The 261,151-nt window shown below is 40.1% G+C and overlaps 5 protein-coding genes and 1 long non-coding RNA gene across 14 annotated transcripts; 4 read left to right on the top strand and 2 right to left on the bottom strand.

Moving 5' to 3' along the window:
* The first annotated feature begins 14,248 nt into the window (after nucleotides 1-14,248).
* LOC148844028 (RING/FYVE/PHD zinc finger superfamily protein) lies at nucleotides 14,249-67,714 on the top strand. Of its 5 annotated transcripts, none has more exons than XM_088959617.1 (9): nucleotides 14,268-14,487; nucleotides 15,042-15,165; nucleotides 27,864-27,933; nucleotides 28,054-29,333; nucleotides 44,385-44,445; nucleotides 44,546-44,667; nucleotides 45,881-45,971; nucleotides 58,339-58,386; nucleotides 67,265-67,714. In XM_088959617.1, exons 4-9 carry the CDS (start codon nucleotides 28,189-28,191, stop codon nucleotides 67,343-67,345), a joined length of 1,548 nt encoding a protein of 515 aa, XP_088815743.1. In that variant the 5' UTR covers nucleotides 14,268-14,487; nucleotides 15,042-15,165; nucleotides 27,864-27,933; nucleotides 28,054-28,188; the 3' UTR covers nucleotides 67,346-67,714. The 5 variants fall into 5 exon arrangements, with proteins under 5 accessions (XP_088815744.1, XP_088815739.1, XP_088815743.1 ...); XM_088959616.1 differs by adding an exon at nucleotides 27,638-27,745 and having other exon boundaries at nucleotides 14,348-14,487; nucleotides 27,864-29,333; XM_088959618.1 differs by lacking the exon at nucleotides 15,042-15,165 and having other exon boundaries at nucleotides 14,249-14,487.
* LOC148844029 (uncharacterized) lies at nucleotides 24,091-27,703 on the bottom strand. The gene is made up of 3 exons (XM_088959483.1): nucleotides 27,581-27,703; nucleotides 25,228-26,778; nucleotides 24,091-24,678 (listed from the first exon to the last, which is right to left on the bottom strand). The coding sequence occupies exons 1-3, from the start codon at nucleotides 27,701-27,703 to the stop codon at nucleotides 24,091-24,093; spliced, it is 2,262 nt and encodes a 753-aa protein (XP_088815609.1).
* A 4,007-nt stretch (nucleotides 67,715-71,721) lies between the features above and the next one.
* LOC148844030 (uncharacterized) lies at nucleotides 71,722-104,993 on the top strand. The gene is made up of 4 exons (XR_016102831.1): nucleotides 71,722-71,816; nucleotides 74,834-75,005; nucleotides 103,569-103,667; nucleotides 104,574-104,993. It is a non-coding gene; the product is annotated as an uncharacterized LOC148844030 (long non-coding RNA).
* PRHA (pathogenesis related homeodomain protein A) lies at nucleotides 72,464-137,079 on the bottom strand. 3 transcript variants are annotated; one of them, XM_088956587.1, is made up of 11 exons: nucleotides 136,951-137,079; nucleotides 136,002-136,610; nucleotides 134,533-134,698; nucleotides 123,013-123,136; nucleotides 122,356-122,468; nucleotides 121,878-122,267; nucleotides 111,264-111,497; nucleotides 111,007-111,096; nucleotides 78,833-78,883; nucleotides 75,196-75,450; nucleotides 72,464-72,860 (listed from the first exon to the last, which is right to left on the bottom strand). In XM_088956587.1, exons 2-11 carry the CDS (start codon nucleotides 136,388-136,390, stop codon nucleotides 72,540-72,542), a joined length of 2,133 nt encoding a protein of 710 aa, XP_088812713.1. In that variant the 5' UTR covers nucleotides 136,391-136,610; nucleotides 136,951-137,079; the 3' UTR covers nucleotides 72,464-72,539. The 3 variants fall into 3 exon arrangements, with proteins under 3 accessions (XP_088812713.1, XP_088812714.1, XP_088812715.1); XM_088956588.1 differs by lacking the exon at nucleotides 136,951-137,079 and adding an exon at nucleotides 136,732-136,849; XM_088956589.1 differs by lacking the exons at nucleotides 78,833-78,883; nucleotides 136,951-137,079 and having other exon boundaries at nucleotides 136,002-136,898.
* Nucleotides 137,080-179,732: 42,653 nt separating this feature from the next.
* LOC148844032 (LL-diaminopimelate aminotransferase, chloroplastic-like) lies at nucleotides 179,733-195,974 on the top strand. Of its 2 annotated transcripts, XM_088960136.1 has the most exons (11): nucleotides 179,740-180,013; nucleotides 180,116-180,197; nucleotides 180,319-180,395; nucleotides 181,143-181,210; nucleotides 190,265-190,381; nucleotides 191,293-191,355; nucleotides 192,851-192,955; nucleotides 193,173-193,223; nucleotides 193,911-194,231; nucleotides 195,173-195,379; nucleotides 195,468-195,974. In XM_088960136.1, the coding sequence occupies exons 2-11, from the start codon at nucleotides 180,121-180,123 to the stop codon at nucleotides 195,759-195,761; spliced, it is 1,380 nt and encodes a 459-aa protein (XP_088816262.1). In that variant the 5' UTR covers nucleotides 179,740-180,013; nucleotides 180,116-180,120; the 3' UTR covers nucleotides 195,762-195,974. The 2 variants fall into 2 exon arrangements, with proteins under 2 accessions (XP_088816261.1, XP_088816262.1); XM_088960135.1 differs by having other exon boundaries at nucleotides 179,733-180,197.
* Nucleotides 195,975-225,061: 29,087 nt separating this feature from the next.
* On the top strand, nucleotides 225,062-241,303 carry LOC148844033 (LL-diaminopimelate aminotransferase, chloroplastic-like). Of its 2 annotated transcripts, XM_088960134.1 has the most exons (11): nucleotides 225,069-225,342; nucleotides 225,445-225,526; nucleotides 225,648-225,724; nucleotides 226,472-226,539; nucleotides 235,594-235,710; nucleotides 236,622-236,684; nucleotides 238,180-238,284; nucleotides 238,502-238,552; nucleotides 239,240-239,560; nucleotides 240,502-240,708; nucleotides 240,797-241,303. In XM_088960134.1, the coding sequence occupies exons 2-11, from the start codon at nucleotides 225,450-225,452 to the stop codon at nucleotides 241,088-241,090; spliced, it is 1,380 nt and encodes a 459-aa protein (XP_088816260.1). In that variant the 5' UTR covers nucleotides 225,069-225,342; nucleotides 225,445-225,449; the 3' UTR covers nucleotides 241,091-241,303. The 2 variants fall into 2 exon arrangements, with proteins under 2 accessions (XP_088816259.1, XP_088816260.1); XM_088960133.1 differs by having other exon boundaries at nucleotides 225,062-225,526.
* The last annotated feature ends 19,848 nt before the right edge of the window (nucleotides 241,304-261,151 follow it).

The raw sequence follows: 261,151 nt of genomic DNA on the forward strand, positions 1-261,151 counted from the left end.
CCCTTTTATTAATATGTCTAAATTCTGGATGAGCCATAACCCAATAACCAATCGACTTGCTGATTTGCTCTTTTTAATGGTGTGGATGCTTGTGCAATGAACTAATTTTTTATTCAAAACAAATCTCTAACTTGGAATTCCAACTGAATAATCATTATTTAGTTATCTGGATTCTCTTCAGAAAGGTAGAACAGCGGTTGATGTGTTTTCTGAACATGAAAAGAATTTTCACCTAAACTAGGTGTTCAATATGGAAAATTGAGGGAGGTTTTAAAAGGAATTTCACAGTGTTTGGTTTGATTATTTGATAGAAAATAAGAGAAAGAGGAAATCAGGAAATTGAGGGAGGTTTTAAAAGGAATTTCACAAGTTTCCTTAAGAACTTTCCCGCAACTTTCTATTTCTTTTTTATTTCCTATCAAACCAAACACAGCCTAATAGAGAAAGAAACTATCAACTGATTCCCAATCTTACAGTGAATACATCTATGAGAATTGAGAAAGGGGCAATCTGATTTTCTTTGAAGAATTTTACAAGTATTAATTTTAAGATGAGTTACTTTCCAACTAAAGGCTATCATTTTTTTTTTTTTGATAGAACAAAAAAAATGGCTATCATTTTAATTGCTGTAAAAGGGTGTTGGTTCTTGCTCATTTTTTTGGGAGAGTATTATCTATTTTTACCATGCCCCTGTTGATCTTGTTAAGTATTATTATTTCTACTTTTCTCTGTTTTATAGCAGTAGGAATTATACTTCTTTTATATATCAACTCAATTGGACCTTAGATTGTTGTTATGTTCATTTTCCCTTGTTCATCTCTATTTATTGTTTTAAATTTAATAATCAATATATTTTATTTCACCTTTGCTGCCTTTGTTTATAAATTAATATTTTCCTATGTATACCTCTCTATAGATGCTAAAATAGTGTTATTTGTGTAATCGCTTTGTTTGTGGCATTTTTTTTTCAATTTTCAGTTTACAAAAATGCTGAAATAGTTTGAATCTCAGAAAGAGACTCTTCCAAACCTTGTATTAATGAAAGAAATCTTTTGACCTGAAACATTGCCACGTCTGTAAAATAACCAATATTTAAAGTATTGATATGATATGCCCGATACAGGACATTGCATCGTATCTTTGAAAAGGAGATATAGGATATGCATGAAAATTGGATGTATCATCTTTCTTCATGTGTATTGGTACTGTTGAGTGGGCCGACTTGTGTTTAGCTTATTTTCTTTTAAATTAAGATGTTGTTGGGCCTTGGGCCCATTAGTTTTTATTTTTTAAAGAGTTATAATTACTTAGTTTGAGTTGCCGCCTTACTAAGGACATCCTTGTAATATCTCATACTTAAGTTAATTATAAATAGAATGAGGGGCTGGCGACTAGGGTTATGTCAATCTATCCTAATCGACCTTCTTCTCTTTTCTCCCCTTTCCTCTCTTGCTGAAATCCCCAACTTTCTATTCTTCCTTTCACAAGAAGCTTGGCCGAAATCAGCACATAAGGTTTTCTACTTGGTATCAGAGCAGGTTGAAGGTTCTTGAAGAGATTCATTCTTGCAGGCCTAGATCGGCCGACTGCATGGAGTTTTAAGAGGTTGATCGAAGCTTTCAGGTAAGCCTAGTTTTTGGATTTTCTTGATGGATCTGTATGCCATGTAGCTGGTCTAGGGTTTCTCATCAGAATCAGGAAAAACTGGAGAAAGGGGAAGAGTCGTGATTTTGTTAGACTCTTCAATTTTGACCTAGGTAGTGGCGCCCTATTTTTTTTAGGGTTCCTCTGGGTTTTTTGTAAGGGGCGGTTCAAGTTCCATGTGGTTTGGAGGCCTCTAGAGAGAGCGGTTGCTTCTTCTCTCTCTTCTCCCCATCCCACCGAAAAGGAATCTTTCGTGGGAAGAAAGTCCAGGACACCAAAGGAGTGTCGTTGGTTCTAGAAGGTATTCTGTTTATTCTTGTTGCATTTTTTAGCTGTTTTTTGTACCTCTTTGAGACACATGGAGGGACACAGAGTCGAATATAAGCCCAGGAATGAAATGGGACCAGTGGGAGGAGGTGTTGGAGACCCCTTCGGAGCCAGAACCATTACTACAGTTAGGTTGGATGGTACAAATTACTTAGAATGGTCCCAATCTGCAAAAATGGCCATTGGGGATCGTGGAAAATTGGGGTATATTACTGGTGAAAAGGTAAAACCCGAAACTGGCAACTCTCAGTGGGTGCAAGAAAATTATATGGTAATGACATGGTTGTGTAATTCTATGTTGCCACATATAAGTAAAAACTTTTTATGGGCAAACACTGCTAAGGAGATATGGGATGGGGTTGCAGAGACATATTCACAGAAGGAGAATGTTGCTAGGGCTTATCAACTGAAAAATCAGATTATTGCTACTAGGTAGGGAGATAGATTTGTTGCAGTTTATTTTTCAGTCCTTAAGACCCTGTGGCAGGAGATTGACCATCTAAAGACCTTTGCTTGGGAAACCACCAAGGATGCAGCTACCTATCAAAAACACTTAGAGAAGTATAGGGTGTTCGAATTCCTTGCTGGCCTTAACCCTGAGTATGACATTGCACGAAAGCATCTTCTTTCCAGGGACAATGTCACTCTCTCCCAAGCATATGCATTTGTGTCAGGAGAGGAGTGTAGGAGGGATGTAATGATGAAGAATCTCATGTTTGATCAGTCTGCTATGGTAAGTGTTGTGAAACCTAAACAGAATGGCAATGAGAACAAGAAGGAAGACAAAAGGGACTTAGTCTGTGACTACTGTAAGAAACCAAAGAATACAAGAGATACTTGCTGGAAGCTTCACCCACATCTTGTGCCGACCAAATTGAAGAATAAGAAAGGAAATGCACATATGGCAGTTATTGGTGACACTCCGCCCCCCCCCCCCTACTACAGCTGCCTTGGAGTCCATTGCAGTTATTGCAGTAAGGGCCGAGCTTGAGAGGTTTGGGTTACTTCTGAATCAGAGGGATACAGCTAGTTCCAATTCAGTCGCAACTAGACAACAAGGTACCTGTAGCACAGGTGGAACTCACTCTACCTCCCTTGCCCACACAGGTAGTCCACATGTCACTGCAAACTATGTTTCTGCTTCAGGTAAGGAGAGATCTCCTTGGATTATAAACTCTGGAGCCTCAGAGCACATGATCCATTGCTCCACCATTTTCTCCTCTTACCAGCTCAATTATGGCAGAGATAGGGTCTCCACAGCTGATGGATCCCATGTTCCTATTGCTGGGAAGGGACCTGTCAAGATTAATGATTCCATTTGTTTACCCTCTATCCTCCATGTTCCTAGATTGAGCACCAACTTGTTATCTGTTAGTAGTTTGACTAAGAATCCGAACTGCTCATTAATTTTTTCTCCTGGACATTGTATTTTGCAGGATCTGGATTCAAAGAGGATGATTGGGAGTGGTCGTGAAGTGAATGGAATCTACCTCCTGGATACTCTTCCAATTCACCAAAGTCATCATGTTTGCAAGGACAGTGAGTCAAAACTTGTGGATCGGATTATACTTTGGCATAATCGTCTGGGTCATTTGTCTTTTTCTTCTTTAAGTTCTTTGTTTCCAAAATTGTTTAAGTCAGTGAGTCTGTCAAGGTTAAAGTGTGAAGGTTATGAACTTGGAAAGCATTGTAGATACTCTTTTAAACCGAGTAATAAAAGATGTTATTCTCCTTTTGATGTTATTCATTCGGATATGTGGGGCTCTTATCATGTTCCCTCCATGGGCGGCTATCGCTATTTTCTTCTGTTTGTGGATGATTTCTCTCGATATTCCTAGATTTACTTGATGAAATCACGTGATGAGGTACCATCCTTGGTGAGGCAATTCCATCAGATGGTATTAACACTGTTTGGAACTAGAATCAAGATGTTCAAATCTGACAATGCTAGGGAATATTTTGAGAGACATCTTGCCTCATATCTGTTGGAGTATGGTGTTGTCCATCAGAGTAGCTGCTCCTACAGTCCACAGCAGAATGGTGTTGCAGAGAGAAAGAACAGACACATTGTTGAGACGACAAGAAGCATGATGATCACAACGACGGTTCCAGTTCGGTTTTGAGGTGATACCGTTCTCACGGCAGTATATCTGATTAACAGGATGCCTTCTCGTATACTTGGATTTAGCACTCCATTCAGCCTTCTTTTTCCTCAGGGGGAGATGTTTCATATTCCTCTAAGGGTGTTTGGGTGTGTCTGCTTTGTGCATATTCTTGGTCCTTACCGTTCGAAGCTTGATCCCAAGGCAAAGAAATGTGTCTTCCTTGAATATGCAAAGAATCAGAAAGAGTACCGCTGCTATGATCCCATCTCTGGGAACCAGTTTGTTACTATGGACATCACCTTTTTTTAATCTACATACTTCTTCTCAAGGAATCCTTCTCAGGGGGAGTGCTTTGGGGAAGTAAGTCAGCAGTCTATCCCTCTCCCAGTTCCAGTTCCTGTGTCTACTACTGTGCTTGACAACCATTCGATGTTACCTACCTTACCACCCCCATTGCGTTCCTTCTCACAGTATTACTCACGCCAGAGACTTCATAAGGAAGTTGATTCCACTATGGCAGAACTCACACCACTTCCTGTCGATCCCTTGGAGACTCCAGATTCGACTGAGACATATCCAAGTATTCCTCTTGATCCCTCTACTATTTCAGTTTCATTGGTCCCACTAACATTGTTATAGATAACCTTGATCTGTCTATTGCTCTTAGAAAAGGGAAGAGGAGTGCACTGCTCATTGCATATCACAATACTTATCCTACAGTGGACTTTCTCCTTCCTACCGTGCTTTTCTCTCTTCTCTTGATTCCATGTCTATACCCAAGGGTGTTAGTGAGGCTCTCTCCAAACCTGAGTAGAAGGCAGCTATGCAAGAAGAGATGGAGGCTTTGATTAAGAATCAAACATGGGAGATTGTGGACCTACCAGAAGGCAAGGAGGCAGTTGGATGCAGATGGGTTTACACAATAAAGTCTAAGGCAAATGGAAGCATAGAGAGGTACAAGGCAAGACTTGTTGCAAAAGAATACACACAGACCTATGGCATTGATTATCTAGAGACCTTTGCACCAGTCGCAAAGATGACCTCTGTTCGGATACTCCTTTCTCTTGCTACCTCATACTCTTGGCCCTTGTTTCAACTAGATGTGAAGAATGCTTTCCTAAATGGGGATCTACAAGAAGAGGTGTATATGGATCTTCCAGCTAGTTTTTATGATAATGCTAAAGAGGGAAAGGTATGCAAGCTGAAGAAGTCACTATATGGCTTGAAACAATCCCCCAGAGCATGGTTCGACAGATTCAGAAAGGCCCTGATTGTTTTTGGCTACACTCAAACTCAATCTGATCACACATTGTTTGTGAAGCGCAGGGGATCCTTGGTGTCAATCCTAATTGTTTATGTGGATGATATTGTTGTGACTGGGAATGATCTGAGTGAGATTAATAGTCTGAAGAGGAACCTGCATAAGAATTTTGAGATTAAGGACCTTGGAGAACTAAGATACTTCTTAGGCATTGAAGTTGCAAGATCAAAACATGGAATTTTTATCTCTCAAAGGAAGTATGTCTTGGACCTTCTCCAAGAAATAGGGGAACTTGGAACAAAGGTAGCTAGCACCCCCATTGATCAGAACCATAGAATCAGTGCATCAAAAAGTGAACCAGTAAAGGACCTTGGGAGGTACCAAAGACTTGTGGGTCGGCTACTACACTTGTGCATGACAAGATCGGACATCTCCTATGCAGTAAGTGTAGTGAGCCAATACATGCATGCTCCACGAGACCAGCACTGGAAGGCAGTTGACAGGATCCTTGCTTATTTGAAGGGACATCCAAGCAGAGGCATATTGTTTACTGATCATGGACAGCTCAAGCTAGAGACCTATACAGATGCGGACTGGGCAGGATGCCTCGATGACAGAAGATCAACTTCAGGAGTGTGCACCCTAGTTGGGGGTAACCTAGTCTCATAGAAGAGTAAAAAACAAACATTTGTGGCAATATCAAGTGCAGAAGCCGAATATAGGGCCATGGCGCATGGAGTTTCAAAACTTCTCTGGATCCGTTCTCTGTTGGAAGAAATCGGTGTTCAGGCAGAAGAACCTATGATGCTATACTACGATAACCATGCAGCAATTAATATTGCTCATAATCCAGTCCAACATGACCGAACTAAGCACATTGAAGTAGATAGACATTTTATCAGAGAAAGGGTAACTTATGGAGAAGTTTGTCTTCCATACATTTCTTCTGATCTGCAGCTTGTTGATGTCCTCACAAAAGGCGTTGCAAAGAATAAACTGGAGCATGATCTACGCAAGTTGGGGATGTATGACATCTATTCCCAACTTGAGGGGGAGTGTTGAGTGGGCCGACTTGTGTTTAGTTTATTTTCTTTTAAATTAAGATGTTGTTGGGCCTTGGGGCCATTAGTTTTTATTTTTTAAAGAGCTGTAATTACTTAGTTTGAGTTGCCGCCCTACTAAGGGCATCCTTGTAATATCTCATACTTAAGTTAATTATAAATAGAATGAGGGGTTGGCAGCTAGGGTTATGTCAATTTATCCTAGTTGACTTTCTTCTCTTTTCTCCCCTTTTCTCTCTTGTTGAAATCCCCAACTTTCTACTCTTCCTTTCACAAGAAGTTTGGTCGAAATCAGCACATAAGGTTTTCTACTAGTACCGTATTGATATGATACGATAGTGTTTTGAGCATTTTGATGTTGTATCGGTCGATACACTACCGATATGGTGGCGTATCGATCGATACACTACCAAAACGATATGGATGGTAACTTATAAAAACAAACAGGTGAAAGAAGGCTTCTTTCTCCCAAAAAAAGCCTCCCCTCCCCCCCCCCCCCCCCGAAACCACTCCCAATCTTTGAAAAGTAAACTTTTCAAGTTTCTGAAAATATTGCAAAAATAGGTGACTTTTTCAACTTTTTTTTCATTTAATCCTTTTGATTTATTGTTTCTTTTTTTGTATGAATGCTGAATGTGTTATAATCTTGGCTGATCTACATTTTCCATGTCAAAAATCACAAAATTTTTTATTATATGTGTAGATCTATGGATTTTTTTGAGGAAATTTGGAAAAAATAAAAAATAAAGAAAAAATTGAAAAAAAAATGTTCATTTTTTTATATTTGAATGTAAGAAATAAATATGTTAGAAACCTATGGATGATCTACCATATCCATGTAAAATTTAAAATTTTTTGTAATTTTCGGAATTCAAAATTAAATATTAATTATTTATTTTTTATTGTGATTTGTCCATAAGAACTGCATATTCTGTTAATATATGGTTGATCTATCATATTCACAGATCATTTAGCATTTATTCTTCAAGTATGATTTTTTTAACTTTTTGTAATTTTCGGAATAAAAATTAAATACTAATTATTTATTTTTTATTCTAGTTTGTCCATAAGAACTGCATATAGTGTTAATTTATGGATGATCTATCATATCCATAGATCATTTGATTTTTTTCTTTAAATATGATTTTTTCTGTAATTTTCAGAATTAAAAACAAATACTAATTAATTATTTTTATTGTAATTTTCCCATAAGGATTGAATATATTCTTAATATATGTCTGATCTATCATATCCATATATCATTTGATATTTTTTTCTTTAAATATGATTTTTTGTAATTTTTAGAATTAAAAACAAATATTAATTATATATTTTTTATCGTAATTTGCCTATAATTATCATATCCATAGATCATTTGATATTTTTTTCTTCAAATATGATTTTTTTGTTGATTTTTTTTTGTAATTTTTGGAATTAAAAACAAATACTTTTTAATTATTAGACATTAATATCTTGTGTGTTGGATTATGTTTTATTTTTTGAATTTAATTATTAAATATTGATGTGATTATTATTTTAATAAACATTGTTTAGATGTTCATGTATGCTTGACTATGATGCGGCTCCTCATAAATTCTGTTAAAATATTAATTTAATGTATATATATTATTAAAGCCTTATATTTAGCATTATTGATGTATGTTTATGTTATATTGAAGTTTTTTAGTGTTTCTATGTGTATCTATGCATTTCTATACATATCTATGCGTATCTAAATTTTTCTCCAATATGCATGCATATCCAAGGCGTATCTCGATACGTATCTTACAAGTGTATCTGATACTTTGAACCTTGAAAATAACCCTAATTTTCATGTATTTTTTTTTATATTTTAACACAATAACTTTAAGGGGCTAATGGTAGTTACGGAAACCATCAAATACAAGGTGAAGCATATGGGTTAACTTTGGCTTTTGGGGCCCAACAGCATAGGCTGTTGAGATAGTTTTTAAGTTGGGCATGTTTTGGGCAGTTCACCAGTTCACGCCCATGCTTTGGTTTTTAGTAAAAATAAATTAAGATGTAATTACTAATTTACCCATTCTCATGGTAACGTGGCATTCTCAAAAATTTTCTCAACAGCATAGACTATTGGCCCCCAACAGCTAAAGTTTTTCCGAAGCATATAACTGACACTGGACTGTAGGGTTAAACGTTTGACCAATCCAGTAGGGTCCCTACCTGAGCCTATATTAAAAATTCACAACTTGATTGGGTGATCCATCATAAGAGCTCTATGAGGCTAACAGAAGTCATATAACAAGCTTTAATTTTGGGAGGATTAAACCTACCTTGTATGTAATTAGCATCAACTGGCTCATACACTCCCTTAGCAACAACCATGTGAAAAAAAAATGACTGAATTTTCATCAAGTTCATGTTCCCAAACAATCCCATCCTAAAGAATATAAGACATTCATTGTTTTCTATAGCCAGCAATAACCTTCCTAAAATAGGAGATTAGACCACCAAACCTCTTTCCATCGAGCGGCACTCCCGAACATGTTAATACCAGAGCAGGTTCTATAAATTTGCCACATGACCAAGGAAGTCATAAGAAAAGAAAATGAAACTGGAAACTCCCATTCTATGATTGACAATAGGGCTGTGAATTGGACTGGGTTTGGTCCAATCTGATCCGGTCCAATATGAGTCCATTACAGATGGACCAGGTCCAGTCCAATCCATTGAATACTCTGGGCCATTTTGAACCAGTCCAATTCAATGTCTGGACTGTCCCACCTGTTCAAATTGGTTTTAATTTAGATTGGTTTCAACCCAAACCTGGCCCATTGACACCTGTATTCTTATCTTTTATCAACGGATGGGATATTGATTCAATCTAACCTAATCCAATATAAATCCATTATGGATGGACTAGGTCCAATACAATCCAAGATATACTTTGGACCATTATATCTGAACTGATCCATTCAATATGTCTTATTAGTTCATCTAATCCATCCAAATTGATTTTGACTTAGACGGGGTCCAACCCAAACCAGTCCATTGACAGAGCAAGGTTTAGAACGAGATGGCTGTTCAGCAGGCTAAATACATGGGGCCTGCACCTTTTACAGTGAGGTCATGAATTTATTACTGGCATGGAGCATATCATTGATTCCACAGCCCGCTGAACAGCCATTGCATTCAGCTAATCGAAATTTCCATTGCCACTCCTAATTGACAGTAAATCAATCTATGGAACTATCATCTAGAGTCAAAAGATGGACAAAATCACAGAAGTGAAATTCACATCTAACTTTGAGGTAAATTTGTTCCGCCTAGGGTGGAGGCTTTTGCTTGGCTTCTTTCTCTGGACCACCATTTTTCATAAAGAATAGAACGTATGAGAGAAGTATACGAGTTTTGCAGCTCAACCAAAGTAATAACATAGAATTAGAAAAGATAGTCACACCTTGCCAACCTCTTGTCTATGCACGAAGTGCCTACAATCACCACCCATAAACAAGCTCTAATAGAACATTACAAAAAAAATAGGACTCAATAACCCATATGAAATCTGATATACAAGCAAACCAACTCTCTACAATCACAATTGCTTTCAAGGAAACATGCAGCTCTCCATCTAAAACCCTGTCAATTCTCATCTCTTCTCCTTCTTTATCTGCCCCTTAAGCTATCAATCTTTCCTCTTATATTTAACTTCCCACTTCGAATAATATGAATATGATTTTTTTTTCTTTCTTCAGCCCCTTCTTTTTCATGAATACTGTCTTTATAGTGAATCATTTGATGAATATATGGCTCAATAATGACAAGTATTAATAGTTAAAAGAGCATTTACATCTGTTGTTTATCAGAAAAGGTAGAATCTATTAAGTATTGAATTAAACTGGGTGTTACATTGCTGTGGGTAGATTACCCACTTCCAACTGATTGCCCCTACTCAATTTGAACATTAACCCCAGAACAAACATTACAATCTAACTGTATACTTAAATAGTTAAAAGAGCATCTGCATCTGTTATGACTAATTTTTTCAGCACATTCTTGCAAGTTTCAATTACCCAAGTTGCAAAAGATCACCTGGTTTATTGAATTTAAAATGAATAGGGATCATGTCTGCATTTTAATGGGTGGTCAGAGGAATGTTCTATAAAAAATGGTCACAACAAATGCAAGTTCATTAAAAGACATTATTGTTTGAAATTTCCATGCAAGGAATAGAAGGCAGAAATCAGGGAGTGGACAAAAGAAAAAGATTCCAATTGCTCATAGTTTGCTGTTTTGCTGCTTTCTATCTTTTTGGCATTATAGGTGTATTCTTGGAGGTATTCCTTCACATGAGGTGTTAAGAAAATGGCCTAAGGTGATCCATAAAAAATAAAAATGCAGACATTTTGGGGTGCATGTCTCTTTGTGTATAAACATGAATGAAGGCATACATGCAAATTGTATATTGTAGGGGTAAGTAATCCCCCAAGCCCTAAGGTTGGATATGAAATCATTACATTTTTTGAAAATGAAGGTGGTGTTTGGTAAGTAAAGGCAATTTTGTGTTCCTTGATCAACCTACTGGTAATTGGCTTCAACCTATTTGTCAAGACCTTTGCTGTAATCTTTTAAGTAGTGTTAATATGATTATTGATCTAAAATGACAAACACTCTCCAGGTCTTGGCTTTGGGAATAAGAACAATGTAAGTAGCATTTAGCTTTTGCATCGTGGTCCCAAAATAAAAAACTCCTCAACTATTTTAACTACCTACTTTCTCACCATGTTCCAATAATTTTGAAAATAAATTCCGGAAACCATTTGGTCCAGATGATTTTCTATGATGTATTTAGAAGAGGACAACTTATAATTTCTTCATCAGTAATATCTAGGTCCAAAATACAAACTTAACCCCTCCCCCCACCCTGGTGACAGTGAGATTTGATATCCCAAATCTCTACTACAACCATCAAGAGATCTTACCAAGTTAGTTGGCGCCTAATCAAATACTTCACCCTAGTTCCCATCTTTGTCTTGAATCTTATCCATAAAATTTCTTTCTCCTTTAATGGTAGTGGATGCATGGAAAAAAGCTAAGCTTTTCATCTCCCCAAAGCAGCCAGTTGACCTTTGATTTTTAGGTCCATGTTATCTCTTCTGGTATTACTTCTCCATTGAATTTGCCCTCAAGAAATTTAACTCTTGCATGGTCAGTGACTCAGTGTGATCAGGAGGGAGGGAGTGAGGGACCTGGCATGCTCCATTTCTCCTTAAATCTCTTATTTTGTTTCTTACCTTGGCCAAAAACTTCCTTATACCACTTGATAAAGTCCCTTCTAGATTTCTTGCACTTGCCCACAAGATTATTCATCTTCAACTCCTTTCTTTAAACAGCCCATATTTGCTTTACGATGTCTTCACAATCTTGATGTTTGAACCACATCTCTCTTTGAACCTAAATGGTTTCTTGAAACAAGGTCTACTTGGATATGCATCTAGAAGAATCGAAAGGTGATCTGAGCCATATGAAGAGGAAAAATGGCAGACCTTTGCTAACCTCAGTGTTTTCAGCTCCTAGACTATTTATTGTACCTTGCAAATCTCGGTCCTTGAAAATCCATCTCTTCAACCCACACTGACCCATAGCCTCATTTTCCATTGTGTCATCCCTCTATCTGACCTCATGTCCTCACACTTTGCCCTAAACCCAGAGGATGAAATTGATATCCCCCGTGCACCATGGCAAACCAATTTCTCAACACATCATAAAAAGAGATAATAGGATTCCCTGCAACCAAAAACTCTGCACACGCACTCTTGAAAGCATGAGAACCCAGCTGCATATTGGAAACATCTCCTCATGAAATTAACATACATGTATGAGAGATATTCCCAATGTGTGGTTGGATTCTATGTGAATAGAGTTTTTGCTTACAGGAGATCCGGGCTCTAAAAAGAGACATCTCCTGAGTTTATTTGATTCACCATAGAGAAATGAGCAACAGCACACCTTGCTTACATTAAGGTACCAAATAAAAAAAAAAAAACTATGCCACCTACCAAGCCATAAGCATCAATGCCCCACCAATCCTAAGATTTAAGAAACCTAACTTTGTCTATGCAAAGCAAGATGCTGTTTTTAGTTTCCATTAGCTAAATGATATTTGCATTGTAATTCTTGCAGCCACAAGCCTCTTTAGGGGTGGTGTTTGGCACCATAACCATTTCTACTTGCAATGTTTTGTTTTGATTAATACAAAATTTTGAGAAATTGTACTAAAAAAATTATAAATATTGGATTAGGTATTGGCATTTCTAGTAGAAACACCAAATTTGACCTTTCTTGAAGAAACAACAATGGTACCCAATGTTATATATATATTCTTATAAAATTTGTATTGACCAACCTAAATATGACAAGTAAAAGTGAAAATGATACCAAATACAACCTAAGTGAGTGGGAGATTCTAAAGCCAGGCAAAAGTGGATGACAGAAACTCACATCCATAGCCAAGCAAAAGGGGACAAAACCAAACAACCTTGTTTGATGACCCAATTTCACTAAAGCCAGGACGTTGGATACGACACATAACCGATCAAGGACGTAAGCCTTTTGTACCTAGATATTGACTTTCCACGGTATGGTCCATGGAAAAAGTCCCAGGCCTAAAGCTTTTTATACCATTCCCGCACAGATTGGGGTCATTTGAGCCGTGGCCCTCTCCTCATAATTGTTTGTTTCCTGTGAACCTAGGATTGTGATCGGCTCCTCTATTTTGACTGTCGACTATCAATTGCTATTCCATCTTTATTATTCACTTCTCTCATGTGTCATAGGTTGTGACCATCTATTTCCTTAGCTTCTTCTCGATCCCTTTTATCTTATAAGTTATAAACATGCAGAATTGATCTTTCTCCTATTTATTCATCACTGCACATGACAGTATCTCTAAGATAAAACTATTTATAATTCATATATACCCTCTTTATGCCTAGTGTATTCTTAGACAAGGGAATAGGAAACATTAAATAAAAATTCTAAAAAAGGGGCATTGCTCTCTTATAGGTAGTATGGATTATCATCATCACCCAAGCCTTATCCCAACTACATTTGTCTAATCTTGTTTTTCCATTCCAATGATCTGTATAATGCCATGTCTAGTTTAAATTTAATAGTTTTTAAGTCATTTTTTACTACTTCGGTCCATGTTCTAATTTTTTGTCTATGCAAACCTGTCGAATCTAATTCTTAAGTTTCTTTAAAAGATTTCGTTTTTGACCTTACCCATTTGTAGTTTTTCCACTTATCATCACAACATATACATTTCTCCCACACTCATAGCTAGCCTTACAATTGTTTTATAAACCATGTAATTTAATGTGAATAAGTAATTATATAATTTACCAGGTCACAAATATAAAATATTCATTAAAAAGCACCCCTAGTTGGGCTCTACAACTAAACATTTCCTTTCATGAAACTTCAATTTTCCTAATGCCTCAAATTGGTGATTGGGAAGCCATACATACCAATTGATTCTTCAAGCATTCTTCATGGTCCAATGTGGTTAAAGGGTTAACCAAATGAAATGTTGGGATTAGGAAGCCAGAAATTTTTTTTTTGAAGGAATCCTGCAATTCTATTTACCCCTAAATAGCTTTTTCCAACATATTTTGCAAAAAATTACTTAACAAGTTTTGGATGATGTGCCAATCTTTAATTGATTTTAAAATTTACAAGTAACTTATTTGAAAACCAGCTTCACTGAGAGAAGTTATGATTTGCCACGTGGCTATGGATTTAGCCACGTCAAATCACAGGTGACTCAGCAAGTTTGGTGTTACATATTTTTGTAAGAATGTTAAAAAATTGAAAAATGTAGGGAGTACCGCTTTATTTTACTTTCCCTTGCATGTTAACATAAAGGAATGGAGAGACATCAAAAGTAGAATTCCTCCCATTCCCCTAAACCGAAATGGAAGTTGACCCTCTTAGGGTTTTTCTCTCTTTGCAAGCAAGAAAGTAGAGTTACAGTGTTTGTCTGAGGTCTGTAGAAGAGGAGATTGAAGTTCGAGATTCAGACTCTGATCTTCTCACGATTCATACGGTGGTACGTTTAATTTTGTTTAGTCTATTTTGTATTTTTGTGTTGTAGCCTTAGTCTGTTGCATCTTTTTCTTTTTCCACTTTTTCTTCGATTTTCTTCTCCGAGAAGCAAGTTGTCCGCCTCCTTGTATTACTCTTTTTATTTGATTTTTCTCGTATTCTGCCCCTCTTTTCTCCCTCTCTTCCTTTGATTTAATTCAGATCGCTTCCTGTTGTTATTTGTTTTTCTTCCAAAACTTCTTGCTGCTAATTACGTTTAACATCTTTCTAATTGATTAAATTGCTTTGGAGTTTCTGCTAATTGCGACCAATTGCGGCTTTTAACTACTTCAGAAAATCTTGTTAATTGATTTGATTGCTTTCGCTGCTTCGTTTTTTGATAAGCATGAGACGAGACATTTGGATACATAGATGTCATGCAATTTATTATGAACTTGTGAATTAATTGGTAGTAAGTTCTGGACCTATGATTGATAAACTTATATTATATACTTATTTATTGTGAGTTCTTCCTACACTATAATTTTCTTTTTGTATTATGCTTGTATCTTCTGTTAGAATGGTTTGAAGCGGTTTTGCTTGGGAATGTCAAGGAGAATGGAAAGTTTGGTGGCTAGAAATGCTGAGACTTTGGGTTGCTTGGTACCTGAATGGCTCCATAAATATTTGGTTCTTCCTCCAGGTGTTTATCGTAAACCCAGTAATTTTTGGAACCTATACTTGGACAATTGGAAGAGTAACCTATATATTTGGGGGGAGATTGCGTGAGTTGTCTCAATTAAATCCAATTTGTCTGATTTACCCATCTATTTGCCTATTCATGTTTCAAATCTCAGTTTTAGTGGTGAAAATCTAGAGAAAATAATGAGGGCATTGCAAGAGCCTTTGTTAATCACTTTTAATCGATTTATCATTGCAATGGGGATGATAGAGCAGATACATTTGGATAGGAGTGGACTAGGCTAGATAGGGATCAAATGGAGGGTTTGAAAATAAATTTGATCTGGAGGAGATAAAAGAGGCAGTGTTCTTAATAGACAGTTTAAAGGCACTAGGGCCTGATTGGTTCTTTCTCTATGGCCTTCTACCAAGAATTTTGGGTTCTTGTGGGAGCTGAGAAAAAAATGAAAGGATCATCTTTTTTTTTGATGAATGATAATAAATTTATTAATTCAGAAGCAAATTTAGAGTAAGTTCATACAACATCCCAGCGAGAGGCGCGAGCTGCAGCCCCTCCTTGAATCTTACAAGTAAACTAGGAAAGAAAAGCAAGAATCACAACTGAGCCCAAAATAATTCTTCCCTATTTACCCCTTGCTTAGCTAACACATCTGACAAAGTATTTGCTGATCTCTCCACCCATTGTATAGTGACCAACATATTCCTTGTCAACCAACTAAATTTCTTCATTTCATTCTTGTAACGCCACATAGCCTCTTCAGGATTTTTCAACCAACCCACCACCACTTTGGAATCCCCCTCAATTATTAGGTGTTGTACCCCCAGCTGGTTTGCAAATTGCACCCCTTGTACAACAGCTAAAAGTTCTGCCCTGATGGAGTCCCCAATTCCCAAGAGACCTGAGTAGAGCAACAAAATCTCTACCTTCTCATTTCTCAAAGCACCCCCCAATCCGGATAATCCTGGATTACCCATGCTACTTCCATCAATGTTCAACTTTAGTGAGCCTTCGGATGGAGGAGACCAACTTGTAATTGATTTGTCCTTTAGAGATGAACACCTCGCTACTGCTGACCAATTTCTCCAAAGGTCATTAAAGGAGAATTGATGAAAAATTTCCAAGGTCTTCATCCAAGGTATTGCCCTATTTAACACACAGTCTTTCAAATCCTGACTGCTCCTTTCCTTTTCTTGAAAAATTCTAATATTCCTTTCTTCCCAAAGAGTCCAAATCAAGGCAGCACGAGCACATCTCCACATAATTCTCCCTATTGTTGTAGGCCAATAAAAGGTAGAATGGTTGAAGAGCATGTGAACTTCTGCTAGTAGACTCCAACTACCCCCAAACAACGAAAGTAGCCAAGCCCAAAGGTCTGTAGAAAAGGGACAAGATATTAATAGGTGGTAACAATCCTCACCGTGAGCTCTATAGAGGATACAACAATTAGGAGAAATACAGAGGAAAGGTCTTCCCTTTTGTAGGTTATCTAGAGTGTTTACTTTCCCATGGAATACTACCCAACAAAACGCCATAATTTTTGGGGGAACTGGCCTGCACCAAATTTATTTTAACAGAAAGGGTTGGTGAGTAGAAAGTTGAGAGATGGACTTGAAGAAAGAAGCACAAGTGAAGGTTCCATTGGGTCTAGGAGTCCAAACCCTCTTATCTGGCTTGGAGGGATCCAAACAAACCTGATTAAGACAACCAAGCAAAACAGAAAGAGAATCAATTTCATCATCCCTAAGTCCTCTACGAAACCCAAAATCCCAAGTAGGATCTAAGGGTGTTCCCAAAGGTGAGACAAATTTTGAGACCACCTCTTTTTTGTACAAAGAAACAGAAAATAGCGAAGGGAACAAATCCTTTAAAGGTGTGTCTCCTACCCAAATACTCTCCCAAAAAAGGACAGAGTTGCCAGAACAAACTTCATACTTGATAAAATTGAGGAATTGAGGAAGGGTGTTGTGAATAGTCTTCCAAGGTGCTGCTAGGTTAGCTTGCCTTGATACACCAGCATCCTATCCATTATCTGACGTCCCATGAATGCTTCCCACCACCTCATGCCACAATCTCTCTCTTTCCAATGGCCATCGCCACAACCATTTCCCTAACAGAGCTTGATTTTTTCTAGTTACCCTCCCAAGTCCCAAACCCCCATATTCTTTACTTCTGCACACAATTTCCCAATTAACCAAACCCCCATCTTCTTTACTTCTGCACAATTTTTTTCTTGTCCCGGCTCCCATAAGAAATCTCTAATCAACTTCTCCAGTTTCCTAGCTTCCCTAACTGGTATCCTAAAAACAGACAAAAAATAGGTAGGTAAGTTAGCCAAGGTAGCTCTTATTAGGGTCATTCTCCCTCCTAAAGAGATATAAGTCCTCTTCCATGAGGCTAATCTCTTCTCAAACTTTTCTATCACTAGGGTCCAAAATCTACTCTCCCTAGGATTTTCCCCTAAATGAAGCCCTAAATATGACATAGGCCAAGCAGAGGTGGAACACTCAAGACACTCCGCAATAGCCTCGACCTCCTCTACCTCCAAATTTATACCCGCTATGCAGCTCTTTTCCAAATTTATTCTCAAATTAGAAATACTTTCAAATCCTTTGATTAGCTCCTTTAGGTTTGCTACCTTTTCGCTAAAACCTCCTTCACAAAAGATCATTAGGTCATCTGCAAACTGAAGGTGGGTGACAGGGACTTGGTGTCTCCCTATTCTCCAACCCCTAATGGAATCTTCATTGTCAGCCTTAGTAATGGTCCTACTAATCACATCAGCTACTAAGGTAAAAAGGAAGGGTGAGAGTGGATCCCCTTGCCTGACACCCCTGCAAGCTGGAAAAAAGTCCCTCACCATACCATTTACCAGAATAGAGTAGTGACAAGTACTGATACACCAAAAACTCCAACTACACCACTTGTCCCCAAATCTATAGTTTTGCAATAACCTCTAATAGAAACTTCTAGTCCACCAAATCATAGGCCTTTTCAAGATCCAATTTACAAATGAAACTTCTCTTACTAGACCTTTTCATTTCCTCCACACACTTATTTGTAATTAATTTCTGATATGTTATTTGTTGCCCTTGAATGAAAGTCCCCTGGGTTTCACTAATGATAGAAGGGAGGATTGTTTTGATCCTCAACGAGAGCACTTTAGCCAGAATTTTATAGATGCTTGTCACCAGACTAATAGGCCTATAATCTTTTGAAATGGGATTTGGTATGTAGGAGTGGGGAGAAAAGAAGATTGGAGATTGATAATTTGATATATAGGAACCTAGCATTGTTGGGAAAATGGTTGTGGAAGTTGCCTTTGGAACAAGATAGGTTGTTACATAAGGTGATTATTAGCATTCATGGTTGTATAATGTGGGGGATGGGTCTAGAGTGAAATTTTGGGAGGATGATTGGAGTGAGGCTGGGAAGCTGTGTGATATTTGCCCAAGATTGTATAGGCTGGCTGACGAACAGGTATCGATTGCCCACTGTTATGAATCAGAGGTGATCAGGTGGTTTGGAGTCCCAATTTCAGAAGACCCTTGCTTGATCAAGAGGTGGAGTGTATTCTACTACTGGACAAGCTAGAACAAACCAAAATTTCTACGCTAATGAAGATGGCTTGTTGTGGAGTGGAAAGAGTGTAGAAATGGAAAGTTCTTGGTGAAGTCTTTTTACTTGTCTCTTATCAAAGAGAATATGATTAGTGATCAAATTAGTGGTTTGTCTCCTTAGTAAACCTGGTCACATTAAAGTCTCCACCTAAGCACCAAGGCCCATTCCACAATCCCCTAATATCAAAAAGCTCCTCCCACATTTCACCTCTCTCTCTATATCTATTGGGACCATAGATATTCGTCAGCACCCAAGTAAAGCCATCACCTGAATTCTTGAATTTAGGGAGAGCAAGAACCAACCTATTAGTTCTTCCAAGGGCTCCACCACCTCAGTCCTCCAAATTGTTACTATGCCCCTAAAAGCACCCCACACAGTACAAAGAACCAGTCTATACCTCTAGAGTAAGAGCCCCAAACGCTTCTCATCCATCTTCTATCCATTCTGCCACTTTTGTTTCTTGTAGCATTACTATATCAGGATTTTCCTTAAGAATATCCTTTTTTGCTCACCTCTTCCTAGCACTGCCCAACCCCCTAACATTTTAACTAATTATCTTCATGTCAAATTACATCAAGACCACTCTTCACCCACCTTTCCCTCAACTTCTGGCCTTTCATTCTTTCCCCCCTTGCACTAAACTCTAGATCCTTTGCTAAATCAGATTTCAACCTCTCTACCTCAGTCATCTATTTCTTCCTTTGAGCTTCCTTCTCCCACTTCTTTATGGAATAAACTTTAACATCCTTCAACTGTTTCACCTTCAGACGCAGCTACCCTACTAATTCAACCAAAGGTTTCCCTCCCTTCTCTCTAAGCTCCCCTATTAAGTCCCTTTCCTCCTGACCTCCTTCCTGTTTTCCCAGTAGCTCTACAATTGTTTTTCTTTTTTCTTCCTTCTCCCAAAGGATTCACACACCAATTCCCTAATTATCTCTCCAAGGTCCCCATAAGCTTCCTCATCCCCTACGTCAATTCGAACTTCCAAACCCCTTACAATCTCCTCTTGGATGCCTGCAGATCAAGGTTGGGGCTGGAGTGTATCTGTTACATCCACAAAAAAACTCATCAATAGCCTTAAACTAATTGACATGTGTACTTGGAGAGAATGTTTCAGCAAGACAGCTAGGCTGCTGAGCACTTGGCTCAACACTTGGCTCAACACTTCACCCAACGTAGAGAGGTTTCCCACCCTTGGTCCTTGGACCAAGGCAATAGATGAGATGGGGATGATGATAGACCCAACATTTCGTCTATCATTGACCCCTTAATACCTACCACATGATCTCTTAAAGAGTCACATGGCCTCACCCTTTTATTTAATAGGGTAAAATACAAAAACCTCCCCTGAAGTTTTTGACAATCATAAAACCCTCCTCTATAGTTTCACTTTAACAAAAACCTCCTTTCAACTTTTAAAGAATTTGACAAAAACCTCCCTTCCATCATTGGTCCCAACGAAAAATGTTAGGCCGATGCATCAATTTCTTTCAAATACCCATTTTACCCTTTTATAAATTAATTTATATATTTTATTGAAATATCCCTATATGAAAATCGACAAAAAAAACTTCCTATCAACACCTCAATCCTGCCACCTGTGACCAAAATGGTTACTTCCAGTTCACGAATCCGCTTTCACAACTCCTAAACCTGGCTTTTGTCCGATTTGTGAGGATGGGTGAGGTGGTTGGATTCATGGGCCCTTTACTGCATACCAGTTAACCAAGTTCAAGTTTTGCCCTTTACACAGATTGCTCCAGTTGTTAGTGTTTGTCGGTGTTGTTGCTTTATTATGGTTTTCACTTTCAGATGAAAAGGTAAAGGGGGTGGTAGTGCATTCCATCGTAGGAGGAATTTCAACTAGATTCCCATGTAGAAAGTAAACAGTATGAACTATAATTTTCGATCAAGCTGCCCAAATGAAAAGTTGAAAATAGAAACCCATCCACAAATATCTATGTTCTACTCAAAACTCAAAAAGAAGGATTTCTGATATGATTTCATCTCTCATCCGTATTAAGTATTTCAAATACGTTGAAACCCTTAGTTTTCACCCTTTTTGAATTTCTGTTAAATTAAACTTGGGATTCCACTTCTACCTTTAACGGTGACCAATAGAAAATAAGGAATCTGCACTTCTTCATTAAGTTAAAATTCTCACTTTTCCACTCGGTTTATCCTAGAAATGGATTATCCTGATCGGTGCGGTGATGAGTTTATGAACTTGATGAGCTTTTTTTCTAGCTTTACCACAACTTTTTTCTCTATTGTCTAGATAATGAATGTTGGTGCTTGTTTTACACGAAGCAGCAAGCAGGTAATGAATCATATACCACGTGTGTAATGGATCGAATTGCATGAGAAAATCAATTCGCTTCCTTGCTCGTTTCCTCTGGAAACTGATTTTACTACTCAGTAGTCAGTTGAATCAGTTCCAGTGAGGAGGAATATTTGATGGAAATGAGTTGGTCCCCATTTGATGGACAGTTCCATCTATTCCAGACGAAGCATAAAGTAGCCTTGGATATTTGAGCTGAAATGTGGAAGGGATGGGGAGAGAGACAGAGACAAAGAGGTTTGTCAAAGCGCTGGGAGTGTCAGCATGGACGTTAAGTATTAATACAAGGCCACAAGTGATGATTCCTACATAAGTTGCATTTGACATCGCACTCCCTCAACTCCTAGCCCCAAGTTTCAATCTTTTCTTCCTATTCTTCCACTGTAGAGAGGATTTCTGGTTCGAGAGGATTTCTACTACCAAGAGGAAACCCAGCTTACGGTGCTCAAGACTTCTCTTTTCTTCATTGGCAACGGCTTCTCTGTCTAAGATTCCAAAGCCAAGCTTCTCTTTCGTATCAACTCTTACGGAAGAGAAATAGACGACTTACGACGAATTGACTTTCAATCAGGATTAGAGGAAGACTTAGGAGAGGGTGGATCAAGGGGAACATCATTAACGCTAGATTGCTGGGACGGCTGTTGCTCTACCAAGTGCACGGAGATTTTTTTTGTTGATTTTCAAACATGGGTATTTCAATAAAAATATATGTAAATTAATTTTCAAAAGGGTAAAATAGATATTTGAAAGAAATCGATGCATCGGTCTAACATTTTCCATCTGGGTTAGTGACAGAAGCGAGGTTTTTGTCGAGTTCTTTAAAAGTTCAAGGGAGGTTTTTGTTAAAGTGAAACTATAGGGGAGATTTTTATAATTATCAGAAACTTCAGGAGAGGTTTTGTATTTTACCCTATTTAATAATGGGCCCAACCCATTGACAACCTCTTTGTTAATTTCCTTTGAGCTCATTCTTGGTTCTTTAAAAAAATAGTGGGCCTGGTCCACTTAAATCCTTTTTGCTATGCTCAGCTGGGTCTACCTTATTACCAAATTCAACTGAATCCATCCTTATTGCACCAAGGCCTAGCCCAGTGTTAAACAAATGGGCTTTCTGCTTACTGCTAGCTAGCCAACCACTGCTGAAAGGAGTGTTAGGAACTGCGTAACTCAGGGACTCTTTCGAGGGAGCCTACCTCCAGAATGAGAGAGAGAGAGAGAGAGAGAGAGAGAGAGAGAGAGAGAGAGAGAGAGAGAGGTTGTATTCCCAATTCAATAATCCCATTCGATTATAGCCTGTTGTTATTTATACACTGCTGTTATACAGCTGTTACAGTTCTGTTGTACCAGCCTCTCCACTTGTCAGTCCACTTGTCTAGTTTGTTACAATCTTTGATCTAGTGGTTGGCTGTTAGTTACAATCTTTAAAGGTTGTCGTGGCCTTTTCTTGTACATTTGTATTTCTTTAGTTTGTGTCCCAACAGTCCCTCCCCCCTTAAATTCGACCTTGCCCTCAAGGTCAAGATGTGGGAATCTGTTCTGTAACTCCAAGTAAGGTTCCCAAGTTGCATCCTCAAGTGGGAGGCCTGACCATACCACCAAGGCTTTTGGTTCGATGTGATTCCCTTTGTTTATCCACCTGAAATCTGTTATCTGAGTGGGCTCAGTTTGAACTTGGCCCTCTTCCGAGAATGATGGGAGGGTGATTGTTGTTATTGCTCCTGTTTTTGGCCATTTCTTTAATAGGGATACATGGAATACAGGGTGTAATTTTGATGTTGCTGGGAGGTCCAGCCTGTATGCCACTGATCTAATGCACTCCACAATCCGAAATGGGCCGAAGTACCTCGGGCTTAGTTTGTTCTACCAGTGGCCTTCTACTGAAACTTGCTTGTATGGTTGTAATTTAAGGAAGACTTGCTCCCCAACTTGGTACTGGGCAGGTCTATGTCTTTTGTTGTAGGAGTCCGCCATCCATTGTTGGGCTCGCTGGAGGTGGGTCCCGACCATATAGAGCCCAGAAGGGAGTCATTCCGGCTGCACTGTGATATGTGGTATTGTACCACCATTCTGCCCAATGAAGCCACTTGAGCCACTGGCGGGGCCTTTCCCCTGCATAGCACCTTAGGTAGGTTTCCAAACTCCGGTTGACCACTTCAGTCTGTCCATCTGTTTGAGGGTGGTAGCTGGTCGACTTTAAGAGTTGCACTCCTTGTAGTCGAAAAAGTTCTGCTCAGAATTGACTCATGAAGATGGGGTCACGGTCGGAGACAATAGAGTTGGGGGTACCATGCAGTCGTGCCACCTCCTTAGTAAAAATTTCAGCAACCATGGAGATTGTGAAGGGGTAGGGCAGAGGGAGAAAATGGCCGTATTTGGTGAATCTATCAACTGCTACGAGAATGGCGGACTTGCCATTAGGAAAGGGGGAGTCCCGTTATAAAGTCCATGGATATATCTGCCCATACTTGTGTCGGGATTGGGAGTGGTTGTGTCAATCCCATTGGAGACTGGGTATCCGCCTTATTTTTCTGGCAAATGATGCATTCGGCTATGAATTTTTGGACCGAATTTCTCATGCCTTTCCAATGGAATTGGGTGGCTAGTCTCTTGTAAGTGCGTAGGATCCCTGAGTGCCCTCTTGCTGGGGATGAGTGGAACAATTCCAGGAGCTGTTGAATATGGGCTGAATCCTGTGGTATCACCATTCGGCGTTTATATAGTAGCAAGTTGTTTTCCACTGTGTACCCTGGGTGGCTAGTAGGGTCTTCTTGGATCTCTGCGCGCAGCTTGCACAGTTGTGGGTGCCTTTCAGCTTCCTCCCTTAGCTGTCCCATGATGGAACATGTAGGGCCTGTGAGAAGTAATGGGAACAGTTGTGGCTGGCGTGACAATGCATCTGCCACCTTGTTAGCGTGCCCGACCTTGTATTTAATGACATAATCGTAGCCAAGTAATTTGGTTATCCATCACTGCTGTTCCGGGGAGAGTACGAATTGTTCCAACAGGAATTTCAGGCTCTGGTGGTCAGTTCGTATGATGAATCTCCTTCCCAGGAGGTAGGGACGCCATCTCTGAACTACAAGAACAATTTCTATCAATTCGCGTTCAAATACTGATTTGGCCCATTTTTGTGCGGTCATTGCCTTGCTGAAAAATGCTAATGGTCTTTCTTCTTGCATGAGGACTGCACCCACTCCTTGGCTTGATGCATCACATTCAATGATGAAGTCCTTTGAGAAGTCGGGAAGTGCGAGCGTTGGCGGGGAGGAGACAGTTGTCTTGAGTCTCTCGAAGGTCTGTTGGACCTCCTTAGTCCAGTAGAACCCGTCTTTCTTAAGCAAACTGGTCAAGGGGGCAGCAATCAGTCCATACCCTCTAATGAATCGCCAGTAGTATCCTGCTAATCCCAAGAAGCCTCGTAACTCCTTAACATTTTGAGGTCGGGGCCAATTTGTCATGCTTGAGATCTTTTCCGAGTCTGCTGCTACCTTGCCGTTCTCGACCACATGCCCCAAATAATGTACTTTTGTTTGTCCAAATGCGCACTTTGACTCCTTTGCAAGGAGCTTATGAGTCCTTAACAATTCCAAGGTGATTTGTAGTTGTATTAGGTGTTCGTCCCATGTAGCGCTATATACAAGTATGTCATCAAAAAATACAAGTATAAATTTGCGCAAATGGGGTCAAAATATGTCATTCATAAGGGCCTAGAATGTAGCTGGCGCATTGGTCAGCCCAAACGGCATAACTAGGAATTCATAATGCCCTTCGTGTGTACGAAAGGCAGTCTTGTGGATGTCTCCTTCATGGACCCGAATTTGATGATATCCCGATCTCAAGTCTAGTTTAGAGAATATGGTGGCTCTGCCAAGTTCATCCAGTAGTTCATCGATTACTGGTATCGGAAACCGATCCTTCACAGTGATACTGTTCAGGGCCCTATAGTCTATGCAAAACCGCCACGTCCCATCCTTCTTTTTCACAAGTAATATTGGCGAGGAAAATGGGCTTCGGCTGGGTTGTATGATTTTTCCATCAAGCATCTCTTGCACTTGCCTCTCAATTTCCAGTTTCTGAAAATAGGGCTAACGATAGGGCCTTACATTTGTAGGTGCAGTCCCGGGCAGCAAGGGGATGTGATGGTCATGGGCACGCTTTGGTGGTAGTTCCTTAGGTTCTTGGAAGATCACTGAGAACTTCAAAAGGAGCTGCTGTAGTTGTGTGCGGCCCTCTTTGGATCTGCTGTCTTGGGCTAGAATGGGGCCATTTGTGTGGGAGTCTATCTGCATTAAAACGATGTGGGCTGGGTCTGCTGCTTGCTTCCTTAGGGAGGCGAGGCTGATAGGTCCTGGGCCCTTAGATTGTTGCCCTTGAATATGTACCTGTGAGCTGCCCATTTGGAAATCCATGGTGAGGCGGGCCCAATCACATATCACCGGCCCTAGTTGCCTTAACCATTGGACTCCGAGAACGACATCTGCTCCACTGATTTCCAGGGGGTGTAGATCCACCTCGAATTCATGTCCTTGTATCCTTATCTTTAATTCTGTGTACGTACTGTCACATACCAGGTTGCTCCCATTAGCTACGTGCACCCGAAAGGCTGCACATGGTTGGACTGGAACCCCTAGTTGCCTGACCAAGGTTTGGGTGATGAAATTGAGGGTGCTGCCACTGTCTATCAGAACCGATACATGGCGCCCCTGTATCAGTCCGGTTACTCGCATCGTTTGAGAAGAAGCAAGACCGGTCAAGGCTTGCAGGGATACTTCCGGGTATTCCTTTGTCCCTTGTACCCATTCTTGGTCATCCCTTGGCTCCTCAATGTCGGCTGATTGCTCGACATATTCAATTTCAGGTTGCAGGAAGAAAACTTGCAGGACCTTACATCGATGGACCCGCCCGAACTTGTCTCCACATGCGTAGCGAAGGCCCTTTTCTCGTCGGGCTTGCATCTCAGCCCAGGTTAACCTCTTGGCTGAGCCGGGGCCTGAACCAGAGATGGCATCCTTGCCTGTGATTCCTACTCCTGATCTGGGCTCTGGTTTACCCAAGATTCCTGGTTCTTGGTTGGTTACACCAGGCCTGATCGCAGCTCCCAGGGGTCGGCTGATCCTCTTTGCCCGGTTTATTTTGTCTTCATGTAACCGGGCTATTGCTGCTGCTTCAAGAACGGTGGTGGGCTGCATGGCTTTTACCTCCAGCTGCAATTCCTCCCTAAGTCCTCCCACAAAATTGCCGACGAGCACGTTTTCTGGCCAGCCTTGCACGCTCACTGCCAATCTTTCAAACACCATTTGATAATCTTGGATGGAGCTGGTCTGTCTTAGCTTAGTGAGGATTTCATCATAATTCTCAAAGGCTGAAACCCCAAATCGCATGGTTAAGGCGTCGGTGAAGTCGGTCCATGTGGCCCTTGGGTGTCGTCGCCGGTACCATTGGTACCAGATGATCGCCTCTCCTTCCAGGTGTGCAGAGGCTAGTGGAACACGATCAGGGCCTTGTGTGTCGTGGTAATTGAAGTATCTTTCTGTTCGCAGAAGCCAGGAAGTGGGATCTCCTCCTGTGAAGATGGGAAACTCGATTCTTGCAGTTCTTGATCCACTTCGATGACTGGTGTCACTGCGTTCTTCCTGAATTTGCTCCGGTGGTGCCTGTGCCAGTCTTTCCAGCAAGGATGCAAAGCTTTATTTGATTTCTTTGACGTCGACTGATATTCTTTGCATTTCTCCTTCCATGTAATCGACTCTGTTCTCCATTGCTGATGATCTTGTGCTTGGCATCTTGGCTCTGAATTGGCTCTGATACCAACTTGTTAGGAACTGCCTAACTCAGGGACTCTTTCGAGGGAGCCTACCTCCAGAATGAGAGAGAGAGAGAGAGAGAGAGAGAGAGAGAGAGAGAGAGGTTGTATTCCCAATTCAATAATCCCATTCGATTATAGCCTGTTGTTATTTATACACTGCTGTTATACAGCTGTTACAGTTCTGTTGTACTAGCCTCTGCACTTGTCAGTCCACTTGTCTAGTTCGTTACAATCTTTGATCTAGTGGTTGGCTGTTAGTTACAATCTTTAAAGGCTGTCGTGGCCTTTTCTTGTGCACTTGTATTTCTTTAGTTTGTGTCCCAACAGAGAGTTTAAGAGAGCACCTTCTTTTCTGGTGCCTACATGGCCCAGGACCAGATTAACATTAGCTGTTAGCTTGCCTTGCTGACCAGACTGACCAAAGGAGCATGGAGTCAGTCCACATCCCCTTGTAAGAGTATTAGCCTGCCTTTCTAGTGTAACCTGCCTACCACTTGCCTGCCAAAGCTACCACCTGTCAGAACCTGTACATGGGACCTGCCACACGCCTTCTCATCCCTTGATTTGTAGCTCAGCATCAGTTTTTTTTGCTTTTAACATCTCCCCTAAACTTCCATATTTGTGAAATTTTCAAGCCGATTTGAACTAACCACTCCCTGAAGTCCATGTAACCAATCTTCTTCAACCTTCCTTCCTTCATTCCACAGGGAGGCTTCAATTGCAGTCACCAACCAGACGGGGTAGAACACTCCATTTGACTGCACCTTCACCATCCTAGGGATATCTTCAGGATAAACACTGCTCAAACATACAAGGTTTTGCTTTTTATTTATTTGTGTTTATTTATAGGTAGGTTTCTTGCTGCTTTTAGATATGTGGTTCTTATGATGTTTATAATCACACCATGTTCTTCATTTCTTCTGTAATACATAGGGAAGCTAAAAGTGGTTTATTGGCTTCATCTGGAGATTCAGCAAGCAGCATACTCTAAATATTAGTACAGGTGAAAATGTTGATACAAAGTTCTCTTCCTAGTTCAATTGAAGCAGCTATATCTTTTGTATCTGACCATGGAAAGCAAGACTTATTATGTAATTGGATGCTCGGTGCTGAAACTTGGCAGAAGTGTCCAACATGTGATGAACATCCTCAGGATGGTTGCAAAAATACAGTTACAACCAGAGAGAATGAAAGAAATGGTGATGATTCCTTCTCTATAGTTCAGTCAATCTCTTCCCACTTATCAACTGTCAGCAATATGTGTGCAAGCACACCAAATTTAGTGTACAAGCGAAGAAAACTACAAAGGAACTCAGTTGCTCTTTTATCAGATAAGGCAGCAACCAACACCAAGGAAAGTGGTGGCTTTCTTTCTTCCTTAAGTTCTGAAGGCCCTTTACAGGCGGCTAAGCAGGATCAAATAGGTTCTCAAATCAAGCAAGAAAGAACTAACTTCAGATCTCCTGACTTGCCAACAGATTTATGCAACAAAGATCTTGTTAGTGAAAATGCATCAAATTGCCAACAGATTTACCAGCCAAATCTTGAGAATGCTCCTTGTATACAGATAAACCAGAATTGGTGTTTGAATGCTGTTTCAAAGTCAGAGACTATTGTTGGATGTTCTTCAATTCCAAGGAATCTTGAGAATGGTCCTTGTAGACAGATTGACTGTACTGGGGGTTTGGGTGTTGTTTCAAAGTCAGAGTGTATTATAGAATGTTCTATTGGAGAAGAGAATGTGCGTGGCGAAGCACCCAACACCAATGTGTGCAAGCCTGGTATTGGGTACTATAGTGTTAATGATAGTTGCTCATCATCAAAGTCATGTATGGAGCTTGTTTCTGCATCTACAAAGACTGAAGGGGATGACACTGGAGAGTGTTCTTCATCAGACAATTTGGCCATAGAAGTATTGGCAGAAGATTTATCAGAAAAGGAACTATGCATCTCTATACTTAGAAGCCATGGGCTCCTCGAAAAATTTTGGCCTGCCAGAGCCTGTGCTTCTACTGAAGTGCTGGGTATTGGCACTGATAGCAATTGTTTGCGGTCATGCAAAATATGTAGCCGCTCAGACAATCCACTGAAGATGCTACTTTGTGATCATTGTGAAGATGCATTTCATGTGTCTTGCTGCAACCCTAAAGTAAAGAAGATACCGGTTGATGAATGGTATTGTCCACCTTGTCTGAAAAAGAAGTGTAAACTTTCATTGGAGAGTGCTCCTGTAAGATCATCAAATGTTAGCTCTGGCATGCCTGAGTATAGGAATACTGCATCTAAAGGTGATTTAGGCCCTATTTCCTTAATGTTGAGAGACACTAGGTCTTATACATCAGGTGTTCGAATTGGTAAAGCTTTTCAGGCAGAGGTTCCTGATTGGACTGGTCCGGTTTCCAAGTATGTTCCCTAGGCTTCTCCCACTCTTTTGACAATTATTATGTTTGTTTTATTTGGTACCTGTAGATTACCCTGCATTTGATTTAAAAAAGTGAAACATTAGATACAGTTCGAAATATCAATCTATTACCTTCTGGTCATGGTGGAAAGTTCCCCGTGTTCTACTTATGTGAGAATATTAATTATGAGTAATAGTTATAAGATGTTCTGTTTCAATTTTTTTTAGGATGACATTATAGTTTAACAATCAGCACACATGTTATCCTAAATTTCAAATTGAAAACACTGGTGTGCTGTTTTTTGATTGGTAACTATTGGACTTTATTAGATTATATAGAAAGAATGGAATATGTACAACATGCCAAGCATCCCTTGGGGAGTTGGAGTAGTCTAGCAAACAGCGACCTAGCCCCATAGTTATATTTTAAATACAATTTATCCCAAAACATTTCATCCTGTTCACACCTTTTTTAGCCAAAGTATTGGCCAAACTATTTTTTGACCTATGTACTAGGGGTGATCATGGGATGGGTAGGGCCAGGCACAGGTTGGTTTTAGCACCTATGATCAATGTTTTAAAACATGGAAGCATGATGTGAGGTGTTCCACTACTTGGAGGTGTAAGCCTCCTGAGCATAAGGCGGCATAAGACTCAAGAGGAGGAGGAATAGGGGGAAGAAGTTCTTCTTCTGATGTATAACGCTAATGTTGTTGGGTCCTATTGAGGTGGAAGATTCTATAAGGGAAAAGCTTATGGCTGTAGTACATGGTATGCAGTGAGCTGAGGAAATATGGGGCCCTCAGGAAGTGGGAGGGGTCTTTAGAGATGAAGAGGGTTATGTAACTGTTGTGCGCTTGGTTCCTATTGAAGTGGGATAATCTATAAGGTCAAAGCTTTGTGGCTGTTGTTATACACAATGTTTTAAAACATGGAGGCATGATGTGAGGCATTCCACTACCTGGAGGCATGAAGCATAGTTCAGAACATAAGAGGCGTAAGCCTCCCAAACACAAAGAGGTGTAAGCCTCCTTAAGAGGAGGGGGGATGAGGAGGAAGAAAGATCTCATTTTTCTTTATTTTTAATAAAAATCTTTTTTTGATCAATAATCAGAATTTTATTAATTGATATATAAAACAGCATACAGCAACCAAGGGAAGGGATAAACTCTCTTAACCTTCCCCAAAAGAGCTTGATTCCCATCCTTTTTGTTTCTACAAACTATCTCCCAAGTAACTCTATGGTCCTTCTCCTCCTCCCCCGGCTCCCACAAAAAAATCCGTCATCAATTTTTCTAATCTTCTGCCCACTCTTACTGGAATTTTAAACACGGAGAGATAATACACCAGTAGGTTTGTCAGTGTATACCTAATCAAGGTGATTCTCCCTCCTAAAGAAAGATAGTTTTTCTTCCAGGTGGCCAGCCTTTTGGTAAATCTATCCATCACAGGATTCCAAAAACTGATATTTCTAGAATTATCACCCAAGGGGAGTCCCAAATACTTCATTGGCCACTAGGAAACCTCATAGCCCAACATAGAAGCACATTCCTGTATCTCTCTCATCCATGTTGACCCCCACCACACAACTCCTGCTGAAGTTTATTTTGAGATTTGACACCCTCTCAAATGGATGTACTACCAACTTCAGATTCCTAGTCCTGCTTATCTCATCCCCTTCACGAAACAAAATGGTATCATCAGCAAACTGAAGGTGTGCCACCGAGACTCTATCCATGCTAACTCTCCAACCCCTCACCAATCCTCTAGCATCAGCTCTGTCAATTAGCTTCCCAAGTACCTCTGCAATCATTGTAAACAGGAAAGGGGAGAGAGGGCGGCCTTGTCTAATACATTTGATGGCAGGGAAATGATTAACTATTGTTCCATTCAACGGGACTGAATAATGACACGACTCAAGGCAGCCCTTAATCCATTTACACCATTTCTCTCCAAATCCAAAATTCCTCAAACCTCCAAAAGGAAGGACCAATCCACTAAATCATTCGCCTTTTCCAAATCGAGTTTACACACTAACCCTTTCTTTCTACTTCTTCTGTAATCCTCCAAGCTCTCATTTGCTATTAGGATTTGATCAATGATTTGCCTATCCCCAACAAAGCTCCTTGATTCTAGGATATTAAGGAAGGAAGCACTTCTCTAATTCTCCAAGAAAGAACCTTGGCTTATTATCTTGTAGAGACTATTCACCAAGCTGATGGGTCTAAATTCACTTGGATGAAGTAAATCTGGTTTCTTAGGAATAAGAGCAATAAAGGTAGAGTTCATCCCCGGATTAATCACACCTCTTCCAGAAAACTCATTAAACACCTTTTAGATGTCCAGCTTTAGAAAATCCCAACAATCCTCATAAAATGCCATTGTAAACCCATCTGGCCTTGGAGCCTTAGCTCTATCAATAGAAAAGATTGCTTCCTTAATTTCCTCCATCTGAAAAGGTCTTTGTCTTTCCAACTATATCTTATCATTCTCCCAAAGTGTTGTCCACTCCAACCCATCTAAGCCTATTCTCCGAGAAAGGGGTCGTATAAAGATTGATTTGAAATGATCCACAAAGACCCTAGCTATTTCCCCATGTTGAGTCAAAGATTCTCCATCCACTTCAAGTTTCGATATGAAGTTCCTTCTCCTTCTGGCCTTTGCCATGAAAGAATCTAGTATTTCTATCACCTTCCTTTGTCTCCTGCTGATCTCTTCTTTATTCAAAATCTCTTCTAATTGCATTGTTAGAGACCACCTTTCAGCCCTGTCATTTTCCCTGAAGAATCCTTCCCCTTCCTTAGCATCTAAGACCTCAATTTGATGTATCAACTCTTGCTTCCTTTCTTCTAATCTGCCAAACTGATGGGTATTCCACTCTTTGATTTTAATCTTTAACTCCTTCAGCTTCAGCTTCAGCTTCTGATTGAACTTTATACTCTCCCATAGAACATTCGAATTGTACTCTGTCCACCATTCCTTAATTTTTCCAACAAAACCCTGATGATTCAGTCACATATTCTCAAATCTGAAAGGAGCTGGACCTCCCCCTCGAAATTCTTCTTTGCAAATCAATATTGGCGAGTGATCAGACGTAACCCTAGGCATATAGCCCTTGAGGCTAGACTTCCCCAATGCTCTTCCCAATCTATTGAAAAGAGGAACCAATCAATCTTCGAACAAATTGGATTTGAGTGCAAATTGGACGAAATGAACTTATTATGTGAAAGAGGCATCTCCTTTAGCTCAAACGAATTTATAAATTCATTAAATCTCCTCATTGTAACTCTCTATCTACTCTTACTTGTCTTCGACAAACCTTATTATATTGAGATCCCCTCCTATACACCATGGTCCATCCCAAAGGACTCTTATGTCACTCAATTCTTCCCAAAGCTCATTTCTCTCCCTATATTTGTTAGGGCCATAAATGTTAGTCATCACCCATTCGAAACCATCATTCACCTGTCGAAATTTTGTGGATAGTGTGAATTTACCCATTAGTTCTTCAATTCCCTCCAGTGTACCTTCCTTCCACAGAGTCGCAATACCTCCGGAAGAGCCCCAAGACTAACAACGCCCACCGTAACCCTCTATTTCTCCATATGCTTCTAGCCCATCTATTATCAAAATCTCCCAATTTAGTTTCCTGAATGAGAAAGATATTCGGGTTTTCCTTCCTGAACACTTCTTTAATAATGGTCCACTTCCTAGCACTATCTAACCTACGAACATTCCAACTAATGGTTTTCATCTTCCTCGACTCTTGTTTACCCCCAAATCAACCTTGATTTACCTACTTCCCCTTCTATCCTTCCTCTCATTGAACTCCTTATCTCCCTCTAGGTCCTTTCGTAACCTCTCAGCCTCACTCATTTTTCTTTTTCCTTTGTAGCTCTTCCCCCCTGCCCCCCCTTTTCTCCTTCAGAAAAACTTTTAATTCGTTGGGATCTTTTATTTTGCATCCAAGTTTCTCAACAAATTTTGCCACTGAATCTCCTTGGTTGTCCTCACCCACCATCCTCTCTAAAGTTTCCTTACCATCCTTACCCCCCACATCTCCTTTCTCCATCTTTCCTCTCCCATCTTGAGCCCTTTCCTATTCTAGTTCCCTATTTATCAATTCCTCAAAAAACTCCTCCATTAATTTCCACATTCTCATTCCCTTCTCCTCCTCCCCTTCCTCAAATACATCCCTCCCCACTTTAGAAACTTCAAGGTGGATGTTGGCTCAGGAAAGTGTTGGAGCCTTGAAATAGGAAAGACAGAAGTAGGGACAAGGTCAGTACCAGTGTTTTAAAAGCGCAAGGCGGAAGGGCCATTTTGCGCCTGAGGCGCAAGGCGAGGCGCGTGCCTTTTTGAGGCAAGGCGCACAATTTAAAAAGAAGCTAAAAATTATAAAACATAATATTTATAAAAATATAAACTTAAGTTTTAAAATAAATGTTTTAAAAAACCTATTATCTAAAATTAAAAGACATAAATATAATATGTACAGCATATTCAAACGAGAATTTAAAAATGAAATCAAACATATAAAACATTTTCAAACGTATAAAACCCACAATCTCTTTTTTTTTTTTTCTCAATTGCATCAAGTAGCTAATGTGACATTACATTCCTATACGAGCCGCCTTTGTGCCATGTCCCCCGAGGCAATGTTGTCCATTCATTCTTCCTAATAAAATATCTTCTTAAAAGCAATTAAAACTATAGAATTATTATTTTTTGTATGAAAACTAAGAATTTAAGACCTTAACATGAACTTGTTTGGGCTGGCCTCGAGGGGCGTGGCAGGGGCTCCGGGGGAGGAGCCCCCAGCCCAGCTGCCAGACTAAAAAAAAGGAAAAGCGGCAAATTTTCAAAAGGCGCACACTAGGGCTAAGGCGCAAGGCGCACCAAGTGTGCGTGCCTAGGACTTGGGCGAGGCGCCTACCCTAAAATGCGCCTTGCCTGTGCACCTAGGCGTGCCTTTTAAATCACTGGTCAGTACTAAAACCCGAATTTACACGTATCTGGTGGAGTTGGCGAAGGGGGGTTAGAATCCACAACTTGAACAGGAGTTACTATCGTGCGTCTAGAAGCCATTTTAGGGGAGACAAATTCCTTACTGCCAAGACTCTGTGACCTGTCTCCAACTAGACTATCAATGATTAGCCTCTAAGTATTCACTGCTAATTCCTTGCAGTTACCGTGCCTTTGACTGCCATTTGGAGTAGATTGCCCTTCATTTAGTATTCGGTTGGAATTCTCATTCTCAGGATCAGACTCGCACTTGTTAATTCCCCTTTCCATTATAGTTGGAACTAGAACAGGGGGAGAACCCACCGCGTTCTTTTCTTCTCTGAAAAGATTGACCACCTTTGTTGCATCGTCTATTCCCTCCAGTTCAGCTTCCAAATCCTTGTCTTCTCCCACACTGCCAATAAGGGACTCGTCATCCGATTCAGTCACGTCCTCATCCGAAACTTCAGTCCAGCCAGCCTTCATCATCCAGTTCTTTTTCCTCTGAATGTTCTCTTTAATACCTTTGGTTGGGGCGACCGTTGCCGGAGGAGCTGCCGTCCTTTTCCACCGATGGGGCTAGAGATGCCCAATTTAGAGTCAGCCCACGATTAGAGTCATCACCATTTGGATTTGCAAAGAGAGGAAGAAGATAGACCATAACGTCTGTCTCCTAGCGATCCTCCTCCCCTTCTGTTCACGTGACTTACTAAAGCGTCACCTGATGCTGTGCCCCACTGGTTTAATCTAGCACCCGGACTGCCGGTTTGGTTGACCCTAAAACCAGTTGGGTCAGACATTGTCAACCCTGGATTACTCCTTTTTTGTGGAGCCCACCTTGGATCTGAACTGACGCCTCTTTTAAGTGCTTCAAAAAAAGACACCCCACCTGCTACACATTTTTTCAGTTCTAATGAATTTAAAAATTTTTCTTCATTTGTCTTCTCCTCTGTTCAGTCAACGTTCAATGACTGTTCACCTTCCCTAAATAGTTCAGTCTTTCTGGCGCTTAGTTCAGCCGCTCCCCTTTCTCCACCTGTAGCCCATTTTGCCATGTCAGCACCTTCTTCAACCTTGGAGCATCCTGACCAAAGTGATGCTTCAGTTTCTGTTACGATCCACACCTTCCACCATTTACCATCTGCAAACATCTCACAGCATCGAGGTATTCTCTCCAGTCTAATCCCACCTATTGTCGCAACCGCGGCTGTCAGATTGGAGAAGCTGATATGTTCCATTACTCTGCCAAAAGAGTTGATGATCCTGCAAAGAATTTCTTTCTTGCACAAGTTAAAAGGAAGTCCTATCAGTTTCACCACTGTACGATCATCGAGAAGCTCTAACTCGTTGCAGGACATGATCCATCTCTCAAATAGCATTTGACCCTCTGGTGTTTCCACTACTGGTTCGACAGCCACCTCTCCAATATCAATGATGGCTCCTGTTCTCACAAAATGGAAGTACTACAGTAGATTTATTAATATTAAACTTAGGACACCACCGAATCTGCAATAAGATTCCATTCCTGAATTTTAACTTTCACAACAATATATCTCCTATCCCAGACTCCTTCATACACATCAACGGGTGCCTTCACCCCAGAGCAAGAACTGAATATTAGGGTGTCTTCTCCAGGCCTTTACTTTCAGTCTCCACCGAGGGGGTTGAACTTACCGAGTACTCTTCATTTATCTCTTCACCAACCTTCTGCTCCCTCTCTTGGTCTGACCTATATTCAGTCTCATGAAAAACCAGGAAGTCATGAAGTGTCTGTTACTTTTAGCCACCCCCTGCTTTCAAAACCTTCTGGAAAACACACCATTTGTTTCTTGTCTTTATGGAAGAACTCTGACACTATGATAAACCGACCTTTTCAATTCCATCAGGGTTCAGCCTCATACCTTTTCCTTGAACGATCAAGATTGCTCTTCCAACCCAACCTTTTCATAGAGTATGTTGTTCCATCTATGAACCCCTTTATCCACTGCACTGCTTCTCCGACTAGGGAGATTGAAGCTCTTTTCTCCTCTCGTACCTTCAGGGATGTAGTCCCTTGAACTTTACATTTCTCGAACAGCAAACTCTGCTTCCACCTTGACATCTCGTCTCCACTTTGAAACCGACCTGAAGATTTCTTTCGTCTCCTTCCTCGGGCAATGAAGAGAATGTGTCTGACAGACAACAACTTCATTGACCATATATTAAGAAAAGTGAAGATGCTTAGCACCAAAATGTAGGAATTTGACCTTGGAGAAGTCAGAAAACATGTGGGGAGAGAAAAGTCAAATTCTGCTTACACAAATGATTTTAGGCTGGTTAGTCTTAAAACATGCTCATACAATCATATTGCAAAAGCTTTGGCAGTGAGACTGAGAGAAGTGTTACATTTGGTGGTCTTAGTTGAACAAGGAACCTTTGTCAAGAATTGCCAAATTTTGGATCAAATACTAATTGTCACTATATTTTTACATCAGGGGTACTCCCTCACTTGGAACATGTTCTCTCTATCTAGTCCTTGTTTCATCAACCCATACACCAGCATGCTTGCTGATCAAAAAGCTGATACCCCAATTAGTTGAGATAGAAAAAGTTAGCATGGGAAGTGAGAGCAAGCTAAATGTTGATACCATGATCAGCCATTAGCATACCTGATTAATTGTGAACAGAATTCAATGAAATAGAAGAATCTTCAATGGAAAGAAAGATGTGCCAAAAGAATCCTTTGGGGCAGGTCTTTGGACTACTTTAGAGATGGAAACTGTTGGGGAGTTTTGAATGCTTCAGTGTCTTTTGAGTTTCTTTGTATGGATGTTCATAGTTTGGTGATTCCTAATCACCCATCTGATCTAACCTTTTTTTTGTGTTTTTATTTATTACCAAAAAATGTTGGAGTAGAGCTTGAATCCATAAGATGGATGGCCAAAATTAAAAAAAAATTTAAACTTTTCAGAAACCAATTTCCCAGTAAATTTGAAAATGAAATTTTAGGATCGTTCTTGCATTAAACTGGACCAGATTTGAAACCAAGGAGAAGGAAGATTATACCTGATACGGAGTCCATAAATTGTAGCTCCCAGAGTGGTAGTTCACGGCCAAATTCAGTCCCAAAAACCGCCCTCCAACTGAAGATGGCACAGTAAATGAGAAGCCGATTCAGCAATACAGTTTTCTGCAAAACTGCTATCCAACTTGCTTGGATCAAATGGGATGTCTGAGCCTGATTTCCCCAATGTTTTTCTTACAAAAACTTGGAGGAAAAGCTGATAAAAAATCAGTTCTTGAAAGGCCTATGTTGGAAAACGTGGGGTTACTGGTTCAGATCTGAAAATAGAATTGTATATATTCCTAGGATTGTAGAAGGACTTGTTTAGAAAGTTTTTTCTTTCTATTTCTTTCTTTCTATTTTTGTACTTTCTATTTTCTCTTCTTTCTATTTTTTCTTCTTTCTATTTTCTTTTCTTTCTATTTTTCTTTCTTTCTATTTATTGCAGCAGCTTACTGTATAAATATGCCCATTGGCAATAGAATGAAATATATCAGTATTCTACCATTCCAAAACATGGTATCAGAGCTCTAGGTTTGTCAACCTTGAGATTTTTTCGGCCTTCATTGCCAGTTTTTTTGTGTTTTTCTCTTCTGGCCTTCAGTGTTGATCTGTAACCAGAAGTGTTCATTTTTTCCTCCATTAACAATGTCCAACATGACTTCAACAAGTGCTCCCGTCCAAACTGATGAAGGAGCAACAAATTCTCATTCTCACACTGGTGATTTGCAGAATATTCATGCAACATATAGACTGAATGGCCAGAATTACTTGAAGTGGTCACAACTAGTGCGTACCTATTTGAAGGGAAAACAAAAATTAGTCACCTCCTTGGAACAGGACCAAGGTTGGGCGAGCCAAATTTTGATGCTTGGGACGAAGAGGACTCCATGATTATGTCATGGTTGTGGAGTTCAATGACACCCGAGATCAGTGATACTTATATGTTTCTTCCCTTTGCAAAGGCTATTTGGGATGCTGTCCGACAAACCTATTCCAAAGCCCATGACGCTGCTCGTGTCTATGAGGTCAAAGTGAAGACTGTGGCGGCCAAACAAGGGAGCAGGAATGTTACAGAGTATGCAAATCTGCTGCAAAATTTATGGCATGAGCTTGATCATTATCGGGTTCTTGAGACAAAGTGCGCAGATGATGCTGTGATCGTGAAGAATTTTATTGAAAGAGATAGGGTGTATGATTTTTTGGTTGGACTGAATGCTGAATTTGATCGGGTTCGAATACAAATTCTTGGCACATAAGAAGTGCCTCCATTGAATGAAGTCATAGCCCTTGCCAGAGCTGAGGAAAGCCGTCGTGGAATCATGCTTGAGCCTAAAGATCCCGAAGGCTCAGCCATGGTGGCAAGGGGAGGAAGTTACAGTGGTTCAAAGGGTGAGAACAATCACAACTTGGCTCGTGACACAACCACCCGTGACTCTAAAGATAACCTCTGGTGCACCTATTGCAAGAAGCCCAGACACACGAAAGGTCGGTGCTGGAAACTTCATGGGAAACCTCCCACATCCAGCAAGGAATGGGGAAATCAAGGAGTTTCAAAAGGAGTTCAACAAGCCCATAATGTCTCCACAACCCCGCAGTAAGAACACTCAAGTCAGGGACCATTTAATGATGAAGAAATTGAAAGACTAAGGTGCTTCCTGAAATCCTTGAAACCAGGAAGTGGTTCTACCTCTCTTGCTCTCTCAGGTGAGTCTTTATCTCTTGGATTACATGCCTCGGTTAGTGTTTTTCCATGGATTATTGATTCTGGAGCTACTGACCACATGGACACCCTCTTCACTACATTTTCTCACCTATACACCTTGTCCTAGTAATAGAAAATTTTCTGTTGCTGATGGTTCTTTCACCACAGTGGCAGGGATTGGGAATATTCAAATTACTCCATCCCTATTACTTGAAAATGTGCTTCACGTTCTTAAGTTATCCACTAGCCTTATCTCTATAGATAAACTCACCCAGGATGTAAACTGCAATGTTGTATTCTTCCCTTCTTGCTGTGTATTTCAGGACCAGGTTTCGGGGAAGAAGATTGGACTTGCTAAGGAAAGAGATGAACTCTACTACCTTGAAGCAACCAACAAATCATCTCACACTGTTGTGCATGTCACACACGAGTCATTCTTATCTACCTCCAATAAAGATTTAATTTGGCGTCATCATTTCCGTTTTGGTCATCATTCATTTCCTATTTTAAAAACAATGCTTCCTTCCTTGTTTAAAGGAATTGATGTTGAAACCTTTCATTGTGATGTTTGTGAACTTGCTAAGCACAAAAGGGTTTCTTTCCCAATCAACAATAAAAGATCCTCAACTCCTTTTTATTTGATTCATTCGGATATATGGGGCCCTTCTCAAATTCCCAACATTACTGGTTCCAGATGGTTCGTCACCTTTATTGATGATTGCACTAGGGTCACATGGATTTTTCTTCTTAAGTCTAAATCTGATGTGGGTACGATTCTTCCCAACTTTCATAACATGGTCCAAACTCAGTTTGGTGCGAGAATTAAAAGGTTTCGATCTGATAATGCTACAAATTATTTTAATCAGAATTTGTCCCCATTTTTTCAGAAAGAAGGCATTGTGCATGAATCCTCCTGTGTTAACACTCCCCAACAAAACGGGGTAGCTGGGAGAAAAAATGGTCATCTTTTGCAAACCACCCGAGCCTTTCTCTTTCAAAATCAGGTGCCAAAACAATATTGGGGGGAAGCTGTCCTTACTGCTGCCTACACCATAAATAGACTACCATCTAGAGTTCTTGTCAACCGAAGCCCAATACAAGTCCTTTCTCAATTTTACCCTGATATTCGAGCCTCAAATAATCTCACACCAAGAATTTTTGGCTGCACTGCCTTTGTTCATGTCCATAATAAGGGAAAATTAGACCTACGAGCAATCAGGTGTGTCTTCTTGGGATATTCCCCAACTCAGAAAGGTTTATCATCCAGCCACCAGAAAATTCTACATCTCCATCGATGTCGCATTTGAGGAAGGAAAATATTTTTTCACTCAACCTTATCTTTAGGGGGAGCTCTCATTAATGGAAGATAAGGCCTCGAATCTACTCTCCCTAGATGTATTACCCTCCTCACAGACATTCAATTGTCAAGAATCACATCCCTCTGAGTCACATTCCTCTGAGCCCCACATTCCCGAGTCTCAACAAGAGTCAAACAACCCGACCATTGAACCAAACTCGGACATTGTTAACCCCACGAATGATGTGCATGATAAGGTGAGATATATGCAGGTTTACTCTAAGAGGAAAAATCCAGATCCTCAACCTGTGCAAGTCCAAGATTCAACTCCTAATCCTAGAACTGAGGGATGCTTAGATCCTGAACCTACACCTTCACAGTCTGAGTATGAGTATGACCTACCTATTGCACTGAGAAAAGGAACTAGAGAATGTACCAAACACCCATTGTACCCTTTAGCCAAATATGTATCGTTCCAAAGATTCTCTAAATCCCATAAAAGTTTTCTAGCCAACCTTAACACCATTCCAATTCCTAATACTCTAGCCGAGGCACTTTCTAATAAGGAGTGGAGAAAAGCCATGAGAGTGGAAATGGAGGCATTAGAAAAAAACAGCACATGGGAAGTTGTGGATCTACCAAGAAACAAGAAGACGGTAGGTTGTAAATGGGTGTTCACAATTAAGTACAAATTTGATGGGTCATTAGAAAGGTACAAAGCACGCCTGGTAGCCAACGGATATACACAAACTTATGGGGTAGATTATCAGGAGACTTTTGCCCCAGTAGCTAAAATGAATACAGTAAGGGTGTTTCGTTGGCTGCTAACTAAAATTGGGATTTGCAACAGTTTGATGTAAAAAATGCGTTTCTCCATGGTGATCTAGAAGAGGAGATATACATGGACATTCCACCAGGTTTTGGAGAAGGCATTAAAGGGAACAGAGTTTGTCAGTTGAAGAAAGCACTATACGGTCTCAAACAATCTCCGAGAGCATGGTTTGGAAGGATTACGAAGGTAATGCTGAGTACAGGTTACAAGCAAAGTCAAGGTGACCACACATTGTTTATCAAACACAGCCTCATGGGGAGTTGCTGCACTATTAGTCTATGTGGATGATATAATCGTTACTGGGAATGATAAAAAGGAGAATGAAGCATTGAAAAACTGCCTTGCCAGAGAATTTGAGATAAAAGACTTGGGGAGACTAAAGTATTTCCTCGGAATTGAAGTTGCACATTCTAAACAAGGCATCTTTATCTCTCAACAAAAGTATGTTGTTGATCTTTTGAGAGAAACATGAAATATGGCATGTAAACCAGCTTCCACGCCTATAGATCCCAATCATAAACTTGGAGAATCCAACGAGAATGCAAGTGTAGACAAGGAGATGTTCCAAAGACTAGTTGGAAAACTCATTTATCTTGCACATACACGACCGGATATTGCATATGTTGTAAGTGTAATAAGTCAGTTTATGCATAATCCTAAAGAAGTTCATTTGCAGGCTGCTCATCGAATTCTGCACTATTTGAAAGCCAATCCAGGAAAAGGAATTTTATTCAGAAGAAATGGAGGACTGACTCTTGAAGCATATGCAGATGCTGATTATGCAGGATCTCCAGTAGATAGACGGTCCACTTTTGGTTACTGTACCTTCTTAGGAGGAAACTTAGTCACTTGGAGGAGTAAGAGGCAAAATGTAGTGGCTCGGTCAAGTGCAAAGGCAGAATTCAGGGCTATGGCACAAGGAGTGTGTGAATTACTCTGGTTGAAGATAATTTTAGAAGACCTGAAGATTCCACGAGAAGAGCCTATGAAACTATATTGTGACAACAAGTCAGCCATCAATATTGCTCACAATCCTGTTCAACCTGACAGGACGAAGCACATCGAAATTGATCGACACTTTATAAAAGAGAAACTGGACAGCATGTTGATTTGCACTCCCTATGTGTCTACAAAAGGACAACTGGCTGATGTACTTACTAAAAGGGGCTCAATAGTACAGACTTTCGGAGAATTATAGCCAAGCTGGGAATGGAGGATCTCTATTCACCAGCTTGAGGGGGAGTGTTGGAAAACGTGGGGTTACTGGTTCAGATTTGAAAATAGAATTGTATATATTCCTAGGATTGTGGAAGGACTGATTTTGAAAGTTTTTTCTTTCTATTTCTTTCTTTCTATTTTTGTACTTTCTATTTTCTCTTCTTTCTATTTTCTTTTCTTTCTATTCTTATTTCTTTCTATTTATTGCACCAGCTTACTGTATAAATATGCCCATTGACAATAGAATGAAACATATCAGTATTCTACCATTCCAAAACAGCCTAGTCGTAATAGGGTTTTTGGGAGAGAAGAGAGAAGAGAGAAGAGGAGAGAGCACGAGAGTGAAAAACAAGTTCTGTTTTCCCTCTTCCTCTTAAACCCCTTATACGGAGCTCTCTCCTAATATAATTAGGAGATTATCCAAATCCGATTTGGATTTGAACTCTTTTAAGAGATAAGCATTATCCTCTTAAGAGGATAAGTGCTCCATACCCAGAACCATGCCCAGTTTTGACCCAAATCATATGACAACTTAAGTTGTCAATGTGACGACTTAACTAATCATATTAATAATGGGCCTTAGGCCCATTTTCCTTAAAGGCTCACGTCCCTAAGTGTTGCATGGCCACTTTGGGCCTGATATTGTATGGCGTGGGACCCCACAAAGGTCTCACTCAAGTTCATAAGGGTTCAGCCCTACTTCTGAAAGAGGTTAGGCCGAATTCACTGTTCAGAGCAATGAACCCCTGAGCCAATCGGCATGGGCTTAGTCTGGGCTCAACATTTACACCTAAATGATCATTGGATTCAGCCACCCAATGAAAACTCAAGGATAATGGACTTCAGTGAGTTAAGGCCCATCAGGTAATCAACCCCGTATGGTCTCTTACACTTAACCTCTCGGCTCATAATGATCAAAACACTACCCGACAAGGACCTCTCCCTTGGCTGCAACCTGGAAGGTGTAGTGCCACACTCTCTGCTCAGATGGATCCCAAGATTAAAACCCTTTGCAAACCTTTTTCATAAAATAGTAGTATATAACATATAAATGCATTTTGCAAAATTAGATTTCAAATACAGATGAAATCCACTGTTGGCAGTTTAGGTTTCCATCAGAGAGATTGTAAACCCTGATATTCACTTTGTCTAACAAAGGGGTCGATCCTATCACTATGATCACCCACTCAGGTGATTTCCCAAACTGCCCCAACATGCCCATGTATTTGACCCTTGATGGATCTCACTGATTGAAACATTAAAGATAGCCCAGTTCAACACCTAGCACAGTACCATAATCAAGTATGAGGTTATGTGTAACTTTCCAATTTGCCCATCTATCTCTAAGGTACAGGGCATAACTGGAAATCGGTCCAGGTTCAGTGTTTAAACACACATCGCATGTGCTTGAGGTCTACCCCGACAACTGAGACAAGCTGCTCCAACTATTTGGCAGCACACCAATGTCAGCCTTGTCAGGATAAACTCACCAAGCCTATCCAATGGCTGAGAATATTATAAACTAACACGTCTCATAAGCGTCCAACTTAAGGGGTAATACACAAAAAGCATACCAATATCAACATGAAACAATAATGTTCTTAAGTCTGATTGGAGCTAAGGGCATACATTGTCCAACAAGAAAATCCTCCAAGGGTGGATTTGTAAAAGAAAACTGGAATGAGATAGTTAGCCATGGCTAAACTACTTGTAAGGGGTGCTTGATGCAATAATGTGGTATTATCATTCTCTATCCATATATCAATAGAATTCTTTAATGGTTTTTGATTAAAAAATTCAGAAGTCATATTTACTGGTAAAAACGATTATAAAAATGCCACTTAACTTTCAATATGTTAAAAAGAGTTCAGCTTTAGTCTTTCATTTGTATCACACTGTTGGCATGATACTCATCATTTCTCGCTGTTTTGGCATTTGGTACATTTTGACACAGCAATTATGATTCAATTGGTGAACCATTTGAAATGGATGCTACAGAGCATGTTTGTTTTCATGTAAGGCCTTGCCCCTGCCTTCTCTTAGTATTTACTTTCTATATTTTGCCAATAAACTTCTACTAGAATTGAGAAATAATTGGTGATCTTGATTTCTTAGGGATGGAATTCCAAGAAGTCTTCCACACCCAGCTCTATTGGCAATTGGCTTCAATGTCGAGAAGTTCTATATGATGACACAGGGGCAATTGTTGAGGGACATATATGTGGAAAGTGGCGCAGGTACAGGAGCAATGTTTCAGCCAAGTATTTTATAGCATTTCCTAATTCCTATCATGAGTGACTATTCTCTTTTAAGCCAATGAAACTCTCATGTTGATATATTTCCTAATGTTTCCATTACATAATTTCGTTTCCATGGGTACTGACACGATATATTTCTAGGATCTACATATTCCCCATTGTTTTAATATCTCCTCTGTTGTTTTCAACAGATTACAGATTTTACTTTTCTGTTATATGCTTCTTTTCACTTTAAACCCATGCTTTATTTGAGTTAGCATTGTAGATGATTCATTCCTTCTTTCTTTCTTGTATGTAATATTTTTAATCATATTCATATATTATTTAATGCAATAAAATAATGTTGATGTTTTAATGCTTTTAAACTTTTATGAAAGGATACAACATAATAGCATAAGATGCATGTTCATATGGTAAATAAAATGATATTTATATGTAAAATATCTATAGAGGACTTTCTCCAGAAGCTTTCAAGAGGATGCACTAATTTGGGAAATAATGAGACAGGGGCTTCTTTTTTGTAAGTTGTCCAGAGTACTTAGTTTAGGGAGGATAGGTTTGGACCAAATTTCCTTCCAAAAGAAAGACTGAGGGTTGAGGATGGAGCACAAAGTAGAGAAGAAAGAAATACACGAAAAAGAGCCCAGCAGTTTTGGGGTCCAAATATGTGCATCAGATTTAGATGGACCCAAGCAAATAGGGCGAAGAAGTTTAAGAAGTAATGCAACTTGGTCGAGTTCAAATAGACACTTACTCCATGAGTTATCTTTATCATTTTCAACCTTTCTCTAAGTGACTGAATCATCACTATAACTCAAAACATTATCCTTACATATGGGATCAAGTCCATTATCACAATTTGCAGCATGGGAGTACAATCCTTTAGACAAGCAGAAGGCATAACCTCCTTATGCTGTGAAAATTGATTGTTCTGCTCCAGTGGAATTGCTGCATCTGGAAATAGTGTTCTCACTTCTCACAACACCATTTTCTCATATGTACCTTCATGAATTTGTTATTTGGCCCACTTATGGAGGATGGGATTATTATTTTTCTTGGATCCTTTTAATTGTCTTTGCCCTTATTTTTTTCTTTTTTTGAATTGAGCTTTCACATATTTATGATTCTCAGTAGCAAAACCAATTTTGTGCTCTAGAAGTGCAAAGTACTCAACATTAATTGTTGTTTACAGGGCACCACTTTTTGAAGTTCAAACAGATGATTGGGACTGCTCCTGTGCTGTCCTTTGGGATCCAATTCATTCTGATTGTGCTGTTCCTCAGGTAATTCCGTTTTGTTAATTTTCTTGGTTAGTATCTTTAAGTAGCATTGATACCATTTTTAAGTTGTTCAAATTAGTAAGCACAGCTGCACAGTTAAAAGATGCAGTTATTTAGAGTTGGGATTATTTGCTAATCTTTGATGGGTCCTTCCCCCACACCATAAGCAAGGATAACCAACTGATACAACTATTACAGAGATTACAAGACTATAAGTTTGTAACAGTAGGAACATACAGAATACAATGGAAGAGGTAACCACCTATATAACTTGCATCTTACCAGTCTTCTCCTAACAAGAGGATCTCATCAAGGCCTTAAGGGACCTTCTTCCTAAGCTCATAGGTCTTTGTTACAAATGACAAATGAGTCCCTGGATGACCTTAGTAGATTACCTATTAGAGATCCTTCAATCCTTCTCTTATGGTGATTTAGATAACAATGTGAAGTCCTACAATCTGTGGGATTGGAAGAGGAAATTAAGGATCTCAGTTATGACAACAAAAAATCAGATCTGAATAGAGATGAGAAGGAGAAGAAACATTGCACCTTTAGAAATTAGGGATGAAATAGAGAGAAAGATCACAACTTTGTTCTCAAGGCATCATCTAAAGTGATAAGGTGTCCTTGGCGGGGTGCGTAGCACGAATACCATATTTTTATTATAAATGTATCCATTAAGGTAGGATGAAGACGATTGGGAAGATCCAAGGCAAGAAGATGTCTGGCACGATGAAAGCAACATTGGAAGTGTCTTACCCACTAAAACTTATAATCTGTGGAATGATGAGATAACAGGGACGCTTCTACTGTTTGAAGAACCCTCTAGAACCTCTGTATTGTCACCGGAACAAGAAATAGAGGTGAGACTTTCCTCATCCCCTAAGGCGGACCTAGTTGTAGCCGACAATGATCTAAGAGAATTACCAAGGGAGACACAACGTCAGGATATCCAAAATAGAGATCCGAATATCAACACTATCCGAAGCACAGATACACAAGAGGAACAAAAGTCGGATGCTATCCCAGTGTTTCCTGCTAGGGACTCTCAATCAACCGGTTTCGTTCGAAGGAAGGTTTTGGACGTGCCGAACCAGGGAATCCCCACACTTTTATCTCCTATTCCTTTTTCCTCTCCTTTGCTCCCTTCTAAAGAGGTCTCTAATTTGGTCTTGGCTACCTGTGCAGGTCCTGTCATAACCCCACCAACTATGGAACTCTTAATCCAAAGTGCCGCAATTTTGGAGCCAAAGAATCAGTTGGGAGATGGAGTAGAGGAGGAGAGGGCTAGGGTTATATCTTTAATCCTGGAAGTTCTAGCTGACCCAACCCTAGGTTTGGATAGTGTTGAGGCTAGCCTAAACCCATTCACTACCCAAACAAAGCAATCCCAGAACGAAACTCTGGAGGGGCCAAAGGAAGATGGGCAGGAGGGAAAGGAGGGGTTAGAAGGAAAAGGAAAATGAGTGAGATTGAGAAGCTTAAGAGTGGAATAAATTACGAGAAGGAGGAAATTGGGAAGAAAAGAAGAGGGGAGTGTTGAGAGGTACCAACCTAGGGTGTCACAAATCAATAAGATGAAAATAATAAGTTGGAATGTAAGAGGATTAGAAAGTGCCAAGAAGAGAAGGTTAATCATGAATTTTTTTAGGAAAGAAAAGCTAGACTTGATCATGATTCAAGAAACCAAATTATCAGAGCTGAATAGAGGGTGGACAAGTAGCATTTGGGGAGCTAGGGGTTTGAGTTGGTCATATACACCTTCGTGGGGAGCTTTAGGGGGAATTCTGACCATATGGAGAAATGAGGAAATGGAATGTGGAAGAATTGATAGGCCAGTATTCAATCTCCCTAAAAATTAAAAGAAAGTTGGACGGAAGAGAATGGGCTTTAACAAATGTGTATGTTCCTAATTCCTATAGAGAAAGAGAAGCTTTCTGGGAGGAATTATGTGCCATCAGGGGATTGTGGAATGGCCCGTGGTGTGTGGGGGGTGATTTTAATGTCATCAGATACTTGGGGGAATCAAACAACCCGAATCAGGGATTAACTACTAGCATGAGGAGGTTCAATAGGCTAATAGACTCTTTGGATTAAGAGACCCCCCTTGCTTCAAGTAGATTATACTTGGTCAAATTTTCAATCCCCCCCAACCTGCTCCAAACTAGACATATTCCTCTTATCTCTAGAGTGGGAAGAAACATGGGGATCCTTGATTGCAATAGGCTTACCTAGAGTAACCTCAACCTCAGACCATTACCCTATTTGTATTGAGAAAGAAATCCCAGGGGGAGGCCCTTCTCCGTTCAGATTTGAGAACATGTAGTTCGAAGACCCTACCTTTAAGATTAGGCTAAAGGAGTGGTGGAAGACACTCAAACCTTTGGGGAGGTTAAAAATGGTAGGTTTCTCCAGAAAATTGAAGAGGCTAAAAGAAAAAATAAAATGGAATAAAGCCCATTTTGGAAGGGTAGAGGAAATAAAAGATATCTTGGTGAAAAGGATTGAGGAGCTAGACAGGAAAGAGGCTCTTAGAGTCATTTCAAAAAAAGGAGGGGAAAGATGGAATCAAAAGTAAAAACTTGAAGATATACTACGAAAGGAGGAGATTTGTTGGAGACAGAAATCAAGATGTCAGTGGCTTGCTAAGGGGGATGGAAACACTAAGTTTTTTCACTCTCTTGCAACGGGAAGGAGAAAGAAGAATTTAATCTTGAGTGTGGAGGAAGAGGGACAAGTGGTAAGAGAAAGCCAGGGGATTACAAGGATTTTTGTAAATCACTTTAAAGAAATTTTCTCAAGCCCACAGGGAGTGTTGCCAGAGATGGAAGGTGATATTTTGTCAGAAGAACAATCTCGTGTCCTAGAAAGGAGATTTTCCCTGCAAGAAACCAAGGAAGCTATTTTTTCAATGGATAGATCTAAAGCCCATGGAATCAAAAGTAAAAACTTGAAGAGATACTACGAAAGGAGGAGATTTGTTGGAGACAGAAATCAAGATGTCAGTGGCTTGCAAAGGGGGATGGAAACACTAAGTTTTTTCACTCTCTTGCAATGGGAAGGAGAAAGAAGAATTTAATCTTGAGTGTGGAGGAAGAGGGACAAGTGGTAAGAGAAAGCCAGGGGATTACAAGGATTTTCGTAAATCACTTTAAAGAAATTTTCTCAAGCCCACAGGGAGTGTTGCCAGAATTGCCAGAGATGGAAGGTGATATTTTGTCAGAAGAACAATCTCGTGTCCTAGAAAGGAGATTTTCCCTGCAAGAAACCAAGGAAGCTATTTTTTCAATGAATAGATCTAAAGCCCCTGGGCCGGATGGCTTCTCCATTGCCTTCCATCAAGAGTGTTGGGATATGGTAAAATTAGACATCTTAGAGGTCTTTAATGAATTTTTCTCCAAAGGGGAGGTATCCCCAGGAGCAAATGCCACATTTATCACTTTGATTCCAAAGAAGAGGGAGGCCAAAACCCCCAAAGACTTTAGACCAATAGGTCTCATTGGGAGTGTTTACAAAATTCTGTCAAAGGTTTTAGCAAAAAGACTAAAAAAGGTATTACCCTCGATCATATCTCCTTTTCAAGGAGCTTTTGTAGAAGGAAGGCAGATTGTGGATCAAATCTTGGTGGCTAATGAATGTGTAGGGGAAAGAAGAAAGGGTAGAGAAAAGGGGCTGGTTTGTAAGGTAGATCTAGAAAAAGCCTATGACTTGGTTAATTGGGATGTCCTAAAAGTTTTAGAAATATTCGGATTCGGAGATAGATGGAGGGCTTGGACCAAAGGATGCTTTAGTTTAGCTCACTATTCAATCAGAATCAATGGCACAACAAATGACTTCTTCCCAGCCAGGAGAGGAATTTGGCAAGGTGACCCCCTATCCCCATTCTTGTTTACCTTAGTGGCAGAAGTGTTAAGTAGAATGGTGGCAAAAGCTGATGCTCAAGGCCTCATCAAAGGGTGGAGTTGCCCATCTCCAATTTGCAGATGACACCATATTTTTTTTGTAAAGGAAACAATCAGGAGTGGGTGGAAAATTTGAGGGTGCTGCTGAATAATTTTGTGGGAGTGACAGGGCTGAGGATAAATTGGACCAAAAGTGGAATTGTAGGGGTCAATTTGGAGGAAGGGGATCTAACAAGATTTGCAGAAATTTTGGGGTGTGAGATCAGAAGCTGGCCTATTAGTTACCTAGGTTTACCCTTAGCAGGAAACCCCAAGTCAGTTGGTTTCTAGAAACCCGTGATAGAAAGGTTTGATAGGAAGTTAGCCCTTTGGAAGAAGAATTACATTTCGTTGGGTGGAAGAATAACCTTGATTAGAGCCACTCTGGCAAACCTCCCCACCTACTTCCTTTCAACTTTTAGAATCCCTTCTAAGGTAGAAAACTGCCTAGAAAAGTATATGAGAAATTTCCTATGGGACCTAGGAGAGGAAGGGAAGGATCACTTGATCTAGTGGGAGCAGGTTAGTAAACCCAAGGAACAAGGGGGTTTGGGAATTGGAAACATCCTTTTAAGGAACACAGCTCTACTAGGTAAGTGGCTTTGGAGGTTTCCATTTGAGGGTGACAAATTGTGGCACAAAGTGATTGAGAGCATTCATGGGGTGGCTGGAAATGGATGGGATGCAAAAGTTTCCCCTCACATGTCTTCGGCTGCTCCTTGGAAAGCAATTCATGAAATCTATCCTACTTTCCTCAATTCCATCCGGTTTGATGTGGGACAAGGTAATAGAATTCTGTTTTGGGAAGATCTATGGGTAGGGGAAACCCCACTAAAAGATAAATTTCTTGATCTCTTTGCATGATCTAACCTCAAGGGGAAAGCTATATCCATGTTAGGATCTCTGTGTCCAACTGGTGTGAACTGGAATTTAGGCTTTAGAAGGGGACTAAGGGAGAATGAGTGTGAATCCTTAGCCCGTTTGCTGAACCTCTTAGGGCAAATCCACCTGGACCCTTCATTGGAAGATTCAAGAATCTGGGTAGGCTCTCCAGATGGCCTCTTTTCTTGCTCCTCTTTCTTCAAAGTACTTGCTTCCCCCAACCCTCTAGGTGGGACCTTCCCTGTGAAAGAAATCTGGTGCAAGCCTATTCCTCCTGAAGATCCAAGCTTTCTGTTGGGAAGTAGTCCTTGGTAAGGTAAACACTTGTGATATGCTGCAAAAAAGAAGGCCATATATGTGCCTTTCTCCTCACATGTGTTCACTGTAAGGAAAGTGGTGAGACCCTTTCTCATTTAATGATATCTTGTTCTTTTGTGCATCAAATTTGGGATTTCTTTTGTACTATCTTTGGCTGCAGGTGGGCTCCCCCTCAAGATGTGGCAGGACTCTTCAACCATGATTTCTTGAAACAGAGAAAGAAAAGAGGGATGGTAATGTGGAAAGCAACTAAGGCAGCAATCTGTTGGGTAATATGGGAAGAGAGAAACAACAGAATCTTCCTGGAAAGAAGTAGAACAGTAGAGGAAGTGATTGATAATATCAAAGTGAAAGTAGCCCATTGGGTAAAACTCTTGGACTGCTTGCAAGTCTTCTCAGTTGAAGATATTCTAAGAACATGGTCCGAAGTAGCACAATCTTCGAGAGAGAGAGAAAATAAGGCCGGAGTGGAAACCACCTGAAGGCATTAAAGTAAAGCTGAATTTTGATGGGTGCTCATGTGGAAATCCAGGCATCTCAGGAATAGGAGTATTAAGAAACCCTGGCAGGAGGATATTGGGTATGCTCTGAGGGCCGATTGGCAACGGAAACTCGTTGAAGGCTGAGCTACTGGCATTATTACAAGGGTTAAAGCTAGCCAAACAACTAGCATGCAGACATGTTGAAGTGGAAAGGGATTCAAAAGTAGTAATTTCATGGGCAACAAATAGCAGCCACCCCCCATGGATGTTTAAACATGTGATTAGGGAAGTGGAGAAGATTGCCAAGGAGGTTGAGGCTGAATTTAAATGGGTCCGTAGAAATGCAAATAGGCTAGCTGATGGATTAGCAAAACAAGGGGCATTGAGACAACAATTATTTTGGGCTACATTGTAATGAGGGATAAATAGAGTGAGGAAAAGGGATCAACAGTCCCATCATCAAATTGTATAAAATGTTTACAATCTGAATCTGAATTTTAATAAAACACATATTTACTGATAAAAAAGAAAAAGGTGACTAAGCGCATGTTTAGGAGATAATACACTCCCTTGGGTGACAAAAATCATAACTGTGTTCCGAGGGTGACACCCCATATATCAAGTCAAACAGGGGTAATTTCCCTTCAGTTTTGTCAACAAGGATCAATTTTTGCAGAAACTTCATGGAAATCGGTGATGCAGTATCTTTCTTTCAATGACCTATTGAATGAATTGACAAAGCTGAAGCTTGAATTAGAATACATAGTGGAACAAGTTGGACGTGAATATCATGCAGAAGTTTGAATTTGAATGAAGGGACAGGAATGGAATTCTTTTGGACATCAAACATCAACAGATAAAGAATCAGAGCAATTTGCATCCATAGTTTTCAAGGTGCCAAGGCGAGGCGAGGCGACAGAGGGGCGCCTTGTCACCTAGTTGCCTAGGCGATGGATTTTTTTAAGTGAAAAATACATATCCTAGGTAGTTCCCTAGGTTCCATAACCATCTTTCCTTAAATAACTATCCATAATTTTCATAAGAAAATTATAAACTTCATGTTTATGTCTAGAAAATCAACATATTTATGAGAAGAAAAAGAAGAAAGAAAAGAAAATTCAAAAAATATGGGGACTGAACCCCTGTTTTTGTCATAGGAAAAGAAGAAAAGAAGAAGAAGAAATGTTGATTAGACAAAACTTTAAGTTTTTCCCTTATTGGTTCAAATTCTGAAGTTTTTGAGGGTTCAATACAGCAGTTAGCAATGTTTGTGTTGATTAAACCCTAACAAATAAGAAAATAATAAAAAGAAAATAGTTTATAAACACAAAAAATGAATATTTTTGCTTAATAATGTCTATTTTATAATTATAATCTCAAAAAAATAACAATATAAAAGTATTTTATAAGACACTATACAAAACTGCTAGGCGACTGGGCGAGGCGAGCCTGCAAGGGCGCCTTGTCGCCTAGGCGTCGCCTTGGCAACTATGTTTGCATCAAAAAACACAATAAGAAAAATCGAAGAACAATTTTACATGCACATTGAAGACATCAATTGGAGAATGCCATTAAAGATTGAAGTTTGAAATCATGGAATTGAAGAGCCAACTTGTTCAGTTCACTATTGATGTAGAACCCACCCAAATATTTGAAGATGCAGATGACGAAGCTGAGGTGTTGGGGGAAATTAAAGATTGACTTTTTAAAATTATGGGGGTTGTTAAAAAGTGAACAGCTTCAATTAATTTGAAAAATCTAAAGTTATCAATTTTTTGATAGTTATTGTCTTGGTCATAAATTATGAAAGGTTAAAGTGCTTAGGTTTGAGAAGCAGAATGGGATGTGAAAGGATAGTGGAATAGTCTAGCTTTCTTATAATGCTCTATAAATAGAATGATTTTAGGACATCGAAAGAAAGAAAGAAAGAAAGACAAAAGGCAACAAGTGAAAGGCAGTGCCAAAAGTGAGAGGTCTGCGAAGGGAAGTTTGAAATAGGATAGTGTCTTTTATGGATTTGTCCCGAAATTTCGTTGTCCTTTTATTGCATATTGCATCCATATTTCATTAAATATTTTAGATAATTATCTTATTTTGGTTATGCAGTCAATATTGCTTCTAGCTTTATGAGTGAACCTAGTAAACTGCACCTTATAGCAGCCAAAAGAATCTTGAGATATGTCAACAGAACCAAAAAATTGGAACCTTGGGGGGTCCCAAAGGATTCTTTTGGTTTGGATTTCTGGTCTTTAGAACGGAAATGGAGATCGATATATTGTAATTCTGTTTTTTTCTTATTTATTCCTTGTGATGTCTCATCACCTTTTTCCATGTACCTTTTTCTCGCCCTAATGATTTTTTTTTTAATTTACTACCCAAAAAGGATATTGCTTAAGTAGTGGGAAATGATTTAAGGGCCAATAATTTAACAATAGATATGGCATTACATAGAATGGAATGGCAGAACAAGATTCATATAGCAGACCCCATGTGGATGGGGCAAGACTTAGATGATGATGATGGAATTACTCTTAGGGATGCAACTTGGGCAGGTTTGCTTTGAGGTTTGTTAAATTTTAAATGGGTCTGGCCTAAGGGCTCGGGCAATGTTGAGTAAAATCTTCAATTTGGGCACCTGAGTGGGACCCCTAATTACTCGATTAAGTGCTAACTACTTGTCGTATTATAGTAGTGTATCCAAAATATTGAAGTGTCATAATTAAGAAGGAAATTATCCAATGTTGCCCCCAGCTATCTAGTCTTGGGAGGGTTGGACTGTATACAGACCTAACTTTTTTTTTTTTAATGCAAAGCGGCTTCTCTCAGACTTGAACCCACATTCTCATGCTTGTCAGCCTGAGATAACCAAGCAATGTTCCCTTGAAATATTGGCATTTATAGATTTAACATGTTATTGTCTTTTAGATGATAATTTGCAATGTTTTAAGTGGAAAATTAATGTTCTTATAACACCTACAGGGGAGGCATCAGATATTGTAGCTATAATGGGTCTTCACCCAGGCTCAACCATTTGGTTCTTATTTATTTGCACAAATTTTAGATGAATTGACTAAACATATTCAAGGGGAGGTCCCATGGTGCTTGTTATTTGCTGATGACATTGTATAAAGTGATGAAACTACCGAAGGATTAAATGCAAAATTAAGTTTATGGGCAAATACCTTAGAAAGAATTTTTAAAATATGTGGGATGAGAAATATATGCTCTATAAATTTAATATCACTAAGAGCATATATTAGGGTACACTTAGGATTGGAGACTGAGAAATAAATCAACGTGACCTTTTCTGTTGCCTTGGTTCAATAATCTGTAACAAATGAGAGGTTGAGGAGGAAGTTGCCCATACAATTAGAGTAGGATAGGCAAAATGGAGGGGTGCACCCCAAGTCTTATGTGATAGGTTAAAACTACTTAGGTTAGTAGGAAAACTCCATAAAACAGTTGTTAGGTCAGTAGTGCTGTATGGGGCCCACTGTTGGCCCTGTTGGGCTGTCAAAAACTAACTTGTTCAAAAAATGAGTAGCAGAAATTCGTATGCTGAGATGGATGAGTGGAGAAACTAAAACAGATAGGGTCAGCACTGAAGTCATTCGAAGGAACCTAGGAGTAGCTCCAGTTGGTGATAAAATGAGAGAAAGTAGACTAAGATGGTTTGGTTGTGTCCATAAAAGGATATCTACAGCACCTGCAAGAAGCAATCTGTTGCAAGTTGAAGGGTGTAAAGTGCTCTGGGCTGACCAAAAAAGGGCTTGAGTTGAAGTAATTAGAAATGATTTAAATGTATGTGATTTAACAATGGAATTGGCACTGAGCAGAACGGAATAGCAAAACAGGATTCACATAGCTGGTCCCACATAGTTGGGATAAGGCTGAGATGATGAGTAAAGAGCATTGCTATTTTTTAAAATTTATAGAACTAATGAATTATTTCAATTTTTTGGCATTGTAAAATTCTATTTACCTATGCAACTAGGCTCTCCACTGTTACCTAGAATTGTCTATTTGGCTTGAGAAATCTGCACTCTTATCCATAGTTATCTTTAAACAAACTTTTTTCATTCAATACCAAATCACAGTATGAGGCAAGTTGAACCAGCATTAGAGAAAAGTGACAACTGAGAAGATGGGAGATTTCCAGGAGGCCAACAGGTGGAGAACAGAATCATTGAAGCAAAGAAGATCATCTTTGAGCAGGGAAGAATAAATGGAAGGAATGTGCTAGAAAACAGAGAAGACGGGAGGGCAATGATATTCTTACCAGAGGAGGCAACTCTCTGGCTAAAAGGTTTCGTTGATGGTGCAATGTAATCAGTCAAATAATGCTGGAGTTGTAATATCTTGTTTAATTTCTTAATGAAAGCTAGCATTTCCTATCAAAGAAAAATGAGGCTGAGCTAAGGCAATGGGAAAGGATGGCTCATCGCAATATAGGAGTTTTTTGATAGTAACAGACGTCAAATGGCCTGTATTCTGGAGGGAAACAAGAAAATAGGGTAGTCCTTTGTTAAAAATTTACAGGAGTTTCTTAACCTTGTTGAAAGGCTGCCAATGATAGGAAAAAGTAGAAACAATGAAGAGAATGATGGTACTGATAATCTACATTTTGTGAAGAAGGGTGAAAAGTTTGTGGAGAAGAACAAATTACTTTACCTTAGTGCATCTCAGTAGCTAGTTCAAAATCCACCCAAAGGTAACATTGAAGCAGGGAGAGGGAAGTGGGAGAATCATATGGTGATACTGTGGAGGAGGATGGTACAGACTGGAAGGAAATACTGAATACAGTGAGAGAGAAACTAGGGCTTGATGATGATGCTGTACTATATTACCTTTTGAAGATAGGAAGACCGTGCTTGAAACTAAAAATTGATTAATTCAAGTCCAAAGCTGGATGCTGTGTTGCAACGAATGAACAGAATTTGGGGTTTGTGGGATGAGCTAGGGGTGAGCATTATTCAGTTAAAACCGAATTACCGAACTGAAAATTTTGGTTTCGGTTTTTTTGGTTCAGTTTTTTCAGTTTTTGGGTAATTTGGTTTGGTTAATTCGGTTTTTAACAATTTTGGTTTTTGGTTTCGGTTTTAGATTTAGAAATTCAGTTAATCGAAAAAACCAAATTACCTAAAATTCATTATATAATATATAATATACAATATATAATATTTATGCTATATATTTATATATTAATATTATATATAATGTATTGTAATGAAATTAAATTTTATAATATATATTATAATAACTAAATTCAGTTTTTAACCGAAATAACCGAAAACCGAACCAAAAATTTTGGTTTGGTTATTTCAGTTTAATGGAAAATCGGTTTCGGTTTTCATTTTATTATTTCAGTTTTAAAAATTTCGGTTTATTTGGTTCGGTTTTTAACCGAATATACCGAATGCTCACCCCTAGGATGAGCTGACCATTGAGAAAATTGTGAAGACCATGGGAGGATCTCTCAAACTAGAGGTGAGAATCAATGGGGTTAAACTAGAGGACGTGCCCTGTTTGATCGAGGTATTCTCAGATGGTGTCTGGAACAGAGTCTGGATGCTCTCAGAAGTTGAAACGTTGTGGTGGAGGGAGGCGACCAAGGTTGAAGACAATGCTGATTTGGCAGTAGGGTGCACACGTGGAAGGCTTGGAGAGGAAATCGTTGGAGAGGCAATGCAATTAAGGAAGCTGAACAGTCAAGTAGTGAGTGCCGAGTGCAGGTTTTGCCTATTTTAGAAGTAAATTCAAATTGTTTTGAATTAAATAGAAGGGCAAAGAGTAATATCACTTTTTCTGATGTGGCTTGAAGGAAAGGTTTTCTTGAGTCAGGTAAGGAGTTGGACAAGCTTTTACAGTTTAATCCTAAACTGTTGGGACTGTCAGTGGCTTGATAGCTAAACCAAGTAAGGAGAAACCTGGCTCATGTGATAAAGTTAGTTCACCACGTGAGTCAGGGAGAGGAGAATGTTTTGGAGATTCTGGACAATAGCAAGCGTCTATCATCGTCCCAACTTAGGAACCTCAACACCAGTAAGCAGAGAGCGTTGCTTACTAAAAATAAATATAAATAGCTCAAATTAATAAAAATATAGAAACAACTAGAAATAACAAAATTGAAGCTAGAGAAAACTGATTTATTTCTCCATGAGTTCTTCCTTTCTTCCATGCTCGCATCAATTGGTCCTTACATTTTGATTGTAATTTGAAGATCTGGGCTTCCTGAATAGGCAGTATGTTGCTCAAGGTGGATGACAGCTTGTTTTAGGTGTTGTTACCCTTAAGGGAGATAGGGGCTCAATCAAAGCAGTATAGTTGCACTCATCATGAGCATTTTCATGGACTAGCTGAATCTGGAGAATTTCTTGTATAGATGCATCTCTCTCTCTCTCTCTCTCCCCCTTCCCATGTGTTACATCCTCTCATGTGCATGTGGCTGTTTGCTATTTATTATGTTTTCTGTATATGGCTGTAATCCTCTCATGTGTACAGCATTTTGCTCTTTTTAAAATAAGACTTGTTATTCCTCAAAGGATCCATCTGAAGGAGCTACTGAAAAACCTGGCGAGGCATTGCAGCTGTTCCCCCCCCCCCCCCCCCCCCCCCCCCTCAAATAGCTTCTCTTATCATATTGTTTTAACCTCAACAATGATTATAAACTTGTCAGTTTAGTTTACATCTTTATAATCTTGTTTTTTATGTAACACATTCTATCTTTTCTTTCTTCATTTTCCACAGGAGCTGGAAACAGATCAAGTTCTAATGCATCTAAAATATATAGGACTGGTATGCTCTTTACACTGTCCATTATAGGTTATAGGTCTGGATATGCTCTACATTGTTGGATGTCTAAGATGATAAGTTGCCTATTATTTTGATGGAGCTCAAATTGAACCTGTTTGCAGGGCAATATTCATATTGTTCACTTATAATTATGCTAAGTTAAAACATCTTATCTGTTTTGCTTTGTATAAATTCTCTCTTTTTTGTAGAGCTTCCTTACATACAAAAAGACAATTTACATGTACCTAGAGAAAAGCAAAGGAATTACAAAAGTACTATGTCAATTCTTTTACAATGTCATCCCCCTCTGTTCCTATCACTAGAAGGATTAGCAGTTATCCTCCTTAGCAGCCTTTTCATTTCTATTCGTATCACTAGAAGGATTAGCAGTTATCCTCCTTAGCAGCCTTTTCATTTCTATTCCAATGACTAGAAGGATTAGCACCTATCCCAAGACATGAAGCAATAAAAAACTATGCACCTTCAACTAGCAGGTTCTCAGGAGGTGGATCCTTGTTTGTCTTGGCCGGGTATTGTTAGTCCTATTTCATTTCCTGATGATCTCAATGTTCCTATAGCTTCCCAAAAGGGTGTTAGATTGCTAATTATACTTCTTGCACTTGTCTCCTTACTGCACCTATATTTTAGCTACTTCCAGTGTTTCTCTTTCCAAAAGTGTTGTAGTGGACCTAAATCTATTTAAGTGGACTAATTCTATGCTGGAAGATCAATGCCCTCTATAAAAGTAAAAATAATAAAAAACAACACTTGGGAACTAGTGGATCTTTTTTAAGGGAAAGAGCTTTTTGTAGGGTGCAAGCGGGTTTTCTCTTGAAGCATAGGACAAATGGATCCATAAAGAGATACAAGGCTAGGGATATCAAGGGTTTCATCCAAATGCATGGTATTGACTATAGAGACATTTGCACCTATAGCGAAGATACTCCATATGCATTCTTATACCCTTAGCAGCCAACTTGAAACTTCATCAGCTGGAAATGAAGAATGCCTTCTTAAATGATGACCTAGAGGAAGAGGTTTGTGTCTTAAAACAATGATCAAGAGCATGGCTCAACAGGTTTAACAAGGTTGTTCAGCTTGTGGGGTTTAGACAATATCAAGCTGATAAAACTATTTTTGTTAAGAGGGAGGGAGTAAAAATAGCAGTGTTGATTGTTTGTATTGATGACATTATGATTACTTTTTTTTTTTAAGGATAAAATAAAAACTCATTAGAAAAAGGAAAAAATAATTCAATAGGAAGGTGATAAGATATCACCCGAAGAGGAAAAAAACCCAAAGAACCCAACAAAGATCTCAAGAGTCCCATACTAAAAGCCAAAAAACCAAAACTGACAAAACTTTATGATTCTCTCAAAACAATCTCAAGCAAAAGTCAAAGAAACAATCCAGAAAGACCCCATGAGAGCAAAAACATTCAAACCACCCCTGGAGTGAAACTTAATCCCTCCTTGCTCCACAACCAAGACCTCAATCTCCACAAACTCATCCTCCCGGCTTGAAACATCTTTGCCCCAACATTTGTCACCTTCCCGATGAGCTTTTTTGTTCACTTTCTCTTCTCTTATCCTTCTTTCAACATCCTAAAAGGCTCTTCTCACAAAATCCTCACCACCCTAGAAAAACAAACCTAGACTCTTTCCAATCGTGACCTCTCTATCCACCTGGTTTTGGAGAGTCCCACACCATGCTCTGTTATTGACTCCATCGTTATTTTGCATTATCCCACTCTTAGCAAAAGTACAATCAGCATCACTCTGTTATTCTATTGCTCTTTCCTTGAATGGGAGGTCACTAGCTGGCTTTGCACTGTTGCCCCCCTAATGTCGGTGCTAGATGTCCTACTGTCTCTTAATCTTTTCATCTTATAAACCCATTTGTAGTTTTTCATAGATCTTGCTCCCGCTAGACCAAGTTTTAGCCTGAAGAATATCTTCATCATATGCACTGTATTGTGATTTTTTGAGCTATGTGATTTCTTGTTGATTGCTGTAAACAGACTGGACCGAATGGGTCCTAACAGCCTCTCTTGTAATATCCTTTATTTTATGTTGATGGGCCACACTTAATGGGCTTGTTATTTATTCTTGTTTCATTTTTCTTTATGTAACTGCCAAGCTGGCCGCCCACTTAAGGGCATTCTTGTCATCATCAAATTTTTAGATCTTAATAAAATAGGGTTAGAGGAGAATGGAGAATTATTTGACTCCTTCTCTTACCTCTTCTCTTCGCCATCTTCTTCTTTTGTACAGTTATTCAGACATGTTTTATTCTGCTAATCGCTAAGTTTAATCTTGATATTAAAGGACTGATTTACATCTTGGTATTAGAACGGGTTTAGTTCCTCTTCCTTCTTTTTCTTCGTTCCTGTACACTCTAAAATCAAGAGAGTGTATGGAGAGATAGGTTCTCTATAGTATAGAGAATCACTTGCCTAGTTGGTAGAAGGGTTTGGAGAGTTTAGTTCTTGCTAGATTTTGCCAAGAAGTTATGTTGTTTTGTTGCTGCCCGAAACCTTAGCCGACTAGAGATTTTCGAGGTTACTAGGAAAGGTGAAACTCGGGTGTGGCGCTCTGTGCTTGGAAGGTGTCTTGTGACTGCTAAAGGAGGGCAGTTCAGGTTTGGAAGAGTTTGGGTTAGTTTGGTAGGTGCGGTAGCATCTTCTCTCTTCCTCCCATCTGCTGGACGGAGCAAAACCCTAGTTTTTCAAGCACCCGAGTTCTAGTTTGACTTCAAGTAAGTTTACATAGTCAAGATTTTTGTTCCTTGATTTCCGTTTGATTAATGGAGACGTACGGAAGTGAGTTAAAGCAGGTGCTGGTTTTTGGACCTACCTCAGTAGATTCTGTTTTCACTGGTGTTACCACAGTTAAGCTAGATGGGATGAACTATCTTGCTTGGGCACAGTCTATAAAAATCTATGTTTGTAGTAGAGGAAAACTCGGGTATCTCACAGGCAGTAAGGTGAAACCCGAAGAGACAAACCCTGAATTTGAAAAATGGATGCAAGAGAACTATACTGTTATAGGATGGTTAGTCAACTCTATGCAACCCCATATAAGCCAGCACTATCTCTGGATGTCTTCGGCTAAGGAGATATGGGACAGTGTAACTGAGACCTATTCACAAAAACTGAATGTAGCCAAAGCGTACAAATTGAAAAGTGATGTGAAAAACCTGAGATAGGGGGAGAAGAGTGTAGCAATCTACTACTCTATACTAAAATCCCTATGGCAGGAAATTGATGTTATGGAGACAGTGGTATGGGAGAGTAAAAAGGATCTGAAATGTATAGAAAGCTGGTGGAGAGAAATAGGGTGTTTGAGTTTCTCACTGGACTCAACCCTTATCAGACAGAATATTTTGGCCAGGGATGAGGTTTCTCTTTCACAGGCATATGCTATGATAAGTAGTGAGGAGAGTAGGCGGCAGGTTCAGTTGCAGAGTCCACCTACAGAACATTTTGCACATGCGGGAATGAAACAAAAGGGCCCTACTGAGAAAAGAGAGCAGGTGTGTGAATATTGCAAGAAACCACGACATATAAAGGACACCTGCTGGAAGCTTCATCCTGGACTTCTCCCTGATAGATTTAAGAACAATAATAACCCTAAGAATGGCAGTCAGGTGGGAAAACCCAAGACTGCTAATGCTGCTACAGAAGTATGGGAGGTTCCTAAATCACCTGGAAGCTACAGTTTCTTCAGCTCACCCTTCCAACAGTACATCATCTTCATCGGCTTTTGCTCACTCAGGTACTCGTGGTTCTGCAAGTCATGCTTCAATTTCAGGTAATCATAAAATCCCTTGGATTATCGATTCCGGTGCATCAGACTATATGACCAGTCTATCTAACCTTTTTTGCTCATATCACCTTCTCTCTAGGAAAGAGAAAATATCCCTTGCCGATGGGTCCCTTGCCCCCATCTCTAGTAAAGGTGATATAAAGACCTTTGACACCATGTTCTTATCTTCTGTTCTTCATGTCTCTAAACTTAACACAAACCTCATATCTGTTAGTAGCTTAACAACGTCCATGAATTGCAACATAACCTTCTTTCCCACTCATTGTGTTTTTCAAGACCTGCAGTCTCAGAGGATGGTTGGGAGTGGCCATGAGGGGAACGGAATATACTTGCTGGACACACCGGATCAAGCTTTGGGACCACCTCATGGAGTTGCCTTAGAGTCATTCGTGTCAGAGTTTGTTAACAAAACTTTATTATGTCATTTTCGGTTTGGTCACTTGTCTTTTTTTGCTTTGAGTCATCTGTTCCTAGATATGTTTAAAGAAGTGTCTTTATCGAGTTCATTGTGAATCATGTGAGCTGGCAAAGCATTGTAGACATTCCTATTCAATTAGCAATAAAAGATCACTTTCTCCTTTCCATATTGTTCACTCTGATGTGTGGGGGCCATATCACATGCCAACCATGGGGGGTTACAAGTACTTTATCCTTTTTATTGATGATTATTCGCGTTACACTTGGATTTATCTCATGAAATCCAGGGATGAAGTACCATCTAATTTGAAAAATTTTCATGAACTCATCCTCACCCAATTTAATACTCGTATCAAAATATTCCGCTCTAACAATGCCAAGGAGTATTTTGAGAGAACCCTCTCCACCTATCTTGAAACTTTTGAGGTTATTCATCAAAGTTCTTGTTCCTACACTCCACAACAAAATGGGGTGGCGGAAAGAAAGAACAGGCATGTGGTTGAGGTTGCTAGATCCCTCTTGTTTGCATCCCATGTTCCTGTAAAGTTTTGGGGAGATGTTGTTCTTACTGCTGCCTTTCTGATCAACTGTATGCCCTCCTAGGTCCTTGGCTTTAAAACTCCTTTTAGTCTTCTCTTCCCGGATGAGGATCTCCTTTTTCTTCCTCTCCGTGTGTTTGGATGTACTTGCTATGTGCATATTCATAGTCACCAAAGGCACAAGTTTGAACCCAAGGCTCATAAGTGTGTTTCTGGGATATGCTTCCACACAGAAGGGTTATTACTGTTTTGATCCAGTTCGTGGCATCTGCTTTGTATCTTGGGATGTCACCTTTGCCGAGTTGACTCCCTTCTTTAGTATTCCTCCTGAGGGGGAGAAATCTGGTGAGCCCTTTGCTATGTCTCCAGCTGTTCCTCTTCCCATCCCTTGTGAGTCTGATCATGGGGTGTCCACCTCTTTCACTGGACCTACCTTTGAGATCCCTGCTCCTCCTGCTCCTGCTCTCCAAATGTGGTACCAAAGGCAGAGATTCAGACATGTGCAGGTTGTTTCCACTCCTTCAGAAGAGCATCTTGCCACTCTCATCATTTCTGAGGAAACAGGCCAACCCTCTACTGACCCATCTCTGACTGTCCCAGACCTTGACCTTCCTATTGCTCTTCACAAGGGCAAGTGGAAGTGTACAACCCACTGTATCCCCAAAAAATTATCTTACAACTTTCTCTCCCCTTCCTACTACTATTTTCTTGCATCTGTCTCTTCCCATGTGATACCCAGGTCTGTACCAGAAGCATTATCTCAAGCTGAATGGAGGGATGCTATGATGACTGAACTTGATGCATTGCATAAGAACCATACTTGGGATATTGTGGACTTGCCGGAAGGGAAGGAACCAGTGGGTTGTAAATGGGTGTTTACCATTAAGTATCACTTCAATGGCTCTGTTGAGAGGTTCAAGGCTCGGTTGGTTGCTAAGGGTTACACCCAAATGTATAGCATTGACTATCTTGACACATTTGCTCCTGTAGCTAAGATGACTTCAGTCAGGGTTTTACTTTCTCTAGCAACTACTTTTGACTGGCTACTACACCAGTTTGACGTTAAAAATGCTTTCTTGAATGGAGACCTGCATGAAGAGGTCTATATGTCTCTACCTCCAGGAGTGTATGGGAAAGAAATGAAAGGCAAGGTGTGTAAACTACACAAATCTATTTATGGTCTCAAACAATCTCCTCGGGCTTGGTTTGAGAGATTTCGAGCTGCTCTTGTCTCCTTTGGCTACATTCAAACACAATCTGATCATACACTGTTCTTGAAGAGAAATGACTCTCTGGTGACCTTGCTTGTTTATGTTGATGACATTGTGGTCATGGGTAATGACATTGAAGAGGCCAGTAAACTAAAAGGACTTCTCAACTCTGAGTTTGAAATCAAAGACTTGGGAGATCTTCGGTATTTCTTGGGCATTGAAGTTGCTCGGTCTAAGGATGGTATCTTCATATCTCAGTGCAAATATGTCCTTGATCTTCTTGTTGAAACTGGTAAACTTGGAGCTAAACCTATCTCCACTCCCATTGGTCCTAATCATAAGCTTTCTGCCACAGATGGTGAACCTTTGTCTGATAAGGGAGTGTTTCAGAGACTGCTCGGGAAGTTGTTATACCTTTGCATGACTCGGCCAGATATTTCCTATGCAGTAGGTGTTATTAGTTAGTTTATGCATTCTCCCAGAGATACTCATCTAGCTGCTGCAGAAAGGGTTTAGTGCTACTTGAAAGGTACTCCAGGGAAAGGTATTCTATTTGATAAGCATTGTCACATGAAGCTGGAAGCCTTTACTGGTGCAGATTGGGCAGGATGTATTGATGACAGAAGGTTCACCTCTGGTTATTGTGCTATGGTTGCTGGGAATATTGTGTCTTGGAGGAGTTAGAAACAATCAGTAGTTGCTAGATCCTCAGCTGAAGCAGAATATAGGACAATGGCTCATGGTGTGTCAGAATTACTATGGCTACGATCCCTTCTAGAGGAATTGGGGGTGGACTACAAGAAACCAATGAAAGAACTAAGCACATTGAGGTTGATAGGCATTTCATATGGGAAAGAGTCTTTTCAGGAGAAGTTTGTTTACCTTTCATCACATCAGAAGAGCAACTGGCTGATATCTTGACCAAGGGAGTTCCAAAGGGGGAATTTGGTGCACTATATAAGCAAGTTGGGAATGATTGACATCTATGCTCAGCTTGAGGGGGAGTGTAAAGAGACTGGGCCGAATGGGCCGAATGGGCCCTAACATCCTCTCTTGTAATATCTTTTATTTTATGTTGATGGGCCACACTTAATGGGCCTGTTATTTATTCTTGTTTTATTTTTTTTTATGCAACTGCCAAGCTGGCCGCCCACTTAAGGGCATTCTTGTCATCATCAAATTTTTAGATCTTAATGAAATAGGGTTAGAGGAGAATGGAGAATTATTCGACTCCTCTTACCTCTTCTCTTCGCCATCTTCTTCTCTTGTGCAGTTATTCAGACCTGTTTTATTATGCTAATCACTAAGTTTAATCTTGATATTAAAGGACTGATTTACATCTACTGCCTTGCTTTATCAAGTTCTGTTCCTTTTCATCAAGCTTGCTCCTTTGGCACAGATCAACACCCAGTCTTCTCCCAGGCTCCTTTCTCCAGTTCCAAGAACATCCTCTGGCTTCTGGTAGTGTTACAGACGATAGCTTGTGGGTATCCTTTTTTTTATTTTTCCTCCAACTGTTCTCTGTAACTTTGCCCATCAGAGACCACTGGGCCACTGCAGATTTTTGGAGTTTGTCTTTCTTCCAGAATGAACAGGAATTCCTGTAACAAGTCTGCAAACAAGCACCACCCTGTTCTCTTTCTTCCTTCCAGTACACACAACTGTCTTCTGTAGTTCTGTTATCATCAAACGTTTCCACAATCGCCACAAACCAACCCTTCACATTCCTCTTCATTTCCGCTTCAAATTTTTTATCAGCTACTCCCATTGTACTTTTCCATCCTTGTTTTTTAATGGAGAATACTGTTCCATCCATAAAGCCCTTCAACCATCAAGTCACCTCTTCAACTACTAAAACGGTAGCTCTCTTTTCATCTGATTTTTAACATCCACCTTCCATACTAAAAAATAGAACTTCTTAGCTTCTATATCTACTTCTCCATTTCACTATTGAGGAGAGCTCTTCTTCGTAACTACTTCTCTCAAGTACACTCATTCTTGGTGTGAAGGAAATCAAGCTGCAGACTGGTTGTCTAATCTAGGTCATCATGAAAATTATCATGAAACTAGGAGTCTAAAATACAGTACTTTAATGTGTTTCTTGTTTCTTAATTTGAAGTTAAAGATCTAGGTCCACTTAAGTATTTCCTTCATTGGGATTGAAGGTGCCATTTCTAGTGATCAGTCTATAGATGTCCATTATATGACAGGATTAAACACATTGAGGTGGACAAGCACTTTATTAGAGCAAAGCTAGAGACAGGAATAATATGTGTTCCTTATGGTAATGTTATAGACCAGCTATTTTGATACCTTGGCAAAAGGGGTTACTATCCAATATCACAATGATCCATCTTTGGGGGAGTTGTAATATATATCTATATGCAACAGTAGGGGCATTGTAACCTTTCTACATTACTTATATGCTCTCTTATAAAATAAGGAGTGGGTACCACTGCTCTAATTTTTTTTTTTTGACTCTAATCTATTTTCTCTCTTTTTTCCTCTTTTCTATATTGCAGGACTGGTATCAAACTAAAAGATTTGAACTGAGTGGAATTGGGAGAATATTGTTATTGGGGTGGGGGGTGTTGATGCTAATTTTTTATAAATCCTCTGTGCTTTGGAACTTTTTTCTTGTTTCTTTTGGAGGTTTTCTATATCTCATTCTTGTACATACTACATGTTTTGGTTGCCTCTATGATGTTTTAATTTTTTAACATTATAGTTTGAAGGGACTAAGAATTAGCATCAGAATTACTGACACCAATATGCTTTCACTTCTTGCTATTTTTGGCAAATGACTTTAATGGTTATATGAAATTTATGTATTTCCCCGGAGCTCTTTGAATTTTTAAGCTCATCCTTTCCATTTCATGCTTTGTAGTTGCGGCCTCGGCTAACTGCTAAAAGAAAGAAATTGAATCGCACCAAGAGTGATAGTTCAGAACAAGTAGAGAGGACATGAAGTATCTATACTACACTTGATGAACCTTGAAAGTTCGTGTAAGTAACCATACATCTTGCTTGGTCATGATTCTTGTATACTCACATGCATTAAAACGGCATACATATAACTGAGTTGAAAATTTCCCCCCAAATGTATTAGAAAACACGGGTACAAGCAGTCAAATTTTTGTATTACCATCCCCATTGAGTTTGTTGTAGCATCAAGTACAGTGCAATTGTAATCATTGAGTGATTCATTTCTGTTTCTTTTACTTATTTTATTTGTTAACTGGCTTTTTTGTATTGCATTACCTCCATAATATTTGTTGCAGATATGTTACTTTAGCATTTTATTTATCTGTTTATTCAATAGAATCCTTAGACCTCTTGTCTTGGTGCAATGGGCTAGAGAGAGGAAGGGGGAATGAATGATAAGGTACATCCCTCAATTCTTGTTCTCCTCTCTGGCTCTTCATTTGCTTTGTGCATTATTGAGTGTGCTTTTGACTGGAAAAGATTATTTCTATTTAGCAAAGTAGAAACTATGCAAGAATTAACAATCAGTGCCCTTGCACTCCACCCAGAGTTCTACTTATGCCTTGTTTCTCCATGCACACACAGAATATCACGTAATCAATTAATTTGTTTGTCTACTGACTCTGGTAAAACTTCCGGGTCACGAGTCACTTGCGTAGTTTTTCTTCCTCATGTCTGGAGTTCTTTCGATGTGCTAATAAGAGAAACTATTGTGCCAAATAAGTTGTAAATTGCTATGAAAAATGTAAATGCGGCCAATATCACCGCGAACCAATTGAGTACTTAAACTACCATTTACCAATTCATATTTTAGTACTTCATTGACGTGTAGAAGATGCTTTGTGGGCCTTTATAATCTTCATTTAAACCATAACTGTTCCCCAAAAGCTTGTCTATTTTTTTTTTCGAGGTTACCTTTGATGAGTGGGTTCTTGATTGGGACAGGTGAATGCTTAAGCTCCAAGGTTTTATGGTTGAATCATGGTTTTCAAAACCAGATCGGACCGGATGGTCGGACCGGAAAAACCAGGAACCAGTCAGGTGACCGGTTTCGGTTTTCCCCAAAACTGTTGATTTTGGTCAGCAAACTGCTGACCTGGGTGGTTAACCATTCAAACCGTTCAAACGGTTTTGATTGTTTTTTATTTTTTAATTTTGTCAGAATGGGCCGACCGTTCGACCCGGTAACTGGACCCCTGACTGGTTTGGTCTCCGGGTCGTTTTTAAAAACCATGGGTTGAATCTATTGTTGGCAGGCGATTGTGGAGAATCATCAAATCAAAGTTGTGATATGTAAGGGCATTTAAATTGCCGATGCCCTACAAATTTATCAGTTGGAACCAATGGGCTCCAAGACCCTCGTAAGTCGTAACTACTGTCCAGATCACCTGCTAAGTTAAAAAAGGTTCAGGATTCACCATATGATTAATAGATCGTATTACTTTTACAGCCATGTTTAACACCCTAGTTCATTCAAATGCATTCAAATGAAACATGGTAGACTGATCATTTCAAGTCTACCTTTGATCTAGTTTTCTTTTTGGTCAGGATCTAGTTAATTTTATAACCCCTTCCAAGAACTCAGATAGCTGAGGCCAACATGGCTAATGGCCTTACTCTAGTTAATTTTGTTACCCATTGAGTGGATCTCGATTATCTGAATCTAAATGCAGGGCAGTCTGTGGTTATCTGTATTACATTATATAGGCCTTCTCACCCATTTCAATTCGATAAATTTACTCATGGAATATAAGCAATTGTCAACCGAATGAGAAGTCTTTTTGAATCATGACCATAATATCCAATTTATTATTGTATGTGCCTCTGCTGGAAATCTGAAATTAAAGGCCAATGGAGACCACTTAATTCGACTCAAGCCAGATTCATCTAGAAAGGTCAACTTATGGCATGAAGCTCTCAGCCTTTATAGTATACCCAAATTTTCCTCAAAATTCACCTTCAAATACCAATTCTACAGAACAAAATCGGTGCCAAACCTTGCCTGGAGCGGAATTCATTTCAGGAATGATTGAATAAAAAACATGGTTACCCAATACATTGCAAAATATCAGTTATAAATGCATTCATGTTCTTTCCTTAACGCTATGGAATAGAGTTGATGGCAGAAATTTCACATAACACTACTTTTTAAATTCCATTTAATGCATACTTGTAAGATTCTTCAAAGTTTCTCCATGAAATGCATATTTTAATGGTTTAGGTGAAGTGTGAAATGGAAGAATTAATGCTATTATAAACTTATCAATACTTTAAAAACGATTCTAATTTGGTAAAAAGTGAATACTTGAGTCCAATTTTATGGCGAGGTTTTGACAGGATAAAGTTTTACTTTTACAGAGTAGGCTCAGTTTGGAAAGAGTACAAATGCAAATATGAACAGTATAGATACATAAAAAATCATACAAAATACAAGATTTTGCACTCTATATATTTGTATTTGTACTACTTCCAAATGGAGCCATAGGTGTAAAAAAATCTAGGAAAAAAATATGGCATTTAATACATAGTATAGGTATCAGCTTCCAAATACGATATGACCCATGTTGGTGAAATGCACCATAGTATTGGACAACTTGGGAAGAAAAACATATGCGGTGTCTCTCATGATACCCAATAAATCAGAGAACCCAAAGAATGTAAATTAACTTCGCCAAGGCTACCCCTGTTGTGCAACCCCATGGATCAAAAGAAAAGAAAAAGGATCAAAAGCTAGGAGACAATTCCTCTAGCACAATAAGAAAATATGATTTAGAAGGCGACTCCAAATTGGTGATACTGCAGCAACAGAAAATATGAGATTCCATGGATACAGGGTGTTGGGGCGGGAGATGCACAAGCATCGTGAAGGCATAAACCCTTAGAAGAGTAGATTTAGGCCTGTCTAGCCCCGGGCCCAAGCTTGTATTTTAGGATCAATGTATGGGCTAATCTGGGCCTGAGATCAGTCTAAGGCCCTTGACACAGGTATTAAGCCTGTCCCGGTCCATGTTCACCCCGGGGAACACCCTTTAATGTACTTTGGTGCTAACTGGCTCTTGGGGGTAAATTGTGTGTGGCTATAGGCCAGGTTCATTACAAGCCAAGGACAACCCAATTTAGCCAATCCCAATCCAATTGATTTTTTTAGTACAATTGTTCATGCCAGATTATTTTCTTTTCCCTTCATATTGGTGATGGAATTCTTTGCAAGCAAAATCTCTACACACTGAAAGTATGGGAATCCAGCTGTATTTCGGGAACATCTTCCCATGAATTTAATACTTGTATGGAAGATATTTCTAATGTTCGCCAGATGTTATGTGAGCAGAGTATTTACTTGGAGGAGATCTGAGCTCTTGATATTGGTTCCCAATGTTTTTTTTTAATATTAAAAAGTTAAAAAGAATCAAATATAGGGCTATTTAGGCTGACCCCAGATTTTCTGAAAGCAAGAAGTGTGCATGTTCGTAATGTGCAGGTGGATGCTGTGCTCTCAGCCTGTTCGTATACTTTAGCAGATCCTAGTTTAAAATTACCTACAAGTCAACAACCAATTGAATTTCCTTTTTAGGACACTGAATGTAAACATTCCACTAAAAGCTTGGACCGAGCCTTAGTTCAAAATATGTATGCATTTATGTATATATATATATATATATAATTACATGTATACATATGTATGTATGAATGTGTATAGTTGGACCGAGCTTGGATCAGATTCAGGCTATTTAAGGGCTAAGTCCAAACCCAACCAAAATAATTAAAAAGCACAAATTCTTAAGCCCGAACCCAGCCTAAGGACCGAAAAATCAAAATTTGCCCAAGTTGTACCCCAATAAAATTTTGGGCTGGGACAGTTTGGGCTCAGGTTAAATCCACCCAAGTTGCACCCCTATGCATCACACGAGTCTCATACTCCAAGGCCCTGTTCATTTTCACTTACCTAGGCAAGCACATTACCCAGGCAAGTGTTTTTCATGTTTCACTTGCCCGGATAGGTGAGATTCCAGCATTCTTGTACAATACACATTATCCAGGTAAAGAGAGATGAGAGGAAAAGCACATTATTGGCATGCGAAAATTACTTACCCAAATTTCAGGAGTGCATCAAATACCTAGGGTAGCTGATACTCTTCGGTATCTTGGCTTACTGCAGACCCTAGTGGCATACGAACGCATAGATAGTGAACAATTGTTCGCTTGGCCACCTTAACCCCCCGCTAAATACAGGCAAATGAACGGGGCCCAGAAGAGCAATTCAATTGGAATTGGCTGATTGGGTTGTCTTTGGCTTGCAAAGGACCTGGCCAGCTGGCCATTCCCTCGTTGGTTAGGTTAATTCATGTTCTAGTACATTTCACAGACACTATTAAACTCTTTACATGGTCACAGATGCACAGAAAAATCAGTTAGCTCATGTCAGGTTCTAAATATCGATACAGACCCAAACGCAGGTAGGGTGTATCAGCCTGTATCGGTTTTTTTTTTTATCTTATTTATTTTTTTTCAAGATCGATTCAGAGAAGTTGATTTAAATCCCGATTACTCTCTGAACCATGACTTAACCCAATACAATCCCTATAGGAGTCCGATGCGATACATATCTTCCAATACATACCAATACGTAACGATATTTTGATCTTTGAACTCATCTTTTCACTTTTTTGCCTGTAAATCACAAGCTTATATAACATATGATCCCACTGCCAACTCTCATCTACTCCTCCGTTTATGAAAGATGGTAGCTATTTTATTTTGCAGAAAAAATGTTTTATGAGTGACATATTAAAGCAATTATTTCAGTGAACAAATTAGTTTAAATTTTTATCTTTTAGTTTAAAAACTAAAATACACTTGTTTCAATTATTTTGATAATGCACATGCCAGTATGCCACCAATGTTTTTAACTGTCGTGAAATAAGATCAGTTTCAGACAAAACCACCGAAACAAAATAAAAAATCTTGTGTTTGAAATTACTAAAATTCATTTATTTTGATTATATATGGTGCTGTAAGTTGCACCTTGTGCTCTTTATATGCTTTGAAGTTTGAACCGGGTACTGTTATGATTTGCATACTTGTTTTGTACTGCTAAATTAAATACTATAAAAAGATTTTCTATTTTTCGTTTTTAATGATCTACAGTATTGTAATACTGGTGTTCGATGATCAACAGTTTATACATGACATTGTTTCTCTCTTATCTCTGCAACTGGAACATAGATTACAACTTGTTCGCATGAATGGGTTTTATCCCGTATAAGATTTTTTTCATTCTGTATTCTCAACAATACTTTCTTCAGCTTCTCAATTCTATCCTCGAGATGACACAACCTCTCCATCTCAGCCATGTACAGTTTCTCCTTTTTCTTCATTTCATCAACATTTGAACTTCCCCTTTTGGATTTAAGGTTAACCCTCTTTTCTGAAGGTGCTTTTCTTTTTAAATTGCTCATTTGCTTCTTCAAATTGACAAGACTATTGAAACCTTTTCTCACCTGAAACAAGAGTTTATCGAGATATGAACAATAGCAGCATGCTGGAAATCTATGATTGAACTTCAATGCTATTCTACCTGTCAACGGCCATCTAATTTCTTATGCAAATTCTACTGTGCTGACAGAACTGGTTTTAAACAAGAGCTTCTTGAAGTTTCTGCAGCATGCTTCAAGCCCTAAATTGGTTTACACAATATCATGTTCAACAGGAATCTTCCCTGATTCCCAACCTCATTTCCATCTTCCAACAAACATATGGACAAAAAAAAATGAAATAAATCCACATATACTAATTTACTATTAAGTGGGTGCCCTCTGTAAGTGAACAGATTTTATGTTGAACGAGGATTAGAAAGGGATGAAAATCAATGAAAACCTTGGTCTTTTCTCTATTGGAAGACACTAAACATGTTGTAACGTCCGCCCTACATGAGAGAGAACAAATAGGAAGTAGCAACATATGGGAGGATGAAGCCAGTTGACCACAGTGTTGCATGGACTCTTCTAAATGGATGATGCGTCTATACCCTGATTCCGTACCCAGTCCAAGGCAACCCAAAAGCAGAGAATCCCTCCCCACTCCATCTCTTGCTAAAGAATCTACTAACATATTTTGCACTTCTAGGGAAGTAGGGATCCATTTGAACAAGGCATTCAAGGAGGACCCTAGTGAGACCACCATCCTTACCGAAGTCCTAAATTCCCGAGGTATTTGTTCTTGTCCTTTCATTCCAACAAATAACCACTTCACAGTCTCCCTCCGCTATTACATCCCTTAACCCCTGATGATGCAGTAATTTTAATCCTTGTATTTAGAACCTTCAACTCTGCTCTCAAAGACTTCCATTGTCCCACTGGGCCTAAGAAACTAAGCATTAATATTGCCTTCATGATTTCTGACAATACCCCCCATACCTGATGCCCCAGATTTCTGATACAGTATTCCCCAGATTTCATTGATTAACTATATATTTAAAATTTAAAATTTTAGAATATTATTAATTTTTTTCAATATTTCATTAAAATAACCATAATTTTTAAAAATATTTTCCTCAAAGAACCAACAGGGAATCGGTGATGAACCTGGATCTCTTGCAAGCAAAAATTTTGCTCACATAGCATCCTGCCACACATTGGGAAATATCCCATACACTTACTTTAAATTCATGGGGAGATGTTCCCAATGTGCAGTGGGATTCCCATGGTTTCACTGTCTGTACAGAGCTTTTGCTTGCAGAGAGTCCCATCACATTTGTGATTGGATAATTGGCCTAGTATTTTGATATGATTCACTTACTAAGGCATTATAATTCAAAAGAAAAAGAAAAATGCATATAACCATAAAACCGTATTCTCAATATAATCAAAACATATAGTAACAATAAAGAGAAAAGTTAAAATGGCAAATAATAGACATAAATAAAGAAGAGAAGATGGCTAAAGACCAAAAGGGAAACAGAGAAACATACCTATTACAGTCTCTTAATTTTTCCTAATTGATTTATAGAGTTCTTTGCTATGGTTTTGAGCCTTAAATGTGCAATTGTATTTCTTATAATGATCTATTGAAGGTTTATTAACTAATCCCATGTTTCTAGAAAACTTTCCTGATTTTTTAGATTTCCAAATACCTTAGCAGAATTAGCTAGATATCTCTGAAATTTCTCCCACTCTACATGGTGAATTGTTCATCGATACTTTTGCAAGTTTAAAATTTTCTTGACTGTTATCTTCTGACATTTTAACCATGGACCATTTGAAAAATAGGGGTTTTCATTAAAATATTTGATGATGTATGTGCAATAATAATTAAGAAACAGTTCATTTTTTTTTTATCTTAGGCAGAATTGCAGAGTTCATGTAGGATTTCTTCTTTGGATTTTGACAGATCAAGGCCTGGTCCTAATCTAAAATGAAATATTCTCACATTAGCCATTTTTTTTCTGGGAGGTAAAGAGATACAATTGTTTCAGGGTTCTACACTGTTTGCGATCTGTTCATGTTTGTGGAAAAGAAATAAATAAAAAGATCTTTGAAGAGAGAGATAATAGAAGAATTGTGACTGATATTGGGTCACTCATCATGGACTGGCTGGCAGTTCACCTAGAAATTGAAGATGCACCTTAGTCCTTTTTCAGTGCTGAGGTATGGCCTATGTTATATCTCGTTGATGTAAGTAAATTATTGATTATACCCTCTATATGTCTGATGTAAGGTCTTGACATGTAAGACTTGTTCATTTCTAAGTTCTCAACCTTTCTATGTTATTTCCACTCCTTTAAGTAAATTTCTTTTTCATTTGCTAACCAAAGATAAAATATAAGTCAGTCCATACCTCATTTTTGTTGGTGAGCAATGCATTTGTCGCTTTCTTGTGTTTCTTTTTCTTCAATAAGGAAATTATAGACTTTGGATTCTTTCTAGCACGAACTTTTCTCAAGTTTTTGGGCATACGCACTCCAGTTTCTGATGGTACCAGAGAAGGGTTATCCTTCAGAGCCACTTGATCAGCAGTTTGGTATTTTCCAATTTCTAGACTTGAATCTTCAGGTATGCTGATAGAAGAGCCAAGTTCTTTCATGCTTTCTGCCTGTAATGGGTGTTTGAAAAGTTCATGGGCATTAGAATAGTAAAGCAGTAGACAAAATTCAAATCCAATGCAGATAAAGCTTGTTAACAGATTTACTACGCATGTCGTTTAGAGAACTCTAAGGGTGTCTTTCGTTTGATACAAATAAATAACTTTTTAACTGATATCAACTGGCCATCAGTAGAAAAAGTGAAAAAAAAAATTGGTTTCAATATATAAAAAGCCTTGATAATTTTAAGTAAATTAGGCCAAGTAAAAAAAAATAATTATGATAAGTAAGTTAACAGCTTTGATAAGTTTTAGTAAACTTTACCTTCTTCAAAAAAAAAAAAAAAAAAGCTTTTGACAAGTAAGTTTAAGTAAATTAGGCTAAGTAAAAAATAAAATAAAATAAAAACTTAATTATGACTGACAATAAGTAACTTATGTGATAGAGTTACTTTTGATAAGTAAATTACCATATACTTACTGATAAACCAAATACCACCTAGATGACCAAGGAATCTTTGCACATGGCAATATTGAATGGCTATCATTACTTGGGGGAAATGTTGATAAATTGTGGAATACATGCTAATGTAGTAATGTAATCTATGATACACACACAAAAATATTCATTTTTTATCAATAACAGAAGATTTTATTAGAAAAATAAATATAGCTTACAAAGGAAACAAAGGGGAAAGATAAAAACTCTTAACCCTTCCCAATAAAGACGAAAAAACAGTTACAGCACTGCCAAAAACAAATGTTCCTTTCCCACCCCTTGTTTAGCCAGAGTATCTGCAAAGGAATTTGCAGAATTTGCAGATCTCTTCACCCAATGAAACTGAATCTCTATTCCCTTAGTTACCCAGTCAAACTCTCTTTTTTCATTAGCATATTTCCAGAGTTTACTATTCTCCTTTTGCAGTCATCCTATCATCAGTTTTGAATCTCCTTTTACAATTAGCATTTGAATATTCAACTCCTTTACCTTCTTTACCCCTTACTACGCTGCCATGACCTCGGCTCTAAAAGAATCAGCAACCCAAATAGGACGAGAATACATCGCAATTACTTTACCCTCTTCATCTCTAAAGGCTCCTCCCACACCTGAGGGCACCGGGTTGCCCTCACTACTGTAGAGACAAAGAGAGTTAGCCGAGGAGGCTATTTCTGTAATTTTACTTCTTGTTATACTTTATTTTCTTTTGTACACTAAGGACATTTTGGTCCTTTTACAGATTAATATATACATCTTTTCGTAGGGTGTCAATCTGCTCATTGGACGCACCCACAAATCTGCTGCTGTCTCTTTCTTTCTCTGACTTTACAGACACAGATCAGCCTCTGACATGGTATCAGAGCAGGTCACGACCTGATCTGCTGTCTATCTTTCTGTTCCTTGCTTACTTTGGCATCTAGAGATTCTCCTAGCAGTATATGGGAGTCCTTTGGTGCCCTAGAATACCTTTTTTTTAAGGCTATCTCGATCAGCCCTTGGTTGATCTGAAATCTGGGGAGTCTGCGCCATCAGATCTACTTCTTTCCCTTCAATCTGCGCTTAGAGTCGTCAGATCCTCTTGAAACTTCAGATCTGGTGTCACCCAGAGGAGCCTTGTGATCTTCTTCAGTCTGGTTGGATTCAGACTGGTTTAAGAGGGGTTTCATTCATCTCATGATTCGATCTACTGTGATAGTTTCCTTTTTTTGGACATCAGAGTGAAAAGTAATTGCTTCTCATAATTCTTGTTTCGACTTCTAATATATTTCTTGAGAATCAGCGCTGTTATTACTCTTCTATACCAGAGAGACCTTTCCAGATCTGGATACTACTCCTGGTGAGATTTTGAGAGAAGAAACAAAGTTGGTTACACAGAATACAATTGATGGCAGAAAGGATCCTAACTGTAGAGAAGATGGGCCGAATGGCCCGTAGCCCACAGTTGTATTTTAATTTTATGTTTATGTCCTGTTTTGTTAATGGGCCTGTTAACCTTAGTTTCTCTTATGTTTAATTAGCTAGCCACCCCACTAAAGACTTACTTGTAATTACTAAGGATTTACTTGTAATTTCCGATCATTAGTGATTATTCTTTAATGAAAAGGATTAGGGAAAGGAGGAGATGAATGAACAACTCTTCTCTTTCACCCTTTCTTCTCAATCGTTCCCTTCCTCTTCTTCTCTTCTTGCTGTCTCCTTATGTTTCTTCTTCTTTCTAATCTGATTTCTTATTTCTTTTGGGACTGTTTTTCTTCTCTAACATAGATGCTGTTTTTCTTGCAACAAAGTCTAAGGGGAAGAAGGATTTTTCCCGAATTCAGTGCTATGAATGCAAGGAGTTTGGACATGTTGTGTCACACTGTAAGAACACATGTGCATACTGCAAGCAACAAGGGCATATCATCACAGAGTGTCCCACTCAACCACCAAAAGGAAATGGGTCTAATCAGAAGAAAGGGTCTTATAAAGCCTATCATACATCCGTAGAGAATTCAGATGCCTCATCGTCTATCACTTCAGTGGCTTCTCAGAATGATAATCCTGGTGGTATTTCTAGAGAAAGGATTTGGCAGCTCATGTCTTTGGCTCTCTTCTGCATTCTCTGCTATTGGCCTGTCTAGTAAGTCTTCTACCTTATTCCCTTCATCAAACCACCTTTGGATCATAGACTCGGGTGCCTCCAACCACATGATAGGGGCTTCTGTTGGTCAGTCTCCTAAACCCCATCTCCTTAATAGCATATTATCACTGGGAATGGTGAAAAACTAGATATACTTGGTTGTGATGATTTACTTTTATCTACTTCTAAGTCATCTTACTTTCACTTACCCAAGACTTTATTTGTGCCTAAATTAACTACTAATTTGATTTCTGTTGGTCAACTTGTGGAAGATGGTAACATTGTTTTGTTTTCCTCTAATGGTTGTTTGGTACAAGATCAGCAAACTAGGGAGGTAAAGGGGAAGGGACTTAGACTGGGTTGATTGTTTGCCCTGGAGATTGAGAAGAAGAAATCTGACTCTATTTGTACTTCCTGTTTTACTTTCTACTTTCTACATGCACCTATGTAAGCCAGGACATTCAAGCTGGGCATTCAACCATGGGTGCCTAGTAGTCTAGGTGAGGCAATGCCTTGACAACTATGTTTTTGGTATTAAAATAAGAGTAAAATATGAGAAAGATTCAGGTGATGCTGTTCTAATTCAAATTCTGTTCAATATACCAATTAATAATTTATCCAGTTCATGCATGAACATTTTTCATTAATCCATTTTTCTCATCTGAGGGTATTCGCAAAGACAACAGAAAAACCATTGTCCACAAATATATGGCACTTCTTTGTGCTGGAAAATGTTCGACAAATGTAATAGAGATGTTGAGAGCTTAGAAGCTGACCTTTCTGATTTTAAGAGCTGTATAACGAGCATTCTTGAACCACTTATTGACCTGAAAGTAGTAAGTAGAACGAAAATGTTGGGATCTTCAAATGAAAAATGAATATGAACGAGAAAGGATTTCCATGAAGGCAAAAGTATGAACCAAATCACGCTAACAAGTGTTCTGTCCAGGGCATTAAAATTGTTATTCACACACTACACTACCCATGATTACTGAACATTTTGTGTGCATAAGGCTCCAATTGCATATTTGTGTATATATATTTCATTTTTACTTTTTCTTCCTGAAGGGGTAGACTAAATTGCACATAACTCTAAATGAGAGGAAACACACCCAAGGTTTCCCTACCAACCATAGAAATCCAGTGAAAATCAGTCAGGTTTCCAGCTATCCAATCATTTAAGTAGCAACACGGTAGCTTTATGCTTTAGCCCCATGACATTGATTGAATATATTACAGCTAGGGTGGATCACTAGGCTAAAACAATGGAGATCTTCTCAATTTTATCAATAGATGACATCATAAGAAAGTGGAGAGAAGTGGCAAGCTCTTCTTCCAAAAAGATTACAGTTTACAGTAGGGCTGTTCACAGAATGTTAAAAACCAGCCAAATCTGACCAATTCAACCCAAGATGGTTGGTTCTAAGAGAATGTAGTCAGTTTCAGTTTAAAAAATGTTAGTAACCGATGACCCAGTTTCCTTTTGTTAGTTGAGTCAGATTGTCAGCCGCTAGCCCACCTCTCTATTCTCTAGTCTCTTGTCAGTGTTAGGTTGATAGTTGACTGTCCCACAAAAAGCCAAAAACTAAAAATAAAAAAAAATGTAAAAAAGTAAAAAAGTAAAAGGCCATGATTTGATATGAAATGACAGAGTTTCATACAAGCAGGTGAAAATCTGATCCACAAACTTCATGGGGCCTGGTGGGACCCAGTGTAATACTTGGGCACACATGCCAATACAAAGGGGACGTGTGGTCATGATTTAATATCTTTCTGTCCAAATGTGAACAATTGAATGCATTTTAGCATTTACCAAGTAAAAAAAACCTAAAAACCTAAATAACTCTTTTGTCATAAGTGTCCTGTCTTCAAGCCAATTTTTTTGTTTTCCAAGGATATAGGTTTGTAGTGGGTCCGACATGGGTCTTTTAATTAGTTGGTTACTGGTCTTCCTGAGATAGCTGTCTATGGTTTGGATTTTCCCTTTGGTTCAATTAAAACCGATTAAACTGACCAACAACTATATGAAACCAAGAGATTCAGTTTTGGTGCCAATTGGTCAGTTTCAGTTGCATAAAGCTGAACCCAATAGTTTCAGTTTGGTTGATAAATTTATGTGAAATCAAACCAAACTGACCCATGTACAGGCCTAGTTTACAGAAGCTGGATGCCACCACAGAGAGGGTTCACAAAACTCAACTTTGATGGAAGCAGTAGGGGCAATCTGGGGAATTCAGGAGTGGGGGTGTTCAGAAATGACTCAATGAGGAAGGTAATATTGTTGATTTATTCTCAGGTATGGTTGGAGTGGGAGATTTTTTAAGAGATGAATGCATGGCTGTAATGGAAAGTTTGTAGAGGGGAAAAGAAATGAATGTGGAGAAATTGATTACTGAAGAATATTCAAAATGGTGGTTGGCAAAGCAAGGGGCAGGGAGGGAATTATTGTTTAGGCATGGCTGTAAAATGTAAATGGATAATTAAAGAGTAGAGATAGGACTCCTTATCTCAATGAAAGAAATTGTACCTTTATCTTCACTTTTATTAATAAATTTTTTCTTGTTATTGATAAAAAAAACAAAACCTTAGCCCCAAGTATGACCATTTCCACGTCTGATGTCCTTAAAACCCAACTCAGTCAACTTACTTCCTTGCTAATACAATTACAAATAATGTAACTTTCTTTTCAAGATGTATAATTACAAATAATTAGCATTTACTTGTTTAGTGTGTAATTGATGCAATAATTCATAGAATGTGTTCTTGGTTACACAATCTGATCTTATGTGGACTGTTACATAGGTCTATGCTTGGGTTATACATACAACTGTAAGAGAACATATCGAGGACTCTGACCAGTATGACCTCAAATCACCTTTGGTAAGTCTCCTACCTACTGCCCTTCATCAAATCACCTTTGGATTATTGACTCTGACGCCTCTAACCACATGATGAGGGCCACTTTTGTTTAGTATCCCAAACCCCACCTCCCTAATAAACACATTGTTACTATAAATAGTGAAAAATTAGATATACTTGGTTGTGATGATTTACATTTATTTACCTTTAAGTCTTCTTCTTTTCACCTACCCAAAATCTTATTTATACCCAATTTAACTACCCTTTTGATTTCTGTTGGCCAACTTGTAGAAGATGCTAACACTGTCATTGTACTTAATTAAACCCCTAATCCATATTATGGTCGAATGGTAGGGTTTAGGCTACCATGTTCGACTGATTTCTTTTTCTTCTTCTTCTTCTTCTTCTTTCTTCTTCTTCTTCTAGTTCAAACTGTTGAAGCCACTGAACAAACATGGTATCAGAGCAGGACGTTGCTTTCTATATCTGCTCCTCTCTAATTGTGACTTCCTTTTTCTTCTTTCTGGACTGGAAATGGAGAACACTCGACCTACGTCTGAGAACACTTCGGTCCTTCTTCCTCTGCTTAGAACTTGATTGTTTTTCAAGAAAATAACTCCAGAAGTAAGTGGATGCTCGACTGAAGCTCTCCATCGAGATTGGTTACCTTTTTTTTGTGCTGTTGGTATTTCTGGGTTGAAAGCCTTCAAAAATCTGCTCGGACTGATCAGAACCTAAAGAACTAGGTTGTTTGTAGCCTTGGTTCTTGGAAAAAAGTCCAAGAACAGGCTATGTTTACAGTGACCGAATGGTGTAAGGGTATGTTTGACCCTTTTGTGTGGGTCTGTTGATTGTTTTGAAACCTCTGTCGGTCACAAGTGACCTGAATCGACTGACAGGTTACTGCAGTGGTAGTAGTTAATGTTTCTTTTTTTTGGACTGGTAGTGCCCTCTGAAAAGGTTAGACAGACTTGTACCATGTGTGACAGCTATGGTCGTGTGGTGGTGTTTGTGATGCTCACTCTCTATTGAGCAGCTATGGTGTATGTGGTTAGTGAGTTGCTGATTTAATGTCATCGTGATTTATGGTTCTGTGAAATCAGTAGTGGTGTGAACAAGAACAAAAGTTTTGTTTTTTTTTTGGGCTTGAAGGAATGGCCGAATTGCCCACATCAATTTTCTGCCTTGTTGGTGCTGCCTGAATGCTGGTTTACCTTTCGTTATTAATCTAAATGGTAGTTTGCTCAGTGGTGATTGATTGTGACTGGTTGTGAACCTATCATCTGTGTTTGGAGACTGCTGTAGTGTCTGGAACATCAAACTCCTGACAGCAGTACTCGGTTGGTGACTAGGGATTCAGCATTAGAAGTAGCATTGGGAGGGCATCATGGCAGCAACTGGAGATGGTTGTAGTGATCAGAAACCTAGTCTACTGATTCCCTCTAACTATCCGGGTGTGTAGATGACTTCAATTAAACTTAATGGTGAGAACTATACAAATAATGTAACTTTCTTTTCAAGATGTATAATTACAAATAATTAGCATTTACTTGTTTAGTGTGTAATTGATGCAATAATTCATAGAATGTGTTCTTGGTTACACAATCTGATCTTATGTGGACTGTTACATAGGTCTATGCTTGGGTTATACATACAACTGTAAGAGAACATATCGAGGACTCTGACCAGTATGACCTCAAATCACCTTTGGTAAGTCTCCTACCTACTGCCCTTCATCAAATCACCTTTGGATTATTGACTCTGACGCCTCTAACCACATGATGAGGGCCACTTTTGTTTAGTATCCCAAACCCCACCTCCCTAATAAACACATTGTTACTATAAATAGTGAAAAATTAGATATACTTGGTTGTGATGATTTACATTTATTTACCTTTAAGTCTTCTTCTTTTCACCTACCCAAAATCTTATTTATACCCAATTTAACTACCCTTTTGATTTCTGTTGGCCAACTTGTAGAAGATGCTAACACTGTCATTGTACTTAATTAAACCCCTAATCCATATTATGGTCGAATGGTAGGGTTTAGGCTACCATGTTCGACTGATTTCTTTTTCTTCTTCTTCTTCTTCTTCTTTCTTCTTCTTCTTCTAGTTCAAACTGTTGAAGCCACTGAACAAACATGGTATCAGAGCAGGACGTTGCTTTCTATATCTGCTCCTCTCTAATTGTGACTTCCTTTTTCTTCTTTCTGGACTGGAAATGGAGAACACTCGACCTACGTCTGAGAACACTTCGGTCCTTCTTCCTCTGCTTAGAACTTGATTGTTTTTCAAGAAAATAACTCCAGAAGTAAGTGGATGCTCGACTGAAGCTCTCCATCGAGATTGGTTACCTTTTTTTTGTGCTGTTGGTATTTCTGGGTTGAAAGCCTTCAAAAATCTGCTCGGACTGATCAGAACCTAAAGAACTAGGTTGTTTGTAGCCTTGGTTCTTGGAAAAAAGTCCAAGAACAGGCTATGTTTACAGTGACCGAATGGTGTAAGGGTATGTTTGACCCTTTTGTGTGGGTCTGTTGATTGTTTTGAAACCTCTGTCGGTCACAAGTGACCTGAATCGACTGACAGGTTACTGCAGTGGTAGTAGTTAATGTTTCTTTTTTTTGGACTGGTAGTGCCCTCTGAAAAGGTTAGACAGACTTGTACCATGTGTGACAGCTATGGTCGTGTGGTGGTGTTTGTGATGCTCACTCTCTATTGAGCAGCTATGGTGTATGTGGTTAGTGAGTTGCTGATTTAATGTCATCGTGATTTATGGTTCTGTGAAATCAGTAGTGGTGTGAACAAGAACAAAAGTTTTGTTTTTTTTTTGGGCTTGAAGGAATGGCCGAATTGCCCACATCAATTTTCTGCCTTGTTGGTGCTGCCTGAATGCTGGTTTACCTTTCGTTATTAATCTAAATGGTAGTTTGCTCAGTGGTGATTGATTGTGACTGGTTGTGAACCTATCATCTGTGTTTGGAGACTGCTGTAGTGTCTGGAACATCAAACTCCTGACAGCAGTACTCGGTTGGTGACTAGGGATTCAGCATTAGAAGTAGCATTGGGAGGGCATCATGGCAGCAACTGGAGATGGTTGTAGTGATCAGAAACCTAGTCTACTGATTCCCTCTAACTATCCGGGTGTGTAGATGACTTCAATTAAACTTAATGGTGAGAACTATACAAATAATGTAACTTTCTTTTCAAGATGTATAATTACAAATAATTAGCATTTACTTGTTTAGTGTGTAATTGATGCAATAATTCATAGAATGTGTTCTTGGTTACACAATCTGATCTTATGTGGACTGTTACATAGGTCTATGCTTGGGTTATACATACAACTGTAAGAGAACATATCGAGGACTCTGACCAGTATGACCTCAAATCACCTTTGGTAAGTCTCCTACCTACTGCCCTTCATCAAATCACCTTTGGATTATTGACTCTGACGCCTCTAACCACATGATGAGGGCCACTTTTGTTTAGTATCCCAAACCCCACCTCCCTAATAAACACATTGTTACTATAAATAGTGAAAAATTAGATATACTTGGTTGTGATGATTTACATTTATTTACCTTTAAGTCTTCTTCTTTTCACCTACCCAAAATCTTATTTATACCCAATTTAACTACCCTTTTGATTTCTGTTGGCCAACTTGTAGAAGATGCTAACACTGTCATTGTACTTAATTAAACCCCTAATCCATATTATGGTCGAATGGTAGGGTTTAGGCTACCATGTTCGACTGATTTCTTTTTCTTCTTCTTCTTCTTCTTCTTTCTTCTTCTTCTTCTAGTTCAAACTGTTGAAGCCACTGAACAAACATGGTATCAGAGCAGGACGTTGCTTTCTATATCTGCTCCTCTCTAATTGTGACTTCCTTTTTCTTCTTTCTGGACTGGAAATGGAGAACACTCGACCTACGTCTGAGAACACTTCGGTCCTTCTTCCTCTGCTTAGAACTTGATTGTTTTTCAAGAAAATAACTCCAGAAGTAAGTGGATGCTCGACTGAAGCTCTCCATCGAGATTGGTTACCTTTTTTTTGTGCTGTTGGTATTTCTGGGTTGAAAGCCTTCAAAAATCTGCTCGGACTGATCAGAACCTAAAGAACTAGGTTGTTTGTAGCCTTGGTTCTTGGAAAAAAGTCCAAGAACAGGCTATGTTTACAGTGACCGAATGGTGTAAGGGTATGTTTGACCCTTTTGTGTGGGTCTGTTGATTGTTTTGAAACCTCTGTCGGTCACAAGTGACCTGAATCGACTGACAGGTTACTGCAGTGGTAGTAGTTAATGTTTCTTTTTTTTGGACTGGTAGTGCCCTCTGAAAAGGTTAGACAGACTTGTACCATGTGTGACAGCTATGGTCGTGTGGTGGTGTTTGTGATGCTCACTCTCTATTGAGCAGCTATGGTGTATGTGGTTAGTGAGTTGCTGATTTAATGTCATCGTGATTTATGGTTCTGTGAAATCAGTAGTGGTGTGAACAAGAACAAAAGTTTTGTTTTTTTTTTGGGCTTGAAGGAATGGCCGAATTGCCCACATCAATTTTCTGCCTTGTTGGTGCTGCCTGAATGCTGGTTTACCTTTCGTTATTAATCTAAATGGTAGTTTGCTCAGTGGTGATTGATTGTGACTGGTTGTGAACCTATCATCTGTGTTTGGAGACTGCTGTAGTGTCTGGAACATCAAACTCCTGACAGCAGTACTCGGTTGGTGACTAGGGATTCAGCATTAGAAGTAGCATTGGGAGGGCATCATGGCAGCAACTGGAGATGGTTGTAGTGATCAGAAACCTAGTCTACTGATTCCCTCTAACTATCCGGGTGTGTAGATGACTTCAATTAAACTTAATGGTGAGAACTATACAAATAATGTAACTTTCTTTTCAAGATGTATAATTACAAATAATTAGCATTTACTTGTTTAGTGTGTAATTGATGCAATAATTCATAGAATGTGTTCTTGGTTACACAATCTGATCTTATGTGGACTGTTACATAGGTCTATGCTTGGGTTATACATACAACTGTAAGAGAACATATCGAGGACTCTGACCAGTATGACCTCAAATCACCTTTGGTAAGTCTCCTACCTACTGCCCTTCATCAAATCACCTTTGGAGTATTGACTCTGACGCCTCTAACCACATGATGAGGGCCACTTTTGTTTAGTATCCCAAACCCCACCTCCCTAATAAACACATTGTTACTATAAATAGTGAAAAATTAGATATACTTGGTTGTGATGATTTACATTTATTTACCTTTAAGTCTTCTTCTTTTCACCTACCCAAAATCTTATTTATACCCAATTTAACTACCCTTTTGATTTCTGTTGGCCAACTTGTAGAAGATGCTAACACTGTCATTGTACTTAATTAAACCCCTAATCCATATTATGGTCGAATGGTAGGGTTTAGGCTACCATGTTCGACTGATTTCTTTTTCTTCTTCTTCTTCTTCTTCTTTCTTCTTCTTCTTCTAGTTCAAACTGTTGAAGCCACTGAACAAACATGGTATCAGAGCAGGACGTTGCTTTCTATATCTGCTCCTCTCTAATTGTGACTTCCTTTTTCTTCTTTCTGGACTGGAAATGGAGAACACTCGACCTACGTCTGAGAACACTTCGGTCCTTCTTCCTCTGCTTAGAACTTGATTGTTTTTCAAGAAAATAACTCCAGAAGTAAGTGGATGCTCGACTGAAGCTCTCCATCGAGATTGGTTACCTTTTTTTTGTGCTGTTGGTATTTCTGGGTTGAAAGCCTTCAAAAATCTGCTCGGACTGATCAGAACCTAAAGAACTAGGTTGTTTGTAGCCTTGGTTCTTGGAAAAAAGTCCAAGAACAGGCTATGTTTACAGTGACCGAATGGTGTAAGGGTATGTTTGACCCTTTTGTGTGGGTCTGTTGATTGTTTTGAAACCTCTGTCGGTCACAAGTGACCTGAATCGACTGACAGGTTACTGCAGTGGTAGTAGTTAATGTTTCTTTTTTTTGGACTGGTAGTGCCCTCTGAAAAGGTTAGACAGACTTGTACCATGTGTGACAGCTATGGTCGTGTGGTGGTGTTTGTGATGCTCACTCTCTATTGAGCAGCTATGGTGTATGTGGTTAGTGAGTTGCTGATTTAATGTCATCGTGATTTATGGTTCTGTGAAATCAGTAGTGGTGTGAACAAGAACAAAAGTTTTGTTTTTTTTTTGGGCTTGAAGGAATGGCCGAATTGCCCACATCAATTTTCTGCCTTGTTGGTGCTGCCTGAATGCTGGTTTACCTTTCGTTATTAATCTAAATGGTAGTTTGCTCAGTGGTGATTGATTGTGACTGGTTGTGAACCTATCATCTGTGTTTGGAGACTGCTGTAGTGTCTGGAACATCAAACTCCTGACAGCAGTACTCGGTTGGTGACTAGGGATTCAGCATTAGAAGTAGCATTGGGAGGGCATCATGGCAGCAACTGGAGATGGTTGTAGTGATCAGAAACCTAGTCTACTGATTCCCTCTAACTATCCGGGTGTGTAGATGACTTCAATTAAACTTAATGGTGAGAACTATGTGCCATGGGCCAAGTTAGTGGAAGTTTTTTTCAAGGCAAAGAGGAAAATGAAGCATGTGAAGGAAGATAAACCATCAGCTGATTCTTCAAGGTTTCATGACTGGGAACAGGAAGATGCCCAAATCATGACATGGTTATGGAATAGTATGGAACCCAAAATAAGTGCCAACTTTATGTTCTTAGATACAACTAGGACATATGGGAACATGCTAAGAAGCTTTGCTCTGGGCAGGATAATACTACGAGGGTATATCAGCTCTATCAGGAGTATTTTGCTCTGTAGCAAGGGAATAAAACCCTAGAAGAGTACTATGCCAGTATGAAAAACCTCAAAAATTAATTAAATGTCTATCATCCCCTAACTCCGGATGTTAAGGTTCAGCAACAGCAAAGGGAACAACTGGATGTCATTAGGTTCTTAGTGGGGCTGAAATTAGAGTATGAACCAGTTAGAGCCCAAATTTTGGAAGGCTCTACTCTTCCTACACTTGAGGAAGTATTTGCAAGGCTTCGCAAGATCTCCTTGGGTTCTACAGAGAGTACCACACCGTCTGACAGATCAAGATTTGTGGTAGCTAGAGGAGGTGGACGTGGTAATAGAGGGGGAAGACATGGATCTCGAGGAGGTCGTGGTGGTTCCATATTTGGCCGTGGTGGTGGTCGTGACTCAGGGGGAGGCCATGGTAGGACATTCAGTGAATTTTTGTTATGATCTCCATGGCCCACCTTCTACATGGGAAAATCATGCAGTAGCTGGTGGGGTTGATGTCAGTGATAACCAACAGCCAGATCTCACACCTTCCACATCTACATCTGTTTTTGGGAAGGAGATGATGAGTGTACCGCACGCTGAGTATGAAAGGTTCCTTCAGGCTACTTCACAACATACTACTGCCACCCTTGCTCACTTAGGTATTGCTTGTCTAGCATCCAAACCCTCTCCCTGGATTATTGACTCTAGAGCCTCTGATCACATGACTGGGACTCCAAGTGTGTTCTCTTCCCTCTCTGAAACTTCCACATCTCAAACTGTTACCCTTGCCAACGGTTCCTCTTCTCCCATCTGTGGTGTTGGTGATGTTGACACAGCTTCTCTTTCTTTATCATCTGTTCTATATGTACCTAAATTTCCATTCAATCTTATGTCAGTTAGTAAATTAAGGCCCTTAATTGCTCTCTTACATTTTTCCCTTCATTTTGTGTTTTTCAGGATCTCAAGACTGGGAAGAAGATTGGTGGAGGGCATGAAGACAGTGGATTGTATTATCTTGACGGTGGTGGATCATCAATTGCACTTCAGACTTCCCTCACTCCTCTACAATGGCATTGTTGGCTGGGACACATCCATCCCTCAAGGCACTCAAGATACTAGTTCCGTCTTTGAGTCATTTGTCATCTTTACAATGTGAGTCGTGTCAATATGGGAAACACCATCGGGTTTCCTTTAGTCCTAGAGTTGATAGTCGTATGTTGTCCTTTTGCTTTAGTTCATTCAGATGTTTGGGGTCTGATTAAAATAGTCTTATAATGGTTACAAGTATTTTGTCACTTTTATTGATGATTGTTCAAGGATGACATGGATTTATTTAATGAAAGGAAGGAATGAATTATTTTCCATTTTTCAAAAATTTCATGCTGAAATACAAATGCAATTTGGTCTTCCAATCAAAGTTCTTCGTTCAGATAATGGTCGTGAATACTTACTCACTTCTTTCCAACAGTATTTAGAACAACATGGCATCATTCATCAAACTTTATGTGCATTCACCCCTCAGCAAAATGGGGTGATTGAACGAAAGAACCGTCATCTCCTTGAAACTGCTCGATCTATTCTTCATCATACGAGTGTTCCTAAACGTTTTTGGAGTGACGTTGTGCTTACTGCTTGTTTCGTTATTAATTGGATGCCATCCTTCAACCTTCATGGTCGGTCTCCCTTTTCTATTTTGTTCCCCACCTTGTCTCCCTTTCCATTAACACCTCGGGTCTTTGGCTGTGTGTGCTTTGTTCACAATCTGAGTCCTGGGTTAGACAAGCTAGATGCACACTCTATTAAGTGTATCTTTCTTAGCAACTCTCGGACCCAAAAAGGGTACTAGTGTTACAATCCCATTACTCGGAAGTCCTATGTTTGTCTTGATGTCACGTTTTTCGAGTCCGTTCCATTCTTCTCAAGACCTGAAGTTTCGTTATCTCCACCTTTGCTTCCTCTCCCTCTTCCAATCCGTGATCCTGTTCCGGGTGTTCCAGTTGGGGCTGAACCGTCACCTTCTCCAGTGTAGATTCCTACTGAATGACCACCAATCCGACAAGTGTATACTCATCAACAGACACTGGCACCTCCTCCGACTTCTACCTTGTCTACAGATCCTGTTGTTGCTCCTGTCCCAAAATCTTTTATTGTTTCAGTCTCTCACCTTTCCACTTCACATTGCCAGTTTGTTTCTCTCTTGTCATCTATCTCTATACCTAAGGATGTCCAGGAGGCCCTTACTTCACCCAGGTGGCATCAGGCAATGGAGGAGGAGCTCTCTGCTCTTCAGCATACTCACACGTGGGAACTCACTACTCTTCCTCCAGGTAAGCATGTTGTGGGTTGCAAATGGGTGTATACTGTTAAATACTTTCCAAATGGTAGTATGGAACATTTGAAGGCCTGACTTGTTGCTAAAGGTTATTCTCAGCTATATGGGGTGGACTATATGGAGAACTTCTCCCTAGTGGCAAAGATTAGCTCAGTCCGTGTCTTAATTTCCCTGGTAGTTATGTATGATTGGCCCTTGTTTCAACTTGACATTAAAAAATGCATTCCTTCATGGTGACCTCATGGAGGAGGTATATATGGAGCAACCACCTGTGTTTGTTGCTTAGGGGGAGGATGGTAAGGTGTGTAGACTGAGAAAGGCAATTTATGGGTTGGAACAATCTCCTCGTGCTTGGTTTGGGAAGTTTAGTAAAGTGGTGAAGAATTTTGGAATGAAACAATGTCAGGTTGACCACTCAGTCTTCAGCTATGATTCAGAAGCCAAAAAGATTTTATTAGTAGTCTATGTGAATGACATTGTCATAACTGGCAGTGACAAATTGGGGATTGATAAACTAAAGGTCTTCCTACAAGAACATTTTCAAACAAAAGACCTTGGGAAGTTGAAGTACTTCTTAGGTATAGAAGTTTCCAGATTAAAACAAGGTTTGATGATATTGGAAGAAACAAGACTGTTAGGTGCGAAACCGGCCGAAACTCCCATGGAACCAAATGCTAAGTTGAGCACCGATACAGGTGAAATATTTGATGATCCTGGAAGATACAGACAGTTAGTGGGGAAGCTGAACTATCTGACTATCACAAGACCAGACATCTCCTTTGTAGTCAGCATGGTGAGCCAATTTATGCAGAACCCCTGGATACCTCACTGGAATGCAACTCTTAGACTTGTAAGGTACCTAAAGGGAGCTCCAGGCCATGGGTTATTGTACAAACTAGGAGGAAGACTTGAAGAAATTGGGTATACAGATGCAGATTGGACAGGCTCTGTGTCGGATAGAAGATCTACTACAGGTTACTACACATTCCTTTGAGGCAATCTAGTGACATGGAAGAGTAAGAAGCAGACTGTTGTGGCAAGGAGTAGTGCTAAAGGTTACTACACATTCCTTGGAGGCAATCTAGTGACATGGAAGAGTAAGAAGCAGACTGTTGTGGCAAGGAGTAGTGCTAAAGCCGAATACACTACATGTGAATTAGTATGGCTGAGAAACCTCCTACAAGAAATTGGATTCGCAATAGACAGACCTATGAGATTGTACTTGTTAAGATGTGCCGAATAGGGGTAGTTTAGTCTTCTTCTGTTTATTAAGTAACTTCCTTATGTGGCAGTGTTATTAGAGTTACTCTGCCCCACACTTAAGTAAGGTCATTTCTGTCTCTGTAACTATGATTAGAATCTAATATAGATTAAGGGGGTCGACTGAATGGGTTAACAATCAGATTTTCGACAGACCCTTCTTCTTCTTCTTCTTCTTCTTCTTCTTCTTCTTCTTCTTCTTCTTCTCCTCTTCCTGTTCGGACTACTGTAGCAACAGTAGAAACATGGTATCAGAGCAATGCTCCTAACCTAAGTCAGTTGGTAAAGCACCTCAGCATTGTTCGTGACTCTTCACCTTCGCTTCTGATCAGTCGATGGAGAGAACTGGTTCACCCTAGGTCAGAAACAGTACAGCTTGTCTCTCTGCTGCGCATAACCTTCTTCAACAAGGAAAGTGACTTCAGTAGTGAATGGTTGATTGATATTCTCAAAGGAAGGTCAGTTCTCTCTTCTTCTAGTGTTACTTATATTTCTGGGTAGAAACCCTACAAGAAGTTGTTGTACTGAGTAGAACCTAGAGAACTAGGTTCGTTGTTGCCCTAGGAAGAGCTGTGTGTGCAGTAGCCGAATGGTGTAGGGCTGCTGTAAGTTGTTGAATGGTATTAGGGCTGCTGTAAGTGGCCGAGTGGTGTAAGGTAGAATGCAGTGACCTTGCCGAACTCCTTGTGGTTGTGTAATGCCCTCTTAAGTGTGTTAAATAAGTTTGAACTGGGTGCAACAGATTTGGCTGTGTTGTGGTGCTTGAGTGGTTGTAAGAGGGCCTCTACTTGTGATTAGTGAATGGTAAACTAATGCTTATGTGGGACGTAAGTGTGTGAAGTCAGCAGTAGTGTGAATAAGAACAAGTGTGTGAAGTCAACAATGGTGTTTAGAGGCTGCAATAGGGGCTGAAATATCAAACTGTGAACAACATCAACCAGCTTGTAGCTGAGAAGTAAAGTTAGAGACAACTGTGAAAAGGTACAATGGCAGCAATAGGAGATGGCTACAATGATCAGAAACCTAGTGTAGTAATTTCCTCCGACTACTTAGGAGTACAAATGACCTCAATTAAACTAACTGGGGAGAACAATGTTCCATGGGCTAAATCAGTGAAAGTTTTTCTCAAGGCAAAGAAGAAAGCAAAGCATGTTAGAGATGAGAAGCCACCGGTTGACTCTCCAGGGTTTGATGATTGGGAACAAGAAGATGCCCAAATCATGACTTGGCTGTGGAATAGTATGGAACCCAAAATCAGTGCCAACTTCATGTTCCTTGATACAGCTAAGGATATATAGGAGCATGCTAAGAAGCTATATTCTGGACAAGATAACACAACAAGAGTATATCAGCTGTATCAGGAGTACTTTGATTTACAACAAGGAACCAAAACACTAGAAGAGTACTATGCCTGCATGAAGAATATAAGGAATGAACTCAATGTCTATCATCCCCTTACTCCAGATATTCAAGTTCAGCAACAGCAAAGGGAGCAGCTAGATGTTACAAGATTTTTAGTGGGCTGAAGTCGGAATATGAACCAGTTAGAGCTCAAATATTGGGGGGCTCTACTCTTCATACACTTGAGGAAGTATTCTCAAGACTTCGTAGAATCTCTTTGGGCCAGACAAAGAACCCCACACAGTATGATAGATCAACACTTGTGACAGCTAGAGGTGGTGGACATAGTACAAGAGGGGGAGGTCATTCCAGAGGGGGTTGTGGCAATTCCATGATTGGTAGGGGTGGCCGTGACTCAGAAGGAGGCCGTGGCAGAGGAAAAAAATAACTCTACAAGGAAGTGTACTCGTTGTGGTAGGGATGGACACACAGTGAATTTCTGTTATGATCTACATGGCCCTCCCTCTAAATGGGCTAATCATGTTGTAGCAGGTGAGGTTGCTATTAGTGACAGTAAACTGGCAGACCTAACTCCTTCCACATCTACATCTACTTCTAGGAGGGAGATGGTGAGTGTTCCGCGTGATGAGTATGAACGGTTCCTTTAAACTACTTCACAGCATACCACTGCCACATATGCCCAATCAGGTATCGCTTGCATGTCATCTAAAACTCCTTCCCGGATTATTGACTCTGGAGCCTCAGATCATATGACCGAGACTCCAGGTGTGTTCTCTTCTCTTGCTGAAACCTCCACACCACAAACTGTTACACTTGCCAATGGGTCCTCATCTCCCATCTGTGGTGTTGGTAATGTTGACTTGGCTTCTGTCCCTTTATCATCTGTTTTATACGTACCTAAATTTCCATTCAATCTTATGTCTGTTAGTAAAATAACCAAAGCTCTTAACTGTTCTGTTACCTTCTTTCCTTCCACTTGTGTTTTTTAGGATCTCAAGACGGGGAAGAAGATTGGTGGGGGGCATGAAGCTGGTGGATTGTATTACTTTGATGGCGGTGGATCTTCAATTGCACTTTAGACTTCCCTTACTCCTCTACAATGGCATTGCCGACTGGGACATCCATCTCTCAAGGTCCTCAAGATGTTGGTTCCATCATTGAGTCAGTTGTCAGTTTTACAATGTGAGTCATGTCAATTTGGTAAACACCGGCGTGTGTCCTTCAGTCCAAGAGTTGAGAGTTGTATGTTGAGTCCTTTTTTCTTTGGTTCACTCAGATGTTTGGGGTCCGATCAAAATAGAGTCTTATAATGGGTACAAGTATTTTGTCTCCTTTATTGATGATTGTTCAAGAATGACATGGATTTACTTAATGAAAGAAAGAAACAAAGCTAGGCTTGTCGCACAAGGTTATAAACAAGAGTACGGGATAGACTATGAGGAGACTTTTGCTCCTATAGCAAAAATGACAACTATATGACTCCTGTTGGCTATATTCGTAGCAAAACAGTGGACAATTCATCAAATGGATGTAAAGAATGCATTCCTACTGGGGAATTGAAGGAAACAGTGTACATGAAGTCTCCTCCTAGATATTGCACAAATCCACAACTCGTTTTCCACTTAAAGAAGTCCCTATATGGCCTCAAACAAGCTCCTAGAGCATGGTTTGAGAGATTCAGATCTATTATCACTGACATTGGCTTTATTCAGAGCTCTTCGGATCATTCCTCTTTTCTTTACATCAGGACCAGGGGATGACAGTCCTACTTCTCTATGTAGACAACATACTCATTACAGGGAATGATGCAAAGGGAGTTGCTAATTTGAAACGACTACTCAGTGAATATTTCAAGATGAAGGACTTGGGTCCTTTAACTTATTATTTGGGGCTTGAAGTAAGCCGTAATTCTTAAGGTTACTTTGTCAACCAACATAAATATGCGGCTGATCCTATCAAAATGGCCGACCTCAATGACTCCAAGACGGTTGATACTCCACTGGAACTGAATCTGAAACTTAGTAAGGGTGACGGTTCTCCTCTTTAAGACCCTACTCTATCGTCAACTAATAGGTAGTCTAATCTACCTTACAATGACTCGGTCAGGTATATCTTATGCAATCCAACTTGTGAGCCAGTTTGTATCCCCACGACGACCACACTTGTTTGTAGTTCATCTGGTCATTAGGTATGTAAGGGGGACTTTATCTCATGGCATATTCTTCTCCTCTTAATCCTCCATTAGCCCCACTGCCTATGTGGATGATGATTGGGCAGGATGCCCAGACACCCGACGATCCACTACAAGTTGGTGTGTATTCTTTGGGAACTCCCTCATTTCAGGAAGTGCAAGAAACAATTCACTATATCCAAATCTTCCACTAAAGCTTAATATAGAGCCATGTCCTCAATGTGTAGTGAAATTATATGTAAGTGCAATCAAAATTGCATCAAACCCTATATTTCATGAGTGCACAAAACATATCGAAATTGATTACCACTTCATTCGCAATCTACTTCTTGCGGGTATTATTTCTCTTCCACGTGTTCTCTGGCCTCTAATTTGCAGATCTATTGACAAAGGAAATGACTTAGGTTCAACATATATTTCTCATGGACAAACTGATGCTTATTCCTAGGCATCAGTTTGAGGGGGAGTGTAGAGATAAAGAGAGTTAGCTCTTGACAATAAATCTGATTGAAATATGAGAAAGTAGAGAAGAGAAGGAAAGAAGAGAGAAAGGAGAAGGAAGAAAGGAAGAAGGAAAAAGTTTGGAGCAATAGAACAATGCTGGCGGTGGCAGCTTTTATTATATTATATAGGGCGACAAAATTAAGAAGGGAAAAGACCCTTGTGCCCCTGCTGTAAGTGAGTACAATAACATACATAACAGAAATAAAAAACGATTTAACTAGCCAAACAGACCCTAACACAGATAACTAAATTATTTCAACACTCCCCCTCAAGTTGGAGCATAAATGTCAATCATGCCCAACTTGTCACACAAATCATTGTGCCACACATGATGAAGACCTTTGGTGAAGATATCTGCAAGTTGTTCTTCTGAGCTGACATATGGAGTACACACTTCTCCATTTACAAGTTTCTCTCTAATAAAATGCATGTCCACTTCAATGTGTTTCGTCCTATCATGCAGGACTGGATTAGCAGCAATATTGATGGCAGCTTTATTGTCACAGTAGAGTGACATAGGATTGCTCACTGCAAAACCCAATTCACCTAACAAATTTCTTATCCACATGATTTCAGCAACCCCATGAGACATCACTCTATATTCTGCTTCAGCACTAGATCTAGCCACCACACTTTGTTTTTCACTTCTCCATATGATCAGGTTTCCTCCTACAAAGGCACAATACCCACTAGTAGACTTTCGGTCATCGACTGCTCCTGCCCAATCAGCATCAATATATACTTCCACCTTTAAGTGACCATGTTTCTGGAACAACAAACCAGCTCCGAGAAACTTCTTGAGGTATCTAAGGATCCTCTCTGCAGCTTCAAAGTGAATTGTCCTAGGATTGTGCATGAACTGACCAAGGACACCCATTGCATAAGCAATATCAGGTCTGGTCATAGGCAAATACAAGAGTCTCCCTACGAATCTCTGGAACTTCATCACATCTTTCAAAAACTCTCCCTGACTGTCTCCCAGATGATGATTAGATTCAATTGGTGAGTCAATTGGTTTTACCCCCAACTTGCCTGTATCTTCTAGTAGATCTAATACATATTTCCGTTGGGAAATAAAGATGCCCTTGTGAGAGCGGGCAACTTCAATTCCAAGGAAATAACGCAAGGGGGCTAGATCTTTCACCTCAAATTGAGAGGCTAAGAATTTTTTTAGTCTCCGTATTTCAGCCTCCCAATCTCCGGTGATCACTATGTCATCCACATACACAATAAGAGCTGTAATTTTTCCCTTCACCTCTTTTCACAAATAGAGTGTGATCTAACTGGCATTGTTTGAATCCCATTCTGCTGAACTACTAAATGGAACTTACTAAACCAAGCCCGAGGTGATTGTTTCAACCCATATAAAGATTTTTTTAACCTACACACCTTTTGTTCACTACCTTTGGCACAGAAACCTAGAGGTTGGGTCATGTACACTTCCTCTTCTAAGTCACCATTCAAGAAAGCATTTTTGATGTCCAATTGGTGAAGTTCCCAGTCAAGATTTGCTGCCAATGAAAATAGGATCCTAATAGAGTTCATCTAGGCTACTGGAGCAAAAGTCTTTACATAATCCACTCCATATACCTGTGTAAAACCTCTTGCTACCAGTCTAGCCTTATACCTTTCAACAGTTCCATCAGCCTTGTGTTTCACTGTGAACACCCACTTGCAACCCACTGGTTCCTTCCCTTCAGGAAGGTCCACCAACTCCCAAGTGCCATTTTTGTGTAATGCATCAATTTCTTCCCGCATTGCATCTGTCCATTCAGGTTTAGATAAAGCTTCTGCCACATTCTTAGGAATGGGGACACTGTCCACAGAATAGAGGAATGCACGGAATGAAGGTGAAACGTGATCATAGGACAAAATTAGAGATAGGATGATTAGTGGTACAAGATCTAACACCATCTCTCTTAGCAATAGGAATATCAAGATCATTGATGATAGGTGAATCAACATTTAGAGGAACAAGCATATCAATAGGAGCAAGTGTACCTTGCTGATGAGACGGATCTGCCTCTGGTGAATCTAATGATGTTGGTTGCATAGTGTCAGGCTCCACAGCTCTTGAGCTCTGCTGGCTTTTATGGCGACGATGAAAAACCCGGAATGGAGGAGGATCGGGTAAAGGAGGTAGTTGAGTTTGAGTCGCATGTTTCTCCTTAACCCTACTCTCCCCTTGAGGAGAAACCGAGAAGAAATGTTGATTCTCAAAGAATGATACATCAATGGAGACATAGTACTTGCGAGAGGTAGGATCATAGCAGCGATACCCCTTTTGAGATAAAGGGTAACCAAGGAAAACACGAGGAATAGCCCGAGGATCAAGCTTACCTCGAGTAGGGGACAGGTTATAGACAAAGCAACAACACCCAAAAACACACATCGGAATGGTGGACAACAGAGCTGTAGGAAAAAGAAGCTGATGTGAGGCCTTATACTCTAGTAACCGAGATGGCATACGGTTGATGATGCATGTAGCACACAAAACTGCATCCATCCAAAAACGTTTTGGCACATTCGTATGAATTAATAAGCCACGAGCTACTCCGAGAAGGTGATGGTTCTTTCGTTCAGCAGTACCATTTTGTTGGGGTGTCCTGGCACAAGAGCTTCGCTGAAGTGACCCACTCAAAACAAAAAACTCTGTAAGATCATTATGGAAGTATTCCTTCGCGTTGTCCGACTGGAAGATATGGATTTCAGTTTGGAACTAAGTTAACACCATGCGTTGAAAATCTTTCACAATTTTTGGCACTTCATCTCGAGATCGCATAGGGTAAACCCAAGTGTATCTAGAGTAATTGTCAATCAAGGTAATGAATTACTTATATCCAACCTCAGTTGGTAGAGTAACAGGGCCCCAAACATCAGAATAAACAATATGAAATGGAAATTCAGATCTTTTATTTCTCAAAGGTAAAGAACTTCTACAATGTTTACTCAATTGACATGTCTGACACTGTAACTGACTCACTGACAAGGAGTCAAACAAATTTGGGAACATAACTTTTAATGACTCAAAAGAAAGATGACCTAGACGACTATGTCATAAATAAGCTTGACTCTCACTTGACAAACTCATAGACTCTGTAGCCACAAGACCAGCTTTATTCTCCAACACGTAGAGGCCATCCACCATGCTTCCTCTACCAATCGTCCTCCCCAAGGCCAAATCCTGAAACACACATGAAGACAGAAAAAAAAGTGACTGAACAGTTCAAAGAGTGAGTTATACTACTAATGGACAACAAATTTATAGGTAATTTCGGAATATGCAATACATTAAAAAGGGTAAGGCCGAGTGGGAGAGGTATGGTACCTTGGCCAGCTATGGTAGAGAAAGGACCATCAACTAGTCTCACCTTATCTCTCCCAGAGAGAAGGTTATATGTCTTAAATAAATTTGACTTACCGGTCATGTGGTTTGAGGCTCTGGAGTCAATAACCCAAGGAGAATTAGTGGTATGAGATGACACACAAAGGCAGTGGCAACATTACCTGATGTAGACGTGAAGGAGGTAGAGGAAGTAGGACCAGAATCCATCTGGTGGAGAGTCCTACCATACAATTCCAAATGGTCACGAAAGGAGTTGATAATTTCTTCCTTAGGGTTAGAACTGGGATGTCTCTCCTGAGTTACCAATGGACTAGTCTTTGGAGATGCCATATTAGCTGAGTTATACTTTTTCTAATTCTGCTGACTTGGTTTCTTGCCCTGATCAGGTGTTGACTTTTTACCCAAATCCTGTGCCCATTTAGGTTTTCCATGGAGATCTCAACATGTATCTCTAGTGTGTCTTGTCTTCTAGCAGTGAGTGCACCAAAGTTTACTCTTATTATCTGTTCTCTTCTGAGAGTCATACTTTTTCTAATTCTGCTGGCTTGGTTTCTTGCCCTGATCAGGTGTTGACTTCTTACCCAAATCCTGTGCCCATTTAGGTTTTTCATGGAGATCCCAACATGTATCTCTCGTGTGTCGTGTCTTCTAGCAGTGAGTGCACCAAAGTTTACTCTTATCATCTGTTCTTTTCTGAGAGTCACCTTTCTTAAAAGCACCTCCGACATTTGCATCTGAATTTCCCCAGATAGCTAGGGCAACTGACTCCCCCTCTACACAATTCATCACACTTCTTCTACTCTCTTCTGACTGCACTAAGACATACACCTCCTGAACTGATGGCAAGTCTTTACTACCCAAGGTTTGCACCCTGATGGACTCATATGAAGGATTCAGCCCTAGGAGAAAGGCAAAGACCATTGCTGAGATACAAATGACTTATACGCCTTGGCATCTTCATCACACTTCCAATTCACATTCTGGTAGTGATCAAGTTCTTTCCATATCGATGTCAAATCAGAATAGTACATCGAGAGACTCCTCTCCCCCTGCTTGCAAGTAGAGGATTCAGCTTGCAGTTGATATATCTCGGCATAGTGTCTCTGCTCTGAAAGGTGGACTTTGCTTGTTCCCGTATCTCACAAGTAGTTTCAGCCCACATAAAAGTCTTCCTTACCTGTGGCAGCATGGAAACCAAGAGCCATGACATCACCATACTATTCTCTTGGTTCCACCTATCATATTCAGCACTTCTGTACTTCGGTTCCTTCACTCTCCCATTGATGTATCCTATTTTCCCCTAGCAGTGATGTAGAGTTTTATTCCCCTAGACCACTCAAGGTAGTTCAGACCATCAAAGGGAATAACAGCAATGGGGAAACTCATATCCATTCCCCCACTCACTCCATTGTGGCTCCCTGGAATCTCTGAAGTAGCAGAATTCTCAGACAACATGGTAAGCACAAGTTTTTTTATCTAAACTCTCAACATAAGATCCCTCCTTATATTGACAAAAAACTCCACACACAACAATTCAGTTCTGGACTTAATCTGAGCACAAAAAACAACAGCACCAACTTCCAAAGAAGAACTATGACGAGACTGATTTTCACCACAGCATTAATCAATAACGTATAAGTTCCACCACAGCATTAATCAATAAGAGAGATCCTAACACACATGAAATCAGACTAACGAGCAGAGAAAACAGGTCATCTACGACCTACAGTCACCTTTTCATGGGTACAGGATCGCACGACCCAACAAATAACAGATATAACCCTCACAAAAGTCTGCCGACATTTACAGGATCACACGATCCAACAAATGAAAGATATAACCCTCACAAAAGTTTGTCGACATTCAGTGGTTTGGATTCATTCGCTCTCCACTTGGTACACGACCAAGGAAATAAATAAAGGAAGAAATAAAACTTTAGGGTTGTACCAGTTGCAGATCTGATTTGATCAGCCCAGATTCAGTCCTCTGTTCCGCCCAGATTCAGCAACTTGAAGAGAGAAAACTTGGTCACCCAGATTCAACAGCCTTGCTCTGATACCATCTTGACAATAAATCTGATTGAAATATGAGAAAGTAGAGAAGAGAAGGAAAGAAGAGAGAAAGGAGAAGGAAGAAAGGAAGAAGGAAAAAGTTTGGAGCAATAGAACAGTGCTGGCAGTGCCAGCTTTTATTATATTATATAGGGCGGCAGAAATAAGAAGGGAAAAGACCCTTGTGCCCCTGCTGTAAGTGAGTACAATAACAGACATAACAGAAATAAAAAACGCTTTAACTAGCCAAACAGACTCTAACACAAATAATTAAATTATTTCAACATTAGTCAAGGGCTACTTTTGTATTTTTACATTCTTTCTTGTACAATAGTTTGGTTTGTAAACTAACTTATGTATACTAAGGGCAAATTTGTCTTTTTATCTTTTTAATATAAATATTATTCTCTTTGGTGTCGACAATCACTTTTTGACACACCCACCAAACTATTATCCTCTCTCTCTCTCTCTCTCGATCTGACTCTAGCAAAGGTAAGGTATAATTTGTTAACATTTTTTCTTCTTTTTTTTTTGTTTAGCCCTCAGGGGTATTTTAGCAATTGTAACTGATTATAACAAATATAAATACAATAGAGGCTGTTGTAGGGCTAAGACTCCTCTATCATTTTTCTCGTCTTTTCTCTACCATTCGTCTACTATTTCATTCAATAAGTCGCTCAGAGTGAGGAGGTATTTGGAGGCAAAAATCTAGGACAACATGGTTCAAGGTTAGACAGTCAAGAAACAACATTTCCAAAGAAAAAAAAAAAAAAAAAGAGCATGGCAGGAATGCAAGTGTTGAGAATGATGAATTGGAAAGCTAGAAAACATAGGATTAGAGATGAAATTATTTTAGGAATATAAGAATGGCTCCAATAGATGATAAAATGAGGGAAGGTAGACTAAGAAGGTTTCGTCACATACAGGAAAGACCATCTATAGCACCAATATAAAGACGTGACCTATGGCAAGTTGAGGGAGCTAGAAGAGCTAGGGGTAGACCAAAAAGGATAATTGTTGAAATAGTAAGAAATGATTTTCAGGGCCTACAATTTACTAATGAGTGTAGAACCAAACAGAACGGGATTCATGTGTATGACCACACAAAGTGGGGAAAAGACTTAGATGTTAATGATGGTGATGCTAAAGCTAAAAGAAGGAACTGTATTGCAAGGCAAAAAGCAGTTGAAAATTTTCTGATTTGGCAGAATGGTATTGTATATGTGCTAAGAAGTTTTTCTATGAGTTTATACACTGTTGTCCATTGCAGACATGTAGCAATTGGTAGCATTTGTCTCAATTGACTAAACAGTGACACAGAGGCTCAGTTTGGAAGGAGTACAAATACAAATATGTACTGCACAAATATATAAAAATAATACAAAATACAAGGTTTTGCACACTACAATTTTGTATTTGTATTTCTTCCAAACTAAGCCAGAAGGTTTAGAGGAGGAATTTACTATGAAAAAAATTGAGGCAGCATTGAAGTGTTTGAATGAGATAAAGCACCAGGTTTGTACAGGTTTAACATGAGTTTTTTCAAGGACTTGGCATGTTGTAATTGATTTTATCTTTATTAGGATAGAGAAATAATGATAAAGGGAGAGAAGAGAGGAACGTATTCGAGAGAGCAAGGATCAATACTCCAGCAGTCAGCCCATCCATTATTACCTATAATATAATGTACAATGACACTAATACCCTCACATAAGCATAGTAAGTACAAACTAAACATCTCAACACTACCCATCAAGCTAAACATAGATGTTAAGCATGTCCAGCTTGATAAATAATCCATCAAACTTTGATTTAGGTAAACCTTTTATAAGAAACATCTACTATATGACCTTTTTTACTTTCACAAAACAACCTATGTCCAAAGGAAAACTTCTCTTGTACAAAATATTGATCAACTCTTTTATGCTTGGAACTATCATGCTGGAGTGGATTGTGTGTAATTTTATTGGTTACTTTATTGTCATAATATATCCTCATCAATTTATCAAACTCAGTGCCTAACTCCCCAAGGAGTATCTTAATCCACAACACTGAAATTCGAGCATTTTTTTTTTTTTTGATAAATGATTGAAAATTTTATTAATCAGAAACTGTTAAGAGTTACAAAAACCCTAGCAGAGGCACAAGGTGCAACCCCTTCTAAGAAATTACTCTGAAATTCGAGCAGTTATCACCCTATATTTGACCTCAGCAGTAGACCTGGCTACTACTGACTGTTTCTACTCCATGGCACTAGATTGCCACCCACAGAAGTGTATTATCCTGATGTTGAACACTTATCATCATGAGAGCTAGCCTAATTTGCATCTGTAAATACCTCTAATTCAAGTGACTATGACTAGCATATGAAATTCCTTTCCCTGGAGCAAGATTTAAGCAATCAAGAATCATATTAGCTGCTTAAGATGAATTACTTGTATCTGATGCATATACTAGCTAAACTTATGATATGTATCTGAATGACTTAGGCATAAATACAGGAGTCATCTATAATATTATCCCTTATCTTCTAATGGTTCTCCTCTATTGGCATGCAGTTTATGGTTTGGATCAATAGAAGTGATAGTTTTCTTAATACCTACTAAAAATGTATAACGATAATGTTGTCATTGTACTTGGACCGATAATTAGGTGCCTATTAAGGGCATCATTGTAGTTTGAAATCTTAATATATATAAGTTAGTGATAGAGGGGCATGAGAATTCCTCTACTTGATATCAAAGCACAATCAAGGATCCAAAGTTTATATCCTTTTGATCATGTCTAACAGGGCCACAGGGGGAGCTGCTGACACAAGCACACCACCAGATGGTGCCAGCAAGCCATATGGACAGTAGCAGCCCATGACCAAAAGTTTGGAATGACTCAGGTCAGTGCACCTTGAATTTATGTGAACTTTGGTGTGGTTTGTTAATCAGAGGCTGTTTCAGTTTTTTTTTTTTTCTTTTTGCAATTTATAAATGAAAAATATTGAAATATAGATTTGGGTTTTCTGGCTTGTATGGTTAAATATTTTAAAACGCAGAGGCGTGATGTGAGGCGTGAGGCATAGTTCAGAACGTAAGAGGCGTAAACCTCCCGAACACGAGGCGTAAGCCTACTTAAGAGGAGGGGGATGAGGAGGAAGAAGGAGGGAGAAGAGGAAGGAGGATCTCATTTTTCTTTATTTTTAATAAAAATCTTGTATATTAAGAAGAATGAAGATCAGCTGAAAGGATCCGGGGGCTTAGTCCCCAGCCCGCTTTCTTTCCCCTTATCTTTTCTTTCCTTTCCTTTCCTTTTTTTTATTTTTTCTTTATTTTTTTCTATCTTTTTACATGAGGTGTGCATGAGGCACATGAGGCGTATGCCTCTAGCACGCTTCATGAAAAAAACATATGAGACGTATGCCTCTTGCCCCTGAGGCGTACGCCTCAGAGGTGTCAGCACCTCTGGTATATGCCTCAGGCTTTTTGGGGGTGCCCGCGCCTCCAGCCGTACACCTCCCACGCCTTTTAAAACATTGGTCTGGTCGATGGAGGTCCTTTTAGGCAATAAAACTTATTGTATATGATTTATGCGATATTTTCAATCTACAGAAAGCAGTTCCAAAATTTTCTATGCCCTATAGAATACTCTGGAAATCTTTTCCTCTATCTATTTTTCTGCCGGACCTGGTTTTCCCTTGTTTGCCTATTTTGTTTGTATGAGAACCCCATGTATCTAGGGTCCTATAGACTATGGAGACAACTATAGGAGAAGGATTTGTTTGAGCTAGTGATAGGTGTTTTTGCAGGTTTTGTGATTGATGAAGTATTCCATGGATGTGATAAACTTTGCAGTGGCCAAGACTTAGGAAGAAAGAAAGCCAAAATCATGTGGAGTTGCATTCCCTTTGCAGTTTTCTGGTAACTATGGAATGAGAGGAACATAAGATTATTGAGAATAAATCAAAGATCATCGAATTAATGGTAACAGCAGTGGGTAAACTTGTAATATAATAGATTTTGGTCCTTCTATATTTTGACCAAGTTAACAGATCTGATTTGTTAGAGAATTTCTGGAGTGTTCTTGAATTGAAATCTGTAATGTGGATTCATTTACAGTCTGATTAGATGTATTAGTTTTTTGGTGTGTCATCTTGACAATCAATTGGTTTGTAATGTATGCTTATTTTATTTTAATGAAAGTTTTTTTTTATCCTTCAAAAAAAAAAGAACCCATTCTAGTGGTTATGTAGGAGCCTTCCAAGAAATGCTAATCTCCTGTCCTTTCTCTTCTAGTATTTGGGAGTGGTTTCTAGCCCTATTCAGTGCTAGATGTCTCCTCCAAGTGACATGATCACCATTTTCTTCATTTCGTTCTTTAATCCAACCAAGAAAAAAAGGGGAAACTTTTATGGAGGTGTATGAGGGCAGTCATGAAGGGATGAGAGATCCATCACATGGACGCCCAAAGATTGCGGAATAAGGGGCAAATTTCAAAAATTTTTCTCTCCTCTTCAATTGGGAATCACATTCCCTATTTAGAAAATCATATTTTCAAGGATAAATCTTGAATCTTAAACTGAACCAGATCTGAACCAAAAGGAATGGGAGAGAATGATACCTGATACGGAGAAGTAATATCTCCCAACGAAGGTGTTCACGCCCAAGGAAGGATCCAAAGACTGCTCCCACTGAAGATGGCGCAGTGCAGGATGGAATAGAATCAGCAGTGTTCTTCCCCAAGAACTTTGTCCTTCACAAGAAACAGTAGGATGGAACGTGAGCACAGCTTCCCTTTTCAATCCTTTCTCAAAGAACTGATGTCAAGATCCAATCTTGACTTCTCCCACATCTGGAGATCGAACTGGAAAACAGGGCGGCAAGAGAGTATTCGCAGGGTGCAGAATTCTCTCTTCTTGATTTCAACACTAAAGAGGATCTGATGTGTTTCTTGGTCTCTCTCAAGGCTGCCGCCCCCTCCTTCTTTTTGTTACCTTGAAAAGATCAGCTCCTAATCCCATTAGGAGGTGCTTATCCAAATCATATTTGGATCAGCCTTCTCTTCTAGTGATAAGGTTAAACCCTTATCTTATCTGCAGATTAGATTAGCTTTATCCTAATCCCATTATGAGGTTTTTAGATCTGAATCACATTCAGATCTGGACTCTCTGAGTGGATAGGGTACCCTATCCTATCTGCTAATCTATCTCAGAATTCGCCCCTTTAATTAACTAAATAAATAGCCCAGTTCGAAATGGGCTTTAGGCCCATTAAGCTTATGTGCTCACTTAACCTTCCTAACTGCTGCCCAGTTGGGCTTCCTTGTATGGCGTGGGACTCAAGCATTGATCTACACATCAGCCACATGGGTTCGGCCCAGCCTTTGTTACAAGGCCTGGTCGAATACACTGTTAAAGACAGTGCAACCCCTGAAACCCATCAAATGGGCTCTATGGGCCCAACACTTACCCTAAGTGGTCCCTGGGCCAAGCCACCTTGTAACACCCAAGGACTGTGGGCAAATGCAAGATTAGCCCATCAAGTATTATCCTCAATGGTCTTACACTTAACCTCTCAGCCCATAATGATCATACACTGCCCGACAAGAGATGACCTCTCCCTCGGCTGCAAGGAACAGTGTTGCACTCTCGACTTATATGGATCCCGGGAATTAAAACCTTTTGCAAGCATTTTAGAAACCATAATATATATACTTTTATATCTCATATAAAATATACTTTGCAAAACAAATCTCAACGGTTGAAATCGGCTACCGGCAGTCTTGGTTTCCAACAGTGAGAGCGCATCCCCGATCATTACCTTTGTCCGACAAAGGGGCTGATCCTGTCACTATGATCACCCACTCAGATGAATTCTCGGATTGTCCCAACATACCCAGGTTTTGACCCCCACTAAGGATCTCACTAATTGGTACATCAAAGACAGCCCGATCCAACACCTAGTGCAGTATCATAATCGAGTCTAGGGGTCGGGTGTAACTTTCTAGTTTTGCCCATCAATCTCCAAGGTCCAGAGCAATACTGGAAATCTGGTCCAGTTCAAAGATTCAATTAATCCCACACTGTATGTGCCTAGGGTCTCACCCCAGTAGCTGAGACAAGCCACCCCAACCTACTTGGTGGCACCACAGTGTCAGCCTTGTCAGGATAGGTCTCCCCAGACCGACCCACTGGCTGTGAACATTCTAAACTAACACGAGTCTCAATAAGTGTCCAGTTTAAGGGTATTACACAGAAACATACCAAGGGAACATGAATCAAATATGCACTTTTATTCATTTACAATAAACTCATAAAGTACATCAATTTTGATTGAAGCTAAGGGCACACAAAACTGTCTAACAAGTCATACTTTGGGTAATTGCCTTTCTTTTATAATGAATGCAGCCATAATTTGGACTCTTATGGGAAGAAGAAATTCAAGAATCTTTAAGAAAATAAGCTCTCCAAGAAGAAATGCAAGATTATTGCTCTCTTTTCTTTTCAACTTCTCTTCTTCTCTTCTTCTCCTCTTCCTTCTCTCTTCAAGAAACTACTTTTCTTTCATGTTTTTTAATTCAGCAGATTTCTACTATTGTGCTGAAGAGCAAAGAGTTCCTCTCCATAGCTTTTTGCCACCCTGGCAAGGTAAGAGTCTCCTAAACATCCTTAGATATGCATACAAAGGATAACAGGATAATAAACTCGCGATGGGAAGCAGAAAGGTGAGATACAAAAACATAATTGGATATGGGGTGTAGCGTGCAACTACGTTTACCTTTCCGCAATGCAATAGGAAGGTCAAGATCAAAAGGCAATTAGGTTGTGGAAGGAGCTGGATCTGCTACCGGAGTAGAAAGTGGTGGAGGTGCTGGTCTCTGTCGATGAGTATACACTTGATGGATTGGTGGTCTTTCGGTACGCTCCTGCATTGGGGAAGGTGGAGACTCAGGCATAATGGGATCCACCGGAATGGAATTATCAACTAGAAGAGGAAGAGGAACCTTTATAGGAGGAGGGATATCAAAACCAGAGAAGTATGGCACCGATTCAAAAAATATAACATCAGGACAAACAAAGGATTTTCGAGTAATAGGATTGTAGCATTTAGACCCTTTCTGGGTCCTAGGAAGATACATTTAATGGAGCAAGCATCCAACTTGTCTAGACCAGGACCAAGATTTTGAACAAAGCATCCTGGGAGTCGGGGGATATGGTGTCAAAGTGGGAAATAAGATAAAGAACGGAGAACAACCATCAAGAATGAACGAAGGCATGCGATTAATGAGAAAACAAGTAGTAAGTACTGCATCACTCCAGAAACGTTTAGGAACATTCATATGATGAAGAAGAGACTGAATTGATTCAAGTAGATGTCGATTCTTCCTCTCAGCCACCCCATTTTGCTGAGGGGTGTGGACACAAGATGTCTGATGAATAATACCATGTTGTTCCAAGTATTACTGAAATGAAGAAAGAAAATACTCTCTGCCATTGTCGGAATGAAGAATTTTAAGTGAAACACCAAATTGTGTACGCACTTCAGCATGAAACTTTTGGAAAATGGAAAATAATTCACTTCTTTCTTTTATTAAATAAAGTCATGTCATTCTTGAATAGTCATCAGCAAAGATAACAAAATATTTGTAACCACTATAAGGCTCAATTCTGATTGGACCCCAAACATCTGAATGAACTAAATCAAAAGGACTCAACATACGACTATCAACTCTAGTACTAAAGGAAACTCGATGGTGTTTCCCATAATGAAACGACTCACACTGCAAAGACAACAGATGACTCAATGACGGAACAAGAAACTTGAGAGCATTAAGAGATGGATGACCGAGTCTACAATGTCATTGAAGAGGAGTCAAAGAGATATGAAGTGCAACTGTAGAGCCACCACCATCAAGATAATACAATCCACCAACTTCATTCCCTCCATCAACCTTCTTCACCGTCGTTAGATCCTGAAAAACACAAGAGGAATGGTGGGTAAAATGTGATAGAACAATTGAGGGATTCGGTTAGTTTACTAACAGACATAAAATTAAAAGGAAACTTGGGAACGTATAAAACAGAAGACAAAGAAAGAGATGTTGTGTTAACATTACCAACACCGTAAATGGGGGAAGTAGATCCATTGGCAATGGTAGCATTATTTGATGTAGAGGTTGGAGAAAGGGAGGAAAACACACTTGGAGTCCTGGACATGTGATCAAAGGCTCCAGAATCAATTATCCAGTGTGAAGGTTTGGATGCTAGGCAAGTTATACCTGAATAAGCAAGGGTGGCAATGTTCTGATGTGAAGTGGCCTGAAGAAATCTCTCATACTCCTCTCTTGGAATACTCATCATCTCCTTCCCAGAAGTAGTTGTGACTGTAGAAGATGATGGATCAACTAGTTGAGTACCACTGACTTCATTACCACCAACAACTACATGATTAGCCCATGTGGATGGTGAGCCATGCAAATCATAACAGAAGTTAATTGTGTGTCCTTCTCTCCCACAATGCGTGCATTTCCTAGTAGTGTTCCCCCTTCCTATGCCACGACCTCCCCCTGAATCACGACCTCCACTACTATGACCACCCATAGGGTTACCACGGCCCCCCTTAACTGTATGACCACCTCCTCTGTGCCCATAAGAACCACCTCGAGTGCCAACAAGTGATGATCTGTCGAAAGGTATGTTACTCTCTGTGGGGCTAAGAGATATCCTACGGAGACAAGCAAACACTTCTTCTAGAGTAGGGAGAGCAAACCCTCCCAATATCTGTGCTCTGACAGGTTCATACTCTGCTTCCAGTCCCACCAAGAACCGTGTAACATCTAATTGTACCCTCTGTCGCTGCTGAATTTTGATGTCTAGAGTTAAGGGATGATAAGACATTAAGTTCATTCCGAAGATTTTTTATATTGGCATAATATTCTTCAAGAGTCTGATTTCCCTGCTGCAAACTGAAGTTTTCCTGATAAAGCTGATAAACCCTTGTAGTGTTGTCTTGTCCATAATAGAGTTTATTGGCATGTTCCCATATATCCCTTGTTGTATCTAAAAACATGAAGCTAACACTGATTTTAGGCTCCATATTGTTCTACAACCACGTCATGATTTGAGTATCCTCTTGCTCCCAATCACTAAAACCCGGGGATTCAGCACTAGGTTTCTCCTCCCGTACATGTTTCACTTTCTTCTTAGCCTTCAGAAACACTTCCATCGACTTGGCCCACAGAACATAGCTTTCACCATTGAGTTTGATGGATGTCACCTGGACACTTAAAAAATCAGAGGAGATCATCACACTCGATTTTTCGTCACCACTCGCATCACCCATCAATGCCATTTCAATCTACGAAGTCCGTTCTGCCCATCACAAAAAAAAAAAATCAGTTCCAACCACTGCACTACTGTTCTTCAACTACCACACCGGCACACTTATAATCACCACGAACTTGCCCTAGCATGCATTTGGCCACTTTGAACACCACTGTACTGCAAACAGGCAGATAAAAAACCACAGAGAATCCCTCTTAAAACTGCTCATTAGAGGGTTCAGACCACCACGACTGCACCTACTCGACCACCACAGCTGTCACGCATGGTGGCAGCAGTCCAAACGAAAAAAAATTTCTGTTCACTCAAACTGTTGCACTCGTCCCCTGTCACCAGAAGTCAAGCCACCAAAACCCTAGAGGTTGCCGTAGAAATCCGGGTTTCTCCACAGTCTTCTAACCCAGATTTCTCACACCAGAAAAAAAAATGAAAAAAAAAAAGAAGAAAGGGAAGAGAGCAGATCAATAGAAAGCTGTAATCGACTCTTATCAGTAGCGCTCTGATACCATGTTAGTATTCAGTTGTACTGAGAAGAGAGAAAGAAAAGAGAGAAGGGAGAGAGGAAGAAGAAGAAGAAGAAGAAAAGAAGAATAGTGTCAAACTGAGAAGACTTTGAGTCTAACCCAGTTGACCATATATTTAAATTTGACAAACAAGTATACAAAGATAGAAATGCCCCTATATATGTAGGAGGCATATAACTAACACATTACTTAGATGGAAAAGACTAAAATATCCTCTTTAGTCGACTCTAACACTACCCTTGCCCGCAGGTCAAACAAGCCTGCCTAGTTCAATCCCCAAGCTGAGATGTAAAACATCTTTTCAATTAATCATGTGGGATATTGAGCAAGATTCAAATTCTAGATCAATATTTGCAATTCTAATAAGTCTAGATTACCTTCTCAGATGCAAGACCCAATTGATTTGAGAGATCTTCCTTAACAGCTCTTGAAGGAAGTTCATTTTCAGCGAAGACTTGGCGAAGTTTCTGCCAAAGCATATTGGAAAAACATAACTAGCAGATGTGGTAAGCATAAAAATTTCATAATAAATAAAGAGGTTTTTAGTCAACATTGCAGATGGATTAATAAGCACGGTGTTGTGAGGCTTAAATTGACAGGTATTTCAACATTGTGTAGTAAGAAGTCCAATTACCTCAACTGCACTTGGTGGAATCCTGAAAAGTGATTTTTTATCTCTTGAAACTGAGTGCTTTTTCTCCTTTGTTTCTATCGGTACAACATTGGAACAAGCATTCTCATTTTCACACAAGGTCATTAGGGTGTCTACCGCATCAGACTCCTTTTCTCTACGTGTTTTTCTACCAGGTCCCCAGTCTTCATCTTCGCTAACTTGTTCATTTTCAGCCACATCTTTGCCAAACATTTCCTAGGAGAATATCAAACATAAGAATTATAAAAATGCAATGTTCCACTTGCATATGCTGAATATATCAATATCAGACATGAAAATAGTACATGGTTATCTGATGTTTGATGAAATTTAGTACAAATATATTTGGCTGATAATAGTTGTGATTCAGATCAAATAAATAATAAAGATTAATTTTGTAATGTGAGATTAGAGAATAATACTCCTACTGTCCTACATATTCAGATAAAAAGACAACAATACCTTTTTTGAATTATTATGTAAAAAAAGTAAGACTAACAACACTCCTCAAGCTAAAAGCATAGACATTACTTGGATTACGGAAACAGAAAAAATAATTCAATATTCGACAAAAAGAAGAAAGTAGAAGAGAAGGTGATAAGAGAATATATCACATTTCTCCTCTCATATGTTGATGATATACTTATTATAGGGGATGGCATTAATGGAATAAAACAGCTTAAAGTGCTTCCATGCCAATCATTTTAAAATGAACGATTAGGCATATTGACCTATTTTTTGGGTTTGTAGGTTCAGTAAACCTCTCAACGCATATTGACCTATCTTTCAACCCAAGAAGGAAAAGGGGAAAGTTGGTGTGAATGATATGGCAAGAAAGGAATTCAATAATTTTTTTTATCAATAACAGAAACCAATTCATTAATGGACATTATAATTACAACATTCCAAGAAGAGATAAAGTGGCTCATCTCTCCCAAAAAAAGAAAATAAGATTACAATAAAGCCCAAAACCTTTGTTCCCTTCCCACCCCTTGTTTTGCCAATGTATCTGCAAAAGCATTTATAGTCCTCTTCACCCACTAAAACTGAACCTCCAACGCCGATATTTATCCATTTAACCTCCCTTCTCTCATTTGCATATTTCCACAGTCCACTATCCCTCTATAACCAGCTTACAACCAACTTTGGGTCTCTTTCAACAATTAGTCTATGGATATTCAGCTCCTTTGCCTTTCTTAACCCTTCCATTAAGGCACATACCTCATCTCTGAGAGAGTCTCCATTCCCAATGGGGCCGGAAAACAGAGCAATCACCTTTCCATTCTCATCTCTGAACACCCCGCCAACACCAGAGGGTCCTGGATTGCCTTCACTGCTGCCATCAAAATTTAGTTTTATAAACCCTTGGGCTGGTGGAGACCACATAGGACAGACCACTAATGAAAAAGGGGCAGAATTTGCCACTTCCACCCAGCTGTTCAGCAGCATACCTTTGGAGACATTAGCAAACAAATCCAAAGACTTGAGCCAATGCACCACCCTAACCATTATTACCTCAATGAAAACTTCTTTATTCCTTTCCTCATCTTCAAGGTCTTAGAGTTCCTTTGGTTTTTTCTTCCCAAATAGTCCAGAAGATGGAAGCCCTCACACACCTCCACATAATCCTACCCCTTTTCTTATGCCATCTAAGGAAAGAAGTAGCAAACAAGCTTCGTATATTTGGTGAAGGGGTCCACCTGCAACCAAATAAAGAAAAGAACCATTCCCATATAACAGAAATAAAAGGGCAAGAAATTAGTAAGTGCTAGGAGCTTTAACCATTAGCCTTGCAGAGGGTGCACTAGCTTGGGGACAAGCACCATGTGTTACATCTTTCCAGGAATGCCTCCCAACAAAAAGCTCTCACCCCATACTTCCTTGACTGGAAAAGATTGAATGAAGATGTTGGTCTATTGTGCCAAGGACTTAAAGAAGGAAGCACAAGAAAAATCCGTAGAGGAAGGTAAAGTCCAAATTATACTGTCCCTTTTTAAGGGATCAAAACTACCCCGTTCAAAATCTGAATTAAGTCCACAATAGTTCCCACCTCAAACTCCCTAAGGCCTCTTCTAAGACCCGAATCCCAATCATACCCAAAATTTGACTCAGAAGGAACCAAAAAATCGAACACACACTTCCCTTTGAAATGGGAGAGGGAGAATAAGAGGGGAATTGGTCTTTCAGAAGTACATCCCCCACCCACAAGTGTTCCCAAAATTTTACCTTGTTGAGTTTTGGGCTGATATCATTTGTTTTTTATTTACATAGCAGAATTAGGGAGTTATTGGGCCCAAGGTCCATTAGTTTGTGTTTAAGTTAAGAGTATTTTTTATCCTTTACAAGTAACCAACTTACTAAGAGTGTACTTGTCTTTGTTTTCAGTTTTATTTGTGAGTATATAAGCTAATGAAAGGGGCAGCCAGACCTACTTTTTGGGCTTCTCCCATTCCCTTCAATTTATCTCTTCTTTTCTTCTCTGCATAAACCTTCTCTTCTCTTTCTTTTTCTCTTTCCTACACAGGTTTTATATCAAAACAGATCTTCTACACTTTTCTACTTGGTATCAGAGCAAGTTTAGAAATTGGATGGGTATGTTTTGTCCATGTTCTTGGTCCTCACCACTTAAAGTTGGACCCTAAGGCAAAGAAATGTGTCTTCCTTGGGTATGCAGGGAGTCGGTATGTTACTATGGATGTCACATTTTTTGAGTTCACATCTTTTTTCTTAGAGGTTCTTCTCAAGGGGAGTGTTTTGGGGGAGTAAGTGAACAATCTAATACCACCTCCTATTCTAGCTCCTTTGTCCACTCTAGTTTCTAACCCACCTACTCCACCCACTTTGCCACCTCCATTGCATCCTACCTCTTAATGTTTTACATGACAACACCTACGATAGGAGGTTGATTCCACAACAGAGGAACCCACGTCACTCCCTATTGACTCATCGGAGATTCCAGGTTCGATTGACACAGACCCAGGTATGCCTCTTGTTGAAGATTAATCAGTTTTATGTGAGTCCAAATTTTATTATGTTTTTGTGTCCTATATATGCTGCTTTATGTCTTGCCACCCTATAAGGCCATAGTTGTCTTTGAACAGCTCAATTAGTTTTAGTATAAATAATAAGTGAAGGGGGCGGGCAGATGATTGCTCTCCTTTCTTTTCAACTTCTCTTCTTCTCTTCTTCTCCTCTCTTCCTTCCTTCTTCAAGAAACTCCTTTTATTTCATATTTTTTAATTCAGCAAGCTTTCTACTTGGTATCAAAGCGGTGGGTAGGGTTTCTAGAAGCATTCTCATGCAGCCCTAGATCAGCCGACTGCATGAAGTAATAAAGGGCTGATCGATCTACTGTAGATTGCCCAATTCTTGAATTTTTTGGTGGGGTCTAGTCATCAGAAAGATAATCTACCGTTCAACATCAAAATCAAGAAGAACTGGAGTACGGGGAAGAGTCCCAGAAAAGTTGGACTCTTTGTTTTTTATCTGGACTTGGGCGGCCAGGTATAGTTAGCTTTCTTTTGATTTTCTAAAGAGTGCGGTTTGGTTTCTGGATTTTTCTGAGCCTCCTGGAGTGATCGATTCACTCTTCTCTCTATTGGGAGGCATAGGGAGGAGAGAGATTTCTCTCCAACTAGGTTTTTCTTCTTCCGGAAGGGTTTTTTCTGTGTGTGATATTAAATTGTTTTTGGAAGGTTTCCAATCTATTTTTTCTTACTGTTGAACTGTTTGAAGTAAGATGGAGAGTTGGAATGCCAAGATGAAATCGACCAGTACTATGGGACTGGGTGTTGGAGGTAGTAGTGATATTTTTGGGTCTAGGATCATTACTACAGTAAAACTTGAGGGTACAAATTATTTGGAGTGGGCACAATCAGCCACCTTCTGGATGAGATTCTGAGACATCAGGGCCATCAGGTTAGCAACAGCGGTAGTAGTGGGTCAGAGTCAGCGAACCAAATTATGCTCCGGCACAATCACTTGGGACACCTTTCTTTTAGTTCTTTGAAATGTCTTTTCCGAAAGTTGTTTGAGTCTGTTCAGTTATCTACTTTGGAGTGTGAGAGTTGTCAGTTAGGAAAGCATTGTACACAGTCTTTTAAACCAATAATAAAAGAAGTACCTTTGCTTTTAATATTGTTCACACTAATGTAAGGAGGCCATATCATATCCCTTCCATGGGAGGATTCCGTTATTTTCTCTTGTTTGTGAATTTATACACGATATTCTTGGATATATTTGATGAGATCAGGTGATGAGGCTCCTAACTTGGTACGATAGTTCCACCAAATGATTCTCACACAATTTGAAGTGAGAACTAAGGTTTTTAGATCAGATAATGCCAGAGAGTACTTTTAGAAGGACCTGACCACGTATCTCCTAGAACATGGGGTAATTCATCAAAGCAGTTGTGCATATACACCACAACAGAATGGAGTTGCTGAGAGAAAAAACAGACACATTGTGGAGGTGGCAAGGAGTCTTATGGTGTGTGCCTCAGTTCCTGTGCAGTTATGGGGAGATGCAATTCTTACAGCCGTGCATTTGATTAACCATGTTCCTTCACGGACTTTGGGGTTTAAGGTGCCATTTAGTCTACTTTTTTCCAGATGAGGAGATATTTCATATACTTCTGAGGGTTTTTGGATGTGTTTCCTTTGTTCACATTCTTGGCCCTCATCACAAGAAATTGGATCCTAAGGCCATGAAATGTGTTTTTCTTGAGTATGCTCAGAACCAAAAGGGGTGTTGCTGTTATGACCCAGTGTCGAAGAGCAGATTTGTCACAATAGATGTTACCTTCTTTGAATCAACCTTCTTCTCGAGTGGTTCTTCTCAGGGGGAGAGTTTTGGGGAGGAGAACTCACAATTTGTTCCTCTTCCTTTTTCTTTGGTCTCTCCATTAGTTCAGCCAACACCTCCACCAGTTCAGCCAGCATTTGCATCAGTTCAATCACCATCTGCATCAGCTCAGCCAGCACCTGCACCTCCATTTTCATTACCTGAGCCACTACGGGCAGCCTTACAGAAATATCAGCGTCGGCAGATGATGGATGACTCCACACATCCTCAACCCACACCACTCTCTATCAGTCCTTCTGAAATTCTAGATTCGACAAATACAGTTCCAGGTATTCCTCTTGAGCTGAGCCTGTTACGTTTTCTGATGATAATGTTTCTGTCCCTAACACCATTGTTGCAGCTGATCCCACTGACCTTGATCTTCCCATTGCACTTCATAATGGGAAGGGAAAGTGGACAGCCCACTACATTTCACACCATCTTTCCTGCAGTGCCTTATCACCCTCCTACTGTGCTTTTCTTTCTTCCCTGGATTCTGTGTCTATACCCAGGAATGTTACTGAGGCTCTCTCCAAACCTGAGTGGAAAACAGCCATGCAATATAACATGGATGCTTTGGTCAAAAACCAAACTTGGGAAATAGTTGATCTCCCCCTAGACAAGGAGACAGCCGGATGTAGATGGGTATTCACAGTGAAGGATAAGGTTGATGGCAAGATAGAGAGGTACAAGGCAAGGTTGGTAGCAAAAGGGTATACTCAAACCTATGGTGTTGATTATCTGGAAACCTTTGTACCAGTAGCTAAGATGAGTTCAGTTCGTATCCTTTTATCTCTAACAGCCACTTATTCATGGCCTTTGTTTCAGCTTGATGTCAAAAATGCCTTCCTTAATGGTGATTTACAGGATGAGGTATATATGGACATTCTAGCAGGCTTTTATGAGAATTTTGGTAAGGGGATGGTGTGCAGACTTAGAAAATCTCTGTATGGACTAAAACAGTCACCTAGGGCTTTGTTTGACAGGTTCAGAGGGGCACTCATCCGTTTTGGATACACACAGACACAGTCTGATCACACTCTCTTTGTGAAGAGGAGAGATGCTCTGGTGTCAATTCTGATTGTGTATGTGGATGATATTGTGGTGACAGAAATGATCTGCAGGAGATTTATGATCTAAAAAAATCATTGCAGCAAGAATTTGAAATCAAATATCTTGGTGAGCTCAAATACTTCTTGGGGATTGAAGTTGCAATATCCAAGCATGGGATCTTCATTTCACAGAGGAAGTATGTACTTTACCTATTACGGGAGACTGGGAAGCTGGGGACCAAACCAGCAGACACTCCTATTGATCCAAATCATAGAATTAATGGTGTGGATGGTGAGTTGGTAAAGGATGCAGGGAGATATCAAAGAATGGTGGGCCGACTGTTGTATTTGTGTATGACACGACCAGATATTTCTTATGTTATCAGTGTTGTGAGTCAGTACATGCATGTACCTCGGGTTTAGCACTGGGAAGCTATTGAGAGGATATTTGCATATCTGAAAAAGCACCCTGGCAGAGGCATTCTTTTCTCAAATCATGAGAATCTGAAGCTAGAGTCCTATACAGATGCAGACTGGGCAGGATGCTTAGATGACAGGAGGTCTACATCAGGAGTGTATACCTTTGTAGGTGGAAACTTGATCTCCTAGAAAAGTAAAAAGCAAGTGGTTGTGGCAAGGTCAAGTACAAAGGCTGAGTATAGTGTTAGACAGTTTTGTATGCCCTTAGCTTCAATCAAAATGATGTACTTTATGAGTTTATTGTAAATGAATAAAAGTGCATATTTGATTCATGTTCCCTTGGTATGTTTCTGTGTAATACCCTTAAACTGGACACTTAATGAGACTTGTGTTAGTTTAGAATGTTCACAGCCAGTGGGTCGGTCTGGGGAGACCTATCCTAACAAGGCTGCACCAAGTCGGTTGGGGTGGCTTGTCTCAACTACCGGGATGAGACCCTAGGCACATACAGTGTGGGATTAATTGAATCTTTGAACTGGACTAGATTTCCAGTATTGCCCTGGACCTTGGAGATTGATGGGCAAAACTGGAAAGTTAAACCCGACCCCTAGACTCGATTATGATACTGCACTAGGTGTCGGATTGGGTTGTCTTTGATGTACCAATCAGTGAGATCCTTAGCGGGGGTCAAAACCTGGGTATGTTGGGACAGTCTGAGAATTCATCTGAGTGGGTGATCATAGTGACAAAATCAGCCCCTTTGTCAAACAAAGGTAATGATCAGGGATGCACTATCACTGATGGAAACCAAGACTGCCGGCAACCGATTTCAATCGTTGAGATTTGTTTTGCAAAATATATTTTATATGAGATATAAAAGTATATAAATTATGGTTTCGAAATGATTTGCAAAAGGTTTTAATTCCCGGGATCCATACTTGAGAGAGTGCAACACTGTTCCTTGCAGCCGAGGGAGAGGTCATCTCTTGTCGGGCAATGTATGATCATTATGGGCTGAGAGGTTAAGTGTAAGACCATTGAGGATAATGCCTGATGGGCTAATCTTGCATCTGCCCACAGTCCCTGGGTGTTACGAGGTGTCTTGGCCCAGGGACCACTTAGGGTAAGTGTTGGGCCCATAGAGCCCATCTGATGGGTTTCAGGGGGTGCACTGTCCATAACAGTGTATTCGGCCAGGCCTTGTAACAAAGGTTGGGCTGAACCCATGTGGCTGATGTGTAGATCAATGTTTGGGTCCCACGCCATACAAGGAAGCCCAACTAGGTAGCAGTTTGGAAGGCTAAATGAATACATAACCCTAAATGGGCCTTAAGCCCATTTCGAACAGGGCTAATTTGATTAGTCACTTAAGGGGCGAATTCTGAGATAAGATCAGCTGATAGGATTGGGCCCACACCCTATCCACTCAGAGAGTCCAAGATCTAAATGAGATTTAGATCTGGAAACTTCCTAATTAGATTAGGAGATAGTTGATCTAATCTGCAGATAAGATAAGGATTATCCCTTATCTTAAAAGGACTTCTAATCCAGATATGATTTGGGTTAGCAGCTCCTAATGGGATTAGGAGCTGATCCCTTTAAGTCTATAAAAGGAAGAGGGGGCGGCAGCCTTTAGACACAACAGACAACCACCAGCAACAGTCTTGTCTTCAGAGCTGAGATCACAGAAGAGAGAATTCTGCACCCTGCAAATACTCTCTAGCCGCCTCCTTCCTGCAGCCGCCGCCTACAACAGCTCGATCTCCATTCCTTGGGAGAAATCAAGATTGGATCTTGATTCCAATCTTTTGGAGAAAAGATTGGTGGGAGTTGTATTCACAAGTCGTCCAGGTGATTCTTGAGAAGGATCAAGTTCTTCTGGAAGAACACTGCTGATTCTGCTCCACCCTACACTGCGCCATCTTCAGTGGGAGCAGATTTTGGATCCTACCTTGGGCGTGAACACCTCCATTGAGAGATATTATTTCTCTGTATCAGGTATTATCTCTCCCTACTCCTTTTGGTTCAGATCTGGTTTAGTTTATGGTTCAAGAATGATCCTTGAAAATATGATTTTCTAAATAGGGAATTCGATTCCCAATTGAAGGGAAAGAAAATTTTTTGAAATTCGCCCCTTATTCCGCAATCTTTGGGCGTCCATATGATGGATTTCCTATCCCTTCATATAGATCCATGGCTCATGGTGTCTCAGAACTTCTTTGGGTTAGATTTCTCTTGAGTGAGATTGGGGTGAAAGCAAAGGAACCTATGATGTTATACTGTGACAATCAGGCTGCAATCAATATTGCCCATAATCCAATTCAGCATGATAGGACAAAACACATTAAAGTTTATAAACACTTTATAAGAAAAAGGGTAACAATCGAAGAAGTTTGTTTGCCTTATGTCTCCTCAGAGTTGCAGCTGGATGATGTTCTCACTAAAGGGATGGCAAAGAACAAGCTTGAACATGATCTACGCAAGTTGGGAATGCGTGACATTTACTCCCAACTTGAGGGGGAGTGTTGAAGATTAATCAGTTTTATGATGTTTTTTATGAGTAGATGTTTTATGTTAGTTGTTAGGTAGGAGGTGGAGACCACGGTAGTTATGTGAGTCTAAATTTTATTATGTTTTTGTGTCTTATATATGTTGTTTTATGTCTTGCCGCCCTATAAGGGCATAGTTGTCTTTGTACTGCTCTATTATTTTTAGTATAAATAATAAGTGAAGGGGTGGCCAGATGATTGCTTTCCTTTCTTTTTAACTTCTCTTCTTCTCTTCTTCTCCTTATCTCTTCCTTCTTTCTTCAAGAAACTCCTTTTATTTCATATTTTTTAATTCAGCAAGCTTTCTACTCCTCTTGTTTCCTCTTATGATTTAGTTCCTACTAATACTACTACCCCTACTTCTAATACCATTGCAGATGACCTAGATCTTGCTATTGCACTCCGAAAAGGGAAGAGGAAGTGTACTACTCATTGCATCTCACACTATCTTTCCTACAGTGGATTATCTCCTTCCTACCGGGCCTTCATTTCCTCCCTTGACTCTGTGCCTATACCCAAGAGTGTTAATGAGGCTCTCTCCAAACCTAAGTGGAAAACAGTTATGCTGAAGGAAATGAAAGCATTGATTGAAAATCAGACATGGGAGATTGTGGATTTACCTTATGGCAAGGAGACCGCTGGATGTAGATGGGTTTATACAATGAAGTACGAGGTTGATGGAAGTATAGAAAGGTACAAGGCAAGGCTAGTTGCAAAAGGGTACACTCAGAATTATGGCATAGATTACTTGGAGACTTTTTCACCAATGGCAAAGATGAGATCAATCCGGATTCTTCTATCACTAGCAACTACATACTCTTTGCCACTCTTTCAACTTGATGTGAAGAATGATTTTCTTAATGGAGACTTGCAAGAGGAGGTGTACATGGATCTTCTAGCTGGTTTTTATAACGATGTGGATAAAGGAAAGGTATGTAGATTGAATAAGTCTCTATATGGTTTGAAGCAATCACTTTCTGGTTTGTAACAACAAACCTAATTAGTACCTGTTTATAATTGTAATAAATTTAGAATTAATAAATAGATCTTTTAGGGGTGAGGTCCAAACTTTTAGTTACCCAATTACTTTCTGGTTTGTGAAAACTTTTCTTTGTCTAAGGAATATAGGTATAAAACCTCATAGGCTTACAGTTTAAAGGGTTTTCCTTCCAATACTCTAGGTAAGTTTTGTCCAAATTGGGGTTTCCCATTCATGGAATCTGATCCTTGGCTGAACCCTCCACTAGAGTCTGGTATTCTAGTTGACTTTGCATATTTCTGGTTGCCATTTAGACCTATTTTCTAAAGACGTCGACTTACTACAACAGGAACACTTTAATTGTTTGAGAAAATACCTCTTAATAATCAAGATGGCTGCTACAGTCATACAGTAATGCTGTAAGACAAAGGTAAATTCAGTTTTCTACAGCCCCTCCTAAGTTTCCTCCACCACTGGTAAACCATTATTGGCATTTAAGCTCAAATTTTCTTTTGCACTCAAATGGGCAGTAAAGACAGCCTCAAGGATTTGAACAATGAAGTGTTTGTAAGTATGATGGGAAATAATTCCCCCTAGGGGTATACCAGACCACATAGTAAGAACACGAAACTTTCATGATTACAACACTAGAAGAAAAAGTAATCAGTTCTAAGCAGGAAATACAGAACACTTGTCATGCAAGTAACAAGAAGTTTTCATTTCCATTTAAAATTTTGAGTTTTAGAGAACTCACATCATGCAGTTTCTTATAATCAACATCTTTTCTCTGTCTACAGCGGCTTTTAATTTCTCGGTCAATGTTGTTATAAGAAGCATCTCCAATGAATGAGTCAACAAATTTATTGTCATCTCCCCTCATTGTATTTCTACCTTGAGAGCCTTCATCTTCATCTCCTGATCTTCTGGATTGCAAGCTAGCTTCTTCCCCAAATGACCATGATAAACTGCTGGAACTGCTTGCATCATCAGAAATGTTATCTTCGATACTTGTTTCACTACAGCTTTTTTCATTTCTTTCTGGATCATAATCACAATCTTCAGAATCATCAGATGGCCATTCTTCTTCTGGATTTAGAGATGCACTCCCCCCATCTGGCAATTCAGCTGCTTCCTTGAAAATATCCTACCGTGTTCCCATAAGACTAACTTCATTAATTTACTACCGAAACACAAGCAAATAAAAGGTTCTTGAAAATCTTTCTGTAATCCACCTGCCAATTACTGTTCATAGGGAATTGTGTCCCAAGATGAGCATTCACTGCATCTAGTATTTCCATCTTACACTCACAGAATTTGCAATACCATCCTTGGTCTCCTGGAGGTACTGCAATATTAACAATTACACAGGGATCAGTTTCATCCAGAAGAAATAGGCAAAATAACTGTAACAGTAAATTGTGATGGGTATCCATATCCAGGTAAGGCAAACCACAAGCTTTGGTAACACTATGTCAGCCAAGGGTAACTAGCCCATAGTAGAAATCTTGGGCCTAGACATACAACCTAAAATATATATTATTTTGTAAAGAAAAAATCTGTATGTAAAATATGCCATGTTTACCACTTAATCAAAAAAAGAGAGCATGTTTATGACTAGTGAAGCTGAAATCGGGTTTTGGTTAGCTCTTCAGTTTTCAGCTGTCCAAGATAAGTCTGAACTGAATGAAGTAGATCACCCACTGCCAACACCGTACAGTGTGTGCATGGTTATCAACAGCCCAGGCAAAGTATGATCATGAAATAGAGTATGACTTACCACTCAATGAATAAAAACAATCCAATAAAAGGATTCTAACCATCTGGCAGTAGGCTTACTATTTTCCATTTGTATAACTCTATAAAGTAAAGAACTGAGAAGAATGGCTTACTATTTTCAGTTGCTAATGGAGGATCCAGACATTTCTGGTGGAAAGCACAATTACAAGTCCCATCACACAGTATAATGTCATTATCTGGGAAAGCATCTCGTAACTTGCATTTTGCACAGAAAATCTAGATGGAAAGCAAAATTAGTAAATAAAATTGTATGCAAAGCACAAGGAAATAAAATTTTGTATAAGAATGATAAGTAGTCTAAGGGGCCATTTGATAACAGTTGAAGTGGCTGAACTGAATGACTTATTGCTTTCTCTTCTAGAAAATAAATTCAGGAGGTTGCAAACTCCTTAAGGGCTAAAGCTGAAGTTCAGTTGATTACTATACTCTTGAATATTTTATTATTTAATAATTTTTTTGAAATAGTTTATTTTATTTCTTGTTTATTATTTTCTGTCTTGTTAGGGTCCATTTGGTAGGTTTAAAGTCTTTTTTTATTTGCTGTTATTGTACTTTATTTACAGCAGGGGCACAAGGGTCTTTTTCCCTTTTATTTTAGTTGCCCTATAAATATTAACTGAATCTGGTGCCACCAGAGCTATTCCATTGTCGCCAATCTCTCTTCTTCTCTTCTACCTTCTCTCTTCTTCCTCTCTTCCCTTCTCTCTCTTATTTCTAGTCGACTTTACTGTCAAGATGATATCAAAGCGGGATTATTGATTGTGAGAGCAGATCGAACAAGTTTTTTTTTCTATTTCGACTTGCTGAATCTGGGTGAAACAGAGAACTGAATCTGGGCTGAACAAAACTGATCTACGACTGGTACAGTCCTTTTTTTCTCTCGTTTACCTTTCTTGGTCGTGTACCAAGAGAAAAATCAAATGAATATGGGCTGCTGAATGTTGTCAGACCTTTGTGAGGTTTATACCTCTTTTTTCTTGGATTGTGTGATCCTGTACCTGTGAAAAGGTGACTGTAGATCACGGATGACCTGTTATCTCCAGTTTTTTGTTTGATTACAAGTGTATAAGGATCTCTCCTAATGGTTAATGTTCTTAGACATTCCGGAAGGTTGGTAGGTTGGGACTGTTAACCCGTACAGGTCTGAAATCAGTTTGATCTTCCCTTTTTCTGGAAGTTGGTGCTGTTTTTTGCTCAGTTTTGAGTCCAAACCAAAGTGTGTGTGTGTGTGTGTGGACTGATTACTTATGTGGAGCTAAGTTTTTTTTTGGTGTAGGGAGGGATCCTAAGTTGAGTGTTGAGACTGAAATTCTTTTTTGACCATGTCCTCTGAGAATTCTGCTACTTCGGGGGTTTCAGGAAGTCAAAATGGAGTGAGTGGGGGAATGGACATAAGTTTTCCCATGGCTGTAATTCCCTTTAATGGACTAAACTATCTTGAATTAGGGGAATAAAATTCTACATCACTGCTAGGGGAAAAATAGGATATATTAATGGGAAAGTGAAAGAACCCAAGAATGGATGTTCTGAATATGATAGGTGGAACCAAGAAAATAATATGGTAATGTCATGGCTCTTGGTTTCCATGCTGCCACAAGTAAGAAAGACATTCATGTGGGCAGAAACGGCTTGTGAAATATGGGAACAAGAAAAATCTATTTATTCAGAGCAAAGGCACTATGCCAAGATATATCAACTGCAAACTGAATCCTCTACTTGCAAGCAAGGGGAGAGGAGTCTCGCAGTGTACTACTCAGATCTGACATCAATCTGGAAAGAATTGGATCACTATCAAAATGTGAATTGGAAATGTGATGAAGATGCAAAGGCATACAAGTCACTTGTCTCTCAGCAACGGGTATTTGCTTTTCTTTTGGGGTTGAATCCTTCATATGAGTCTATTAGAGTAAAGATCTTGGGAAGTAAAGACTTGCCATCAATTCAGGAGGTTTATGCCTTAGTCCAGTTAGAAGAGATTAGAAGAAGTGTGATGAATCATGCAGAGGGGAAGACGGTTTCCCTAGCTATCCAATGAAGTACAAATTATAATGTTAGAGGCTCCTTTAAGAAGGGTGATTCTCAGAAGAGAGTGGATGACAAGAGTAAACTTTGGTGCACTCACTGTCAGAAGACAAGACACACCAGAGATACATGTTGAAACTTCCATGGGAAACCTAAATGAGCATAGGAATTGAGTAAGAAGTCAATAACTAATAAGGGTAAGAAACCAATCCAGCAAAATCAGAAAAAGTATAACTCAGCTAATATGGCATCTCAAGAGAGTAGTCCCATGGTAACTCAGGAAAGGAACCTTAGTTCTGACCCTAAGGAAGAGATTATCAACTCCTTTTGTGACCATTTGAAGTTATATGGTAGGACTCTTCGCCAGATGGATTCTGGTCCTACTCCTACCTCCTTTGCGTCTACATCAAGTAACACTGCCATTGCTTTCCATGTGTCATCTCATACATCTAATTCCCCTTGGATAATTGACTCTGGAACCTCAAACCACATGACTATTAAGTCAAATTTATTTCAGGCATATAACCTCCTCTCTGGGAGAGATAAGGTGAGACTAGCTGATGGTTCATTCTCCACCATAGCCGGCCAAGGAACCACATTTCTCCCACTTGGCCTTACCCTCTCTAATGTGTTGCATGTTTCTAAATTGCCTATAAATTTGCTCTCCATTAGCAGTATTACTCACTCATTGAATTGTTCAGTTACTTTCTTTTCATCTTCATGTGTGTTTCAAGATTTGGCCTCGGAGAAGACAATTGGTAAAGGAAGCATGGTGGATGGTCTCTACGTGTTGGAGAATAAAGCTGGTCTTGTGGTTATAGAGTCCTTGATTTCCTCCAGTGAGAGTCAAGCCTACTTATGGCACAGTCGTCTTGGTCATCTTTCTTTTGAGTCATTAAAAAGTTATGTTTCCAGAATTACTTAAGTCTTTGTCAATTAATAAGTTGCAGTGTTAGACATGTCAACTGAGCAAACATTGTAGAAGTTCTTTTCCTTTAAGAAATAAAATATCTGAATTTTCGTTTCATATTGTTTATTCTGATGTTTGGGGCCCTATTACTTTACCTATTGAGGTTGGACATAAGTACTTCATTACTTTGATTGATAACTACTCTAGATATACTTGGGTTTACCCTATGCGATCTAGAGATGAAGTGCCCAAAATTGTGAAAGACTTTCAATGCATGGTTTTCACTCAGTTCCAAACTGAAATTCATATTTTCCAGTCGGACAATGCAAAAGAATACTTCCATAGTGACCTCACGAAGTTCTTTGCTTCGTGTGGACCTCTTCATTGAAGCTCTTGTGCTAGTACACCCTGAAAGCTGAAATGCTAAAGCCGAAGTAGCAGAAGAGAGAAGAAGAGCAAGAGGTGCTGAGAATGTCGAACTGAACTACCCAGTCAACAGTACTGTTATTTATAGTACGTTACAGTACAATGTTACAGGAAATGTCTAGAATGCCCCTGATTAGTGATGGGACACCCAGACTACTTAAAACAGCAAATAAACTTAGGCCCATTAACACAGGCCCAGTACATAACAACTAAAACACAAATACAAACTAATAAGGACACTTACCATCAATACATAAAACCCTTCAACCTAACACTCCCCCTTAAGCTAAGCATGGATGTCAATCATGTTTAGCTTGCCAAAAAGGTCCTTGAATTTTGCTGCAGCCAGCCCTTTGGTCAGTACATCTGTAATTTGCATCTCAGATGGAGTATAAGAAATGCAGAGTTCTCCTGAGACTACTCTCTCCCTAACAAAATGTCGATCAATCTCAATATGTTTTGTCATGTCATGTTGCACAGGGTTATTTGCAATGTTGATGGCCGCCTTGTTGTCACAATACAGTCTGAGAGGGCCCTCAGCTTTAATGCCAAGCTCATTTAGAAGAGTCCTAAGCCATAGGAGTTCAGCAACCCCGTGAGCCATAGCTCCATATTCAGCTTCCGCACTTGATCTAGTAACAACATTCTGCTTCTTACTCCACCATGTAACCAGGTTCCCTCCCACAAATGTACAATATCCTGAGGTTGATTTTATGTCCCCAACAAAACCAGCCCAATCTGCATCAGTATAAGCTTCAATATCAATTTTATTATTTTTCTTGAATAGAATTCCCTTTCCTGGGCAAGTCTTCAAGTACCTGAGAATCCTTTCAACTGCTTTCATATGAGGGATCTTTGGAGAGTGCATGAACTAACTAACAGCATGCACAACATAAGCAATATCTGGTCGAGTGAGAGATAAATATATCAGCTTCCCTACCAACTTTTGGTATCTCTCTCTGTCATGGTAGTCCTCCCCCACTGATTCTTGTAGGCCATGATTCTGTTCTATCGAAGTATCTACTGATCTACACCCTATCATGCCTGTCTCCTCAAGGAGGTCAAGAACATACTTCCTCTGACATATGTAGATCCCCTCTCTTGACCTGGCAACTTCAATCCCAAGAAAATATCTTAAATGGCCCAAGTCTTTGATCTCAAATTCAGAAGCTAAAAACTCCTTCAATCTTTTGATCTCATCCAAGTCATTCCCGGTAATCACCATATCATCCACATAAACAATGAGTGTTGTAAGGTTGCTACCCTGTCTCCTTATGAATAGAGTATGGTCTGCACCACTTTGAGTGTACCCTACTTTCTTCATGGCCCCACAAAACCTCTCAAACCATGCATGAGGAGACTGCTTCAAGCCATATAATGCTTTCCTCAGTTTTCACACCTTTCCATCGAAGTCATAGCCTGGTGGAGGTTCCATAAATACTTCTTCATGAAGGTCACCATTTAGGAAGGAATTCTTCACATCCAGCTGATGAAGTTCCCATGAAAAATTTGCTGCCAATGACAATAGAACCCGAATTATGTTGAGCTTTGCTACTGGGGCAAAGGTTTCTTTGTAGTCAATCCCTTCTTTCTGAGTAAACCCCTTTGACACAAGCATGGCCTTGTACCTTTCAATGGACCCGTCCTCCCTATGCTTTACAGTAAACACCCATTTGCACCAACAGTGCTCTTCCCCTCTAGTAGATCCACTAATTCCCAAGTTCTTGCCTTCATTAGGGCTTTCATTTCTTCATTCATAGCTTCTTTCCACCTTGGATCAGACACAGCCTCTGAGTACCTAGAAGGAACATGTATAGAGGAAAGAGCAGACACAAAAGAGTGATAGGCTAGAGATAAATGTGAGTAAGAAACAAAATCAGCAATGGGATGCAGAGTGATACAAGAACGGATAGGCTTACGGAGAGCAATAGGAAGATCCAAATCAGAAATATGAATGTTGGAATTACCTTGGATTGCAGAAACAGATTGATCCGGATCCAACTGGTTGTTGTCATGAGTTTGAGGGCTCTTTTTCCTTCTGTTGTAGGTGAGTCATATCTCTTTCTGTTGCCTACTGGAGCCTTCAGGGACATCTGTAGTATCAGGAGAAGTTACCAGCACAGTGGGAGCCTCAGCCTCACTACGTTGACCCGGTATGCCACAACTAGGAGAAGATAGGGGAACAAAAAAAGAGGGAGAATGAGAATCCTCTTCCATCCCACTAGTCTCCCCCTGAAGAGGATTCTGAGAAGACTGAAAGTAGGGTTGAGACTCAAAGAAGACCACATCTCTAGTAACATACTTTCTCTTGGATACAGGATCATAACACTTGTAGCCCTTTTGTGTAAGAGAATACCCCAAAAATATTCCTTTTGTAGCCCGAGGATCCAGCTTAGTCTTCTTTGGATCCTTCATATGTATGAAACATATACAGCCAAAGACCCGTGGAGGAAGAGAGAAGTCTGGAAGAATAGAACACAGAACAGAGAAAGGGGTTTTCATACCCAACACCTTAGATGGCATCCGATTTATCAGATATAATGCAGTAAGAACAGCTTGAGAACAGTATTGCTTGGGAACCTTGTGCTGGAATAGTAAGGCTCGAGCTGTCTCCAATAGATGTCTATTCTTGCGCTCAACAACCCCATTCTGCTGAGGGGTATTAGCACAGGATAATTAATGTAACATGCCAGCATCTTCCATGAATGAGTTCAAGGATTTTTCAAAATACTCAGCTATCTAACCAGAATTGCTTAATCTTCTTATCAAATTGTGTTTCAATCATTTTGCAAAATGCCATAGTTATCCGTGGCACTTCATCTCGTCCTTTTAACAGGTAGATCCATGTGCATCAAAAGGAGCTTGAATTTCATTACTGGAAATTGGATAAACATTTCTACATTGTTTTGACATCTGACGTACTTCACAGACTAAACTCTAACTTGAAATTCCCTTAAACAATTCTGCAAACAACATTTCTAATGAAGAGAAAGGCAAATGACCTAGCCTAGCATGCCACAGATGCAACCTAGCTATTGACTCCACACTCTCCGGACTACTAGCAGCAGATGCTTGTAAGGCTGAACGGATGTCTGCATCAAAATAGTAGAGACCCCCATACTCATAACCGCTCCCAATCGTTCTCCTCGTCAATCTGTCTTGAAAGACACAATGAGTAGGAAAAAAGGTTATACTACAGTTCAAATTTTTTGTAAGTTTTGAAACAGACAAAAGATTTGAGGTGAGACTGGGAACATGTAGGACTGATTTAAGAGAGAGGTCCTTGCTTAGGTCAACCACCCCTTTTCCAGAGATGGTGGAGAAAGACCCGTCAGCAACTCTCATCTTATCCTGACCAGACAACAGTTGATATGAAGAGAATAAGGAGGACATATGTGTCATGTGGTCAGTTGCACCAGAATCAATAACCCAAGAAGTAAAGTCAATAGAACTAGTTGCACTAAAGGCAGAGACTGTACTTGATCTGGCAAGAGAGGAAGAAGCAAAAGAATTACTCCTTAGAGGGGCTAAAGCCCGGCTAAGGACCTCTACCTCACTAGCAGTGAAGCCCAAGGCACCGGCTCTAGAGGAATCAGCATCCTGCCCCATAGGAGGAGAAGACACTGTTGGTATATTCTGTGAGTTGTCACCATTGTTGCTAGTGACAAGATTACCACTTGCTGCATGACCCTTCTGTTGTTTCTTGTCCTTTCTCAATGCAACTGGCTTCAGGTGAGGATACAGGACCCAACACTTTTCTTTTACATGTCTCTCACCACCACAATGAGTACACTTGAGGTGCTTCTTGTCTGGATGTCTGTTTCCCTTAGTAGAAACCAGGGCTGAATGTTCTCCAAATTGTTCAGTTGGTTAAGTCTGAGAGTCAACTTGCATCTCCTTTCTCCTGACTTCTTCATTTCTCACCAGATAATAAACATGGTGTAGCTCGGGCAATTCATCTCTCCCCATAATTTGAGACCTTATACCCTCTTACACTGGGTCCAGTCCAGCCAAGAACTTGAAGGCTCTGCTCTCTTCAATCTACTTATCATGTCTCTCATTGTCCTTGGCATTTTCCCAATCCAATATCAAGTGATGATCAAGTTCTTCCCAAAGACCTTCCAGAGTTGCAAAGTATGTTGCAACTACCATATCACCTTGCCTTAACGCAGCAATGTCTTGATTCAATCTGTAGATTCTAGCATGTTTTTCTTCTGTCCATAGGTCTTAGACACCTTTTCCCAAATCTTGGCTGCTATAGGAAAGTGATGAACAGTCCTGGCAATCCGAGGAGTCATAGAGGCAAGCAACCAGGACATAACTGTGGCATTCTCCTTGTGCCACACAGCATACTCTGCACTGCCAACCTCAGGTTCCTTCTTGCTCCCATCTAGGTAGCTTATGAGATCACGGGAAGTAATAAAAAGCATTGCGGAGACGAACCACTCCCTGAAGTTATATTCATCCAGCAGCACACTTGTAACCTACAAGCTGTGCAGATTAGGGTTTTCCAGGTTTGAAGACCTTGCAGCATGTCTGTTATCCCTAGAAGAAACCTCTCCGAATATTGAAGACATCTTGACTGCAGCCTCTGTGTTGATGACACTGATTAAGACTAGGCGAAGCAGTTCTGAAGCAATTCTGAAGCAGGTTCTGACTAGCCAAAGTGATCACTACAGGTTCTGAAGCAGCTCTGAAGCAGGTTCTAACTAGCCGAAGTGATCACAACAGGTTCTGAAGTAGGTTCTGACTAGCCGAAGTGATCACAGCAGGTTCTGACAGCTCACAACACAGTTTCAGACTTGCCAAGACTGTCATAGTTCTGAAGCAGTTCAGTTACAGCAGCAAATGAGGTGTTCTGGGCTGGTAACCGACCTGAAACTGAGGGCTCTCCACTACTGTGCTATGCAGACTCCACTTGAGCTTCGAGTACTACGACTGTAAAGAGAATTCCCCTCCTTATGGCCAATACTGGGACTACTGAAATCAGTCCTCAACTAGGTCTGTCCTATACATACCTCTCTTAGCAGCCGAATAGCTGCTAACTACTAGAAACAGTCTAGTAGGACATCAGCTTCTGGGTCTTACTTCCCTTGCGCCCTACTACCAAGGGAAACCCTAGGTTCGAATCTTGTGTTGTTCTCCTACAACCTTAGGGTTTCACAGCAGCAACCCAGATAAAATAAAAAATAAAAAATAAAAATAAAAATAAAAGAAGAAAGACAGCATGAGAGAGGAGATGGCGTCGGCTGTAACCAGGAAGGTGCTCAATGCTCTGATACCATGAAAGTTGAAATGCTGTAGCTGAAGTAGTAGAAGAGAGAAGAAGAGCAAGAGGTGCTGAGAATGTCGAACTGAACTACCCAGTCGACAGTACTGTTATTTATAGTACATTACAGTACAATGTTATTAGAAATGTCAGGAATGCCCCTGATTAGTGATGGGACACCCAGACTACTTAAAACAGCAAATAAACCTAGGCCCATTAACACAGGCCCAATACATAACAACTAAAACACAAATACAGACTAATAAGGACACTTAGCAGCTGAACCATCAATACATAAAACCCTTCAACCTAACACACCCCAGTAAAACGGTGTTGCTAAAAGGAAAAACCGTCACCTTCTCGAAGTAGCTCGTGGTTTATTACTCCATATGAATGTTCCGAAATGCTTTTGGATGGATGTTGTTCTGTGTGCTACATGCATCATCAATTGTATGCCATCTCGGTTACTAGAGTATAAGGCCCCACATCAACTTTTGTTTCCTACAGCTCTGTTGTCCCCCATTCCAATGTGTGTTGTTGGGTGTCGTTGTTTCATTCATGCCTTGTCCCCTACTCACGGTAAACTTGATCCTCGTGTTATTCCCCGTGTTTTCCTTGGTTACCCTTTATCTCAAAAGGGTTATCGTTGCTATGATCCCACCTCACGCAAGTACTATGCCTCTGTAGATGTATCCTTCTTTGAGAGTCAACTTTTCATCTTGGTTTCTCTAGAAATTGATGCATTGCACAAAAATGGCACTTGGAAGTTGGTGGATCTTCCTGAAGGTAAGGAACCAGTGGGATGCAAGTGGGTATTCACAGTGAAGCATAAGGCTAATGGAACTATTGAAAGGTACAAGGCTAGATTGGTGGCAAAAGATTTTACACAGGTATATGGAGTAGACTATGCAGAGAGTCAGAGACATTTGCTCCAGTAGCCAAGATGAACTCTATTAGGATTCTTCTCTCATTGGCAGTAAATCTTGACTGAGAACTTCACCAATTGGACATTAAGAATGCTTTTTTGAAATTTGACTTAGAAGAGGAAGTGTATATGACTCAACCTCGAGGTTTTTGTGCCAAAGGTAGTGAGCAAAAGGTGTGCAGGTTAAAAAAAAATCTTTATATGGGTTGAAACAATCACCTCGGGCCTAGTTTAGTAAGTTCCAGTTAGCAGTTCAGTAGATGGGGTTCAAACAATGCCAGTCAGACCACACTTTATTTGTGAAGAAAGGTGAAGGGAAAAATGTAGCTTTAATTGTGTATGCGGATGACATAGTGATCACGGGAGACTGGGAGGCTGAAATACAGAAACTGAAAAAATTCTTAACCATTCAATTTGAGGTAAAAGATTTAGGATCCTTACATTATTTCCTTGGAATTGAAGTTGCCCGCTCTCAAAAGCGCATCGTTATTTCTCAACAAAAATATGTACTAGATCTACTAGAAGACACAGGCAAACTAGAGGATGAAACCAATTGACTCACCAATTAAGCCTAACCATCAGTTGGGAGACAGTTAGGGGGAGTACTTGAAAGATGTGAAGAAGTTTCAGAGACTTGTAGGGAAACTCTTATATTTGTCTATGACCAGGCCTGATATTATTTATGCAATGGGTGTCCTTAGTCAGTTCATGCACAACCCTAGGACAACTCACTTTGAAGTTGCAAAGAGGATCCTAAGATACCTCAAGAAGTTTTCAGGAGATGGTTTGCTATTCCAGAAACATAGACATTTAAAGGTGGAAGTATATACTAATGCTGATTGGGTAGGGGCAGTCGATGACCGAAAGTCTACTAGTGGGTATTGTACCTTTATAGGAGGAAACTTGGTCACCTGGAGAAGTAAGAAGCAAAGTGTGGTGGCTAGATCCAGTGCTGAAGCAGAATACAGAGCTATGTCTCATGGAGTTGCTGAAATCATGTGGATAAGAAGAACTAGGTTTTGCAATTAACAACCCTATGTCACTCTATTATGACAATAAAACTGCTATGAACATTGCTGCTAATCCAGTCCTCCGTGATAGAATGAAACACATTGAAGTGGACAAGCATTTCATTAGAGAAAAACTCGTGAGTAGAGAAGTGTGCACTCCATATGTCAACTCAGAATAACAACTTGTAGACATCTTCACCAAGGGTCTTCATCATGTGCGGCATAATGATTTGTGTGACAAGTTGGGCATGATTGACATCTATGCCCCAACTTGAGGGGGAGTGTTGAAATAGTTTATTTTATTTCTTGTTTATTATTTTTTGTCTTGTTAGGGTCTGATTGGTAGGTTTAAAGTCTTTTTTATTTGCTGTTATTGTACTTTATTTAGAGCAGGGGCACAAGGGTCTTTTTCCCTTTTATTTTAGTCACCCTATAAATATTAATTGAATTTGGTGCCGCCAGAACTATTCCATTGTCACCAATCTCTCTTCTTCCTCTCTTCCCTTCTCTCACTCTTATTTCTAGTCGACTTTCAAGAAATTTATCCACTAAAAAACAAAGCAATAAGCCATTATCAAGTGGCCCTTAAAACTTAAGTCATATGGGTGGGACCCACCATTAGACAGGTCCAACATAAGAGATCACCAAAGAGAGAGAGAGAGAGAGATAGGTATACAGTCAATTGTATTCATTAAAGAGCAATAACTTCCCATTTATTGAAAAGAGATAGAGAAGACAGTACAAGGAGAATAGTAATTTCTGACAAAACAGGAATATTACAAGTTCTATCACTCCCTGGGCCTGGTGACCCATCCAAAAGTATCCAATACGTCACATTATCATTCCACCAGATGAAGTGATGATCACCTAGGTGGAGTCACTGAAAGGTGATGGTCATATCTCCTCATATATGTGCTACTAGTCCAATTATGCTTGCAATGCATGAGAACTTTATCTTGAAAATGCCACAAAAAATGGAATTGTGATAAAAGATCATTAACACTTAAGCAACTCACAGCAGCAAATAAGAAAGCAGTGATCTAGACATACATGTTCATGGAAAACAGATCCGTCTGGAGCAATCACGGATTCTTCAATACATCCCTCAGCACTAAGCATATGCAGTTGGTGAATTGCATCACGGATGCCAAGTTTACACTTTAGTATCTGCTTCTTTGCTCTTTGTAGTTCCTTTTCTGGTTTAATCTTTTCCCGGCTGTAAAGAAATTTTGTAATAGAATTAAAATTTTCACTCTATACATAAAAGATGAGATTAGAAATTGGGCCTCTATTTCACTGTAGAAACTTCTGTCAAAATAAGCAGGTTATCATCTTCCACTGCTCCCTAATGAACAATAAATCCAAGAGAGGCTGAAATTGTATCAATATTAAAAAATAAAAATAACAGCCAGATAGATTTTCGTTTTTTTTTCCTTTTCTGCTGAAGCTTCTTCATTCAAAGTTTTTCTTATTGTTTTACCTACCTCTTCTTCTCTTATAAATAAGAATTTAATCTTTTGAATGATTACAGTTTCAGTAGTATAAGATCCATATATTTGTCAATGATTTTGGTTCATAACTCCTAGGTAATGAAACCTGGATTTCAATCTTGACCTTTTACAAGTCAAGTTTCAAGGAAAATTACATATTTTGTGGTTGCATATCACGTCTCTTTGGCTAGATATTAAGAGCTGATAAGAGAATTTAAGTAGAGAAATTTTATCTAATGATACCATGCTTTCATTTTTTTCAGTATCCAGAGCTGATAAGAGAAATTGAGTAATTTTATCTAATGATACCATGCTTTCGGTTCTTTCAGTATCCAGAAACATGATCAGGTATCACGATATTTAATCATTTGCTAGAAAAAAACAGGTGTTCTCTGGGAACGCATTTTGATTAGATCCTAAACCCAATCTTTTACCTTCTGGGGAAATCTAAAGATCAAAGTTTTCTAAGAGAGGTTTTTTTTATCAATGTTTTCTAAGAGAGATTCCAAGAAGATGATTAAGACGTCAAAGATATTCTGTCGATTGAGACTCCCAAGCTGCGGGAAAAAAAAAAGTCAACTCAAATGCAGGAATTTGGGATTTTGGATTGCTTTCCAAGGAAAAGTACCCAAGGGGAAGAGGCTGTATAACTTCACTTAGCATTTCCGTATGAAATGCAAGAAATGGTCTCCCAACAACAGACATGGTGTCAGGTAAACTAACATGGAAAAACACTAATAAACTAGCATGTCAATATGATCAAGCTAAATTAGTAATCTTCCCCAAACTAGATCTGTGTGAACCATTTCTACTGTGTTTCCCAAAAGAAATAAACTGTCGCCACGATTGCGCGCACCAGATAATGCAAATGTTTGATCGAGTTTTTAGCATAAATTTTTCCTAGATATGGCTCATGTTCAGAAATTCCAGACTCTCACCACTAGCATAAATCTCTTGCTATGAAAATCCAGACTTAACTACATGATTGTCTTCTTTAAATGATAATGCCTATTATAAGATTATCCATACCTCTGTCCTTTCCAACCTTCCCCAGAGTAAGCATCAATTAGGTTCTGCTCCAGCTTCATTTTAATCAACAGGTACCTCGTTCTTCTTTGCAAGCGAGATGCCTCATCTTGCTCTCCATTTTCCTTCCTCCTCTTCCGCTTTCTCCTCTTGTGAATTTTCTGAGTTGTGAAATCTTTATCATCACTCTTTTCATGCCCTCTACAGCCAACAGTCGATGGCTTCCTATCTAAAGCCTTCGAGGTAGACGGCTTCTCAGAGGAATTTCTGTCAGAACCTTTGTGCACAGTTTTTCTTTTTATTGGTTTTCCATCCATACGGTTATCCCTGGCTCCGTCACCTGGAAATTCTGTTATCCTTCTTCTTGAATGAGCCGAACCAATTCCCTTCATAATCAGTCACAGGGAGAGAGAGAGAGAGAGAGAGAGAGAGAGAGAGAGATCTTAGAGCTTTCAAAGCTTCAAACTGCTAACATCTCGCACTGAAAATTGCGTCAGTACAAGTGTTTTCAACTGATGCCGTCAGATTCAGGTCACCGGTTTCCGCATTTCGTCAACCTAACGGTCAGTATCCACACTCTTCCTCAGTCAATGTGGCCATTATAAGTGTAAGCTGCAATTTGTTATTTGCATCAACCAAACAATAAGAAACAAAAAAAAAAAAAAAACTAGAAACTGCAATAACTCAGTCAAGAAACAAGTAGGTTGATAGCAACACGACTAATCAATCATACATCAAAGTAAACTAATCAAGATCTAAAATTGATAATGAAGGATAAACTTCTGCAATTAAACCAAGTCTGAAATGAACTACGGAAGATTGGAATTATGAAATTCAAAAAATCAGAAGTGCAGGAGAAGGAAATTGCCCCAAAAGGGTAATAAAAGAATAAAATTGAATGCGGTGGATTTAACGGATACAAATAATGTAAGTGATAAGAAATAAAGTTTACCTTGGTTAGTGAATAAAAATGGCAGAAATTCAAACACAGATTATAGAGACTTATAATAAACAGGGATATCAAATGGTACAGAAAATAAATTTGAAATGCCACATGGTGCCAATCAAGGCAACTGATTTTAAACAAAAAGATGGAAGATACAGAGTATAAAGGGCTGCCAATGGACCAGATATTGGTCCAACCAGATTCGGTCCAACATATAATGGACCAGGTCCAATCTAATAGGATAAATATATTGAACTGGAATGATTGAATTCAATGTCTTATTGAACTGTCCAACCTCTTCAAATTGCATCCAACCCAAAACTGGTCCATTAATACCCCTATTCTTATATTTTGTCAAGAGATGGGATATTGGTTCAATCCAGCCTAATATAAATCCATTACAGATGGATCAGGTCCGATCCAATCCAATAAATATACTTTGGACCATTAAGTCTGGACTAGTCCAATTCAATTTGTTTTATGAGATCATCTAATCCGTTCAAATTGGTTTTAATTTGGACGAATTCAACCCAAACCTGGTTCATTGGCACCTTAGTACAAATGTCATATAGGATTCTCAATTGAGCTAAAAGAGAATCTAACAACAAGAAGTAGATGGTATTAAAAGGGGACAAAGATATCCAAAAATATAAATATACAATTTTGAAGAGTGGACACAAAGATATAAACCCAAGTCTGTGTTTGGTTTGATATACTAAGGGCCTGTTTATTTGCTTTGAAGTTTTACATCTGAAAGTGTAATAACTACATTAAAAGGTATATTGGTATTGGTGAACTTTTCTTTCCTTTGAACTCTAAATGTAGAGAATGTTGTTCTGAATTCTGAATTCTGAAACTATCAATTATCTATTTTGACCCCATATATGAGAGTTTTTGTTTGTCTTTATGGGGTATCATTGAAAAACAAAAAGTTGTATGATTGTACATTAAGAGATAAGAGGAAATGAACAACTAACTTTCTCTTAAAGTTAAAAGATTCTTCTTAAGATATAAGAGTTAAAAGGAAACAAACAGGCCCTAAGATGCATTTTTGAGAATCTATTAGGTTGTGTTTGGTTTGATAGAAAATAAGATTGAAAAAGGAAATTAAGAGAGGTCCTAGAGGAATTTCGCAAATTTTGTTAAGAATTTTCCTTCAACATTCTATTTATCTCTTATTTTCTATCAAACCAAATATAGCCTAGAAAAGTTGTGGAATTATTTATATTAATCGATGGATCATATATATAATAAGTAGAGAAAAGAAAAGGAATTAATGGCAAGTTAATCCAAATTGGAAGAAAGAAACAAATGTAAACACCATAATTTAGAGTCTATTCTCACAAATTCTATTTAAATGCTAGAATACAAAGTTAAAACCTAGTTATGGGGGAAATACATAACTGAACAGACGAGTTAAAAAAGCTTCAAATCTAAACAAGCCAGCTATTTTAAATTTATGAACCTCATACATTCAAATCCTCATAACAGAATTTCAGTATGAAAAGTAAAAAGTTTTAATTGATTAGAATGGTATAAACACTAATGGTTCTATGAATTTCTTATTAAAGAATACCTAGTGTAATTATCAAGCTAAAGATATAAGAGAGGCCTTTTATGTTACCAAAGCCATAACCATGCATCAACCATATTTCAATGTGGACTAATGAGTATTTAAAAGACCAAAGGCAAAGGTAATGCAGTTGGGTGTTATAGTAGCGAGGCATTTTGATATTAGAGGGGCCTCAAGCCATTTTGAGGCATAGTTATTCAGCAAAACAAAAAAGGATATGATCTATAAATAATAAAGACATGAAAAACATAAAATTAAGATTTTATATGGCTTATTTGGTTTGTTGTTTATGCCATTAACTCTTCGCTAACTTTGCTTCTAATTAAGCGTGTCGTCTTATTGCAATTGTTATAGACTTTTTATTGTGGCTGCTGAGAACTCGAAGGTGGTTTCTTCCACTGTTTTACATTCACTTCCTCCTGCTCATTAGTTGGTAATGCATTAAAGGGTATAGATTGAATATATAACTTTAATGGGTTCCAATATGATATGGAAAATATATGATATTGGAAAAACTTATGACCAATCAACCACTATCATAAATGCAGTAGCCAATCAGGTAATGTTTATCAAAATTCATAGGTGGATTTTGATTGGTCAAAGCTCTTCTCCTACTATATCTTTTCCACATCATAGATTTTCCCAACTTTAATACTTATACATATACATTACTTCCTATGTGGTTCGTTCCAATGTGTATTTGGTGCAATTGTACAATGTGCATTATTCTTCTTGGGGTTGTTATTGTGTTTACAGATACATACTTTGAAGATAGAAAAAACAAAACAAAATAAATTGTTATCGAATTAAAATAGTAATCACAAGGAAAGATTGTTGAGCACTTGGGAGCAATGCACTTGTACTTGTTGGGTATGTTCTTAATCATCACAATGGTTCTAGTATCTCTACAATTCGAGTCCACCATTGCGTTCTCATTGATCATGAAATGAGCATATGAGTTCTTCTGTTCGCCTTTCCATGGCTGACTCTTTAGCTGCTTTGTTATTGCCAAAGAATTATTGTTAGAAATTGGGGTCATGGAAATTTGGAGGAAAAACTCTTAGTTGTATCTAAAGACACTATCTTTAGAATGTCATTTGCCCCCACTCAGTTTTATTGAGTTTGCTATTGGGTTACAGGCAAATTTGTTCCCAAGATACAATAGAGCCTTAGGTGAGAAATTACAACAATCAAAGTTGAAAGATCTTCAAATAAACCTTCTATTAGACAATAGCAGATTGAACAAAGATAGACAAAAGTAATTTTTAGTGAGAAATGATTGAAAACTTGTGTTGAATCAACTTGGTTTACATCCTTTATATAAACGAGTAAGCATGCATGTGCTTTGCATGTGGCAATTATAGATGATGATAATGATAGTAATAATATATCCAAAATTTTTTATAAGGTTTTATGTTTTTTATGTTTTTATATTTTTTATTTTTTATTATTAATCGGATATAGATTGCAAAATCCAAATCTAATTATATAAGCACCTCATCCAAATATTAGATAATCAAGTTGAGTTGTGAAGTATCATGTATCATTGACAAGCTTACCTACTCGATAGGGATGCAAACTGATTGAATCAAATTCGAATTAGGGTAATATCCGAATCTGATCCAATACTATTAACATAAGATTCAATCACATCTCATAAACATAGATATGAATACAAATCCAATGAGGAAGTCAGATATTTGGGTCTGATCCATTCCAATTTAATTTAAAAAATAATAAAATATTAATATAAAATTAAAATATAACAATTTAAATAAAGAAAAACAAAAAATACAAGTACCTTTTCAACTATTTTCATCACATATATACATTTTTATTAATAAATAAATAATCTAACAATTTTATAAAAATGCAATCAAAATAATATATATCGGATGAGGAGTGATCCAAATATGGTCCAATTTCTGATCGGATCCTATTATCCAACCTGATCTGATTTGAAGATCCAGACTACAAATATCCAAATTTGACAAAAAGGATCGGGTTGGATCATATCTTATCCATTTGCACCCCTACTACTTGTTTAGATTCTTCATTTTGTAATGTTTTATTTTTTTTGTGTATCTTTTTTGGTTCATTTATCAAAAAAAATGTAAGATTTAAATAAAATGAATTGAATGTAGTGAAAAGTAGTAGTTCAATTTATAATTTAAACATCACAATTAAATAGGGACTAAATTCAAAAATGAGTATTTTAGTGAATGATGAACTTACAATTTATCTATAATTTTTGAGGACTTTAGAATGGATTTTTATGCCGGTTTTATTAATTTTTGCCTTAATTTAGCTTGATTGCAAGAAAGATTTCAGGGGGAGCCAAATCAACAAAAAGAAGGCAAAAGCAAGGAAAAGAAAACCCAAAATTTATCAAGTTCAGCCCGGCCCAACCATGAGAGCAAGAGAATTTCATTCGGCCCAAGAAGAGCAAGTGAAACTCTTTGGAAAATCCAAGGGAAGAAGCCTATCAAGAAGGAAATTTCGGCCCAGCCCATTTTTAGCCCAAATAACAGCCTAGAGTGTAGCCCACATGAGCTCAAAAGCAAGCTAAGTTGTAGCCCAAATAGCAGCCCAAAGGGAGCTAGGGGCGGCAACTTCTAGGTGTTTCTTGAAGAGAAGGAGGGAGCACTCTAGAAGGTTCATGAGGGGTGTAATACACCCCATTCTAGAGGCTTCAAGAAGGGGCAAGAGCCCCTTTGAAAAACTATATAAGGAGGCTTCTAGGAGGGGAGAAAGTTGTTCAATTGCTTGAGAGGAGGCTCTCCCACTCTTAGAGGTTCGGCCACCTTGAGAGAAGAGAAGAGAAGAAGGCTAGGCGCAAGGAAGAAGAAGAAGAAGAAGGGCTGAAGGAAGTTCAAGACAAGCAAGCTAGAAGAAGAAAGTGAGTTCGAATTGAGGGTTTGTGATTCAAAGATCTTTTGTAATAAATCATTTGTAGTTTCATTCTCTTTTGATTTGAATTCAGTTTCTTTGTATATTTTCTTTCTTCTTTCTCCTTGTTTCCATTCTTCCTTGATGTATTTCAGCTTGTAAAATTTCAGTTCAGCAATCTAATTCTTTTTGATTCATTCAAATGGTCATGTATTGTACTTGAAGTTTCTTGAATAAGGGTGTGATTGTAGATCAATTCGGCCAACTAACCTTCAAAACTCAGATCTGAATTCTCAGATATGAGATTGCAAGATCTGAATTGCTTGAAAGAGAATTCAGATCTGCAATTTTCAGATTGGGCGAATTAATCTACAGCTTGGAATTCCTAGAGTGCTTGAAAGAGACTCCAGGAATTCAGATCTACTATTCAAGAACTGAATTGAGTGCAAGGTTAGAGATAACTTGCACAATTCAGTTGGTGATCAATTCAGATTTGAATTGATGCCTTAGAAGTGTTTGAAGAAATGCATGCATGGGGATTAGATTCTTGCTAGAGATAGAAGAACCGTCACTCATGCATACGATGAACATGCGCTTGAGAGAGGCTATTCATGACCTTGGGGTTTCACCAAACCAAGGCTCAATCATGATTCATTCGAATGATCCAAATTGATAGATTGCTGAATTCTGAGATTGACATTTACTGCTTACTCTTCTAACCTGAATTGAAGGCAATTGGGCCAATGATTTAGATAGATTTTAATTTAAGATTTCTTAGCTTTCATTAGAGTTTAGATTTATTTGTTGATCAGATAAGAAGTGCTCAATTTAGTATTGGTAATTGTTTCCTAAATCCTCGTGGGAACGATACTTCACTCACTACTTTATTACTTGAACGGCTAGTGCACTTGCTAGTGTCACAATGAGCCACACATCAGTGAAAATAAAATTCCACAATCTTATTCATATTTTTAATAGTAGTGTAACTATAGAATTATAGATGTGCTCAATTTTTATTATAGTTTTTTTTATACTTTTGTGTGTAAAACTAATTCTAATATTTTACACTTACTTTTTGTTTAATAATATAAATATGTGATATTTTATTAATTTTTATTATTTATTTATGACATTAAAGTTTAATAAATTTAATGCAAAAGTTGAACTATTTTCATTTTTGGCTAGTTCTAAATTATGTATTTTATTTTCATTATTAATAAAAATAACTGTTATTTATTACACTTATTTTTTAAGTTGACTACATAAACATGTCTACTTTTTCTACAATTTTTGTAATTTTTTATATTTATTTATATTTTAAAAATTTTATTACATAATTATGACTTCGTATATTGATCAATTTAATTCGGATGGTTGAATTGCTTAACCACCACTTGGATAAAGAATGGTTTTGTTTTTGAATCAATTTTAAAATATATGGATTTATACTATAAAAAATATTGGCATAGATCTAATTAGTAGCAATTATTAGTGAAAATTAACTTAAAAATATAGGATTTAATAATAAAAAATGAAATTTAATACCATAACTATAAGACTTAATTAGAAGAGATTAAATGAGGTGGAAAGTAATACTTGAAGGTACATTTTCAACCCTTACAATTAGAGATGGATTAAATACACAAGTATGGGCATTTTAGTAACTTTTAAAGCTGACATTAAAGCTATATAAAAAGACTTGTATACCCATTCTCAAACAAAGAAATAAAGGATAACTCTAGTCCAAAAACTTCCACACTACATTCACACTTTTATATATAGTATAGACAATGTTTAAAATTTCGATACGATACGTCCGATAGGGGGTGTATCGTATCGTATCTTTGAAAAATAGATACAGGATACACTTAGAAATTGAACATTTCATCTTTTTTTCATGCATATTGGGGGCGTATCGAGGGCGTATCAGGGCATATCAGTAGCGTATCTATGAAAAAAATACAACAAAAAACTAAAAATAAATAAAGGGGGAAAATAAGCTTCTTTCACCCCCCCCAAAAAAAATGACTCTAAAACTCCAAACTTCATTCATAGAGTGCTAGATTTACAAAAGTTTGCATGAAACAAGTGCGAATCGTTAATTCATTTTAAAGATTTTTCAAATTTTGAAAAAAAATGACAAAAATAGGTAAACTTTTTCAATTTTTTATATTATCTTGTGATTTCTTTTTTTTTTCTTGAATGTTTAAATTTATGTTGATCTACATTTCTTACATTCAAAAACTTTTTTTGTGTGTGTTATCGATAGATTTATGGAAATTTCATAAAGATATTTAGGGAAAATATATATTAACAAAAAATTTGAATATGTAATTTTTTTCTTTGCCTATAAAGACTACATATGTTTTAGATCTATGGGTTTATCTATCATATCCATAGAGCAATTGGAATTTATTCTTTAATATATATATTTTTTTATTTTTTATATTTTTAGAATTAAAAATTAATTAATTATATTTTATTATTTAATTACAATGATTGAATATATTACAATTCTATGGATGCTCTATCATATCCACAAAGAAATTGAAATTTCTTCTTTAATAACTATTTTTTGAATATATTATATAATGTTTATTTATTTTTTTATAATTTTGGAAATAAATAATAAATAATATTTATTCAAATAATAATTAATAATTAATTATATTTTCACATAGAAGTTGTGCCAATGCATGTTTTATGATTGGATAGGAGAGTTGGATTTTTCCCATCCCATAAAACATTAAAACTTAAGAATTATAATTTATAAATTATAGTTAAGCATAAGATTTTTAATGAAGTTATAATTAACTATAATATATTTCTTCATAAAACCATTAAAATATATTAATGTAATGTATATACACCTCATTAATTTAATGTATATACAACCACAACTACTCATGCTTTATAATTTGATCTTATGTTGTTATTCCAAGTAGCATTTCCCTTGATAATACCGGTCTTCTTATTCGAGTATTGAATTCGAAAGGGGTGTGTTAGAGAAGAATATGAAGTTGAGCAACCTAACAATCTAGGAGGTAGTGGCAGAGGTGTTAATATTTGCAAGTAATTCCAATTCCTTACATGATAGCTTCTTCTACCATTAACGTCAAAAGCAACTTTGTTGGAGTTGATATTGGTGGTCACACTGGACCTATATAATGCACGAGCTTTATTTATAAACAAAATTGAAGATGGAGCTCTATGATATTTTCAATTAAATGGTGTCCATCTAAGCTCAATTCAAGCATTATTTTTTGGGGTTGTTAGTGGTGCAATTTGGGCGGGCCCATCTCAAAATTTTACATGGATTAGGCTTGGATTTTCAGTCCTCGGGTTGGGCTCGGGCCCAAGAATTTGCACTTTTTTATTTCTTTTGGGTCCGGCTCGGGCCTAAACCACAGGTAGCCCAAACTTGGCTTGAGCTTGGCCCAACTATACACATTCATACATACATACATACATACAAACATATGTATATAAGTAATTTTTTTGCATACATATTTATATATACATGTTTTACAAAAAAATACATATATGTATACATGTTTTCATAAATTTATATATACATGTATAATTTTAGAGCATGTTCATTAACCAATCCAAGCCCAACCCAAGTGCATCAAATTACAATGTGAGTTGAGGTTGGGTTGGAAAAATCGGGCTTGACCTTGAGTTCGGGCCTTAAGCCCAAATTTTAGGGTTGGGCTTGAGTTGACCATAAACTCGGCCTAACTTGCCCGATTTGCACTCCTAGGGGCTGATTGCCTAGTTTATCTAATCACAATCTAAGTTGCGTTTTATTGAGAGTGGCTAATTTCATATTCTCTAGATAAATTTGTGTTTTTTTGTATCTTAATGCTAATTTTTATTGGTTTATTATTATTTTTGTATTATGTTTAGGTAAAATGATAAAAAACATCATCTTATAACAATTTTATAAACTACCTTTCTGTTTTGACCCTAACAAAGGCCTTTCCTAAAGGTTTGAGAAAAAAAGTGCAAATACTTCATTTCCCTTTGATTTTTGGTAGCAAAGATATTGAAGTTACCAAAATACTCTTATCATTGTAAATGCATTATCATACATGATTTAAAGTTTCAACCTTAACCTTTACTAATTTGTTTTACCAAACAACTTTCAAAGAATAATTCTCCTTTCCCTTCTTGGACAAAGTAAGGTAAAATGGTTGAACTAAAGTAAAATTAATGCTTTACATGAACATTTTTTATTTGGAATGCTAATGAAAGGAAAGTGATGAAGGAAGATTTGGCCCGACCTCATAGTTACGCGACACGTGGCAAAGACGACAGATCGGCACATAAGTACACCTAAGGTGCGAGCACTAAGGGGAGGATCTAACAGCGGACCGAACTCCCCTACCAACAGTTCGAACTCCCTACTAGGAGCCCAAACTCTCCCTTAGGCCCCAAGCCACTCAAGGGACAGAAACCCGAATTGGCCTACCTTATAGCAGTTCGGGACACACCTCATCGAACTGGCCTGCCTTATAGAAATTCGGGACATGCCTCGCCAAACTGGCCTACCTTATAGCAGTTCGGGACACGCCTCACCGAATTGGCCTGCCTTGTAGCAGTTCGGGACACACCTCACCGAACTGGCCAGCCTTGTAGCAGCTCAGGACTCACCTCACCAACCTGGCTTGCACTATGGCAGTACAGGACATACCTCCAAATTCAAGACTTCACCTCACTCACCACTCTAAGATTTTGCCTCCAGGATGCCAAAACCGTACCACGCCTGACACCAAGGAAGTTTGTACCCAGGGACAGCGAACCTGACTGACTTGGGATCTGACGCTTGATGGCCGCACTTCAAACGGCCACCTACCACCGCCATCTCTAGTTACAAAGACGGCTCTAATAAGGAGCAGTGGCGGTTCTGTCCTAACAAAAAGGATGACACCTAAACTGGCAGAAATAGAGATAATCATACCCGACCTGACAGAGGCCTCGGAGTGAGTGCGCAAAGTGGTTATAAAAGACCCCCTACCCCCAACAACGAGGTATGTGAACTTTGTGCCATCTGGTCTTTACTTTGCCTTTGAGAAAATACTAACTTGAGCTTCGGAGTTATCTCACCGGGTTCCCCCGGAGTTCCCTCATCTTCTCCGTTTCAGGCTCCCCGTCACTCCAGTCAGAGGTGAAATCGTTGACAGCTAAGACCGGCTGGATTGCGCTCCATCAATTGGCGCCGTCTGTGGGAACGCTTCTAAAAGCCTCCCTCTAAATCTCTCTTACCTCTCTTACCTACCCTTCTTTCAAAAACTCCAACACCCATGGCCTCCTCCAACAATGCCGGACGCGGAACAGAAATGGCCACCATCGGAGAGCAACTCCAAGTTCCCGTCGTGTGCATTGGGTAGTTCACCATCCCTCTTTCAGTGGATGGGATCCCTAGTTTGAATGTGCCACAAGCAATGGCGCCCCTGAACCCTCCTTCATTGAACACTCCTCTTCCACTCCCCATTGAAACAAACTTCGCTGAACCAACTGTTGTCCCACTGGCAACCCGCCAGAACCAGCTGGATGACCTAATGCAATGCATGCGGGCGATGCAAGCCCAAATGCAACAATTCCAGCAACACCAGGTACTACAAGTGGCGGATGTGTGTCGACTACACTGACCTGAACCGAGCTTGCCCAAAAGATTACTTCCCCTGCCCCGAATTGACCGCCTAGTGGACGTGACCTCGGGACATGAGCTGCTAAGCTTCCTGGACGCCTACTCAGGCTACAACCAAATCAAGATGGACCAGTCCAACGAGGAAAAAACTAGCTTCATAACCGAGTTCGGCCTATACTGTTAAAAGGTCATGCCCTTCGACCTAAAGAATGTTGGGGCGACCTACCAAAGACTTGTAAATAAGCTTCTTCGACCCTTGATTGGCACGAAAATAGAATGTTATGTAGACGACATGGTCATCAAAACACAATTCTCACAGGAATTAATAAAAGACTTAGATTCTGTCTTCCAAATTCTGCGTCAATATAGAATGAGACTGAACCCAAACAAGTGTGTCTTCGGTGTCGCCTCGGGTAAGTTTCTAGGGTACATTGTCAACCGGCACGGTATTGAGGCCAATCCGGACAAAATAAAGGCCATCCTAGATATGAGACCACCCCAAAAAGTAAAAGAGATTCAGAGGCTAAACGGTCGCATAGCCGCTCTGAGCCGCTTCATGTCCAAATCAGCAGACCGCTGCCTGCCTTTCTTTAAGGCAATCAAAGGCAAAGGGTTTGAATGGACCCGAGATTGCTAGCTCGCATTCGACGAGCTAAAAACCTACCTCGCCACTGTACCAACCTTAGCCAGACCCGAGGAGGGCGAGGTCTTAGAACTATACCTCTCGGCGAGTGACGAGGTGGTCAGTTTGGTACTAGTAAAGGAAGTAGATCGGGCCCAGCGGCCCATCTATTATGTTAGTAAAATTCTGCATGGAGCAGAGACGAGATACCCGCAGATAAAAAAAATAGCGTACGCACTGGTAATTTCAGCTCGAAAACTCCACCCGTATTTCCAGGCTCACACCATCATCGTCTTGACTGACAAACCTCTGAGGCAAGTCTTGCTCAAGCCTGAGGTTTCCGGTCGACTGACGAAGTGGGCCATCAAGCTCAGCGAGTACGACCTCCAGTACAAACCACGGACTCCCATTAAGGCCCAAGCCTTGGTGGATTTTATCGCCGAGTGCACATTCAGCCTCGAAGCCCCTAAGCAGGTTGAGCCCGAGATCCCCAGTTTGGGTGAACCTGGAGCTCCCAAGCCGATAGAGTCTGAACCCCATGAAGTATCAGCCAGTGTGGCATCTCTCCTGGTCAGGCCAAGCGCGAACTGGGATGAGGAAAAGGGTGCAGTGCCAAGCAGCCAAATACGTCATAATAGATGAACGGTTGTATCGACGGTCCTACAAGCTCCCCTACTTGCACTACCTGCGACCTGCCGAAGCCGAGCTCGTACTTCGTGACACTCATGAAGGTCTGTGCGGCGGACACCAGGGGGGCAGAGCCCTCGCCCAAAAAGTACTTCGACATGGATACTACTGGCCAATGATGAAGGCAGAAGCCATCGAGCTCGTCAGAAAATGCGACAAGTGTCAAAAGCACACCAATATCCCCTTTGCACAATGGGGCATCGACCTCCTGGGACCATTCCCGCCAGCAACAGGTGGGAGAAAGTTCCTAGTGGTGGCAGTAGATTACTTCACAAAGTGGATAGAAGTCGAACCTCTAGCAACAGTTACGGCCTGAAACATACAGAACTTCTTTTGGAAGAACATAGTATGTCGCTTCGGGTTACCTCGGGTATTGATCTTCGACAATGGCAATCAGTTCGAGGATATCTAGTTCAAAGAATGGTGCCAGAGTATGGGGATTCGACAGAACTTCACATCGGTCGCGCACCCGCAGGCAAACGGTCAGACAGAAGTAATGAATAGAGCCATCCTGCGCGGACTGAAAACACGTCTAGATCAAGCTAAGGGGCTATGGGCAGAAGAGCTACCAAGTGTTTTATGGGCTCACTGAACTACAGAAAAAACCGCCATGGGAGAAACCCCCTTCAACCTCACCTACGACACTGAAGCAGTAATCCCGGCGGAAATCGAAGTACCTACACTGCGACTAGAAACAAATGATGACCAGACGAATGGAGATGAGTTACGTACTAACCTTGACCTAATGGACGAGGTAAGAGACCTCGCGCACATCTGGACAGCGGCCTACCAGCAGTAGGTAGCTCAGTACTACAACGCCAGAGTAAAGCAACGAAGCTTCGGAGTCGGCGACCTGGTTCTCCGTAAGATTATGGTGCCCGAACCCGGCGTGGGCAAACTTGGACCAAACTGGGAAGGGCCGTATAAAGTAAAGAGAGCGCTCGGGGGGGCATACGAGCTCGAAACCTTAGAAGGCAAACAAGTACCCTAAGTGTGGAACATCGTTAACTTAAAGCGATACTACCTATAAACTGCCAAGCGAAGTGGACGAAATTGCTACAAGAGCCTTAGGGCCAAGATGCCGAGCCAACAAGAGGAACCTCGACATAAGCAAGCAAAGAAAAGTCAGGCATATTATCAGTTCGACAAAATATCAATCAAAAGAATAAAGCGAAGCATAGACTAAGTATTAAACACCGAAACAGGTCGCGCGAGTACAATAACCCGGGCAAGAAATAGATCAGACATTATCAGTTCGACAAAATATCAGTTCGGAAAAAAGAACAACACTTAACCGAAAAGATTGCCTATTCCATTGCAAGAAAAAGAAGAGTACAAAAAAAATTATAAGCCTGGAGCTACTTCTTCCCCATAAGAAGGCACTTCAACGACACCTAAAGGCCCTGCCTCGCCCTCAGAATCTGGCTCGCCATCAACAGCATTGGCCATCTCCTGAATTATACGCGAAGTGGAGATGGCACTAGCGTCGAGGTCGGGATATGTGTTCCGGATCATCCACCGGCTTAGTTTGAATCCCCTTCTGTAAAAATCCACCATCAGGTCATCAAAACGCGGCGAGGCAATGTAGTCCTCAACGGCCTTCTTCTTGGCATCTTCAATACCTTGGGAAAAGATCTGTGTTTTCTCTCTGATGTCCTCCTGAAGATATTCGACTTGATGTTGCAGGTCCAACCTCAGGTCCGCCATATGCTTCACGACTACCCCCATGGCCTTGGCATCCAGCATGAGCGGCCGCCTCAGTAGCTCGCGTCTGTCGCGAGCTCCTCTCCACCTGGGCCGCTAAGGCGTAAATAGAAGAGTTCACCTACCAAAAGAAACAAGTGAGCGACAACAGCAAGAAGGATAGAAAACGAAGAAGACAGACGAAAACTGACTTACCACCATAGCATGAGTTACGGCACGGTAGGCGACCTGATTCAAGGGAAGATCGGTCCACACCGCGATCTCCTCGGGGAAAGTAGCCTCCCTACTCTTCTGAAGAGCGTAGTTCGACGACAACACGCTCTTGAACTCCCCTTGAGCTCCTGAGACCAAGGGCCCAGCCCGCGTATGAGCGGACCCAGAGTAAGCAGGAGCACTAGAGTAGGCGGGAGCACCCGTGTGAGTGGTCTCGGCGTAAGGGGCCCCTGTCATTTCCTGCATCGGAGGAGCCACCTCGGGCTCCCTGGGCAGATCCTCCGGCGTGTGGCCTGGAACTTGAGGCTCCTCATCCTGGGGTAGCTCGGTACGAGTTCGCTTGGCGACCTGCTTCCTCCTCTTCATGCCTTGGAACAGGCGCCCCCCACGAGTCCTCTCTAAGTCCATCACACCTGAAGAAAAGATTTCGGCATTAGAAAAATGAAGGAACAAAGCGAGCAAGAAACCTCTGAGCAAGGAACCTACCCGAACTCAGGCCGGCCGCAATAAGCTTGGCCTCCGTTAGGTACTGATGGCACTTTAACCCCTGCCGTGCCCATTGCCGGAGGCCCTTCACCCTTTCTGTATTGAGAGTGACACCAAAGTCAGGAGTGGCCTCCCCCCACCCGGTCTGAAAAGGTCACCCCTGTGCACTTCGCACCCCGAAGTAGTCTCGCTTCTATGCCGGACCTTGTTGGGAAGTTCGTGCAGAAGCTTAAAACCCGAGCGAGGAGATAGGTAATACGCCCGCCTACCTCCGGGAAGAGAACCCGCTTGTTTCTTGAGTATTAAAATGGAGGAAAACATCTTCAAGTCTAAAGGTTCTGTTCGCAAAAAAGGGAGACTATCCCCACAAGGTTCCGAATAGAGTTCGGATGAAGCTGGCCAACAGTAACACCGAAGTGGTTTATGACCTCGACAAGAAGGGGGTGGAAAGGCAATCGCAGCCCACAGTGAGCTACTCCCGAAAATCACGATCTCATCAGGACCGTGTTCCCAAGGAAAGCTACCCGAAGGAATGAAATAGGTGTACCCCCCAGGCAGATTGTAAGAAATGAGTAGAGATTGGAGCCCCTCGGGCGTCATGGTCGAAGGACCAAACCTATCTAGCATCCGACCTCGACGAGAGGTAGATGCCAAACTGCCCGAAGCGGCTCGGCCCACGGGTTCGAGGTCATCCTCAAGTTCCACCTAAGGATCACTAAGGCAATCGGGGGAAAGTACTCACCGAGCTATCAAAGCTGGACATCAAAGAGAAAGGGTGGATTCAGGAAAGTACTCACCGAAAGAAAGTTTGAAGGCCCCAAAAACTGGAACAAGCCAAAAACCTTGAAGGCGAAATAACAAGCCTAGACATGAATTGAAAAGCCTGGATGCGAGCTGAAAAGTTGGACGCGAGCTCAAGAAGCAAATCACAGAAGTGACAAATCGACTGGGGTCTCCTACTATTTATAGCCACAGTAACCGAGAACCAACAATGTAGATCAGAGCCAATCTGACGGCCCGCATTCGCGCTGATGGCACGTCCCCGGAGACTGAGACGTGATAGGCGCACGTCTTTTTGTAACTGACAAGTGCCAGCGCACATCTTTCTTTAACTGACGACTGCCAGCGCACGTCTCCTCACCTTTCAAAACGGCAGCAGTGCGCTCTTTTCAAAAATCAAAAGACCCGTTGTCACATCTCCCAGCGATGCGCTTTTTTGAAATTTGAAATGAGCGCGCACTGCCACGTCTGTCAGTATTTGGACACTCCAGAAAACCGAAGAACTCTGACAAAGCACCTTGCGCTATCAAGATTCGAAGAACGGGACAAATCCACCTACCACCTCGCAAACTCCCCGCGCCAGGGCAAGACCCTTGGCGCGAGGAGTGGGGGCAATTGATGAAGGAAGATTTGGCCCGACCTCATAGTTATGCGACACGTGGCAAAGATTACAGATCGACACATAAGTATGCCTAAGGCACGAGCACTAAGGGGAGGATCTAGCAGTGGACCGAACTCCCCTACTATCAGTTCGAACTCCCTACTAGGAGCCCAAACTCTCCCTTAGGCCCCAAGCCACTCAAGGGACAGAAACCCGAACTGGCCTGCCTTATATCAGTTCGGGACACACCTCGCCAAACTGGCCTGCCTTATAGCAGTTCGGGACACACCTCACCGAACTGGCCTGCCTTGTAGCAGTTCGGGACACACCTCACTGAACTGGCCTGCCTTGTAGCAGCTCGGGACTCACCTCACCAACCTGGCATGTACTATGGCAGTACAGGACATACCTCCGAACTCAAGACTTCACCTCACTCACCACTCCAAGACTTCGCCTCCAGGACGCCAAAACCGTACCACGCCTGACACCAAGGAAGTTTGTACCCAAGGACACCGCACTTGACTAACTTGGGATCTGATGCTTGACGGCCACACTTCAAACAGCCACCTACCACCGCCACCTGACACCGCCATCTCCAGTTACAGAGACGGCTCCAACAATGAGTAGTGGCGGTTCTGTCCTAGCAGAAAGGATGACACCCAAACTGGTAGAAACAGAGATAATCATACCCGACCTGATAGAGGCCTCGGAGTGAGTGCGCGAAGTGGTTATAAAAGGCCCCCTACCCCCCAACAACGAGGTAAGTGAACTTTGCGCCATCTGGTCTTTACTTTGCCTTTGAGAAAATACTAACTTGAGCTTCGGAGTTATCTCACCAGGTTCCCCCGGAGTTCCCTCATCTTCTCCGTTTCAGGCTCCCTGTCACTCCAGTCAAAGGCAAAATCGTTGATAGCTAAGACCGGCCGGATTGTGCTCCATCAAAAAGTATTTGCACCTTTTTCAAAACAATAGAGAAGTTTTTTGTTAAGGTCAAAACATGGGGAATTTAATAGGACTGTTAAGAAACCCATGGAAGTTTTTATAATTGTCCTTATTTTTAAATGGATTTTAAATTGATTTTAAAATAATTAAACTATATTTAAGATTAATACTTCTATTAATTTTTTAAAATTATTAAAAATTGAATTTGTTGAAGTATATTAAGTTTTTATTAAAGTTAAGCTACTTCTGAAATTTAATTAACTATATAAATTTTTACTTTTCAGTGGAACTTAAGTTGGTTTTAAATTAATAAAATTTATTTATAAACTAATAAATTTTTGATTATTTTGTATTAGTTTTATATTAATTTTAAATCGGCATTACTTTTTAATTTATCTTATTTCTTTTATTAATTAATTTTTTGTTATATTAATAAAAATATTTTATCAATAACAATAATTAATAATTATTTTTATTATGGTTAATTAATTTTCATTATTTTCAAAGGAATATAAACGGATTATAATTTTAAATGAAAGTAGGTTATTTTATGCAATTTAATGGAGTAATGGAGATGATAGAAAATTAGTAGCATGATTAATGAGGAGAGATTATTAAAAGAATTTATGGGAAAGAAGTAGTTAATGGTGTATTAATAAGGACTGTTAAAAGTCTTAAAGGTGATTGGTTATTTAAGTTATTTTATTCAATTTTAAAATTAGAAAATAAAAAAAAAAAACAAAGATAGCTGCATTTGAGAATAAACCAGAAAAAAAGATATGTGGCTTTCAGAATAAACCACAAAGTAGGAAACTGCCAGCTTAGCACATTCCATTTTAACACACACACATACTCTAGAGATCGATAGATTCCCCAAAACAGATTTTGATGTTTTCTTTTTCATATATTCCTAGGAGTTCATACAGACTAAAGAGTGAACCTCTTTAAATGTGTCATTTCCCTAAGTGCAAAGTTTCAATTAACTCTCTTCCAACAGTAATAGATGTGGGAAAGAGAGTGAAATGAGTAAATGAAAACAACTAACTCAAAATAAAAATCAAGAAATCAATCAAAACCTGGAAAATTACACCATGCATAAAGAGATTTCGGTGAAAATAAAATAAATAGCGAATGTTTTCTTTATTCGTCTTCGATTGGCTCATACCAAAAGCAAATGTTCTTGTCTTGTTTCATCCAATGTAGGAACCTCGCCATTCACCCTTGTTTTCTGTTTTTGTTTGCTGGTCACATTCCTAACTATACTTATCGCTAGCAATTATTATGTTTTTTTGGGGTAAGCTACAATTGTTCAAAAACAGTTGCAAAATACTTCAGGTAAGAGATGATTACCATATGAGTAGGATGAAATGTAATTAAATATGATGGATTAGTAAAAGAATTATTATTCCAAAGAATTGCATATATGAGTACTCTAAATCCAATGCATCTGTTAAACTTCACTAGTGATCGACCTAATCTTGGAGGCTTAGTAGTAAGATAGATTGAAATAAGTTTTTGATTAATTGAAAGTTGACAGATGACCAATGCATTTGCAATTGTGATTATATTTGCAACCATTAAAAATAAATTATATCTATATTTGAAAAATTAGGATTCTATGTATGTTAAATGCAGGATTTCTAAATCCAATGGTTAAAAAGAATCAATAATGATTGAATATGATCCCCTTGGATTTTAAAAGAAAAAAAAAATGTATTATCTCAATCTGAAACCAATGGAAATATATCTCTAGGTCAGTGAGAGAAGATGTAGGACAAGAAGAGAGGGAGACAACGTATGAATGGAGAAATCATGCATAATTTGATTTCCCCTCAAATTTTGGTTTAAACAAAACAAAGAGCATCAAGTTAACATATCTTTGAGGTGACATAAAACTATGCATTCTAGACAAGATTGTAAACACATCTTTGAGGTGGGCATCCAAAGTTTGCCCCTTACTTCGTGTCGAACTTGCTAAGAATGGTTCAGTCTTTAATTTTTTAAATACTATAAATGCCATTTTCCCCATCTTTGTGAGTACCCTTTGTTTACCCTTCCTTTCATATTTTGTTTCTAAGTTAATGGCAAGATTGTAAACATAAGAGAATAATGGCCAATAAGGATGGTTGATTCGAAATCTTTTGTATTAAGGGCAGAATGGGTATTTTGGATTTGAAATTTGGTGGATGGGCAATCCAAAGGTTGATGAAGGTTTTGATAAGTTTAGAAATGTTTGGAGAAGTGGCATGATGGAGATATAAGATTTGGTGGATGATTGATTGAGGGTCTAATGGGAGTGTCTCATGACTTTAGATGTAGTAGAGTCATGGAAATATAGGTTACGGGTACTTCGTCCAATAGGGGCTTAAAATGGAATGTTGGATTTATGGATGGGTAAACAAGGGAATTTTTAAGTTGAAACTTGGTAGAATGGCATGGATTTGAATTACATGGCTATTTGGAGGGTTTCAGCGTATTGGGGGACATATGGATCATTGATTTTAGGTTCATGATGTGTCATAGTGTCAAATGCACCAAAGAATAATCTTCGATAGATGAATGGCGAAATCAATGAATTTAGCGATGAAATTTGGTGGAATGGATGTTCAAAAATTTTGTTTCATGTGATGGAGTCTAATCGGAGGACAGGTATGGTGACAAGGCATAATCATGACCATTAAAAGGGAATCTTGTATATTTAATGGTGGATTCAAGGGTATTTGGGCTGAAATTTAGTTTTTTGAGGTTTTGGCACGTGTTTGCAGAGAATGGTGAGGTCTAACTGAGCATTCAAAGTATGAGAAATGAAGGGTTGAGAGATCCATCACATGGGCGCCCAAAGATTGCGGAATAAGGGGCGAATTTCAAAAATTTTTCTCTCCCTTCAACTGGGAATCACATTCCCAATTTAGAAAATCATATTTTCAAAAATAAATCTTGAACCTTAAACTAAACCAGATCTGGACCAAAAGGAATGGGAGAGAATGATACCTGATATGGAGAAGCAATATCTCCCAACGAAGGTGTTCACGCCCAAGGAAGGATCCAAAGACTGCTCCCACTGAAGATGGCGCAGTGCAGGATGGAGCAGAATCAGCAGTGTTCTTCCCCAAAAATTCTGTCCTTCGCAAGAAACAGCAGGATGGAACGTGAGCTCAGCTTCCTTTTCAATCCTTTCTCAAAGAATTGATGTCAAGATCCAATCTTGACTTCTCCCACAGCTGGAGATCGAACTGGCAAACAAGGCGGCAAGAGCAGGGAGGCGGCAAGAGAGTATTCGCAGGGTGCAAAATTCTCTCTCCTTGAATTCAGCACTAAAGAGGATCTGATGTGTTTCTTGGTCTCTCTCAAGGCTGTCGCCCCCTCTTTCTTTTTGTTAACTTAAAAGATCAGCTCCTAATCCCATTAGGAGGTGCTTATCCAAATCATATTTGGATCAGCCTTCTCTTCTAGTGATAAGGTTAAACCCTTATCTTATCTGCAGATTATATTAGCTTTATCCTAATCTTATTAGGAGGTTTCTAGATCTGAATCACATTTAGATCTGGACTCTCTGAGTGGATAGGATTAAGACCCTATCCTAACTGCTAATCCATCTCAGAATTCACCCCTTTAATTAACTAAATAAATAGCCCAGTTCGAAATGGGCTTTAGGCCCATTAAGCTTATGTGCTCACTTAACCTTCCTAACTGCAGCCCATTTGGGCTTCCTTGTATGGCGTGGGACTCAAGCATTGATCTACACATCAGCCACATGGGTGGTTCGGCCCAGCCTTTGTTACAAGGCCTGGTCGAATACACCATTAAAGACAGTGCACCCCTTGAAACCCATCAAATGGGCTCTATGGGCCCAACACTTACCCTAAGTGGTCCCTGGGCCAATCCACCTTGTAACACCCAGGGACTGTGGGCAGATGCAAGATTAGCCCATCAAGTATTATCCTCAATGGTATTACTCTTAACCTCTCAGCCCATAATGATCATACACTGCCCGACAAGAGAGGACATCTCCCTCGGCTCCAAGGAACAGTGTTGCACTCTCCACTTATATGGATCCCGGGAATTAAAACCCTTTTGCAAACATTTTAAAAACCATAATATATATACTTTTATATCTCATATAAAATATATTTTGCAAAACAAATTTCAACGGTTGAAATCGGCTGCCGGCAGTCTTGGTTTCCAACAGTGAGAGCGCATCCCCGATCATTACCTTTGTCCGACAAAGGGGCTGATCCTGTCACTATGATTACCCACTCAGATGAATTCTCAGATTGTCCCAACATACCCAGGTTTTGACCCCCACTAAGGATCTCACTGATTGGTACATCAAAGACAGCCCGATCCGACACCTAGTGCAATATCATAATCGAGTCTAGGGGTCGGGTGTAACTTTCCAGTTTTGCCCATCAATCTCCAAGGTCCAGGGCAATACTGGAAATCTGGTCCAGTTCAAAGATTTATTTAATCCACACTGTATGTGCCTAGGGTTTACCCCGGTAGCTGAGACAAGCCACCCCAACCGATTTGGTGGCACCACAGTGTTAGCCTTGTTAGGATAGGTCTCCCCAGACCGACTCACTGGCTGTGAACATTCAAAACTAACACGAGTCTCAATAAGTGTCCAGTTTAAGGGTAATACACAGAAACATACCAAGGGAACATGAATCAAATATGTACTTTTATTCATTTACAATAAACTCATAAAGTACATCAATTTTGATTGAAGTTAAGGGCATACAAAACTGTCTAGCAGCTCTCACTTGCACTTAGGTCCAATCAGGTACTAGCCGGAGTCCCATGCTTTTCACGTGTTTCTCAAACACTTTCTGTGATTGTGGCTTTGTCAATGGGTCTGCTACATTATCCGCTGACGCTACCTTCTGAATCAGGACGTCCCCTCTCGATGTGCTTTGACTTCGAGTGGGCTCATGGCTCCTTAGCCTGAGCAATGGCTCCATTGTTGTCACACAACAATGGGATGGGTGATGTGTCAGACGGAACTACTCCCAACTCATGAATGAACATCTTCATCCATACGGCTTCTTTGGCAGCCTCACTTGCGGCAATGTACTCGTCCTCGGTCTTGGAGTCTGCAGTGGACCCCTGTTTGCTGCTTTTCAAGCAAACAGCACACAATCCTATCGTGAAAACATATCCAGATGTAGACTTTCTATCATCTGGGTCTGACTGGAAATCAGCATCTATATACACTTAGATCTGTAGTGAGCTACCGTTGAAAACTAGACAAAACTCTTTTGTCCTTCGAAGGTAGTTATGTATGTTTTTCACAGCAGTCCAATGCTCCTGCCCTGGGTTGGTCTGAAATCTGTATACTACACTCACTGCCTGAGCTATGTCAGGACGAGTGCACAACATGGCATACATGATGCTCCCTACGACAGAGGCATAGGGAACGTCTTTCATGCCATCAATCTCCTCAGAAGTCTTGGGAGACATCTTCTTGGAGAGAGTGACTCCGTGCTTGAAAGGAACATTTCCTTTCTTAGAGTTTTCCATGCTGTATCTTTTGACTATTTTGTCAATGTAGGCAGATTGGGAGAATCCTATTATTCGCTTCGATCTATCTCTATAGAGTCGAAGACCCAGTATATAGGAGGCTTCTCCAAGATCTTTCATGGAGAATTGCTGTGATAACCATACTTTCACCGTAGTTAACATACCTACATCATTCCCAATGAGTAGAATGTTATCTACATACAGAACCAAGAAGGTAACCTTATCTCCACTATACTTCCTGTAGACACAGGGTTCATCCGGATTCTGCTCGAAGTCAAACGATTTGACGGCAGAGTCAAAACAGATGTTCCAACTTCTAGAAGCTTGCTTAAGTCCATAAATGGATCTATTAAGTTTACATACCATGTTTTCCTGACCTGCTGCAATGAAGCCTTGCGGCTGTTGCATATAGATATCTTCAGTAAGATCTCCATTCAGGAATGCAATTTTGACATCCATTTGCCAAATCTCATAATCATGGTATGCTGCTACAGCTAACAGGATCCTAATGGATTTAAGCATGGCCACAGGCGAAAAGGTTTCCTCATAATCGATGCCCTCTTTCTGAGTGTACCCTTTTGCCACCAGACGAGCCTTGAAGGTCTCAACCTTACCATCGGGGCCCTTCTTCCTCTTGTAAATCCATTTGCAACCGATTGCTTTTACCCCGAAGGGCGGATCTACTAGAGTCCAGACTCCATTGGTCTCCATTGAGTCCATCTCTCCTCTCATGGCCTCCACCCACTTCTGAGAATCTATGTCCAACATATCTTCCGTGTAAGTCACGGGATCCTCCTCACTAGTCAAGGTTTCCACCAGGTAACTATCCTGATCATAACCATAACGGACTGGTGGCCTGGATACCCGAGTGGATCTTCTAGGTTGGTCACTACCTGGAACTTGTGGGACATCTCCCACTGCTCCTGAGCTCTCCTCATCAAGAACAACTTCCTGACGATGGGTGTCTAGGATATAGTCGGTTTCCAAGAATTGCGCATTACGACTGCAGAACACTTTCTGCTCACTTGGGTCATAGAATAGGTAACCTACATAGCCTTTAGGGTAGCCTACAAATAGGCAACGGCTGGTCTTGGATTCCAACTTGTCTGCACTCGTTCTCTTAACGTGTGCTGGACAACCCCAAATCTTCAAGTGTCTGACACTTGGTTTCTTTCCGGTCCAAAGTTCATATGGAGTATTCGGAACCGATTTGGTTGGAACCCGATTTAGCACATAAATTGCAGTCTCTAATGCGTAACCCTAAAAGGATGTGGGTAACTCTGTGTGTATGAGAAGCGACCGGACCATATCCAATAAGGTCCTATTCCTCCTCTCCGAAACACCGTTAAGTTGTGGTGTAGCAGGAGGAGCAAATTGTGATACTATCACATTGTCATTTAAGTAGTCCCTGAATTCGTCAGAGAGATACTCGCCACCTCGATCTGATCGAAGTTCCTTAATTTCTCTCCCTAATTGTTTCTCGACCTCTTGTCTAAACTCTTTGAACTTTTCAAAGGATTCAGACTTGTATCTCATTAGGTACACGTAACCGTGTCGTGAAAAATCATCTGTAAAGGTGATGAAATACACGTGTTGATTTCGTGTCCTAACACTCAGGGGACCACATACATCAGTATGTATTAGGTCAAGTGTGCCCGTAGATCTTTCAGGCTTACCGTTAAATGGTCGTTTCGTCATCTTGCCTTGTAGGCAAGGCTCACAAGTGGGAAGATCTTCTACATTTAGAAAATCCAAAGGATCATCCTTTACCAACCTTGTGATTCGGTCAACACCGATGTGGCCAAGTCGATAATGCCACAGACACGTGGGATTAACTGTATCACGAGCTCTCTTCTTAGGGATTTCAGCCGACGTAGTTTCGGTTATGTTAGTTTCTAGAGAAGGATGTAGAACATAGAGACCGTTCTCCAGTTCCCCGTATGCGATGAATCTGTTATTTCTTTTAACAGTAATCGTATTACTAAAGAAGACAGAATAACCATCTGCACACAGTTTTGAGACAGAAATCAAATTTCTCCTTAAATTTTGTACATAAAGACAGTCTTTCAGTACAATTATTCATTCTCTAAAAATTAATTCCACGGTTCCTATGGCCGCGGCTGCAACAGTTGCAGTAGTCCCCAAGAAGAGTGTGACTTCTCCTTCACTCAGCCTTCTGCTTACCTTGAACCCCTGTAGTGGGTTACAAGCATGAGTCGAAGCCCCGGAGTCAATACACCAGGACGCAGAAGCTACCAACAAATTGGTTTCTATAACACAAGTTTTGAAGTTACCTTTCTTGGATTCCAAGTAGGCAGGACAATTCCCTTTCCAGTGGCCGGTCTTCTTGCAGAAGTGACAAACATCCGATGCTTTGTCTTTCTTCTACTTCTTGCTCTTAGTGGCTTTCTTCTGAGGCTTCTTTGCCTTCCTCTTTCTCTTGCCTGTCTTGCCAGCTTCAACAAGCATGGCTACAGGCTCATCCTTTCTAATCAGTTCTTCAGCTCTTTGCAACATATTGCTGAGCTCTTGTAAGCTGACATTCAGCTTGTTCATGTTATAGTTCATGATGAATGGATTAAAGGAAGGAGGCAAAGAGTTAAGGATAACATCTATCTGGGTAGCAAGGTCCAGCCCGGATCCAAGAGCCTCCAGTTCGTTGATGTATCCCATCATCCGAAAACAATGGTCGTGAACTTGTTGACCCTTGGACATTTGTGCGGTCATGAACTGTTTCAAGACCTTTTGTTGAGTAGAACGATTCTGCTCTTCATACATTGTCCTGAGACTGTCCAATATGTGTTTGGCAAGTTCGATCTGATCGAACTGTCTCTGTATCGGGTTGTCTAAGGAGGCAATGATGTAACACCGGGCAAGGGTAAGAGAGTTGTTTCTTTGCAAGATGTTATCTTATCAAATTGTCTTTGGACAAAATTATCTAGTGAAGTGATGATGTAACAATGGGTAAGAGAGTTGTTTCTCTTCCCATTCTTGATACTCCTTCTATCTTGCCTCCAAAGCTCTTTCATTGGGTGGTTCCAGTGCTTTTTAGTTAGTAATTTCATTTAATTTTTTAGACGTGTGCACTAGATTAAGGTTTTGTATCCAATCCGTATAGTTGGGTCATTTCAACTTATTGTCATCTAATAATATAGTAAATGATCAATGTGCTATTTTTGATAAGTTGCATGAATAAGTAGTTAGCCAACGACCTTTATTACTTTATGTCTTTAATCATAGAATGAACTTTTATCCATGTTCCATTTTCATTTGTACATCTCTAAGACTTTCTTCAATCCTAGGGATGAAGACATTATATATGTCTTTGGAAAATATGGGGAATCTCATAAGTGCATAAGGCCAACTATTTCAGCTCATTACCCTATCACTTCCTATAAAGAATTACAAATCCATTCATGTATCATGAATTTCCCCTTTGGTCTCCATTAAACAATATTCATAGTCATTTTATGTTAAATTTTTCTAATTGGTAAGTGATGTCCCCTCATGCCAAGAGCCCCAAGGTATTGTGAAAAGGACTTCAATTTTAGGATAGTCCCTTCCCACTAGTCTATGACACCTCTATTATCATATGAGATGTCTCCATGAAACAAATAACCCAAATTTATGGTGCATTTCTATTCACCAATTTAGATTGCTTTCATGCCAATGACGAAAGGCTTTTAGAGATATTATTTTATGATAATCCCTATCATTAAGCACTTATTATTTATGAGGGGGCAATATTAACAGTACCCAGGTCAATTTAAGTCTACCAAAGTGGCTCCCATGAACTTTCATAAAGTCATGTTTAAATTGGCTCAAACGGGTTAGGTTTCTATGGGATTCCCCTCATGGAGAGGAAACAAGAGAATAATCCATAATATGGGAGATTAGTTAATGATTTATGGGACATCAAGGAAATAATGTGCATTCAACCATTATGAACTTAGAGAGCTACATAAAGTCAAGATATGGGCCAAGCACTTATGGCCCGTGTGTGAATCATATTCACATAGCATATATTACCACATGTACTTGATCAAAATCAACTCAAAACTTGTAAAACCTAGCTCCATTTAGGCTAACACACTATTAACCCATTAATGGACCCATTCAAAAAATATAGCAATCCATGTTGAAATGGGCTTATCTTAGTTTAGTATAATTCAACTAGGTTTTGCAAGCATGGGATCAATTGGTCCATGAAATGATCCATCAATACCTTATCTTAGGCCTAAAACTGGTCACTTAATTAGTGATCTAAGAGGTTGTTAACAGTCCCCAAAGAACCCCAAGTTTGGCCCATAATGGTTGGATTAAAACTAGGCCAAATGAGCCTAGGGTTTGGTGTCCAAAACATGCTCCAATTTTAAGAATATATGATCTGAATGTACTCATCTATGATTCACAATCATCATCAGATATGATCAACAATAAAAACTCATAAAATAAAGCTACTATAGCTGAGAGTGTGATGGTCCAAGTCCAATATAGACAATATTGCAAAATCTCACTAAGTTCTCCTCTACTCGTTGAACTTCTTTCTCTTCATCTATCCAATGTAAATTAGTTGAGAAAGTCCTAATTTTCTAATGCTTACATCAAGAAAAACCTAATACAATTTGTCTATGAAAAAAAAAAAACTAATTACAAATTGGGCAAATTTCTTAAACTACCCCTACTATTTAGCTAATTGACAAACTATACCATTATTGTTTAACTATTGTCTTGCACCACCCTACTATTTTTTACAATTGTCTTTGTCGTTAAATTCTAACAGAAAAGATGAAAAGTTAGTTTTACTCTTCCATTAAATCCCACCCATATTTCCTCAAACATTGGCACCTCCTTCCCGGTTCCATGTGTATCATCATCACTGTAACCAAATCCCCATCACCTGTTGAGCAATCATCGTCTTCGATGAAGAACAGAGTGATGATAGCAGAGGAGAGGAATGACAATAACCTCCATAGAGGATTAAAGGTTAATGTTCACCCCTTTAATCCTGATGCTTTCCCTCTATAGATCTCCCTTCGTCATCCTCTCTGATGAGTGTAGAGGATGATGACATTCTACTTCGTAATCTCTGCGGGTTTGTTGTCTTCAGCTTTATAGGGTTTAACATTCAGGAGAGGTCGAAGTTAATGAGATGACATGGCCGGATTGCTGTAACCTAGTGTGTAGATCTTCCTTTGTCATCCTTCTTACCGTGTTTTTAAATTACAAATTAAAACAAAAAAAAACAAATTTTGAGCATAGAGGTCTGGTGATTTTAATCACCAAAAATTTGGACGTACGGTGTTCTCCTCAGCGAAGATTGACCAAAGCAGAATCAGAACATGACCAATTAAATTGCAAGAGACATTGAAGAGGCCATGGTAGTCGTTAGGGTGGAAGTGAGAGACATTAATCTCTCCATCCATGTCAAGGACGTTGAATACGAACTCGTTCCAGACAAGGTTCAGGGCTTTATTCACAACTCTAGTCTAGGACTTGCCAACTCGAATCTTGACATAGAAGCCCTCCACCGCGTGCGCGCGCGAGAGAGAGAGAGAGAGAAGCGACTATCAAGATTCTATGGTTAGTTCACTTGCAGTTACAGAGACACGAATATTAAGTCACATGAAGCGTGTGATCGAGATTTAGGGTTTGTAGTTTGTGAGTTGAGTGATTCAAGAAAAAATAGATGTAGGGTTTAAAATTGGAATCAATTTAGGGCGAAATGAGTGGGTATCTCGTCCTTGATAGGAGATGCAAAGCATTTGATCTATAGGAGATTCAGTGATGCATGTTTAGAGTGATATTAAGTAGTGACACTTCAAGGTTATTGCTAGTCTTGGTGACCAACACTACCATTGTCACTATCCCCACCTACTTTCACGATCTCTGTCTATACGGTGGTTGCGAATTCACAATTATTGTCTAGTTTGTTGGCATGAACCGTAACCTTCCTATACCAATGATGATCATAATAAAGATGGCGAGGATGAAGGGTGATAGGAACTGACATTGCTGGAGGTGGAATCAGTTATTAACTTTTCTATCACCAGCAAACAAGAAATTCATCCTTAAGAGATATGATAGCATCATTGCTACTAGTGATGGGACGAGCAAACTTTCTAGAGTTTCAGCTCTAGGTTCACTTTTTGTCAAAAGATAAAAATGAATGAAGTAAAGAGGGGGTAGAAATGTAGATCAAAAGTAAAAGCAGGAGGAACATGGGATTCAGTTGTTGCCAATGAATAGAGTCCATATCGGCAATCGGTTAGACAATGATGAGCAAATTTTTCTGATTTTTGCATACGTAGAGCCCGAGAAGTCTTGCCAGTTAATCTCACAAGATATTGAAGACGAGCTATCAGATATTTAGAGAAAAAATAGAAGAAGGGAGAGGGAGAGAGATGAACGGTACAAATAGGTTTTAAAGGAAATATATGTCACATGGTGTCACATGTGTATGGGTTTTGACGGAATATTAATGGATGCTAACGGTAAGGGTAGAGCTAGTCAATTGTCATAAACAGTAGGGGTAGTGCAAGACAATAGTTAATAGTAAGGGTATAGTTAGTCAATTAGCTAAACATTAGGGGCAGTTTAAGAAATTTGCCATTACAAATTATGAATATTGAAATCACATGGTGTGCATTAATCTTGCCACCAATAAAAAATTCAATCCCCATCACACTGTAGCCAATAAATCCAAGATTCTACAATAGAATCATTCCAAATAACAATAAAAATGTAAAGATTATATTTTATATCATTGACCCAAACTGAGAACTACTGAATTCTCAATTCACATAACTATGTCAAATTGGCTAGATTAGTTTAGGCCAATTTGATCCTTGCTTCAATTTGATTTACTTCAGTCCAAGAACTGAACCTAGTGCTCTGATATTAGCATTGGTTAGGTTAGAAATCATATTTAATTTAACATGGTTGAATCAAATCTGGTCTGGATGAATTATAAAAAAAAAAGTTATAATCCAACCAAAGAACTAATTTTCTAGTAATTTAAATAATGAATTTCCGAATCAATATTGCACTAATCGGACCAGATTTAAAACCCAAATTAAATGTTGATTGTATTTGATACGGAGTCCACAAAAGCAGTTATGAAAGTGGTAGTTCACACCCAATATCAAACCTAGACCAGCCTCCTGCTAAAGATGGTACAACAGTGTGTAAAAATCATTCAATAATGCAATTTCAGCAAAACCAAACTCCAACCTCCTTGGATCAATGTAGATGTGTGGACCTTGATGTAATAGATATTTTTCTCCACAAACTCATCTAAGGATTGAAGAGAATAAACCCCTATAATGGATGGTTCAATATAGGGTTTTCAGGTGCAAGGGAAGAGAGAGAGAGTACAAGAGAGTAGGGATAATTAGATGGATAGCCCTCTCCCTCTCATCCCTTAAATACAACACTCTCCTAATCCTATTAGGAGTCAATCTAAATTTGGATAAAGACTCATTCATGTTTAGATAAGTCTTATTTTTTTTTAAGAAATGGGTGTTCTATACCCATATTCATACCTATATTCGACCCATGTCCTATGCACTAAATCAAAGCGTTTTAGTTTTCCAGTGTTTATTTGATAAAAGGTGAAACCAAATCGTGATTTCATATGCAATAAACACTAATGCCTATGTGGCATTGATGTGGTATTATTTTTTAATAAATGCCTATGGAACCAATTAAATGTGTACTACATCATTATAACTATTCACTAGCAGAGACTCGCGCAATGCATGAGATTTATTAAATTAAAGATAAACAATTAAATTACAATTGTTATATATAATGATTAATAATTATTTATATTTTAGATACTATTTTCATAATTTTACAATATAAAAATGACAATAATTAATTTTAGATAGGATTGTTTATCAAACTTAGGGATGGAAATTTTCCCAATTTCCCTTATTCCTGTGGGGATCCACCCTAAAAATGGAGGGAATGGTGGTTGATGATGCACAGTCCAGCCACTCCTAGCTGGAAGTGACTGAGCTCCTAGTTGGCGACGGGCAAGAGATTCTTGCGTGAAGAGAAATGAACCCGGGGTTGCTCACCCGGTGGGAACACTCTGATGCTTAAGTTAGTACTCAGCTGCGAGGTAGAAGAGAATGAGTTTTTGCAAGAAGATGAGAAAGCTAGAGAGTGGTGAATATGCAATACCTTGGCCCCTGGGGGGTTGAAGTCTTTATATACTAACATTCTGGCAGGTTCATAGGGGCTGCTCCCAAATCTCTACCGCGGTGATCTGCTATCAGATAACGGATCGGAGTGAGTGGCTATCATCGTCAGAACTGGGGAGTAGGTGGGCTAATGCGATCGTTGTAGGGTACGGTACCGCCAGGCAGGGGACAACCTCCGGGGTTGGTAGGCACGACATTGCCAGGTGAGGGACAATGAGTGCAGTCCTCAAAGTTGGCAGATACTGAGCCGTCAGACAAGGGACGTGGGTGCAACTTTTAGGGTTGGCAGGTATGATTGTCAGATAGGAAGCTTCTCGCGGGACTCGGGACTACTTGATAACGAACCTTATAGCGAGCTACTTGTGTTGAGCTGCTAGTGGTATGCTAAGGTGATTCTGCCCGAGGTGAGCCGTCTCCAAGGTGGCTCACTTGCTTGGATCTAGATTGCTGTGAACTTGGTCATTTCAGTTCCTGAACTGGGGTGGACTCGACCCGAAGTACCTTCAGCTCAGGACATTACCATACCCGAGCTCATTTTGAGGTGAACTGATGCTTGGTGAGTTGTCATCTACATCGAGTCATGTCCACGTGTCGATTTGCTCATGCCGAGTTGTCGTTCATGTCGAGTCACATACACGTGTCACCCGTCTATGAGGTTGGGCCAAATTACCCTCCATCAATTGCCCCCCACTCCCCGAGCTAGGGGTCCTGACCTGGTGTGGGGAGTTCATGATGCGACAAGTGGATTTGTCTTGGAGTTCAGGCCACCCCGTCAGATCGCGTGTGGCTTATGCGCGGATGTCACACAAACTATAATTTTCGCGGATGCCAAAAAATGTACTAAACTATCTTCGGTCTCGAGGATCGTGTAGCCGGTTTTGTTGTGAACCGTTAGATTGCTTTGATCTGGACCATTGCCGCTTTGGTACAGTGACTATAAATAGGGGTTCCGAGACTCATTTTTCACACCAAATTGACTTGCCTTCGATTTTTGAGGTCGCGCTCTCACTCTGTTAGCTCGGGTCTTCTCGGCTCGCGTCATTTCTTCAATCTAGTCTTCCTCTTTGGTGAGTCTCCCTTTGCTTTTTATTTCAGTTCGGTTGTAGTTATGTCTAGTTTTGATAGTCTTTTGGATGAGGCCGAGGTGGGTACCTCGGCCCGGGCTAGTAGCCGAGACAAAGCTACCTCGTGCTCAGGGGTAGCCCGTGGTCTTCTTGAGGGTCAGTCCCCCCGAAGGCTCGAGAGGTCTCCAGTAACTTGGTATCCACTTCTCATCAAGGTCGGGCTTTAGACCACTTCGGTCCTTCCTCCATGACCCTGGACAGGCTCCGGGCTCTAGTACGCCAATACAATCTCCCGAGGGGGCTTTCCTACCGTCTCCCTTCGGGTAACTTCCCTTGGGAGCACGATCCTAATGAGATCATGATTTTTGAAGAGCAGCTTGCGGCTGGCCTTCGTCTTCCCCTGCACCCGTTAATCATACAGGTCCTGAAGCTCTTTAACATTACCATAGATCGGTTGCACCCGAACTCCATCCGCAATGTTGTTGGCACCATTTCGCTTTTCCACGAGTACTGTCTCCCTCTTATCCTTGAAAATTTCCCCTCAATTTTGTCTATAAAGAATGCTTCCCGTGGTGCCCCTGCGCATAGGCGGTCTTACTAACTGTCCCCCCACCCGGGCTACAAGCTTCTTCACAAGCTACCCAATAAGATCCTGGCCTGAAAACAGAACTACTTCGTGGTCCGTAACCCCGAGGGGTGGCCCTTCCCGACTCACTGGAGGGCTGTTATTCAGTACTCTAGAGTTAGGCTAGACTTGAAGACTAGGGAGGTGCTTCAGTCCTGGGAAGAGGTCAACCTTATCTATACGGAATACCTTACCGAAGATAAGCTTGTGCAGGCCAGTTTGAGTCCTGGTAGGTCGCTTTGGGTTTTTTCCTTTGAGGCTTTGATAGCTCGTGCTAACCTTATTTTTTCCCTTTGCGGCTACAATGCCAGAGGTCGATGCACGAAGCCTCTTGATGAGTTCCCAAAAGGGGAAGAAGAGGGCAGCGAAGAGGCCGCGCCTGGACGAAGCTTCAACATCCAGGGCATCCGAGGCCCAGGTCACAGAGCCAAATCCTACCGAGCTCCCTACCGAGGAGTCCCAACCCACGGTCCCCAAGGTGGAAATTATAGAAGATGGTGATGAGGAGGTTCATTCTCAGGGGTTAGAGGACGTACCCGAGCTATCTCCAAAGGAGCCTGCTACTGAGTCAAAGTTTGCTCCTGCTGTGGAAGAGGAGAGCATCACGAACCACATGCTCGTGGTGCAAAAGAGCCAGGATGCGGTCTTCCAGAATGAGGTCGTGCGATGGGCCAATATAATCCCGAGGCGGCTTCTGGGGATGGACTCCACTTACTGCATGATTGTAAGTACTTCGTTCTTTTGTCATTTTTTTTCCTCAATTTTACTTTTGGTAGGTGAACTCTGCTCTTCATGCGCTGGCGTGTCAGTCCGCGATCTAGTCCAGTCGGGCTCGGGACGCTAAGGTGGAGGCCAATATAATCCCGAGGCAGATTCTGGGGATGGCCTCCACTCACTACATGATCATAAGTACTTCGTTCTTTTGTCATTTTTTTACCTCAATTTTTCTTTTGGCAAGTGAACTCTGCTCTTCATGCGCTGGCGTGTCAGTCCGTGATCCAGTCTAGTCGGGCTCGGGATGCTAAGGTGGAGGCACGAAAGCTCCATCGTGATCTAGGCTTAGCTCGGGGTGAAGTACTTCAGGCGAAGAAGGGGAACAAAGCCCAGAAGGTGTTGATCCTGGAACAAGAGGGGCAAATCTCTTCACTGACCGAGGAAAACACCAGGTTCAGGGAGCATGTCTCTGCTATGGCTGAGAGGGAGGAGGAGCAGTCTGTGGTGGTGGCCGAGGAGAGAGCGCATCTGCAACAGACGATTCAAAGCCTCAAAGCCATGATCCAAGAGCGAGCTCGGAATTTCGACGTCGCCGTAGAGGAGGCTCGGTCAGAGGAGAGGGCCACGGTCGCAGATCACTTCAAAGAGTCCTCGGAGTTCCGCGATCTCCAGGTTGAGCATGGCACGAGTTCTTATCGTTTCGGGTTCAAGCTCTACAGGCATCTGGTTTGGCATAAATTCACTGACCTTGACCTTGGGGCTATCACGATGGAGGTCCTAGCTTCGGAGATATCAGATGCAACAAATGAGGAGCCTAACTCTTCAGACGAGGAGGGCGACGACAAGGTGGAGGTGGTGGATCCCTCCATATGATCTCTTTTCATTTTGGACTGTGCATGTACTTTCCCGGGATGTTGAGCCCGGTTTTCTTGTAAAAAAGATCTTTTAATGAAATGTTATTTTTGCTTAGAGTGATCTTTTTCTTGATCTGACACAAGTATAGGTTGCCTGAGTTGTCGAGCTACTGAGCTGGCAAGAAGTGAGGGTAACTGAGGTAGGGATCGCTGTCCCAAATTGCCCGAGTTACCCTGAGTTATCAGTCTACTGAGCTTGGTAACGAGTAAGGGTAACCTTAGGAAATTTCTTCAAGTTTCTTACCTCGAGCTATCCGCATACAAGCCATTTATTTGAACATTGGTCCCCTGACAGACCTGGACTATGATCGTTGCCAAGGTGGTACAGATATCATAGCGTTCATGCCCGAGCTATTTACACTTTCGATTCTAGTAGCGAGGCAGCAAGGTCTCATGCATTGGAGTCTCCGTTAGTTCAGTGTTGTAGCCCTTGGCTAGGGGAGCGACTCGGAATCCACTCAGCTTTGCCCTTGTCGTTGAGGCGACTAGGGTTTATACGGTGCTGCGGTCTTTATCAGTTCGACACCTTGGCCCTTAGGCTTTGGGAGCGACTCGGAGTCCATTCCTAAACTTTGCCCATGTTGTAGAGGCGATTGGGACTTATACAGTGTCGAGGTCTTTATCAGTTCGGCACCTTGGCCCTTAGGCTCTGGGAGCGACTCGGAGTCCACTCCTAAGCTTTGCCCATGCCGTAGAGGCGAGTGTGACTTATATGGTGCCGAGGTCTTTATCAATTCGGCACCTTGGCCCTTAGGCTCTAGGAGCGACTCAGAGTCCACTCCTAAGCTTTGCCCATGCCGTAGAGGCGACTGGGACTTATACAGTGTTGAGGTCTTTATCAATTCGGCACCTTGGCCCTTAGGCTCTGGAAGCGACTCAGAGTCCACTTCTAAGTTTTGCCCATGCTGTAGAGGCGACTGGGGCTTGTATGTGACGAGTTCGTCAATCCTAGGACTTTGGGAGCGGCTCGTCCACTGCTAAGCTTTCTGGGAGCGACTCTCAATCCGTCCCTTGGTTCATCAGTCACAAGTAGTATTGCCTTAGATTACTGATGTTCCAAGCCCGAGGTGCTTGCTTCCCTTCTGACGTTTCGAGCTCGTACGTACCTTCCCCGAGCATTCGTTTTACTCGGTAGGGGCCTTCCCAGTTCGGTCCGAGCTTATCTACGCTGGGCTCAAGCACCATTATTTTTCGAAGGACTAGATCGCTGACACGGAAGTACCGCTTCCTGACCCAGTTGTTATAGTACTGAGCTACTTTTTGCTGGTAAGCTATGGTCTGGATGTACGCGAGGTCCCGTACCTCTTCTATCAGGTCGAGATTGGTGCGGAGCTCGCCGTCGTTCGCTTCTCTGTCGTATGCTTCCAAGCATAACGTAGGTACCTTGATTTTCGCTGGAATTACTGCCTCTGTGCCGTAGGTAAGGTTAAAGGGGGTTTTACTTGTGGCGGTCTTTACAGTAGTTCAATAGGCCCATAGTACGCCGGGCAGCTCATCTACCCATAGTCCTTTAGCTCGGGCTAAGCGAACTTTCAATTCGCGGAGTATGGCTCTATTCGTGACTTTCGCTTGCCCGTTTGCTTGGGGGTGTGCCGCCGAAGTAAAGTTTTGTTGTATCCCCATCTCGGCTCACCATTCTTGAAAATAGATATGTTCAAACTACTTGCCATTGTCGGAGATGAGTATTCAGGGTAGTCCGAAGCGGCATTTCTTCTAGAAGAAGTTTTGCACCATTCTAGCTGTGATTGTTGCTAGGGGTTCTACCTCTACCCATTTTGTAAAGTAATCCATTGCCTACCACTAGGAATCTCCTCTGTCATGTCACTGGTGGGAATGGTCCAGGAATGTCAATTCCCCACTGTGCGAAGGACCATGGGCTGGTGAGGTACTTCAGGTCGGCAGCGGGTTGATGATGGATGTTGGCATGCCTCTGGTATTTATCACATTTCTTGACAAGCTCGAGTGCATATGCTTTTATTGTGGGCCAGTAATATCCTTGTCGTAATGCTTTATGGGCGAGGGCCCTGCCCCCCAAGTGTCTGCCGCACAACCCTTCATGAGTGTCGCGAAGAACGAGCTCGACCTCTGAGGGTTGTAAGCAGTGCAAGTAGGGGAGCGTGTAGGATTTTCGGTATAGTCGTCTGTCTATCATGACGTACTTGGCTGCCTGCTTCTCCACCCTTCTAGCTACGTTGCGATCTGCAGGGAGGGTCCCTTGCAGCAAGTAGCTCGTGAGTGGGTCAATCCAGCTCGGCTCTGCTTGCGCGATAGGAGCTACCTCATGTTCCCCCCCCCCCCCCCCGAGAATGTTAGGCCGAGGCAAGTTCTCTATAAACACGGTCCTCTTGGAGTTGTTGCTTGTGCTGACTAATCGGGATAATGCGTCGGCCTCAGCATTCTCAGATCTTGGAATTTGTTTGATGAAGTACGATTGGAAGTTGCGTAGGGCTTCCCTGGTCTTGGCCAGATAGACGGCCAAGGTGGGGTCACGAGCTTCGTAATCATCGGTTACCTGGTTGACCATGAGCTGTGAGTCGCTGCAAATGATGAGGTGCTTCACTTGTGCTTCGCTTGTTAGCATGAGCCCGCCTATCGGTGCTTCGTATTCTGCCTCATTATTGGATGTTGCGAACTCGAACCACAGTGCGTACTTTAGTTTTGCTCCGCCCGACCCATTTAGGATTACTTCGGCTTCGCTTCCTTGTTGGTTTGACGAACCGTCTACGTGAAGGATCCAGGGCTCTTCGTCCCAGGTCGACTTTGTTCTGATCGGGACTGGTTCCGCGCTGGTTGAGGCTTCCCCCATGTACTCGATCTTCATCGATTCGGAGGTTGTGTTGCTGAAAGTGCATTCCGCCAAGAAGTCGGCCAAGGCTTGGGCCTTGATTACTGTTCAGGGCTCATACCCAATGTCGTACTTGCTGAGTTCTATAGCCCACTTCGTCAATCTTCCGGATACCTCAGGCTTGAGCAAGACTTGCCTCAGGGGTTGGTTGGTAAGAACGATGACTGTGTGGGCCTGAAAGTATGGCTGAAGATTTTGAGCTGTCGTGATTAGCGCGTACACCAACTTCTTGATCTCTGGATGCCTAGTTTCGGCTCCCTGCAAAACTTTGTTCACGTAGTAGATGGGTCGTTGGACCCAGTCTATTTCCTTGATCAGTACCGAGCTTACCACCTCATCGCTCGTGGAGAGGTACAGCTTTAAAACATCACCCTCCTCGGGTCGGGTTAAAACCGGGATGCTGGTCAGGTACTTCTTTAGTTCATTGATGGCGAACTGGCATTCTTCAATCCATTTGAAGTCTTTGCTTTTCTTAATTGCCTTAAAAAAGGGTAGGCAATGGTCTGCCGATTTGGACATGAAGCGGCTCAGGGGGGCCATGCAGTCATTCAACCTCTGAACTTCTTTCAACTTGCGAGGGGGCTTCATGTCCAAGATAGCCTATATCTTTTCAAGGTTAGCTTCGATGCCACGTCGGCTAACTATGTAACCCAGGAATTTTCCCGAGGTGACACCAAAGACACATTTGTTAGGATTTAGTTTCATATTATATTTGCGTAGGATTTCAAATACACACTGCAAGTCACTTATTAAATAGTCTGAAAATTGGGTTTTGACGACCATGTCGTCTACATAACATTCAACTTTGTCGCCGATCAATGGCTCAAAAATTCTATTCACAAGTCTTTGGTAGGTTGCCCCGACATTTTTCAGTCCAAAGGGCATGACCTTATAGCAGTATAGGCCCAACTCGATAATGAAAGCCATTTTTTCTTCATCGGCGAGGTCCATCTTGATTTGGTTGTAGCCCGAGTATGCATCCAAGAAACTCAGCAACTTGTGCCCTGAGGTCGCGTCCACTAGAAGGTCAATCTTGGGGAGCGGAAAATAGTCCTTTAGGCAGGTCCGGTTCAGATTGGTATAATCGATGCACATGCGCCATTTATCGTTGAACGGGGTTAGCCACCCAGCTCAGGTAACGGACCTCCCTAATGAAGTTCGCTGCAAGAAGTTTCCCGACCTCCTCATCGACTATCCTCCAGCGTTCTGGGGTGAGGTTGCGTTTCTTTTGAGTCTATGCCGAGCATTTCCGCCGCGGACCATGCAAATACATCTAAAATTTTTAGTAGGAAACTTGCCAGTTGAGTTCGAAGAGGTTCTCTGATCGCTTCCCCGATCTGGAGCGTCCTAGCTGAGTCATCTTTTGAAGTCGGGATGAGAGTGGTTCCCTTGGTCGGTGTAGCTCGCTCCTCAGGATACTCTACAGGTTGTTCGAGCTCAACGCTTTCCGTTAGCTTGGCCTTCCCTTTGCAGGCTACGACATAACACTTTCGAGAATCGAGCTGGTCACCCCGGGCTACCCCGATCCCGTAGTCCATGGGGAACTTCATTGTCAGGTAGTAGGTTGATATCACCGCGCGAAGCACGTGGGTGATGGGCCGTCCTATGATGGCATTGTATGGGGAAGGCGTCGCAGCCACTAGGAAGGTGTGCTCAAACCTCGCAACGCTGGGCCACATTCCGATCTCCACAGGCAACGAGATCTGGCTGAGGAGCCTTACTTCTTATCCATTGAAGCCCACTAGGGGGTACATGTGGGCTGGAGGTCGCTCTCCTGAGTTGCAGCTTGTCGAAGGTGTTCCTGAACATGATGTCGGCCGAGCTTCTTGAATCCACCAAGACATGTCTGACTTCAAAGTCGTTGATCTTCATCCTGATGACCAGTGCGTCATCGTGGGGATACTGGACTCCTCGCGCATCATCCTCGGTAAAGGATATGGGGTCTGCGGGTCATGGGTGCTTCGACGGATTCTGCTCTTCGCGCCCCAATTCATGGACCGAGGTCTTGCCAGTTGCCAAGGTGCAGCCCGCGATAATGGATCCGTCGATGATCGTGTTGATCACTCCGCGGATAGGCCTTTCTTCAGGCGGTGGTCTCTGCTCATTTTGCCTATTACTGGACTCGGGATCATCTCTCGTCTACTCCTCTTGTCGATTTGCCTGATTTTTATTACTTTTTTGTACAAAGTTTTTTAAGTATCCGCGGCGGATAAATTCCTCAATATCATCGTGGAGGCTCTTACAATTCTCGATACTATGACCGTAATCCTTATGGAATGACAATACAAATTCTTATAACTAGTGGCGGGGTCCCCCTTCATCCGGGGTGGCCTCCTTACAAATGGAGCATCTTTAATCGTCATTAAAATTTCCCCTCACCTTGTGTTGAGGGGGGTGTAGCTCGTCCTTTCCTTCGGAGGAGCTCGGAGGTGCCATCCTGACCTGCTGTCTCCCCTGGTCAGGGACTTGCTCTTCTTCCTCTTACCGCTTTCGTGGTGCGTCTTGTTGTCGTCCCTCCTCCTCTTCTCTGCTGGAGCTTTGGCCTTTTGGTTCATTTCCTCTTCAGTCTCGATGAATTGGTCAGCGAGCTTGAGGAAAGCGGTGATGTCCTTGAGCTTGTTATTCGCCACATGCCACTTGAACTCCTGGTGAGTGACTCCTCTCTTTGTTGTAGTGAGTCTTACCATGGGGTCCAAGTTCAGGATCAAGAGGCAGGTGTCACTGAAGTGCTTGATGTAGTTTCGAATGGACTCTCCCTCTTTCTAGAGTATTATGAGAAGGCTTTTTTGTGACCTTGGGCATTTTTTGCTGGTAACGAAGTGCGGGGTGAATGCTCGTACGAACTACGCCCAGCTCTGGATTGCTCCAGATGGGAGGTTTCTATATCACGTGTGCACCACTCCTCTGAAGGTCGTGGAGAAGGCAACACACATGCAAGCTTCACTGGCCCTGACAAGGTGCATCTAGGACTGGAAGGAGTCTACGTGGTTACTCGGGTCAAACGACCCATTGTACTTGTCTAGGGGAGGTACCTTGAAATCTTTTGGCATGGGTTGGTCCTTGCGACTCCTGGGCTCGCCCCTGTCTTACCTTGAGTTGCTCGGGTTGACTAGGCTCTGCGAGCTGTTCAGAAATTATCGCGTGATGAGCCTTGGGATGCTGCCTTCGTTGCTTCTTGGTGGAATCTACATTGGTGTTGCTCACTTCAGTACTATTAGGCTGGGCCTTGGCCTGGTGAGAATCAAGCTGGTACTGGCTTCCGCGGACCGAAGGGTCTTGCTTAGAGCTCACGGCCAAGACTTTGAATCGGTTACCCGTCAATGAGGCTTCCAGTTGCATGCGCTAGGACGGACCAACCTTGGTGGGGTGAGCGCTTTCTGATCCGCCTTGTAGTCGCGAGGTGTTGGGAGCTACTGGCTCCCTCCTGCTACGGGATGAGGCTTGAGAGGTTTCTCCTCGGCGAGGATGGTTGCTTCGGCAGCGGTTGAGTGATTGCTGGTTCTGCAGCGTTATTGGGCACCGCGGCTGGGCTGGTTTTCGGCTTTGTTGCGGCGTTGGGAACTACTGCTGATAGAAACGATACAGGACTTGATGTTGGTAGTGTTGAAGCTACTGGACTTGCTGCATCTGGGCCTGAATGGCATGCACGCACTGCACTAGATCACCTAGCTGGTTTTGCCCCACGGTGGGAGGAACCATAGAGGGTTCAGTGAAAGTGGTGTTCACCGCAAGAGGGAATGGGGTGTTCACCACCTCGACGACCTGGGGTAGGTCCAACGTGGGGACCCTGAAGGTGCTGAGAGGTACAGTAAACTGGCCGATACGCATGGCGGGGGCCTGAAGGTGCCCCCCTGAAGTATTCATTCTGTTGTTCTGCTCGGCGTTGCTAGAAGCTGCCATTAATGCTAGTGAAAGTTTGGTAGAGAAAGCTTTTTGAAACGGATTCCCACAGACGACGCCAATTGATGATGCACAATCTGGCCACTCCTACCTGGAAGTGTCTGAGCTCCTAGCTGGCGACGGGCAAGAGATTCCTGCGTGAAGAGAAATGAACCCGAGGTTGCTCACTCAGTGGGAACACTCCGATGCTTAAGTTAGTACTCAGTTGCGAGCCGGAAGAGAATGGGTTTTTGCAAGAAGATGAGAAAGCTAGAGAGTGGTGAATATGCAATACCTTGGCCCCTGGGGGGTTGAAGTCTTTATATACTAGCATTCTGGCAGGTTCGGAGGGGCTGCTCCCAAATCTCTATCGCGGCGATCTGTTGTCAGATAACGGCTCGGAGTGATTGGCTATCGTCGTCAGAACTAGGGAGTAGGTGGGATAATGTGACCGTTGTAGGGTACGGTCCTGCCAGGCAAGGGACAACCTCCAGGGTTGGTAGGCACGACGCCACCAGGTGAGGGACAATGAGTGCATCAGAGTTGGCAGATACTGAGCCGTCAGATGAGGGACGTGGGTGCAGCTTTCATGGTTGGTAGGTACGATTGTCAGATAGGAAGATTCTCGTAGGACTCGGGGCTACTTGATAATGAACCCTGTAGCGAGCTATCTTGTGGCGAGGTACTTGTGTCGAGCTTCTGGTGGTATGCCGAGGTGATTCTGCACGAGGTGAGCCATCTCTGAGGTGGCTCACTTGCTTGGATCTAGACTGCTTAGAACTTGGTCGTTTCAGTTCCTGAACTGGGGTGGACTCAACCCGAAGTACCTTCAACTCAGGACATTACTGTACCCGAGCTCATTCTGAGGTGAACTGACGCTTGGTGAGGTCATCTACATCGAGTCATGTCCATGTGCCAATATGCTCATGTCGAGTTGTCATTCATGTTGAGTCACATACACGCGTCACCCATCTATGAGGTCGAGCCAAATTACCCTGCATCAGTGATGCTTTTCTCGTTGCGAGGGTGGAGTAGGGACAAGGAGAGCATTCCCTGCCTCATAAGGACCCCGATCCCCACCCCATGGGATCCCTGCTGATATATATGTATAATGTACACATATGTCTATATGTTGGTATTTTAAAAAATATAGTTGAACATGTTTGAATCCTTTTAATAGGATTGTAAATTTTAATTGTTTTATTTTTAATTTTTAAATAAAATAAAAAAAAGATAATGGTTGACATTATAAAGAATAATGGGGAGTGGTGATCCCCATGGAGACGGGGATGGGGATAACTTTGTCCTTGTTAGGGAGGATGGGGATTTTCGTGGGGACGGGGATGGGGAGAGGCTTCTCATCCCCGCCCTGCCCCATTGCCATTCCTAATCAAACTAATGAAATTGACTAGCTTGGTTTGTAGTATTTCTAGTCGACTTTGGTTCAATAGTTTCCCAACCCAACTGGGTTGGACCAATTTCGCTTTAGCCATTTGTAAACTGACCAAAATCGAACATCCCGACCATATGTATTAATATTTTATATTTTAAATATATATATTTTTTGAATACCGGAAAGTGGGAAAATTTCAATATTTCTTAGGCTAAAATATTTTATATCATAAATTTAATTTTTAATAATGCCATTGTATTTTTTTTTTAATTTAAACTTAAATTTTTAAGTTCAAATCTTTTGAACTGACCAACCAAATCAAGAATTGACCCAAACCGATATAACCTGATTGACAACCTCCTCAACTTCACCCGGTTGATTTGGTTGGGCAAACAACCTACAACTGAACCAAACCAATCCGTGAACAATAGTTTGATCTCCAATAATTATTAAAAATTTATAGTGAAAATAGATAATAAGTTAAATTTAGAAAAGCTAAGTAACATTACTTTTAAACTCTACTAATTATTGAAAATTTTCTATTAAATAACAAAGCAAAAATAGATTTATACATAATTATTGAAAATATATTTATCACAAAAAATAAAAAATAAATACTGAAATACAATAAATATTAATTTTAGTTTATAACTATATAATAAATATAGTTGGATTTTTTTTTAAATTATTATTAATAAACATTAACTTTTGCAAGTTATTTTCTAGAATTATTAATTGTATAAATGAAATTAGTTATTTACAATATCATTTATTTATTTAAATAATATCATCATTTAAATTTTAAAATATTAATTACTTGTTGAATTTAATAATCCATAAAATTATAGTACTATTAATACACAACTTTGTTATTTTAACTATTTAAAATCTAATTATGTTAAATATTTTGTTATTTGGCTAAATATTTAAAATCTTAATCTATTCATTATAATGGAAAGTTGTTCATTAACTATTTAAAATACATTATTAATTGATTTAAAATATCAATTTTAATATTTCGTTATTTAAGATATTTAGTTATTAAAATATTTAAATAGTATTTAATTTTTTAATATTAGATTTTTTATTATTTGAATAACATTTAGATTGAATATTCTAGAAAATCATAATTTATATTGTTTGTATATATTTTTGTGATGAATTTTGTAAAAATATAAATTTATTAATAATATGAATAGTATTAAATCAATTATAATTATTTTTTGTCTTTTTAATAAATATTTTAAAGTTATTATATAATTTTATTAGAATGTTTAAATAATTCTTATATTTTTTAACTTAAACTTTCTTTGGATAAATATAGATAAAAAGTGGGAGAAAAGAGAAATAAAAATTAGAGATAATTTATTAGAAAAACTCTTTACTAAATAAGAAATAACTTAAAAAAAGTTGGGGATAATGAGGAAATTGTTTAGGAAAAATTTTAAGATACTAAGGGCCTATTCGGTGCGTCATTTCGTGCGGTGTTTCGGCTGTTTAAAAACTGGGCAGATCGATTTTCGGTTTATTTTCATTCGGTTCGCGGAAGATCTTCTCTTCTCAAAAAACGAGAACCCTTACTTATATAGGTTATTGGAGCCAGCGAGAGAGAGTCCCGTGTGTTCTCTACTTCATTTGCTGCTCTGCATCTCCATCGTCCACTTCGAGTCAGGGGTTTAGGGCTTAAAAGTTAGAACCTCTTTCTCATTCTTCGGGCGGCGGCTTGCGTAGTAGCTTAAGCTTGTTCCTCCAAAGGTGTTCTCAGAATACCTCTTACAACCCTAATCTTCTAGAATTAATCAAAATTTCTTTTTTCGACTCAGTTCATTAACCGAAAGGTAGCTGCATTTTATATAGAAAAAATGTCCCTGACGCATCTTTCAATCTCTCTTTCTTCGTCTTCATCCGCTTTTTTGAGCTCAAACAGCATCAACTCCAGGTTTCATCTTTAATCGTTAAGAAAAGAAGATTCTTTTTTTTTTTTTTTTTTCTGTTATTTTTCCAGTTCTCTGAGGAGCTAAGTTTTTTTTAAGCTAAATTTCATTGTTGTGTGCATGCAGAACTTTGAAGGTTGCAGTTCCGGCAAAGAAGAATGGGATATGTAAATGCATCGCAACACCCCCGGCGGAGACGACCGGTATTTTTTCAACCTTCCACTTGAGTTTTAGAATGTTAACTAAATATGTTCATTCGCAAGAAATTTGAACTTCTGATAATCGATGGTTCTTGCTTTTCACTTGGCTTTGTCTGTATGAGTCAATGGTGCAATTCGAGATGTGGTTTTTAGTGTCCTGTTAAACCATACATATTTGTGACATTGATATTGTTGAATTTGATGGCAATGCTCTATGGTGGGAATTGTCCTGTATGCTAGATCACGGACTTTTTTAGCTCCATGGATCCTTGGCATGTAACATCTTCCAATTAGAAATAAAAAATTTCTCCGGACATGCATGTGCACTTTCTTATTCCTATCACATTACTAAGTGCATGTTACAGACTCGATGAATATGTGTAAAGGAGCTTTATTCTCAAAGCAAAGATTTTATTGAATATAACAATGTCAAAGAGAGGTTGCTGAATTTTCTTTTTGTCCGTTATAGATGTTTTTACAATCTTTCATATATCTTATTTAATGGAAACACCGTTTTGAATCTCTGTAATTCAAAACATGAAATAAATGGAGAGATTTCCAGTTTCTTTAAGCTAAAACAGTGCACATGTTTGCGTGTGTTACAATAAATGCCAACCTTAGCTAGAACTAATTTTCCCATTTTTATTGCTTAACTACTACTGATAATTGTGCAATTGATTGATGAAAGAATCCCTCTATGGTTATGCCACCATCTATAACACTAACTTCGTTGATTGCATGCCACAAAAGCTTACAAGACAAAGGTCTCTCGCAATGCAAACATGGCAAAACTTCAAGCTGGATATTTATTCCCGGAGGTGAGAAAGCTTCACATACAATGATAAGTAATTTATGGTATCATGCTGGTTGATCTTTTTCTGTTTCTTTTTATTTATGAAAAGATCATTTATTTGAGTTTGATAGCAATGAATACTATTTCATCTGTTCTTCAAAATTAAAGTGGTTAACATACTAATTACATGTAAATGCAGTACACAAATTGCTTGTTTGGATTTTAGTTCTTTCAATGGAAATGTACTACGCATATGGAGTCACTTGAGTTGGGGATTACCCTTAACTTGGATCACTTTTTTTATCATTAAAATAATAAAAGAGATTCTAATAAGAAAGTCTAAAACCCTAACAAAATATATTTTTTTGAGAAAAAGGTATCAGAATTTTATATATATATATATATATATATGTATATATATATATTAAAATAAGGTGGTGAAGAAGTTTTCTCCTTTATTTATTTATTTTTTATTCCATGTCATTTTCAAAACAACCAATGAGATGCACTTTACAATAACCTAAATAATTTCTTCTCCTAAACTACCTCCCCCACTTTCTCCAAAATTACCTCTAATTCCTATTTGTCTTCTAAATTATCTCTAATTCCTATTTATCTCCAAAATTATCTCTAATTTAGTAAAGAGTTTTTCTCCTAAATTATCTCTAATTCCTATTTATCCTCTCCCCTACTTTTTATCTATATCTATCTAAAGAAAGTTTGGATTAAAAAATTTAAGAAATATTTAAATATTCTAACAAAATTATATAATAACTCTAAAATATTTATTAAAAAAACAAAATTAATAATGAAATTATGTAATAATAGTATAAATTATGATTTTATGGATAATTAAAATCAATAAATAATTAATATTTTACATATTATTTAAGTATTGAAATAACTAAATATTTAACTTAACTAGATATTAAATAGTTAAAATAAATAAATAAATTACGTAATAAATTTAAAAATTCTGAAAAGTAGAAATATAAATATAACATAATGTTGAAATTAGTAATAATTTAATATTTTTATCTAATATTGTAAATAACGAATTTCACTTACATCAAGTAATAATTCGAGAAAATAACTTTAAAAAAATTAATATTTAATAATAATAATTTTAAACTCTTAATCTGTATTTATTGTATAATTATATATACTAAAGTTAATATTTATTTTATTTCAGTAATTATTTATTGTTTTTTATGATAAATGTACTTTCAATGATTATGTATAAATTTATTTTGTTTTGTTATTTAATAGAAAACTTTCAATAATTATTGGAGATTAAACTACTATTTTTGAATTTTTTAAATTTAATTTATTGTACTTATTGTATTTTTGTTATAACTTATTGATTAATTAATATTTATTAGTGATTAAACTATTATTTGAGATTATACTATTTATCGACTAAACTAATATATTTTTAGTACTTATTGTATTTTTTTCATTATTAATATATTTTCAATAATTGTATATTTTTGCTAGAAATTTTCAATAATTATTGAAGATTCAACTACTGTTATTTATTTATTTATTGATAGATAACATAAACTTTTATTAATAAAATTAAAATGGAGGATACAACAGGAGGGAGGGGTAAAATCTCTTAACCTTCCCTAAAAATAAACTATTGTTATTTATTGGAGATAGGACTATTAGTTCAGCTAAAATTATGAGTGTTCTTGAGTTGGTTCTGTCCGGCCATAAGCTATTTGACCAACCAAATTGACCTGGTCAGGTTGAGGAATTGGTCAGACGAAACCGACTAACCTTTTCTGAAAACTAACCCACACAAGTTGTATCGGTTTGGGTTGGTTTTTACAAAAGGTCAGTCGCTTCAAAAGATTTAAACTTAAAAATTGAATTTAATTTTAAAAATTACAATGCAATTACTAAAAATAAATTTAAAAATTAGATTTATGAAATACAACATTTTGGACTAAGAATTATGGAAATTTCTCACTTTTTCATATTTAATATTATATCCATGGTTAGGTTGTTTGATTTTGGTTGGTTTACAAATGGCCAAAGTGAAATTTTGACCCAATTTGGTCGAATTGGGAATTTTTTGAACCAAAGCCGACATAAAAATACTAGAAAACCAACCAACTCGGGTCGAGTTGATCAGGTTGGTCGGTTTCATAAGTTTGATGAACCTAACTAAGATTAATTATTGTTATTTTTGCATTATAAAAAGTTTGTTAAGTAGCATATAAAATATGAATAATTATTAATTATTTAAAAAGTTGAAAATATAAAACAATTGTATACTCTTATGTGTTTCTATTAGGGTCATTTACTAGAACACACCTTATAGTTTTATATATTTACTTAAACCTACCTTATAGTTTTCGTTTTACTAAAACATCCCATATATTTTACAACTTATTTACTTAATCAACCTTTCATTAAGGAGTGTATTTTTCTATTAGGCCCATGGTTTTTTATTTCAAAAATACCCTTAACACTTTTTTATACAGAAAACAAAATTGGCCAATTATAGCCAATAAAGTGGTTGCTCGTGTCTTATTAAGGGCAAAAATGGTATTTTTATTTCTATTTTCTTTTGATTAAATTTATTTAAATGAACATCAAGGTCAACATTGTTATTTTCCACTATTATCTAATGGAAGATTGATTAAATCCGTTGCAAATTATAAGTGATGTTTTAGTAAAATGCTAACTATAGGGTGGATTTTAGTAAATCCATGAAACTATAGGGGTATTTTAGTAAATGACCCATTCTATTATTTATCTTTCACTTAATAAATCCCGTGCATTGCACGGGTTCCCGCTAGTTTTATTAGATAAAATAAAGAGTACATGAGGAGATGTACAACATAAAAGGGGAAACCCCTTTGTACTATATACTACATCAATGTGAGCTCCTAACTTAGCGTCTCTTGCTTCTGTCAAAAAATGACTTAATCCCCATGGACCTCCTTTTTTTCTTAACCATTTTATAGTATTTGCTGAATCTCCTGCTATGGTTAAGTTTTGAATGCCCAGGTTTCTAACTATTCTGATTCCCCTAAGAGCTGACAACACTTCCACCTTGGTAGAATCAGCAACACCTATTGGACCACTAAAAGTCCACACAATAACACCCCATTTCATCTCTTACCATGCCTCCTATACCAGCCACTCCTGGGTTGCCTGATGCGCTCCCATCAAAGTTTAGTGTTGTCCCTCTCTTTCTTCTTCTTACTAACACACGGGGAACAGAAGGGAGGGAAATCAACTGGGAGAAGAGAAACTTTGCACTTCTGTTGAGATCATTTGTTGAGAATCCTTTGAACATATCAGAATTAATGGCCCAAAGATTACAGTGTAGAGTAATTTGGGAGACTAACTCAAGGGATTTTTTCTTGTTTTCAAATAAGTGATTATATCTTTCTTCCCAAATTCCCCACAACACTGCATATAGTATAGTTTGCCAATAGATTTTGCCTTTTTTGCTAAGACCTTTGCATTGCCATTGTTGAATTAAATCCCGGATACTTTCAGGGGCAACCCAACCATACCCCGCCAACTTCAGGAAGTGGTGCCAAATTTTCTTTGTCTCATTGCAGTGGAGGAGTAAGTGATTAGTTGATTCTCCTTCACTCAAGCACAAAGTGCAAGCATGGGGTGAAATGAAGAGTCTTCTCAAGCTCTACTTTTGAACAAGGTGACAAGTGTTGATCCTTTGCAAACTGGTTTCCCAACAAAGAAGCAAACTCTTATGGGGATTTGGCTACTCCAAACCTTTTTAAACGGGAAGGGGGAGATCTGATCGCCTGCAGTCAAAACCTTGTAGAAGGACTTGGAAGAGAATTCGCCTATAGGGTGAGGGACCAAATCATAGTCTTGGGAACTAGATGAGATGTAGACCTCCTTTGGAGCTTGGGGTAGGTCTGCTACTTGGGTTATCTCTGGGTCTCTTAGAGGTCTTCTAAGGCTTAGGTTCAGAGTGTACTCAGAGGAAGAGGCAGGAATGCAAGCAGAAATGGTTGCATCTTGGTCTTGGATTAGATTAAAGAGTCTTGGGAAAGAATCAGCTAGGGTAGAGTGGCCCCACCAGAGATCTTTCCAGAATTTAATCCTGCTACCATTACCTAATTAAAGGGAAAACAGAATTGCCAATAGAAATGTTACCTTTCCAAGGGTTTGTGGATTTTACCCGGCTCAAATGGAGATTGCTATCCCAACCGTTTGAGCTTGTCCTGTACTTGCTAGAGATGATAGCTCCCCATAGAGAGTTTGGTTCTTTGGGAAATTTCCAAAGCCACTTCCCCAAAAGGGAAGTATTCTTCTCCTTGAGATGGCCAATACCCAATCCACCTTTCTCCTTAGGTTTACATACTTGATCCCAGCTTACTAAGTGACTTCTTTTTTCCCCGCTGCCTTCCCAAAGGAAATTTCTTTGAAGTTTCTCGATCTCAGGTCTGACTTTCCTTGGGATTTGGAAGACCAACAAATAATAGATTGGAAGATTTGCAAGAGAGGCCTTTAAGAGAGTGAGTCTGCCCCCCTTTTGATAAATAGCAGCTCTTTCAAGTTGCTAGTTTCTTCTCGCATTTTTCCATCACTGTCCCCCAAAAGCTGAAAATTTTTGGGTCTTCCCCTTGAGGCATCCCCAAGTAGAGAATTGGCAAGGACTCCACTTTGCATCCCAGAATGGCTTTAAAAGATTCCAGCAGACCTGCTTCTACAGAATTTTTGCTACAACACTACTTTTGGAGAAATTGACCCTCAAACCAGTTACCCATAGTTGCCAAGGTGACGCCTAGGCGACAAGGTGCCCTTGGAGGCGGCTCGCCTTGCCAAGTTGCCAAGCAGTTTTGCATGCTGTGTAATAAAATACTTTTATATTGTTTTTTTTTGATATTATAATTATAAAATAGACATTATTAAAGAAAAACATTCATTTTTGTGTTTATAAACTAATTTCTTTTTATTATTTTCTTATTTGTTAGGGTTTAATCAACACAAACATTGCTAACTGCTGTGTTGAACCCTCAATGACTTCAAGATCTGAACCAATAAGTAAGGGAAGAACTTGAAATTTTGTCTAACCAACACTTTTCTTCTTCCGCATCTTCTTATTCTTCTTCTTCTTCTACCTTTTCTTTTCTTCTTTTCCTATAACAAAAATAGGGGTTCAGCCCTTATATTTTTTGAAATTTCTTTCCTTCTTCTTTTTCTTCTCATAAATATGTTGATTTTCTAGACTTAAACATGAAGCTTATAATATTCTTATGAAAATTATGGATAGTTATTAAAGAAAGTTGGTTATGGAACCTAGGGAACTACCCTAGGATATGTGATTTTTTACTTAAAAAAACCCATTGCCTAGGTGATGTCTAGGCACCCGTCTCGCCTTGAAAACTAGGCGACAAGGCACCCCCCTGTTGCCTAGCCTTGCCTTGGCGCCTTGAAAACTATGCAGTTACCCCCTTGAAACAATTAATTACCCTCTTAGCATTGGTTATGTTGTCTAGAGATGCTTCCAAAGATAAGATAATGTCGTCTGCGAACTGTAGATGTGAGACGTGGAGAGCATCTCTTCCCACTTCAAAACCTTTTATGAAGTTAAGGGTTTTAGCTTTGTCGAAAAGCTGATTGAAGATATCCATCACCAATGAGAAAAGAAAGGGGGATAGGAGACAACCTTGTCTTTTTTTTTGATGAATAGGAGACAACCTTGTCTTTTTTTTGATGAATAGGAGACAACCTTGTCTCAGACCTCAACTTGCCTTGAAGTAGCCTTTTGGTTCTCCATTTATCAACACTGAGAACCAAGTTGATTCAATGCAGCCTTCAGTTAGCCCACTTACCACCGAAGCCTCTAACCTCTAAATTTGGTGAATACACTCCCAATCCACTTTGTCGTAGGCTTTTTCAAGGTCTAGTTTAACAATGACCCCTGGCTTTTCATTTAGTTTTCTATCTTCTACACATTCATTTGCTATAAGAATGCTATCCAGTATTTGCCTTCCTTTCACAAAAGCAAACTGGTTTGAGGAGATTAGGTCTCCTAGGATTTCTTTTAGTTTTCTTGCTATCACTTTGGCTAAAATCTTGTAAAAACTCCCCGCTAGTCTAATCGGTCTGAAATCCTTTACCTCCAAGAGTCCCCCTTTCTTTGGAATGAGACAAATGAAGTTGGAGTTCAATCCATTGTTCATGATGGCTAAAATCTTGTAACTTTTCTTGTATCAAATCAATGTAGAGAAAGACAGTACAATGATAACAGTCACTGCTGTCTGTAACAAAACAGCCCAGCAACATGACAAAGTCATAGCAATCCTTTGCCTGGTGGCTCCTATACAACACTATCTTTGTTAACCCCCATCCTTGCAAGCCCATCAGCTAATCCCTCACCTGTCCTAGGTACCCACCTGAACAAGCAGTTCAGGTTAGATGCCAGACTTTTAGCTTCTCTTGTTATCTTCTTAGTATCCAAGGACCTTCTGTTTCATTATCCAACCAGCTGATTACTTTGCAGTTCCTATACTTAGAGAGCAGGCCAGTTTCAGTCCTTGAATGAGAGCAGTAGAATGTTTGCAAGAGTGCCCCATAGCCAAGAAAAAATAGTCAGTACAGGCTACTATCAGATTACAAATCTGGTATAGCCTGGCTACCCATGGCCAAATCCTCACTGGCATTTGCATAGTTTCCAAGGCATCATCTAGGTGACTAGGCACCACCTAGGAGACAAAAGTCACAAGGTGGACACTGTATTATAAGATGGCTACAACTTACTAATATGTATGATAATACATTTTATAGTATATTATTCATAATTTTTTAAGGGTTTACTGCTGAAATTTAGAACATCCAAGTTCCAAGGGTTTTGAGAAAAGAAAAAGGACAAAGAGGTTTCTTTTCTTTTCTTCTTTTTATTCTCTCTCTCTCTCTCACACATTAAATAAAACAGTGTCTCCACACTTGTTCTTTTTTTTTCTTTTACTTATCTTTTACTTATTTTCTATCTTAAATGTTTTTCATTTAAAATCATAACCTTCTTTAGTTGCTAAATTGATATGAAGTTTCTCTATTAAATACTTATTAACATTACTTTTACAAATATTGAAATTAATATTTGTCTTTTAAATATGATGGTTTATCATGTTTTGAGAGGTACAAAGAGTTACTATTTTTCAATCAATATACATGCTGATTGATTTATAAAACTTGGGAACTGATCAAAATTTAGCTTTTTATTTAACAGAATTCTTGTTGCCAAAACACTTTGATAACTACGGACATTTGCAGACCTAGGTAGTGGGCACTTGTAGTGATTTAAAAGGTGGGCCTAGGCGTGCGCCTGATGCGCCTCAGCCCAAGCGTGCACCTTTTGAAAATTTGATGCTTTTTTTTAAACATAGTGGCTGGGCCGGGGGCTCCGCTCCGATTCGCTTGCTTCGCTTGCTCACCGAAGCTCTGAGAACCCCTTGAACCGGTCAGGCCCCCAATACACCCACTGTAGGGGCGTATCGGAGGGGTCTCGAAACGATACGGGCTGATACGTGTCGATACTTTGAACCTTGGGGTCGTGGCACAAAGTCGGCTCGTAGGATCAGGAATGTAATATGTTTTACATACATTAGCTACGCAAAGTACTGCAATTGAGCGAAAAAAGAGATTAGAGGTTTTAAATGCTTGAAAATGTTTTATATGCTTGATTTTATTTTTAAATTCTCATTTGAATATGATTTACATCTTATGTTTATGTCTTATAATTTTAGATAATAGGTTTTTTAAAACATTATTTTAAAATTTAAGTTATATTTTTTTATTAATATTTTGATTTTTTGGCATTTTTTTTGAATTTTCTGACATTTTTTTATTTTTTAGCATTTATTTTATAATTTTGCGTCTTGCTTAAAAAAGGCACGCACCTCACCTTGCACCTTAGACGCAAATTGACCCCTGCGCCTTGCGCTTTTAAAACACTGGGCACTTGATGGAAAAAACCGTTGAGAATCAGCCTAGATTTTACATGTTAGACCATTAAAATGGTGGGTAACAGCCAGAATACATCTTCTAATCTAACCATTCAGCACCTCAGGTAAGATTTGGTAGTGTCTTGCTTTTGGATGTTTTGTGATGGATCCGAAGATAGCTGTGAAAATGTCGTTTATAATTTCTTTTTGCTTCAATTTTTAGTACATAAAATTGAGGTCATTCCAAAATAACGAATAAATATGTGAAAATCAAGGCAAATAGAAAAAAATAAGGTTAGAAGCTTAGGAAAAACAAGATAAAAATATAGAATAATAGGCACCATAGGAGAAAATAGTAAGCACGAGAAGATAATAGAATTATAAACTATGAATTTTCTTTTAATAATTTTTAACTTGTAATTTCAGCAAGATCTGAGAACTAAACGCAGCTCAACTTGGCAAGGCCTTTTCCCACTTAACAGTGCAATAGCTTCTCTCGCTTGGGAAAGAAAATTTCTATGTTCTAGCCTTTTTCAAATAAGCAGGTTGAAAAGTTTTACAACTGGCATTATTAAGGTTAGTGTCCTTGAACAGCATTCCAAGCAACTGTGGAATATGAACATGGACATAAGAGGCAGCATTAAAAATTTGAAGCAGCTAACCTGTCATTACCACGGGAAGAATATAAATAATAATACCTAAAACATAAACTATGCAATATGCATGTAGATGTAAGAGGTATCCATACAAAATGAAGAGAAAATTAAACTCTCAAACCAACATTATAGTAAGCAACATTTATCAAAAAAAAAAAAGCATTATAGTAAGCAACTAAGCATGATATTATACAAAAACCAAACAAAACTACGTTATAGAAGCGTTGATAAAAAAACTACAGTATGGAAGCAAGACCTATCTCTTGGTGAAGCAAAAGAAGGTAAAAAAAGAAGCACTGAGATGAATCCTTGACCCAACCAGTCAATCATGAAACTTTTCCTTGGATTTTAAGGGCATAAAAAGTGAATTGAAAAAAGAGGTGCTCTCTCTCTCTAGTTTGGCTTGTTCATTTTATGTTTTCTTACTTTCCTTCTTTATCATTCTATTTATATCCTGATGAAATGTTTTCCCTGAAATAGATTGCTAGAAGAAGGGCTACACACATACTGAAATATCCTGATGCACAAGTGATAAGCCTTGGAATTGGTGATACAACTGAGCCCATTCCAGAAGTCATAACATCTGCCATGGCACAGGTATTCTGCTTCTCCTTTCTTTGGGTGGTGAAAAAGGACAAACAGAACATAAATTATAGAAATTTTACATTTATTCAGAACTTCTTTGAAGCTGGGCTAATCCAAAGAGCAGCTAATTAGGTGACTGAAATTGTCCCAAGTAAGCTGGAATTAGGCTACAAAGCCCCTGAGCTTGTTACTTTGAGATATAGTTTAAGTTTACCTAACAAAGTAGGCTGGAAATAACTTTAGAGAGTTTGAATAATCAACAAAAACAAGTGAAAAGAGAACCACTAAGTTGGTAAAGGGGTTTCAAACAAGGCATTTTAGGATCTTTCAATGAATCAAAATGCTGGTTGAGGTCAAGAGGGGGTCCTAGGGCCTTGGAACATCAAATATGTAATCTCTAACATTTAAAGACAAGTGCAAAAAGCCTAGAAAAAGACGTAAAGGAGAAAGAGGAAAATAGCTGCTTCCTCATCCTCATCCTTTATGCCAATCCACTACTCTTGGCTTCCTCATAAGAGCCATGTTAAGCTTGACTTTGATGGCTGTAGCTGTAAAAACCCAGGGAAATCAGGTATTAGGGGTCTTTTTAGATGCATGTTTGCACAACTACAGCCTGCCTTACACTTGGGATCTATTGGCATTGGAAATTCAGTCAGAGGAAACTCATTGGCAGCTCTCCAAGGTTTAAGAATAGAGAGGGATCAATATTTTAACTGGTAGTTTAGAGGTGATTGCCCGCCCTTGTCTAATTGTATACTCTAACTATTTTGGTTCTTGGATAGTTGGATAACAACATTGAAATTGTTATCCAGAATTACAAGTTTGATTAATGATGTAGCCCACGACAGTCTGCCTTTAGTTTTCCATCAATGACATCAATTTTTCCTGTATCTAATTAATTATCGAACTTATTTGTCCTGCAGAGATCACATTCATTATCAACATTAGAGGGTTACAGTGGTTATGGAGCTGAACAAGGTGAGAAGGTATGTAGTTCATATTTACAGCCTTTTTCATAAACACCTCTGACTTCATTGGTTTTGTTTCTCATTCCTGGAAGTTGGGTGATCATTTCTAGTTAGACCCAGCCTGGAGTACAGTTATTTTTAAATAAATGTGTATATTATATAAAATATTTAACATACTAAACCCAATATATATAAAGTTGTAGGCCTGGCTTCGGGCCTGGGCCACACCATTGTTGCATTACATCATTTAAGTTTCCTATTCAAGGTGGACATGACTCCACTTTCAAACATTGACACGTACATGTGATACAAATATCAGCCATTATTTTGATAGGCTGCTTTTGAGTTAAGTATCTTCTTTTATATATGCTACATGCTGAATATGATGAATCTTCTGATACTGCCAATGTCTCATGCAGCAAAATTTAGTAGAATATTTTTTTTTGGGAAAAGGTAAAGTGATATTTATTGAGAAAGAGATACACACAAGAGGCTGAGATCAGTCCCTGAAATGGCTGACTGATCAAAAACAGCAAATACATGAACCATCAAGAAACAGAAAACAAAACATCTGATACATTACAATTTCTAAACTCAGCAGTCACAGACAGCCATGAAACCAGCTTGCCCACTCTTCTGAGATAGATCCTCCGGACTAAGAGACTTGTTATTAAAAACCGTTCTGATCCTCTCGGTCCAGATGCACCAGATAACCACAATTGGAATTAGTTTCTAGAGAACCTGCCTTTTCTTGCTCAAACCCTTAATCTGCCAACAGTTTAACAACTCTTTAACCAACCTCGGCATCACCCAGCTAACCTTCACAATGTTGAGGAGATGATTCCACAAATGAGCAGAAAACGAGCAGTGGATGCACAAATGATCAGTGGATTCAACATTAGTAGAATATATGCCATTTATATATTTTGTTGACAAATAAATAGAAATTCAAAAAAGAAAAAAAAGTAGTTTAATGGTAAAAAGACATTTGTAAACTAAAACTATTTTCTTGATTCTTTTAATACTTCAGAAATCTTCGCATTGATATTTTATTCAATGTTACTATTTAATACATGTTGAAAATGAAGATAAGGAGATGGTCAGGTATAAAAAGAATAACTAATTTTTGAATAAGAAACAAAATAAAAAATCTATTGCTGCAGTTGATCATTGAGTGGTTCTATTTCTTGTAATGTTTTTTTTTTATTTAATAATCTTATGTTATTGATTAAAAAAATGTACAGTCAATCCCAAAATTTCGACATGTCATTTGTCTGTTGAATTTGTTTTTATTTTTTTCAGAAGTTGATAAATATTGCAGGATAGCGGTTGTCCTGCAAAATCCTTGTCCAGGATTGTTGAAAATGTTATGGGAATGTTATCCAGTTTTGAGTGTCCATACTACTAATTCAAAATGAAGTTCTGGAACTTTTATTTAACATCTCTTTAGGTGTGAGTGTAATTTCTGTACTCCCTTAAGTTCAGGAATAATGCAGATTTTATATTTGTACAGAAATTAAGGGCTGCAATTGCATCAACTTTTTATGCTGACATGGGCATTGAGGAAAGTGATATATTTGTTTCAGATGGTGCAAAATGTGACATATCCCGTCTCCAGGTTGGTCATAGTTCCTATAGGATGATATTTGGTTTTTTCCATACTTCATTTGTCACAGTCAGATTTACTGCTTCAGTGTTTGAATTTTGAAGTAAATGTTAGAATCCTGCATGATTGTGCTTTCTAGGCTTGGTTGCATCATAAAGTTACAGTAGAAATTTTTTTGGCTGCTACCCCACTGAGAACTTGATGTTGACATTGGCTTCCTTTGTCACAGCTTCTTTTTGGTTCTAATGTAACAATGGCAGTGCAAGACCCATCATATCCGGTAAATGTCTAACTTTTTATTTTTTATTTTTTATGATAAGATTTGTATTTTCTTTCATAACAATAAGCAATGTATTGGTATCGATTCTTTAGTTTGAAAGATAGGTCTTTGACCATGTTATCTTGTTTGTGTTCTGTCAATATCTGTATAATATTGACAGGCAGTTGAAGATGCTGGCTGGCTTGCTGGTAAAGTCTCCTGCTGGTTGTAGCAGAGACCTGGGATTTGATCCTGCCTCCATCAGGGTTGGGGGGACAGGCTGCCCTGCATTAATGGAATACAGCATTTACTCTTTCATCTATATCTCTGTGCATGGAAGACATGCACATGGATGTAATCAATCTGGTGGATCCAATTTGGAAAAATTCAAAACAAGAGCCATTTGATCCTGTCTGGTTTAGGGAATGCCTATTAGGTGGCCGGATTTATCTAATTGACCTAATTTGGGCCATGGAATAACTGCAGAGATAATTTAGATTCTTCACCATCTACACACATACACGTTTTAGTGGAAGAATAAATTATGAATGCAAATCAGTTCTGTAGTATTAGCTGGTCCTCTAGGTTCTAAACTAGTATTTAGCTTAATCTGCAAACTTAGGATCATATGTTTCTTCCTAATAAATATACAAATCTTACTCTCTTTTTTCCTGGAACTAAATGGTGAACTTTCCTTTTTATTTATAGGCATATGTTGATTCAAGTGTTATTATGGGCCAAACTGGCCAGTTCCAGAAGGATATTGAAAAATATGGAAACATTGAGTATATGAGATGCAGTCCTGAAAATGGCTTCTTTCCAGATTTATCAACTATTCAGAAAACAGATATAATCTTCTTTTGTTCACCAAACAATCCTACTGGTTCTGCTGCAACAAGAGAGCAATTGACACAGCTGGTACGGTTTGCCAAGGAAAATGGTTCAATAATAGTCTATGATTCCGCATATGCCATGTATATATCAGATGACAGACCTCGGTCTATATTTGAAATTCCTGGAGCAAAAGAGGTAAATCTCAAAATGATTATTCAAAGTTCTTTTACAAGGAATCAAGCCTTTCTTCATTCTTCTTTTTCTGTTATCTATTTTAACTTGTTCATCTATTAATTTCTGCCGCAAGTTGTAAATCTCTTAGGCAAGTATAGCTTGTCTGTTCCGCACCAACCATATTTACAGTGTGCAAAGCAAGTAGCTTTCACAGAATAGTGTCATAAAACTGCAGAACTTGGGGTCAATTTCAATATCTAGCAGCTTCTTCTGCTGAAAAACATCCACTATCCCATCTCTTCTCAAAAAACAAGCCTCTTATTATCTGTACAGTTAGGATGTAACTCTTATAGAGGACATGGGATCTTAATGTTGAAGCTGCTGATCAAGGGTTTGGATGGTGGTATCTAGGTGTTTTTCACGTGTCTATCATAGTTTCCCCAATGGAAATGTATTTCAATTTAAAATTACTTTTATATTGCTATTCAATATAGGGAAGCAAGAGCTTTCTGCAATGAAAAATGCATCAGCTATTTCATATGTTCTGTTTAGTTAACCAATGACCATATTGCTACCGATCACTGATTTGGTAATGTGGATTTGACAAGTTTTAAGATCCTTGCTGTACCTATTTTATTGGTCTAATTTTCAAAATTTCCAGGAAAGTTAATATGGATTTTTTTGTACTTTAAGAAAGAAAAACATCTGGCAGTATGGTCCCAACCTTAAAACTTTTTCTGCTTTTCATTTTAATCTCCCAAACAATATTCTGACAATCCAAAGTAATGGTCATAAAATTGTAGGATTATTTGGCAGGATCTATTTCCGGAATAGAATCTGTTGTTGGCAAGATCCAGAGCATAATTAGTCAATGTTTCTCTGATGTAATGGATAGAGAGGATATTTTCTTCCTTTCGTCATCCCCTCAACGCTTTGTTTAACATATGAGATATATACTGCAGGTTGCAATAGAGACAACATCATTCTCAAAATATGCTGGGTTCACTGGAGTCCGACTTGGTTGGACTGTAGTTCCAAAAGAGCTGCTTTTCTCTGATGGGTTTCCTGTTGCCAAGGATTTTAACCGTATCGTTTGTACTTGTTTCAATGGTGCATCTAACATTGCACAAGCTGGTGGATTGGCTTGCCTTTCTCCAGAGGGTCTCAAGGTTAGCTTTTGTTGTGTAGTTTCTACATGCTAGTTAACATTAGAGAACTCATCTCCTGTGGTTATTAATAAATTGCTATTTCTTGCAGGCAATGCATGAAGTTGTTTCTTTTTACAAGGATAACACTGAGCTTATAGTGGACACATTCAACTCCCTTGGTTTTAAAGTATACGGAGGGGAACATGCCCCTTATGTTTGGGTCCACTTCCCTGGTCGAAGCTCATGGGATGTGTTTGCTGAGATTCTTGAAAAGACCCATATAGTTACAACTCCAGGCAGTGGCTTTGGACCTGGTGGTGAAGGTTTCATCAGGGTTAGTGCCTTTGGTCACAGGGGGAACGTCTTAGAAGCCTGTAAAAGATTCAAGCTACTTTACAAGTAAGACGGTGCTTCCCAACTGGTTTCAAAAATAAATTTATCTGCCAAATTGATGGCCTTGGACTTCTGTAACATGTACCATTTTTATTTCTCAACTTTGACATTTAGGTTTTTCTTAATTGTTTGATTGTTTCTCCTGATTAAAACTGCAAAAGCATTTATCTGCTTTGAGTCTTGTGCTTCCTTTAGTGAGAAGATTAATCTGCAATTTATTCAAGCGAACTTCTTTTATTGTCGTGTTAGGGGTATATTAGAAATAAACAACCATGGATCTATACCCTTGAACATTTCCCACTCAGTTCAAGGGTGCTTTTGGAATAAACAATCATGGGTCCATGTCCTTAGTTAAAGTTACTATTTTCATATGGCAAAACATTTAATTCTTAATGAAAGGTCAATGTAAATAGATTGCAAACTATAACGGGTGTCTTAGTAAAAATACAAACGATAGGATAGGTTTAAGCATGTGAAATTATTTTTTTATGTTTTTTATAATTAATGCTATTTCTCTCATCTCTCCCCATATTTAATGCTAACCAACTCTCTTTCCAATTAACCCTCTAATCGTCATTAACTTATAACCCAACTCAACTCAAGGCAGTTTCCGTCAATATGGACGGTTTTGTTTCCCAAAGCAAAAACAATGCCCACGTCAATAAAATCATGTTATGTTTGCTGATATAGCAGTTTTGGTTTGAAAAATAAAAGCATACATATTAGAGAGCACCCCCGAGGGTGGCATGATCAAGTGTTTCACTTGTGACCCAACTTTATGAATTTTTAAAGGGTGCGGACCCCACAAGTCCGTGGTCCGGACCTCTAAAAGTCTGAGAAGGTGGTGGTTCGGTGAAGTAGGCCAAAGGGGGAAACAGAGAAATGGAGAATGGCCAGACCCCAGAGGGGCTGCTGTATGTCGGGCGGGGATCATTCTACTATAGTTCTCCAGCATTTTAATTTTGGAGCTTCTCTGGGTTAAGCATATATTATTTTCCCTAGATGACGAGGAATTTTCTAAAATTTTCCATTAATCTTATTATGTCAGCCAGGGTTGGTCAGCCATTTGCCACTAGCCCATTTACCTAATTCAACGCTCAGTTCGGTCTACTACTTTGTGATCAAAATGGGATTATACTGGGTCTATATTAGCCTTTATATGTCACAGCTACTTCTTTTAATTTTTCTCTCTTTATGTTTCTTTATGTATCTATATTTCATTTGCAGTCATGTAAACTATTAAAATTTGCTGGGATTTGAGTTTCCCAACAAATTCATGCACTTGGCCTAATCATTCCACCATAGTCATACATCTTCTGAATATATCCTGATATACATATTTGAATTGCCTTTTTGTGATTCTCTTTGTGAAATCGATACTTTTAACTTCGTGACCAAGCCAGTGGATTTTTTGAATTTTGATGATTGCACTAAAATGGAACCAGCTCTTTTTTCGATGTGAGAGTCACTTGATGCTATTCGATATGAGGTCGTTCTTGAACTGAGGTCGCAGTAGACGGAGTCGAGGTGGAAGGATGAAGTCACATTGCAAGATCTGAAACCAAGAAAATGTTTAGAGGCTCGAGGAGTTATATTTGGGTAGATGTTTTGATGCTCAAATTAGTTGAGAATAGTGGGTGGTTGGGCTGCGCAGTTAGAGAACGGTGCTGGTCCGAGCAAAGTAACGGTATAGAACTCAAAAGTTGGATAATTTACCTTGAGTCGGAGGTATCTTTTTATAGTCGAAGATCTGTATCTTGTTTGGATGAGGCTTTCAGGGTTGTCGGGATGAGGTTTCCGGCTGAGGTCTTCGGGATAAGTCCTAATCCCTAGTGGAATTGTCATCATTTGTACAATAATCTCTTTTCTTGGTCGCACTTATCCATATGACGTGGTGCCGACATAGTTGAAGAGATAAGATGGGCCATAGTGGTGATGTGTCGATGAGATAAGGCGGCCATAGAAGTGACACGTGGCACTTGGGGACAACTCAACCATAACTCAAACACCACTCTCCCAGTTTCGAAGTCGAGGAGTGTAATGCTCGGTCGTAGTGTGGCGTGGAAGAGCTCTTCGGTTCTTGGTTGAGGAACTCAAGTCAGAAGTTGGTTGAACGCATCATTTGAGCGAAGGACCTCGGGATTGAACCAGTTTTTGGGCGGACCAGTCAGTTCAATGCTCGCGACATGTTGACGGAAGTGACATTTCGCCTTCCCAAGGCTACACGCGTGTGAAGGTCAGTGGCGTCATTTCGTCTTCCCAAGTTGTTAGAAGGCGGTGTTTGATCCACATTGTTTATCTTGCCTTGATTTAGATCATTGGGAGTCCTATAAAAGGGGTGAAGAACATTTCCCCTTTGTCATTTGTGAAGGAAATCACTTGCAAAGCTCGACGAGAAGTAGTCTTCGGTGCTTGGTGTTTGCTTTAGTTCCGCGGTCTTAACCTTCGAGACTTGGTAAGATGTCTTCCTCGTCTTCCTATTCTTCTTCCTCTTCTTCCGTTTCCTCTTTGCTTCCTCTTCTCATTCTAAGTCAGAGCCGGGGTTTGACTTTGAGGGGTCAATCCTAAGAGGGTTGTAGAGGCCGAGGAGGATGAGGCAGGGCCGTCGACCGAGGAGGTCGATCTTCCTCTATGCGTTGGTCACCGATTTGGGACCAAGCCGTATTGTCTATCACCTGAGGATGTAGCCCGGATCCGAGCCTTGTACTGCATCCCTGAAGAGTATGAACTTATGTGCCCGATGACCAGTGAGAGGCCCACGGATGCTCGACTGGGCGAGCTTTGTCTGTATGAGCACAGCCTAATGGCAGGCTAAGGTTCCCTTTGCACGAGGGCGTTGTCGAAGTGTTCAGGTGGTATCGGGTACTACCTATTCAATTGATGCCGAACTCCTTTAGGTTTTTGGTCGGCCTTTTGTCCTATTGTTTCATCCATGACCTTGAGATTACCCTAGGAATGGTCACTTACTTCCTTCAACTAAAGCACCACTAGCAAGGCTACTATTACTTCTCGGCCCAACAACATATTAAGGTGCTGGTAGGAGCCCCCTCTTCGGTGAAGCACTGTAACTAGAAGGAAAATTTCTTCTTTTTGTGCTCTCTCGGGGGCTCTCCTCTGTCATCCGAGCTCTAGAACCCGAGGACAAAGGTGAAGTAGCCTGAGTTGGCCCAGCTCACCGAGGAAGAGAGGACGACAATAGGGATGATCGAAGAGGTCAATGTAATGCATTACACATCCTTCTCAATGTTGGTCCGTGCCAGGCTGATGAGTGAGGAGGCCGGTTTGAGATGGCAAATCGTGAGGATGCCACTTGTCGCATGAGGGTTGCGCAAGACAGGCATAGCCGAGGTGCTCAGGGGGTAGGGGTGATCATGGGCCCGGCCTGGCCCGGGCTGGGCTCTGCACTTATGATAAGGGCTATAGCTAGGCTTGGGCCCAGCCTGGCCTAAGGTTCTGGGCCTAAAACATAAACCCTAGCCCAAGTCTATATGGGCCCGGGCCAGATTCTAGGCCAATGTCACTCATATATACAACACTACATATCTATATATTAAATAAGATAATGTGCATATAAACTTATTTTATACATTATATAATATAAAATATTACATATAATATAAATTATACGTCATGTTATAATATTTATATATAAAAATATTAAATGAGATAATGTGCATTATACTCAAAATTGTAAGTTTAAATACATGCGGGCCGGACCGGGCTTCAAGTATTAAGCCCAAGCCTGGCCCTAAAATTTGCGGGCACAAAACCCAGGCCCAAGCCCGGAATTTTCGGGCCGGGTTGAAATGGTCACCCCTCTCAGGGGGCCTAGCCCCGATCTGAGGGAGTACAACCAAGGTCTGCTGAGCGGACTCCCTGGCAGCAGAAGAGGGAAAGGTAGGCTGAGGAAGAGGTTGTGGTGGTCGACCCGGAGGAGGGCACTCAGGTCGTCCACCTCCCATTCCCCACGAGATAACACACAGGAGGGTGGTAATCCGGCTATTTACATGTTGTAGTGGAACATCTGGACTGAGGACAGGCTTGGGACAAAGGGTGTGGTTGAGTAGCTTCATCGTAGCCTGCCGACACCGACCTTGAGGCGGGAGGTCACCGAGTCTACAGGTAGAGCCCTTGAGACCGCGCTCGCGCTTCAGGCTGCATCGATAAGTCTTCTTGCTTGTCTTGGTTACTCTGCTCTATTCAGTTGATCTTATTGTGTAGACACTTAGTTTCTTTTTTGTAGAATGATTGCTTGGTGATCATCGTGATCAATCATCTTCGGTTAGTGCGTCACCTCTATGAATCAGGGCAGGCCGAGGTCGAGTGCAAGAGGGCTCGGTTAGTCGAGCTTGAGGCTGCGAGTGCGCGGTCAGCCGTGCTGGAGGCTGAGAATGCTGATCTCGGTATGCCAAGCCTTTATCCTTGTAAAAATTTTGATAATTAATGGAAAAGACTTTTTGGTTCTGAGCTTGTTATGTCTCGTTCTTTGTTTTATTTTGTTGAGCTTAGTTGTAAGCCTCGGTCTTATCCTGGCCGAGGTTTGAGGTAGCACGTGGGGACTAGAGGGCAGAGGGCAATGCTACCTGACATCTTACCGAGGAAAGCGCTAGGCCGCGAAAACCCTAACTACAAAGAGCATAGACCTGCGAGATGAGCTGAAGACTTAGCGTGGCTAGCCCGTCAAAGACTTGATACAAGTGTGTTCTCTGAGGAAGACCTCGAGAAGACGGTCTAGGTCGGATTCCTCCTGGAGGATCATCTTCAGAAGATCTCATACAACTATTGAAGGACTATGCCGACGTGTTTACTTGGTTGGCGGCTGATATGCCAAGGATTGACCCCAAGGTCATCACCTACTGCTTGAACACCGAGCAGTGCTACCAACCCATCGAGCAAAAGAAGAGAAGTTTCATAGTAGAACGATGGTAGGTAATCAACAAGGAGGTCCAAAAGCTGCCTGACGCTGGCTTTATCCGGGAAGTAAAGTACATGGACTGGCTGGCCAATGTGGTGATGATAAAGAAGGCCAATGGAAAGTGGAGGATCTGCGTCAATTTCACTGACCTAAACAAAGCTTGTCCCAAAGACAGCTTCCCCCTGTCGAAGATCGACTAGCTCGTTGATGCAATGATGGGGCATGAACTCTTGAGTTTCATGGATGTGTTCTCCGGCTACAATCAGATCCAAATGCATCCCAACAACTAGAATAAGACCACTTTCATCACTGATCGTGAACTTTATTGCTACAAGGCAATGCCCTTTGGCCTCAAGAACGCTGGCGCTACCTATCAGTGGTTGGTGAATGAAGTATTCAAAGATTAGCTCGGCCACAACATTGAGGCTTATGTAGACGACATGTTGATGAAGAGCAAGAAGGTCGAGCACCCTTAGGAAGTACATGATGAAGCTGAACCCGACAAAATGTGATTTGGGTTGGCTCTGGCAAATTCCTGGGGTTCATGGTCATGTAGAGAGGAGTCGAAGTTAACTCGGAGAAGAACTAGGCCATCCTTAACATGCAGCCACCCTGGACCTATAAAGAAGTGTAGTGCCTCACCAGATGAGTACCGCTCTCAGCAGGTTCATGTCAAAGTCTGCAGACAGATACTTGCCATTCTTTAAGGCCCTAAAAATGGTCAAGGATTTTTAGTGGACCGAGGAATGCAAACAATCCTTTCAAGAACTAAAGAGGTACTTGAGTTCGCCACCTTTCCTCACAAAGCCGAGCCCCGGAGACAAGCTCTTGCTTTATCTCTCAGTAGGAGACGAGGTGGTCAGCTCGGTACTGGTTAAGGAAGAAGACTGGGTACAAAGGCCGATCCACTACACCAGCAAGGTCCTCACTGGCGTGAAAAACAAGTACACAAATATAGAGAAGGTAGCTCTAGCTCTAGTCGCCTCGGTAAGGAAGCTCAGGCCATACTTCCAAGTCCACAACGTTTGAGTGCTTATCGACCAACCTCTCAAACAAATTGTATTGAGGCCAGAAGCATCTGACCACCTAGTCAAGTGGAGTGTGGAGATGAGCAAGTTTGATATTGACTATGCACCTCAGCCCAACATCCAGGCCCAAGCCTTAGCCGATTTCCTCCCAAAGTGCACCTTCACGACACAAGATCCGGCCCCAACACCATAGATATGAACTCTCCATGTGGATAGTTCATCCCACAAGCAAGGCAGCGGGGTTGGCCGCATCCTCCTCGGCCCAAACAACATGGTACTAGAGCACGCCCTCAAGTTTGAATTGAAGGCCTCCTACAACGAAGTTGGGTATGAACTCCTGATGGCGGACTCCAACTTGCTCTAGACCTCGGTGCCCGACGAGCTGAGGCCTTCAACGACTCTCAACTAGTGGTCAACCAAATCTACGACCAGTTCGAGACATGGACCCAACCATGGCGAGCTACCTATAAAGGGTGCAAGAGCTCATTCAACGGCTTGGATACTTTGTCATTCAGCAGGTCCCTTGAGCCAAGAACATACGAGCTGACGCACTCTCGAAGTAGCTCACCGCGGACCTGTTAGACAGTTTTGTATGCCCTTAGCTTTAATCTAATTTGATGTACTTTTGACATTTAGTGTAAATAAATAAATTGCATATTTGATTCATGTTGTATGGTATGATTCTGTGTAAGACCCTAAAACTGGACACTTAATGAGACTCGTGTTAGTTTTAAATGTTCATAGTCATTGGATAAGTCTGGGGAGATTTATCATGCCAAGGCTGATACTGGTGTGCCGCCAAGTGTTGGGATGGCCTGTCTCGGCCACCAGGGTAAGACCCAAGGCACATGCAGTATGGGATTACTTGAATCCTTGAACCGGACCAGATTTCTAGTATTGCCCTGGACCTTAGAGACAGATGGGCAAAACTGAAAAGTTACACCTAACCCCTAGACTCGATTATGATACTTCACTAGGTGTCGGATTGGGATATCTTTGATATGCCAATCAGTGAGATCCTTAGCGGGGGTCAAAACCTGGGTATGTTGGGATAGTCTGAGAATTCATCTGAGTGGGTGATCATAGTGATAGGATCAGCCCCTTTGTCGGACAAAGGTAATGATCGGGAATGCACTCTCTCTGATGGAAACCAAACTGCCGGCAGTTGATTTCAATCGTTGGAATTTTGTTTTGCAAAATTTATATATATGATATATAGGTATTTTCGTTTTCAAGTTGTTTGCAAATGGTTTTAATTCCCAGGATCCATGTGAGAAGAGAGTGCAACACTGTTCCTTGCAGCCGAGGGAGAGGTCCTCTCTTGTCGGGTAGTGTTTGATCATTATGGCCTGAGAGGTTAAGTGTAAGGTCATTTAGGATAATGCCTGATGGGCTAATCTTGCACCTACCCACAGTCCCTGGGTTTTTATAAGATGGCTTGGCCCAGGGACCACTTAGTGTAAGTGTTGGGCCCATAGGGTCCATGTGATGGGCTCAGGGGTTCATTGGGCTTCTCAGTGAATTCGGCTAGGCCTTGTAATAAAGGCTGGGCCAAACCCATGTGGCTGGTGTGTAGATCAATGCTTGGGTCCCATGCCATACAAAAAAGCCCAACTGGGCAGCAGGTTAGGAAACCAATTGAGCACTGATTACTTAATGGGCCAAAAGCCCATTTCGAACTGGGCTGATATGATCACCCACTTATGGGGCGGATCTGAGATTAAGGTTAGAAAAAAGATTGGGCCTTTAACTTAATCCACTCCAGGAGACCAAATTCGAATGAGATTTGAATATGGTAATCTCCTGATAAGATTAGGAGTAAGCTAACCTAATCTACAGATAGGATTAAGATCATCACCTATCTAGATGCTGATTTGGATTGGGATAACTCCTAATAGGATTAGAAGATTTCTTAATCAAGAAGAAAGTGGAGAAATCCTAAGAGAGAATTAACAGAATTCGAACCTAAGAGAGAATTAACAGAATTCGAACCTAGGGTTTTTGAGCAAGAAAATCTTCCTGCGAACTGAGATAGGATCTCATACACTCCAGAGAGAAGAGAAGCAACATTCGCCATCTTCATCTCAGGAGTTCTCCTCCAGCTGCCGCCATTCTCTGAAAAGATTCGATCTTTGAGAAAACAAATCAAGAAATCAGTTCTTGATATCAGTTTTGCAGAAGGAACTGAAAAGATTTGGTGCTCAGTGTTTCTAGAGGATTCTTGTGAAGGATTCAGTGTGTAGGACGCACTCTGCTGGTACTATTCTACAGATTGCTGTGTCATTTTCAGCATGAGCGGTTCTTGGTGTTTTCTTTGGGCGTGAATACCAACTTTGGGAGATACTGCTTCTCTGGATCAGGTATAATTCCTCCCTTGTCGTTTGGTTCAGATCTGGTTCGGTTATGGTTCAAGTAGGATCATTGAATATTGTATTCTAAATTTAGGGAGTATGATTCTGAGTTGGAATTTTGAAATTCTCCCACCCATTCCGCAACCTTTTTGGCGTCCATACGATGGATCCTACCATTCTTTCAGTGGTATCAGAGCCACAGGTTCGAATCTTGAACCAAGAAAATCATATTTGAACCTGCGCAGATGTGCAAAAGTTATTCTACCAAGACTTGCGTGGATTATTTTCTTTATTTCAAAAAATTGTTTCTTGTTGAGGGCGATTGATCTGAAATTAATTTGATTAAATCTAATATTTATTTAGAACTATTTTTTATTTATTTTGATTTAATGGACTGTTCGAACCTGAAGATCGAAGTGCAGATTTGGCGCAGATGGTCTGCGCAATTCTTTTTTTTATTCATTCAATTCAGTCTGTAAAATAATTTTTTATTTTTTATTTTTCTAGACTGAATGTATATGATTCATTCAAGGATGTAATTAATTAATAGAAATAGGTTTTCTGCTTTATTTTCTTGATTGAAGAAGAAGGTGGCGCTGGAGATTTGTAGATGGAGAGATCGCATTCTGCGTTTTGCTGTTTATGAAACTGCAACCCTAGTAATTAACCTCTATTTTGCAGGTGGTGCGAACAATCCATATTTGATTTATGATTGTCTAAAATAAAAAATATTAATTTCAGATCTTTCATGAATTAACTCTAGAATTGAAAATCAGTTTCGGACAATTTTGGACTAGGTTGGACCAAAACCGTTTGGACCGAATCTAGGGTTCGAAGGGGATTGTTTTCAGTCCAATTTTCTCACACTTGCAGTTCCAAATCTGATGTTCAATTGTAGGGATTAGTTCGGCCCACCTGCGATTCAACCCATATACCTAGTTGAAATTAATTGTTAATGTTATGGATTTTAATTGGGCTGATTAATGGGCTTTACAGTAGTTATTTTGATTGGATCAATTCTTCCATTACATGTAATGTGTGGATGTATGATGTGCTGCGACCATGAGCCATAAGTACTTGGCTCATGATGAATCGTTAGTGGCTCTTACGCACACCATGGCTGAATACACATCATTGCCATGGTGTCTTTAAGGTCATTGGATGACCCCTTCCTTGCATGGTGGGCCCCACAAACCTGAAAAGGGACGCGTGCGGAAATACTATCCGATTAAGGCCCACCAGAAATTTGACTTTATGAAAGTCAGTGGGAGCCACTCTGGTTTGACCTAAAATTAACTAGGGCGTAATTTTGTTCTCTCCAGCAAATATGGGTGCATGTGATAGGGAGATTCATGTGATAGACTTTCTAAAGGCCTTCCGTCATTAGCACAATGATGGGTCCTTCAGTAATGAGGAAACGCACCATAAAATTGTGTTATCCATTTGCTGTTGGATCTGTCAAAGTGTTTCATAAGATGATAGGGGCGTCATAGACCGATGTGGGAGGGGTTTCACCAGAAAATGGGAACTCTCTCATGGTACCTTGGCGTAACCTGAATATGATGGGTGAGCACTCACTAGACTGAAAGGTTTACCTAAAAACGGCTCTGAGCCTTGTCTGATAGAGGCCAAAGGGAAACTCATACGATGAGTGGATATGATCTGTCACAGAAAGGTGGTGGGGCTTTGCAGCTGAAACAGTTGGCTTCACACACCTTATGTAATTTCCCACATTTCCAGAGACATTTCGCTGTCTCCGTCACTGAGATAGGAGGAAAATCTCAGAGATGAACAAATGGGAATGAAACATAGATTAAAAGCCATACCTTTGTAGGTAACATGAATCAAACTAAGGTTGTGGACTAACATTTTGTTGTTTTACCATAAAATGGCAAACGGTCAATTCGCAAAGCTTCTAGACGATAACAAGCTTAAGGGCCCAAACTATGTTGACTGGTACAGAAACCTTATGCTGGTCCTAACTTCTGAAAAGTTAGATAAGGTAGTAAAAAATCATTCCCCGGAGCGTTCAGGTGATAGGGCTTCTGAGGCCTGAAGGAGGGAGTACCAAGATTGGGAGGATAAGAACTTCCTAGCCCGTTGCTTTGTCATTGCCTCACTGGACAACTCAATACAAAGGTAGTTTGATTAGATCGAACTAGCCAAGGACATATTGGACAGTCTAAAGACAATGTATGAAGAGCAGAATAGTTCTACTCGACAGAAGGTCTTGAAACTGTTCATGACCGCGCAGATGTCCAAAGGGCAGAAAGTTTATGACCATTGTCTTCAGATGATGGGCTACATTAATGAACTCAAAGCCCTTGGATCTGGGCTAGGTCTTGGCACACAAGTAGATGCCATCCTGAATTCTTTGCCCTCTTCCTTCAATGCGTTCATAATGAACTATAATATGAACAAGCTGAATGTCAGCGTCCAGGAACTCAGCAATATGTTGCAGAGGGCCGAGGATTTACTTAAGAATGATGAACTTGTGGTTATGCTTGTTGAAGCTAACAAATCGGGCAAGAAAAAGAGAAATGTAAAGAAGCCCCTGAAGAAAGCTGCCAAGCCTAAGAAGCAAAAGAAGAACAAGGCATCTGATGCCTACCACTTCTGCAAGTAGACCGACCACTGGAAGATGAATTGTCTTGCCTACATGGAATCTAAGAAGGGTAACTTCGAAACTTGTGTCATAGAAACTAATATGTTAGTGACTTTTGTGTCCTGGTGTGTTAACTCCGAGGCTTCAACTCATGCGTGTAACTCACTGCAGGGGTTCAAAGTTAGCAGAAGATTGAGTGAAGGAGAAGTGACACTGTTCTTGTGAACGACTGCAAGTGTTGTAGCTGCGGAAATAGGAACCGTAGAATTAGTCTTTAGAGAAGGAGTACTTGTACTTAAAAGATTGTTTTTATGTATAGAACTTGAGAAGAAATTTAATTTCTATTTCTAAACTGTGTGATGATGGATATACAGTTTATTTTAGTAATATGATTAATGTTAAACGGAATAATAAATTCATCACATATAGGGAACTGGAGAACGGTCTCTATGTTCTACATCCTTCTCTGGAAATTAATTTAACCGAAACTACGTCGGTCGAAAATCCCAAGAAAAAAACTCGTGATACAGTAAGTCCCACGTGCCTGTGGCATTACCGATTTGGCCATATTGGTGTTGACCGAATCACAAGGCTGGTAAAGGATGGTCTTTTGGATTTTCTAACCGTAGAAAATCTTCCCATTTGTGAGCCTTGCCTCCAAGGTAAGATGACTAAGCGACCATTTAACTGCAGGGGTTCAAAGTTAGCAGAAGACCGAGTGAAGGAGAAGTGACACTGTTCTTGGGAACGACTACAAGTGTTGTAGCTGCGGAAATAGGAACCGTAGAATTAGTCTTTAGAGAAGGAGTACTTGTACTTAAAAGATTGTTTTTATGTATAGAACTTGAGAAGAAATTTAATTTCTATTTCTAAACTGTGTGATGATGGATATACAGTTTATTTTAGTAATATGATTAATGTTAAACGGAATAGTAAATTCATCACATATAGGGAACTGGAGAACGGTCTCTATGTTCTACATCATTCTCTGGAAATTAATTTAACCGAAACTACGTCGGTCGAAAATCCCAAGAAAAAAACTCGTGATACAGTAAGTCCCACGTGCCTGTGGCATTACCGATTTGGCCATATTGGTGTTGACCAAATCACAAGGCTGGTAAAGGATGGTCTTTTGGATCCTAAAAGATATACATACACACTTGACCTAATACATACTGATGTATGTGGCCCCCTGAGTGTTAGGACTTGTAACCAACACGTATATTTCATTACATTTACTGATGATTATTCTCGGTATGGTTACGTGTACCTAATGAGACATAAGTCTGAATCATTTGAAAGGTTCAAAGAGTTCAGACAGGAAGTCAAAAACAGTTAGGGAGAGAAGTTAAGGCCCTTCGATCGGATTGAGGTGGCGAGTATCTCTCTAACGAATTCAGGGACTACTTAAAGGTCAGCGGGGTAGTGTCACAATTAGCTCCTCCTGCTACACCTCAACTTAACGGTGTTTCAGAGATGAGGAATTGGACCTTGTTGGACATGGTCCGGTCGCTTCTCGTACGCTCGGAATTACTCACATCCTTTTGGGGATATGCATTAGTGACTGCTATCTATGTGCTGAATTGGGTTCCAACCAAATCGATTCCAAAAACTCCATATGAACTCTGGATCGGAAGGAAGCTAAGTGTTGGACACTTGAAGATTTGGGGTTGTCCTGCGCACGTTAAAAGAACGAGTGCGGACAAGTTGGAATCAAAGACCAGTCGTTGCCTATTTATAGGCTACCCAAAAGATTCGGTGGGTTATCTATTCTATGACCCAAGTGAGCAGAAAGTGTTCTACAGTCGAAACACCCAGTTCTTAGAGACCGATTATGTCCTGGACACCCATCGTCAGGAAATAGTTCTTGATGAGGAGAGCTCGGGAGCAGTAGGAGATGTCCCACAAGTTCCAGGTAGTAACCAACCTAGAAGATCCATTCGGGTATCTAGACCACCGGTCCGATATGGTTATGACCAGGATAGTTACTTGGTGGAAGCCTTGACTAGTGGGGAGGATCCCGTGACTTATGCGGAAGCTATGTTGGACATTGATTCCCAAAAGTGGGTGGAGGCCATGAGAGCTGAGATGAACTCGATGGAGGCCAATGGAGTCTGGACTCTAGTAGATCCGCCCTCTAGGGTAAAAGCAATTGGTTGCAAATGGATCTATAAGAGGAAGAAGGACCACGATGGTAGAATTGAGACTTACAAAGCTCGTCTGGTGGCGAAAGGGTATACTCAGAAAGAAGGCATCGACTATGAGGAAACCTTTTCGCCCATGGCCATGCTTAAATCTATTAGGATTCTGCTAGCTGTAGCAGTATACCATGACTACGAGATTTGGCAGATGGATGTCAAAATCGCATTCCTGAATGGAGACCATAGTGAAGATATCTACATGCCGCAAGGCTTCATTGTTGCTGGTCAGGAACACATGGTATGTAAACTTAATAGATCCATATATGGACTTAAGCAGACTTCTAGGAGTTGGAACATCCGTTTTGACTCTACCGTCAAATCGTTTGACTTTGAGAAGAACCCGGATGAACCCTGTGTATACAGGAAGACCAGTGGGGATAAGGTCACCTTTTTGATGTTGTACGTGGACGAAATCCTACTCATTGGGAATGATGTAGGAATGTTGACTTTGGTCAAAATATGGCTTTCGCAGCAATTCTCCATGAAAGATCTTTGAGAAGCTTCCTATATACTAGGTCTTCGACTCTATAGAGATAGATCGAAGCGGATAATTGGATTATCCCATCCTACTTACATTGACAAAATTGTCAAAAGATACAGCATGGAGAACTCCAAGAAAAGAAACGTTCCTTTCAGGCACGGAGTCACTCTCTCCAAGAAGATGTCTCCCAAAACGTCTGAGGAGATTGAGGGCATGAAAAACGTTCCCTATGCCTTAGCCGTAGAGAGCATCATGCATGCCATGCTGTGCACTCGCTCTGACATTGCTCAAACGGTGAGTGTGGTAAGCAGATTCCAGGCCAACCCAGGGCAGGAGCATTGGACTGCTGTGAAGAACATACCCAAATACCTTTGAAGGACAAAAGAGTTTTGTCTGTCGATGGTAGTTCACTACAAGTTCTAGGGTATACTGATGCCGATTTTCAGTCAGATCCAGATGATAGAAAGTCTACATCTGGGTATGTTTTCACGATAGGATTGTGTGTTGTTTGCTGGAAAAGCAGCAAACAGGGGTCCACTACAGATTCCACAACCGAGGTCGAGTACATTGTCGCAAGTGAAGCCACCAAGGAAGCCGTGTGGATGAAGAAATTCATTCACAAATTGGGAGTGATTTCGTCCAGCACATCACCCATCCCGTTGTTGTGTGACAACAATAGAGCGATCGCCCAGGCTAAAGAGCCTCGGGCCCACTTGAAATCAAAGCACATCGAGAGGAAGTACAACGTACTGCGGGAGATCGTTGGTAGAGGGGACATCCTGATTCAGAAGGTAGCATCCGCGGATAATGTGGCAGACCCATTAAGCCACTGACACAAAAGGTGTTTGAGAAACACGTGGAAAGTATGGGACTATGGCTTGTATCAGATTGGACTTAAGTGCAAATGGGAGCTGTTAGACAATTTTGTATGCCCTTAGTTTCAATCTGATTTGATGTACTTTTGACATTTAGTGTAAATAAATAAAGTGCATGTTTGATTCATGTTGTATGGTATGATTCTGTGTAAGACCCTAAAACTGAACACTTAATGAGACTCATGTTAGTTTTAAATGTTCACAGTCATTGGATAAGTCTGGGGAGATTTATCTTGCCAAGGCTGATACTGGTGTGCCGCCAAGTGTTAGGATGGCCTGTCTCGGCCACCAGGGTAAGACCCAAGGCACATGCAGTATGGGATTACTCGAGTCCTTGAATCGGACCAGATTTTCAGTATTGCCCTGGATCTTAGAAATAGATGGGCAAAACTGAAAAGTTACACCTAACCCCTAGACTCGATTATGATACTTCACTAGGTGTCAGATTTGGCTATCTTTGATATGCCAATCAGTGAGATCCTTAGCGGGGGTCAACTATGTATGTTGGGACAGTCTGAGAATTCATCTGAGTGGGTGATCATAGTGACAGGATCAACCCCTTTGTCGGACAAAGGTAATGATCGGGAATGCACTCTCTCTGATGAAAACCGAACTGCCGGCAGTTGATTTCAATCGTTGGAATTTTGTTTTGCAAAATTTATATATATGATATATAGGTATTTTCGTTTTCAAGTTGTTTGCAAATGGTTTTAATTTCTGGGATCCATGTGAGAAGAGAGTGCAGCACGGTTCCTTGTAGCCGAGGGAGAAGTCCTCTCTTGTCGGGTAGTGCTTGATCATTATGGCCTGAGAAGTTAAGTGTAAGGCCATTTAGGATAATGCCTGATGGGCTAATCTTGCACCTGCCCACAGTCCCTGGGTTTTTATAAGATGGCTTGGCCCAGGGACCACTTAGTGTAAGTGTTGGGCCCATAGGGTCCATGTGATGGGCTCAGGGGTTCATTGGGCTTCTCAGTGAATTCGGCTAGGCCTTGTAATAAAGGCTGGGCCTAACCCATGTGGCTGGTGTGTAGATCAATGCTTGAGTCCCATGCCATACAAAGAAGCCCAACTGGGCAGCAAGTTGGGAAACCAATTGAGCACTGATTACTTAATGGGCCAAAAGCCCCTTTTGAACTGGGCTAATATGATCACTCACTTATGGGGCAGATCTGTGATTAAGGTTAGAAAAAAGATTGGGCCTTTAACCTAATCCACTCCAAGAGACCAAATTCGAATGATATTTGAATATGTTAATTTCCTGATAAGATCAGGAGTAAGTTAACCTAATCTACAGATAGGATTAAGATCATCCCTTATCCAGATGCTGATTTGGATTGGGATAACTCCTAATAGGATTAGGAGATTTCTTAATCAGGAAGAAAGAAGAGAAATCGTAAAAGAGAATTAACAGAATTGAAACCTAGGATTTTTGAGCAAGAAAATTTTCCTGCGAATTGAGATAAGATCTCATACACTCCAGAGAGAAGAGAAGCAGCATTCGCCATCTTCATCTCAGGAGCTCTCCTCCAGCTGCCGCCATTCTCTGAAAAGATTCGACCTTTGAGAAAAGAAATCAAGAAATCAATTCTTGATATCAGTTTTGCAGAAGGAACTGAAAGGATTTGGTGCTCAGTGTTTCTAGAGGATTCTTGTGAAGGATTTAGTGTGTAGGACACACTCTGTTGATACCGTTCTACAGATTGTTGTGTCATCTTCAGCAGGAGTGGTTTTTGGTGTCTTTTGTGGGCGTGAACACCAACTTTGGGAGATACTGTTTCTCTGGATTAGGTATAATTCTTCCATTGTCTTTTGGTTCAGATCTGGTTTGATTATGGTTCAAGTAGGATCATTGAATATTGTATTCTAAATTTAGGGAATATGATTCCCAGTTGGAAGGTCGGAATTTTTTTTGAAATTCGCCCACCCATTCTGCAACTTTTTTGGCATCCATACGATGGATCCTACCTTTCTTTCAGGACCGACCTCGACACAACAGTTCGGATCGACAACTTGGCCCAACCTAGCATCGCACCAACGACCTTCTTCATCCTTTCAGTTTAGTAAGGGCTGTCTTGGATAGACCCCATAGTACAATACTTATAGGATGACACACTAATAGATGATCGAGCTGAAGCCAAAAGACTTGCACATAGGGCGACCAAATATTGGCTTATCCAGGGACAACTACTCTCCCCTACCTGAGGTGTCTCCCCCCTTTCGAGGCCGACTATGTCCTCAAGGTGATACATAAAGGTATTTACAGAGACCACCCCAACGCTCGAACTCTAACTCACAAGGCACTCCGGCAAGATTACTTCTGGTCGACCATGAAATAGGATGCCACCCAGCTCGTCAGAAAGTGTGACCGTTGTCAAAGGCACCTCAACATCCATCACCAGCCAATGGTCCCTTTGATGCTGATCATTCGCCTGTAGCCCTTTGCATAGTGGGGAATGGATATACTCGGCCCATTCCCTACCACAGTCGAGCAAGAAAAGTTTCTCTTGGTTGTAGTGGATTATTTTCCCAAGTGGGTAGAAGCCAAGGCCCTTGCATGCATTACCGCACAGAATGCCCAAAATTTCTTCTATCAAGGTATTGCCTGCCGGTTTGGCATACCTCGGTTTCTCATCACCGACAATAGTGCACAGTTCACTGATCGCAAGTCCAAAGCCTTTTGCGCTGACCTAAAGATCGACCATCGCACCACAACCGTTCACCAACCTTAGAGCAATGGATAGACTGAGGTGACCAACCGAACCCTACTGCATGGCCTAAAGACCAGACTTGACCAGACCAAGGAAGGGTGGGTCGAAGAATTACCAAGCATTCTTTGGGTGTATAGGACCACACCACAGACAACTATCAGAGAGATGCCCTTCATCCTAGCCTATGGGACCGAAGCCATGATCCCCGTAGAAGTAGGCTCGCCAACTCTTCGAACCGAATTCTACGATGAGGAGCAGAACAACGAAGATCTCCACGTAGAGCTAAACTTGGTGGAGGAAGCATGGGACCGAGCATACATCAAGGTGGCAACACAATAGCACTGAATGGCTAAGTACTATGATTCCAAAGTCCAAAGAAGGGAGTTCAACATAGGCGACCTCGTTCTTTGCAAAGTCATAGTACCTGTGCTAGGAGAATGAAAACTTGGACCGAACTGGGAAGGACCGTATAGAGTCACTAAAGTCCTTGGACCTGATACCTACAGATTAGAAGACCTCAATGGAAGGCCCGTACCGAGGAGTTACAATACCTCAATGGAAGGCCCGTACCGAGGAGTTACAATACCTCGACGAAAGGCCCATCAATAAAGATAGAATTTTTGCACTCAATTGTTCAACACACCTTTCATGGCACGCACCACACAACACACACTACACGACACACTGCACAATGCACACCGCGCAACACACGTCGCCCAGCTAAACTCTCAACGAATGAAATGCATGCACGCTGACTCGATCGACCCTTAAACGACCAGAGCTTACAACGCATAGCCACGCGCTAGCTTGATAGCGAATAGCTAATCAAGCAAGTTGACTTGACCGATGATGATGAGAGCCCAAATTGGGGAAGAATGCTCCTGCCTCCAAAGGCCAGAAGGCGGTCACCAAATTCTGCACACCCAGTTGATGAACCATCATATTAGAGCTAGCTGAGGAACGGCTAGCCCACAAAGAGCAGAAAGCTCCCTGAGACCAAGTGCCACTGAGCATCCCCCAAGTGATGAGAGCTTGGAAGCACTTCGACCATCGAAAGTCAAAGACTAAAGACTTCGGCTACCTCAGACCTCGATCGGGATAAGATCGAGGCTTACAACTCAGTTCCACAAAATAAAATAGAGAGAATGGGACACAACAAGCTCGAAACCAAAAAGTGTATTTTCCATTAATTATAAAAAATTTATACAAGGATAAAGGCTCATCATACTGATCCATTTACATCATTAACAGCAAAAAGAAAGAAAAGATAAACATCAGAAGAATAGAATAAGAACATGGTAGCAACAACAGTGGTTGGCCGACGCTTCAGTCCTCGGCAGGGCGCTCCTCAGCCTTAGCCTCTTTGGGCACGTCGACGACAACAGTGTTATCCTCGATAGGGGTATCGGGATTGTAAGGGCCTAAGCCCTACACGGTTTTGGTAGAGACGAGGAGCCGGCGTAGAACCTTGTCCTGGCAAAGGTAGAACCCTGCCTCCTAGAAGCATGCAAAAAAGGCGTCCATCTCATTCTAGTGCTCCTCTGAGGACTTGAACTGAGCAATCTCCTCCTCCTCAACCTAGGCCACCCTCTCGTCAGCTTCTCCAATGCCTCCTTCAGCTCAGTGATGTGCCGCTTTAGCTTACGGACAGTTTCGAACTGCTCTTTGATGCCACGATTTAGCTCGGCATTCTCAGCCTCTAGCGCGGCCGACCCCGTATCCCCAGCCTCAAGCTCGGCCAACTGAGCCCTCATGCACTTGACCTCGGCCTACCTTGATTCGTAGAGGTGACGCATTGACCGAAGATGATCGATCACAGTGATCACCAAGTAAGCATTCTACAAAAAAGAAACTAAGTGTCAGAATAATAAGATCAATTGAATAGAGTAGAGTAACCATCACAAGCAAGAATACTTACTAATGTAGGCTGAAGCACGAGCATGCTCTCAAGGGCACCGCTTGTAGACTCAGTGACCTCCTACCTCATGGCCAGTGTTAGTAGGCCATGAAAAAGCTACTCAGCCACACCCTTTGTCCCTCACTCATCTTTGGTCCGGACGTTCCACTACAGCATGTAAATAGCTGGATTGCCACCCTCCGGTGTGATATCTCATGGGGAAGGGGGGTGGATGACCTGAGTGCCCTCCTTCGGGTCGACCACCACGACATCTTCCTCAACCTGCATTGTCCTCTTCTGCTACCGGGGAGTTCGCTTAGTAGACCTCGGCTACACTCCCTCAGACTGGGGTTGGGCCCCTTGAGCACCTTGGCTGCGCTTGTCTTGCGCAACCCTCATGCAATGAGTGATATCCTCGCAACTCGCCATCTCAACACTTGCATGTCACAAGAACCCAGTTAGTACGAAGTCATATATTTCATAAACAGAACAAATTGGCAAAAATAGCAAGACGAACAGACTGACCTCCTTGCATATCAGCCCGACGCAGACCAACATTGAGAAGGACATGTAATGCATCACATCGACCTCCTCGATCATCCCTATTGCCATCCTCTCTTCCTCGGTGAGTTGGGCCAGCTCTAGCTGCTTCACCTTTGTCATCGGCTTCTTGAGCTCAGCCGGTAGAGGCGAGCCCCTAGGACAACGCACAAAGAAGTTTTCCTTCTAGTGCTTCACCAAAGAGGGGGCTCTGACTAGCACCTTAATACGCTGCCAGGCCAAGAAGTAATGGTAGCCCTGTTGGTGGTGCTTCAATTGAAGGAAGTAGGCGACCATCCCTAGGTTAATCTTAAGGCTGTGGATGAAACAATAGGACAAAAGGCAAATCAAAAACCTAAAGGAGTTCGACATCAGTTGAGCAGGTAGTACCCGGTACCACCTGAACACTTCGACAAGGCCCTCGTGCAAAGGGAACCTCAACCCGGCCACCAGGCTGTGCTCACACATAGAGCTCGCCTGGTCGAGCATCCGTGGGCCTCTCACTAATCCTCGAACTCCTAACTTCATGCTCTTTAGGGATGTAGTACAAGGCTCGGATCTAGGCTACATCCCCGGGTGATAGACAACACGACGTGGTCTAGAATCGACGACCAGGCACTACGCTATGTGGATAAGCGCAACCAAGACAGGAAATCATTGTATGGATGAGGACAACTCCGTTGGGGATTAAGACTTATCCCGAAGACCTCAACAGGCAACCTCATCCCGACAACCCCAGAAGCCCCACCCGACCAGGACACAGACCTTTGACTATAAAAATGTACCTCCCGCTCAAGGTAAATGATCCAACTTTTGACTTCCGTACTGTTACTTTGCTAGGACCAGCACTGTTCTCTAACTGCTCGGCCCGACCGCCCACTATTCTCGACTGACTTGAGTGTCTGAGTATCTACTCGGAGATAACTCCTCGATCCTCTGACTACTTTCTTGGTTTCAGATCTTGTAGTGCGGTTTCATCCTTTAACTTTCGCTCCGCCTAATTGTAGGATCATCTGACTACAACCTCAATTCAAGAATTACCTTGGATCGAGCAGCATCACCACTCACTGAATGCTTCTCCATTATATGTGTATCTGATTGGGCTTTCATTAATCATATTCTTGGTATTGATAAATAATGTTTCTTGATTACAAGTACAAAAATGCTGTAATTGCCGCTCGAGATTTTTCTTTGATACGTGCAATCTAATTTATAAGAGAATAAGCCCACAAAATATCATTATGTACAATAATATTTGGGTCGTTTTATAAAAGACCCCCTATAGTTTCACCTATTTAGAAAACATATTCTATAGTTTTTACTTTACTACATCACCCCTTGAAATTTGTAATCAATTTACTTAATGGACCTTGTGTTAGATGGAAATAGATAATGATGGTTTGATCACAACATCCGTTTGGATAAGTTTAATCAAAATAAAATAAAAATAAAATATCATTATTGCCTTTGTTAATATGTGGACGATCATTCCTTTCAAATTTGTTCGCCATTTGATAAAGTATAGGGGTACAACCATAAGCCCTTTCACTCGGTTTAGGTGGTCAAATGACCGTTTACAAAAGTTTTTCTTTTGGCTGCAGCAATATACAAATGCAAATTCAGGCTCAGTTTGGAAGCAATATACAAATACAAATACTCCTTCCAAACTGAGCCTCAATTGCAAACTACACAAATGCAAATCAATTGCAAACTATATAAATGACCCTTTATATTCTATAGTGTACATTTTATGTATTGGTGGGACTGAAAGGCATGCACCTAACAAGGTATTGAGTAAAATGTTAAATGATAACTACACACCATAATGTATGTATTGTCAAGGTTTAAAGTATTGAAATGATAATTTTGATATGGGGCATATTGTATCATATCCATGGCTATGAATACATGATACGCCACGGTTGGATAGGTATCCTAAGAGTTGTGTATTGATATGATTGTATTGAGCCATATTGTTGGATGTAGTTTGATATTCTTTCTAATTTAACAGAACTGTATATTGATTGTTTTTGAATTTTTAATAAAGTTTACAAATTATAATTATAAAAACTGAAATAGAATTACATTTATAATAACCATAATAATTAATTTAAGATTTATTTTTTCCAAAAAATGTAAAAAAATTGAAAATTATAAAAATAATTTATTTTCTTATATGATTTATATGTTTTATTTTACATATAAATAAATGTTAAAAATGAAAACATATTTATTATTTTAAAAAGTAAAATTATTATTTATCTAAAAATTCTAAATAAATAAAATTTTCCAAAATTTATAAAAAATCGACATAATTATTGTATGATGAATGCATATTCCAGAGTCATGATATTGATGATTGTAATGTCTCTCCATATTAAATTGTGCATTTCTCATATGTAACTTATCTATAGATATTCAACTTTAGATTTTGTATTATTAATGTATTTATATTATTTGTATGCATTTTTCTAATGTAGTCAAACATTTATATTTTTTCACCCATATCTAAGGGAGTCAATGGACCAGTTTTGGATTGGATCTTGTCCAGTCCAAAATCAATTTGGATGGATTGGATGGACCAACAAGACATATTGGATTTGATCAATCCAGTCCAAAATATTTATTAGATTGGATTGGACCTGGTCCATCCATAACAAATTTATATTGGACTGGGTTGGATTAAACCAATATCTGGTCCATTGATATAAGATAAGAATGTGTCAATGGACCAGGTTTTGGTTGAAACCAATCTAAATCAAAATGAATTTGAGCAGATTAAACAGTCCATACATTAAATTGGACTGGTCCAAAACATTCATTGGATTGGATTGGACCTGGTCCATTTATAAGGTACTGGACTGGATTGGACTAAATCCAGTCCAATTGACACCCCTACCCATATCCATGTGTTTCCAAAGCATATTTGCATTTGAAATATCTGATATAATACCTGATACTGATCCTTTGATCCTTAGTATATGGTATAATGGCATAAAAATTGGGGTACATTCCAGATTAGTATCCTGTACTTTCGGTGTAATGTCACTTAGGTCCCCAAACCTTAAAACATATCAATCCAGTACCCAAACTTGCCTCAGGGGTTGGTTGGTAAGAACGATGACTGTGTGGGCCTGAAAGTATGGCTGAAGATTTTGAGCTGTCGTGATTAGCGCGTACACCAACTTCTTGATCTCTGGATGCCTAGTTTCGGCTCCCTGCAAAACTTTGTTCACGTAGTAGATGGGTCGTTGGACCCAGTCTATTTCCTTGATCAGTACCGAGCTTACCACCTCATCGCTCGTGGAGAGGTACGGCTTTAAAACATCACCCTCCTCGGGTCGGGTTAAAACCGGGATGCTGGTCAGGTACTTCTTTAGTTCATTGATGGCGAACTGGCATTCTTCAATCCATTTGAAGTCTTTGCTTTTCTTAATTGCCTTAAAAAAGGGTAGGCAATGGTCTGCCGATTTGGACATGAAGCGGCTCAGGGGGGCCATGCAGTCATTCAACCTCTGAACTTCTTTCAACTTGCGAGGGGGCTTCATGTCCAAGATAGCCTATATCTTTTCAAGGTTAGCTTCGATGCCACGTCGGCTAACTATGTAACCCAGGAATTTTCCCGAGGTGACACCAAAGACACATTTGTTAGGATTTAGTTTCATATTATATTTGCGTAGGATTTCAAATACACACTGCAAGTCACTTATTAAATAGTCTGAAAATTGGGTTTTGACGACCATGTCGTCTACATAACATTCAACTTTGTCGCCGATCAATGGCTCAAAAATTCTATTCACAAGTCTTTGGTAGGTTGCCCCGACATTTTTCAGTCCAAAGGGCATGACCTTATAGCAGTATAGGCCCAACTCGATAATGAAAGCCATTTTTTCTTCATCGGCGAGGTCCATCTTGATTTGGTTGTAGCCCGAGTATGCATCCAAGAAACTCAGCAACTTGTGCCCTGAGGTCGCGTCCACTAGAAGGTCAATCTTGGGGAGCGGAAAATAGTCCTTTAGGCAGGTCCGGTTCAGATTGGTATAATCGATGCACATGCGCCATTTATCGTTGAACGGGGTTAGCCACCCAGCTCAGGTAACGGACCTCCCTAATGAAGTTCGCTGCAAGAAGTTTCCCGACCTCCTCATCGACTATCCTCTAGCGTTCTGGGGTGAGGTTGCGTTTCTTTTGAGTCTATGCCGAGCATTTCCGCCGCGGACCATGCAAATACATCTAAAATTTTTAGTAGGAAACTTGCCAGTTGAGTTCGAAGAGGTTCTCTGATCGCTTCCCCGATCTGGAGCGTCCTAGCTGAGTCATCTTTTGAAGTCGGGATGAGAGTGGTTCCCTTGGTCGGTGTAGCTCGCTCCTCAGGATACTCTACAGGTTGTTCGAGCTCAACGCTTTCCGTTAGCTTGGCCTTCCCTTTGCAGGCTACGACATAACACTTTCGAGAATCGAGCTGGTCACCCCGGGCTACCCCGATCCCGTAGTCCATGGGGAACTTCATTGTCAGGTAGTAGGTTGATATCACCGCGCGAAGCACGTGGGTGATGGGCCGTCCTATGATGGCATTGTATGGGGAAGGCGTCGCAGCCACTAGGAAGGTGTGCTCAAACCTCGCAACGCTGGGCCACATTCCGATCTCCACAGGCAACGAGATCTGGCTGAGGAGCCTTACTTCTTATCCATTGAAGCCCACTAGGGGGTACATGTGGGCTGGAGGTCGCTCTCCTGAGTTGCAGCTTGTCGAAGGTGTTCCTGAACATGATGTCGGCCGAGCTTCTTGAATCCACCAAGACATGTCTGACTTCAAAGTCGCTGATCTTCATCCTGATGACCAGTGCGTCATCGTGGGGATACTGGACTCCTCGCGCATCATCCTCGGTAAAGGATATGGGGTCTGCGGGTCATGGGTGCTTCGACGGATTCTGCTCTTCGCGCCCCAATTCATGGACCGAGGTCTTGCCAGTTGCCAAGGTGCAGCCCGCGATAATGGATCCGTCGATGATCGTGTTGATCACTCCGCGGATAGGCCTTTCTTCAGGCGGTGGTCTCTGCTCATTTTGCCTATTACTGGACTCGGGATCATCTCTCGTCTACTCCTCTTGTCGATTTGCCTGATTTTTATTACTTTTTTGTACAAAGTTTTTTAAGTATCCGCGGCGGATAAATTCCTCAATCTCATCGTGGAGGCTCTTACAATTCTCGATACTATGACCGTAATCCTTATGGAATGACAATACAAATTCTTATAACTAGTGGCGGGGTCCCCCTTCATCCGGGGTGGCCTCCTTACAAATGGAGCATCTTTAATCGTCATTAAAATTTCCCCTCACCTTGTGTTGAGGGGGGTGTAGCTCGTCCTTTCCTTCGGAGGAGCTCGGAGGTGCCATCCTGACCTGCTGTCTCCCCTGGTCAGGGACTTGCTCTTCTTCCTCTTACCGCTTTCGTGGTGCGTCTTGTTGTCGTCCCTCCTCCTCTTCTCTGCTGGAGCTTTGGCCTTTTGGTTCATTTCCTCTTCAGTCTCGATGAATTGGTCAGCGAGCTTGAGGAAAGCGGTGATGTCCTTGAGCTTGTTATTCGCCACATGCCACTTGAACTCCTGGTGAGTGACTCCTCTCTTTGTTGTAGTGAGTCTTACCATGGGGTCCAAGTTCAGGATCAAGAGGCAGGTGTCACTGAAGTGCTTGATGTAGTTTCGAATGGACTCTCCCTCTTTCTAGAGTATTATGAGAAGGCTTTTTTGTGACCTTGGGCATTTTTTGCTGGTAACGAAGTGCGGGGTGAATGCTCGTACGAACTACGCCCAGCTCTGGATTGCTCCAGATGGGAGGTTTCTATATCACGTGTGCACCACTCCTCTGAAGGTCGTGGAGAAGGCAACACACATGCAAGCTTCACTGGCCCTGACAAGGTGCATCTAGGACTGGAAGGAGTCTACGTGGTTACTCGGGTCAAACGACCCATTGTACTTGTCTAGGGGAGGTACCTTGAAATCTTTTGGCATGGGTTGGTCCTTGCGACTCCTGGGCTCGCCCCTGTCTTACCTTGAGTTGCTCGGGTTGACTAGGCTCTGCGAGCTGTTCAGAAATTATCGCGTGATGAGCCTTGGGATGCTGCCTTCGTTGCTTCTTGGTGGAATCTACATTGGTGTTGCTCACTTCAGTACTATTAGGCTGGGCCTTGGCCTGGTGAGAATCAAGCTGGTACTGGCTTCCGCGGACCGAAGGGTCTTGCTTAGAGCTCACGGCCAAGACTTTGAATCGGTTACCCGTCAATGAGGCTTCCAGTTGCATGCGCTAGGACGGACCAACCTTGGTGGGGTGAGCGCTTTCTGATCCGCCTTGTAGTCGCGAGGTGTTGGGAGCTACTGGCTCCCTCCTGCTACGGGATGAGGCTTGAGAGGTTTCTCCTCGGCGAGGATGGTTGCTTCGGCAGCGGTTGAGTGATTGCTGGTTCTGCAGCGTTATTGGGCACCGCGGCTGGGCTGGTTTTCGGCTTTGTTGCGGCGTTGGGAACTACTGCTGATAGAAACGATACAGGACTTGATGTTGGTAGTGTTGAAGCTACTGGACTTGCTGCATCTGGGCCTGAATGGCATGCACGCACTGCACTAGATCACCTAGCTGGTTTTGCCCCACGGTGGGAGGAACCATAGAGGGTTCAGTGAAAGTGGTGTTCACCGCAAGAGGGAATGGGGTGTTCACCACCTCGACGACCTGGGGTAGGTCCAACGTGGGGACCCTGAAGGTGCTGAGAGGTACAGTAAACTGGCCGATACGCATGGCGGGGGCCTGAAGGTGCCCCCCTGAAGTATTCATTCTGTTGTTCTGCTCGGCGTTGCTAGAAGCTGCCATTAATGCTAGTGAAAGTTTGGTAGAGAAAGCTTTTTGAAACGGATTCCCACAGACGACGCCAATTGATGATGCACAATCTGGCCACTCCTACCTGGAAGTGTCTGAGCTCCTAGCTGGCGACGGGCAAGAGATTCCTGCGTGAAGAGAAATGAACCCGAGGTTGCTCACTCAGTGGGAACACTCCGATGCTTAAGTTAGTACTCAGTTGCGAGCCGGAAGAGAATGGGTTTTTGCAAGAAGATGAGAAAGCTAGAGAGTGGTGAATATGCAATACCTTGGCCCCTGGGGGGTTGAAGTCTTTATATACTAGCATTCTGGCAGGTTCGGAGGGGCTGCTCCCAAATCTCTATCGCGGCGATCTGTTGTCAGATAACGGCTCGGAGTGATTGGCTATCGTCGTCAGAACTAGGGAGTAGGTGGGATAATGTGACCGTTGTAGGGTACGGTCCTGCCAGGCAAGGGACAACCTCCAGGGTTGGTAGGCACGACGCCACCAGGTGAGGGACAATGAGTGCATCAGAGTTGGCAGATACTGAGCCGTCAGATGAGGGACGTGGGTGCAGCTTTCATGGTTGGTAGGTACGATTGTCAGATAGGAAGATTCTCGTAGGACTCGGGGCTACTTGATAATGAACCCTGTAGCGAGCTATCTTGTGGCGAGGTACTTGTGTCGAGCTTCTGGTGGTATGCCGAGGTGATTCTGCACGAGGTGAGCCATCTCTGAGGTGGCTCACTTGCTTGGATCTAGACTGCTTAGAACTTGGTCGTTTCAGTTCCTGAACTGGGGTGGACTCAACCCGAAGTACCTTCAACTCAGGACATTACTGTACCCGAGCTCATTCTGAGGTGAACTGACGCTTGGTGAGGTCATCTACATCGAGTCATGTCCATGTGCCAATATGCTCATGTCGAGTTGTCATTCATGTTGAGTCACATACACGCGTCACCCATCTATGAGGTCGAGCCAAATTACCCTGCATCAGTGATGCTTTTCTCGTTGCGAGGGTGGAGTAGGGACAAGGAGAGCATTCCCTGCCTCATAAGGACCCCGATCCCCACCCCATGGGATCCCTGCTGATATATATGTATAATGTACACATATGTCTATATGTTGGTATTTTAAAAAATATAGTTGAACATGTTTGAATCCTTTTAATAGGATTGTAAATTTTAATTGTTTTATTTTTAATTTTTAAATAAAATAAAAAAAAGATAATGGTTGACATTATAAAGAATAATGGGGAGTGGTGATCCCCATGGAGACGGGGATGGGGATAACTTTGTCCTTGTTAGGGAGGATGGGGATTTTCGTGGGGACGGGGATGGGGAGAGGCTTCTCATCCCCGCCCTGCCCCATTGCCATTCCTAATCAAACTAATGAAATTGACTAGCTTGGTTTGTAGTATTTCTAGTCGACTTTGGTTCAATAGTTTCCCAACCCAACTGGGTTGGACCAATTTCGCTTTAGCCATTTGTAAACTGACCAAAATCGAACATCCCGACCATATGTATTAATATTTTATATTTTAAATATATATATTTTTTGAATACCGGAAAGTGGGAAAATTTCAATATTTCTTAGGCTAAAATATTTTATATCATAAATTTAATTTTTAATAATGCCATTGTATTTTTTTTTTAATTTAAACTTAAATTTTTAAGTTCAAATCTTTTGAACTGACCAACCAAATCAAGAATTGACCCAAACCGATATAACCTGATTGACAACCTCCTCAACTTCACCCGGTTGATTTGGTTGGGCAAACAACCTACAACTGAACCAAACCAATCCGTGAACAATAGTTTGATCTCCAATAATTATTAAAAATTTATAGTGAAAATAGATAATAAGTTAAATTTAGAAAAGCTAAGTAACATTACTTTTAAACTCTACTAATTATTGAAAATTTTCTATTAAATAACAAAGCAAAAATAGATTTATACATAATTATTGAAAATATATTTATCACAAAAAATAAAAAATAAATACTGAAATACAATAAATATTAATTTTAGTTTATAACTATATAATAAATATAGTTGGATTTTTTTTTAAATTATTATTAATAAACATTAACTTTTGCAAGTTATTTTCTAGAATTATTAATTGTATAAATGAAATTAGTTATTTACAATATCATTTATTTATTTAAATAATATCATCATTTAAATTTTAAAATATTAATTACTTGTTGAATTTAATAATCCATAAAATTATAGTACTATTAATACACAACTTTGTTATTTTAACTATTTAAAATCTAATTATGTTAAATATTTTGTTATTTGGCTAAATATTTAAAATCTTAATCTATTCATTATAATGGAAAGTTGTTCATTAACTATTTAAAATACATTATTAATTGATTTAAAATATCAATTTTAATATTTCGTTATTTAAGATATTTAGTTATTAAAATATTTAAATAGTATTTAATTTTTTAATATTAGATTTTTTATTATTTGAATAACATTTAGATTGAATATTCTAGAAAATCATAATTTATATTGTTTGTATATATTTTTGTGATGAATTTTGTAAAAATATAAATTTATTAATAATATGAATAGTATTAAATCAATTATAATTATTTTTTGTCTTTTTAATAAATATTTTAAAGTTATTATATAATTTTATTAGAATGTTTAAATAATTCTTATATTTTTTAACTTAAACTTTCTTTGGATAAATATAGATAAAAAGTGGGAGAAAAGAGAAATAAAAATTAGAGATAATTTATTAGAAAAACTCTTTACTAAATAAGAAATAACTTAAAAAAAGTTGGGGATAATGAGGAAATTGTTTAGGAAAAATTTTAAGATACTAAGGGCCTATTCGGTGCGTCATTTCGTGCGGTGTTTCGGCTGTTTAAAAACTGGGCAGATCGATTTTCGGTTTATTTTCATTCGGTTCGCGGAAGATCTTCTCTTCTCAAAAAACGAGAACCCTTACTTATATAGGTTATTGGAGCCAGCGAGAGAGAGTCCCGTGTGTTCTCTACTTCATTTGCTGCTCTGCATCTCCATCGTCCACTTCGAGTCAGGGGTTTAGGGCTTAAAAGTTAGAACCTCTTTCTCATTCTTCGGGCGGCGGCTTGCGTAGTAGCTTAAGCTTGTTCCTCCAAAGGTGTTCTCAGAATACCTCTTACAACCCTAATCTTCTAGAATTAATCAAAATTTCTTTTTTCGACTCAGTTCATTAACCGAAAGGTAGCTGCATTTTATATAGAAAAAATGTCCCTGACGCATCTTTCAATCTCTCTTTCTTCGTCTTCATCCGCTTTTTTGAGCTCAAACAGCATCAACTCCAGGTTTCATCTTTAATCGTTAAGAAAAGAAGATTCTTTTTTTTTTTTTTTTTTCTGTTATTTTTCCAGTTCTCTGAGGAGCTAAGTTTTTTTTAAGCTAAATTTCATTGTTGTGTGCATGCAGAACTTTGAAGGTTGCAGTTCCGGCAAAGAAGAATGGGATATGTAAATGCATCGCAACACCCCCGGCGGAGACGACCGGTATTTTTTCAACCTTCCACTTGAGTTTTAGAATGTTAACTAAATATGTTCATTCGCAAGAAATTTGAACTTCTGATAATCGATGGTTCTTGCTTTTCACTTGGCTTTGTCTGTATGAGTCAATGGTGCAATTCGAGATGTGGTTTTTAGTGTCCTGTTAAACCATACATATTTGTGACATTGATATTGTTGAATTTGATGGCAATGCTCTATGGTGGGAATTGTCCTGTATGCTAGATCACGGACTTTTTTAGCTCCATGGATCCTTGGCATGTAACATCTTCCAATTAGAAATAAAAAATTTCTCCGGACATGCATGTGCACTTTCTTATTCCTATCACATTACTAAGTGCATGTTACAGACTCGATGAATATGTGTAAAGGAGCTTTATTCTCAAAGCAAAGATTTTATTGAATATAACAATGTCAAAGAGAGGTTGCTGAATTTTCTTTTTGTCCGTTATAGATGTTTTTACAATCTTTCATATATCTTATTTAATGGAAACACCGTTTTGAATCTCTGTAATTCAAAACATGAAATAAATGGAGAGATTTCCAGTTTCTTTAAGCTAAAACAGTGCACATGTTTGCGTGTGTTACAATAAATGCCAACCTTAGCTAGAACTAATTTTCCCATTTTTATTGCTTAACTACTACTGATAATTGTGCAATTGATTGATGAAAGAATCCCTCTATGGTTATGCCACCATCTATAACACTAACTTCGTTGATTGCATGCCACAAAAGCTTACAAGACAAAGGTCTCTCGCAATGCAAACATGGCAAAACTTCAAGCTGGATATTTATTCCCGGAGGTGAGAAAGCTTCACATACAATGATAAGTAATTTATGGTATCATGCTGGTTGATCTTTTTCTGTTTCTTTTTATTTATGAAAAGATCATTTATTTGAGTTTGATAGCAATGAATACTATTTCATCTGTTCTTCAAAATTAAAGTGGTTAACATACTAATTACATGTAAATGCAGTACACAAATTGCTTGTTTGGATTTTAGTTCTTTCAATGGAAATGTACTACGCATATGGAGTCACTTGAGTTGGGGATTACCCTTAACTTGGATCACTTTTTTTATCATTAAAATAATAAAAGAGATTCTAATAAGAAAGTCTAAAACCCTAACAAAATATATTTTTTTGAGAAAAAGGTATCAGAATTTTATATATATATATATATATATATGTATATATATATATTAAAATAAGGTGGTGAAGAAGTTTTCTCCTTTATTTATTTATTTTTTATTCCATGTCATTTTCAAAACAACCAATGAGATGCACTTTACAATAACCTAAATAATTTCTTCTCCTAAACTACCTCCCCCACTTTCTCCAAAATTACCTCTAATTCCTATTTGTCTTCTAAATTATCTCTAATTCCTATTTATCTCCAAAATTATCTCTAATTTAGTAAAGAGTTTTTCTCCTAAATTATCTCTAATTCCTATTTATCCTCTCCCCTACTTTTTATCTATATCTATCTAAAGAAAGTTTGGATTAAAAAATTTAAGAAATATTTAAATATTCTAACAAAATTATATAATAACTCTAAAATATTTATTAAAAAAACAAAATTAATAATGAAATTATGTAATAATAGTATAAATTATGATTTTATGGATAATTAAAATCAATAAATAATTAATATTTTACATATTATTTAAGTATTGAAATAACTAAATATTTAACTTAACTAGATATTAAATAGTTAAAATAAATAAATAAATTACGTAATAAATTTAAAAATTCTGAAAAGTAGAAATATAAATATAACATAATGTTGAAATTAGTAATAATTTAATATTTTTATCTAATATTGTAAATAACGAATTTCACTTACATCAAGTAATAATTCGAGAAAATAACTTTAAAAAAATTAATATTTAATAATAATAATTTTAAACTCTTAATCTGTATTTATTGTATAATTATATATACTAAAGTTAATATTTATTTTATTTCAGTAATTATTTATTGTTTTTTATGATAAATGTACTTTCAATGATTATGTATAAATTTATTTTGTTTTGTTATTTAATAGAAAACTTTCAATAATTATTGGAGATTAAACTACTATTTTTGAATTTTTTAAATTTAATTTATTGTACTTATTGTATTTTTGTTATAACTTATTGATTAATTAATATTTATTAGTGATTAAACTATTATTTGAGATTATACTATTTATCGACTAAACTAATATATTTTTAGTACTTATTGTATTTTTTTCATTATTAATATATTTTCAATAATTGTATATTTTTGCTAGAAATTTTCAATAATTATTGAAGATTCAACTACTGTTATTTATTTATTTATTGATAGATAACATAAACTTTTATTAATAAAATTAAAATGGAGGATACAACAGGAGGGAGGGGTAAAATCTCTTAACCTTCCCTAAAAATAAACTATTGTTATTTATTGGAGATAGGACTATTAGTTCAGCTAAAATTATGAGTGTTCTTGAGTTGGTTCTGTCCGGCCATAAGCTATTTGACCAACCAAATTGACCTGGTCAGGTTGAGGAATTGGTCAGACGAAACCGACTAACCTTTTCTGAAAACTAACCCACACAAGTTGTATCGGTTTGGGTTGGTTTTTACAAAAGGTCAGTCGCTTCAAAAGATTTAAACTTAAAAATTGAATTTAATTTTAAAAATTACAATGCAATTACTAAAAATAAATTTAAAAATTAGATTTATGAAATACAACATTTTGGACTAAGAATTATGGAAATTTCTCACTTTTTCATATTTAATATTATATCCATGGTTAGGTTGTTTGATTTTGGTTGGTTTACAAATGGCCAAAGTGAAATTTTGACCCAATTTGGTCGAATTGGGAATTTTTTGAACCAAAGCCGACATAAAAATACTAGAAAACCAACCAACTCGGGTCGAGTTGATCAGGTTGGTCGGTTTCATAAGTTTGATGAACCTAACTAAGATTAATTATTGTTATTTTTGCATTATAAAAAGTTTGTTAAGTAGCATATAAAATATGAATAATTATTAATTATTTAAAAAGTTGAAAATATAAAACAATTGTATACTCTTATGTGTTTCTATTAGGGTCATTTACTAGAACACACCTTATAGTTTTATATATTTACTTAAACCTACCTTATAGTTTTCGTTTTACTAAAACATCCCATATATTTTACAACTTATTTACTTAATCAACCTTTCATTAAGGAGTGTATTTTTCTATTAGGCCCATGGTTTTTTATTTCAAAAATACCCTTAACACTTTTTTATACAGAAAACAAAATTGGCCAATTATAGCCAATAAAGTGGTTGCTCGTGTCTTATTAAGGGCAAAAATGGTATTTTTATTTCTATTTTCTTTTGATTAAATTTATTTAAATGAACATCAAGGTCAACATTGTTATTTTCCACTATTATCTAATGGAAGATTGATTAAATCCGTTGCAAATTATAAGTGATGTTTTAGTAAAATGCTAACTATAGGGTGGATTTTAGTAAATCCATGAAACTATAGGGGTATTTTAGTAAATGACCCATTCTATTATTTATCTTTCACTTAATAAATCCCGTGCATTGCACGGGTTCCCGCTAGTTTTATTAGATAAAATAAAGAGTACATGAGGAGATGTACAACATAAAAGGGGAAACCCCTTTGTACTATATACTACATCAATGTGAGCTCCTAACTTAGCGTCTCTTGCTTCTGTCAAAAAATGACTTAATCCCCATGGACCTCCTTTTTTTCTTAACCATTTTATAGTATTTGCTGAATCTCCTGCTATGGTTAAGTTTTGAATGCCCAGGTTTCTAACTATTCTGATTCCCCTAAGAGCTGACAACACTTCCACCTTGGTAGAATCAGCAACACCTATTGGACCACTAAAAGTCCACACAATAACACCCCATTTCATCTCTTACCATGCCTCCTATACCAGCCACTCCTGGGTTGCCTGATGCGCTCCCATCAAAGTTTAGTGTTGTCCCTCTCTTTCTTCTTCTTACTAACACACGGGGAACAGAAGGGAGGGAAATCAACTGGGAGAAGAGAAACTTTGCACTTCTGTTGAGATCATTTGTTGAGAATCCTTTGAACATATCAGAATTAATGGCCCAAAGATTACAGTGTAGAGTAATTTGGGAGACTAACTCAAGGGATTTTTTCTTGTTTTCAAATAAGTGATTATATCTTTCTTCCCAAATTCCCCACAACACTGCATATAGTATAGTTTGCCAATAGATTTTGCCTTTTTTGCTAAGACCTTTGCATTGCCATTGTTGAATTAAATCCCGGATACTTTCAGGGGCAACCCAACCATACCCCGCCAACTTCAGGAAGTGGTGCCAAATTTTCTTTGTCTCATTGCAGTGGAGGAGTAAGTGATTAGTTGATTCTCCTTCACTCAAGCACAAAGTGCAAGCATGGGGTGAAATGAAGAGTCTTCTCAAGCTCTACTTTTGAACAAGGTGACAAGTGTTGATCCTTTGCAAACTGGTTTCCCAACAAAGAAGCAAACTCTTATGGGGATTTGGCTACTCCAAACCTTTTTAAACGGGAAGGGGGAGATCTGATCGCCTGCAGTCAAAACCTTGTAGAAGGACTTGGAAGAGAATTCGCCTATAGGGTGAGGGACCAAATCATAGTCTTGGGAACTAGATGAGATGTAGACCTCCTTTGGAGCTTGGGGTAGGTCTGCTACTTGGGTTATCTCTGGGTCTCTTAGAGGTCTTCTAAGGCTTAGGTTCAGAGTGTACTCAGAGGAAGAGGCAGGAATGCAAGCAGAAATGGTTGCATCTTGGTCTTGGATTAGATTAAAGAGTCTTGGGAAAGAATCAGCTAGGGTAGAGTGGCCCCACCAGAGATCTTTCCAGAATTTAATCCTGCTACCATTACCTAATTAAAGGGAAAACAGAATTGCCAATAGAAATGTTACCTTTCCAAGGGTTTGTGGATTTTACCCGGCTCAAATGGAGATTGCTATCCCAACCGTTTGAGCTTGTCCTGTACTTGCTAGAGATGATAGCTCCCCATAGAGAGTTTGGTTCTTTGGGAAATTTCCAAAGCCACTTCCCCAAAAGGGAAGTATTCTTCTCCTTGAGATGGCCAATACCCAATCCACCTTTCTCCTTAGGTTTACATACTTGATCCCAGCTTACTAAGTGACTTCTTTTTTCCCCGCTGCCTTCCCAAAGGAAATTTCTTTGAAGTTTCTCGATCTCAGGTCTGACTTTCCTTGGGATTTGGAAGACCAACAAATAATAGATTGGAAGATTTGCAAGAGAGGCCTTTAAGAGAGTGAGTCTGCCCCCCTTTTGATAAATAGCAGCTCTTTCAAGTTGCTAGTTTCTTCTCGCATTTTTCCATCACTGTCCCCCAAAAGCTGAAAATTTTTGGGTCTTCCCCTTGAGGCATCCCCAAGTAGAGAATTGGCAAGGACTCCACTTTGCATCCCAGAATGGCTTTAAAAGATTCCAGCAGACCTGCTTCTACAGAATTTTTGCTACAACACTACTTTTGGAGAAATTGACCCTCAAACCAGTTACCCATAGTTGCCAAGGTGACGCCTAGGCGACAAGGTGCCCTTGGAGGCGGCTCGCCTTGCCAAGTTGCCAAGCAGTTTTGCATGCTGTGTAATAAAATACTTTTATATTGTTTTTTTTTGATATTATAATTATAAAATAGACATTATTAAAGAAAAACATTCATTTTTGTGTTTATAAACTAATTTCTTTTTATTATTTTCTTATTTGTTAGGGTTTAATCAACACAAACATTGCTAACTGCTGTGTTGAACCCTCAATGACTTCAAGATCTGAACCAATAAGTAAGGGAAGAACTTGAAATTTTGTCTAACCAACACTTTTCTTCTTCCGCATCTTCTTATTCTTCTTCTTCTTCTACCTTTTCTTTTCTTCTTTTCCTATAACAAAAATAGGGGTTCAGCCCTTATATTTTTTGAAATTTCTTTCCTTCTTCTTTTTCTTCTCATAAATATGTTGATTTTCTAGACTTAAACATGAAGCTTATAATATTCTTATGAAAATTATGGATAGTTATTAAAGAAAGTTGGTTATGGAACCTAGGGAACTACCCTAGGATATGTGATTTTTTACTTAAAAAAACCCATTGCCTAGGTGATGTCTAGGCACCCGTCTCGCCTTGAAAACTAGGCGACAAGGCACCCCCCTGTTGCCTAGCCTTGCCTTGGCGCCTTGAAAACTATGCAGTTACCCCCTTGAAACAATTAATTACCCTCTTAGCATTGGTTATGTTGTCTAGAGATGCTTCCAAAGATAAGATAATGTCGTCTGCGAACTGTAGATGTGAGACGTGGAGAGCATCTCTTCCCACTTCAAAACCTTTTATGAAGTTAAGGGTTTTAGCTTTGTCGAAAAGCTGATTGAAGATATCCATCACCAATGAGAAAAGAAAGGGGGATAGGAGACAACCTTGTCTTTTTTTTTGATGAATAGGAGACAACCTTGTCTTTTTTTTGATGAATAGGAGACAACCTTGTCTCAGACCTCAACTTGCCTTGAAGTAGCCTTTTGGTTCTCCATTTATCAACACTGAGAACCAAGTTGATTCAATGCAGCCTTCAGTTAGCCCACTTACCACCGAAGCCTCTAACCTCTAAATTTGGTGAATACACTCCCAATCCACTTTGTCGTAGGCTTTTTCAAGGTCTAGTTTAACAATGACCCCTGGCTTTTCATTTAGTTTTCTATCTTCTACACATTCATTTGCTATAAGAATGCTATCCAGTATTTGCCTTCCTTTCACAAAAGCAAACTGGTTTGAGGAGATTAGGTCTCCTAGGATTTCTTTTAGTTTTCTTGCTATCACTTTGGCTAAAATCTTGTAAAAACTCCCCGCTAGTCTAATCGGTCTGAAATCCTTTACCTCCAAGAGTCCCCCTTTCTTTGGAATGAGACAAATGAAGTTGGAGTTCAATCCATTGTTCATGATGGCTAAAATCTTGTAACTTTTCTTGTATCAAATCAATGTAGAGAAAGACAGTACAATGATAACAGTCACTGCTGTCTGTAACAAAACAGCCCAGCAACATGACAAAGTCATAGCAATCCTTTGCCTGGTGGCTCCTATACAACACTATCTTTGTTAACCCCCATCCTTGCAAGCCCATCAGCTAATCCCTCACCTGTCCTAGGTACCCACCTGAACAAGCAGTTCAGGTTAGATGCCAGACTTTTAGCTTCTCTTGTTATCTTCTTAGTATCCAAGGACCTTCTGTTTCATTATCCAACCAGCTGATTACTTTGCAGTTCCTATACTTAGAGAGCAGGCCAGTTTCAGTCCTTGAATGAGAGCAGTAGAATGTTTGCAAGAGTGCCCCATAGCCAAGAAAAAATAGTCAGTACAGGCTACTATCAGATTACAAATCTGGTATAGCCTGGCTACCCATGGCCAAATCCTCACTGGCATTTGCATAGTTTCCAAGGCATCATCTAGGTGACTAGGCACCACCTAGGAGACAAAAGTCACAAGGTGGACACTGTATTATAAGATGGCTACAACTTACTAATATGTATGATAATACATTTTATAGTATATTATTCATAATTTTTTAAGGGTTTACTGCTGAAATTTAGAACATCCAAGTTCCAAGGGTTTTGAGAAAAGAAAAAGGACAAAGAGGTTTCTTTTCTTTTCTTCTTTTTATTCTCTCTCTCTCTCTCACACATTAAATAAAACAGTGTCTCCACACTTGTTCTTTTTTTTTCTTTTACTTATCTTTTACTTATTTTCTATCTTAAATGTTTTTCATTTAAAATCATAACCTTCTTTAGTTGCTAAATTGATATGAAGTTTCTCTATTAAATACTTATTAACATTACTTTTACAAATATTGAAATTAATATTTGTCTTTTAAATATGATGGTTTATCATGTTTTGAGAGGTACAAAGAGTTACTATTTTTCAATCAATATACATGCTGATTGATTTATAAAACTTGGGAACTGATCAAAATTTAGCTTTTTATTTAACAGAATTCTTGTTGCCAAAACACTTTGATAACTACGGACATTTGCAGACCTAGGTAGTGGGCACTTGTAGTGATTTAAAAGGTGGGCCTAGGCGTGCGCCTGATGCGCCTCAGCCCAAGCGTGCACCTTTTGAAAATTTGATGCTTTTTTTTAAACATAGTGGCTGGGCCGGGGGCTCCGCTCCGATTCGCTTGCTTCGCTTGCTCACCGAAGCTCTGAGAACCCCTTGAACCGGTCAGGCCCCCAATACACCCACTGTAGGGGCGTATCGGAGGGGTCTCGAAACGATACGGGCTGATACGTGTCGATACTTTGAACCTTGGGGTCGTGGCACAAAGTCGGCTCGTAGGATCAGGAATGTAATATGTTTTACATACATTAGCTACGCAAAGTACTGCAATTGAGCGAAAAAAGAGATTAGAGGTTTTAAATGCTTGAAAATGTTTTATATGCTTGATTTTATTTTTAAATTCTCATTTGAATATGATTTACATCTTATGTTTATGTCTTATAATTTTAGATAATAGGTTTTTTAAAACATTATTTTAAAATTTAAGTTATATTTTTTTATTAATATTTTGATTTTTTGGCATTTTTTTTGAATTTTCTGACATTTTTTTATTTTTTAGCATTTATTTTATAATTTTGCGTCTTGCTTAAAAAAGGCACGCACCTCACCTTGCACCTTAGACGCAAATTGACCCCTGCGCCTTGCGCTTTTAAAACACTGGGCACTTGATGGAAAAAACCGTTGAGAATCAGCCTAGATTTTACATGTTAGACCATTAAAATGGTGGGTAACAGCCAGAATACATCTTCTAATCTAACCATTCAGCACCTCAGGTAAGATTTGGTAGTGTCTTGCTTTTGGATGTTTTGTGATGGATCCGAAGATAGCTGTGAAAATGTCGTTTATAATTTCTTTTTGCTTCAATTTTTAGTACATAAAATTGAGGTCATTCCAAAATAACGAATAAATATGTGAAAATCAAGGCAAATAGAAAAAAATAAGGTTAGAAGCTTAGGAAAAACAAGATAAAAATATAGAATAATAGGCACCATAGGAGAAAATAGTAAGCACGAGAAGATAATAGAATTATAAACTATGAATTTTCTTTTAATAATTTTTAACTTGTAATTTCAGCAAGATCTGAGAACTAAACGCAGCTCAACTTGGCAAGGCCTTTTCCCACTTAACAGTGCAATAGCTTCTCTCGCTTGGGAAAGAAAATTTCTATGTTCTAGCCTTTTTCAAATAAGCAGGTTGAAAAGTTTTACAACTGGCATTATTAAGGTTAGTGTCCTTGAACAGCATTCCAAGCAACTGTGGAATATGAACATGGACATAAGAGGCAGCATTAAAAATTTGAAGCAGCTAACCTGTCATTACCACGGGAAGAATATAAATAATAATACCTAAAACATAAACTATGCAATATGCATGTAGATGTAAGAGGTATCCATACAAAATGAAGAGAAAATTAAACTCTCAAACCAACATTATAGTAAGCAACATTTATCAAAAAAAAAAAAGCATTATAGTAAGCAACTAAGCATGATATTATACAAAAACCAAACAAAACTACGTTATAGAAGCGTTGATAAAAAAACTACAGTATGGAAGCAAGACCTATCTCTTGGTGAAGCAAAAGAAGGTAAAAAAAGAAGCACTGAGATGAATCCTTGACCCAACCAGTCAATCATGAAACTTTTCCTTGGATTTTAAGGGCATAAAAAGTGAATTGAAAAAAGAGGTGCTCTCTCTCTCTAGTTTGGCTTGTTCATTTTATGTTTTCTTACTTTCCTTCTTTATCATTCTATTTATATCCTGATGAAATGTTTTCCCTGAAATAGATTGCTAGAAGAAGGGCTACACACATACTGAAATATCCTGATGCACAAGTGATAAGCCTTGGAATTGGTGATACAACTGAGCCCATTCCAGAAGTCATAACATCTGCCATGGCACAGGTATTCTGCTTCTCCTTTCTTTGGGTGGTGAAAAAGGACAAACAGAACATAAATTATAGAAATTTTACATTTATTCAGAACTTCTTTGAAGCTGGGCTAATCCAAAGAGCAGCTAATTAGGTGACTGAAATTGTCCCAAGTAAGCTGGAATTAGGCTACAAAGCCCCTGAGCTTGTTACTTTGAGATATAGTTTAAGTTTACCTAACAAAGTAGGCTGGAAATAACTTTAGAGAGTTTGAATAATCAACAAAAACAAGTGAAAAGAGAACCACTAAGTTGGTAAAGGGGTTTCAAACAAGGCATTTTAGGATCTTTCAATGAATCAAAATGCTGGTTGAGGTCAAGAGGGGGTCCTAGGGCCTTGGAACATCAAATATGTAATCTCTAACATTTAAAGACAAGTGCAAAAAGCCTAGAAAAAGACGTAAAGGAGAAAGAGGAAAATAGCTGCTTCCTCATCCTCATCCTTTATGCCAATCCACTACTCTTGGCTTCCTCATAAGAGCCATGTTAAGCTTGACTTTGATGGCTGTAGCTGTAAAAACCCAGGGAAATCAGGTATTAGGGGTCTTTTTAGATGCATGTTTGCACAACTACAGCCTGCCTTACACTTGGGATCTATTGGCATTGGAAATTCAGTCAGAGGAAACTCATTGGCAGCTCTCCAAGGTTTAAGAATAGAGAGGGATCAATATTTTAACTGGTAGTTTAGAGGTGATTGCCCGCCCTTGTCTAATTGTATACTCTAACTATTTTGGTTCTTGGATAGTTGGATAACAACATTGAAATTGTTATCCAGAATTACAAGTTTGATTAATGATGTAGCCCACGACAGTCTGCCTTTAGTTTTCCATCAATGACATCAATTTTTCCTGTATCTAATTAATTATCGAACTTATTTGTCCTGCAGAGATCACATTCATTATCAACATTAGAGGGTTACAGTGGTTATGGAGCTGAACAAGGTGAGAAGGTATGTAGTTCATATTTACAGCCTTTTTCATAAACACCTCTGACTTCATTGGTTTTGTTTCTCATTCCTGGAAGTTGGGTGATCATTTCTAGTTAGACCCAGCCTGGAGTACAGTTATTTTTAAATAAATGTGTATATTATATAAAATATTTAACATACTAAACCCAATATATATAAAGTTGTAGGCCTGGCTTCGGGCCTGGGCCACACCATTGTTGCATTACATCATTTAAGTTTCCTATTCAAGGTGGACATGACTCCACTTTCAAACATTGACACGTACATGTGATACAAATATCAGCCATTATTTTGATAGGCTGCTTTTGAGTTAAGTATCTTCTTTTATATATGCTACATGCTGAATATGATGAATCTTCTGATACTGCCAATGTCTCATGCAGCAAAATTTAGTAGAATATTTTTTTTTGGGAAAAGGTAAAGTGATATTTATTGAGAAAGAGATACACACAAGAGGCTGAGATCAGTCCCTGAAATGGCTGACTGATCAAAAACAGCAAATACATGAACCATCAAGAAACAGAAAACAAAACATCTGATACATTACAATTTCTAAACTCAGCAGTCACAGACAGCCATGAAACCAGCTTGCCCACTCTTCTGAGATAGATCCTCCGGACTAAGAGACTTGTTATTAAAAACCGTTCTGATCCTCTCGGTCCAGATGCACCAGATAACCACAATTGGAATTAGTTTCTAGAGAACCTGCCTTTTCTTGCTCAAACCCTTAATCTGCCAACAGTTTAACAACTCTTTAACCAACCTCGGCATCACCCAGCTAACCTTCACAATGTTGAGGAGATGATTCCACAAATGAGCAGAAAACGAGCAGTGGATGCACAAATGATCAGTGGATTCAACATTAGTAGAATATATGCCATTTATATATTTTGTTGACAAATAAATAGAAATTCAAAAAAGAAAAAAAAGTAGTTTAATGGTAAAAAGACATTTGTAAACTAAAACTATTTTCTTGATTCTTTTAATACTTCAGAAATCTTCGCATTGATATTTTATTCAATGTTACTATTTAATACATGTTGAAAATGAAGATAAGGAGATGGTCAGGTATAAAAAGAATAACTAATTTTTGAATAAGAAACAAAATAAAAAATCTATTGCTGCAGTTGATCATTGAGTGGTTCTATTTCTTGTAATGTTTTTTTTTTATTTAATAATCTTATGTTATTGATTAAAAAAATGTACAGTCAATCCCAAAATTTCGACATGTCATTTGTCTGTTGAATTTGTTTTTATTTTTTTCAGAAGTTGATAAATATTGCAGGATAGCGGTTGTCCTGCAAAATCCTTGTCCAGGATTGTTGAAAATGTTATGGGAATGTTATCCAGTTTTGAGTGTCCATACTACTAATTCAAAATGAAGTTCTGGAACTTTTATTTAACATCTCTTTAGGTGTGAGTGTAATTTCTGTACTCCCTTAAGTTCAGGAATAATGCAGATTTTATATTTGTACAGAAATTAAGGGCTGCAATTGCATCAACTTTTTATGCTGACATGGGCATTGAGGAAAGTGATATATTTGTTTCAGATGGTGCAAAATGTGACATATCCCGTCTCCAGGTTGGTCATAGTTCCTATAGGATGATATTTGGTTTTTTCCATACTTCATTTGTCACAGTCAGATTTACTGCTTCAGTGTTTGAATTTTGAAGTAAATGTTAGAATCCTGCATGATTGTGCTTTCTAGGCTTGGTTGCATCATAAAGTTACAGTAGAAATTTTTTTGGCTGCTACCCCACTGAGAACTTGATGTTGACATTGGCTTCCTTTGTCACAGCTTCTTTTTGGTTCTAATGTAACAATGGCAGTGCAAGACCCATCATATCCGGTAAATGTCTAACTTTTTATTTTTTATTTTTTATGATAAGATTTGTATTTTCTTTCATAACAATAAGCAATGTATTGGTATCGATTCTTTAGTTTGAAAGATAGGTCTTTGACCATGTTATCTTGTTTGTGTTCTGTCAATATCTGTATAATATTGACAGGCAGTTGAAGATGCTGGCTGGCTTGCTGGTAAAGTCTCCTGCTGGTTGTAGCAGAGACCTGGGATTTGATCCTGCCTCCATCAGGGTTGGGGGGACAGGCTGCCCTGCATTAATGGAATACAGCATTTACTCTTTCATCTATATCTCTGTGCATGGAAGACATGCACATGGATGTAATCAATCTGGTGGATCCAATTTGGAAAAATTCAAAACAAGAGCCATTTGATCCTGTCTGGTTTAGGGAATGCCTATTAGGTGGCCGGATTTATCTAATTGACCTAATTTGGGCCATGGAATAACTGCAGAGATAATTTAGATTCTTCACCATCTACACACATACACGTTTTAGTGGAAGAATAAATTATGAATGCAAATCAGTTCTGTAGTATTAGCTGGTCCTCTAGGTTCTAAACTAGTATTTAGCTTAATCTGCAAACTTAGGATCATATGTTTCTTCCTAATAAATATACAAATCTTACTCTCTTTTTTCCTGGAACTAAATGGTGAACTTTCCTTTTTATTTATAGGCATATGTTGATTCAAGTGTTATTATGGGCCAAACTGGCCAGTTCCAGAAGGATATTGAAAAATATGGAAACATTGAGTATATGAGATGCAGTCCTGAAAATGGCTTCTTTCCAGATTTATCAACTATTCAGAAAACAGATATAATCTTCTTTTGTTCACCAAACAATCCTACTGGTTCTGCTGCAACAAGAGAGCAATTGACACAGCTGGTACGGTTTGCCAAGGAAAATGGTTCAATAATAGTCTATGATTCCGCATATGCCATGTATATATCAGATGACAGACCTCGGTCTATATTTGAAATTCCTGGAGCAAAAGAGGTAAATCTCAAAATGATTATTCAAAGTTCTTTTACAAGGAATCAAGCCTTTCTTCATTCTTCTTTTTCTGTTATCTATTTTAACTTGTTCATCTATTAATTTCTGCCGCAAGTTGTAAATCTCTTAGGCAAGTATAGCTTGTCTGTTCCGCACCAACCATATTTACAGTGTGCAAAGCAAGTAGCTTTCACAGAATAGTGTCATAAAACTGCAGAACTTGGGGTCAATTTCAATATCTAGCAGCTTCTTCTGCTGAAAAACATCCACTATCCCATCTCTTCTCAAAAAACAAGCCTCTTATTATCTGTACAGTTAGGATGTAACTCTTATAGAGGACATGGGATCTTAATGTTGAAGCTGCTGATCAAGGGTTTGGATGGTGGTATCTAGGTGTTTTTCACGTGTCTATCATAGTTTCCCCAATGGAAATGTATTTCAATTTAAAATTACTTTTATATTGCTATTCAATATAGGGAAGCAAGAGCTTTCTGCAATGAAAAATGCATCAGCTATTTCATATGTTCTGTTTAGTTAACCAATGACCATATTGCTACCGATCACTGATTTGGTAATGTGGATTTGACAAGTTTTAAGATCCTTGCTGTACCTATTTTATTGGTCTAATTTTCAAAATTTCCAGGAAAGTTAATATGGATTTTTTTGTACTTTAAGAAAGAAAAACATCTGGCAGTATGGTCCCAACCTTAAAACTTTTTCTGCTTTTCATTTTAATCTCCCAAACAATATTCTGACAATCCAAAGTAATGGTCATAAAATTGTAGGATTATTTGGCAGGATCTATTTCCGGAATAGAATCTGTTGTTGGCAAGATCCAGAGCATAATTAGTCAATGTTTCTCTGATGTAATGGATAGAGAGGATATTTTCTTCCTTTCGTCATCCCCTCAACGCTTTGTTTAACATATGAGATATATACTGCAGGTTGCAATAGAGACAACATCATTCTCAAAATATGCTGGGTTCACTGGAGTCCGACTTGGTTGGACTGTAGTTCCAAAAGAGCTGCTTTTCTCTGATGGGTTTCCTGTTGCCAAGGATTTTAACCGTATCGTTTGTACTTGTTTCAATGGTGCATCTAACATTGCACAAGCTGGTGGATTGGCTTGCCTTTCTCCAGAGGGTCTCAAGGTTAGCTTTTGTTGTGTAGTTTCTACATGCTAGTTAACATTAGAGAACTCATCTCCTGTGGTTATTAATAAATTGCTATTTCTTGCAGGCAATGCATGAAGTTGTTTCTTTTTACAAGGATAACACTGAGCTTATAGTGGACACATTCAACTCCCTTGGTTTTAAAGTATACGGAGGGGAACATGCCCCTTATGTTTGGGTCCACTTCCCTGGTCGAAGCTCATGGGATGTGTTTGCTGAGATTCTTGAAAAGACCCATATAGTTACAACTCCAGGCAGTGGCTTTGGACCTGGTGGTGAAGGTTTCATCAGGGTTAGTGCCTTTGGTCACAGGGGGAACGTCTTAGAAGCCTGTAAAAGATTCAAGCTACTTTACAAGTAAGACGGTGCTTCCCAACTGGTTTCAAAAATAAATTTATCTGCCAAATTGATGGCCTTGGACTTCTGTAACATGTACCATTTTTATTTCTCAACTTTGACATTTAGGTTTTTCTTAATTGTTTGATTGTTTCTCCTGATTAAAACTGCAAAAGCATTTATCTGCTTTGAGTCTTGTGCTTCCTTTAGTGAGAAGATTAATCTGCAATTTATTCAAGCGAACTTCTTTTATTGTCGTGTTAGGGGTATATTAGAAATAAACAACCATGGATCTATACCCTTGAACATTTCCCACTCAGTTCAAGGGTGCTTTTGGAATAAACAATCATGGGTCCATGTCCTTAGTTAAAGTTACTATTTTCATATGGCAAAACATTTAATTCTTAATGAAAGGTCAATGTAAATAGATTGCAAACTATAACGGGTGTCTTAGTAAAAATACAAACGATAGGATAGGTTTAAGCATGTGAAATTATTTTTTTATGTTTTTTATAATTAATGCTATTTCTCTCATCTCTCCCCATATTTAATGCTAACCAACTCTCTTTCCAATTAACCCTCTAATCGTCATTAACTTATAACCCAACTCAACTCAAGGCAGTTTCCGTCAATATGGACGGTTTTGTTTCCCAAAGCAAAAACAATGCCCACGTCAATAAAATCATGTTATGTTTGCTGATATAGCAGTTTTGGTTTGAAAAATAAAAGCATACATATTAGAGAGCACCCCCGAGGGTGGCATGATCAAGTGTTTCACTTGTGACCCAACTTTATGAATTTTTAAAGGGTGCGGACCCCACAAGTCCGTGGTCCGGACCTCTAAAAGTCTGAGAAGGTGGTGGTTCGGTGAAGTAGGCCAAAGGGGGAAACAGAGAAATGGAGAATGGCCAGACCCCAGAGGGGCTGCTGTATGTCGGGCGGGGATCATTCTACTATAGTTCTCCAGCATTTTAATTTTGGAGCTTCTCTGGGTTAAGCATATATTATTTTCCCTAGATGACGAGGAATTTTCTAAAATTTTCCATTAATCTTATTATGTCAGCCAGGGTTGGTCAGCCATTTGCCACTAGCCCATTTACCTAATTCAACGCTCAGTTCGGTCTACTACTTTGTGATCAAAATGGGATTATACTGGGTCTATATTAGCCTTTATATGTCACAGCTACTTCTTTTAATTTTTCTCTCTTTATGTTTCTTTATGTATCTATATTTCATTTGCAGTCATGTAAACTATTAAAATTTGCTGGGATTTGAGTTTCCCAACAAATTCATGCACTTGGCCTAATCATTCCACCATAGTCATACATCTTCTGAATATATCCTGATATACATATTTGAATTGCCTTTTTGTGATTCTCTTTGTGAAATCGATACTTTTAACTTCGTGACCAAGCCAGTGGATTTTTTGAATTTTGATGATTGCACTAAAATGGAACCAGCTCTTTTTTCGATGTGAGAGTCACTTGATGCTATTCGATATGAGGTCGTTCTTGAACTGAGGTCGCAGTAGACGGAGTCGAGGTGGAAGGATGAAGTCACATTGCAAGATCTGAAACCAAGAAAATGTTTAGAGGCTCGAGGAGTTATATTTGGGTAGATGTTTTGATGCTCAAATTAGTTGAGAATAGTGGGTGGTTGGGCTGCGCAGTTAGAGAACGGTGCTGGTCCGAGCAAAGTAACGGTATAGAACTCAAAAGTTGGATAATTTACCTTGAGTCGGAGGTATCTTTTTATAGTCGAAGATCTGTATCTTGTTTGGATGAGGCTTTCAGGGTTGTCGGGATGAGGTTTCCGGCTGAGGTCTTCGGGATAAGTCCTAATCCCTAGTGGAATTGTCATCATTTGTACAATAATCTCTTTTCTTGGTCGCACTTATCCATATGACGTGGTGCCGACATAGTTGAAGAGATAAGATGGGCCATAGTGGTGATGTGTCGATGAGATAAGGCGGCCATAGAAGTGACACGTGGCACTTGGGGACAACTCAACCATAACTCAAACACCACTCTCCCAGTTTCGAAGTCGAGGAGTGTAATGCTCGGTCGTAGTGTGGCGTGGAAGAGCTCTTCGGTTCTTGGTTGAGGAACTCAAGTCAGAAGTTGGTTGAACGCATCATTTGAGCGAAGGACCTCGGGATTGAACCAGTTTTTGGGCGGACCAGTCAGTTCAATGCTCGCGACATGTTGACGGAAGTGACATTTCGCCTTCCCAAGGCTACACGCGTGTGAAGGTCAGTGGCGTCATTTCGTCTTCCCAAGTTGTTAGAAGGCGGTGTTTGATCCACATTGTTTATCTTGCCTTGATTTAGATCATTGGGAGTCCTATAAAAGGGGTGAAGAACATTTCCCCTTTGTCATTTGTGAAGGAAATCACTTGCAAAGCTCGACGAGAAGTAGTCTTCGGTGCTTGGTGTTTGCTTTAGTTCCGCGGTCTTAACCTTCGAGACTTGGTAAGATGTCTTCCTCGTCTTCCTATTCTTCTTCCTCTTCTTCCGTTTCCTCTTTGCTTCCTCTTCTCATTCTAAGTCAGAGCCGGGGTTTGACTTTGAGGGGTCAATCCTAAGAGGGTTGTAGAGGCCGAGGAGGATGAGGCAGGGCCGTCGACCGAGGAGGTCGATCTTCCTCTATGCGTTGGTCACCGATTTGGGACCAAGCCGTATTGTCTATCACCTGAGGATGTAGCCCGGATCCGAGCCTTGTACTGCATCCCTGAAGAGTATGAACTTATGTGCCCGATGACCAGTGAGAGGCCCACGGATGCTCGACTGGGCGAGCTTTGTCTGTATGAGCACAGCCTAATGGCAGGCTAAGGTTCCCTTTGCACGAGGGCGTTGTCGAAGTGTTCAGGTGGTATCGGGTACTACCTATTCAATTGATGCCGAACTCCTTTAGGTTTTTGGTCGGCCTTTTGTCCTATTGTTTCATCCATGACCTTGAGATTACCCTAGGAATGGTCACTTACTTCCTTCAACTAAAGCACCACTAGCAAGGCTACTATTACTTCTCGGCCCAACAACATATTAAGGTGCTGGTAGGAGCCCCCTCTTCGGTGAAGCACTGTAACTAGAAGGAAAATTTCTTCTTTTTGTGCTCTCTCGGGGGCTCTCCTCTGTCATCCGAGCTCTAGAACCCGAGGACAAAGGTGAAGTAGCCTGAGTTGGCCCAGCTCACCGAGGAAGAGAGGACGACAATAGGGATGATCGAAGAGGTCAATGTAATGCATTACACATCCTTCTCAATGTTGGTCCGTGCCAGGCTGATGAGTGAGGAGGCCGGTTTGAGATGGCAAATCGTGAGGATGCCACTTGTCGCATGAGGGTTGCGCAAGACAGGCATAGCCGAGGTGCTCAGGGGGTAGGGGTGATCATGGGCCCGGCCTGGCCCGGGCTGGGCTCTGCACTTATGATAAGGGCTATAGCTAGGCTTGGGCCCAGCCTGGCCTAAGGTTCTGGGCCTAAAACATAAACCCTAGCCCAAGTCTATATGGGCCCGGGCCAGATTCTAGGCCAATGTCACTCATATATACAACACTACATATCTATATATTAAATAAGATAATGTGCATATAAACTTATTTTATACATTATATAATATAAAATATTACATATAATATAAATTATACGTCATGTTATAATATTTATATATAAAAATATTAAATGAGATAATGTGCATTATACTCAAAATTGTAAGTTTAAATACATGCGGGCCGGACCGGGCTTCAAGTATTAAGCCCAAGCCTGGCCCTAAAATTTGCGGGCACAAAACCCAGGCCCAAGCCCGGAATTTTCGGGCCGGGTTGAAATGGTCACCCCTCTCAGGGGGCCTAGCCCCGATCTGAGGGAGTACAACCAAGGTCTGCTGAGCGGACTCCCTGGCAGCAGAAGAGGGAAAGGTAGGCTGAGGAAGAGGTTGTGGTGGTCGACCCGGAGGAGGGCACTCAGGTCGTCCACCTCCCATTCCCCACGAGATAACACACAGGAGGGTGGTAATCCGGCTATTTACATGTTGTAGTGGAACATCTGGACTGAGGACAGGCTTGGGACAAAGGGTGTGGTTGAGTAGCTTCATCGTAGCCTGCCGACACCGACCTTGAGGCGGGAGGTCACCGAGTCTACAGGTAGAGCCCTTGAGACCGCGCTCGCGCTTCAGGCTGCATCGATAAGTCTTCTTGCTTGTCTTGGTTACTCTGCTCTATTCAGTTGATCTTATTGTGTAGACACTTAGTTTCTTTTTTGTAGAATGATTGCTTGGTGATCATCGTGATCAATCATCTTCGGTTAGTGCGTCACCTCTATGAATCAGGGCAGGCCGAGGTCGAGTGCAAGAGGGCTCGGTTAGTCGAGCTTGAGGCTGCGAGTGCGCGGTCAGCCGTGCTGGAGGCTGAGAATGCTGATCTCGGTATGCCAAGCCTTTATCCTTGTAAAAATTTTGATAATTAATGGAAAAGACTTTTTGGTTCTGAGCTTGTTATGTCTCGTTCTTTGTTTTATTTTGTTGAGCTTAGTTGTAAGCCTCGGTCTTATCCTGGCCGAGGTTTGAGGTAGCACGTGGGGACTAGAGGGCAGAGGGCAATGCTACCTGACATCTTACCGAGGAAAGCGCTAGGCCGCGAAAACCCTAACTACAAAGAGCATAGACCTGCGAGATGAGCTGAAGACTTAGCGTGGCTAGCCCGTCAAAGACTTGATACAAGTGTGTTCTCTGAGGAAGACCTCGAGAAGACGGTCTAGGTCGGATTCCTCCTGGAGGATCATCTTCAGAAGATCTCATACAACTATTGAAGGACTATGCCGACGTGTTTACTTGGTTGGCGGCTGATATGCCAAGGATTGACCCCAAGGTCATCACCTACTGCTTGAACACCGAGCAGTGCTACCAACCCATCGAGCAAAAGAAGAGAAGTTTCATAGTAGAACGATGGTAGGTAATCAACAAGGAGGTCCAAAAGCTGCCTGACGCTGGCTTTATCCGGGAAGTAAAGTACATGGACTGGCTGGCCAATGTGGTGATGATAAAGAAGGCCAATGGAAAGTGGAGGATCTGCGTCAATTTCACTGACCTAAACAAAGCTTGTCCCAAAGACAGCTTCCCCCTGTCGAAGATCGACTAGCTCGTTGATGCAATGATGGGGCATGAACTCTTGAGTTTCATGGATGTGTTCTCCGGCTACAATCAGATCCAAATGCATCCCAACAACTAGAATAAGACCACTTTCATCACTGATCGTGAACTTTATTGCTACAAGGCAATGCCCTTTGGCCTCAAGAACGCTGGCGCTACCTATCAGTGGTTGGTGAATGAAGTATTCAAAGATTAGCTCGGCCACAACATTGAGGCTTATGTAGACGACATGTTGATGAAGAGCAAGAAGGTCGAGCACCCTTAGGAAGTACATGATGAAGCTGAACCCGACAAAATGTGATTTGGGTTGGCTCTGGCAAATTCCTGGGGTTCATGGTCATGTAGAGAGGAGTCGAAGTTAACTCGGAGAAGAACTAGGCCATCCTTAACATGCAGCCACCCTGGACCTATAAAGAAGTGTAGTGCCTCACCAGATGAGTACCGCTCTCAGCAGGTTCATGTCAAAGTCTGCAGACAGATACTTGCCATTCTTTAAGGCCCTAAAAATGGTCAAGGATTTTTAGTGGACCGAGGAATGCAAACAATCCTTTCAAGAACTAAAGAGGTACTTGAGTTCGCCACCTTTCCTCACAAAGCCGAGCCCCGGAGACAAGCTCTTGCTTTATCTCTCAGTAGGAGACGAGGTGGTCAGCTCGGTACTGGTTAAGGAAGAAGACTGGGTACAAAGGCCGATCCACTACACCAGCAAGGTCCTCACTGGCGTGAAAAACAAGTACACAAATATAGAGAAGGTAGCTCTAGCTCTAGTCGCCTCGGTAAGGAAGCTCAGGCCATACTTCCAAGTCCACAACGTTTGAGTGCTTATCGACCAACCTCTCAAACAAATTGTATTGAGGCCAGAAGCATCTGACCACCTAGTCAAGTGGAGTGTGGAGATGAGCAAGTTTGATATTGACTATGCACCTCAGCCCAACATCCAGGCCCAAGCCTTAGCCGATTTCCTCCCAAAGTGCACCTTCACGACACAAGATCCGGCCCCAACACCATAGATATGAACTCTCCATGTGGATAGTTCATCCCACAAGCAAGGCAGCGGGGTTGGCCGCATCCTCCTCGGCCCAAACAACATGGTACTAGAGCACGCCCTCAAGTTTGAATTGAAGGCCTCCTACAACGAAGTTGGGTATGAACTCCTGATGGCGGACTCCAACTTGCTCTAGACCTCGGTGCCCGACGAGCTGAGGCCTTCAACGACTCTCAACTAGTGGTCAACCAAATCTACGACCAGTTCGAGACATGGACCCAACCATGGCGAGCTACCTATAAAGGGTGCAAGAGCTCATTCAACGGCTTGGATACTTTGTCATTCAGCAGGTCCCTTGAGCCAAGAACATACGAGCTGACGCACTCTCGAAGTAGCTCACCGCGGACCTGTTAGACAGTTTTGTATGCCCTTAGCTTTAATCTAATTTGATGTACTTTTGACATTTAGTGTAAATAAATAAATTGCATATTTGATTCATGTTGTATGGTATGATTCTGTGTAAGACCCTAAAACTGGACACTTAATGAGACTCGTGTTAGTTTTAAATGTTCATAGTCATTGGATAAGTCTGGGGAGATTTATCATGCCAAGGCTGATACTGGTGTGCCGCCAAGTGTTGGGATGGCCTGTCTCGGCCACCAGGGTAAGACCCAAGGCACATGCAGTATGGGATTACTTGAATCCTTGAACCGGACCAGATTTCTAGTATTGCCCTGGACCTTAGAGACAGATGGGCAAAACTGAAAAGTTACACCTAACCCCTAGACTCGATTATGATACTTCACTAGGTGTCGGATTGGGATATCTTTGATATGCCAATCAGTGAGATCCTTAGCGGGGGTCAAAACCTGGGTATGTTGGGATAGTCTGAGAATTCATCTGAGTGGGTGATCATAGTGATAGGATCAGCCCCTTTGTCGGACAAAGGTAATGATCGGGAATGCACTCTCTCTGATGGAAACCAAACTGCCGGCAGTTGATTTCAATCGTTGGAATTTTGTTTTGCAAAATTTATATATATGATATATAGGTATTTTCGTTTTCAAGTTGTTTGCAAATGGTTTTAATTCCCAGGATCCATGTGAGAAGAGAGTGCAACACTGTTCCTTGCAGCCGAGGGAGAGGTCCTCTCTTGTCGGGTAGTGTTTGATCATTATGGCCTGAGAGGTTAAGTGTAAGGTCATTTAGGATAATGCCTGATGGGCTAATCTTGCACCTACCCACAGTCCCTGGGTTTTTATAAGATGGCTTGGCCCAGGGACCACTTAGTGTAAGTGTTGGGCCCATAGGGTCCATGTGATGGGCTCAGGGGTTCATTGGGCTTCTCAGTGAATTCGGCTAGGCCTTGTAATAAAGGCTGGGCCAAACCCATGTGGCTGGTGTGTAGATCAATGCTTGGGTCCCATGCCATACAAAAAAGCCCAACTGGGCAGCAGGTTAGGAAACCAATTGAGCACTGATTACTTAATGGGCCAAAAGCCCATTTCGAACTGGGCTGATATGATCACCCACTTATGGGGCGGATCTGAGATTAAGGTTAGAAAAAAGATTGGGCCTTTAACTTAATCCACTCCAGGAGACCAAATTCGAATGAGATTTGAATATGGTAATCTCCTGATAAGATTAGGAGTAAGCTAACCTAATCTACAGATAGGATTAAGATCATCACCTATCTAGATGCTGATTTGGATTGGGATAACTCCTAATAGGATTAGAAGATTTCTTAATCAAGAAGAAAGTGGAGAAATCCTAAGAGAGAATTAACAGAATTCGAACCTAAGAGAGAATTAACAGAATTCGAACCTAGGGTTTTTGAGCAAGAAAATCTTCCTGCGAACTGAGATAGGATCTCATACACTCCAGAGAGAAGAGAAGCAACATTCGCCATCTTCATCTCAGGAGTTCTCCTCCAGCTGCCGCCATTCTCTGAAAAGATTCGATCTTTGAGAAAACAAATCAAGAAATCAGTTCTTGATATCAGTTTTGCAGAAGGAACTGAAAAGATTTGGTGCTCAGTGTTTCTAGAGGATTCTTGTGAAGGATTCAGTGTGTAGGACGCACTCTGCTGGTACTATTCTACAGATTGCTGTGTCATTTTCAGCATGAGCGGTTCTTGGTGTTTTCTTTGGGCGTGAATACCAACTTTGGGAGATACTGCTTCTCTGGATCAGGTATAATTCCTCCCTTGTCGTTTGGTTCAGATCTGGTTCGGTTATGGTTCAAGTAGGATCATTGAATATTGTATTCTAAATTTAGGGAGTATGATTCTGAGTTGGAATTTTGAAATTCTCCCACCCATTCCGCAACCTTTTTGGCGTCCATACGATGGATCCTACCATTCTTTCAGTGGTATCAGAGCCACAGGTTCGAATCTTGAACCAAGAAAATCATATTTGAACCTGCGCAGATGTGCAAAAGTTATTCTACCAAGACTTGCGTGGATTATTTTCTTTATTTCAAAAAATTGTTTCTTGTTGAGGGCGATTGATCTGAAATTAATTTGATTAAATCTAATATTTATTTAGAACTATTTTTTATTTATTTTGATTTAATGGACTGTTCGAACCTGAAGATCGAAGTGCAGATTTGGCGCAGATGGTCTGCGCAATTCTTTTTTTTATTCATTCAATTCAGTCTGTAAAATAATTTTTTATTTTTTATTTTTCTAGACTGAATGTATATGATTCATTCAAGGATGTAATTAATTAATAGAAATAGGTTTTCTGCTTTATTTTCTTGATTGAAGAAGAAGGTGGCGCTGGAGATTTGTAGATGGAGAGATCGCATTCTGCGTTTTGCTGTTTATGAAACTGCAACCCTAGTAATTAACCTCTATTTTGCAGGTGGTGCGAACAATCCATATTTGATTTATGATTGTCTAAAATAAAAAAATATTAATTTCAGATCTTTCATGAATTAACTCTAGAATTGAAAATCAGTTTCGGACAATTTTGGACTAGGTTGGACCAAAACCGTTTGGACCGAATCTAGGGTTCGAAGGGGATTGTTTTCAGTCCAATTTTCTCACACTTGCAGTTCCAAATCTGATGTTCAATTGTAGGGATTAGTTCGGCCCACCTGCGATTCAACCCATATACCTAGTTGAAATTAATTGTTAATGTTATGGATTTTAATTGGGCTGATTAATGGGCTTTACAGTAGTTATTTTGATTGGATCAATTCTTCCATTACATGTAATGTGTGGATGTATGATGTGCTGCGACCATGAGCCATAAGTACTTGGCTCATGATGAATCGTTAGTGGCTCTTACGCACACCATGGCTGAATACACATCATTGCCATGGTGTCTTTAAGGTCATTGGATGACCCCTTCCTTGCATGGTGGGCCCCACAAACCTGAAAAGGGACGCGTGCGGAAATACTATCCGATTAAGGCCCACCAGAAATTTGACTTTATGAAAGTCAGTGGGAGCCACTCTGGTTTGACCTAAAATTAACTAGGGCGTAATTTTGTTCTCTCCAGCAAATATGGGTGCATGTGATAGGGAGATTCATGTGATAGACTTTCTAAAGGCCTTCCGTCATTAGCACAATGATGGGTCCTTCAGTAATGAGGAAACGCACCATAAAATTGTGTTATCCATTTGCTGTTGGATCTGTCAAAGTGTTTCATAAGATGATAGGGGCGTCATAGACCGATGTGGGAGGGGTTTCACCAGAAAATGGGAACTCTCTCATGGTACCTTGGCGTAACCTGAATATGATGGGTGAGCACTCACTAGACTGAAAGGTTTACCTAAAAACGGCTCTGAGCCTTGTCTGATAGAGGCCAAAGGGAAACTCATACGATGAGTGGATATGATCTGTCACAGAAAGGTGGTGGGGCTTTGCAGCTGAAACAGTTGGCTTCACACACCTTATGTAATTTCCCACATTTCCAGAGACATTTCGCTGTCTCCGTCACTGAGATAGGAGGAAAATCTCAGAGATGAACAAATGGGAATGAAACATAGATTAAAAGCCATACCTTTGTAGGTAACATGAATCAAACTAAGGTTGTGGACTAACATTTTGTTGTTTTACCATAAAATGGCAAACGGTCAATTCGCAAAGCTTCTAGACGATAACAAGCTTAAGGGCCCAAACTATGTTGACTGGTACAGAAACCTTATGCTGGTCCTAACTTCTGAAAAGTTAGATAAGGTAGTAAAAAATCATTCCCCGGAGCGTTCAGGTGATAGGGCTTCTGAGGCCTGAAGGAGGGAGTACCAAGATTGGGAGGATAAGAACTTCCTAGCCCGTTGCTTTGTCATTGCCTCACTGGACAACTCAATACAAAGGTAGTTTGATTAGATCGAACTAGCCAAGGACATATTGGACAGTCTAAAGACAATGTATGAAGAGCAGAATAGTTCTACTCGACAGAAGGTCTTGAAACTGTTCATGACCGCGCAGATGTCCAAAGGGCAGAAAGTTTATGACCATTGTCTTCAGATGATGGGCTACATTAATGAACTCAAAGCCCTTGGATCTGGGCTAGGTCTTGGCACACAAGTAGATGCCATCCTGAATTCTTTGCCCTCTTCCTTCAATGCGTTCATAATGAACTATAATATGAACAAGCTGAATGTCAGCGTCCAGGAACTCAGCAATATGTTGCAGAGGGCCGAGGATTTACTTAAGAATGATGAACTTGTGGTTATGCTTGTTGAAGCTAACAAATCGGGCAAGAAAAAGAGAAATGTAAAGAAGCCCCTGAAGAAAGCTGCCAAGCCTAAGAAGCAAAAGAAGAACAAGGCATCTGATGCCTACCACTTCTGCAAGTAGACCGACCACTGGAAGATGAATTGTCTTGCCTACATGGAATCTAAGAAGGGTAACTTCGAAACTTGTGTCATAGAAACTAATATGTTAGTGACTTTTGTGTCCTGGTGTGTTAACTCCGAGGCTTCAACTCATGCGTGTAACTCACTGCAGGGGTTCAAAGTTAGCAGAAGATTGAGTGAAGGAGAAGTGACACTGTTCTTGTGAACGACTGCAAGTGTTGTAGCTGCGGAAATAGGAACCGTAGAATTAGTCTTTAGAGAAGGAGTACTTGTACTTAAAAGATTGTTTTTATGTATAGAACTTGAGAAGAAATTTAATTTCTATTTCTAAACTGTGTGATGATGGATATACAGTTTATTTTAGTAATATGATTAATGTTAAACGGAATAATAAATTCATCACATATAGGGAACTGGAGAACGGTCTCTATGTTCTACATCCTTCTCTGGAAATTAATTTAACCGAAACTACGTCGGTCGAAAATCCCAAGAAAAAAACTCGTGATACAGTAAGTCCCACGTGCCTGTGGCATTACCGATTTGGCCATATTGGTGTTGACCGAATCACAAGGCTGGTAAAGGATGGTCTTTTGGATTTTCTAACCGTAGAAAATCTTCCCATTTGTGAGCCTTGCCTCCAAGGTAAGATGACTAAGCGACCATTTAACTGCAGGGGTTCAAAGTTAGCAGAAGACCGAGTGAAGGAGAAGTGACACTGTTCTTGGGAACGACTACAAGTGTTGTAGCTGCGGAAATAGGAACCGTAGAATTAGTCTTTAGAGAAGGAGTACTTGTACTTAAAAGATTGTTTTTATGTATAGAACTTGAGAAGAAATTTAATTTCTATTTCTAAACTGTGTGATGATGGATATACAGTTTATTTTAGTAATATGATTAATGTTAAACGGAATAGTAAATTCATCACATATAGGGAACTGGAGAACGGTCTCTATGTTCTACATCATTCTCTGGAAATTAATTTAACCGAAACTACGTCGGTCGAAAATCCCAAGAAAAAAACTCGTGATACAGTAAGTCCCACGTGCCTGTGGCATTACCGATTTGGCCATATTGGTGTTGACCAAATCACAAGGCTGGTAAAGGATGGTCTTTTGGATCCTAAAAGATATACATACACACTTGACCTAATACATACTGATGTATGTGGCCCCCTGAGTGTTAGGACTTGTAACCAACACGTATATTTCATTACATTTACTGATGATTATTCTCGGTATGGTTACGTGTACCTAATGAGACATAAGTCTGAATCATTTGAAAGGTTCAAAGAGTTCAGACAGGAAGTCAAAAACAGTTAGGGAGAGAAGTTAAGGCCCTTCGATCGGATTGAGGTGGCGAGTATCTCTCTAACGAATTCAGGGACTACTTAAAGGTCAGCGGGGTAGTGTCACAATTAGCTCCTCCTGCTACACCTCAACTTAACGGTGTTTCAGAGATGAGGAATTGGACCTTGTTGGACATGGTCCGGTCGCTTCTCGTACGCTCGGAATTACTCACATCCTTTTGGGGATATGCATTAGTGACTGCTATCTATGTGCTGAATTGGGTTCCAACCAAATCGATTCCAAAAACTCCATATGAACTCTGGATCGGAAGGAAGCTAAGTGTTGGACACTTGAAGATTTGGGGTTGTCCTGCGCACGTTAAAAGAACGAGTGCGGACAAGTTGGAATCAAAGACCAGTCGTTGCCTATTTATAGGCTACCCAAAAGATTCGGTGGGTTATCTATTCTATGACCCAAGTGAGCAGAAAGTGTTCTACAGTCGAAACACCCAGTTCTTAGAGACCGATTATGTCCTGGACACCCATCGTCAGGAAATAGTTCTTGATGAGGAGAGCTCGGGAGCAGTAGGAGATGTCCCACAAGTTCCAGGTAGTAACCAACCTAGAAGATCCATTCGGGTATCTAGACCACCGGTCCGATATGGTTATGACCAGGATAGTTACTTGGTGGAAGCCTTGACTAGTGGGGAGGATCCCGTGACTTATGCGGAAGCTATGTTGGACATTGATTCCCAAAAGTGGGTGGAGGCCATGAGAGCTGAGATGAACTCGATGGAGGCCAATGGAGTCTGGACTCTAGTAGATCCGCCCTCTAGGGTAAAAGCAATTGGTTGCAAATGGATCTATAAGAGGAAGAAGGACCACGATGGTAGAATTGAGACTTACAAAGCTCGTCTGGTGGCGAAAGGGTATACTCAGAAAGAAGGCATCGACTATGAGGAAACCTTTTCGCCCATGGCCATGCTTAAATCTATTAGGATTCTGCTAGCTGTAGCAGCATACCATGACTACGAGATTTGGCAGATGGATGTCAAAATCGCATTCCTGAATGGAGACCATAGTGAAGATATCTACATGCCGCAAGGCTTCATTGTTGCTGGTCAGGAACACATGGTATGTAAACTTAATAGATCCATATATGGACTTAAGCAGACTTCTAGGAGTTGGAACATCCGTTTTGACTCTACCGTCAAATCGTTTGACTTTGAGAAGAACCCGGATGAACCCTGTGTATACAGGAAGACCAGTGGGGATAAGGTCACCTTTTTGATGTTGTACGTGGACGAAATCCTACTCATTGGGAATGATGTAGGAATGTTGACTTTGGTCAAAATATGGCTTTCGCAGCAATTCTCCATGAAAGATCTTTGAGAAGCTTCCTATATACTAGGTCTTCGACTCTATAGAGATAGATCGAAGCGGATAATTGGATTATCCCATCCTACTTACATTGACAAAATTGTCAAAAGATACAGCATGGAGAACTCCAAGAAAAGAAACGTTCCTTTCAGGCACGGAGTCACTCTCTCCAAGAAGATGTCTCCCAAAACGTCTGAGGAGATTGAGGGCATGAAAAACGTTCCCTATGCCTTAGCCGTAGAGAGCATCATGCATGCCATGCTGTGCACTCGCTCTGACATTGCTCAAACGGTGAGTGTGGTAAGCAGATTCCAGGCCAACCCAGGGCAGGAGCATTGGACTGCTGTGAAGAACATACCCAAATACCTTTGAAGGACAAAAGAGTTTTGTCTGTCGATGGTAGTTCACTACAAGTTCTAGGGTATACTGATGCCGATTTTCAGTCAGATCCAGATGATAGAAAGTCTACATCTGGGTATGTTTTCACGATAGGATTGTGTGTTGTTTGCTGGAAAAGCAGCAAACAGGGGTCCACTACAGATTCCACAACCGAGGTCGAGTACATTGTCGCAAGTGAAGCCACCAAGGAAGCCGTGTGGATGAAGAAATTCATTCACAAATTGGGAGTGATTTCGTCCAGCACATCACCCATCCCGTTGTTGTGTGACAACAATAGAGCGATCGCCCAGGCTAAAGAGCCTCGGGCCCACTTGAAATCAAAGCACATCGAGAGGAAGTACAACGTACTGCGGGAGATCGTTGGTAGAGGGGACATCCTGATTCAGAAGGTAGCATCCGCGGATAATGTGGCAGACCCATTAAGCCACTGACACAAAAGGTGTTTGAGAAACACGTGGAAAGTATGGGACTATGGCTTGTATCAGATTGGACTTAAGTGCAAATGGGAGCTGTTAGACAATTTTGTATGCCCTTAGTTTCAATCTGATTTGATGTACTTTTGACATTTAGTGTAAATAAATAAAGTGCATGTTTGATTCATGTTGTATGGTATGATTCTGTGTAAGACCCTAAAACTGAACACTTAATGAGACTCATGTTAGTTTTAAATGTTCACAGTCATTGGATAAGTCTGGGGAGATTTATCTTGCCAAGGCTGATACTGGTGTGCCGCCAAGTGTTAGGATGGCCTGTCTCGGCCACCAGGGTAAGACCCAAGGCACATGCAGTATGGGATTACTCGAGTCCTTGAATCGGACCAGATTTTCAGTATTGCCCTGGATCTTAGAAATAGATGGGCAAAACTGAAAAGTTACACCTAACCCCTAGACTCGATTATGATACTTCACTAGGTGTCAGATTTGGCTATCTTTGATATGCCAATCAGTGAGATCCTTAGCGGGGGTCAACTATGTATGTTGGGACAGTCTGAGAATTCATCTGAGTGGGTGATCATAGTGACAGGATCAACCCCTTTGTCGGACAAAGGTAATGATCGGGAATGCACTCTCTCTGATGAAAACCGAACTGCCGGCAGTTGATTTCAATCGTTGGAATTTTGTTTTGCAAAATTTATATATATGATATATAGGTATTTTCGTTTTCAAGTTGTTTGCAAATGGTTTTAATTTCTGGGATCCATGTGAGAAGAGAGTGCAGCACGGTTCCTTGTAGCCGAGGGAGAAGTCCTCTCTTGTCGGGTAGTGCTTGATCATTATGGCCTGAGAAGTTAAGTGTAAGGCCATTTAGGATAATGCCTGATGGGCTAATCTTGCACCTGCCCACAGTCCCTGGGTTTTTATAAGATGGCTTGGCCCAGGGACCACTTAGTGTAAGTGTTGGGCCCATAGGGTCCATGTGATGGGCTCAGGGGTTCATTGGGCTTCTCAGTGAATTCGGCTAGGCCTTGTAATAAAGGCTGGGCCTAACCCATGTGGCTGGTGTGTAGATCAATGCTTGAGTCCCATGCCATACAAAGAAGCCCAACTGGGCAGCAAGTTGGGAAACCAATTGAGCACTGATTACTTAATGGGCCAAAAGCCCCTTTTGAACTGGGCTAATATGATCACTCACTTATGGGGCAGATCTGTGATTAAGGTTAGAAAAAAGATTGGGCCTTTAACCTAATCCACTCCAAGAGACCAAATTCGAATGATATTTGAATATGTTAATTTCCTGATAAGATCAGGAGTAAGTTAACCTAATCTACAGATAGGATTAAGATCATCCCTTATCCAGATGCTGATTTGGATTGGGATAACTCCTAATAGGATTAGGAGATTTCTTAATCAGGAAGAAAGAAGAGAAATCGTAAAAGAGAATTAACAGAATTGAAACCTAGGATTTTTGAGCAAGAAAATTTTCCTGCGAATTGAGATAAGATCTCATACACTCCAGAGAGAAGAGAAGCAGCATTCGCCATCTTCATCTCAGGAGCTCTCCTCCAGCTGCCGCCATTCTCTGAAAAGATTCAACCTTTGAGAAAAGAAATCAAGAAATCAATTCTTGATATCAGTTTTGCAGAAGGAACTGAAAGGATTTGGTGCTCAGTGTTTCTAGAGGATTCTTGTGAAGGATTTAGTGTGTAGGACACACTCTGTTGATACCGTTCTACAGATTGTTGTGTCATCTTCAGCAGGAGTGGTTTTTGGTGTCTTTTGTGGGCGTGAACACCAACTTTGGGAGATACTGTTTCTCTGGATTAGGTATAATTCTTCCATTGTCTTTTGGTTCAGATCTGGTTTGATTATGGTTCAAGTAGGATCATTGAATATTGTATTCTAAATTTAGGGAATATGATTCCCAGTTGGAAGGTCGGAATTTTTTTTGAAATTCGCCCACCCATTCTGCAACTTTTTTGGCATCCATACGATGGATCCTACCTTTCTTTCAGGACCGACCTCGACACAACAGTTCGGATCGACAACTTGGCCCAACCTAGCATCGCACCAACGACCTTCTTCATCCTTTCAGTTTAGTAAGGGCTGTCTTGGATAGACCCCATAGTACAATACTTATAGGATGACACACTAATAGATGATCGAGCTGAAGCCAAAAGACTTGCACATAGGGCGACCAAATATTGGCTTATCCAGGGACAACTACTCTCCCCTACCTGAGGTGTCTCCCCCCTTTCGAGGCCGACTATGTCCTCAAGGTGATACATAAAGGTATTTACAGAGACCACCCCAACGCTCGAACTCTAACTCACAAGGCACTCCGGCAAGATTACTTCTGGTCGACCATGAAATAGGATGCCACCCAGCTCGTCAGAAAGTGTGACCGTTGTCAAAGGCACCTCAACATCCATCACCAGCCAATGGTCCCTTTGATGCTGATCATTCGCCTGTAGCCCTTTGCATAGTGGGGAATGGATATACTCGGCCCATTCCCTACCACAGTCGAGCAAGAAAAGTTTCTCTTGGTTGTAGTGGATTATTTTCCCAAGTGGGTAGAAGCCAAGGCCCTTGCATGCATTACCGCACAGAATGCCCAAAATTTCTTCTATCAAGGTATTGCCTGCCGGTTTGGCATACCTCGGTTTCTCATCACCGACAATAGTGCACAGTTCACTGATCGCAAGTCCAAAGCCTTTTGCGCTGACCTAAAGATCGACCATCGCACCACAACCGTTCACCAACCTTAGAGCAATGGATAGACTGAGGTGACCAACCGAACCCTACTGCATGGCCTAAAGACCAGACTTGACCAGACCAAGGAAGGGTGGGTCGAAGAATTACCAAGCATTCTTTGGGTGTATAGGACCACACCACAGACAACTATCAGAGAGATGCCCTTCATCCTAGCCTATGGGACCGAAGCCATGATCCCCGTAGAAGTAGGCTCGCCAACTCTTCGAACCGAATTCTACGATGAGGAGCAGAACAACGAAGATCTCCACGTAGAGCTAAACTTGGTGGAGGAAGCATGGGACCGAGCATACATCAAGGTGGCAACACAATAGCACTGAATGGCTAAGTACTATGATTCCAAAGTCCAAAGAAGGGAGTTCAACATAGGCGACCTCGTTCTTTGCAAAGTCATAGTACCTGTGCTAGGAGAATGAAAACTTGGACCGAACTGGGAAGGACCGTATAGAGTCACTAAAGTCCTTGGACCTGATACCTACAGATTAGAAGACCTCAATGGAAGGCCCGTACCGAGGAGTTACAATACCTCAATGGAAGGCCCGTACCGAGGAGTTACAATACCTCGACGAAAGGCCCATCAATAAAGATAGAATTTTTGCACTCAATTGTTCAACACACCTTTCATGGCACGCACCACACAACACACACTACACGACACACTGCACAATGCACACCGCGCAACACACGTCGCCCAGCTAAACTCTCAACGAATGAAATGCATGCACGCTGACTCGATCGACCCTTAAACGACCAGAGCTTACAACGCATAGCCACGCGCTAGCTTGATAGCGAATAGCTAATCAAGCAAGTTGACTTGACCGATGATGATGAGAGCCCAAATTGGGGAAGAATGCTCCTGCCTCCAAAGGCCAGAAGGCGGTCACCAAATTCTGCACACCCAGTTGATGAACCATCATATTAGAGCTAGCTGAGGAACGGCTAGCCCACAAAGAGCAGAAAGCTCCCTGAGACCAAGTGCCACTGAGCATCCCCCAAGTGATGAGAGCTTGGAAGCACTTCGACCATCGAAAGTCAAAGACTAAAGACTTCGGCTACCTCAGACCTCGATCGGGATAAGATCGAGGCTTACAACTCAGTTCCACAAAATAAAATAGAGAGAATGGGACACAACAAGCTCGAAACCAAAAAGTGTATTTTCCATTAATTATAAAAAATTTATACAAGGATAAAGGCTCATCATACTGATCCATTTACATCATTAACAGCAAAAAGAAAGAAAAGATAAACATCAGAAGAATAGAATAAGAACATGGTAGCAACAACAGTGGTTGGCCGACGCTTCAGTCCTCGGCAGGGCGCTCCTCAGCCTTAGCCTCTTTGGGCACGTCGACGACAACAGTGTTATCCTCGATAGGGGTATCGGGATTGTAAGGGCCTAAGCCCTACACGGTTTTGGTAGAGACGAGGAGCCGGCGTAGAACCTTGTCCTGGCAAAGGTAGAACCCTGCCTCCTAGAAGCATGCAAAAAAGGCGTCCATCTCATTCTAGTGCTCCTCTGAGGACTTGAACTGAGCAATCTCCTCCTCCTCAACCTAGGCCACCCTCTCGTCAGCTTCTCCAATGCCTCCTTCAGCTCAGTGATGTGCCGCTTTAGCTTACGGACAGTTTCGAACTGCTCTTTGATGCCACGATTTAGCTCGGCATTCTCAGCCTCTAGCGCGGCCGACCCCGTATCCCCAGCCTCAAGCTCGGCCAACTGAGCCCTCATGCACTTGACCTCGGCCTACCTTGATTCGTAGAGGTGACGCATTGACCGAAGATGATCGATCACAGTGATCACCAAGTAAGCATTCTACAAAAAAGAAACTAAGTGTCAGAATAATAAGATCAATTGAATAGAGTAGAGTAACCATCACAAGCAAGAATACTTACTAATGTAGGCTGAAGCACGAGCATGCTCTCAAGGGCACCGCTTGTAGACTCAGTGACCTCCTACCTCATGGCCAGTGTTAGTAGGCCATGAAAAAGCTACTCAGCCACACCCTTTGTCCCTCACTCATCTTTGGTCCGGACGTTCCACTACAGCATGTAAATAGCTGGATTGCCACCCTCCGGTGTGATATCTCATGGGGAAGGGGGGTGGATGACCTGAGTGCCCTCCTTCGGGTCGACCACCACGACATCTTCCTCAACCTGCATTGTCCTCTTCTGCTACCGGGGAGTTCGCTTAGTAGACCTCGGCTACACTCCCTCAGACTGGGGTTGGGCCCCTTGAGCACCTTGGCTGCGCTTGTCTTGCGCAACCCTCATGCAATGAGTGATATCCTCGCAACTCGCCATCTCAACACTTGCATGTCACAAGAACCCAGTTAGTACGAAGTCATATATTTCATAAACAGAACAAATTGGCAAAAATAGCAAGACGAACAGACTGACCTCCTTGCATATCAGCCCGACGCAGACCAACATTGAGAAGGACATGTAATGCATCACATCGACCTCCTCGATCATCCCTATTGCCATCCTCTCTTCCTCGGTGAGTTGGGCCAGCTCTAGCTGCTTCACCTTTGTCATCGGCTTCTTGAGCTCAGCCGGTAGAGGCGAGCCCCTAGGACAACGCACAAAGAAGTTTTCCTTCTAGTGCTTCACCAAAGAGGGGGCTCTGACTAGCACCTTAATACGCTGCCAGGCCAAGAAGTAATGGTAGCCCTGTTGGTGGTGCTTCAATTGAAGGAAGTAGGCGACCATCCCTAGGTTAATCTTAAGGCTGTGGATGAAACAATAGGACAAAAGGCAAATCAAAAACCTAAAGGAGTTCGACATCAGTTGAGCAGGTAGTACCCGGTACCACCTGAACACTTCGACAAGGCCCTCGTGCAAAGGGAACCTCAACCCGGCCACCAGGCTGTGCTCACAC

Source organism: Nelumbo lutea, chromosome 8 (genome assembly GCF_056320005.1).
Source record: "Nelumbo lutea isolate HS-2025 chromosome 8, American lotus-T2T, whole genome shotgun sequence".
Classification (NCBI taxonomy): Eukaryota; Viridiplantae; Streptophyta; class Magnoliopsida; order Proteales; family Nelumbonaceae; genus Nelumbo; species Nelumbo lutea.

Coding starts and splice junctions, on each gene's coding strand:
- PRHA (XM_088956587.1), bottom strand. CDS start 136,390: ATGAAGGGAATTGGTTCGGCTCATTCAAGAAGAAGGATAACAGAATTT. Junction 122,268..122,355: donor CTATGAACAGTAATTGGCAG/GTGGATTACAGA, acceptor GGAACACGGTAG/GATATTTTCAAGGAAGCAGC. Junction 75,451..78,832: donor CAGCTCTTAAAATCAGAAAG/GTCAGCTTCTAA, acceptor CACCCATTACAG/GCAGAAAGCATGAAAGAACT.
- LOC148844032 (XM_088960135.1), top strand. CDS start 180,121: ATGTCCCTGACGCATCTTTCAATCTCTCTTTCTTCGTCTTCATCCGCT. Junction 180,198..180,318: donor TCAAACAGCATCAACTCCAG/GTTTCATCTTTA, acceptor GTGTGCATGCAG/AACTTTGAAGGTTGCAGTTC. Junction 195,380..195,467: donor TTTCTCCAGAGGGTCTCAAG/GTTAGCTTTTGT, acceptor TATTTCTTGCAG/GCAATGCATGAAGTTGTTTC.
- LOC148844033 (XM_088960133.1), top strand. CDS start 225,450: ATGTCCCTGACGCATCTTTCAATCTCTCTTTCTTCGTCTTCATCCGCT. Junction 225,527..225,647: donor TCAAACAGCATCAACTCCAG/GTTTCATCTTTA, acceptor GTGTGCATGCAG/AACTTTGAAGGTTGCAGTTC. Junction 238,553..239,239: donor TGCAAGACCCATCATATCCG/GTAAATGTCTAA, acceptor TTTTATTTATAG/GCATATGTTGATTCAAGTGT.
- LOC148844028 (XM_088959613.1), top strand. CDS start 27,940: ATGTTGATACAAAGTTCTCTTCCTAGTTCAATTGAAGCAGCTATATCT. Junction 29,334..44,384: donor TGGACTGGTCCGGTTTCCAA/GTATGTTCCCTA, acceptor ATTTTGACACAG/CAATTATGATTCAATTGGTG. Junction 44,668..45,880: donor ATATGTGGAAAGTGGCGCAG/GTACAGGAGCAA, acceptor TGTTGTTTACAG/GGCACCACTTTTTGAAGTTC.
- LOC148844029 (XM_088959483.1), bottom strand. CDS start 27,703: ATGGTGAAGGTGCAGTCAAATGGAGTGTTCTACCCCGTCTGGTTGGTG. Junction 26,779..27,580: donor TACATGGACTTCAGGGAGTG/GTTAGTTCAAAT, acceptor AGACTGGCACAG/GCACCACCGGAGCAAATTCA. Junction 24,679..25,227: donor CCGGGACTGCACCTACAAAT/GTAAGGCCCTAT, acceptor CTCCTTGCAAAG/GAGTCAAAGTGCGCATTTGG.